The sequence below is a fragment of the Manis javanica genome, chromosome 11, assembly GCF_040802235.1.
Source record: "Manis javanica isolate MJ-LG chromosome 11, MJ_LKY, whole genome shotgun sequence".
Taxonomy (NCBI): domain Eukaryota; kingdom Metazoa; phylum Chordata; class Mammalia; order Pholidota; family Manidae; genus Manis; species Manis javanica.
In genome coordinates, this window is record NC_133166.1 from 73313759 (window position 1) to 73544111 (window position 230353).

General features: G+C 40.9%; 2 protein-coding genes and 2 long non-coding RNA genes across 9 annotated transcripts; 2 read left to right on the forward strand and 2 right to left on the reverse strand.

The window, feature by feature from the left end:
* Positions 1 to 43068: 43068 nt before the first annotated feature.
* DEGS1 (delta 4-desaturase, sphingolipid 1) lies at positions 43069 to 50774 on the reverse strand. Of its 2 annotated transcripts, XM_037022701.2 has the most exons (4): positions 50468 to 50774; positions 49626 to 49712; positions 45561 to 46303; positions 43069 to 43558 (listed from the first exon to the last, which is right to left on the reverse strand). In XM_037022701.2, exons 3-4 carry the CDS (start codon positions 46275 to 46277, stop codon positions 43412 to 43414), a joined length of 864 nt encoding a protein of 287 aa, XP_036878596.1. In that variant the 5' UTR covers positions 46278 to 46303; positions 49626 to 49712; positions 50468 to 50774; the 3' UTR covers positions 43069 to 43411. The 2 variants fall into 2 exon arrangements, with proteins under 2 accessions (XP_036878596.1, XP_036878595.1); XM_037022700.2 differs by lacking the exon at positions 49626 to 49712.
* LOC118973226 (uncharacterized) lies at positions 50770 to 57433 on the forward strand. The gene is made up of 2 exons (XR_005062459.2): positions 50770 to 52543; positions 54107 to 57433. It is a non-coding gene; the product is annotated as an uncharacterized lncRNA (long non-coding RNA).
* A 25607-nt stretch (positions 57434 to 83040) lies between these two features.
* FBXO28 (F-box protein 28) lies at positions 83041 to 111583 on the reverse strand. Of its 2 annotated transcripts, XM_037022716.2 has the most exons (5): positions 111272 to 111555; positions 100685 to 100794; positions 98043 to 98181; positions 89468 to 89663; positions 83041 to 87589 (listed from the first exon to the last, which is right to left on the reverse strand). In XM_037022716.2, the coding sequence occupies exons 1-5, from the start codon at positions 111542 to 111544 to the stop codon at positions 87195 to 87197; spliced, it is 1113 nt and encodes a 370-aa protein (XP_036878611.2). In that variant the 5' UTR covers positions 111545 to 111555; the 3' UTR covers positions 83041 to 87194. The 2 variants fall into 2 exon arrangements, with proteins under 2 accessions (XP_036878611.2, XP_073072779.1); XM_073216678.1 differs by lacking the exons at positions 83041 to 87589; positions 89468 to 89663 and adding an exon at positions 92440 to 93814 and having other exon boundaries at positions 111272 to 111583.
* An 82-nt stretch (positions 111584 to 111665) lies between these two features.
* LOC140844444 (uncharacterized) lies at positions 111666 to 228097 on the forward strand. 4 transcript variants are annotated; one of them, XR_012122755.1, is made up of 4 exons: positions 111666 to 111803; positions 113517 to 113622; positions 171676 to 173395; positions 227609 to 228097. It is a non-coding gene; the product is annotated as an uncharacterized lncRNA (long non-coding RNA). The 4 variants fall into 4 exon arrangements; XR_012122753.1 differs by lacking the exon at positions 227609 to 228097 and adding an exon at positions 116053 to 116119 and having other exon boundaries at positions 171676 to 174176; XR_012122752.1 differs by lacking the exon at positions 227609 to 228097 and having other exon boundaries at positions 171676 to 174173.
* Positions 228098 to 230353: the final 2256 nt, after the last annotated feature.

The following is a 230353-nucleotide window of genomic DNA, read 5'->3' on the forward strand; positions in this document are numbered from 1 at the left end:
CCCTCCTGCATTTGCGTTTCCCAACAATTAGATGCAGGTCATATGCCTCTGGTGGAAAAACCATGAAGTGATGCCTTATCCTTTGTTGCATCCTGTCGGGTGGCATGCGAGTTTGATGTGCCCCGTTACTGACAATCACTTGATGAAGGTGGTTCTGCCAAGCTCCTTGTGCTGTACAGTTACTCTTTTCCTTTGTAATTTGTATGTAAGCTGTGGCCGGTACTGGTGACTGTTAGCTATGCCCTTCCCCATCAGGCCCAGGTATTGATAATTTTTTGGTGTGTGTGACCTTACTATCACTATGGGATTTTCTGATTGTCCCAGATTTAGCCTGTTTGGGCCTCCCCCATGCTGGCCTCATGTACCTTTGACAAGTTCCCAACTGACACTTTCTGAAGGATATCATTTGTGTCATGTTTAATCTTGGTCCTCACTTTTGCCTCTACTCGTACTATAGTCTGAGGCTGTTTAGATGGGTTTGGTTGCCTACATTTTTTTCCTCCTAAAATTTCTCCACCTTACTGTACAAAAATATCTATGCTGTTGGGAACAAGACAAGGATGCCCACTCTCCACACTTTTATTCAACATAGTACTGGAGTTCCTAGCCATGGCAATCAGACAACACAAAGAAATAAAAGGCACCCAGATTGGTAAAGAGGAATTTAAAACTCTCACTGTTTGCAGACGACATGATATTGTACATAGAAAACCCTAAAGAATCCACTCCAAGGGCATTACGATTAGCATGTATAGCGCATGGGGAGCACGGGGAGGGCTGTGCAACACAGAGAAGACAAGTAGTGATTTCACAGCATCTTACTACGCTGGTGGACAGTGACTGTGAAGGGGTATGTGGGGGGGACTTGGTGAAGGGAGGAACCTAGTAAACATAATGTTCTTTCTGTAATTGTAGATTAATGATACCAAAAAAAAAAAAAAAGGATCCACTCTAAAACTGCTAGATCTAATATCTGAATTCAGCAAAGTTGCAGGATACAAAATTAATACACAGAAATCTCTGTTGCATTCCTATACACTAATGATGAACTAGCAGAAAGAGAAATCAGGAAAACAATTCCATTCACAATTTCATCAAAAAGAATAAATTACCTAGAAATAAACCTAACAAAGGAAGTGAAAAACCTATACCCTGAAAAGTACAGGACACTCATGAGAGAAATTAAAGAAGATACGAATAAATGGAAATAGATGCTATGCTCATGGATAGGAAGAATTAATATTGTTAAAATGGCCATCCTGCCTAAAGCAATCTACAGATTCAGTGCAATTCCTATCAAAATACCAACAGCATTCTTCAAGAACTAGAGAAAATTGTTCTAAAATTCATATGAACCCACAAAAGACCCCAAGTAGCCAAAACAATCCTGAGAAGGAAGAATAAAGCTGGAAGGATTTGCTCCCCAACTTCAAGCTCTACTACAAAGCCACAGTAATCAAGACAATTTGGTACTGACACAAGAACAGACCCATAGACCAATGGAATAGGATAGAAAGCCCAGATATAAACCCAAGCATATAGCTCAATTAATATATGATAAAGTAGCCATGGATATACAATGGGGAAATGACAGCCTCTTCAACAACTGATGTTGGCAAAATGGACAACTAAATGCAAGAGAATGAAACTGGATTGCCTATCCCCATACACAAAAGTAAACTTGGGGGCAGAGCCAATATGGCAGCGTGAGTAGTTAGTTCAGTAGAAATCTCCTCCCAAAGACATATGTTTATGAAAATACAATAAATGCAACTATTCCTAAAAGAGACACCAGTGGATACAGTACAACAGCCAGGCTACACCTACATCTGCGAGAACTCAACATCACATGAAGGGGGTAAGATACAAGCCATGGCCCAGCAGGACCCGAACGCCCTCCCACCCCAGAACCCAGTGGGAAGAAAGGAGTCAGAATGGGGAGGGAGTGAAAGCCCAGGACTGCTAAATGAACAGCTCTAGACATCCGCACCCGGAGAGCAGACACAAGGTGCACAGGGTGCTCAATATTAGAGAAATGGAAAACCAAACCTGCGGACAGGGTCCCACTACTGGCGCCCCTGAGACAAAAGAAAAACAAGTCCTTTTTGTAAGTCTTAAAGAGACAGGGACCCCACAGCTGGATGAAGTCATCCCGGCACACTTAGCCAGCAGCTGGGAATCCCAGGGAACTTTGGGTGCCCTAACCCCCTGGGCAGCAGCGCAGCTCTGAAGCCCCTCACAGCAATAAGCAGCCTGCCAGTCAGTCCCCCAACTGGTGTGGACACCGACACACCGGCCCAGTAGTGGGAGAGCAGCAGCATGCACTGGGGGCGGCAGCGCAAGAGGGGACCGGGAGTGGCCCATGCAAGCCCGTGGCGGTGGCAACCGAGCAGTCCTGGAGAGGCCCGCCCGCACCTGCAGCAGCGCCAGATGGGCCTGAGTGCAGCCCGTGTGCGCCAGTGGCGGTGGCGCCAGAGGGGCCTGGGAGCGGCTTGCGGGAGCTGGCGGCGGCAGCGAAGGAGCAGCCAGAGAGCAGCCGCGCCCCCAGCAGCCATCCGGAATCCCAGCCCGACACACAGCTGCCCGGGCAATACCCAAAGGCTACTGCTGGTACACAGCTGCCCAGCAGGGGCGCCACTTTCGCCAGAGAGTGCACCCAGCATGCCTGCCACTCCCCACAGGGCTCTGCACTGCTCTGATGGACACCCCGCCCACATCAGCTTAAAGGATTAACCCGGTGGCTGCTCTAAGAGTGCTGGTAACTGACACAGGCAGAGGAGAACAGAAAGGCATCCAGCAAGCAGGAAAGGAATTTCGTCTCCCAATTGACATACCCGCTACCTGCCTACAGCCGCTGCTATCACCATGAAAAGGCATCCAGCAAGCAGGAAAGTACTTTCTTCTCCCAGCTGACACACCTGCAACCTGCCTAGAGCCACCGCTATCACCATGAAAAGGCAAAAACCTTTAGTCCAGTCCGAGATAGTTCAGACAACACCTGAGAGAGGATCTGCAGACACAGACATAACCAGTTGCCCTGAAAAAGAATTCAAAATAAAAATCATAAACATGCTGATGGATCTGCAGAGAAATATGCAAGAGCTAAAGGAGCAAGTACAGACGGAGACTACAGAAATAAAACATTCTCTGGAAGGATTTAGAAGCAGAATGGATAAGATGCAAGAGGCCATTGATGGAATAGAAACCAGAGAACAGGAATGCATAGAAGCTGATGCAGAGATAGATAAAAGGATCTTCAGGAATGAAACAACATTAAGAGAACTGTGTGACCATTCCAAAAGGAACAATATTTGCATTATAGGGGTACCAGAAAAAGAAGAGAGACAAAAAGGGATAGAAAGTGTCTTTGAAGAAATAATTGCTGAAAACGTCCACAAACTGGGGGAGGAAATAGTAGCTCACACTATGGAAACACACAGAACTCCCAACAGAAGGGACCCAAAGAGGACAACACCGAGACACATAATAATTAAAAAGGCAAAGATCAAGGACAAGGACAGAGTATTAAATGCAGCCAGAGAGGGAAAAAAAGGTCACCTACAAAGGAAAACCCATCAGGCTATCATCAGACTTCTCAAAAGAAACCTTACAGGCCAGAAGACAATGGCATGATATATTCAATGCAATGAAACAGAAGGGCCTTGAACCAAGGATACTGTATCCAGCACGATTAGCATTTAAATATGAAGGAGGGATTAAACAATTCCCAGACAAGCAAAAGTTGAGGGAATTTGCCTCCCACAAACTACCTCTACAGGGTGTCTTAGAGGGACTTCTCTAGAGGGGAGCACTCCTTAAAAGAGCAGAGAACAAAACACCCAACATATGAAGAATGGAGGAGGCGGAATAAGAAGGGAGATAAATAATCATCAGACTGTGTTTATGAGCTCAATAAGCGAGTTAAGTTAGACAGTAAGATAGTGAAGAAGCTAACCTTGAACCTTTGGTAAATACAAACTTAAAGCCTGCAATGGCAATCAGTACATATCTTTCCATAATCACCCTAAATGTAAATGGGCTGAATGCACCAATCACTAGACAGAGTAATAGAATGTATAAAAAAAGCAAGACTCATCTATATGCTGCTTACAAGAGACTCACCTCAAACCCAAAGACATGCACAGATTAAAAGTCAAGGGATGGAAAAAGATATTTCACGCAAACAACAGGGAGACAAAAGCATGTGTTGCAGTGCTACTATCAGACAAAATAGACTTCAAAACAAAGAAAGTAAGAGATAAAGAAGGACATTACATAATGATAAAGGGCTCAGTCCAACAAGAGGATATAACCATTATAAATATATATGCACCCAACACAGGAGCACCAGCATATGTGAAACAAATACTAACAGAATTAAAGGAGGAAATAGAATGCAATGCATTCATTTTGGGAGACTTCAACACACCCCTCACTCCAAAGGAAAGATCCACCAGGCAGAAAATAAGTAAGGACACAGAGGCACTGAACAACACACTAGAACAAATGGACCTAGTAGACATCTATAGAACTCTACATCCAAAAGCAACAGGATACACATTCTTCTCAAGTGCACATGGAAAATCCTCCAGAATAGACCACATACTAGGCCACAAAAAGAGCCTCAGTAAATTCAAAAAGATTGAAATCCTACCAACCAACTTTTCAGACCACAAAGGTATAAAAGTAGAAATAAATTGTAGAAAGAAAGCAAAAAGGGTTACAAGCACAAGGAGACTGAACAACATTCTCTTAAATAATCAATGGATCAACGACCAAGTTGAAATGGAGATCCAGCAATACATGGAAACAAATGACAACAACAACACAAAGCCCCAACTTCTGAGGGATGCAGCGAAAGCAGTCTTAAGAGGAAAGTATATAGCAATCCAGGCATGTTTACAGAAGGAAGAACATGAATAGTCTAATGTCACAATTATCGAAAATGGAAAAAGAAGAACAAATGAGGCTCAAAGTCAGCAGAAGGAGGGACATAATAAAGATCAGAGAAGAAATAAATAAAATTGAGAAGAATAAAACAATAGAAAAAGCAATGAAACCAAGAGCTGGTTCTTTGAGAAAATAAACAAAATACATAAGCCTCTACTCAGACTTATTAAGAGAAAAAGAGAGTCAACACACATCAACAGAATCAGAAACGAGAAAGGAATCATCACAGTGGACCCCACAGAAATACAAAGAATTATTAGAGAATACTATGAAAACCTATATGCTAAGAAGCTGGAAAACCTAGGAGAAATGGACAACTTCCTAGACAAATACAACCTTCCAAGACTGACCCAGAAAGAAACAGAAAATCTAAACAGACCAATTACGAGCAAAGAAATTGAAATGGTAATCAAAAAACTACCCAAGAACAAAACCCTCGGGCCAGAGGGATTTAACTCAGAATTGTATCAGACATACAGAGAACACATAATACCCATTCTTCTTAAAGTTTTCCAAAAAATAGAAGAGGAGGGAATACTCCCAAACTCATTCTATGAAGCCAACATCACCCTAATACCAAAACCAGGCAAAGACCCCACCAAAAAAAAAAAACTACAGACCAATATCCCTGATGAACATAGATGCAAAATACTCAACAAAATAATAGCAAACCAAATTCAAAAATACATCAAAAGGATCATACACCATGACCAAGTGGGATTCATTCCAGGGATGCAAGGATGATACAACATTTGAAAATCCATCAACATCATCCACCACAAAAACAAAAAGAAAGCCAAAAACCACCTGATCACCTCCATAGATGCCGAAAAGCATTAGACAAAATTCAACATCCACTCATGATAAAAAGTCTCAGCGAAATGGATATAGGGGGCAAGTACCTCAACATAATTAAGGCCATATATGATAAGCCCACAGGCAACATCATATTGAACAGCGAGAAGCTGAAAGCTTTTCCTCTGAGATCGGGAACAAGACAGGGTTGCCCACTCTCCCCACTGTTATTCAACGTGGTACTGGAGGTCCTAGCCACGGCAATTAGACAAAACTAAGAAATACAAGGAATCCAGATTGGTAAAGAAAAAGTTAAACTGTGACTATTTGCAGATGATATGAATACTGTACATAAAAAACCCTAAAGACTACACTCCAAAACTACTAGAACTGATATTGGAATACAGCAAAGTTGCACGATACAAAATTAACACACAGAAATCCATGGCTTTCCTATACACTAACAATGAACCAATAGAAAGAAAAATCAGGAAAACAATTCCATTCACAACTGCATCAAAAAGAATAAAATATCTAGGAATAAACCTAACCAAGGATGTGAAAGACCAATACCCTGAAAACTACAAGACACTCTTAAGGAAATTAAAGAGGACACTAACAAATGGAAACTCATCCCATGCTCTTTGCTAGGAAGAATTAATATCTTCAAAATGGCCATCCTGCCCAAAGCAGTATACAGATTCGATGCAATCCCTATCAAATTACCAACAGCATTCTACAATGAACTGAAACAAATAGTTCAAAAATTCATATGGAACCACGGAAAACCCCAAATAGCCAAAGCAATCCTGAGACGGAAGAATAACGTAGGGAGGGGGGAATCTCACTCCTGAAGTTCAAGCTCTACTACAAAGCCACAGTAATCGAGATAATTTGGTACTGGTCCAAGAACAGAGCCACAGACCAGTGGAGCAGAATAGACACTCCAGCCATTAACCCAAACATACATGATCAATTAATATACAATGAAGGAGCCATGGACATACAATGGGGAAATGACAGTCTCTTTAACAGATGGTGCTGGCAAAACTGGACAGCTACATGCAAGAGAATGAAACTGGATCACTGTCTAACCCCATCACAAAAGTAAATTTGAAATGGATCAAAGACATGAATGTAAGTCATGAAACCATAAAACTCTTAGAAAAAAACAGGCAAAAATCTCTTAGATGTAAACATGAGTGACTTCTTCATGAACATATCTCCCCAGACAAGGGAAACAAAAGCAAAAATGAACAAGTGGGACTATATCAAGCTGAAAAGCTTCTGTACAGCAAAGGACACCATCAATAGGACAAAAAGGCATCCTACAGTATGGGAGAATATATTCACAAATGACAGATCCGATAAAGGGTTGACATCCAAAATATATAAAGAGCTCACACACCTCAACAAACAAAAAGCAAATAATCCAATTAAAAAATGGGCAGAGTCGCTGAATAGACAGTTCTCTAAAGAGGAAATTCAGATGGCCAATAGACAAATGAAAAGATGCTCCACATCGCTTGTCATCAGAGAAATGCAAATTACAACCACAACGAGATATCACCTCACATCAGTAAGGAACGCCTCCATCCAAAAGACAAACAACAACAAATATTGGCGAGGTTGTGGAGAAAGGGGACCCTCCTACACTGTTGGTGGGAATGTAAATTAGTTCAACCATTGTGGAAAGCAGTATGGAGGTTCCTCAAAATGCTTAAAATAGAAATACCATTTGACCCAGGAATTCCACTTCTAGGAATTTACCCTAAGAATGCAGCAGCCCAGTTTGTAAAAGACAGATGAACCCCTGTGTTTATTGCAGCACTATTTACAATAGCCAAGAAATGGAAGCAACCTAAATGTCCATCAGTAGATGACTGGATAAAGAAGATGTGGTACATATACACAATGGAATATTATTCAGCCATAAGAAGAAAACAAATCCTACCATTGGCAACAACATGGATGGTGCTAGAGGGCATTACGCACAGTGAAATAAGCCAGGCGTAGAAAGGCAAGTACCAGATGATTTCACTCATATGTGGAGTATAAGAACAACGAAAAACTGAAGGAACAAAACAGCAGCAGAATCACAGAACCCAGGCGTGGACTAACAGTTACCAAAGGGAATGGGACTGGGGAGGATGCGTGAAAAGGGAGGGATAAGGGCGGGGAAAAAGAAAGGGGGCATTGCAATTAGCATGTAAAATGTGGGGCAAGGTACGGGGCAGACTGTACAACACAGAGAAGACAAGTAGTGATTTTACAGCATCTTACTACGCTGATGGACAGTGACTGTGAAGGGGTATGTGGGGGGGAGTTGATGAAGGGGGCAGCCTAGTAAACATAATGTTCTTCATGTAATTGTAGATTAGTGATACCAAAATAAAAAAAAGTAAACTCAAAATGGATCAAAGACCTGAATGTAAGTCATGAAAGCATAAAACTCTTAGAAGACAACATAGGCAAAAATCTCCTGAATATAAACATGTACAACGTTTTTTCCTGAACACATCTCCTCAGCCAAGGGAAACAAAAGAAAAAATGAACACATGTGACTACATCAAGCTAAAAAGCTTCTGTATAGCAAAGGACACCATCAGCAGAACAAAAACGCGTCGTACGGTGTGGGACAATATATTTGAAAATGACATACTGACAAGAGATTAACATCCAAAATATATAAAGAACTCACACGCCTCAACACCCAAAGAGCAAATAACCTGATTAAATGGGCGGAGGATATGAACAGACTCTTCTCCAGAGAAGAAATTCAGATGGCCAACAGACACATGAAAAGATGCTCCACATCGCTAATCATCAGGGAAATGCAAATTAAAACCACAATGAGATACCACCTCGCACCAGTTCGGATGGCCAACATAGAAAAGACTTAAGAACAACAAATCCTGGTGAGGATGCGGAGAAAGGGGAATCCTTCTACACTGCTGGTGGGAATGGAAGCTAGTTCAACCATTGTGGAAAACAATATGGAGGTTCCTCAAAAAACTAAAAATATAAGTACCGTCTGGCCCAGGAATTCCACTCCTAGGAATTTACCCTAAGAATGCAAGATCTCAGATTCAAAAAGACATATGCACCCCTATGTTTTTGCAGCACTATTTACAGTAGCCAAGAAATGGAAGCAACCTACAGGTCCATCAGTTGATGAATGGATAAAGAAGGTGTGGTACATATACACAATGGAATATTATTCAGCCATAAGAAGAAAACAAATCCTACCATTGGCAACAACATGGATGAAGCTAGAGGGTATTATGCTCAGTGAAATAAGCCAAGCGGAGAAAGACAAGAACCAAATGATTTCACTCATATGTGGAGTATAAGAACAAAGAAAAAACTGAAGGTACAAAACAGCAGAGACACAGAACCCAGGAATGGACTAACAGTTACCAAAGGGAAAGTGACTGGGATGGATGGGTGGGAAGGGAGAGATTGTGAGGGGTGGAAAGAAAGGGGGCATTACAAATAGTATGTATAATGTGGGGGTGGGCACAGGGGGGCTGTGCAACACAGAGAAGACAAGTAGTGATTCTACAGCATCTTACTACACTGGTGGACAGTGACTGTAATGGGGTTTGTTGGGGGGACTTGGTGATGGTGGGAGTCAAGTAAACATGATGTTCTTCAACAAAAAAAAAAGAAAAGGAAATGCTGCTTGACCACTTAATTGCACCTCTCCATGCCCAGGGCTCCAAACTGAGGTGACAGGCTTCGGCTGTGTAAATGGAGATATTGTAGGGATAGCAGAGCAATAAGGTGTAGGAAACAAAGGTCCCTGGGCACCTGGGGAGCTGTTTCTCACGCCTCAACCTCAGTTGGCCTGGATCTTGCCTAAGCCAGTTATACTTTGTCTCTAAAGCAGCCAAATTAATATGCTAATTAATGCAGTGTCAGTAATAGGTGTGCAGCTAGTCCATGAAGGCGTCAGAGAAATTCTTCAGCTGAGGCCTGGAGGCCCAGAGGGAAATGCAGGGAGGTAGCAAATGACCCCAGTAAAGAGCAGCCTGGAGGTGAGGGGCTTTTGTCTCTGGGAAACCGTGAACAGCTGGCACTTCCACACCCCATTTATTGACAAAAATGGGCAGAGTAGTTCTACAGGAGGAGCTTTCCACAGCTAAACTCATAAGCACCTAATTACCCTACATATTTTAGACCTCCTTCAATCCCTCACAGGTGTCTCACTGTTGAGGTACTCACTACCTGATCTCAGGAAGTGAATAGAGTTGGATACATGTTTTGGATGAATCCCTCACTATTCGAAATTACACTGTCCACATTCCAAAGCCCAGAGACCAAATAGATGTGGGGTAAAATAGTATCCCTTACCATTCAAACACTATCCTTAACTCCATTGCTTTAGATCTCTGGACCTAGTATCAGCATTTGTTTTTTATTTTCCACATAGTTTTACAAAATAAAAATTAAACTACTCAGTTAAATATGTGTGCATCACAGTTGCCTGACTTCCGATTTGGGTCTCCCACTAAGCTTTGTGAGGGCAGGCTCCTGTCTGTCCTGTCTCCTTAGCACCCGGCACAGTGCCTGGCACACAGGAATCACTCAGTAAATGTTAAATGAATTACCTGCTCTTAGACAACAGCACTGAGAAGGTGGACAGTGGGCTGGTGCACAGTCCCTGCATGTGAGAACTTGAAATGTGGATCCTTTGAGTTATAGAAATCTGTCATGTGAGGAAGGATAAAGGGATATGTGAGTGGCCTGTAACCCAGCAGTTCCTCTGCTCATATATGTGACAGAAGTGCATACAGATGTTCACCAAAATAGCAAAATATGTAAAAGACATTACCTGGGAAAAAACAAATACCCATTGGCAACAGACTGGGTAAACTGTCAGGGGTGGGGGAATGGGGACCACTGGAATACTACACAGCAATGACAGACTGCAACTATACGGGCAACTCACGGGCATTGGCTGAAAGAAGCCAGGCCTGAAGTCATCCCGTGTCACTAAATACATAATGTTCAAAAACACAAACCCAGTTGATGCCCGTGGAAGTCAGCACAGTGGTTTCTCTTGGTGGGGTGGTGTCTGGGCCAGCTGAGCCCTCCTGCTTGTGGCAACTGCATGGTGTATTGTCCTTGTGATGATTCGTGGTGTCATATGCTTAGCTCTTGGGTCAGTTGTTTTTTCTTAAAGGTGAAAATTTTTTTCCTATAATTCATGATTCTTAATATTATTTAATTTACAATTAACGGTTGAAAATAAAAAGAAGAGCAGTATCATTTTGAAAATGTGGGTTACATAAGAGTGAAGAACCACATAGAGCTCCATGTGCCTGGGAGAGAAGTTATCCACCCTTTCCTCCCTTCTTCCCCTAAAACACCAGGTACTTCGCTCACACTGCCTTCTCATCTGCAGTGGTGACAAACAAGGCTGACTGGGTCAGCAGAGGCCAAGTTTTGTTGCCATTCCCCACTCCTGGGGAACATGAGCTTCAAAGATAAAGGTTATGTGGACACATACCTTCTGGACTGTTGTCAATGCAATTTGGTTCCACCACCAAGTAAGCCTTGCCCCTGAGAGGAGAAGGTAGAGACTTGGCAGTATGTTCCAGAGAACTCTTGGGTGTGGAGGTAGAGCATCCATGTTCTATATTACAGCCAAGGCCATTCTGTCTTCTGAGACCACAGTAAGTCTCAAGATAAAAGAACTCAGACACCAGTAGAGCTTCCTCTCTCCAAACACCTGCTCTTCCTCCCACAGCCCTCACCACCCAGGCCAGAAACCAGAAAGTCATCTTAAGGTCTTCTTATTGGTATTCCATCTGTTATTTAGAAATGTTTCTGAAATCTGTGCCCTCCATTGTTCTCAAGGCTCTCCTTACCTTTCATAACATTTACTGTGACCTCCTGATTAATCTATTCCAATCTCTTACACACTAAAGCCAAGGTTGCCTGTCCAAAACACTAATCATGGCACCACTCGGCTGAATAGCCTTCAACAGCCTTTCAACAGCTTTTGTAATCTGACCAAAGCCACCTTTGGCACCTGCCCTGCCCCAACCCCTGCCGTGACTTTTGGCCAATCTGGTGCAGCACTGGGTCCCTCAGCCTTCGCTGAGAGTGCTCCCAGGATCCGGAACACCTCCCTGCCACCCGAACATAGGGGGCCCCTTCAGGGCTTGAAACCACTTCTGAGAAGCCTTGCCCAATGCCTGCGTCTGCTTTCTGCTCACACTGTCCTGTGCTGACCTGGACCGTGGCACTTTATTAGACCAGCTCTGTCTACTCTCTAGATTCAGATTCTTATTGGCACACACAGTCTCTTTTCGCCTTTGCATCTGTGGCACTCGACACAGAACAAAGTAACTTTAATTGCACAGCTGAATCACCTTAAGGCATGAAACACAGCTAACATTTGATAAAGACGGGTTGTTTCCACCTGAGGTTTCTATCAAACTGCGACTTCAGGGCTCTGAGGAGGAGCCAGCAAAGCTTTGGAGGTGGGGCCTCTGCTGGTATTTAGTGACTGCTGGTCAAAAGCCCTTTTGAAATCCCCTGAGTATGTTCAAGGCATTCAGAAGAAACTCTGTCTAAGAGCTTGGCCTACAGGAGCACCCTCTAAAACAGAAAGCATTAAAGGGGAGACTATATTTAATACACCAAAATCTTAATTGCCTTCTTTTGCACAGAAAACCTGTTCTCCTTCTCTGGCTGACTGAGTAAGCCTACTAAGTGGACAGTGGGCCTTCTTTTCAGGTTCCAGGAACGTTTGCTGGCTTGAACTTTCTCAAAATTAATTCTACAGAAAGCTAAGAGTTTCACAGTAGCTGAGGATGTAGGAGTGGAGGTGGTAGGTGGGGAGCTTTAGGGCCCCTGCATTGCAGCACATAATAAAATCTGTTTTTGAAATTAAAAAGACTTATCTGAAAAGGGGACCTAAAACAAATTCATTAATTCAACAGATACTTTTTTGAGCATCTGCTTTATGTCTGCTTTTCTAAGTCACCTCCAATATTATTCCCAGCTCACTAAAACTTGGACTTTGAAGTAACAGATTCTTCAACCCTTTATATTGCCAAACTGTAGTCCAGCTTAGACTCAGTTATTTGAAGTGAGATGGTCTGTGCCCACTTTGTGCACCTTGTGTGGCCCAGGTTGGAGCACCTGTGTTACACACACAGACCCCAGGTTTGTTGTTATTTATGGTGGTTTGGCATAAGAAGAGGAAAGTGGACTTGTAACCATTACCTTACTAATTCATCAGAAATGAGACATATAGTACCTTCATTTTATATTTGAGAAAACTGAGGCTTAGAGAGGTAAAGCAACTTGCCCCCAGCTGATGGGTACCATCTGGGAATTCAAACTCAAGGCTGTCTGAATCTTAACACCTTTGTCCATCTCCAACATCCTACTGACTTCTTTGGCAGGAAGTGGACTTCAGTGTCCTGTCTCCTGGGGACCTACTCAACTGTTCTGCCTTCATTAACTAGTGTGACTCGTAGTAATAATAATCTGTTAGACAGTGAAAAACATTTCTTTGAACTCAAGCAATTAGTATCAGAAACCTCTACAGAGTGGCCACCAGTAAACTGTGAAGTTGTGAAAAACATGCTTTTAAATGGCTCAGGGGGTCTTTCTGAGGAGTTAATTGTTGGTCTGGCTCTCTACAAGATGTAACCATGAAGGTAAAAGTGAAGAACACTGAGGATAGATCTGAATGTGTGAAGAAACCAAGTGAAATTGCCATTTTTGTAGGCCAAAAAGATCAAAGATATCAATGTTTTCTGGTTGGTTTAGCCGAGTAGAACAATCCTCCATGAGCCTACCACCCGGCTTCACCAGCAACCACTCATGGTTCCACCTAGCCTCACCCTCCCCACTCACACACCAGGGTATTTGGAAACAACTGTGACATCACATTTAATCCATATGTATTTTAAATGAGTGATTTTTAAATTGAAAGGGTGGAGGCGAAAAAGTAACTATTCTGCTGTCCAGCCTCAGGAGAAGAGCAAATGTTTAACTCCAGGGCTGGTGAGGAATGCTCACGGTTCTCCGTGGACTCTCCCGGGGGCAGTGTGTGCATTGTCATGTTAAGTCCTACTGGATTCTGGAGAACAGTGGGCATAACAGATGGATGACAGGACAGTAAAATGACATTTCACAAGACCGCATCTCAGGGGTCTGAGGCCATCCAGCAGCATGAATATTTGCACTTTACTTTGCAAAATATCCCTAGCAGTCTAGCCATTGCCTTTGCAGAACCTGTGAGTCACATTGCTGCCAAGGACCTTGAGTCATCTATCAATGCTTCTCGACTCTGAACCACACAAGAACACTGAGGCTTTTCAAAAATAAGCAACCTGGTCCTCACAGCAGACCTATTGAATCAGAGTCCCTAGGTGGGACTTGGGACCTGTGGCTCATTAAATCTGCCCAGGTGATTCTGTGTCCCTTGAAGGGAAGAACCCTAAAGCCTTATGCTTGCAGCTTAAAGATGGGCGATCTGCCCAGGAACACACACCAGTGGCATCCTGGGGTGGGGCCCATGCCCCCTGTGCCAGGCCAGCAGGCTTTTACTGAGACCACAAAGGCTCACCCAGGTTTGAAATGCAGGAGAATGACGACCTGGACTCAACTGAGATTGCTTTTGCCTTGGTTTTCCGCCAGCAGCAGATGGGCAGTGGAAGTGGCCCCAGTACCTCTCCTAAGTCTCAGTGACAGCAGAGGGCAGCGTCCAGTCAGCCCCTGGAAGGATTGTTTCCTCTTACACTCTGTGGGTAAAATTATAATATTTCCAGAATATCTTGCCTGGCCTTAGTAAATATGCGTATCAACAGGAGCTCAAGGGTGGAGAGAAATATGGCTTTAGTGCTTTTGCATCATTCCTCAGGGGTGGAGAGAAGTTCATCTCCATATCAATGGGTAATTACCTGGGCAACTGAGGGCTTATCTGTACCTGAGAGGTGAGGGGCGGTTTTGCTTCTGCCTGAGCAGGAGAGAGAGATGGCCATGGACTGTAGTTTGTACGCGATAAACAGATTTTAAACTTTATTTCTCCCTTTAACTGATTTCAGTTTTTAGAGGTATTTTTCCCCAGGATTTCCTCTCCCTGGACTTACACACCCCGAGCTCCTCAGCACCCAGAAGTGAGCTGCACTTCTGTGGAGGGAGCCACTCTGCCAAGCCTTAACATTTCGGGGGCACCAGAGTGGGACATGACCCCTTCTTTGGGCCTGGGCTTTCCATTACCTCTTCCTGTGTGTTTTCCAAGGGACACCAGTGCCACCCTGACTTCTTCAGATTCAGTTCCTAACCCTCCTAGTGAGACAGGGACCGTGGGTGTAGTCAGAGTAGGGTGAGGGCCTTAAGCATAGACAGAGTCACATTAATTCTCTAAAGTAAAATATCAAACTAGGAATATAAGCATTCTTCAGTGAAGATTAGATAAAACTAAAAAGCCAGGAGTAACTTAGCCTGGAATGTTGGAACATCTCCCAGATAAGAAAATACCTTAGCATAGCCCATGACTTGTTTGTGTCAATTAAACGAGGCCATTGTAAAATTTACTTTAGCCTACTAAAAAGCCCAGTTTATCCCTAACTTTACCCAGATGCGCCACTAATCAAATAATATATAACCTGGGCAATTAATAAAATAGGCAGGCCCAGCCACAAACAACATAGTGAAGGGCAGGTAGGATTCCATCTTAAAGATAAGAAGTTAAGAAGTAAGACTCTCAACTTACTATTTAACAAACAGACAATAACAGCTCACCTTGAAAGCAAGACAAGTAGCCTTGATTGATATGCTCCCAAACCAAGAAACTGCTACTCTAAGAATCAAAGCAGTAAATTTATTATGTTAACTCTGCAAAATAGTCTGGAAACCTGATAAGAAACTAAGTGTCTCCTTAAAAATAAACATTTAGACACCATTTGATGGATCAGCATCCCTAGCCCTTTGTCTCTCAACTGCCTATAAATCCCCTAGACAATGCACCACTATGGACTCTCTTGTCCGAGCCAGGAGCTCTGTCCTCTCACTGCAACTCTAAATAAAAGCCTCTCCCTGGCTCTCCTACCATGACTGTTTTCTAAGTTCATTCTTCGACTCCGCATACAAGAACCCTGGCATCACTAGTTCCCTGAGTCTCTGTGCAGCTCAACAGTTTCTATGGAGTCCAGATCAGAACCCCCCCAGTGAGAAGTGGCCTCAGGAGGCCCAGGAACAGTGGCTTGGGCGAGCAGGCTCTGCCTGGGTCTTCAGGCTGCCCTGTCTTTCTCCAACCTTTGCACCCTTTCTCAGGAAACTGTCAGAGGATGTGCTCCACCAGAATGAGGGAGCAAGCCATGGAAGCCATGGAAAGGGAAGACGTGTCCAGGGGTCCTGCACAGGGGAGGGGGAGGGCGTTGGGGAAGGGGGGACAGCTGTGCCCCACATGACAGCAGGGGCTCTGAGGACACACTGAAGGCTGTGGTTACAGAGCCACCACCCCCACCCCTGCAATGCAGTCTTAAACATAAAGACTGTCCAAGGTGGCCTGGCCATCTTCCCGCCTCTACTTACTGGTTCTGTCCGTTTTCTGAAGATGGTCCACCTCACTTTCAGAGCACTGCCAACCCTGATCTCTCTCCTGACATGTCAGCCTCACCCTCAGCAGCCAGAGAGCATCTTTTTTGACCTTGTTTCTCTAGCCTAGTAGCTCATGTTGCCACATGCCAAAGGGGCCCTGCGACCCTAGGGCAGCTGGAGCCCGGCTTCCGCGGGCTGTCTCCAGCGCTGGCAGCAGAGGCAGGGCAGTGAGAGGCAGGGCGTACTGCACAGCTTTTCAATAGTAGGTTGTATGCAGATCCACACACAGGTGAGGTAATTAGAAAGAAATGCAAGGGAGTGGCTAACTCAAAATTGAGGATAATGGTTAGCCGGCAGGATGGGGTGTCAAAGGCTGGTCATCTGCTTTGGAACGTCTGCTTCTTCCTCTCAAAATCATTTTGTTGAGGTCTGCTTGGCACAAAAAAGCTGTACAGCCTTAATGTACACAACTTGATGAGTTTGGAGAAAGCTATCCACCCTTGCAGCCCTTGCCTCTGGTACCCATTGATATGGAGATGAGCTTCTCCACCCCTGAGAAAAGATGTAAATGCACTAAAGCCATACTTCTCTCCACCTCTGAGCACCTGTTTATATGCAGATGTACCAAAGCCAGGTGAGATATTCTGGAAATGTTACAATTTTACCCACACAGCAATCACCACAATCCATGCCATAACCCGTCCGCCTTCCACAGTTGCCTCCTACACTTCTAGGTAATTAATTTTTTATTTGGAATAAGAACACTTGTAAGATCTTCCTCTTAGCAAATGTCAGAGCATGTGACCCAGTATTGCCCACTGTAGGGCTCGGTCTATGCACGGCTTCATGCCCCCATGCAGCTGAGACCTTGTGCCCTTTGACTAAGACCTTCCTTGTTCTGTTTCTGTTATGATTCTTCATAATTATACGTATTCATTGGGTGCTCTTTTCTGTATTGATATATTTCACAATACAAACGTTTTTAAGAAGTTGGGAGTTACTTTTGAGAAAAACAACTTTTGACCGAAATAGTTGGCTGAGGTCGAAGTGATGAGGTTTTAAATTATTGAGGTAATTTTATGTGTATGGGTAAAGCTTCAGCTTAGCAGAAAGCAAAAGATGATCTGTAAGCCTGGGCCTCCTTCCAGGCATGACTTACTGAGTAATGAGATTTCTGCAAGCCAGACATGCATCTTATGGGGAAGTTGGGGTTTCTGGGGCCAGAATCCTCACCGAACTTAAACCACCTGATGATGTATCTGGCCTGTTGCCAGGCTACAACTTCTACACCTTTAGGCAATAAGCTTTTATTGCGCTATATAGACAGCTCGGCCCAGTGCTCTGTGTGGTGGCAGAGATGCTCGTGCTCGACCTACCACCAGGAGACAAATAAGGTAATAAACCCTTTCACCCCAAGAACATTTTGCTGTCATTTTCTTTGGTCACTTTGAATCCATAGAAAACTCGCCTGGGGTTGAAACCCATTGGCAATACAATTGGGGAAAGTCGGCAGAGTTCATTGTTGACCAAGGAAAAAGATAGGCTGCCCCAGTTGGAGGGGTGCTTCAGCTGGCTGCCCCTATGAATGGGGGAGACAGTGGATCATCCCCCAGTGGGTATGTGGTCTGAGGTGGCTTGCCTCCTACAGGGCTGGGCCCCACCCCAGGACTGGAGGCAAGTGGAGGTGACTCCTGAGACTGTAGGAGTGGCCCTTGGTGGAGTAAGCAGATCCTCTGAGAACCAGAGTGCCCGGGAGGCAGTGGGGACTGTGGGTTGGCTGCTTCTCACAGTATTAAGAAGGTCTACAGAGGAGACCCAAGAAATGGCGGCATAAGAACACGAGCTGCAAACCTCTGTGGATTCCCTGAGGAGGGAAATGGCATTGATGCAAGAGAAAGGTGCCATCAGCCCCAGAAATGGAGGAGCTAGAGGACGAAGGGGTGATGCCTGAGGCACTGGCGCCTCCTATATTGAAAGCACGCCCAGTGGTTGCAAAGAAAATAAAGACCCAGCAGCTGAAAGTTTCCCCAAGTAGAGGAGCACACCCTCCCCAGGTCGTGGAGCACTCTATGGTCCGCCCCTATACTCAGGCTGAGCTGGTGGATTTGGGCTCCCAGTTTAGGCAGAAGCCCTCGGAGTCAATATCAGCTTGGCTCCTGCCTGTGTGGGACTTAGGGGTGGATGGACTTGTGCTGTTGGGATCAGAGATGGGAAAGCTGACTTCCCTGACAGTGCAGCCTGCCTTGAGGCAGCAGTTACAAACTGCACATCGGACCCCAGGGAGTCCCTCCCTCCTCGATTGGCTTATGGCTGCACTTTGTGCTGTGTGGTCCAATCCGGGTGATCTGCCATCCTCCTGTTAGATGGCAGACATATGCTGAACTGCAACAGGTGTTATGAGAGCTCGGCATAGGAAATGCCATCCATAATTCCAGAGAATTATGGCCCAGATGAAGAGATTTTCACTACTGGGATGAGAAATATTGTACTTCAAATGCCTCCTACATCCCTCTTTGGGTCTCTAGTGGCCATTCTTTCCCCTCACTTAGGGCAGCCCATAAACAAGGTGACATGTGCAGTAGCAGACTTAGGAGAGGCTGAAGCAATGAGAATCTGGACAGAAATAAGACCTGTTACAAGAATAATTTACAGAGCCCTATGAAGGTTATGAGGACGCAGATATGGGTTGATTTAATATGGGCAGGAGTAGATGGAAGGAAATCAGATGGAAAGTCCAATAGGATCTTACTAGAGCTATGACAACAGCTGAAACCAGGGCAGCAGTTCCAGCCATTTAGACCAAAGAGGCAGAAGTCCGAGACAGAGCCATGAGTCTGGCCTGTGTGTTTCCAAGACTTTCTGCTGGAGAGTGAGCCAACCTCACTTGAACCCACACAGGAAGGTGATTGGGGAACATGATTTGACTGAGGGGAAGGTCAAGGTATCTGCCCTGAGGCACCAGGGGGAGACCAGAGGCCACATGTTGAAATAGCTATCCATTGCTCCCCCGTGAACATACAATGTATCCTGGCTCTGGACAACACTGGGGCTGAATGTTCACTGATTCATGGTAACCCTGAGCAGTTCCCCAGTACCCCCACTATCATAGATGTATACAGGGGGAAGGCTATCAGAGTGAAAAACCCAAATCCCTTTCGGAATAGAGCCTTATACCCTTAAAAGAGTATACTGTGCATGTATCTCCTATCCCTGAGTATATTTGGGGGATTGATATCCTGCAGGGTCTATGGCTGCAGACCACTGCAGGTGAGTTCAGACTGAGAGTATGTGTGGTGAAGGCAGTTCTGAGGGGACATGCTAGGCACCCGCCCATAGCTTTGCGTGTGCCTCGGTGGGTGACTAATACCAAACAATACAAACTGCCTGGAGGGTATAAAGACATTGGAGAAACTCCAGGAGCTGGTAAAGGTGGGTATTATAAATCCCACCCATACTCTTTTCAGTTCCCCAGTGTGTCCAGTAAAAAAGCCAGATGGCTCCTGGCATGTGACTGTGGATTACAGAGAACTGAATAAAGTCATACCCCCTATGCATGCTGCTGTCCCCTCTATTGCAGGCCTGATGGATACCCTCAGCCATGAACTAGGAACATATCATTATGTGGTAGATCTTGCTAATGCCTTCTTTTCCATTGACAATGAGCAGGAAAGTCAGGAACAGTTTGCCTTCACGTGGGAAGGATGCCAATGGACTTTCACCATCCTCTCACAGGGATACCTCCACAGCCCCACCATCTGTCATGGACGTGTAGCCCAGGACTTGGCTACGTAGGAGAAACTGCCAAGAGTGCGGCTGTACCATTATATTGATGGTGTCATGCTCACATCCAATTCGCTTTCAGATCTAGAAGGTGCAGCACCTAGACTGCTGCAACATTTACAGGAGAAAGGATGAGCTGTGAAGAGTACAAAGGTTCAGGGACCTGGTTTGTCTGTCAGATTCTTGGGGGTCGTCTGGTTGGGTAAGACCAAAGTTATACCAGAAGCAGTTATAGATAAAGTCCAGGCCTTTTCTACCCCTACAACTGTAGCATTGCTACAGGAGTTTTGGGGTCTTCTTGGCTACTGGAGCATATTTATCCCACATGTGGCACAAATTCTGAAGCCCTTATACCAGTTGGTACTAGAGGGAGTCAGGTGGGACTGGGATGAGACGTACATCTGCCTTTACTAAAACAAAACAGACAGTCAAGGCCATGCAGGCCTTCAGTGTGACAGACCCATCAAGGCCCTGTGAGCTGGACGTTCATGTCACTGAAGATGGTTATGGCTGGGGTCTCTGGCAGCGGCTTGAATGAATTCACCAACCCATTGGATTCTGGTCACAGCTCTGGGAACGGGCAGAGGTACCATACACTTTAATAGAAAAACAACTGGCTGCCATGTATCATCCTTGCTGGCTATAGAACCCATCACTGGAATGGCCCCGATAAAGGTAATATCCACCTATCCCATTTTGGGGTGGGTACAAGACTGGACCCAAAAGCCAAGGAGTGGTGTGGCACAAACACCCACACTAGCCAAGTGGGGTGCTTGCCTACAGCAGTGTAATGCCCTCTCTCATAGCCCCTTGAGTGAAGAACTCCAACACGTGTTGGGGCCGGTGACATATACTAGTGAAAAGCAGGAAGAACTTGCTTTTGAACCATTCGTAGCAGAGAGTCCCTATTGGGAGGGAAGAGCCCCTATACCTGAAGATGCATGGTACACAGATGGCTCCAGCCATGGGCAGCCCCCAAAATGGAGGGCCATAGCTTTCCATACTAAGACTGAGACAATATGGATGGAAGATGGTGAGGGGAAGAGCAGCTAATGGGCAGAGTTATGGGCTGTGTGGCTTGTGATCAGCCAGGAGCCCTCCCCTATCGTTGTCTTCACTGACAGCTGGGCTGTCTATCGGGCTTGACCCTGTGGCTACCAACCTGGTAGCATGCCAACTGGCTGGTTGGTCACCTACCCCTTTAGGGGCAAGAACTCTGGCAAGACTTATGGGCCTGTGGTCAGACTAAAATAATTACAGTATACCATGTGACAGGTCATTTGCCACTGGCATCCCCAGGAAATGATGAAACAGATAATTAGGCTCAGATTCATTGGTTAGAAGGAAAGCCTGCCACCTCTGATGTAGCCCAATGGCTACATCAGCGTTTGTTGCACGCCGGACAAAAGACAGTGTGGGCTGTAGCCTGTCTGTGGGGCTTGCCTTTGACCTTCGAGGAAGTTAGTAGAGCCTGGCAGGAGTGTGTCGTGTGCTCCAAAAGGGACTTACACCGAGTTCCACAGCAACATGGGAGAATAGCTAAGGGGCCTATACCCTTCATCAGGTAGCAGGTGGACTATATTGGGCCTCTACCTGTGTCAGAAGGATATTGGTATGCGATGCCTTGTGTGGACACAGCTACTGGACTTCTGGTTGCTTTTCCTACCCGTTGTGCAGACCAGCAGATGACCAAAAGAGGCCTGGAGCGTCTCTATGCTGCCTATGGCCCATCAAGGGTAATTGAGAGTGAACAGGGCACCCATTTTACTGGACATACACTGCAAGAATGGGTGCGAAAGCTGGAAATGAAATGGAAGTTTCAAGTGCCATACAATCCTACCATAGCAGGCATGATAGAGAGGCACAATGGCTTGTTAAAATCCGACTAAAGTCAGATACCAGTAGTCTGCAGCGATAATCAGTCTGCTTATGGACCGTGCTATGGCTTTTGAATGAGAGACCCCAAAAGGGAGCCCTGAGCCCTGTAGACATTTTAACACATCTGGCTGCCTCCCCTATACAACTGAAAGGACAAACCAAGGAAGAATCACTGAAGCCGAGGTTCAGCCACCAGAATAACATCTTGCTGCCAGCACCAACTGCACTGAACCCCCGAGACTCCATTGAGTGTACATGGCCTTGGACCTTTAAACACAAAGACCAACCATGGCTGGCTCTCCTGGCACCTTGAGGACAAGGCCTGGAAGCTGGCCTCCTGTGTATTCCTGGAGTAACGGCAGAGTGGTCACCAAAGGTCACAGTAGTATATCCTGAACGGCCAGAAGGTAGGAGCATCTTACTGGGGAGTTTGTTTTATCATTATGGCCAGTGCATGCACCTCCAGTAGCACTATATATAGACCCTTCAGTAACCCCCACAGGGAGAGGAGTAAAAGTATGGTATACTAGACCTGGAAGGAACCCCCTTCCTGCTACAGTCCTATCACAGGACCACTCTCTTGCATGCATCCTACCTGATGTACAAGATTTGCCTATGTTGGTGGCATTAAAACATGTGTCTTAATCACCTCTAAAGTCTTTGTCGATTGGGAACTTCCTCTGGCTTGAGGATCATTATTATTTTTGTTAGTAGGAACCTCCTCTGGCTTGAGGATTATTATAATTTTTGTTACCTGTATCAAAATCTTTCTGTATCTTAATTTTTATTATCTCTAAGTTGTTGTTATCCTCTGTTGCTATTGTGGAATCTGGTTACAGTGCTCCAGCTCTCTCTCACACAGGGACCATTGTGGAAGATTGAAAGTGTGTAGCTTGTAAGGCGAGAATCCTGGAGGGGTGGAGTGTGGGGAAGTTGGGGCTCCTGTGGCCAGGATCCTCACTGAACTTAAATCACCTGATGATGTAACTGGCCTGTTACTAGGCTACCGCTTCCACACCTTTAAGCAATAAGCTATTATTGTGCTATACAGAGAGCTCGGCCCAGTGCTCTGTGTGGAGGCAGAGACGCTAGTGCTTGACCTACTGCCCGGAGAACAAATAAGGTAATAAACCCTTTCACCCCAAAGAACATTTTGCTGTCAATTTCTTTGGTCACATTGAATCCACAGCGAACTTGCCGGGGACTGAAACCCATTGGCAGGACACACCTGCTCCTACCTAGTTCTCAAGATGAAATCTGTGCTGAGTTGTTTCAGGCAAAACAAACAACAAACAAAATGATGCCTTTTGTCTTTACTTTCTACCCCTCCTTGTTTTTTCCCTCGCACTGCTGCCAAGTCCAGTCAGCTGGCTCTTGGTGAGTTGACATGTAAAATTCAAATTTGCTCCAGGGGAACTTAACAGGGTCTTTAGTTTTTTCACCTGCAGAAGAACTGTGGCTTGGGTTTTTAACTCGAGGGGCAGAACTGATCACCCAGGGCAGAGAAGTGGCAGGAGACCTTCCCTCTGCTTTGGGCATAATAAAGCTGAAAAAAGGGAAAGACTCTTGGAATTCCCTTAGGTCTCAAATATTAAAAGACTAAATTTGTTTTCACTTAGACCTGTAACAGGTTCAGAGGGTCGACTCAAATCAAGCCTCGTTCATTTCAGGTGAGTCTAATGATTTTTAATAGCATCAGGGCACAGTATGGACACGGTAATTTGCAGTCGGTATCCTCTTGTAACTTGAGGATAGAAGCTGAAAGGCACTCATGTGAGCTGGAGGAGAGATTTCATTAATTTGTTCAACAGATACTGACTGGCCACCATGGTCCAGGTTCAGAACTAGTGGCTGGCTGTACAGCTCTCAGTAAACCAAAGGCCTTCTCCGACAGGCCTTTCCTTGCTGGGGGACATGGAGAAGGGCAGAGTCAGTAAAGTCAAACCCATATTTTATGTGTACACACATGTACTGCAACCTAACATGGTAACTGCTGAGAGGAGGAAGTTGGACCAGGGCTGGAGAGGACCCAACGTGTGGGTCTTAAAGTCTGCAGGTCAGGAGAGGAAGTGAGAATAGGCCTGGCTGCTTTTGCTGGGGAGCATGCTGGGCATCAGGACAACCTCTGAGCATCCACAGGGTCAGAGTGCAGGGTAACGTGGGCTGCCCTGTCAGAGGAGCACTGGCATTTGCTTCCAGCTCTGCCTCAGTCCCTCAACACCCTGCCAGCTTCTTCATCAGAAGTATATGAAACACATAACCCCTGGTCAGCCTCTAATGGGGGGTTCTTAACCCCCTAATGTTGAATCGTTGGAACAGCCAGGGTGATGGGCCTGTGTTTCTGCAGCTGCCCTCCTCCCTCTAGCGAGGCTGCTCCAGGGCAGGCATCCCCGAGTGGCACCTGTCCCCCTTACTGTGGGCTATGGACCTCAGCCTCTGCCAGGCAGCAGGTCTCACAAATCATCGCCACAAGGATGAGGGACAGTGGCTGTTCGGGAGCCGCCTGCCTGCGCACACCTGGACTCCAGTTCCCCCCAGTTGCCCTGGGGTGGGGCTCACTACTGTCCTGGATTTACAGATGAAAAGACCAACTACTAGGTGGAAGGAACTTGCTGTAGAGGGCAGAACCGCATGCCTGATCCTCTGAAATTCTTTATTTCAGGAAACAAAGCACCAATAAGGAAAGTTTGAAGGGCTAGGGCTACAGTAATGCCCCAAGTGTAGGCACAGGCCACATGAGTGACTCATGAAAGGAGAGAGGGCTTCAGCCCCTCTGAAGTAGAGGCCTGAGTTTGCACCAGAGAGGAAGTGCAAAGAGTCGTCGTGTGGGCCAGCCCAAGCTCCAGGGCCATTTGTGGATAGCAATTTCTTTTCTGTTGCTAAAAGAAATTGTAGAAGTTTACAGAAAGATAGAAAAAAGGTGTACAATCATCCACAATCCCACTTTTCAAAGACCATCACTATCATGTTTTTAAACATTTGCTCCAAGTGTTTCTCTGGCTTAGATGGGCTGGGTGATTTTTGTCCTAGATCACATTTTACCGTTACTTCCCCACAAAGTGAGTCTGCTCCTGTCCTGTCCTTCCCAGTCCCCAACTTTCTCTCCTACAACCCCAGGCTCCTGAGATGAAAGAGCCCATGGAGACCCCCTGCCCAAGGCCCTGGAGTGCCCCCTGTAGGAAACACCAAGGGTCAGAATCACTGGTAGGAGAGGTGAATTCCAAATCAAGCTAGCCCATGCCGATCACGACATCCTGTGAAAGCTTGTCCCTCTCTATGCCTGGCCCAAGACCCAAGGTGAACTCTGCTCACAACATAGCACACTGGGTAACCACGTGGTGGTAAATCATCTTTGCAGCCACTAAAGATCCAGGACTTCCCCTACATGAACTGCTTGATATTTTTTTTTGGTATCATTAATCTACAACTACATGAAGAACATTATGTTTACTAGGCTCCCCCCTTCACCAAGTTCCCCCCACATACCCCTTCACAGTCACTGTCAGTCAGCATAGTAAGATGCTGTAAAACCACTAGTTGTCTTCTCTGTGTTGCACAGCCCTCCCCGTGCCCCCCACGCACTCTACATGCTAATCGTAATGCCCTCTTTCTTTTTCCCCACCCTTTTCCCTCCCTTCCCACCCATCCTCCCCAGTCCCTTTCCCTTTGGTAACTGTTAGTCCATTCCTGGGTTCTGTGATTCTGCTGCTGTTTTGTTCCTTCAGTTTTCCTTTGTTCTTATACTCCACGTATGAGTGAAATCTGCTGGTACTTGTCTTGCTCCACCTGGCTTATTTCACTGAGCATAATACCGTCTAGCTCCGTCCATGTTGTTGTGAATGGTAGGATCTGTTTCTTTTTCTTATGACTGAGTAATATTCCATTGTGTATATGTACCACATCTTCTTTATCTAGTCATCTACTGATGGACATTTAGGTTGCTTCCATATCTTGGCAATTGTAAATAGTGCAGAGATAAACATAGAGGTGCATCTGTCTTTTTCAAACTGGAGTGCTGCATTCTTAGGGTAAATTCCTAGAAGTGGAATTCCCGGTTCAAATGGTATTTCTATTTTGAGCATTCTGGGGAACCGATATACTGCTTTCCACAATGGTTGAACTAATTTACATTCCCACCAGCAGTGTAGGAGGGTTCCCATTTCTCCACAACCTCACCAACAGTTGTTGATGTTTGTCTTTTCGATGATGGCGATCCTTACTGGTGTGAGGTGATATCTCATTGTGGTTTTAATTTGCATTTCTCTGGTGATTAGCCGTGTGGAGCATCTTTTCATGTGCCTGTTTGCCATATGGATTTCTTCTTTAGAGAACTGTCTATTCAGCTCCTCTGCCCATTTTTTAATTGGAGTATTTGCTTTTTGTTTGTTGAGGTGTGTGAGCTCTTTATATATTTTGGATGTCAATCCTTTATCGGATCTGTCATTTATGAATATATTCTCCCATACTGTAGGATACCTTTTTGTTCTATTGATGGTATCATTTACTGTACAGAAGCTTTGTAGCCTGATATAGTTCCAGTTGTTCATTTTTGCCTTTATTTCCCTTGCCCGGGGAGATATGTTTATGAAGAGGTCACTCATGTTTATGTCCATAAGATTTTTGCCTCTGTTTTTTTCAAAGGGTTTTATGGTTTCATGACTTACATTCAGGTCTTTGATGCATTGCGAATTTACTTTTGTGTATGGGGTTAGACAGTGATCCAGTTTCATTCTCTTACATGTAGCTGTCCAGTTTTGCCAACACCATCTGTTGAACACACTGTCATTTCCCCATTGTATGTCCATGGCTCCTTTATCGAATATTAGTTGATCATATATGTTTGGTTTAATGTCTGGAGTCTCTATTCTGTTCCACTGGTCTGTGGCTCTGTTCTTGTGCCAGTACCAAATTGTCTTGATTACTGTGGCTTTGTAGTAGAGCTTGAAGTTGGGGAGCAAGATCCCCCCCCCCCACTTTATTCTTCCTTCTCAGGATTGCTTTGGCTTTTGGGATCTTTGGCGGTTCCATATGAATTTTTGAACTATTTGTTCCAGTTCATTGAAGAATGCTGTTGGTAATTTGATACAGATTGCACTGAATCTGTATATTGCTTTGGGCAGGATGGCCATTTTGACAATATTAATTATTCCTAGTCAGGAGCATGGGATGTGTTTCCATTTGTTAGTGACCTCTTTAATTTCTCTTAAGAGTGTCCTGCAGTTTTCAGGGTATATGTCTTTCACTTCCTTGGTTAGGTTTATCCCTAGGTATTTCATTCTTTTTGATGCTATTGTGAATGGAATTGTTTTCCTGATTTCTCTTTCTATTAGTTCCTTCTTAGTGTATAGGAAAGCTACAGATTTCTGTGTGTTAATTTTGTATCCTGCAACTTTGCTGAATTCCGATATTAGTTCTAGCAGTTTTGCAGTAGAGTCTTTAGGGTTTTTTATGTACTATATCATGTCATCTGCAAATAGTGACGGTTTAACTTCTTTACCAATCTGGATTCCTTGTATTTCCTTGTTTAGTCTAATTGCTGTGGCTGTGACCTCCAGTACTATGTTGAATAACAGTGGGGAGAGTGGGCATCCCTGTCTTGTTCCCGATCACAGAGGAAAAGCTTTCAGCTTCTCGCTGTTCAGTATAATGTTGGCTGTGTGTTTATCAGATATGGCCTTTATTATGTTGAGGTACTTGCCCTCTATGCCCATTTTGTTGATAGTTTTTATCATGAATGGATGTTGAATTTTGTCGAATGCTTTTTCAGCATCTATGGAGATGATCATGTGGTTTTGTCTTTCTTTTCATTGATGTGGTGGATGCTATTGATGGATTTTTTAATGTTGTCCCATCCTTGCATCCCTGGGATGAATCCCACTTGGTTATGGTGTATGATCCTTCTGATGTATTTTTGAATTCTGTTTGCTAATATTTTGTTGAGTATTTTTGCATATATGTTCATCAGGGATATTGGTCTTTATTTTTCTTTTTTGGTGGGGTCTTTGCCTGGTTTTGGTATTAGGGTGATGTTGGCTTCATAGAATGAGTTTGGGAGTATTCCCTCCTCTTCTATTTTTGGGAAAACTTTAAGGAGAATGGGTATTATGTCTTCTCTGTGTGTCTGATAAAATTCCGAGGTAAATCCGTCCGGCCCCGGGGTTTTGTTCTTGGGTAGTTTTTTGATTACTGTTTCAATTTCTTTGCTGGTAATTGGTCTGCTCAGATTTTTTGTTTCTTTCTGGGTCAGTCTTGGAAGTTGTATTTTTCTAGGAAATTGTCCATTTCTCCTAGGTTTTCCAGCTTGTTAGCATATAGGTTCTCATAATATTCTCTAATAATTCTTTGTATTTCTGTGGGTCCGTCGTGATTTTTCCTTTCTCATTTCTGATTATGTTGATGTGTGTTGATTCTCTCTTTCTCTTAATAAGTCTGGCTGAAGGCTTATCTGTTTTGTTTATTCTCTCGAAGAACCAGCTCTTGGTTTCATTGATTTTTTTCTATTGTTTTATTCTTCTCAATTTTATTAATTTCTTCTTTGATCTTTATTATGTCCCTCCTTCTGTTGACCTTTGGCCTCATTTGTTCTTCTTTTTCCAATTTCAATAATTGTGACATCAGACTATTCATTTGGGATTGTTCTTCCTTCTTTAAATATGCCTGGATTGCTATATACTTTCCTCTTAAGACTGCTTTCGCTGCATCCCACAGTAGTTGGGGCTTTGTGTTGTTGTTGTCATTTGTTTCCATATATTGCTGGATCTCCATTTTAATTTGGCCATTGATCCATTGATTATTTAGGAGCATGTTGCTAAGCCTCCATGTTTTTGTGAGCCTTTTTGCTTTCTTTGTACAATTTATTTCTAGTTTTATACCTTTGTGGTCTGAAAAGTTGGTTGGTAGGATGTCAATCTTTTTGAATTTACTGAGGCTCTTTTTATGGCCTAGTATGTGGTCTATTCTGGAGAATGTTCATTGTGCACTTGAGAAGAATGTGTATCCTGTTGCTTTTGGATGTAGAGTTCTATAGATGTCTATTAGGTCCATCTGTTCTAGTGTGTTGTTCAGTGCCTCTGTGTCTGTACTTATTTTCTGTCTGGTGGATCTGTCCTTTGGATTGAGTGGTATGTTACAGTCTCCCAAAATGAATTCATTGGATTCTATTTCCTCCTTTAATTCTGTTAGTATTTGTTTCACATATGTTGGTGCTCCTGTATTGGGTGCATATATGTTTATAATGGTTCTATCCTCTTCTTGGACTGAGCCCTTTTATCATTATGTAATGCCCTTCTTTATCTCTTGTTACTTTCTTTATTTTGAAGTCTATTTTGTCTGATACTAGTATTGCAACACCTGCTTTTTTCTCTCTGTTGTTTGCATGAAATATCTTTTTCCATCCCTTGACTTTTAATCTGTGCATGTCTTTGGGTTTGAGGTGAGTCTCTTGTAAGCAGCATATAGATCGGTATTGCTTTTTTATCGATTCTATTACACTGTGTCTTTTGATTGGTGCATTCAGTCCATTTACATTTAGGGTGATTATTGAAAGATATGTACTTATTGCCATTGCAGGATTTAGATTTGTGGTTACCAAAGGTTCAATGTTAGCTTATTTACTAACTTACTGTCTAACTTAACTCGCTTATTTAGCTATTATAAACACAGTCTGATGATTATTTATCTCCCTTCTTATTCCACCTCCTGCATTCTTCATATGTTGGGTGTTTTGATCTCTGCTCTTTTTAGGAGTGCTCTCCTCTGGAGAAGTCCCTCTAAGACACCCTGTAGAGGTAGTTTGTGGGAGGCAAATTCCCTCAACTTTTGCTTGTCTGGGAATTGTTTAATCCCTCCTTCATATTTAAATGCTAATCGTGCTGGATACATTATCCTTGGTTCAAGGCCCTTCTGTTTCATTGCATTGAATATATCATGCCATTGTCTTCTGGCCTGTAAGGTTTCTTTTGAGAAGTCTGATGATAGCCTGATGGGTTTTCCTTTGTAGGTGACCTTTTTTTTCTCTCTGGCTGCCTTTAATACTCTGTCCTTGTCCTTGATCTCTGCCATTTTAATTATTATGTGTCTTGGTGTTGTCCTCTTTGGGTCCCTTCTGTTGGGCGATCTGTGTGCTTCCGTAGTCTGAACAACAATTTCCTCCCCCAGTTTGGGGAAGTTCTCAGCAATTATTTCTTCAAAGACACTTTCTACCCCTTCTTCTCTCTCTTCTTCTTCTGGTACCCCTATAATGTGGATATTGTTCCTTTTCTATTGGTCACACAGTTCTCTTAATATTGTTTCATTTCTGGAGATCCTTTTATCTCTCTGCATCAGTTTCTATGTGTTCCTGTTCTCTGGTTTCTATTCCATCAATGGCCTCTTGCATCTTATCCATTCTGCTTCTAAATCCTTCCAGAGATTGTTTCATTTCTGTTATCTCCCTCCGGATGTCATCCCTTAGCTCTTGTATATTTCCCTGCAGCTCTGTCAGTATGTTTATGATTTTTATTTTGAATTCCTTTTCAGGGCGACTGGTTAGGTCTGTGTCTTCAGATCCTCTCTCAGGTGTTGTCTGAAGTATCTTGGACTGGACTAAATTTTTTTGCCTTTTCTTGGTCATAGCGGTGGCTGTAGGCAGGTTGTGGGTGTGTCAGCTGGGAGAAGAAAGTCCTTTCCTGCTTGCTGGATGCCTTGCCCAGAATTCTCCACTGCCTGTGTCGGTTACCTGCACTCCTGGAGCAGCCACCGGGTTAGTCCCCTAAGCTGCTGTGGGCGGGGTCTCTGTCAGAGCAGCACGGAGCCGTGCAAGCAGTGGCAGGCACACCAGGTGCACTCCTCTGTGATAGCGGCCCCCCTCCTGGGCAGCTGTGTGTGAGCAGCAGCCTTTGGGTCTGGCCCTGGTGGCTGTGCGTTGGGCTGAGATTCCGTTCGGCTGGTGGATGTGTGCCTGCTCCCTCTGGCTCCACTGCAGCTGTGCACGGGGTTCTCCCATGCTGGCCTCTACCGTGCTCCTCTGGCTTCACTGCCGCCAGTGTGCGCGAGCTGCACCCGGGCTGTTCGTTCACCACCGCTGTGGGCTTGCACAAGCCTCTCCTGTTCCCCCTTGACACCGTTGGTGCATGCAACCTGCTCCTGGTCCCTTCCGGTGCCGCTGCCCCTGGCATGTGCTGCCACTCTCCCGCTACTGGGCCAGTGTGTCGGGGTCTGTGCCACCTGGAGAAACGGCTGGCATGCTGCTTAGTGCCGTGAGGGGCTTCAGAGCTGCTCTGCCTCCCCAGGGTTTAGGGCGACTAAGGTTCCCCGTGATTCCCAGCTTATGGCTAAGTGTGCCGGGATGACTTCGTCCAGCTATGTGGTCCCTGTCTCTGTAAGACTTGCAGAAAAAACTCACTTTTCTCTTATCTCAGGGACGCCGGTTGCGGGGACCTGCCCACAGGTTTTGCTTTTCCGTTTCTCTAATATCCATCATCCCGTGCACCTTGTGTCTGCGGTCCGTTTGTGGATTTCTAGAGCTGGTTGTTTAGCAGTCCTGGGCTTTCACTCACTCCCCATTCTGACTACTTTCTTCCTGCCGGGTTCTGGGGTTGGGGAGCCTTCGGGTCCCTCCTGGTGGTGGCTTGTATCTTACCCCCTTTGTGTGATGTTGAGTTCTCGCAGATGTAGATGTATCCTGGTTGTTGTACTGCATCCACTGATGTCTCTTTAGGAATAGTTGTATTTATTGTATATATGTTTTGGGGAGGAGATTTCCTCTGAACTACTCATGCTACGAATTTCCTGTGATCCTCAAACTGCTTGATATTTGTCTAAGTCCACTTTGGCAGCCTAACAAACCACACAGGCTGGGGGCGTGAACACAGAGACACTGCTGCAGCTCCCAGTCTGGAACCAATGTCAGGGCTGGCAGGGTGGTTTCCATCCTGAGGCAGCTTCTCTTGGCTGCAAGACACCCACCTCGCTATTTGCTCAGCTGACTGCTTTGCATGCATGGAGAGCAGATGCACTGCTCTCTTCCCACTTGGCACAGCCCACATGGTGTGGGCTGCTGTCAGCCTGGCAGGACACCTCCCAAAGGACCTGCCCCCAGCATCATCACTCAGCTCGGGCTCAGCACGTGAACACCGTGGGCACAGCCTTCAGCCCACAGCTCCCCAGGTCTCCCAGTCCCCAGCCACGGTTCTAAGAAGGTGTGGATTCTGGAAGGCCTCTAAAGTGGAGATGCCAGTCAGCTACCCTAGCTAGGTTGGGGTTGCAGCCTCTTGCACTACTCCGTGAATCCAAGAGCTGCTTGGAAGCCGGCCTGAGTGAGGGAGGTACCTGCTGTCACCAAGCCCACATGACAGGCTTGACTGACTGGACTGCATCTGGAGGCAGAAATGCACAGTGGAGAAAATCCATCAGGGAACAGGCAGGGGCAGGTCCCCGTTTTGTGGGGCCTGAGGCTGTCAGGGTACCTTTAGAGAAATGAGCACAGAACCATGGGAACACCTGCCACAGATGCGTGGCCTTTCTGCCAACTCTGGAGGCTAAGGGGTCACATCAGCACAGCAGCGCAGGCTGCCCTGGGACTTGGGCACAGCTGCCTGCGAGGCAGGCCTTCCCAGCTGGGCCTTCTCTGGAACCGCATCTGGACCCCGGACCCAGTACACCCATTTGAGGCTGGAGAAGAGCGCTTCTGCGCGTGTCCTCCACACAGTTCCGCCTCTGCGGGACCCTGCTCGGCCTGTGCCCCAGTGATGCTGAGGTTCTTGTTTGTGGAGTCAAAGAATGAACATAGCATACACCCAAGGTAGGAGAGCCAGGGCAGAGGCTTTTATTTAGAGATAAAGTTAGTGCACATAGCTCCTGGCTCACGTCAGGAGGGGACAAGAGAGCCCAGGGTGGTGCGTTGTCTCTGGGATTTATAGGCAGTTGAGGATTTTGGGGAATTGAGGGCTTAGGGTGTGGACTTGTACCACCTGCCCTGCTCTCAAGGTGGGCTGGGTTGTTGTCTGTTTGCTAGGGCTGTTTACAGTGAAGTCAGGGGTTATGCTGAGATGCCCTTGTGGAACACCCAAGCATTCCAGGCCAAGTTGCTCCTGGCATTTTGACCTTTAACTGATCTCACTGAAGATGTCTATATTCCTAGTCTAGTCATCTTTACCCTAGAGAATTAGTGTGACCTTGCCTTTGCATAGTGCTGAACACAGAGTTGCCACAGGGACTTTACATTGTTACATTGCTTTGACTGTAAATATCTTGCCTTGCTTGTTCCCAGAAGCCCTCACCCTACTCTTTCTAAGCCCATGCTCCCTGTCTCACCAGGGCCCGGACTTTGGCCGTGGGCACTACACAGCCATGTGGCAGGGCAGACCTGGTTCGGGGCATGCTCAGGGGTGTGACAGACCCTGCCCATCCTCTGCCTGCCCCCAGAAGCCTGTAAGTCTCCCAGGAGAGACCATCCCCACAGGGAAGAAGCTGGATGTGCAGCTCGGCTTGCTTGCCCTTAGAGAGCCCTAAACACGTTTGATGGTAAATGCAGATTCAGAAAACTGCCAACACTGCTGAGCTGAGAGCTGCATCCTTGATAGACTCTGCCTGTCAGGGTAGTAGTGGCTACAGTCACCTGTCTTCCTCTCCTGACTTGGTTCCACATCCCCATCTCATGCTTCTGGTGTCGCCTTCCAGACAAGCTGCTTGTACCCCAATTTTTGTCTCGGAGTCAGATTTTGGTGAATTCCCAAAGCAAGCAGCTGGGCAGAAATCTGGCTTCTTCAAAGCAGTGGCTTCTGAAATGGGCACCGCGTGGGGCTGGCCAAGCAGAGCCAGGCTGCGCTCTCAGTACAGCGGCCTCGGGACATAAAGAATCCCTCTGGGTGGCCTGTCAGCAGGGCCAAGTGTCTCTGAGGGTCGTGTTGGCAGAAGCTGGTCACAGAGGGCCTAGAGAGGACTTGTGAACCCATGTGTGTGTGTGTGTGTGTGTGTGTGTGTGTGTGTGTCTGTGTGTACCCCGTGTCTGTGTGAGAGACCATGAGTATGTGGAAACCCATGTGTGTGTGTGAAACCCTGAGTGTGTGTGTGTGTGTGTGTGTGTGTGTGTGAAACTGAGTGTGTGAAACTCGGGTGTAGGTGTATTGAGAAACACTGTGTGTGTGTGTGATATCCCATGTGTGCATGTGCACACACTTGCATGTCTGTGTATGATTCTCTGGGTGTATGGGAAACCCCGTGTGTGTTTGTGTGTGTGTATGTGTGTGTGTGTGTGTGTGTGTGTGTGTGTGTGTCTGTGAACCCCCGTGCATGCACTCCCACGTCCCGCAGCACCCATCTGCTCAGAGCCCTAGAAGCAACAGAAGGTCCACCAGGGGAGAAAGCACCATAGGATGACACCTCTAGACCCTGGACCATGGACGGGACACCTGTGCCAAATCACCTGCAGGAATGTTTTCTGTGTGAGCCACTGTAAGTCCAGGGAGAGGAAATCCCACAGCAAAATACCTCTAAAACCCAAAATCAGTCAAAGAGAGAAATAAAGTTTAAAATCCGTTTATTTCTTACAAACCGCAGTCCAGGGACCTATCTCTTTCCTGCTTCAGCAGCAGCAAAACCAGCCCTCCTCTCTCCTCTTGGGTACAGATAGGCCCTCCATTGATATGGAGAGGAACTTCTCTCCACCCCTGAGGAATGATGCAAATGCAGTAAAGCCATACTTCTTTCCACCTCTGAATGCCTGTTGATATGCAGGTGTACTAAAGCCAGGCGAGATATTCTGGAAATGTTACAATTTTACCCACAGGCCGCCCCTCCAGAAATCTTGCCTTACAATTTACTCGTTTCCCCCTCTTCCAACCAATCTAGTAACATACAATAGCAACAGCAATAAAATCTTGATAATCCTCAAGCCAGAGGATTCAGCCTATGCAGAGTAAGTAAATGTTCTTCACAGCACAGTCTCTCACTAAGCACAAAATATGTTTCTGCACGTGTTTACTCATGCCTACCAATCATGCTGGATTGCTCACAAAACTTTCACCAAACATTAGACAAAGTCAAGCTCTATTTAAACATTATTTTCTTGACAATAGCAACACAATCATGACTCTCAAGCCAGAGGATTCAGCTAGGTTCAAAGTCCCATGCAGGTTAAGTCCAAAGCTCATCCATTCCAGCCATCACGCGGCAGCTGCAGCCAGTGGGCACATCCAGGACACAAAGACCATAGAAGCATATAACCATGATTGTGGGGGTGCCAATTTGCTGTTATTCCAGAAATACACAGGAGGCCAGCTTCCTGGCCTTTTCCCCAAGGTGCCAGAAGAGCCAGCCATCACCGGTATATGTGTTGAAATGTCTAGGTCCACGTCCATTTTATTCCTAATTGCTGCACCCATCCTTGCAACACATGTCCAGTAAGGTTGATGCCTTGATTGCCCTCGATCACTGGTGACGGGCCTTAGGCTACAAAGAGACACTCTAGGCCCCTCTTGGTGGTTTGCTGATCTGCACTACATGCAGGGCACTCCTTATGGTCTTGGCTGACTTCTTCAAAGGTCAATGGCAAGCCCCACTGACAGGCTACAGCCCAAATGTGCCTGTCTTTTGCCCCATATGCAACAAACGTTGATGTAACCATTGAGCCACATCAGAGGCGGGCTTTCCTTCTAGCCAGTCACCTGGGCCAATGAGTCTGCTTAATTATTCCCTGGGGGTGCCAAAGGCAAAGAAATGGTCAGTCCCATGACATATGGTAGGTGTCTGTGCCACAGCACTCCATGGCTTTTGGATCCAGTCTCTCACCCACCCCGCAATGGGATAGGTGGTAATTACCTTGGTCGAGCTGTTCTGGCGATGGGCTCTGTAGCCAGCAAGGTGTGGTACACACCAGCCAGTTGCTTCTCTATCAAGGTGACCCAGACCTCTGCTCCTTTCCATAGTTGTGACCAGGCTCCAGACCGCAGCAGGAGCAGCTGCGGTGGCAGAAGCAGTAGCCTTAGGCTCAGGCCATGGGCTGAGGTTGGCACAGCCAGCCACAGTGGTGGTGCCTCCATGACCACATGAGTGTAGACATACTTCCCTTGGCATGAGCGCCACTTCTCCCCATCATTTCTAGGGTCGGCCCTCTCAAAGGTAGTGCCCATTATGACAGATTTCAAGTACAGAGGAGTCCTACCGGCTACACCAGATGTAAGTCTGAGGAGAGGCAATCCCAGGGCAAAATACCTCTAAAACCAGTATCAGTCAAAGGGAGAAATAAAATTTTAAATCCATTTATTGCTTACAAACTGCAGTCCTGGCCCTTCTCTCTTTCCTGCTCCAGCAGAAGGAAAACTGGCCCTCCCCTCAGCTCTTAGGTACAGATAAGCCCTCCTTGCCCAGGTAATTACCCATCAATATGGAGAGGAACGTCTCTCCACCAAAGGAATGACCGCCTCTGAATGCCTATTGATGTGTAGATGTACTAAAGTCAGGCGAGATGTTCTGGAAATGTTACAGTTTTACCCACAGCCACAAAGCACAGAGTTTGACGACTTTAAAACAAATACTCAAGCCAAATTCATGGAAGTAGAGGGGGGTGCTGAACCTGGAGGGATGGGACCACAGGGCTGGACACCAGTTTTCTAAGAGGCCTGGGAGAGGGTGGAATGACACTGTGAATGTACTTAGTGCCACTGAGCTGTATATATCACATGGCTGGGAAGATCATATGTGCTCGTGTGCATTTTACCACAATTTTTTTAATTCTAGAAAGACCCAGAAAACAAGAACAAAACCCTCTGAGGATAGTTTGGGGAGCAAGCATTAACTGTTGTGGTTTGGGGCAGCTGTGGAATGACATCCTCTTGTTTCCAGCACTGTCTAGAGTGCCCAATGCCAATATTACTGATGTTCCCAGTCACTGCAGAAACCATGTGGCACAGTGCCTTCAAAGCATGGTTTCCACAGGCCATCCCTGCTGTGGGCACATTGGTATACAGGGCCAGAGCTCACAGAAGGGAGCCCAGGCTGTGGTGCACAGGCACCGGCGATCCAGACTTTCCTCCCTATTGCTGCTGGACATGTGTGGGCATGGTCCTAAAATTCCACAGAACCTCAGAGATCCAGCAGGGACCCCTTCCCATGCTCCACTCAAAGGCCAGCGCTCCTTCCTGGGCCCTGGCAGATGGGCTCATTAAATTGCTGCAGGTTGCTCTGTACTCCAGAGGAAGGGCCCATGCTTTGTGACATTCGCAACCTCAGGATGCGCATCTTCCTTTCTTGTTGGCAAACCGGGCCCAGGATTTGCCTGCTTGCCCCAGAGTGGCAATTGAATTTATCTCAACTAGACTTTGCAGAGTCTCTTGCATTGTTTGGAAAATCATAGACTTCTGAGCCAGCCCTTTGGAATGTTTGGCTGAAGATGAGCTTGGGCCCCAGGCCCCCTTTTGACCTCCAAAGCCCTGTGGGCCAGGTTCAATATGGAACAGTTTGAAGCTTACAGGATACCCTTCTACCCTCACTCCTTCTGTGAGAAGTAGAACTGGTACTATCTTCAAGAAACCTGAAGTTAGGCTGAGAAGAAGGCTCTGAAATGCAAGAAAAATGTTGAAAGCAAAGTCCCTTTTTAGAAAGGTAAATGTCCTGGACTTTGAATTTAGACACTTGGCATGAATTGGGAGTGACTTTAGACAAGTTACTTATTTGATATTCGTTTTGTTTCCTTGGCCACAAAATGAGGAAGATGCCAGTGTGAGGAGTGTGGGAGCGTGTTAAGATCCTCCGGACTTATACGTAAACATTGCAGGCTTATATGTGCACGTGATTGTTTAGTACTCAGAAATGCTCTGGCTTCTTATCCAGTTCTGTGAAGCAGGTTATGGTTCTTCCTACATTTTGCTTACATCATTAAGTTACTCAGCAAACTTTGAGAGAGCCAGGGACTCTCCAAACAGCCAGTCCAAAAGGGGTTGGGTCGAGAGCGGTGCTGCTGTTCGCCCTGAGGCACAGCCTGGAGTGTCACAGCCCTCCTTCTCTGGAGTATGGCTGGGTGTGCAGGGGCTGATGCTGGTCACAGACCTCCCTACAACTACTGCCATCTGCTCCAGAGGCCCCGGGATTCCAAACGGGGAGGGACCGCAGCCGTAGTTCTTTGGGGTGAGGACTTGGAGGGAGGTGTGGTGGTGTGGTGCCAAGGGACAATCCGGTTCTGGTTCTGCCGCTGTTGGGAGATCCGGCTGGCCAGCCATAGTGGAGTTACCTAACTTCAATTCTCTACTTCTTCCTCCTTTAAATGAGGATTAGATTGCCTAATTTACATTGTGTGATTTAAAAGGGGATAATGTTGCTACTTTGAAATAGGACAGTTGAAGGGCCCCCACCCGTAAGATGGCAAACCTCCTGCTTCTCTTCCGGGTCTTCGGTTCCCACCGGCGCCACCTGAGGCCCAATCACCTCTTGCCGCACCCCCCAATCCCAGCACCTGGCCAATAGCCACCAGTCCCGTTGAAGTGGCACCACAATGAGCTTATGTCCCTCCCTATATAACCTAGTACTTTTCCCCAATAAAGTGGAACTCTCCAGTGAATTGCTGCTGTGTGTCGCTCCTTCCTTTCAACAGTGATTTTGCTAATACGTGGTCACAGAATGGAGAGGAAGGAATGCACAGACTTTCTGTGGGGCCTGTGTGCAGCAGCCCACCCTCTTGATTTTGTGAGGGAGAGAATTAGGGACTCTAGATCAGTTAACATAAAGTTGACTCAGTCCCCAAAAGACTAAGGAGGTTTTGAAATTTTACCTTCACACCATCCCCTGGCCCAGCCCCGCTGCTAGAAACACAGAGCTTCGGGCCAGCTGTCTTGTGGCAGGTGGGGCCTGGGGTGGAGAACTGTGGGGGCTCTTAAAGGAAGGAAAGAAATTTTCAGGAATTTGTTGATTTTTGTCATTTAGACTTGATTTTTGGTGAATTCTCTTGCTTTTATTTATCTGTCTTTGGGAAGGAACAGGAGATGGAATATTGCCTTTACAAATTGAGAATTGGCAGTGTTTCAACTGCAATCTAATGCTTTATTTCTCACCTCTAAGAGTCCACAAAGCAGCGTTGAGAGGGCTGAGCAACCAGGTTTATTTAGGATGACGTCTCTGAAGAAAAGCACTGCAGTTGGGCATACTTTTCTTGGTTCCCTGTGTGGAAAGGCAGCCACTGGCTGGTCTGGAGACACATAGGTATGGGGAGGCCTGCCCCAAGGTGACCGTTCAGCCAGGTGGGGAGACCAGGTGGGGGTGGCTGCCATTGGCAAGGTGAGCAGCGCCTGGAGGAATGCCTGGATGGAGTGGCCACATGCAGCTTTGAGTGTGGCTGTGTGGGCTGGTGACTTTTTTTTGTCAGCACTGAAGCAGAAACCTCAAAAAATGGACAGGTGACATGAAAGTGTTGTTACTACATATAATGACAGAAAAGAACCCACTTTCTAGCATACTTGAGGCCCAGAGTGGAGGAGAGAGCAGTTCCTGCTATGTGCCTGTGTTGAGATGGGAGATTGCCGTTCTGGGAGGGAAGGGAGTGAGATAACCCCAATGCCGAAAAATCTTAACTGCTAAATGGGGGGAAAATCTGAAGCTTAAGCCACTAATCAGACAAATGACCATCCTTTCCCTTTATGACAGAGGAAGGGTTACTCTGGGTCTTATTCAATCCAAGGGCCAGACCAGCAGCTTTGATAACAACCTTGGATTAACAGATTGCTGACTGCAAGGATTTAGAACCAACGCTGGGGTAATTCCATTTCTCCAGGCCTTTTTTACAAAGCATCCATTCTATGCCTTTTTGGAGGAGTACAAAGTAGGAGTGTGTGCCTGGTAACATGTAATCCACTCTATGAAAAGCACCACTTGTGTTTCTTTGGGTTCTGTCTTTAGAAGAAATTCTAGGTGTGTGCTCTGACCCAAGAAGGGGTCAGCCATACTCTTCCATGCAGCCATGGTGACAGAGATCCCCTAGGACATGGTCCTTGACCCCTTCCTTTTAGCCTTCTGTGCCAATTCACACATGCCTGTGACAGCAAATGCTTCCTGAACAGCAGCCATGCATCCACTTGATGGCATCTGAAAACTTCCCCTCAGTTGGATCCAATTGTTAGCTTTCTGAGTCATCTGCTAATTCAGAATAAGCTCGGCCAGAACAGAGCTGTCCTGTTGCCAATGCTGTCCCCATTCTCCTTTTCCTTCTACTATGTCATTAATTTTACAACCAAAAATTACCTGCAAGACCTGACTTGCATAACCCGTTCCTTTTCCCAGTCAGGACTCTCCCTGGGTTGTGACCACACCCTGTTTACTAATGCCTGACGCAGACATCGCCCACAGCCTTCTGGGGCCACTGCTCCAGAGGGCTGGTTGCCCCTCTCTGGCACTCTGAGCCTTCCCTGCCAGTGCCCCACTCATCCTCACCCAGTTGTGGAATCAAATACACCAAGAGGGTCTCAGGGTTTGAATGCTCTTGGATTCCTGAGGGTAGTTGTTTCAGGGCGTTCCCTGCCCTGAGTCATCAGACCAGCACTGTGCTATTCCTAAGGCTCTGAGCATTTTCCCAACAAGTCAAGAAACAGCACGTTTCCTTGTACAAATGAAGAGCTTCCAGACCAGCTGGGCAAGTGGACTAGCACAAAGAGCACAAGCTTCGGCAGACCACGTTCCTGCCTTGGCTCTGCTGGCGACGGGGCACAGCTTCAAGCTAATCTCTCTGCACCACCTTTCTTCATGGGACAGTGTGGGACTAGTATCTCCCTCACCAGCCAAATGCATAGCGACGATAATCTGCTGGATGGTCTGGCAGATTCTGACACCAGGTCAACCACAGGTGCTCCAGCCACGTGGGGCTCATCTGTGGCACTTCATAACTGAACTGGGTATAGTGCAGCCCTGGAGCATCAGCTCCTAGATGGGGGACCACTCACTGCCTGGGTCAATGACTGGCAAAGAACCTATGAAATGAGTAAGTAAATGCACTTTTGTATGGATTTAACCAGTAATGCTCCAGGTTACAAGTTCAGGTTGGCCCTTTCCACAGTTTCTGCGAACACGCTTGGCCTCCTGAGAAAGCTAGGCATTGGGTGAGGCTTTCGCTCCATCTGGTGGTCCTTGAGCTGCCCCCCTGGCGCTTGCCAGCTCCATGGCTTCTGCCTCTGATTCCACCTGCATCTACTCAGCCCTCATCCTACACAAGGCTGTTGATGAGGTGCGGATCACATAGGGTTAGATCAATGAAGCAAATGTACAGTGACCCTTTCTGACAAGGTCAGCTTGGGAGCTTGGCCTGCAGTGTAGAGGCTGGTGGCCCTGCCCAGCAGGAGGAGGAACCTAGATCTGGTTCCACCATGGCTGCCCCAGTGGAGGAGAAAGTGGAAGCAAAGAAGAATCTCTGAAGAACTGCCATGATGTAGGCTTTGACCATTGTGACTAAACCTCTTTCATAACATATTCACTCTCTAAGATACAAAAACAGAACTTTTAGATTGTTAGAAGTCAAGAAAACCTAAGATCTAGTCAGAACTGCTGGCACGTTCGAAGTGGAATGAGCATGTATTGGTAATGCATGCAAACATGTTTTTCTCTTTCCCGTTCCTGTTCCAGGCTCATTGGACAAGTCATGCAAGGTTCTGGTTCTATAGTTACACAATTTGATCTTCAAGTCTGCAACTCTCTGCCATTTACTTAATCTCTCTAAGCCTCAGTCTTCCTATTTACGAAATTAAGATGTTCATAGTACTATCTACATCACAGAAGTGTTGAGAATTTAAAAAGATAATGCATGTAAAAAACTTGGCACAGGGCTTAATCAACAGTAAGAATTTTCAATAAATGTCCACTGTCAATATACCACCCTTAAGGTGATTCAAATGCTAATTTTGCTGCTTAAGATGAAAAGCTTATAAAGTTCAAGAACTATCTCTGTTTGTCACCCTCCATCTATTAAGTACTTACTTCAAGACAGGGACTGATCCTACCAGGCTTGGGGATAGGAAAATAAAAAAATCTTCCCTGCCCTTTAAGTTACAGCTTCAGCGATAAACAAATCTACAGAACAGTTTGGGGTTGTGAATGAGGTAATCATGGATGCAGTCCCAAATTTGGCACAGGACCTGCTGGGGGTGGTGTGGGGGCTACAGGAGATTGGTTCTACAGGCAAGGGGAGTGGAGGGTCTGAGCAGTCTATTTAATGTCCTGCATCAAATCCATGGGTTATGTTTCAGATCCTTTTTACTGACAAGAGTAGATCTGAATCGTAATGCTGGTTCTATTGTCACCCTAAGCTTTAGAGCTGGAGTTCTTTAAGCAAGAATTCAAAGATACTAGGGATTTTTTAGGCAAGACCAGAAAAGGAAAACAGAGGTCTTTGGGGATGAAATCAGATCTCTGAAGCAGATGGCCAATCTTTTTGAGGATTGTACTCTTCAACTTCACAAGGATGAAAATGCAATAGGTGGTAATTATAAAATGGGAATTTTTTAATAGCTCTTACTAAGGCTACCTGAGGGCTGGTGATATCCATTGTAGACTGTTTGATTTCTTGATATCACATCTTATCTTAAAAATAGTTCAGCACATTATACTAAATTTACCCAAGTGCCACATTTCAAGGCAACTAGGACTGCCAGACTTAACAGCCCATGATGCTGGCTACTTGAGACCAACTATCTACTATCAGGCCACAGCCAGTTTCCACTGCAATGAAAGAACATGAAACTCTTTTATCATGAGCTGCTTCTAATTTGAGTCAGTGCATCTGAAAAAGGAAGTTGAATGTTGAACATGAGTAAATTCATTAAGTACTTTATTTACTAATAAGGCTGTACAGAACTTAGCAGTTCTAACTTAGGCTCCATGTACAATAGTAAAAATGAAAAATAAGTAATTCATCTTGCAGTGAAAGATATACATACATACATACATATATATATTTATGTGTATATATATATATATATATACACATAAATATATATATATTTTGGTGAAGTTTAAAGTCATCCCAGCTTGCAGTGAAAGTTTTTTTTTGTGTGTGTGTATGAAATTTAAATTCAAGTCACCCCAGGACCCTGGTTACCATATTACATAGAGGGTAAAATATAAAAATGTGACAAATACAATGTATTGTGATTAATAGCTCAATTTATTAGCTATTTTAATACAGTAAAACTTTAGAATGAAGATAGCATACTCGAGATAGCTTTTTTAGGATAGGGTTACAGAATGTCAGCATCAGGGAAAACAACCTCAACAATGATACACTGAACAGGTTTCCTGTGAGTAAAGCTGAACTGCAAGCAGCCTGGCTGCTTAAAGCCAGATTAGCTTCTTGATACCAAGGGGATTGTATACTTGGAAAGTATATAGAGTAGCTTCTAAACGTTGCTGGTCTGAGTTTAACAATGCAAAAATTCCTCTTCATCAGCTGTTTTCAAGTTTCAGAGAAGTCCTTTGGTTACAATAACATTTACTCCAGTACCACTGTGCCTTTTTGATGCCTCTTCATTCTTGAATAGGGGCTTATTGTATCATCTGTCACAAAATCATACAGTACTGTTATCCAGGAGGTGTAGTGGGGAAGATTTTCATAGTACTCAGCTGCTATTTTCCTCACCTAGAAGGGAAAAAATACAGTAAGACAAATGTTACCTGAATCTTATTAAAGATGACAGATGGGTGGTTGACACAAACTTGAAGAGAAACCGTGAGAACTTTCTCCCTTCTCCCTCTCAAAAAAATAAATAAATGAAAGCAACAGCTTTTGGAATTCTAAAAATAACAAAAAGCACTTTGCATTTCAATAGTAAGATACACTTGACCTTCTAGAATTACCATTTCCTATCAAGCTCTGAGGAACTAAATATTCTACTTATTTGTAAAAATTTGGCACAAATACACACAATCCAGTCAACTTAGTATTTTTCAAGTACATACTGCACAGCTGGCACTGTAGGATATACGGGTAATACCCAGTCCCTGCCAATAAGGAAGTTGTAAATATTGATCAATTATTGTGACATGCCAGTTAAGACAGAAATTAAGCATATCCAGTGTGCAATTCTGCCATCTCAGATTGAACATGTATTTTAAAAAATGACCACTGCCATTTTTGTGACCAAAAAGCAAAACCAGTTAGTGCTGAGTAATAAGGGTTCTGTGACTTCACTACAAGGTACAAAATCTATCCTAAGAAATCCCAAAGGAAAACAGAGAGGATACTCCAAGATGACGAAAAGAGACCGTAAGAAAAAGAAAAAGAAAAAGAAGAATGTCAGGCTTAATTTATTCCTTCAATCTGGGAAATGTAACTATTTTCTGGCTGTGGAGAAGCAGATTAATGCACAATTCTCAGGGAACAATTAAGGCCAACAAGCTTTTCTAGGGGAGTTCTCAGTCAGTGAGAGAAGCACTCCTCCAGTCTGGAAGTTGCCTTCAGACAGTTACGTGTTGTGAACATTTTATTTTATAAAACGTGAAACCTACAAAAAAGTTTTAAAGAATAGTAAAACCAACACCTTCATGTAGGTCCACCAATTCAAACTGTGAGTCACTTTCCTATATAAATGTCACATACACCACTTTGCTTTCTTTGCTGAACTTTTTGAGAGTAAGTTGCAGGAATTACTGGACAACTTATCCCTACTATTTCACCCCTAAATATTCAAATTCAACATATATCTCCTAAGAATGAGGATGATTTTCCTACAAAAACAAAACATCATCATAACATCCAAGAAATTTAATGTTGGCAAAATATCATCTACTTTATGACCCAGATTTTAAATTTCCCCACTGACCCAATGTCCTTTCTAGATATTTCTTTCTTCAGTTGGGAATCAAATCAATAATCAAATGTTACATTTAGTTGTCATGTTGTATGTGAGGTTTTAAATAGTCAATTATTTTAAAACTGAAGAGGAAATCTATAAAATTGATTGGGTGGGTATGACAGCACAAATATCTGGCTATGATTCCATTACAGCACAGTTTAAAAAAAAAACAAGGAAAGGTAGTAGTACATTTCAGACATGTTGCCATTTTTAGATGTATGGAAACATTTTTTGATTATCAAACTGTAAGGCTCCATTGTGAGGATTCACCAGGATGATAACAGAAGTGAGGAAGGCGGTCCTTTTGGAGAGGATAAAAGGGTGAGGGCCACAGTGTCATCTTTAATTTATTCCAGAAACAATACATGAACAGTCTACTGTGCAGGGAAACGGGTCCCTGCTGGCAGGGAGTTCACAGTACTAGAGATTGACGTGCATTTGTTTTGCAGATCAATCAAGTAGGACACCTGTATTTCACAGGCCTACACGTAAATCCTACCTAAGGCTAAGCAGTTCAGTAGTGATGAAGCTTGTATGAACACATGCTACTTCACATAGGGATTTCGTTTTCTATTTCTGCTTTACAAGTTTACAGAATTTGCAGATCCCTAACACTTCTAAACCCTAAGCATGACCATGAGGCTTAGGGATCCAGGAGGGTCAACTCTAAAATTAGCAGACTAGATGGACAAAATATACTAGACTACTTTCAAATGAGCAAGTCAACACTAATTTTGACCCTATATAACCATCAGAAATTAGAATGTGTATCAATCCTTTACTTACCAGTGGAAGGTTTTTTCCAGGAATGTTGGGGAAGTCATGGTGTTCATTGTGGTAGCCCACGTTGAAGGTAAGTAAATTCAGAGGCCCATAATATGAGTAGGTTTCATGTCCCTTTAAGAACATGTAATGTTCAGCTATAAAATGTCCAGAAATTGGGTGCAAACCTAGACCAAGTAAGGATGCTGACAACATATAGACTAAGGATTTAATTCCCAAAACATAGTAAATGATAATGTCAAAAGTGAACTGGACCACAATATTAATAAATTCCAGAGAAGAAATTGGTTTGGGGTTGATGAACAGAGGTCGCAAAGCATAAAAGAGAGGCTGAAGAATAACCCACATAAACTTTCTAAAAGTGGTACAGAAGAACCAGCCTTCAAAATCAGTGGGAATATCTACATCAATGCCATCACCTCCAAGGTATCGATGATGATCCATGTGATACCTCTTAAAGGAAACTGAATATGGAATGCCAATGGGAAGATTTGCAAATATTCCCAACCAGCGATTCCACATGGTCTTGTAGTTGCCAAAGGCATTATTGTGAGAAATTTCATGAATAGCCAGAGTCATTGAATGGTTAATACAGCTGCCAAAGGCATATGCCCAAAATATGACCCATTTCCAATCCAAGTCCTTTACTAAATACAATGCAACTGCCTGAGTGAGAATCATCATGATCACAATCCATATCAAGTTGGTATCAGGTTTCATCAAGTCTTTTATCTCTGGATACTTTGCTGTAAAGAAAAAACAAAAAAAAATCAGGGAACTGAAAAGAGCACACAACAGTTCTGCAATTATACTTAAATCAACACTGATTAAATTCACATATTAATGTTTTTCCAAATCATTATATGCCCTCTATTAGAGACTCTACTACAGGAAGGCGTATATTCCAATAATAAAGTTACTAAATATCATGTCACTACAAAGTGAGAATTTATGCAGGAAAAATTAGCCTGAAAATCTAGACTCTCCATATTAATAGATAGTTACAAGTGAAGATTTCATTTTACCCAATTTCCTTTTTACCCCTAACAATTTTTTGCAAATTAAAAGTTTTCCAAAATGGCAATCATTGTTTGGTAAGTCTATTCTGCTTGTCTGACAGAACACGTTATATATTTAGATATACTTATATACAACATATAACATACTTATATATACAATATATAAGCAACCTACTTATACACTTATATACAATATATACAACATATCATTTACTTAGATTTCATAATTTCCTTTATAGTAACTAAATTATTTCTAGTTGCCAGTCATAACTTCTACCCAATTCCCTATTTTCTGACATTTAGATAGCTAAAATTTTTGCCAGAGTAGACTTTTTCTAGTCATCTAGGAACTAGGGTAACTTCCAAAGAATGCTACGGATTTACATTCCTCCCTCCCTTCCTTTTTGCAAGTAGACCTGTACAGTGCTAATCTGTGTCAGAGTTTTACTTTATTTGTTGAATCTATATGCAAATAACCAGGAATTATGAAAAAGGCCAATAACAAAATCTCTGCATTTCAGGTAAGTGTCCTTAGGGGCAAACGCACATTCTTCTCCATATCCCACCCCAGATCTCAAACTCTGATATAATTAACATCTGGGTTTCTGTGTTGTCAAGTATGTTTGGTCTAGGATGACACAAGGAAGAAGGACTTTTCTTTTGGGACAGGTCATTTAGAATATTCTTGCAAAGATAAAGAAGGGAAAAGAGCAGCTGTGTTCTCTTCTAAATGTGAAATGAGGAAGTCAATAAAAATGTAAAATGCAAGATAGAAAGTTACATAAGCCCAGTTTTATATACTGGTATACATATGTAATAGTGTATAATGTATAATATGCAATTATGTAATATACATTATACACACACACAAATATAAATACATATATATAAGGATAGCATTAATTCAAGGTAACTCCTTGTTTTTCTTTCCCCTTTGGTCCTTCCACTCCCTAACCTCTAATCTTTGTTGGTAACTAGTTCATTTTATCAAACGTTAATAATTTTGTAGGCAAAAGACCAATAAAATAATCCTACAGGCCTAGAGGTAAATTAGGCTGAAACTTATTTTCCTGGTATAAATGAGAAGTTCAAATAACTCATTCAGTAAAATATGAACATTTTTTGAGCAATTCATCAACAAAACAGTATCAACTGTTTAGTTTGTTAGTGGATAAATGATAATTCTTTTGTATTAAAACATGTTATTTCTGTTTAGACAGCACTCCATCATTTTTACCTTATATAAAACTTGATTAAATTGATACATCTGACAAAGGTAGAAGGCAATGCATTTTGTAGGTATTTTAAAATCATGAAACGTATATGCAGTTCTCCAAGTCAAATCAACCTGCTCCAAGGAATTCTGCACTATATTTTTGCAAAGCGGTAATATATAAAAATCAATACTACGAAGGTGTCAATATAATTAAATGGGGAAAGAAGTCTTTTCAACAGATGTTGCTTGACCTGGTTATCCACGTGCAGGAAAATGAAGTTGGGCCTCTTCGTTTTGCCATACACAAAAATTAACTCTTAAGTGGACCACAGACCTAAACACAGGAAAACTATTAAACTGGTATAAAAAAAAACCAAGCGAATCTTCTTGACCTTCATTGTTTCTTAGATACTGTAACAAAAGCACAAATGACGAAAAAAAAACTGTATTGCATCAAAACTTTTGTGTTGCAAATGATGCCATCAGGAAAGTGAAAAAACCCACAGAATGGGAAGAAACATCTGCAAATCAAGTAGCTCTTAAGTGACTTATGCCTAGAATATATAAAGAATTCTTAAAGCTCCTACAATTAAGAATCCATTTTTAAAAAGCAGATATACAAATGACAGATAAACACATGAAAGATGCTCAACATTACTAGTCATTAGGAAAACGCAAATCGAAACCAAAAGGAGGTACCACTTTACATCCTTTAGAATGGCTATAATAAAAAAGGCAATAAATCTGTGGAGAAATTGGAACCCACACACATCGCTGGTGGCAATGTAAAATGGTGCAGTTGATTTGGAAAGCAGTTTGTCAGGTCCTCAAAATGTTAAACCCAGCAATTCCACTCCTACCGTAGCTACTCAAGAGACACAAAAACATGTAACTTATTTGTTTGTGCATATTCATAGCAGCAGTATTCATATATTCAAAAGGCAAAACAACTCAAAAGCCTTCCAAGTAAGGAATGGATAAATGAAATATGGTGCAACTATACAATGGAATATTTGGCCACGTAAAGGAATGAAGCCCTCATCTCTACTACAACATAGATGAACCTTGAAAACACTATACTAAGTGAAAGCAGTCAGTCACCATGTACAAGATTTCATCTACAAGAAATGACCAGAATAGGCAAAGCCATAGCGACAGAAAGTAGATTAGTGGTTGCCTAGGACTGGGGAGTGCAAAAGAGTCACAGGGACTGCGAGTTAATATAAGGCTTATTTTGGGGGTGACAAAAATGTTCTGAAAATTAGATTGTAGTGATACACAACTCCGAATTCACTAAAAAACACTGATTTGTACACTTTAAACGGGTGGATTTTATAGTCTGTCAATTATATCTTAATAAAGCTGTTAAAAAATACTGTTTCCCTGTGGAAGTGTAGCAGGAAACAGAGCACGTGCTGTGATTTACTATTTGACCCACTAACATCATCCAGTCCCCAGCCTTCATTAGTTTTGAGGAGATGCCCTCTAAATGAACTGTTAAAAGTCTAAATGTAAATTTAACATGTGGATGGTTGTTCAACAACAGACCCATGTTCTGTCATTATCTTCCTCCCCGCAAAACCTGATAAATTTCAGGTATATTTTATCACTTACGTATAATTTGAACAAATCCCTGGGTTCTTATCTTTCCTGAGGTTATTCTGTCTCTACTCCTGAAATGAATGTTGAGCAGGATTTTACAGCTACAGGGAAAATAATTATAATTCCCCTGAAAAATAAATACTCCTTTTACTTTCCAAGTTAAATGGCTCAGTGACAGAAGTTTGTAAAAAAAAAAAAAGGCTCATTATTGAGATAAGCATCAATAAGCACCTTTTTACTTCCTTGATTTTCTGAATATTAAGCAGTTAAGTTCCAGTATTCAGAAGTTGGTTTTTGCAGGGTGGACACCACATTATTCTTATGCGACATGTTGATAAGAGATAGATAAAATAAGTATACATCTTAATTAAAAAGAAGGAAAGCATCCAAGAACCAAAGCTTCTCAAAAGGCAACCCTAAAGGTTCAAGTTCCCAATTTACTAATTCAATTTTTTAAAAGCAACTTTAACAGATCTAGTAATTCCTATTTGTGAAAGCACGAACTTTCTAACTTTAGGCACCCCGACAAAAATCAGGAGCTTGCCTTTTCTTCCCACTGGGCAAATGAATACTGAGAACTAGGGAATTGCTGAGTCTGAGAAAGGGTCCCCCGTCCGGCTACCCGCATTCTTTCCGGCTTTTGGTCACAGCCTCTGCATTGCAGGCCGTCTCGCCAACCAGGACCCCTCCCGCCAGGATCCCCCTCCCGCGGCCTTCCCCTGCCTAGCACCCCGGAGGACCCGCCTGGTTCGGGGGCCGTCTGGGTAGCGCGGGCAGTGCACAGAGCTGCCCAAGGCCGCACGCGTGGCCCCAAGTGGAGACGCTGCCCCGGGGCCGAAGGGGACAGAGCGACGTGCCCTCTTGTTTGCACAGGGATCCCGGCTGCTGGACACAGGCCCCCGCGGCCTGCTTGCACAGGGCCCCCGGCTGCTGGACTCAGGGCCCCGGGCCCACGCGCACAGACCCGGCGACGGTGCGCGCTCGCGGACGCGGAGGGACGAGCCCTTAACGGGCCTCCGGATACGTGGGCCGCAGGGCCGGGAGTGCATAACAGGGCGCGGCCCGGGCCTCACCCAGGATCTTCTGACGCCGCGCGGCGTGCGGCTGGTCGGTGTACACCCACTCGAAGTCTTCCCGCGAAACGCGGCTCCCCATGGTAGCGGTGTCGGCGGCGGCTCCCACCAAGTCCGGCTTTCGCTTCCGGCCCAGCGGCAGCAGCGAATCGAGTCGGCGGTGGCCCACGGGCAGCTGAAGAGACGGAGGCCGGGGCGGAGTCAGCCATAGGCCCCGCCCCAGAACCACGCCCTGTTCCGCCCCTTCCGCCCCCGCCCCTGCCGTTGCTGAAGCTAGCGGCCTCCGGAGGGCAGTCAAGGCTCTGGTGGTCGGGACTGTGTTCGCTATTCGGGGGCGCCGAGTTCCTCCGAGTCCGGCCTCGCGGCCGGTTTTTGGAAACGAGGCGCCCGAAAGGAGACCGCGCCACCGCCGGCCGGCAGCGCCGCTCAGTCGTCCGGGCCGAGCTACGGGCCTCCACCGTGCGGCTGGAGAAGCGGGTCAGTCCGTGGGACGCACACTGGCCGTCTCCTGGAAGTAGTTCGTCAGGCAGGACGCGTCGTGCGGCGTTTGGAACTCACGGAGGCGCCGTGGTGGAGGGTGGAGGGCAAGGGCCCGGCCGGCGACCGCGAGCCCTCAGCGCTTCCGGGGGCGCCCTGATTCACAGCCGGCGCCCACTCACGCGAGGCGGAAGCTCTGGCTGACGCGGCAGGGAAGCTCGTGCGGACGCTGGGGCGGCCCACCGACCGAGCCGAGCGTCAGGCGCGCTGCGAAGCCCGGAGGCGGCGGAGGGCGTCGACGGGCGGTAGTGCGGCAGATGCTGGCGGTGGCCGTGCAGGCGGGGCGCCTTGCTCTGGGGCGCAGTCCTGGCCGCGTGAAGGGGCCGCCGGCCAGCGGAGGCCGCACCTGGGACGCACGCCAGCTAGATGCAGCGAAGCCTGCTGACGTGGAGTTAGCACAAGTGGCTCCATTTGGGGTCTGCTGTCTGTTTTTTTCAACAATACCCCCTTTTGATGAGACTCTCTGCAGAAACAATTTTCTCTGATGAGTGCCGCTCCCAGCTTCCACCCTGCAGTTACAGCCTGTTGCTGGTGCACTGTACCGTGCAGGGTCTGGACGTTTTGGTGACTCCCTGTGGTGTTCGTAGGTCACGACTTCGGGCTCTCCGGTTTTAGCCGTTCATGCTCGGGGCTCTTTTTCCTCTGGTCCAGTCTTTTTCCTCTGGTCCAGTCTTAGGGAGATCATTTGCTTGGGTTAACCACTGCAAACGTGCACTTACAGCTTTTTAGAGAGTACAGAGTGCCAGGGTACCACTGCCGTTATCAGAAGCAGGATAATCCTGCGTGGAGAGCCCCTCGGAGCCTCGTCCGCATATCCAAACCAATCAAAAGTAAGTCAAAGAGATGGCTTGGAGGCACCTTTTAAAAAGCGAGGTGGCTTGCGCAGTAATGTTAGGGAGCTCTGAGTTTCAACTTTCCCATAAATTAATCCAGGCAGGGCGTGTTCCGCGCCGCACAGACACCTGTTCAGCTGAGAGATAATCACGGGCTATCCCATTACCGGGAGCAGCGTTGGCCCTGCAGAGATCTCACGATGGAGGCAGATCTGGGTTAGATAACCATAAGAAAGTGGGGATACAAATGTACTACAATCTGCACCGACATTTGTGTGTGACTGGATAAGTACAGTTACAATTGGAGAAAGGTAAAAACGAGGCGCTGGATGTTCTGTGGTTTCAAGTCAGACTGCGTAGATGACTGGGGGTTGGTGCGCAGTAGGAGAGAAACTAGTCAGAGGCAACTCGGGGTCCCCCAAATCAAGGACAAATAGGCGTTTTAATAACAAATACAGTAGTTTAAAAGGTCACCCCTTTAGCGATGGGTTGGGACGTATGGATGGTGGCATTACCTTTCCAGATAAATGCCAGCACAAAAGAAAGAAGATACGGTTTCTTTGTTAAAGTATGAAACCTTGAGCTGGTGTCTTTGGAAGCAGTCCACATCGAAGTCAGCCACTTCTCATCAGTTTGATTTGAAGGTCTCCAGCGTCTACACAGGAACTGATGTCAGGGGGAGCCTTCCACAGCTTTGGTAAGAAAGGTAAAGAAAAACCTTTGTTTACAGTTTTTTTATTAAGAGCAGACCAATTATCTATGAAAATTGTCCTTTCAGCAGATAAAATAAAATTAAGGTTTAGTTTCACGTAAAGTACACTATTGATCGCAAAGCTTATTTTTAAAACCCCTGTAACAGATATATTCAATCTTACACAGCCTGACCATGCGTGAAATTCCTTTCCCAAGATTCCTCTTCCACAAACCTTCTGTAACTTTCTTTTTAACACTTAGATTAATCTCTTGTTTTTTCTCCTTCCCGTTATGAAATAACCAGCCTCGTTTTAGGGACAAATTAATTATTTTCCCTCAACAAACAGACGTATTGCTGTTCTTTTCACATCCTACTTTCCTTGTGTACAGAGATGTAGCTTTCCTTATTTCCTGTAGCTTTAAGTGCATATTTTAGAATTATTAACCCTTAAAAACCTTAATTTTAGTGAAATTAAGAAGTAAACAGTTGTGTGTAGACTGTCTTTTACACCAGCGTTTTGTGGATTGGTAGGTTTATAAATACATCTCATAAGTTCTAGAAGTATGTACTTGCTTATGGTAAATTTTTCAATGTGGCACAAGGTATGTTTGCTAACAGACCAAAATACCTTTGGTTCCTTTGTGATAAGAATCAAAGAACAGGTAAATCTATGCTTAATAATCAGTGTTTCACTATTTTATCTTATTTGGAAATTATCTAAATATTCAGTGAATTTAACAACTCATCATTTAACTTAGTGTGGGTAAAATTATAATATTTCCAGAATATCTCGCCTGGCTTTAGTACATCTGCATATCAATAGGCATTCAGAGGTTGAAAGAAATATGGCTTTAGTGCATTTGTATCTGTCCTCAGGGGTGGAGAGAAGCTCATCTCCATATCAATGGGTAATTACCTGGGCATCTGAGAGTTTATCTGTACCTGAGAGGTGAGGGGGAGGGCCAGTTTTGCTTCTGCTGGAGCAGGAAAGAGCAGGCCCCAGACTACAGTTTGTAAGCAATAAACAGATTCTAAACTTTATTTCTCCCTGTGACAGATTTCAGGTTTTAGAGGTATTTTGCCCTGGGATTTCCTCTCCCCGGACTTATATTAAGCAAAACTTTAAATTTCAGGTAACTTTCAAAGAGATCTTGGAAACTATTTTTTAGCTAAACAAACCATAAAACATAACTGTTGTTGACAAGTTCACCTAGAAACTTTTATCCCATTTATATCTATTTAATTCACTCGTTCTTAAGAATTGTTTTGACCACCCATGAAAATCCCATGCTATTTTTCTTGCTGACAGATTTAAGAGGTAACATGAACCTCTTTGAACTCTAGTAAACTGTGGTAGAATAAGAGTATTATATTTAATGCTGATAACTCCGAACACATGCCTATTTTATTTAAACCAGCACACTTAGTGAATCTAGATCACATGAATTTGAACCATTTGGGTTAAGTTTTTATTATATTTCTGAGTTTTAGGAATACTTAGTTCACATAAGTGCTTAATTTTCCTTAAACTAATTAAATAGAGCTCTTTTAAAAATTGGTTTACCTTCTGTGCAGCAGTTAACTGAAGAGATGTTACTGCAGACTGACCAAGAGAAGACCCCGTATGCTCCATCCGCATTTCCTGTGGCACTGGGCCTGAGGAAGGACTGAACCAGCAGACCCCAATACAGTGTGGAAGGGGACTGAACCTCCAGCAGTTTCCTGTGCAGAATTTGGGTTGGGTAGAGCCCAGAGCTGTGGGGAACTTACTCACGGTCCTGGTGAGGAAGACAGAGAACTTAAGGGTTTCATGGGTGCCACACCGGTGTTTTCCACTGTCCCCAAAGCCATCAGATGTCTCCTTTGGTCCTGCTGCTAACCAATCTTTTAAAAAAATTCAACTGAGTACATTTAAATATCTAATTGGCTTTATTTAAGCATTCATGAATTGTGCAGCATCCCATCCAGCAAATAGAGAGAAGCCCTGGGGAGATGGACAACATGGAAGACCTTTATAGGTAGAAGAGGGTGGGACAAGGAAGTTTCTAGCAAAGAGTGGATGGTTTCAGGCAAGGTCACCTTCCTTTGGAAGATGGCAGGGTCTATCAGGCAGGTCACCTAACTAGTGCTGACCAGGAAATTCCAGACCAACTGGTTAAGATTCCATTCCTGGAAGAGGTTTAAACTACTGTAAGGAAAGGTGTTAGTTAAGTCTTGGTTTGGTGGTGTGAGCTTATGTAAGTGACTCCATTTTGGTCCTGTTGTCTCCTTTTTAGCAATAACCAGATACAGTGTGCCTCATAATGAAAGAACATACCACACACACACACACAGTCCCTGCACACAGACACACACAAAGAATGAAATCTGATCAAGTGCCTAAGTCCAACTGCTGATGTATATAAACTAGAAAGGGAAGAGAGGCAGTCAACAAGATCAGACAATGGGAAAATCTATAGGACAGTGTACTGGGTTCTTTAATAAATAAAATGCAAGGAAAAAAAGGGGGAAACTATAGGTTAAAAGAGGCTTAAAAAGGGGGGAGAGTGTTTAAAATATGTATCACCCACTTGTAATATATTGACCTTTCTTAGATTCTGATTCAAACTGCAAGTTTTAAAAACTGACATAAGATCATTTAATTTAAATATTGGTTTGATATGTGATAGTATTAAGACACTAGATAATAGTATTATTATATTATGGTTATAATATTTTTAAAAATCCTTATCTTTTAGAGATTCATGCCAGGAAAAAAGTGCTTAATTTTCCTTAAACTAATTAAATCGAGCTCTTTTAAAAATCAGTTTTTTAAAACACTGAAAACAAACCAATAAATTGGCATTTGAAGTTAACCATACAATCTATACTATATCACTACACCCTCCCGCCAAAAAAAGGAAGTTCTTTATGTGTTAATATGAATTTATCTCCAAAATATACTATTAAATGCAAAACACTGGATATTGGGGGTGGGGGTGATATATGTGTAAAATATGTATTAGTATGTGTTTCCTTGGATATTCATAAAATATGTTCAGAAAGACACCCAAGTAATGGTTAAATTGTAGGAGAATCTAGGGGAAAGGGTTGGGAAGAAATGTTTTCATTCAACCCATTTTTACCTTTGAATTAAATAAGAATTTTTACATTCTAAAGAAAAGGAAAAGAATTTGGCTACAGGAGTGTTGTGGGGACTGACACATATCTTAATTACATGTAAGCATGTTTCTTTAGTTTGAAGTTTTCAGAGTTCTTAATGTGTCATCTAACTTTCACATCTTTTCTTTACTCTTGCCAGGTAATCTGTGTTGAGGCAATCATACCAGTTATTCTAGAAAAACACCATCCAGTCTGCTATTAGAAGCTGTGTAAAGCTGTAATGTCCTAATAATAACATTAGGAAATTCTAGGTGAGGTAGTTTTCAGAATATGGCAGTCACTTTGGAAATCAAGGTGTTCTTCCATGTAGATATTTCATTTTCCCATTTGTTTGATTTTGGAATGGGCAATTCATTTTAAAGACTTTTATAAAGTCATAGTTGAGATCTAATTTGATTATATTAGTATTGAAAGGTATTAGCCTGTGGGTAGCTTTGTCAACTTTAATTCATAGAAGAGTAATTACAGAAGACATGCTTTATTCACTTTAAACCAGCTGTAACATGAGAATTTTTGTCATCTATTCCTTCATACCAAATAACAAAGGTAATTCTTTCAGCCAATAGTTAGTCTCCAGTAAACATCTTAGTTATTTTAAAACGTGTTTAATTAGACGTGTAAATCAGCACCTGTGAATGGACAGTTACAACAGGTCACATTTGTCTAGGACTAAAGCTAACTTAGAGTGCCTTGCCTGATCCATCCTCTGCTCTGCTGGCCTCACTTTCTATATCTGGTCCTGCCCAGTTTGGGGGCATGATGTGCTCCTAATTATTGCTGATATCTATAGTCCCACAATGGTCTCCAGTCTTAGTTTACACACTGGAGTTGTTTCCCCTAAGCCCCAGGTTCCTTCTAACCAGCTGCCTCAAGGCTTCTGGATCTCACTCCTTTGGAGAGGTGATTTCTGTCAGCTGATTTCCTCCTCCTACAGGATTCTGTAGCTTGTCCTCAGGCCCATTAGGTTTAGACACTTCCCTTAATAATTGCTAATCTATTGCTTAAGCATCATGCCCACAAGACTTCAGTCTCTGATTGTAGCAACAAAGCTAGACAATTTTGCCTTTCTCCTGCCTGCCTCTCAAGTTACCTGGAATGCAAGATCAGTAGAAAAGCAAATGAAAGGTGGAAACTACATGATCATCTCAAAAGAATTTGAAAAAAGGTTTGAAACAATTCAACATCTATAGACAATATCTATATAGAAAAATGATTAAATTGAGTTATTTGAATAAAATAAGAATTCAGCAAAGTTGCTAGATGGAAAATCAATGTACAAAAGTCTATTAAAATTGAGATATTGACATACAACATTATATTACTTTCAGTTGTACAACATAATGCTTTGATATTTGTATACATTGTGAAATGATCACCATAGTGACTAGTTAACATTCATCATCAAGGTTACAGAATTTTTTCCTTTATGATGAGAACTTTTAAGATTTACTCTATTAGTAACTTTCAGATGTGCAGTATGATATTATTAACAATAGTCATCAGGCTGTACATCACATCCCAGGATTTATTTATTTTATAACCGAAAGTTTGTACCTTTTGACTCCCTTCAAATATTTTGTATTTTAACAACCCGTTAAATAATGAAATCAAAAGGAAAGATAGCACTTACAACAAAAACGTACCTAGAGACAAATCTAACAAAAGATGTAGATTAACCCTTTACTGAAAGACATTGAAGACTTAAATCATGAAATTAGACCATGTTCATAGATTGGAAGACTACCATATACCATAAAGATGTCTGTTCCGCCACTCCTACAATTGATCTACAAATTCAATGCAATTCTAATAAAAATTCAAATGGGCTTCTGGTATATCTTGATAAGCTGATTTTGAATTTTATATGGAAGAATAGCCAAAACAACAATAAAACAAAGAAAGGGGACTTAGTGTGCCAGATATTAAGAATTCTTAGAAAGTTTTAATATATAATTGAAGATAGCATATATTAGTAATATAGATAGCATAGTATTAAGTCAGGGATAAATAATAATGGGACAGAATAGAAATACAAAATCAGCGAAGAAAAGGAAAGATTTTCAAGTGCTGCTAGACAGTTGGTTATGGGAAAACAAAATTGAACCTGTCTCCTACTTTACACTAAAATTAGTTCAAAATATATCATATACATAAGTGTGGAAGATTAAGAAACTTTTGAATGTAGAAAAATATTATTTAGGAAGCTTAATGAAAGGATTTCTTAAGATGTAAAAAGCAGAAACTATCAAGAACATATATTTCAAAAGTCTAACTGAGAACTGTCATCAAAAGATGACAAAGAAAAGTGAAAAGACAAGCCATAAACCGAAAGAATGTATTTCCAACACATATAATTAATAAAGGATTGTATTTAAGATATGTGAAGAACTCTTAAGAAAACAGGAAAGCAGTAGAAAAAAACAATGAATGAAATTTGAATTTAAAAGGGAGCACTAATGGAATATCAGTGTCTAACGTATAAAACACACCATTTCAAGAACTTACAGCAGAGGAAATTTAGTGCAGGGCACTAGTTATATAGGTGGTGGAGGAGTTGAGAGGCAAATGGGACAGTAAGGACAATGTGGGCAGCCACTCCCATTCCTTCAGGTGGTAGGACAGAAGTTGGAGGAAGTATTTGAAGACCCCAGGAGCATTATCAATGAAAGCTGGAACCACAGCAGGAAAGTCTGGCAGGTGCTCAAGCTGGAACCACAGCAGGAAAGCCAAAGGTAGGGAAAGGGGAGAAATCCCTGGCTTCACTCTCCTGCCTTCCAGTGTTCCCCAAGTGTCTCCCATAAGCAAAACGCAGCCAGAATCTGCCTTGCATTGGAGCCTGGGAAACAGCCTGTAGGAATGAGCCCCTCTACAGTGCAGGGCAGGAAACATGAGGAATGGGTCTGACGGCAAACAGGCATGAAATGGCACAAATCAATTTTATAAGTTAGCAAGGGCACACACTTAAAATGCCCAATAGAAGCTCTCACTACCAGCAAAACAACCATAACTGTTGAAATTTTAGTCTGTTTAAACAACTAAAGTCCCTGGAAATCATCCTAAGGGTATACAGAAAATAAAGAAATATTTCTTCCAGAAAATCTACTAAATCTTGGTAAGAACAGCAAGTGTCCATGGCACTTTAACAACGCCTACACCTTTCCCCAGTTTTAGCTCAGCATAATAGATGCTCCCCGCCAGGCAGGTGTGGCCAGTACTATCCCCCAGCTCCCAGTCAGGAAAGTCAGTTTCCATTCACCCACTTGGCCCCTGACTCATAGAGTGGATGTTGTACATTATGCTAAACAGAATACTGGGCCTCCAGTCACCCTCACTCCAACTTGCTTGTATGCTTGGATGGGGGCTTGAATTTAATTGGATCAGACTATGGGGCACTTTGTGCTCCAGGGCATTACCAAAAGTAACAGCAACCAGTCAGCAATGAAGGAATGTAAAGCTGGGTGTAAAGCCAACCGAAGCAGACAATTAGACAAATCAAGGAAAGGCACCATTAAGGAGTGCCCTGAACAAGCCAGTTATCCCAGAGTGGCTGTGCACATGCCCAAGGCTATGCCCCCTGGTGAGCAACATCAAAGACTTTATGCAGGTGGGGGTGGGGGTGGAATTCTCTAAAGTAGTCCAGCCCAGTCACTTAATAAACAGCTACCACAAAAAACCCTGGGGGCAGGTGGGAGGGATGGAGAGGAATCAGTATTGAGAGTTGCTAAAATACACTATCTGAACTATTCATTAAAAAAAAAAAAGACAAAGAAACAGGAAAGGGTGTCCCATGCATGGGGAAAATGCAGGTGACAGAAATAGCCTGTGAGAGGGCCCAGGTGTCAGACTTAACACTTCAGAGCAATCACAATAAATATGTTCAATGAACTAAAGAAAATAGTGTTTAAAGTAAAGGAAGGTATGATGACAATGTCTCATGAAATAGGAAATAAAAATAGAGACAAATTACAAAGAACCAAAGGAAAAATCTGGAGTTGAAAAGTACAATAACTAAAAGGAAAAATTGACTAGAAAGTCTCAACAGCAGATTTCAACTGGCGGAAGAAAAAATTACTGAACTTACAGCTAGCTCAAAAGAGACCATAGAATTCAAAGAACAAATATTTTTTTTAAATGAAGAAAAAGCAACAGATACAGGGAGAATATCATGTGAATATGAAGATGGACATCTCCAAGCCAAGGAGAGAGTTCTGGAACAGCTCCTTACCTCACAACCCTCAAAAGGAATCATCCTTCTGATGCCTTAATTTCAGATTTGCAGCTTCTAGAACTGTGAAACAGCATATTTCTGTTGTTTTAAGCCACCCAGTTGGTGGGTGTGCCCTAGAAATAAATACAAGCACCAATATGTCATCAGCTGCTAATCTTTCCGATGTGAGTCAGAAAAAAAATTTTTTTTGAGAGGGCATCTCATATTTATTGATCAAATGGTTGTTAACAGTTAACAACAATAAAATTCTGTACAGGGGACTCAATGCACAATAATTAATTCACCCCAAGTCTAATTCTCATCAGTCTCGGATCTTCTGAAGCACAACGAACAAGTTCCTACATGGTATACAAATTCTTACATAGTGAATAAGTTCTTACATGGTGAACAGTACAAGGGCAGTCGTCACAGAAACTTTCGGTTTTGATCACGCATTATAAACTATAAACAATCAGGTCAAATATGAATATTCGTTTGATTTTTATACTTGATTTATATGTGGATCCCACATTTCTCCCTTTATTATTATTATTATTATTTTAATAAAATGCTGAAGTGGTAGGTACATGCAATATAAAGGTAGAAAACATAGTTTAGTGCTGTAACAAAGCAAATGTAGATGATCAGGTGTGTGCCTATAAGGTAAGTATTAATCCAAGCTAGACAAGGGCAACAAAACATCCACGGATGCAGAAGATTTCTCTCAAAATGGGGGGTGAGGTTCTAAGTCTCATCTCTGTTGATCCCCAATTTCTCACCTGATGGCCCCCCTGCGACTGTGCCTGTCTTAGGTTGTTCCTTCCTTGAGGAATCTTACCCGTCTCTGGCTAACCAGTCATCTTCCAGGGCCAGACAGGGAAATGTAAAGTTGGTGAGAGAGAAGCAATATTGTTTGAAGAGGTTAGCTTTTTACTTCTTTGCAGATTTATGCCCTGTGGGTTTTATGCCCAGCATTTGTCATGAGGTATCTTTACCACTTGGAGGAATTATGATACTTGGTAAGTTCAATATGAGGCACGAATTCTATTTAAGGGTTGTAATTAGGAAGGAAGAAAAAAAGCTATAGAAGTACCAGATGGAAGAAAACATGGGAAGATTGGTTATTTCTTTGACATATCTTCTTGTAGAGTAACTTAAGCATGTATAGGTTTTAAACTACTAATTAAATTGCACACACACATTAACATAATAGGAATACAGTTACATAACCAAAGCAGACCAGCCATCTCCAGTGAAACCAAGAAAATGATTTAGGCACCCTAAGCATTTGTGAAAACTTATCTATGATATGACGGATATTGTCTAACTGAATTTGAATAGTTTGAGAAAAATCTGACAATTTAAAACAATACATTCCTGGGAACTGTTCACGTCCCATATGTTCTTTTAACAGTAGATAGTCTCTAGTCTCAAGATTTTGGAGCACTGCAACTTGCACTTCTCCTAATTCTTGGTTGAGTTCCAACTAGATCTAGTCAAATTTGTTATTTTACTGTATGCACAGGCCAGCTTAGATAACTCCTTCTTCATTCCAATGGTAATTCCAGGAAATGGTGGGATGAATGCAGCTACAACTGCAACAGTGCCAGGATTTTTGTTGACATTTTTTGGTGATCGTCTTCTGGAATGACTCTTCCACAGTATGTTGATGTTGGAAATTCTTCTTCATATCGTATCTTAGTTGGTTTTCTGGGTAGTGAAATTAGGCTTTGATCCTCTGTATAAACACAAACAGACCCTTTGCCCACACTTTGATATGCCCTTTACCATTGTGAAGAACTTATTAGAGATCACCACACAGGAACTGCTTTTTTTTTTAAAGGATTATTATCAGAAAAATGTACTTCCATAGCTGATCATCTGACACCCTTTAAATGATCAAAATTAAGGATATATAAAGCATGCATTAATTGTTGATTTACAGTTAGTTTTATCCAATCAGGGAGTAATCCCCCTATCTTTTTTTTTTTTTTGCTTTTTTTTGTTATCATTAATCTACAATTACATGAAGAACATTATGGTTACTAGGCTCTCCTCTATACCAGGTTCCCCCTATAAACCCCTTTACAGTCACTGTCCATCAGCATAGCAAAATGCTGTAGAATCACTACTTGTCTTCTCTGTGTTGTAGAGCCCTCCCCTTTCTCCCACCCCCCCCTTTATGCATGCTAATCTTAATAACACCCTTCATCTCCCCCCACCCTTATCCATCCCTACCCACTCATCCTCCCCAGTCCCTTTCCCTTTGGTACCTGTTAGTCCATTCTTGGGTTCTGTGATTCTGCTGCTGTTCTGTTCCTTCAGTTTTTCCTTTGTTCTTATACTCCACAGATGAAGGAAATCATTTGGTATTTCTCTGTCTCCGCTTGGCATATTTCACTGAACATAATACCCTCTAGCTCCATCTATGTCGTTGCAAATGGTAGGATTTGTTTTCTTCTTATGGGCAAATAATATTCCATTGTGTATATGTACCACTTCTTCTTTATCCATTCATCTACTGATGGACACAGGTTGCTTCCATTTCTTGGCTATTGTAAATAGTGCTGTGATAAACATAGGGGTGCATCTGTGTTTTTCAAACTTGAGTACTGCGTTTTTAGGGTAAATTCCTAGAAGTGGAATTCCTGGGTCAAATGGTAAGTTTATTTTGAGCATTTTGATGAACCTCCATACTGCTTTCCACAATGGTTGAACTAACTTACATTCCAGTAGCAGTGTAGGAGGGTTCCCCTTTCTCCACAGCCTCGCCAACATTTGTTGTTGTTTGTCTTTTGGATGGCAGCCATTCTTACTGGTGTGAGGTGATATCTCATTGTAGTTTTAATTTGCATTTCTCTGATAATTAGCGATGTGGAACATCTTTTCATGTGTCTGTTGGCCATCTGTATTTCTTTTTTGGAGAACTGTCTGTTCAGTTCCTCTCCCCATTTTTTAAGTGGATTGTTTGTTTTTTGTTTGTTGAGGTGGGTGAGCTCTTTATATATTTTGGATGTCAAGCCTTTATCGGATCTGTCATTTACAAATATATTCTCCCATACTGTAGGGTTCTTTTTGTTCTATTGATGGTGTCTTTTGCTGTACAGAAGCTTTTCAGCTTAATATACTCCCACTTGTTCATTTTTGCTGTTGTTTTCCTTGCCCAGGGAGATATGTTCAAGAAGAGGTCACTCATGTTAATGTCTAAGAGGTTTTTGCCTGTGTTTTTTTCTAAGAGTTTTATGGTTTCATGACTTACATTCAGATCTTTGATCCATTTTGAATATACTTTTGTGCATGCTGTTAGACAATGGTTCAGTTTCATTCTCCTACATGTAGCTGTCCAGTTTTGCCAGTACCATCTGTTGAAGAGACTGTCATTTCACCATTATATGTCCATGGCTCCTTTATCAAATATTAATTGACCATATATGTTTGGGTTAATGTCTGGAGTCTCTAATCTGTTCCACTGGTCTGTGGCTCTGTTCTTGTGCCAGTACCAAATTGTCTTGATTACTATGGCTTTGTAGTAGAGCTTGAAGTTGGGGAGTGAGCTCCCCCCTACTTTTTCCTTCTTTCTCAGGATTGCTTTGTCTATTCGGGGTCTTTGGTGTTTCCATATGAATTTTTGAATTACTTGTTCCAGTTCATTGAAGAATGTTGCTGGTAATTTGATAGGGATTGCATCAAATCTGTATATTGCTTTGGGCAGAATGGCCATTTTGACGATATTAATTCTTCCTAGCCATGAGCATGGGATGAGTTTCCATTTGTTAGTGTCCCCTTTAATTTTTCTTAATAGTGACTTGTAGTTTTCAGGGTATAGGTCTTTCACTTCTTTGGTTAGGTTTATACCTAGGTATTTTATTCTTTTTGATGCAATTGTGAATGGAATTGTTTTCCCGATTTCTCTTTCTATTGGTTCATTGTTAGTGTATAGGAAAGCTACAGATTTCTGTGTGTTAATTTTGTATCCTGCAACTTTGTTGTATTCTGATATCAGTTCTAGTAGTTTTGGAGTGGAGTCCTTAGTGTTTTTTTATGTACAATATCATGTCATCTGCAGATAGTGACAGTGTAACTTCTTCTTTACCAATCTGGATTCCTTGTATTTCTTTGTTTTGTCTGACTGCCATGGGTAGGACCTCCAGTACTATGTTAAATAACAGTGGGGAGAGTGGGCATCCCTGTCTAGTTCCCAATCTCAGAGGAAAAGCTATCAGCTTCTCACTGTTCAGTATCTTGTTGCTGTGGGTTTATCATATATGGCCTTTATTATGTTCGGTACTTGCCCTATATTCCCATTTTGCTGAGAGTTTTTATAACGAATGGATGTTGAATTTTGTCAAATGCTTTTTCAGCATCTATGGAGATGATCATGTGGTTTTTGTCTTTCTTTTTGTTGATGTGGTGGATGATGTTGATGGATTTTGGAATGTTCTACCATCCTTGCATCCCTGGGATGAATCCCACTTGTTCATGGTGTATGATCCTTTTGATATACTTTTGAATTCGGTTTGCTAATATTTCATTGAGTATTTTTGCATCTACATTCATCAGGGATATTGGTGTGTAATTTTCTTTTTTGGTGGGGTCTTTGCCTGGTTTTGGTATTAGGGTGATATTGGCTTCATAGAATGAGTTTGGAAGTATTCCCTCCTCTTCTATTTTTTGGAAAACTTTAAGGCGAATGGGTATTATGTATTCTCTGTGTGTCTGATAAAATTCTGAGGCAAATCCGTCCGGCCCGGGGGTTTTGATCTTGGGTAGTTTTTTGATTACCGTTTCAATTTCTTTGCTCATAATTGGTTTGTTTAACTTTTGTGTTTCTTCCTTGGTCAGTCTTGGAAGGTTGTATTTTTCTAGGAAGTTGTCCATTTCTTCTAGGTTTTCCAGCTTGTTGGCATATAGGTTTTCATAGTAGTCTTTAGTAATTCTTTGTATTTCTGTGGAGTCTGTCATGATTTTTCTGTTCTCATTTCTGATTCTGTTGATTTGTGTTGATTCTCTTTTTCTCTTAATAAGTTTGGCTAGAGGCTTATCTATTTTGTTTATTTTCTCAAAGAACCAGCTCTTGGTTTCATTGATTTTTGCTATTGTTTTATTCTTCTCAATTTTGTTTATTTCTTCTCTGATCTTTAGTATGTCCCTCCTTCTGCTGACTTTAGGCCTCATTTGTTCTTCTTTTTCCAGTTTTGATAATTGTGATGTTAGACTATTCATTTGGGATTGTTCTTTCTTCTTCAAGTGTGCCTGAATCGCTATATACTTTCCTCTTAAGACTGCTTTTGTGGCATCCCGCAGAAGTTGGGGCTTTGTGTTCTTGTTGTCATTTGTTTCTATATATTCCTTGATCTCTATTTTGATTTGTTCATTAATCCATTGATTATTTAGGACCATGTTGTTAAGCCTCCGTGTGTTTGTGAGACTTTTTGTTTTCTTTGTAGAATTTATTTCTAGTTTTATACCTTTGTGGGATGAAAAATTGGTTGGTAGAATTTCAATATTTTGGAATTTACTGAGGCTCTTTTTGTGGGCTAGTATGTGGTCTATTCTGGAGAATGTTCCATGTGCACTTGAGAAGAATGTATATCCTGTTGCTTTTGGATGTAGAGTTCTATAGATGTCTATTAGTTTCATCTGCTCTACTGTGTTGTTCAGTGCTTCCGTGTCCTTACTTATTTTCTGCCCGGTGGATCTATCCTTTGGGGTGAGTGGTGTGTTGAAGTCTCCTAAAATGAATGTATTGCAGTCTATTTCCCCCTTTATTTCTGTTAGTATTTGTTTCACATATGCTGCTGCTCCTGTGTTGGGTGCATATATATTTAGAGTGGTTATATCCCCTTGTTGGACTGAGCCCTTTATCATTATGGAGTGTCCTTCTTTATCTCTTGTTACTTTCTTTGTTTTGAAGTCTATTTTGTCTGATATTAGTACTGCAACCCCTGCTTTCCTCTCCCTGTTGTTTGCATGAAATATCTTTTTCCATCCCTTGACTTTTAATCTGTGCATGTGTTTGGTTTTGAGGTGAGTCTCTTGTAAGCAGCATATAGATGGGTCTTGCCTTTTTTCCATTCTATTAGTCTGTGTCTTTTGATTGGTGCATTAAGTCCATTTACATTTAGGGTGACTCTTGAGAGATGTGTACTTATTGCCATTGCAGGCTTTAAATTCATGGTTACCAAAGGTTCAAGGTTAGCCTCTTTAGTGTCTTACTGCCTAACTTAGCTCGCTTATTGAGCTGTTAGATACACTGTCTGAAGATTCTTTTCTTCTCTCCCTTCTTATTCCTCCTCCTCCATTCTTCATGTGGTGGGTGTGTTTTGTTCTGTGCTCTTTTTAGGAGTGCTCCCATCTAGAGCAGTCCCTGTAATATGCCCTGTAGAGGTGGTTTGTGGGAAGAAAATTCCCTCAGCTTTTGCTTGTCTGGGAATTGTTTAATCCCACCATCATATTTAAATGAAAGTCATGCTGGATACAGTATCCTTCATTCAAGGCCTTTCTGTTTCATTGCATTAAATATATCATGGCATTCTCTTCTGGCCTGTAGGGTTTCTGTCAAGAGGTCTGATGATAGCCTGATGGTTTTTCCTTTGTAGGTGACCTTTTTCTCTCTACCTGCCTTTAAAACTCTTTCCTTGTCCTTGATCTTTGCCAATTTAATTATTATGTGTCTTGGTGTTGTCCTCCTTGGATCCTTCCTATTGGGTGTTCTGTGTATTTCCGTGGTCAGTTCAATTATTTCCTCCCCCATTTTGGGGAAGTTTTCAGCAATTATTTCTTCAAAGACACTTTCTATCCCTTTTACTCTCTCTTCTTCTTCTGGTACCCCTATAATACGGATATTGTTCCTTTTGGATTGGTCACACAGTTCTCTTAATATTGTTTCATTCCTGGAGATCCTTTTATCTCTCTCTATGTCAGCTTCTATGCGTTCCTGTTCTCTGGTTTCTATTCCTTCAATGTCCTCTTGCATCTTATCCATTCTGCTTATAAATCCTTCCAGAGTGTGTTTCACTTCTGTAATCTCCTTCCTGGCATCTGTGATCTCCCTCTGGACTTCATCCCATTGCTCTTGCATTTTTCTCTCCATTTCCGTCAGCATGTTTATGATTTTTATTTTGAATTCTTTGTCAGGGAGACTGGTTAGGTCTGTCTCCTTCTCTGGTGTTGCCTCTGTGATCTTGGTTTGCCTGTAATTTTGCCTTTTCATGGTGATAGAAATAGTTTGCAGAGCTGGAACGAATGACAGCTGGAACAAATTCCCTTCTTGTTGGTTTGTGGCCTTCCTCTCCCCTCTTCTGGGAGAAGAGCAACCTCTAGTGGCTTGTGCTGGGCAGCTGCGTGCATACAGGGCTTCTGCTTTCTGCCTGGCTGCTATGGAGTTTATCTCCACTGTTGCTATGGGTGTGGCTTGGCTCGGGCTGCTGCTCCAAAGTGGTGAAGCCCTGTTGGATGTGGAGCGCCCGGAGGCTATTTATCTAGGTACGGGGCCTCTGTGTTCCCTGCTGCCCAGGGGGGTTAGAGTGCCCAGAGATCCCCAGATTCCCTACCTGTGGACTAATTGTCCCACCCTGCCCCTTTAAGACTTCCAAAAAGCACTCGCCAAAACAAAACAAAACCAAACAACAAAAAAAAGATTTTTATAAATAATTTTAAAAAAACACAAAAATCTGTTCGCTTTTCTTTGTCCTCTGGCGCCAGCCTCAGGCACCCACTCACCGGTCTTGCTGCCCTGTTTCCTTAGTATTGGTGTCCCTGTCCCTTTAAGTCTTCCAAAAAGCACTCGCCAAAACAAAACAAAACAAAACAACAACAACAGAAAAAAATGGCCACTCGCATTTCTTTCTTCTCCAACGTTAGCCTCAGGCACCCGTTCGCTGGTCTTGCTGGCCTGTTTCCCTAGTATCCAGGACCCCACTCATGCCGTGTGTCTGCGCTCTGGTCCGGAAGGCTGGGGCTGGGTTTTCAGCAGTCCTGGGCTCCCCCTCCTTCCCCGCTACGACTCCTCTCCTCCCTCCAGGAGCTGGGGGAGGGGCACTCGGGTCCCGCAGGAAGGGGGCTTGTATCTTACCCCTTTCACGAGGTGCTGGGTTCTCGCAGGTGTGGATGTGGTCTGGATGTTGTCCTGTGTCCTCTGGTCTCTGTTCCAGGAAGAGTTGTCTTTGTTATATTTTCATAGATATATGTGGTTTTGGGAGGAGATTTCTGCTGCTCTACTTACGCTGCCATCTTGGCTCCACCCTCTCAGAAAAATTTTAACAAAATTCTGATTTGGCAGTAAACAGTAAGCATGATTTTTCAACCAAGAAAAGAATATAACCAATTCAAGTGGGTCTTTGTAGTGATGTCATGCATAAAATGGTGATCTATAATGGGCCCATGCACACTACAGAAGATATGTACAGATTTGTTTGCATTTTCTTTCACCTATGTCACTATTTGGAAAATAGGGATAAAGTGACACTTTTCTGTAGAAGAATATTTTAGAAGAAGCTACTCTTGTGGCAGAATTGCTGAAAGAACAGATTGGTGGGAAAGGCCATCTTGTTCCCTCGTGAAGGTATTGAACAGACACAGACTAAGAACAAAATCAGTGACCTGCAGCATCTGTTCAGAGCAAAAAAAATCAGTGTAGCAGGAGGCAATCTATGAGAAAGGGCTCCAGGCATGACTTTACTCCCACTCTGGTGGGCTATCACTTGCTTCTGCTGAAGGAAACCAGACATCTTTGCTTCCTGATGGTCTGTTATCACAGAAAACTGCATATGCATTTTTAGTGTGTATGGGAAGCAAAGAATGGTGAACATTTGCACTCACTTAAAGAGGTGAAACCAGAGATAAGGAGTTCAAAGGTGTGTAATGTGTAATAGATTTTTGTGAGAACATGTTTAGGTGGCAAGTTTAAAGTTGTAATCCCCAATATAATTGGGTACCAATGTGACTTTTCCTTTTGGAGTTTTATCAGATGCCCAAAAACTATGAACAGGAGGGGCTAGATGCTCCATGTAGGACATGCTCACAGATTATGCACAGATTTTGCTCTTATTAGCTTATCACTCCCCTGAAGTGTCTATGAGAAGTAAAGAGAATGGTCAAGAAAGGTAATAGTATTTTCCTAGAGAGAGTTCAGAATTCTTTCCATCTAGCAAACCTGAAACTCTATACTCATTAAACAATAATTCCTCATCCCTTCTCCCCTGTCCCTGGCAACCATCATTCTACTTCCTGTCTCTATGAGTTTGACTAACTGTCTCTATGAGTTTGACTAATCCAAGTACCTTATGTAAGGAATCACAGTATTTGTCTTTATGTGACAGGCTTATTTCACTTAGCATAATGTCCTCAAGAATATCTGTGTTGTAGCATATGTCAAAATTTCCCTCCTTTTAAAGGCTAAGTAGTATTCTATTGTATGTATAGTCCACATTTTGCTTATGCATTCATCTGTCAGTGGAGACTTGGGTTGCTTCCACATTATAGTGAATAACATTTCTGTATGCATGGGTGTATAAGTATCTCCTCAAAACCCGGCTTTCGAGTATATTATATACCCAAAATTGAGTTTCTGGATCATATGACATTTTCTATTTTTTATTTTTTGAAGACCTGCCATACTGTTTTCCACAGTGGCTATGCCATTTTATATTATTGCCAACAGGGAAGAGTTTTGGTTTCTTCACATCCTTGCCAATACTTGTTAATCTTATTAAAAAAATTTTTTTTGATGTACTAGCCATTGTAATGGGTGTGAGATGGCATTGATTGTAATTTGATTTACATTTCCTTAATGGTTAGGTATGTTAAGTATTTTTATATGTGCTTCTTGGTCATTTATATTTATATATCTTATTTGGAGAAATGTCTGTTCAAGTCCTTATACATCTTTGAATTGGGTTACCTATTTTTAATATTGAGTTTTAGGAGTTCTCTATATGTTCTGGATGTTAATCCCTTATTAGATTTATGATTTACAAATATTTACTCCCATTTTGTAGGTTGCCTTTTAACTCTGTAGATAGTGTCTTTTGATGCACAAAACTTAAATTTTTATGAAGTTCTAACAGTTTTAAGTGGGTGTATCTGTGTGTGTAACCTTTTTGGCTCTCTACAGATAAGATGATATTATCTGTGAACAAAGATAATTTTACTTTTTTCCTTTCCAGTTTGGATGCTTTTTCTTTCTTTTTTCTAGCCTAATTGCTCTGGCTATAACATTCACTACTATAATGAACTGAAGTGAAATCAGGCATCCCTGCTTTTTTCCTGATATTAAAATAAAGAAAAGCTTTCAGTCTTTCACCACTGACTACATTTGCTGTGGTCTTTTCATAAAACATTTTTATTATATTGAGGTAGTTTCCTTTTATTCCTAGTTTGTTGAATTTTTATTTGTATTTATAATGAAAGACTATTGAATTTTGTCAAATGTTATTCTCTCATCAGATGAGATTATTATGTGTTTTTCCCCCTTCATTTTGTTAAATTGGTGTATTGCATATTCATATATTGAGCCATCCTTGCATTGCAGAAATAAATCCCACTAGATCATGGAATATAATCCATTAATATGCTGCTGAATTTGATTTCCTAGCAACCTTTGAGGATTTTTGTGTCAATGTTGATAAGTGAGATTGGTCTGTAGTTTTCTTTTTGTGTCTTTATCTGGCTCTGGCATCAGGATAATGCTGGTCTCATAGAATGAGTTAGGGAGTGTTCCCTCTTCAATTTTTAGGAAGTTTGACAGGTGTTGGTACTCTTTGATAGAATTCATTGATGAGGTCATCACATCTCAGGCCTCTCTTTTTGGGAGATTTTTGGTTTCTGATTTTATCCCCTTACTAGTTAATAGTTGTATTCAGATTTTCTATTTTTCTGTGACTTAGTCTTGGTAGGTTTTCTGCTTATAGGAATTTGTCCATTTTAGTCTAGGTTATCCAATCTGTTGGCATACAGTTACTCATAGTACTCCTATAATCCTTTTTATTTCTGTAGTATTGGTAGTAATGTCCCCACTTTCATTTCTGAGTTGAGTAATTTGTCTCTCTCCTTCTTAGTCCATCTAGCTAAAGGTTTGTCAGTTTTGATCTTTTTTGAAGTACCTGCTTTTAGTTTCATTGATTTTCTGTGTTGTTTTTCTATTCTCTATTTTGTTTTTCTCTTATCTTTATTTCCTTCCTTCTGCAAGATTTGGGTTCTTCTAGTTCCTTAAATTACAAAGTTACATTGTTGACTGAGATCTTCTTTTTTAATGTAGACATTTATAGCTATAAATTTCCCCCTAAGCAATGGTTTCACTCTATATTGTTTCATTTTAAGTATTTTCTGATTTCTCCAAGTATTTTTAATTACTGTTTTCTAATTTATCTTGTGATGTCTTTGATCCATTGGTCCTTTAAGAATGTGTTGTTAAAATTTCTACAATTTTGTTAATTTTCCAGTTTGAGTCATTGATTTCTAACTCCATCCTGTTGTGGTTGGAGAAAATACTTTGTATAATACCTATCTTTTTAAATATATGAAGACTTAATTTATGGTCTAATGTATTTTTCTCTCCTGGAAAATGTCCTGTCTGCTCCTGAGGACACATACTCTGTTATTGGGTAGGGTGTTCTGTATATATCTGTGTGACCTAGTTGGTCTATTATGTTGCTTATCTTCTGTCTGGTTGTTCTATCCATTATTATGAGTGCAGTATTGATGCCTCCAAATGTTATTGGAGAACTATTTCTTCCCTCATTTCTGCCAACTTTTGCTTTATATATTTTGACAGTTTATCAGTAGGTTTGTAAATACTATAATTGTTATATTTCCTTGCTGCATTGAGCCTATTATGTAATGTCCTTTATTTCTTGTAAAATTTTTAAATTTAAACTCTATTTTGTCTGATACTTGTTTAGCTGTCCCTGCTTTCTGTTACTATTTGCTTGGAATTAGAATCTGACCTTTGTTCAATCCAAAGAAAAGAGAAATTGAAGAAAATGAAAGTTGAGAAAATCACAAACTATTTAGTTGACTGCATTTCTGTGAACCGAAAGAACTTACAAATCAGTATTTCCTTTCCAGTCATAATGTACAGTTTGCTCAAACATCTACCACTCAGTTTTCTACTCACAGTTTTATTTTCTACAGTTTTGCTTGGGGTAAACTCACCAAAACCAGAGAAATGAATATCAGCAAGTTGAGACACACTTTTCTGGACAAGATTAGTCTTTAATTATTTCAAGAAATATCAAGGAAGTTCATAAAGGAGATAATTTTCTTCTTTCTATGAAATTATTTTTTATTTTAATTTTAATTTTTTTATTTTGGTATCATTAATCTACAATTACATGAGGAACATTATGTTTACTAGGCTCCCCCCTTCACCAAGTCCCCCCAACAAACCCCATTATAGTCACTGTCCATCAGTGTAGTAAGATGCTGTAGAGTCACTACTTGTCTTCTCTGTGTTGCACATCCCTCCCTGTGCCTCCACCCACATTATACTTGCTAATCATAATGTCCCCTTTCTTTTTCAACCCCCTTTCCCTCCCTTCCCACCCATCTTCCCCAGTCCCTTTCCCTTTCCCTTTGTTAACTGTTAGTCCATTCTTGGACCTGTCATTCTGCTGCTGTTTTGTTCCTTCAGTTTTTTCTTTGTTCTTATACTCCACAGATGAGTGAAATCATTTGGTACTTGTCTTTCTCCACCTGGCTTATTTCACTGAGCATAATACTCTCTAGCTCCATCCATGTTGTTGCAAATGGTAGAATTTGTTTTCTTCTTATGGCTGAATAATATTCCATTGTATATATATACATCTTCTTTATCCATTCATCTACTGATGGACACTTAGGTTGCTTCCATTTCATGGCTATTGTAAATAGCAGTGATAAACATAGGGGTGCATCTGTCTTTTTCAAACTGGAGTACTGCATTCTTAGGGCAAATTCCTAGAAGTGGAATTCCTGGGTCAAATGGTATTTCTATTTTGAGCTTTTTGAGGAACCTCCATATTGCTTTCCACAATGGTTGAACTAATTTACATTCCCACCAGCAGCGTAGGAGGGTTCCTGTTTCTCCACAATCTTGCCAACATTTGTTGTTGTTTGTCTTTTGGATGATGGCAGTCCTTACAGGTGTGAAGTGATATGTCATTGTGGTTTTTATTTGCATTTCTCTGATGACAAGCGATGTGGAGCATCTCTTCAGTGTCTGTTGGTGATCTGAATTTCTTCTTTGGAGAAGTGTCTGTTCAGCTCCTCTGCCCATTTTTAAATAGGATTATTTGATTTTTGTTTGTTGAGGTGCGTGAGCTTTACATATTTTGGATGTCAACCCTTTATCGGATCTGTCATTTATGAATATATTCTCCCATACTGTAGGATACCTTTTTGTTCTATTGATGGTGTCCTTTGCTGTACAGACGCTTTTCAGCTTGATATAGTGCCACCTGTTCATTTTTGCTTTTGTTTCCCTTGCCTGGGGAGATATGTTCATGAAGAAGTCACTCAAGTTTATGTCCAAGAGATTTGTGCCTAGGTTTTTTTCAAAGAGTTTTATGGTTTCATGACTTATATTCAGGTCTTTGATCCATTTCAAATGTATTTTGTGTACAGGGTTAGACAATGATCCAGTTTCATTCTCTTACATGTAGCTGTCCAGTTTTTCCAACACCAGCTGTTGAAGAGGGTGTCATATCCCCATTGTATGTCCATGGCTCCTTTAACATATACTAACTGACCATATATGTTTGGGTTAATGTCTGGAGTCTCTATTCTTTTCCACTGGTCTGTGGCTCTGCTCTTGTGCCAGTACCAAATTGTCTCGATTACTGTGGCTTTGTAGTAGAGCTTGAAGTTGGGGAGCGAGATCCCCCCCACTTTATTCTTCCTTCTCAGGATTACTTTGGGTATTTGGGGTCTTAGGTGGCTCCATATGAATTTTTTTTGGTATCATTAATCTACAATTACATGAAGAGCACTATGTTTACTAGGCTACCCCCTTCACCAAGTCCCCGCCACATACCCGTTCACAGTCACTGTCCATCACCATAGTAAGATGCTGTAAAATCACTACTTGCCTTCTCTGTGTTGCACAGCCCTCCCCGTGCCCCCACACACACTATACATGCTAATCGTAATGCCCCCTTTCTTTTACCCTGCCCTTATCCCTCCCTTCCCACCCATCCTCCCAAGTCCCTTTCCCTTTGGTAACTGTTAGTCCATTCTTGGGTTCTGTGATTCTGCTGCTGTTTTGTTCCTTCAGTTTTCCTTTGTTCTTATACTCCACATATGAGTGAAATCATTTGGTACTTGTCTTTCTCCACCTGGCTTATCTCACTGAACATAATACCCTGTACCTCCATCCATGTTGTTGCAAATGGTAGGACATGTTTTTTTCTTATGTCTGAGTAATATTCCATTGTGTATATGTACTACATCTTCTTTATCCATTCATCTACTGATGGACATTTAGGTTGCTTCCATCTTGGCTATTGTAAATAGTGCAGCAATAAACATAGGGGTGCATCTGTCTTTTTCAAACTGGAGTGCTGCATTCTTACTGTAAATTCCTAGAAGTGGGATTCCTGGGTCAGATGGTATTTCTATTTTGACATTTTGAGGAACCTCCACACTGCTTTCCACAATGGTTGAACTAATTTACATTCCCTCCAGCAGTGTAGGAGGGTTCCCCTTTCTCCACAACCTCACCAACATTTATTGTTGCTTGTGTTTTGGATGATAGCCATCCTTACTGGTATGAGGTGATATTTCATTATGGTTTTTATTTGCATTTCTCTGGTGATTAGCCGTGTGGAGCATCTTTTCATGTGTCTGTTTGCCATCTGAATTTCTTCTTTAGAGAACTGTCTATTCAGCCCCTCTGCCCATTTTATAGTTGGATTATTTGCTTTTTGTTTGTTGAGGTGTGTGAGCTCTTTATATATTTTGGATGTCCACCCTTTATCGGATCTGTCATTTATGAATATATTCTCCCATTCTGTAGGATACCTTATTGTTCTATTGATGGTGTCCTTTGCTATACAGAAGCTTTTCAGCTTGATATAGTGCCACCTGTTCATTTTTGCTTTTGTTTCCCTTGCCCAGGGAGATATGTTTAAGAGGAGGTCACTCATGTTTATGTCTAAGAGATTTTTGCCTATGTTTTTACCTAAGAGTTCTATGGTTTCATGACTTACGTTCAAGTCTTTGACCCATTTTGAATTTACTTTTGTGTATGGGGTTAGACAGTGATCCAGTTTCATTCTCTTACATGTAGCTGTCCAGTTTTGCCAGCACCATCTGTTGAAGAGACTGTCATTTCCCCATTGTATGTCCATGGCTCCTTTATCGAATCTTAATTGACCATATATGTTTGGGTTAATATTTGGAGTCTCTATGCTATTCCATTGGTCTGTGCCTCTGTTCTTGTACCAGTACCAAATTGTCTTGATTAGTGTGGCTTTGTAGTAGAGCTTGAAGTTGGGGAGTGAGATCCCCCCTACTTTATTCTTCTTTCTCAGGATTGCTTTGGCTATTCGGGGTATTTGGTGTTTCCATTTGAATTTTTGAATTATTTGTTCCAGTTCTTTGAAGAATGTTGCTGGTAATTTGATAGGGATTGCATCAAATCTGTATATTGCTTTGGGCAGGATGGCCATTTTGATGATATTAATTCTTCCTAGCCATGAGCATGGGAAGAGTTTCCATTTGTTAAGTTTCCCCTTTAATTTCTCTTAAGAGTGACTTGTGGTTTTCAGAGTATAGGTCATTCACTTCTTTGGTTAGATTTATTCCTATGTATTTTATTCTTTTTGATGCAATTGTGAATGGAATTATTTTCCTGATTTCTCTTTCTATTGGTTCATTTTAGTGTATAGGAAAACTATAGATTTCTGTGTGTTAATTTTGTATCCTGCAACTTTGCTGTATTCCAGTATCAGTTCTAGTAGTTTTTGGGTGGAGTCTTTAGGGTTTTCTATGTACAATATCATGTCATCTGCAAATAGTGACAGTTTAACTTCTTCTTTACCAATCTGGATTCCTTGTATTTCTTTATTTTGTCTAATTGCCGTGGCTAGGACCTCCAGTACTATGTTGAATAACAGTGGGGAGAGTGGGCATCCCTGTCTTGTTCCCAATCTCAGAGGAAAAGCTTTCAGCTTCTCATTGTTCAGTATGATATTGGCTGTGTGTTTGTCATATATGGCCTTTATTATGTTCAGGTACTTGCGCTGTATACCCATTTTGTTGAGTTTTTATCATGAATGGATGTTGAATTTTGTCGAATGCTTTTTCAGCATCTATGGAAATTATCATGTGATTTTTATCCTTTTTGTTGATGTGGTGGATGACGTTGATGGATTTTCGAGTTTTGTACCATCCTTGCATCCCTGGGATGAATCCCACGTGGTCATGGTGTATGATCCTTTTGTTGTATTTTTGTTTTCGGTTTGCTAATATTTTATTGAGTATTTTTGCATCTACATTCATCAGGGATATTGGTCTGTGGTTTTCTTTTTTGGTGGGGTCTTTGCCTGGTTTTGGTATTAGGGTGATATTGGCTTCATAGAATGAGTTTGGGAGTATTCCCTCCTCTTCTATTTTTTGGAAAACTTTAAGAAGAATGGGTATTATGTCTTCTCTGTATGTCTGATACAATTCCTAGGTAAATCCACCTGGCCCTGGGTTTTTGTTCTTGGGTAGTTTTTTGATTACCACTTCAATTTCGTTGCTGGTAATTGGTCTGTTTAGATTCTCTTTTTCTTTCTGGGTCAGTCTTGGAAGGTTGTGTTCTAGTAAGTTGTCCATTTCTCCTAATTTTCCAGCTTGTTAGCATATAGGTTTTCATAGTAGTCTCTAATAATTATTTGTATTTCTGTGGGGTCTGTCGTGATTTTTCCTTTCTCATTTCTGATTATGTTGATGTGTGTTGATTCTCTCTTTCTCTTAATAAGTCTGGCTGAAGGCTTATCTGTTTTGTTTATTCTCTCGAAGAACCAGCTCTTGGTTTCATTGATTTTTTCTATTGTTTTATTCTTCTCAATTTATTAATTTCTTCTTTGATCTTTATTATGTCCCTCCTTCTGCTGACCTTAGGCCTCATTTGTTCTCCTTTTTCCAGTTTCGATAATTGTGTCTTTAGACTATTCATTTGGGATTGTTCTTTCTTCTTTAAATATGCCTGGATTGCTATATACCTTCCTCTTAACACTGCTTTTGCTGCACCCCACAGTAGTTGGGACTTTGTGTTGTTGTTGTCATTTGTTTCCATATATTGCTGGATCTCCATTTTAATTTGGTCATGGATCCATTGATTATTTAGGAGCATGTTGTTAGGCCTCCATGTGTTTGTGAGCCTTTTTGCTTTCTTTGTACAATTCATTTCTAGTTTAAACCTTTGTGGTCTGAAAAGTTAGTTGGTAGGATTTCAATCTTTTGGAATTTACTGAGGCTCTTTTTGTGTCCTAGTATGTGGTCTATTCTGGAGAATGTTCCATGTGCAGTTGAGAAGAATGTGTATGTTGTTGCTTTTGGGTGTAGAGTTCTATAGATGTCTATTAGGTCCATCTGTTCTAGTGTGTTTTTCCGTGCCTTTGTGTCCTTACTTATTTTCTTTCTGGTGGATCTGTACTTTGGAGTGAGTGGTGTGTTGAAGTCTCCCAAAATGAATGCCTTGCATTCTGTTTCCTCCTTTAATTCTTTTAGTATTTGTTTCATGTGTGCTGGTGCTCCTGTATTGGGTGCATATAGATTTATAATGGTTATATCCTCTGGTTGGACTGAGCCCTTTATCATTATGTAATGTTCTTTATCTCTTGTTACTTTCTTTGTTTTGAAGTCTATTTTGTCTGATACTAGTATTGCAATACCTGCCTTTTTCTCCCTGTTGTTTGCATGAAATATCTTTTTCCATCCCTTGACTTTTAATCTGTGCATGTGTTTGTTTTTGAGGTGAGTCTCTTGTAAGCAGCATATAGATGGGTCTTGCTTTTTTATTCATTCTGTTACTCTGTGTCTTTTGATTGGTGCATTCAGTCCATTTACATTTAGGGTGATTATTGAAAGATATGTACTTATTGCCATTGCAGGCTTTAGATTCTTTTTACCTAAGGTTCAAGTTTAGGTTCTTCACTATCTTACTGTCTAACTTAACTTGCTTATTGAGCTATTATAAACACTGTCTGATGATTCTTTATTCTCTCTCTTCTTATTCCTCCTCCTCTAGTCTTTATATGTCAGGTGTTTTGTTCTGTGATCTTTTTAGGAGTGTTCCCATCTAGAGCAGTCCCTCTAAGATACCCTGTAGAGGTGATTTGTGGGAGGCAGTTTCCCTCAACTTTTGCTTGTCTGGGAATTGTTTAATCCCTCCATATTTAAATGATAATCATGCTGGATACAGTATTCTTGATTCCAAGCCCTTCTGTTTCATTGCATTTAATATATCATGCCATTCTCTTCTGGCCTGTAAGGTTTCTTTAGAGAAGTCTGATGATAGCCTGATGGGTTTTCCTTTGTAGGTGACCTTTTTTTTCTCTCTGGCTGCCTTTAATACTCTATCCTTGTCTTTGATCTTTGCCATTTTAATTATTATGTGTCATTCTGTTGCCCTCGTTGAGTCCCTTGTCATGGGAGTTCTGTGTGCTTCTGTAGTCTGAGAGGCCATTTCCTCCCCTAGTTTGGGGAAGTTTTCAGCAATTATTTCTTCAAAGACACTTTGTATCCCTTTTTCTCTCTGTTCTTCTTCTGGTATTCTTTTAATGTGAATATTGTTCTGTTTCGATTGGTCACACAGTTCTCTTAATATTCTTTCATTCCTGGAGATTCTTTCATCTCTCTCTGCTCCACTTCTCTGCATTCCTGTTCTCTGATTTCTAGTCCATTAATGGTCTCTTGCATATCGTCCATTCTGATTTGAATTCCTTCCAGAGATTGTTTTATTTCTGTATTCTTCCTCCTTAGTTCTTGCATATTTCTCTGCAAGTCTGTCAGCATGGTTATGACTTTTGTTTTGAATTCTTTTTCAGGAGGATTGGTTAAATCTATCTCCCCAGATTCCTTCTCATGGGAGGATGTGGAAGATGTCTGGGTTAGTCTGCTCTGGATCAAATTTTTTTGCCTTTTCATGTTGATAGATGTAGTGGTATGCTATTGACTCATCTGTCAGCTGGGAGAGCCAAGACCCTTTCCACTTGCTCCTGGCCTTTCATTACTGGGACAACGGCAACCCCTAGCAGCTTGTGTTGGGCAGTTGCATGTAGACTGGGTCTCTGTTTCTTGCCTGGTGGCTGTGGAGGGAGCTCCCTTGCTGTGGGCGTGGCCAGCTTCAGGCTCCTGCTCTGCTATGGTGGGGCACTGGAGGGGGAATGGACAGGGGGCTGTTTTTCACAGTGAGGGTCTCAGAGCTGCTGCCCAGGGGGTTAGGGTGCCCAGAGTTCCCTGGGATTCCCAGCTGCTGGGCTGTGTCCCAGGATGCTTCCGTCCAGCTGTGAGGCCCCTGTCCTTTAAGACTTTCAAAAAGCATTCACTTTTCTTTGTCCCAGGGGTGCTGGCTGCAGGGACCCGCTCACATGTCTTATTGTCCTGTTTCCCTAGTATTCAGCACCCCATGCACTGTGTGTCTGCGCTCCGGTGCGGATGGCTAGGGCTGGCTATTTAGCAGTACTGGGCTCCCTCTCCCTCCCCGATCTGACTCCTGTCCTCTCGCTGGGAGCTGGGGTGAGGGACACTTGGGTCCCGTCAGGCTGTGGCTTGTATCTTACCCCGTTTGTGAGGCGCTGGGTTCTCGCGGATGTGGATGTAGTCTGGCTTTTGTCCTGTGTCTTCTGGTCTCTCTTTTAGGGATAGTTGTATTTGTTGTATTTTCAAAAATATATGTTTTTGGGAGGTTAGCAGTGTCCTACTCATGCTGCTATCTTGGCTCTGTCCTCAAATATGAATTTTGGAACTATTTGTTCCAGTTCGTTGAAGAATGCTGTCGGTAATTTGATAGGGATTGCATTGAATCTGTAGATTGCTTTGGGTAGGATGCCCATTTTGACAATATTAATTCTTCCTAGCCAAGAACATGGGATGAGTTTCCATTCGTTAGTGTCCTCTTTAATTTCTCTTAAGAGTGTTTTGTAGTTTTCAGGGTATAGGTTTTTCACTTCCTTGGTTAGTTTTATTCCTAGGTATTTTATTCTTTTTGATGCCATTGTGAATGGAATTGTTTTCCTGATTTCTCTTTCTATTAGTTCATTGTTAGTGTATAGGAAAGCCACAGATTTCTGTGTATGAATTTTGTATCCTGCAACTTTGCTGAATTCCGATATTCTAGTAGTTTTGGAGTGGAGTCTTTAGGGTTTTTTATGTACAATATCATGTCATCTGCAAATAGTGACAGTTTAACTTCTTTACTAATCTGGATTCCTTGTATTTCTTTATTTTGTCTAATTGCCATGGCTAGGACCTCCAGTACTATGTTGAATAACAGTGGGGAGTGTGGGCATCCCTGTCATGTTATTGATCTTACTGGAAAATCTTTCAGCTTCTCATTGTTCAGTATAATGTTGGCTGTGGGTTTTTCATATATAGCCTTTATTATGTTGAGGTACTTGTGCTGTATACCCATTTTGTTGAGAGTTTTTATCATGAATTGATGTTAAATTTTGTCGAATGCTTTTTCAGCATCTATGGAAATGATCATGTGATTTTTATCCTTTTTGTTGATGTGGTGGATGATGTTGATGGATTTTTGAAGTTTGTATCATCCTTGCATCTCTGAGATGAATCCCACTTGGTCATGGTGTATGATCCTCTTGATGTATTTTTGAATTCGGTTTGCTAATATTTTGTTGAGTATTTTTGCATCTATGTTCATCAGGGATATTGGTCTGCAATTTTCTTTTTTGCTGGGGTCTTTTCCTGGTTTTGGTATTTGGGTGATGCTGGCTTCATAGAATGAGTTTGGGAGTATTCCTTCCTCTTGTATTTTTTGGAAAACTTTAAGAAGAACGGGTATTATGTTTTCTCTGTACGTCTGATAAAATTCCATGGTAAATCCATCTGGACCGGTGTTTTGCTCTTGGGTAGTTTTTTGATTACCACTTCGATTTCGTAGCTGGTAGTTGGTCTGTTAAATTTTCTGTTTCTTCCTTGGTCAGTCTTGGAAGGTTGTATTTTTCTAGGAAGTTGTCCATTTCTTCTAGGTTTTCAAGCTTGTTAGCATATAGGTTTTCATAGTAATTTTAAAATTTTTATTATGGCATCATTAATATACAGACACATGAGCAACATTGTCATTACTATATTCTCCCCATTATCAAGTCTCCACCACATACCCCATGTCACTGTCCATAAGCATAGTAAGATGCTGTAGAGTCACTACTTGTCTTCTCTGTTATATATACTGCCTTCCCTGTGCGCCGGCTACATTATGTGCTAATCATAATACCCTTTAATCCCCTTATCCCTCCCTTACCCCCAACCCTTCCCAGTCCTTTTCCCTTTGGTAACTATTAGTCCATTCTTGGGTTCTGTGAGTCTGCTGCTATTTTGTTCCTTCAGTTTTTGCTGTTGTTATACTCCACAGATGAGTGAAATCATTTGGTACTTGTCTTCCTCCGCCTGGCTTATTTCACTGAGCATAATGTCCTCCAGCTCCATCCATGTTGTTGCAAATGGTAGGATTTGTTTTCTTCTCATGGCTGAGTAATATTCCATTGTGTATATATACCACCTCTTCTTTATCCATTCATCTACTGATGGACACTTAGGTTGCTTCCATTTCTTGGCTATTGTAAATAGTGCTGCGATAAACATAGGGGTGCATATGTGTTTTTGAATCTGGGATTCTGTATTCTTAGTGTCAATTCCTAGGAGTGGAATTCCTGGGTGAAATGGTATTTCTATTTTGTTTTTTGAGGAACCTCTATTCTGCTTTCCACAATGGTTGAACTAATTTACATTCCCACCAGCAGTGCAGGAGGGTTCCCCTTTCTCCACATCCTCACTGAGCATTTGTTTTTTGAATGTTGGCCATCCTAACTGGTGTGAGGTGGTATCTCATTGTGGTTTTAATTTGCATATCTCTGATTAGCAAGGTGGAGCATCTTTTCATGTGCCTGTTGGCCATTTGAATTTTGACATCATTTTATTTAGAAAGAAAAGCAGTAATATTGGTAAAGATTTCTTGGTTTCCTAACAATGTGAATGCAGCAACTGAGCCACCTGAAGGATATAAAGGTTTACAGCCTGATCTACCTCCTGAAGACAGGCAGAGTAGCAGGTTTTTCTTTTTCTAGGTTTCTGCAATATCTGGATGAGTAGAATGCAGTGACAGTACTGGGATGACTGACAGCACTGCTGTCACCCTCACCCTCCAGCAGTCACCTGTGGTCTTTTCTGAACATCTACGTTTTAGACAAAATGGATGGAGCACTTATATCAAAGTTTGCTCGAGAATTTTGTTCTGAGCAACTCCCTATCATTACATCTTTACCATATTGATTTGTATGATTTTTCATTGAAGTTCTGAATATTTGTTTTAAGAGCTGCAAGTAATTTTGAAGACACCAGTATTGTTCTCTGCCACGAAGACTTGGTGGTCACTACTTTTGTATTGATCAGCAGCATGTATTATAGTGACTATGGACCTATTAGTGGCTTCAGGCCCTATTTATTGCTAGAACCGCCTGTTTAAAAATAAAACTTGGGAAGTGTTTTACCTGTGTGCCTAGGGTTAGCCCATTGCCAAAACCTTTAGGACAATAGTTGCCTCCTACTCAGAGCCTTTTCTTGATTTTAAGTTCTGTTTCTCTAACATGAGTGATTTTGGCATTGGCAGCTTTTAGCAGATGTATGGAATGGTCCTATGTATGCTATGGGATCACAGCTCTCAGATGTCCTAGAAGGTAGGCTAGTGTAGCAGGAGGCACACAAGCACTGCTGGCAGGCTCAGGTGCCACGCAGGTACTTGTATAGCACGAGGTATTGCTTGCTTACCAGGGTCTAACTTCCCTAGAGTAAAACCTGCTTAATGGGGCATCTGTGATGGCTAAAATCACGTGTAAAACAGCAAAGTGCTCCACAAGGTGGCAGCTATGAATGCAGCATGTGTTTGAAGCAGCACTCCAAAATTTTTTGTGCATGAAATACAAAGAAAACAAGTGGCACTGGTAACAATACATTTATTCCCATCCCGTTTTGTGACCAGGAGCTGTTTCCCGCTTTCCAATTATTGAATTAATTATAACAGTTGAAATTCCAGAAGGTAAGCTGGTTTATTGATGCTCATGAGCATAAGTAAACAGACATGGTACCACATAAAGGAGTATAAACACCTCTAAACTTTTGCTATAGCTTGAGTATGGATCAGTATACTTTGGCAGTGGACCTAACAGATTACCAATGTTTCCAAATCTCATGGTTCTCTCTTCAGACCCAGAGAAAAATTTGTATTTAACTTTGGAATTTCAGAATTTGTTAACAGAGATGCTTAGGAAGCTGGAAAAGGCCAACATTACTTAAGCCTATCATGTTTATCACAAGTATAAATATTGCTATTAAAAGTAAAATTATGGCAGGCAGCAGTCAATTGGTTTTCCCTTTTGTAAATTAGTATTTTTTGAAAGTAGATCACCTCAGATGGAAGGTTATAGAAGTTTGTTATTAAGTAGTTTTAATTTATTAACCTTTGTGGACTAAAGAACTTCTGATAGATCCCAAGTTAAAGAATTGGATGGCATATCAAATTGGATTTTATATTAGAAACAGTCATTCAAGAGACTGCCTTATACATTTCCTTTCAGAATGTCTTTTATTCCTGGCTTCAAATCTTATTTACAGCATGTTATTTTTAGAGGGTTTGATAAGTGTTAACAAATGGGTACTCATTCCTAGAGCAGGATATAAGAATGTGCTGATCACCAGGTATGAGATTTTATATTACATTAAATTAAAATTATATGCTATTGGAAACAGACAAGACAGGGAGTTCCTAGATCCTACAAATATTATGGCTAAGGAAATAGAGAACTCAAAAAATGAATCCACCTCTAAGAAACTAATTCAGTATAGCAAAATAGAATTAAGTGCCCTGTCTTAGGAAAAAGTTCATTAATAATAAGGAACAACTGGGACATCATACATTGTTTCTTTGGAGATTAAAGTGCAGGCTATGAAATGGCATATAAAATAGTGCAATCTTAAGGTGCCATTATTTTTATTACACATAGCCTATGTTCATATGTCCATTTTCTCTAAAAAATCCGCTGTAGTGACACCTTTTAGCTTATTTATCTAGGCATTACTTATACTGTTTTACCCACCTTTGGGGCTACATAGAATATTTTAACATTTTAACAAGTAGAATAATACCACATATATCTTGAAACTACTAAATACAGATTAAGGCAAGCCCCTGTAAAGTTCAGTACTCCAAAAAACACATTTCTACAAAAAAAAGTTGTTTCCAAAACCAGTGGCTTTAGACCTGATGGCACCCCAATAGTTTTTAAAACAGTATGATTACTGTAAACACATTTGTGTTCATCCCATTAACTTCAGGCTCTGTACAAGACGAGGTTGGAAAACAACAGGTTCCATAACCTCATGTTCTGAAATAATTCATATTTCAGAGTCTGTGGAAACCAAGCCAGGTCCCTGTGGGAGATAAGCAGAGGGTCCTATTGGCCTGAGGGGTAGGGGGGCAGTCCTTCCCATTTCTTACCTGGCCTTTTCACATTCTATGTTTGTCTGTAGTGTTGTACCAGTGGGAATGGCCCATTACATAGAGGTCTCCTTGAAAAACAGCCAAGGAAGAGGACAAGAATATTTTATGACAGGTTGTTCTAGAACAACAGTATTAACACACAGCATTAAAATCACTGAGTATGTATAATTCAGGGCAGGATGGTTCTCTCAGTTACCTTATTTACAGTTTTCCTCTAGCATATATCAACTGTAGCTGATCAAAATAACTTGTGATTTGTTGAACCTTAAATACCATTATGCTATGCAAAAGCAAGTTTAACAGCTATCAACTGGTCAAGGCAGTATATCCTAACATGTTTTAGCCAGATACTCTAAATGAGATTGAAGACTTAAAAAACACTGAACCATAGAGCTTACTCTCCTCCTGTTACACAACATTCATGCAGTAACAGATACAGTCCCCTACTCTTACAGACAGGAGATGACAGGTGTACTGTAGAAATCTGGATTTTAAAACAAGAAATCTACTTTCTAATAGTATGAATGCTTATTATGACAGCCAAATATATTAACTAATGGGAGACTACAGGTATGTTTAGGGTATCTAGATGCAGTTTAAAAAGAAACCCAGGAAACTTTAAGTAATTAACAACTGCTATCATCTGAGGTTATATATCCCTTTGATACATAAGGATCATACTTTGTAAACCAGGAAAAATGTATTTCTGTTACTGAAAAAAGTCTTCCTATTACCAGGAAAGCAGACTATTGAAGGCCATGAGTATTTCAGTAGGCCTCCTCCAGAATTATGACAACATGGCTAATTCCTATGGTTATAAAAATGAGACCTGCTGAGAAAATGAATTCCAGACGGGGACTTTTATGGATGACCTTGGCTGACAAATGTTTTTGGAAATTGTTTATTTTAAAATTACCTTCCCAACAAACCATGAAACACTTGGATATTATTTTATGGTTTTTTCATTGAAAACATACTACATTGTAAATGGAGTTTCAAAGTTAGACATAGAATTGCTCAAAATCTAAGGACAATATTAAAAATGGGTAAGAAAAAGTTCCATTTGGTGAGGTTAACCTAGAGATGCATAACCATGTCATGTTGAATGGATAAAAAAGGTGGTAACCTTGTGCTTTTAACTAAGGTACTTACCAAAACCTTAGATTTCAAACTGCCACCTGGAAAGGGACAGTTTTCTAATTACACCTAAATTTGAGTAACTATAGCCCAAGGCAACAGTTTAAGAGAATTTAACAAATAATAACTACATAATTTAGTACATTAAAATAAAAGACAGTATCAGTTGAGTGTCTCAAACACATACAATGGGAAAATAACCACTGTGTATAATTTGTTGTTGAAGTGACCACTTAGAAGGTTGAACAGTGCAAGACATGCTTTTCCAGTTACAAGCACAAGAGTGCAAATAAAACTAAAGCTTTTGTTTAAGGTTGCAGGATAAGGAAAGCTTGAAGTTAATATTAAAAAGCTTCCCTCAGGTCACCCCCCCAGAAACACAATGATCACAATGCTTTTTTTGTACAAATTTCTCCAATGAGATTTCTTTCAATGACAAAACTGTGTTGCCACTGGTAATCACATTTGATCAATCAGTGAGCACATGGTACTAAGGAATAGTACTAGTTATCAGAGGTCCAATACTGATTCAAAGAGCCTTGGAATTTGGGGTTCTGACTTAGCCAGTGTACCTGAACCCTACAGAGAACAGATAAATCAACAGGCTTTAATATTCTCTCATTCCTGTGAAACTGGAGGACAAATGGACTAACAAATCCCTTCCACACACCCGAGGCAAGCTGTTGTGGTGAAGATGTTAAGCACTTAAACTAAGACACTGCTCTAAAAGTGGAGAAATACAGAGGTTCAAGGTCAATACCAGTGCAAGAGCCTTTAAGTGACAGACTAGGCAATGCATGCATCTATCCATGCAAATGTAGGACATGGCTCCAGAAGAGAACTGAAAATGTATGTAACAACTGGGTTAAGTCCCTTGCCAGTAGTTTATAAAAATATATAGTCAACACTGTAGAGGCCCTTCTACAGTCAATACTATGAAAGTCTGTTTTAGTTACTATTACTTCAATACCAAAAAGCATTTACTACTCTTCAGACATTCCAGACAAAGGTCACTTATAACAAAAAGCCAACTTTTTTCTTTAAAAAACAAGATACTGTCCATTTAAAAAGTAGGTCTTTTCTTTCAAGTGAACAGGACATTTTCTGTATTAAACTTAACTTCTAGTCTGTCAAGACTGCTTTAATTTCCTTACGTAATGTGCATATATGCAGAAACAAACTTACTTTAAACATTATCTGCACAGAAAAAAAGTTAACTCCTCAAAACATGATAGGACAGGTCTGGTTAGTATAAATCTATTGCAAAGTAAAAGGTCTGTGCATCAGTTCAACCAGGAAAGCAGGGAAAGAATGTCCCAACCATGAGAGTTCAAGTTTAAGTTCTGTTCTGAAAGTCTCGGAGCCTAAGGGACACCAGGTTGCTCACAGTATCCTGATACGTGTAACTGCTGAAGCTACTAAGATGTCTTCCTCTGAAGCTTGAACCACGTTCCAATTTACTTTCTGTCCCGGAGACGTTTAGATTTCCTAAGAGAGTCTATGGCTTCTGCTGCCTTTTTCCGCTTCCGAGGAGACTCTTCATTCTGCCCAGACCCTGAGGAGTTTCCTACTGCACTTTCCATTACTTCTCGTAGTTTGCGTTCCAGCTCTGCCAAGCGTGCATTCTGCTCGCCTATGATCTGGGTCTGCTCTAGCAGTTTCTGGTCCTGGTCTTGAAGCTGCTTCTGCTGTTCTTGCACTTTGGTGCGAAGCTCAGAAATTTCACGCCTGAGAACAGTCACACCAGCACCATTTGTCTTAACCTGCTGCTGGAGTTTGGTAACCTCTTGTCTTGAAGGGTTCTGCTTGGAGAAGAGCTGCATTGTTGTTAGAGCTGCAGAAGGTCCTGGAACTGTGGAAAAATAGTTTAAAATGGTCAGTCACTTAAAATATCCTGCTACCAGTAACAGATCCTTAATTAAACTTACTTTGAAATGGAATATCCTTATGGTATCACTTTTTGTAATTTCTCCTTTGTAATCACTTGGTCTAATGGAGTAATCAGACACCTTGTTTTAACTATAAATGAGTTTTAATTGATTCTTATGTTCATGTGGCAATATGTGGATTGCCAGGAAATGGAGAAGGACATTTAATGGCATAAAATGGGATTAAAATGTTATAAAACACTTTTAGGACCTAGTATGAAAATACATATAGTGAAGTTAGATTATTTTCTATCTTATATAATATAAGCAAACATACACATTCAAGTTCAAGTTAGAAGTACAGTCCTATCACAATCTTAAGTTCTGTCTGTACTTAGTTATATGCAAAGGTTTCAACCTTAGCCAAACAATAGGTTTGCCATTAAAAAGTGGGCCACATCATACATGATGATCTTGAAGAATTCCTGACACAATATAGAAGGCTTTACAACTATTCTGTTTTTAGGAATAACAGAATGAAACATGGGCATAAAAGTCACTATTTTAATAACATTTTTTCACTTTTTTAAAAATTTTGGTATCATTAATCTACAATTACATGAGGAACATTATGTTTACTAGACTCCCCCTTCACCAAGTTTTAATAACCTATTTTTTTAAAAAACATTAAAAAAATTCCTTAAAAAAAAACAACAAACAAAAATTTTAATTGTCCTGAAGGTTTTCTAAAAGGATCAGATGGATCCATTCATTCCTGAACCCATGATGCCAATTTTCTCCTGTACATCTAAAACAACCAGAATATTTTCCTTCACTAATATATTCCTTTGATCTCTGATCTTTATCCAGCTTCTACTAACACATCAAGTCTCAATTCAATCCTTCAGTCTTGTGAAGTCTCAATCATACTAGCCAACAATTTTATCTTCTTAAGATGGTGTCTCTGCTACTGATTTCACATTTAGATGGACACTCTGTTAAAACAGTTCTCTTGCCTACAATAATTTGAGTCTGGATATGTCTTACCTTTTGAAACAGCACATCCTTTAGAGCAGACCCCACTTCTTTACACTTCTTTAGTCCCCACAGGACACAGTGCAGCGTTGTGCACACAAGAGGTACTCAACTAATAACATGTGAAGTAATGTTGAAATGCCATGGGTCTTATCTTTTAATTACAGAGCCACTCAGCTACCCTGCTGAGTGCTCCAGGGAGTTAACTAATTGAATAAAATGTTTTACTGTAAATTTTTTCCTGATTTTTAAAGTATTTGCAAGGGTTGAAGGTATTTTGCATGTTTAGTCTTTCAGTAGGTAAGGACACAAGTCTCCAGGACCCAATATACTTCTGCAAAATAGATATAGAAGTAGTGACAAAATAAGTCTTATGTACCCTGTCTTTTAAGTATCAGCCAGATAACTGGGGGCTGAAATAATTAACTGGGTATTTCTATAAATAGTTTTTTTACTTTATCAAGGATATTTAATTGTTTTATGATAATGGATGTTAACTACTTAGAAATATCAAAAAACATATGCATAGTTTTTCACTAAGCAATTCTAACAAATTTAAGTCAATAGTTGTGGATATGTACAAACATTTAGGTATAAGATTGTTCTTCACAGTGTAAATACTGAAAAACGAGACAGATGTGCTTAACAACAGTGGATCAGTTACAAAACTTAGGGTCTGTAATTCAATCTGTCGTAAAAAGTGATTTCATGTATATATATTTACAAATACAGATAAGGTCAAGATACATGGTCAAGTGGGGGAAAGAAAGTTACAACACTACATATGAATGTTAAGATAAACTGAAAACATTATAAGTAAGAGATACCTGGAGGAGAGCCCATGAGTCTTCCAGATACATCTGATCCTGGTAACTTTCTCTTCAGAACTGGAACAATCTTTTCATCAAAGTACTCCATTGCCATGGAGGAAATATCCCTTAACTCTTGAAGTACTTCATGAGCTCGTTGAGGGGCTCTGGTAGAATTGACATATCTCAACACACGATAAATCTCATCAATTACCTAAAATAATGAGTTCTCATTAGCATTTTTTATTTTATTTTTTTAAAGTAAACAGTTAAGTAGGGAGAGAAGTGACCACTTGTTTTGCAATTCCTGCAAAGACCTACAGGGTGCTTTAAGGTATACACTGGCCCTTAATAATATTACCTTTGTAACACATGGCTTTGGGCTGGTTGTACTTTGTATGTTTCATATTTAAATTCAGTGAACATCCTTTTACACCAGGTACTATGCTGGGAATCAGGATGAATAAAACATAGCTCCTGTCCAGAAGAAAATCAGTATGACTGGGGAGACAGACGTAAATGATGCCAACTGGGATATGCAGATAGCTAAAAAAAGCTGAGGACTACTAAGAAATCAGACCCTAATGAGAGCAGGCAAAGGGAGGAGAATAACCCAAACCCACACTCTCCAGTCCTCCAAGCCCACCTCACTCCAGCCCATTTGTTTCCTGAAGCCCCAGGGACTCAGCCTGATTTCCTTCTTTCTTTTGCACCACATGTTCTGTCTCGTTTTGTTTCTCTGACACTTGCTATGGACTGGAATGAGGACGCCTCACACCCCACTTGCTGTCCTTTTTATTTTAAGGATCAGTGCAAAGGGGAAACACAAGCAGAACATACATGAAGCAGCAGCAAGGTTGACCACCCTGGTTCCTAACTCTCTTGCTGGAATGGCAGCAAACCTTCCTTAGGCATTTCTGCACTTGGCATTAATCCTTGTGAGGTTATTCTTACTAATACTTCTCTTGGCTGCAGCAGAAACCTAAAGCTGATAACCCACATGCCTGGAGACTTCCAGTCTAGAAGACATCTTTTCCAATGGGTCTTTATCTTCACAAGAATCGTGGGTCAATCAACCCTAGACCAGCACATCTCAAACCACCCTGCACCCCTCCTGCTGCACTCATCTAGCCAGTCCCACCTCTAGAACAACCTTATGATTGACCTTCATTTCTCCTTCACTCAGGCTGCTGAGTGCTGCCCCACGCAGTTTGCATGCCAGTCCCAGGACACATGCTCCCCAGCCTCAGTGTAGTGAGACAACCCTTGTAGCCTAGGCCTGTGTGCTTAACAAATAAATGTCAGTGAAGTAACTGTTATGATGTGTCATCCTGAATCCGAGAAGACCTCGCACAAGGACCTGGAAAGATTGAATGGCCCACGCTAAGGTGGTGTATATGTAGGCAGATGTAGTAAGAGGTGAGACATGCTAGCTTGAAAACATGTGTGACATGCAGGGGAACTATCCAGCACACAGCCGGAGACAGACCCTTTAGGGGTTCAGGAGAGAAACTGCAGATGATGGTGGGGCCTCAGTTGCCGACAGCCTAAGAGGGACTGATGTTGCCAAAAGAGAACATTCTGAGTTACGACAGGCAAAGGCAGATTTCTGAGACACTAGTGGTTAAGTGGTACAATTATTTTTCGCATTAACACTAGATTTGGAACCCATTTTAGAATACCATTTTTTCACCCAATAATTTAGTGAACTTTATATTAGGAACTATTACATATATTTAAAAAAAAAGGTATTTCCTCTTGGGCTTACAAATCAATTATCTGAGCATGTCCTAACTTGTATGATAAACATTATTTGAGCATTAATTGAGTTCTACTATGTACATATCACTTTCAAAGAACTGGAGTGAAAACAGTGAACAAGGCTGACAAGATTCTCATTCTCATGAAGCTAAAGTAAACAAATAATAAGGTGGTCAGGCAGGGCCACCTTTATATATTTAGGGGAAGACCAAGTGAGCAAGACCTGGTCATGTGAAGAAGACCTGGGGAGAAAAGTGTGTCAAACAGGATGATAATGGCAATGGCTTCAAGGCCAGCATCAGCTTGGCTTGTTTAAGGAGTTCAAGAGCTGGAAGTATGCAATCCATACCTCTGTCCAAAGAGTACATGTTTATGGAGGCCAGCAGAAGTTCCAAGGTTTGAAAAAATTTGTAATGTTTGTACATAATTAAGAAATGGTTAATAAAATTGAAAATATAAACCAGAGTAGAAATACAGTGCTTTTTAAAAGGTCCTCATGTTGACTGAGACTCTATGTGCAGTACTAGTATGTTAATCGATCTGCAGTAGTTTAGTTCTCATCAAAGTTTTACCCGTTACAAGAAGCACTGTAGCCTCCATGTTATGTTGTCCTCTAAGTTAGTATGCTGCATCTACAGATACAAAGTGACTATCAGCTCTCAACTAATCAAGCCCTCTGGTCCTTTTCTGCCCCAGGGCTTTTGCACAATATGATCTCTTTTCTAGATTGTTCTCCTGGCATATCCCCCTCCTTCTCCAACCCCCAATTCCTCACTCATATGTGAGATCTCACTGACATTTCCCTTTCTCAAGAGTAGTATTTTTCTGAACCCTCTTCCAATTTCAGCCTATTAACATCTTCGTCTAGCCCTTTATTTTCCCTTCAGAACAAACATTACAAGTTGTAGGCACATCTTTCTGCTGTCTGTCTCCCCCAGACTAAGCACAGTGAGAGAAGAGCTCGTATCTAGTTTTCCATCACATCTCTACTGTCCAACAATGTCTGGCACATAGCACATACTCAGTAAGTGTTTGTCAGATGAGTGGTAAGAGATGGTCAGAAATTACACATTGCTTAATATTGACATATCTAAATAAAATTGTTTAGGAGCAACCAACAGGGTTAAATTCAATACAAAAATATGATTTTTAGACGTCAGATTTTGAACATAAAGGTCACTCACAATTTCTATTGAGAGGGATTTAAAAAAATACAAAATTTCTGAAACTGTTTAATATTCATAGCTTTATTAGTCAATCTATTTATATTATGTTACATATACAAATACTGGTAGACAGAAGAATATTCACAGTATGAGCTAGACCAGAAAATACTATTATAATGATTCAGGCATGAAAGACACAGACCCTATCCAGAGCAAGATGACTTAGTGCCAGACCCATAAACAACAAAGCATAGCTCAAACTGGACAAGCAAAGTACTGTGTGCCAAGAAAGAATGTAGAGACAGGATCTGCTTGAGAGAACTGGGTATGCCTGATGAAGGCCTTGGCAATGAGAAACAGGTAGAGTTTCAATGGGTCAGGAAGTTAGAACAGGAGGGTGCACTTAGGCTGATCACTTAAAACTCTGACTAGCTGTTTTTATGCCCTTTAAACAATATACCACATGCCAAATCCTACCTGGGCTTGAGATAATTAAGTTGTGAAAAATATTTTTATTTTTACAAAGGTATGGTACAAATCAAATGTGAACAACCATCACATTTCTAGCACATGCAGTTCACTCTATAGTACTTATGTTCAGATTGGCACAGTTATAAATGCTATACTATGAATATCATGTCTTTGGAGTGTTGTAGGTGAGACAGAATTCCATTTTGTTTAATTTACTGTTTAGCAAATAAAGCTCCTATTAGAATATTGACCCTCATATGTTCTCATTTTGTCTTTTTGTTCTACTTGAGATTTCCTTAACTTCCCTTCTTACCCCTTTTATTTAACTTAAGAAATTCTTCCATATTTAAAAAATTTAAATGCATTAAAATTATTCAGAATATTTCTTTATATGGCATCTTTTCTTATTTCTTAGAATATTAGTTTCTTTTTAAAGTTTTATATCCTTGTATGGTTTTCTGAAAGGTATTTTCCCATGAGTTTTATTCTGTATTTCATATTAGTCTAGTGGTTCTCTATACTCTGCCTGTATTTAAGAATGGAGCATATAAAAAGCTAATCAGAACTCCCTAGTCAGCCAAGATGGGGAAGAGTGGCTGGTTGGGGAAGAGAAAAGATCTAAAAACTCAATATGACAATAGATTTTTTTTCTCATTTGAAAGGTTCATGGCCTTATATATTTACTTCGGGATGAGAATAAGTTTATTCCTTGAAGGAAGAAAGGCACCCAAATAATCTTGATTTTTAAATTGTCTTCACACTGAAATCAATTTTAAAAGAAACAAAAATTCTGGGAACATGAGAAAAACTCAAAGGATAGTCCTTAATGATCTATGCTCTCCAAAAACATAAAGATCAAGAAACACAACAAAGGGAAAGGATGGGGAAAAACCACAGCAAAAGCACAGGGAACCACTCTGCACTGAAGATCAGGGAATCCACGTGTGACCCTGAAATGGATTTTGGACTGTAAAAGAGAACAATTAGGAAGAGTTATTAAGGTAAGTGATAAAATCTGAATATGGCCTAGCAACTAGATAAGTGCATTTTATCAGTGTTAAATTTCCTGATTTTAATATCTGTACTGTAGTTAAGTAAGACACTATCCTTGTTCTTAGGGAATACAATAAAAGGTTTAAGAATAAAGGTCAAAGTATCTCCATCTTACTTTCAAATAGTTGAGGAAATAAAGCAGTATGTAGAGAGAATGAAAACAATGAGACAAAAGATAAGTAATGGCTGGATCTACATAAAAGATATACAGGAGTTCCTTGTACTATTCTTGCAATTTTTGTGTAAATGTAAAATTATATTAAAGTAAATTATAAAAAATTTAAAAATGCACCACCACCAACCAGTGTTCTTTTCCTCCAAACATTAAAAATAGACAGTATGTAGATTTTAAGTTTGTTCAGGGAAACCCAGTTTCATGACCTTGCACGATCATTTACACTGTAAACATTCTGACTTTTGGGGATTGCTAAGTTTCAGTAAGCACAAATGGTTACCAGGGCCACTGGTAATAAGCAGGGGCAGGGCTGCCTGTGGGTCTTGTTATTATGTCTCTTACTATGGATAGCTGGCTTCTGCTCATGTGTGTGCTTCAGTACGTGTGAACTGCTGACACGGACCATGAACTTACTGTAAAATGTCTGAGTGACAGAAGACTTGAGAAATGATTACAGGAGTAAGTCAACAATCTACAATTCTCTTAGATCTGAGAGAAGATAAATGGGAGTATCAATACAGCATGGTCAGGGCCAGCCACCATGGCCTTGGTTGAGCCGTGCCTATTTTCCTAAGTAAGGTTGTAGTGGAACACAAGCATACCCAATGTTACCACATGGTGCCCACAGCTGCTGCTCAGGAGTTGAACAGTTCTGACAGAGAATGTGTGGCCTGAAAAGCTACACCTATTTACTATCTGGCCCTTACAGAAAAGTTTGCTGATCCCTTGCCATAAACAATAGTGGCAAACTCCCAAATAGTCTGAATTCTTTAGATAGATTTTCTTTTAATACCCTTGCTATCAGTATGGTCTCTGTTAAGAGACCCCAATTTTTCCCCTAAAGAGCAGGGAATTTTAATTTTCATTATTCAAGTGTACAGCCTGATGAATTCTGACATGTGTACATACTCATGTAACCATCACCCATCAAGTATCACTCTCATTAATTAATGCCCCCTTCACCTATTTCCCCCATCCCCACCTCCTCCTCTCCTACTGCAACAACCTGAAGAGACCCCATGTTAAGCCCCTCCAGTGAATACACCTAGGTTCTCACTGAGAAGAGCAATAATCTAGTTTGGAGCTGGAGAGGGGGGTTAAATCATTCTAAGTACACACTTACAAATGACTCTTCTATTTCAGCCTCATCAGAGGCTCTTGGAGGTCAACGCCAAAGTTTTCCAGAGGCTCAGCTGTGCAGGCTGGGCTGCCTCGCAGCTTCCCCACTGCCCGTTTAAGATCTAACTTTCTTGGTGCTGCTAAGTCAGTAACTGCCTGCTCACCTACTTTCTAGCTTCCAAAGCTGTGTTGTTGCCATATCCTTCCTGATCTCATTCTCATGTGTCTCTTTTAACTTTTTAAAATTAGCTCATTTATGTATGAAAAGAATTTTGGGAGGAATCAGAGGTAAATATATATTCAATCTATCAAATTTAACCTACTGTTTAATTTGAAGAGTAAATTTGATTGCTCTTTCAGGGAATAATTTTAAAAATAGTTTTTCCCAAATGTTAAAAGATCCAAAATTCTGGTGCATACCAGACAATCTAATTTAAACTAGAATGTTGGTATTACCCACATTCAACTTACGTGTGAAAAATAATTTGTGAAACAGAATGATTATGGTAGGCCTGAATTTTAACAAAATGGATATATTCTATACAAAACCACAAAAGCAAGTTCACTTACAAAGTTCCTGAACTTTTTTCTTTTAAGTATAACCCCGGAGCATGACCTTGGGTAAAACTAGAATACCCTACAACAGAAGCTACACAGCAAAACAAGACTGGAAAGAAAGACTGAAAAATCATTTCATATAACATTCTTACTTAAGCATGTGGAAATTAAATGCCACAGTCTTATGTTCTAAAGAGAATGTAGGAAGTTTAAGGATGAGAAGTACAAAAAAGGGAATAATCATAAAACAACTGAAATACTGTAAACTGTGTTTGGTTAGCAGTTTCATTTCAGTCTTAAGTAGGCTAAAAAGTACCAACTACATAAAGACAAAAAATATTCTGGGTATACACAGTGCTGCTTTAGGCAAAATATAAGCTATAAAGATGGTACTTTAAAGAAAATAATCCATGCTGAATTAAGTGTGATAATAAAAAAAATTACTTGTTTTTTGGGGGTTATTTTTCCATTTAGCTCAGGTTTATAGGAGAAAAAGAACTTAGGGTAAGTTGTTGTGAAGAAATGGGTCCTTTACTAAGGGAAAATGCAAGACAGAAATCAAGCAGACTCGGATGTAGCTGTCATCACCACCTAGGGCCTCTGGGCCTCAGCCTGCCTACTTGAGAACAGCAAGAACACACTTGTTCCAGCTACCTCACATGGCTGTGGGGAAAAGCAAATGAGACAGATCCAAGCGCTCCAAGGATTAGAAAGCATTTCCTAAGCATAAGAGTGCAATGACAAGAAAAAGCAATAGGCAGGTCTCTATCCTACAAGGTAAAGTCAGGTACAAAACTCCTTTTCAACTGCTCTTTTGTTGTGGCCAAGGTGAAGGCTTCAGGTAAGTAGCTATCCAGAGTTAATGCCCACAGGTTCCCACTGTACCTTGCAACACTACTGCCACATTTTGCTGTTTATTTTGGCACTAGAAATTAAAGGAAAAATATCAAGTGGTTTCCAAAAAACAGTAGGACTCAACTGGATCTGACCTCATTTGTTTAGGCAGCGGAGACCGGCATTCCCATCACCTGATTCCCATCATCTGAAACAAAGATTGGCTACTGTTGCAAAGGCCAGATGCTGAGTATCTTAGGCTTTGCAGGTGATATGGACTCTGCTGCAACACTCAACTCGTTAGTAACGACTGATCCACCGAACTGTCTCTGAGGTTAATGAGAACTCTTAAGATGTTTCTCACATATTCATATCTGTAACAATGAGATAGGCAATAAAACTTGTGAGGCCACAGGGGCAACCTATACTAGTTTGATGAACTTGCCAGGAATGCCTAGAGTTAAGGCCTATAAACCAGATATGGATAAATCTGGCCTAAGAATCAGAATCTAAAGTTGCTGACTGGACAGTCATCTTTCCTATTTTATAGTAAGTGTGCTACAAAAGCATGTGTAGCTAACAGGAGGAAAATGATAAATAAGATAAGAAATAAGAATAAATCAATAAAATAAGAAACAGGATTGCCCCCAAAAGACACCATAAAAAACTTAAAAAATGGAGAACGTACAAAATATTGCCAATATTAATTATCTATGGAAATAATAAGACCATTCAAATTTTTGCTAGGTATTAACCATGTTAACGAACTTTTTGCTAGTATCAAATAGTAGCAAAATTACCTTTAAGTCCATCTCCACCTCCCTTTCATATAAAAAGATTTAAGCATATTTCTTTTGAATTCACACTCAATTCAAGAAACAAAAATGCTACTGGATATTAGCATGTTGAATGCTGGGATCTTTGTTAACTTAGTAAACATGCCACAACACACTTATTTCTGTGTGAAATAGCACTGTTAATAGCACTCTGAGTATATTGCTATACAGTAATTATTTCTGGAAGGATGTAACCTGTCTTCAGCAAACAGTTCTTATACAAAACAAGAACCAGCTTGCCCCTTCTACTCCACCTCCCTAAACTGTAACGATCTTGAAGTCAGGGACAATACTGACCTCATTCATTTCTTTTTATCTGGCATCTTAACAAAGAGCGTAAGCCCAAAAATGTGTACTTGAATAGAACTTTTAATAAGCTTCTCTAAAGAATGGTATAACTCCTCCTATGTATATATTTCATAATTGGAATTTTAAAGATCATGTAAATGATACATATTTGTATCAGTTACTGTACAAAGCTAAACAAATCCATTCATTGAATCTCATTCCCAAGAAATAGGAACAATTCTGACATAAAAAAAAATCACCCTAGAATTTTATAATGATTTAAAGTTTACACAGTGCAATCCAGCTGTTCTAGGTAAACAGTTCTGTTGTACCTTTCCTGGGATGAAGCAACAGAGATTGGAATCCACATACTTCATAAAAGTCATGTTTAAAAGTGACAGCCTTGTTTCAACAGCAGCGAGAATGTCTGCATGACGAGCTAATGAATGGTTTCTCCTTTCTGACTCTCTCCTGTAATAAAAAAAAGAAACATTAAAGCAGCACAGTGGACTACATGTTAAGCAATCAAAATGCCTTAATAAACAGTCCAACATGTACATGTTGGTTTAGAAACCTACAATTGGGTCATAATTTAGATGTAACAAAATGAATCACTATGTCCAGAAATCCTTGCCAACAAGGACTAGTACTCAATAAGGTATTTAAAAAGAAAAAAAGTTTTTGTTTTTGTTTTATCAAGCCTAGCAGCTGCCTGAGTCAGATGAATTAGATAAATGAAAGAATTACAGATGGACAGACAAGAGACCACATGCTTTTGCCCATAAAATCAGCTCTTTTTAACTTTTTAAATAGTTTTACTGAGAAATACTTCATACAACAAAGTTCCCTTTCATTTATTTTATGCCAATACCACTTCCTTATTTATGTATCAAGCATCAATTTTTTTAAATTGAGGCACATACAGTAAGATGCACAAATCAGGTGTACAACTCAATGAATACAATTCACTTTTAAAGTATACGATTTAGCGGTTACTGGTACATTTAGAGTTGTGTACTGATCACTACTATCTAATTTCAGAACATTTTCATTACTACAAGAAGAAAGCCCATAACCATTATCAGTTACCTCATTCCCCAGCCCTAACAAACACTAATCTACTTTGCTTCTATGGATTTGCCTAGTCTGCACATTTCGGATAACTGAAATCATGTTATGTGGTTGGCATTTGTCTTTTCACTCACATTGTTCTCAAGCTCATCCATTTGTAGCGCATGTCATTATTTCATTCCTTTTTATGACCGAATAATGTTCTATTATATAGACATCCCACATTTTGATTATCCATTTATCAGCTGATGGACTTCGGGTTGTGCCTCATTTTTTGGCTATTAGAATAATGCTATGAACATTCAAGTACAGATTTTTTTGTGGATAAATTTTCATTTCTCTTAGGTATATACCTAAGTTAAAAATAAACTCTGGTTTTTTTGAGGGTTTTCTAAAGTGGCAGCACTATTTTACAATCTCACCAGTTCCAACTTGTCCACATCCCCTTCCCAACATGTTTTGTCTTTTATTTTAGCATCCTAGTGGGTTTAAAGTGGTATCTCATAGTGTTTTCACTTGCAAGGCCCTGATGACTAATGATGTTGAACATCTTGCATGTATGTGCTTGTTGGCCTTAGTCCATCTCTTTTAAATTGGGTTACTTGTCTTTTTATTGTTGAGTTTTAAGAATTTTTCATACAATCTGGATATAGATGTTGGGCTGCAAATATATTCTTCTGTTGGTTGTCTTTTCACTTTCTTGATGTCCTTTGAGGCACAGAAGTTCTGAATTTTTATGAAGTCCAGTTTGCCTACTTTTTCCTTTTGTTACTTGTGCTTTGATGTCATATGAAAGAAACCAATGGCTAATCCAGGTTCATGAAGGTTAGTACTATGCTTTCCTCTAATGGTTTTATAGTATAACACTGACATTTATACTGAAGTCCACAATCTGAGTCTGTGTGAGCAAGGAGTCCAACTTCATTCTTTTGCATATAGATACCCAGTTGTCCCAGCATCATTTGTTGAACACATTCTTCTTTTCTCATTGAACTGTCTGACATCTTTGTTGAAAATCAACTGACTGCAAGTATAAGGGTTTGTTTCCTGGACTCTCAGTTCTACTCCGCTGATCTATGAGTCTGTCCTTGCACCAGCACACAGGTGATTACTGAAGATCTACAGTAAGAGATGGCATTGGGGAGCAGCAGTCCTCCACCAACTCTGTTGTTCTTTTTCAGATTGTTATTCTCAGTATTCTGTATTTCCACAGGGATTATACAATTGTTCTGTTGCTTAATGCCAAAAAGGGATAGCTAGGACTTTGATAGAGGTTGCCCTGGATGAACAGATCAATTTGGAGAGTACTGCCATTTTAATATGAAGTCTTTCAATCCATGAACATGAAATGTCTTTCCACTTAAGTCTTCTTCAATTTCTTTTAACATTCAAGTTTTCAGTGTACAAGTTTCCCATTTCTTTTGTTCTATTTACTACTAAGTATTTTACTATTTCTGATGCTACTGTAAATAGAATTGTCTGCTTACTTTCATTTTTGGATCATTTATTGCTAGTGTATACAATTATGTAGCTGATATTTGTTTATCAATCTTATATCCTGTATCCCTGCTGAATTTGTTTACTAGTTCTAATAATCAGCAATAGTATTCCTTCCTTATATATGAGAATATGTCATCTATGAAGAGAAAGTTTTTTGCTTCTTCCTTTCCAATCTGGATGTCTTTTATTTTCTTGTCTAACCACTCTGGCTTGAACCTCTAGTAAAATGTTGAAGAGAAATGATCAGAGTGGACAAACCATAGTAAAAATCACTTATTGTGATCTGGGTACCTGGAAACCATTTAACATGTAAACGCCTACTAAGATTAAAAAAAAAAACAAACCCCAAGAAACAACCAAACAAAACTTCCCTTTATAAATTGTCTCTGCTAGCCATATCTACCTTGGGAGTTGTGCTTTAACTTGTTTCTGACATAAATTATGGTATCTCTCCACTTTAAGAAATCCCTGATTCAACATTCTCTGGCAGACCAAATCCATTCTTTTACAAACCTATAGGGAAAGAGGGGAAGAAAGAATTTTAAAATGCACTAATGAAATTAATAGCAGACAACTAACTTAGACTCTTAATTGATAGCTGAAAATTCTCTATATAATATTGTTCCCCAGTTTGCAGTCTGAATCTTTCAATCAGCGTATGTGGGTAAATCCCTCATAATTTGTAATTCCTGAAATATTACACTGAAATTAACACTATGTGTAGGCAAGTAATTTATTCCTTTACTTTGGGTATTTGTTGAATGCTCTGAATGTATTCCCCTATTATGGTCAGAAACTAGTCCTGAAGATTATAAAACAACATGTTCAAAGATTTTTAATGGTTTGAAACAAGGAAAACTCTAGCCAAAAATGTACATTCAAATTCAAGTCCAACCTTTCACAAAGTTTATATGATCTATAACCAAGATGAGAATTCCTATTTATTTCTATTATTGATTTGGATTAATTGTATAGTTACTCTATACTAGAGACTGTCATATTCTTCAAAATATCTTACCATGGTTAGCAGAACCTCAACTACTTAAAATCCTTAAGGAATATATTGTTTTTATATAGTAAAAGCACAGGATCAGAACTCAAAACACCTAAAATTTGAGGCCAACCGTTATGCATCCTTGAGCAACTCAGCTAACCATTTGAAAGCTGAGTTGGCCATCTGTAAAATGCGAATTAATATCTAATTCATAGGGATATCATTAGGATTAAATGAAAAATACATGCAAATCACTTGGTAAACAATCAAGAACTATGTAAAAATTATATTGAATAAATTTTGATTAACTTAGTACTAATTTGAAAACTTTGTTCCATTTATTTACATTTCTGAGATATCCCAGCACCTTTATCTTACTGAAACCTTGCACACAGTATCAGTTTGTTTTTTAATCCCTGAGAATTTTGCAGTGACTCAGAAGTCATCAACCTGAACATTCATTCTCACCGTGTAGGTGTGGATGTTGAAGTACAAGACACTGAGATAAATCTGCATCAAGGACAAGTCAGTCAGGCAGGGGCTCTCAGGCTTCTTTCTAGCTCTCCCAGCACCCAAGCACAGGTACCTGACAAATACTGGTTGAAATGACATGTTGATGAAACTCTTGGTATGTGTGCTTTCTTCTGAGAATACAGGAACAAAAATTCTGGCAACTGGGTTGAAGCTAATGAAGGCTTTAATACTCTAATATTAAACGCTAGATAATTCCTAACTAACAGCATGCCAAATGAAAGGTGGTAAGGAAAATGGTACTTTTTAATTTCAAAGTTAATTAAAACATAATAAAATTTAAATATTGATAACTAAGATGATATTTTAAAATACGGCAGGATCTATTTCCAACTTATCAGGATGTTTGTTTAGTGTCTACTGAAAACATAACAATAATAAAACAAATACATATTAAGATAAATAACTTTTTAAGGAAAAACAACTTTTCTAAAACAAATATTTAGGAAGTTACATTTTTGCAAATCTCTGATGTGTAGCTTAACAAAAGAGAATCCTCGTATCTGCTTCAACGTTCAATCTACTGAGGTATTAACGTAGAGAATTCTAGAAAACACAATACACAACAACACACTTCATTAGCTACCAGTATGATAACATCATCATATGCCAAAGAGCTACTAGAAAGCTCCACTCTGCACTTGTGAAAGAATGAGAGTAAAGAATGTGAATATCACAGTACTATAATTAAAACATTTTAGATCTTAGAGACTCCCTGAAAGGGTCTTGGAAACTGCTCTTGGATCCTTACACCACACTTTGAGAACCAGTGCCCCAATCCTGAGCAGCCACATTGCCACAAACTTTGGTACTGAAATATATGTGAGGAAAAGGTAAAACTTACTGTAGGAAGGAAAAGAGTATGTCTACGTGTGTGATGAGAGGTTAAGAGAGCAAGCTAAATTCCCATGTTTTTCACAATAGGAAGTCAACAGATAATTTCAAATAAAAGAAAAACAGCCCCCAACCTTGAAAATAGTACCTTTGGGGTATAAAAATTGGGGCCTGTAAAAACTATTTTTTGTTGTTAAAATTATTTGATGTGAGGCACCTTCTAACACAATCTTGCAGAAATACACTTGTCTTTGTGGACTTCACATCTTTGATGATTTCTGAGATAAAATAATGGAAATAAATTTTAGCAGCAATAAATTTACAAAGAAAAAATTAAGGTCAATTACTACTGTAAAAACTTCCAAGACACTTATTTAATTATACTAAATTCTGCTGCACTGAATCTAGCTCACTACTAGGATTTAGACAGTTTAAAAAAATCCAAAACTTCAACTAAATATATGAGTGCTGACTAGTGTGAGCATATGAGCACTGACTGAGTGAGGGATACAAATAGCCAGATGAGGCCCACCAGGGACCACATCACGAGATACAAGACTTGAACTAGGCTTTGAAGGAGAGACCAGGACTGCCAAGTTAGAGGTGATGCCTATGCAAAAGCTCCACCTTTGGAACAAGTATGTCATCAGCATGCAGCCCACTTCTGAAGACAGATCAGATGTGTAGGAAAAGCTGAAAGAAATAAGATCTCCCATGTTTTGAGCAGGTAAATAAGACAGTAATGAGATATCACTTGAAAAGACTGCCTTTTTTTTTAAAGATCTAGTATTGGGACAGTTGACTAGTCATTTTTTGTAAGCAACTGTTGTATTAGGACTAAAAATGTGGTTTTAGAAATTTCATATGGAGAAAGGTGAAACTGTGGCTAAACCTCCAAATACAGAAGCATAAGGTAAGAAAACAAAAGGCTTACAAACAGTGCCTCAACTGACATTTACAGTTAAATTCTGGCACAAAGGCCAGAAAGGTCACAAAGACAAATTAGAACCAAAAAAGCCATAATAGAAATATTTTAAGCATTAATCAGTATTGTAGGGAAAGATTTCATGTGGTACTCTTCCTTTCATGGATGTTCAATAAATGTTGACTGAATGAAAGCACAAAGAGAAGATACAACAGATCATGTATCTTTTTATTTAGCCAGAAAGTAGCGATGTGGCCTCTTTCCAATTTTCTCCAAGGTGAGCATTTAATGATAACTGATAACAATATATGCTAACTTGCAATGCAAATATTTCATTTAAAGTGCACCTCTATATTTATAGGTATTTTAATAATTTCCCAAGGCTAAAGTGAAATTTCGTCTCTCTGGTTATTAAACCAAAACAAAAACCCAAAAGCAAAAAAAAAGGGCAACTTACTCAACACAGTAAAATAAAATTCTGGAGTCTAAGATACAAACGTGATGATTATGTCAAAAACTATCAGTACATTTATAGACCAGCAAAAATATACACTATAAAAACAAAAGGGAACTAGTGAAATAAACCAGCTTACAATGAAGACGTGTAACTTGGGCCGCTTACTTGCTGCTGTTCTAGTTTGAGGGAACAGGTAAGGGTTTTTGTTAATTATTTCATGATTTAAAGTGCCATGTTTATCCTTTCATCACTTTCTACTTAAGTAGTCAGTAATAAAAATTTTTCTTCACTGTGTTTGTTTAGAAATTCTTTTCAATTTAGTATGCCCCTTCTTAAGAATTTTAAGACACATATGCCATACATTTTTGGGAAACTCACAATTAAATTCCTATTAAATTTAATCTTTAATATCCAATCTTAGTAGATGCTAAGATGCACATTCTTCATATTTTAACATTTGACATTGGAATGGTCTTATGATATATGGTATCTTACAATTATAATCAGCAGCATTTCTTTCTAGAGATCTCAGAGGCTCTGAAATATAGTATGCTGGAATTCTTTAAGATACTGTAGAGATTTTAAGATGCTATCAATTTAATAAAAGCGCTTCTGGAAAAAAGTACTGCTACAATAATATACATACAAGTTGATTAAATACACTCTGATTTCAACAATGTTAAAATACGAAATTATTCCTATCTTAGAATCAAAGAAATATCGTAATGGAACCAAATTCTTTATGTACCCATTTACTAATTTACAGTTCTCATATGAATCAAGCACATGATGTTTTCTACAAATAATCCAGAAGAAGCAATTATAGAAGATCAGGCTGCTAAATTCAGGCTGTTAAGAACTCTCAAACTGACAGGAACTTTAGGCACCAGAACTGCCCTTTCTTTTTATAGTGAGGAAGTTTAGGCCTTAAGAAATTATGTGATTTGTCCAAGGTCATCAAGCTATTTAGTGACAAAAGTGAAATTAAGTATTCAGGCTTCTAATTAGTATCTTTTAAAATTTAGTGATCTGCAGCAATATAGATTGAAATAATTATCCTAATTATTCTCAACTGATTACAGTCTCAACTTATACTCCACTGCTACAGACATTGTTGGCACGAGTCTAGAAAACAGGACTTCTTGAGGCAATATGGGACTTTAAGGACATTATGGGGGATTTTCATCACACCGCCAAAGTTTATAGACAGAAATGGAGCTAGACCAAGACCTTTCTATATAATTCTTTCAAAGTTCAAAAATGAGAAATGAATCATGAGGAAATGAGACAAAATTGGCCTGCAGAACATGTTACAAGCCATCTGGCCTGAATTCTCCAAAAATTCTACTGCATGAAAGAATTTAAAAAGTGAGGGGAATGTTCAAGATTAGAGACTAATACATTATTAGATTTAAGACTCTAACCCCCCCCCCCCCCCCCCCCCCACAGACACACACATCAAATGCTATAAAGGACACTTTGGGGACAACTGAGAAATAAGAATGTAAACTATCATGTTAAATCCCTTGGAAGTGGTTATACTGTGTTTACATAAGAGAAGTACTTAGGGGCAAATCTCATTATCTTTGCATCTTACTTTCAATTGATTTAGTAAAATAAATGTGTCAGACACACAAACATTTGGAGAGACAATGAGCATACAAGATAAAGAGATAAAGCAAATGGAGAAAATTAATGATGGGTGATAAAATCATTTTAAAAAATGAACAACGAATGATATATGAGCATTTGGTTCTTCTCTTGCCCTATTTGCTGTCTCAGTGAACTCATCTTCTCTCACTTCCAAAAAATATGAATTCAACTTGCCGCCTCTCTTAAGAATACTTCAGTATTTTAGAAAATTCTTTGGGGAGTCCCAAGAGATGTTCACTTGGAAAGAAAATCTCAATCAATTTTAATATTAGCCTGAGCAAGGCAATTAGGAAGAAAGTCTGCTTCTAGATTTTCTATAAGGCATCCTAAAAGTCAAAAGAAAAATTCTGAATATTCTGTGTTTTTGATTATCTCTACCATTATTCTCATTAATAGAGGAACCAAGTGTTGATTACAAATGAAGATTCCTTGATGCAATACTGTAAATAATTATTCTTATTAATTGCACAGCAGCTTCAGATCACTTCATCAATGTTTACTCTCATTAAGAGTACTTTTTAGTCACTCAGCTTCTTAAAATGGTCTGGTAAAATGTAAACTAAAAACTTCTTATTTAAAAATTTCTGATCTCTGTTGCAGGTAAACATTAAGGAAATGCGTTTTCAATACTATTATAATTTATACAGAAAACATTTCACAGTGACATATTTTCTACTGATTATTCACGACAGTTAAGTATTTTAAGAACTATTTCATTTATTCAACCAAACTGAGTACTTACATTTTATCTAGAGCCATCAGGATTCATGATTAAAGGCTATGTGAGGCTTAAATTTAGTGGGAAACAGGCCCTTCCAAAGGTAATTCAGATGTAATATGTAAGCACAGTAATGCTGAAATGGGAACTTAGAAATGCTACTGAATAGAGCTCAGAGAAGAACTGAAGGCTTTACTGAGGTCCTAACACATGAGGTGACTCTTGAAGGCCAGGTATTTTCTAGGAGAGGGAAATGAAAGATAGGCTAAAGGCAGAAGAAAAGCCTGTGTTTGAAGAGGCCTAAGATGTCTGGGAAACTGAACAGCCTGATGCTTGTTTTAATCTATCTTAAGTGCAAGATGCTGATAGTTGGTTGGGAGGAACGGCTAGTCTCAAAAATCATGAAACTGGAATTACAAGCCTACCTCAGAGATTTTGCAGGTTTGGTTCCCAACCACTGCAATAAAGCAAGTATTGCAATAAAGTGAGTCAAGTGAATTTTTTGTTTCTTGGAGCATGTTGAAGTTATGTTTACCCTACTATTCTGTAGTCTATTAAGTGTTCAACAGTATATCTAAAAAAAAGTGCATACCTTAATTTAAAAATACTTTATTGCTATCAAGCTGTACACACTAAGATTTGTGCATTTTATTGTATGTACTTCAATATTAAAAATGAAAAAAACTTTATTGCTAAAACATGTTAACCATCACCTTTCAGCAAGTGGTAACCCCTGATCACAGGTCACCACAACAATATAATAACAATGAAAAAGTTTGAAATAAGTGTGAGAATTGCCAAAATGTGACAGAGAGACATGGAGTGAGCAAAGGCTGTTGGAAAAATGGCATCAGCAGATTTGCAAGATGCAGGGTTGCCACAAACCTTCAACTTGTGAAAAGCGCCCATAATGCAATGAAACAAAGTGTCTTATTAGGCACAGGCCACCCTTTAAGACACACCTTCTCAGCACTGTAAGAATCTGTACTACTTACTCTCCAAGGGGCACAGGCCTAACTGGTCTCTGTGAGGTAATGATGATGGTAAGAGGTGAAATTGCTGGGCTTTTTTAACATGCTTGCTCCCCCCACCAAAAGTTGTCAACCCTGGAGGGTCTCAAAAATAGTTTCTTAAAATTGATTGGTCTGTGAAATAAAAGGTAGAAGGTAGGGGGATTAGGACCACTAGTCTAGGACACATAAAACATCACACATCCAAATTTAATCTCAACCCCTCTGGTTAAGTCACATTTCTCCCAAGTATTTCATTACATTCGATGTCACTTTTTCTGCTATGAATGTTCTTCCACCTTTACTAACCGAATAAAACCATTTATCTTGAGGAAGCCTCTTCTGATTAAATCCTCCTGGTTAACATCAACGCTCCTGAATTTACTATCTCTGCCTTTGTTATCCTGTAGCTCTGTAAGTGTGCTCAAGAAAACTGGGTACATTTGATCTCACTGACCATATTGCAGACAGAGTTACTGATTTAGCCTCTTCACTTTGACAATGGAATCTGTTGGAAAAATCAATGTTCCCCCAAATACTCTTACTTGTACTTAAGTATCTGTTAATAAAATCAATAACCTGATTATGAGATGGTGGGGAAAAAACAAAAATCAGCAGTATAGAGTGTATTTTCTGTAACATAGCAATACAGAAGTGGTTCTCAAAGTGTGGTCTAGGAACTCTTGGAGTCCCCAACATTCTTCTGAGGGTCTGCGAGGCCAAACTATTCTCAGTTAGATGTTATTTGCCATGTAACTCTCTCTTACAACATACAATGGAGTTTTCCAGAGGCAACATGACATGTGATGACATTATTGTTCTGACAGTGTACTATGTACTCTTGTTTTCTGGAATTCTCTAAGCTCTTAAGGTCCTCAATAACTTTTAAGAGTCTAATGATGTTCCTTAGACAAATAACTTGAGAACTACTGGTACAAAGAAATATGAGAAAGCCTGCCTATTAAAAATAATGTTTCTCATTATCCTTCATCTTTCCTACTAACCAACCCTCCCAATAACTGAAATTTTCTAATATAGTTTAAGAAAAGATGTGAAAGGAACTCTGAATGGGTAATAGATTTAACTACAGTACTTCAGAGAAATACTGTGGAATGAAAGCATGTACTTGTGTTTCTTGTTACTGATTGGAACACTTTATTCTAGATAAGCAGGACTTCTGAATTTAACCTTTAGTCAAATTTAGTCCTGAACCACTAATAGGATTACATTACATTTATAGAAGCTCCACTCACATCACACAGGAAAAAAACTGGTAACAATTTTTCAAAAACATTTAAAAAAAACCCGTCTACACTCATTTTTCGGTGAGTGAGAACCTTGTACTCACTCGAGTCAAAGTTACACTTTCAAAGTTAGCTTTCATCTGCTCCCTAACTAGGAGTAGGGCCTTACTTCTTAACCTTTGCCACTTGTTTCAAAAATTCTCATACCTATCAAGGGAACCTAGATGATAGTCTAATGTTGCATCAGCACAAATTTGTCTGACTTACTGGAAAAACAACTCAAAGTACATGTTTTGTCATTTCAAAAGTTGTGTTCAAGCCAAATAATTTAAAATACATTGGGAGTTGTTAAATAGTTAATGAACTATTTCTGAGTTACCAGGATTTCCAACCTCTGGGTGTGTTTCTGGAGCAAAAGTCAATGGCAGAAAAAGTAAAAAGGCAACTTAAGGCATTTGGACAGTCCCTTGGAAGTAACTGGACTAGACAGTCAAATTTCAATTATTCGTGGCAAGAGGAAGCAAATATTATAATCAACTAAATTGCACAAATACTTGAAAAACACCAGCAATTTCGGCTAACAGCAAATCTTTTCAAGAAAATACAGGGTAATAAGTGCATGGGTTGTGTACTTGTCTTCTACTTTAGATGTTAACAAAGGTTATGACTGAGGTCCTAAGAAGGCAAGAAAACTGGGAAGCAAGAAAAAACCAAACACCTGAACGATGCATAAACTAGCTCATCAGCCACTATAGAAACTAATTCTGTCCTTAGTATCATCCTTTCTAAGCATATTCAGCCTTAATTCCATTCAAAAAGATATTTCCAATAAAAGGAACATGTAATTCATAATTTCAGATAGCAGCACACATTCTAAGGTCCCTTCAATTTTTGGCAAACAATTCTTTAGATATAAATGGCCACTTAAATAAAAAACGCATGTAAAGCACCCACCCGCACTTTCTCTAGCCTTCCAATTTCATAAAAAGGTCGTAACTAAATTAATGCTGACATCTAGTGGCAAGAAAGAACGTTTTTCTTCTATGTTAACTGAACAGTACCTTAAGACACCAAATAAATGAACCTAAAGCCAAAGATACTTCCAGATCCTCACAAGAGTATCCATTTAATCTAAAAATTATTCATAACCTTAAAGAAATAAGGAAATAGTTCCCATTTCTAAAGTAGAGAAAAAACCATCTTTGAGATGTAAAACTGGTGGAAGAATCTTTGTGGGGGGCACAGAAGTGTGGTAAGGGATTCCTATGAAAAATCTTTGAAACTACAAATTTGTATCTTTTAAAGGCTAGAATACTGCTTATAAATTAAGAATGCAATGGAATATTAACTTAAAAGAGATGTCATTTAGTCATTTATTAATAAATCGTGGAATGTTTTAACTGTCCCCCCTAAGACAGGCTGGTTTTACCCCATTTAAAAATCTAATTTAAAAAAAAGTAAAACAACAAGTGAATAAAAAAAACTAGTTTTCCTCAACACTTATATAACAGAACTGTAAACACTCCAAGCTTCACAAAGCCATTGTCTGGTTGAAAGGCACAATTCAATCAAATGTTATGCCCAGTTTCCAGACACCACGACTGTATACCATGAATCTTGATGAAACACCATCCTTTATAAAAATCTGAAGGAATATTTAGGATTCTATGTGAAATTCTAGAATGACATGTTTCAGAAAATCGGGGACAATTGTGAAAACACTTTTCAACAACAGAATTTTCCATCCTGCAGACTGACAAGGTTGAACTGCTGTGCTGACTAGGATAAAGGTTGGTCATCAGTTTTAATTAATAAACTTTCTTTAAAAATAAGTATGACTTCCTTAGAAAAATGTCATTATGGTCAATTTTAACTGGAGTAAACCAAAAATAAGGCATACTGATTAAGAAGTTGCCATATACAGCATTCAGATATGTCTTTGTCCTCTTAAAAACAATCCGAAACAGGTTTAGCTGCTACACAGAATCGGTTTGCGACCTCTTCAAAATGTCCACCTCCGTCAATTTCCTTACCACTTAAATTCACTGAGAGGAAGCAAAATATCCGAACTAAGACGTTCAGCCAGCCGTCAGTCAAACCTCTGGAATGAAGTAAAACCCCAATGGCCAATTCATTTTTATAAATCACCGACTGAACTCCTGAGAAAACCAACCGCAGGAGAGAATGCCCGTCAGAGGACAGGCTTCGGCGTGGGGGCCGCGGGGCGGGTCACAGGGGCCTGGGTCCCGATAATCTCCGCCGGGTCGGGGGCACCCGCCGCCCGCTTCTCTGGTCCATCAGGGGATGCTGGGGACAACCCAGGGTCCCGCTGCTTCCTCCGGCGCCCCCGTCCGGCTGGGCCCGCAAGTGGAACACAAAGGCCGGGCGAGCCCCTCTGGGCCGCGCGCAGGCCGGCCGCTGGGGAAGCCCCTCTCCCCCCGCCCGCGGACCCCTCCCGCGGGCCCACCCCCAAAGCAACGGCGAAATCGGGGCCAGCGCCGCCGATGGGCGTCCGGAGACTCGGGGTCGACACGCGCGCCAGCGGCCGCCCTGGGAAAGCGCCCGTCGCCGTCCCTCCCCAGACCTCGGCCAGGCGGACAGCGGCGGGGTCCCGCGGGCCTCACCAGGCGGAGCTGGCTAATTTCGTCGTAGGACATAAAGCTGAGGATATTCTCGATGGCTACGATGGGCAGCGCCACCAGCGTGTTGTTTTGCGGCAGTTGGTCCGGAGCCAGCGCCGGGGCGGGGGGCGCTTGGGAGCCCGGCTGCGGGGCCTGCGGTGGGGGCTGAAGGGGAAGTCTCTGGGTAGAGCCCACTGACGAAGAGGAGCCGCCATCGCTGTGGCCGCCGCCTCCCTCCTCAGCCATATGCCCCGCCGCCGCCACCGCCGCCGCCATCTTGGTGGTTTTATTCCTTCCCTCACTGCAAGGGGAACAGGGCACTTCCGAGGCGTCACTTCCTCCCGCCGGCCGCTGCGGCGGGGCGCCTGGAGGGGCGGGGCCTCGGGGCGCGCGAGGAGTATCCTGTAACCCCGGGCGACTCTCGCAGGCCTTTTCCCTGGGGTCTGGAATGACTCCGGCCGTGTTGCTTCGTGTGGGGCAGTCAGCCTTGCTGGGCAGGCTTCTTTACAGAGCTTTCTGGAAAAGGATGGTACAGGTAATGTTGCCTGATAAGTGCGTAGGGAACGATGTGCGAATATCGTCATTTTTCAAGAATCGTAATAATTGATTTAGGCAAATAGAAGAAGTACTGAGCAAAACTACCATATGCATGCGCCTTGAAAACATTACGTTAAGTGAAAGAAGCCATATATGTAGGACCACGTACTGTATGATTCCATTTGTACCAAATGTATGAAATAGTCAAGTCTGTAGAGTCAGCAAGACTGCTGGTTTCCAGAGGCTGAAGGGAGTGTAGGAAAGGGAAATGACCGCCAAGGGGTGCAGAGTTTCGTTTAGGGCTAGTGAAGATGTTTTGGGATTAGATAATGGTGACAGTTGCACAACATTGTGAGTATACCGAAAACCACTGAATTGCACATCTTAAAATAGTAAATTTTGTAATAGGTGAGTTATCAAAAAAATTGGTTTAGGCAAGAATCATCAATAAGTGCTAAAACTAGAAAGTAAAGAAGTGATAAGGAACATAATATAAGAAAATAGACAGGGACCGTGGGTGTAGTCAGAGTAGGGTGAGGGCCTCCAGAAAAAGACCCCTACCAAAACTCCATATTAAATAATTAAACAAAGACAGAGTCACATTAATTCTGTAAAGTAAAATATCAAACTAGGAATATAAGCATTCTTCAGTGAAGATTAGGTAAAACTAAAAAGCCAGGAATAACCTGGCATGGAATGTTTGAACATTCCCCAGATAAGAAAATACCTCAGCATAGCCCATGTCTTGTTTGTATCAATTAAATGAGGCTATTGTAAAATTTACTTTAGTCTGCCAAGAGGTCCAGTTTATCTTTAACTATACCCAGATGCTGCTTTTCCTCCTCCAGCCCTAATCAAGTCAGTAACTCAGCTCACCTTGAAAGCAAAGCAAGCAGCCTTGACTGATGTGCTCCCAAACCAAGAAACTGCTATTCTGAGAAAGGATCAAAACAGGAAATTTCTTATGTTAACTCCGCAAAATAGTCTGAAAAACTGATAAGAAACTTAGTGTCTCTTTAAAAATAAACACTTTGAGATCATCTGGTGGATCCACCTCCCTAACACTTGGTCTCTCAACTGCCTATAAATACCCTAGACAACGCACCACCATGGACTCTAGTCCCCTCCTTGGCGTAAGCCCGGAGCTGTGTTCTTTCACTTTATCTCTAAATAAAAGCCTGTACCTTGCTCTCCTACCTTGACTGTTAAGCTCATTCTTCGGCTTTATGAACAAGAAACCCAGAATCAAAAGCAATTCATCCTCCATTTGCACCATGGTCCTAATCACATAAGCCGGTTGAGAATTATGCCTGGGTTTACCCCACCTTATCCCTAAATATCCCAACCCTCCCCCAAGGCAAAAGGCCCAGCGGATCTGCCACAATGAAAGGCACAACGCTCTGCACCACACTGCTGCCCTCTCTCTCTTTGTCTCTCTGTCCCCCTGCTCTCACTCTCTCCCTCTCCCTGTCCCCCTCCACCTCCCCTCCCCTCCCCCTCCCTTTCCCCTGCCCCCCTCTCCCTCTTTGTCTCCCTCCCCCCCTCCCTCTGGGGTAGCCACTTTCTCTTTCAGATAATAAAATCTCTTGCATGGGCCTGTGTCTCCTGAGTCATCCTGGGTAAGGTGGGTAAGGAGGGTCACGGTGAGATACCCTTTCATTGGTGCCATGACTCAGATGAGGCTCTCCCATTGACTTTGCTCTTCCTCCAGGAACCTGAGCTGCTCTGGGAACCCTCACTGCCTGATCCTCCTCCACGGGCTCACCATCCATTTCCCTGGTCGCTTGTCTTCTCGCCCGATACCGGCCTTCAATTTGGTAAGTCTCCCCTTCATGGTTGACTTAAATGTCCCTTTGGAACCTGGGAAGTGACTGTTGAGTGCCCGGCACCCCCAAGGGCTCCTCTGGGACAGGGGCACCCCCAACCACAACTTTCACAGTCATAGTTGATCCCCATAGTCGACCCTTCTCTGCCTCCCCATGGTGAGAATCCTCATCCACTGAGGCCCGGTCTCCCTTTATCTACGTATCTACTCTACTAGTAAACTCCTGGTACCAGGTACCGAGCCTCCTTGGTGTTTTTGCTTCGACCCCGCAGTTAGAGGTCGTGACGACCCCCTAACTGTGACCTTCTCAATCGTTCACAGATGCCTCAGCAACTTCTGAACAGTCTCCGTTCCCCCCATGGGATCTGGCCCCTCATTCCCACAAATTCACCGTCAGGGTGCTTACTCAATAATCTAAAGCCCCTCCACCTCACTCCAGACCTCAGACCTGTTCGCTACTGTAATGAGATCTGGCCACAATATCCCTTGGACAATCAGTCTAAATGGCCCCCAAATGGCTCTTAAGATCCTAAAATTCTCTGCGACTTATACAACTTTTGTGAGCACATGGGCAAATGGAAAGAGATCCCATGTATTCAGGCTTTCTCCTACCTCCAAACCAAGCTCTCTCTCTCTCTCTCCCCTGCAATCCTAAACACCTACTACTTGCCTTAAAGTCCACACCCCTAAACTTTTTTCACGTTCCCAAATATCCTCAACTGTCCATAAAACCGCCTAGACAATGCACCACCATGGGCTCTCTTGTGCCCTCCTGGCTCAAGCCAGGAGCTCTGTCTGTCCTCTCACTGTATCATTACATCTCAATCTGTATGTTTGTGTGTCTAAGTGTGTAAAAGAAAAATATTTTTCTACCTCATTAATGCTAATTTAAGAACTGAAATAGACATGTCCTTATGGTTATTAGCTGCCTAAGTTTACCTAAAGTCATTTAAGTTGATATTATCTGTTAAATCTTTCAAAGAGAAATGCTTAAAGTGAAGGGTAGCTTTGTCTAATGAGAGTAAAATATAGTTGTTGGGAATGAATAAACTAAGTGTAGCAAGTAAACATCTTAAAAATAATAGTGTGTTACAGTGTGTATACCTACAAACAGCCTGAGAATCTTTGTGGTAACCTAAAATCTTGAAGTTTTGCAAAGTTTAGACACATGCTGTGCTTAGTAAGATTGTGCTGCAAAGCACACGTTTCCAAAAATTATAAAATGTGTTCATAAATTTGTCAATCTAAAGAATGCTAGTGTAACAGTTTACAATAGCCTACATCTCAGTGTTCCCTGAAAATCACGGTACCTAATAGTTTTAAGTTCTAAATAAAATTACTTAAAGTAATAAGGAAAACATTGCTACATGCTAAAGAATGTGTCTTTTGATAAAAGAAAGTAACTTTGTTCTAAAGTACAGCTGTTTATTTAGAGGGAGAACACCGAATGTAAAAAAGGTTGTAGAAAGTTTGTGAAAGAATTTAATATGGTCATGATGTGTGAAATTAAAGCAAATAAGTCTCAATATCAAGTACACAGCAAAATTAGAATTTTGTTTTCAGTTAAAAAGAAAGTTTTCTTAACTGTTAGTCTGCTCTTAATGTTGAAAGATTGCAAAGGGTTCTCCAATTGTTTTATCAAAGCAGTTTCTCATGTTTAAAGTCTCAGTGAGTTGTCGGAGTATTTAAGAAAATGAGATCTTAATATTAAAAGAACTAAAAGCTAAACTTTCCTAACTGAAAGGAAAGGAGCGACACACAGCAATTCACCGGAGAATTCCGCTTTATTAGGGAAAGGTGCTGGGTTATATAGGAAGGGGCATGGGGTGATTGTGGTGTTACTTCTATGGGGCTGGTGGCTATTGGCTAGGTGCTGGGATTGGGAGGGGGGCGAGAGGTGATTGGGCTTCAGGTGGTGCTGGCGGAACCGAGGACCCCCGAAGAGAAGCCGGAAGTTCGCCATCTTACTGGTGGGGGCCTTCATTCCCCCCTTTCTCCTCTATGGGATTGTGGACGTTGCTTTCTCTCTGACTGCTTCCTGCTGAATGGGGGCAGAGAAGGGAGTGAGGGCTTGAGGATTGGGAGGAAAGGGTTGATAGGACTCCCCACAGTAAGGATGAGTAGATGTGGACTTCTTCAGGTTGGAAATCAATGAAGGTTCCCTGTAACTATAGGTCGAGGACTTGTTGATTCTAATGGTGGTGCCAGGAGGATACGGGTGCCAGAAGCCAGGCATCTGTGGCCATTGTTTCTAGGAACAGTTTCCAGTGGAGAGAGGGGTCCATCTCAGCGTATGGTGAGGAGGTTACGTGAGGGTGAGGGATCTTCGGTGGCCAGAAGCTGATAGTTCCTGAGTAAAAGCTGGTTGAAAGTTTGATTAGAGATTTTTCTGACTTGGGATTTGATGAACTTTATTATACAGGGTAAGAAGAGACAGGCGAGAACGAGAATGGGTTGGAATTGGAAGCAGAGTGGAGACTGGAGGCAAGGTCGGTGAGTTTGGTAATGTCAGTTTCTACAATGCCGGATTCATTGATGTAATAGCAGGTACTCTTCCTGAAGGAAGACGCAGGTGCCACCCTTCTCAGCTGTAAGCAGATCTAAGGCCCACTGGTTTTGAAGGGTGACCTTAGCCAGCGAAGTGACGTGTCTTTGGAGAGAGGCCAGGGAATCGACAGTGGATGTCAGGGCCCCCTCAAGTTTGGCGTTGAGATCTCTAATTGCCCATAGAGAGTGACCCAAGGCTCCTCCTGAAAACCCTGCCCCAATGGCTGAGGTGGTCAAAGAGATAGCGACCATGATGGAAAGGAAAGCAGCCCTTTTTGTGCACAAGGGCAAGGGAGGTTGGAGCTCAAGAAATTATGCCATGCTGTAAAGTGTAAGCTGTGGGATTAGGGTGACGAGAATGCAGGGTATATTGGAGTTGGGAGGCAGTAAAGTGCGCTGGAGGGGGGTGGAGTAGGGCCTACACAGTGGTGGATGGTGAGATTATCTGCGTATTCTGGTTCTCATAGGGGTATGTCTGCCAGGGGGCAGAGGGGTTGTCCTTTTGCATGGAAGGAGTAGTTGGAAATATTAAGGGGCACGGCGGCCAGCAGTGGGCACTGTAGTGATGCGCACAAGAAACAATTGGCAGTGTTAAGGGTGTGGTTGAGAAAGATGATGGTGTCCTGAATGAGCTGTAACGAAGAGTAGGAGAAAGTGGAAGAGGGGCGGGGATAAGAAGATGAAGAGGCGCCGTCAAGAGTTTGGATAATGACTTTTTTGGAATGTCTGATATCTGATGCAACTTGAGAGATCTGGGAATGAGAGGGAACATACTTTTGAGAGATATGAAGGGTACCATGGGGGGTCGAGGACCCCCCCATAGTAAACTGAGGCTGTGACTCTGGCAGCTCATCGAGAGTCCCAGGGATCTGGGATTGATAAGGAGAATGAGCCATTGGGATATTTCATGAAACGGTTGTAGGAGTAATACTGTGGGTACCGGGAGTTACCCATGTAGTGAATGGCACAAGACCAGTAGGGCATCTCCCGTAGGTGTCTGGCCATCGCCTGCAATAGGCTTGTTTTTGGTCACAGAGGAAGCAGAGGTAGGGAGAATAAGGGTAGCTGCTAGTGAACACTTTGGTGGAGGGAGGAAAGTGGAGGTATAAAGGCTCAGAGCAGCTTTTCAGAGGGCAGTCTGATGTGGCAATGAGGGCAGTAACTTTTGTTTGATGTTGTGTGTAAGTTTGTCTGACTTTGAATCGCCATACAAAGGAGGCTGGGGTGGCGGGGAAGACAATAGGAATGAGGGAAAAAAGCGAGAGAGCAGTAAAGGAGGAAAAAGTCATGATTCGGGTATGGATGGCAAAGGGGGTGAATGGGATTTTGGAGGAAAGAGGACAGTAAGGTCAGGAGTCTGGAGGGAGGGAGAGTCTGTAAACTTTTGTAGATTAAGAGATCTTTTAGGTGATGTGGGGACAGAATGGTAAAGGGCGCCCTGAATGTCAGTTTATGAGCTTCTTTCTGCAAGAGCTGTCCAGCAGCTAATGCCCGTAGGCAGGGGGCCCATCCCCAAACTGTGGGGTCTAATTGCTTGGAGAGATAAGCTACTGGGGCAAAGGATGGGCCATAATATTGGCCTAGGATTCCTAGAGCTTGACTGGACTTCTCATGAATGTATAATGAGAAGGGCTTCGACAAATCAGGAAGATGGAGAGCTGGCGCTTCCACAAGGGCTCGACGGAGCTTAATGAAGGAGTGTCGGGGTGAGGAGGATAATGGTTCTTCAGGGGGGCCCTTGCTGAGGTCATATAGGGGTCTTGCCAACAGGGAGAAGTTAGGGATCCACGCTCTAAAATACTCAGCCAGGCTTAGAAAGGAAAGGGTTTCTGTCTTGGTTTTGGGAACGGGCAGGTCAGAGAGGAGCTGTTTTCTGTCTAAGGTAATGGACTTTCTTTGTTGAGATAGAAGGAATCTGAGGTAAGTGACAGGAGGGGAAGAGATTTGAGCTTTGATGGGGGATACTCAGTAACCTCTGGAAGCTAGAAGGTTAAGTAGGGAGGCAGTGTCAAGTTGAGACTGTTCCCACGAGGGACTGCAGAGTAGAAGATCATCTACGTATTGTAATAAGGTGGACTCGGAGTGATCATGATGAAACTGTTTGAGGTCCTGAGCTAGGACTTGTCCTAAAATATGGGGACTATCTCAGAAGCTTTGTGGCAAAACTGTCTAAGTAAGTTGTTCAGAATGTCTCATGCATGGGTCCGTTCAGGTGAAGGTGAAAAAATCTTGGGAGGAGGGGTCCAGAGGGATAGAAAAAAGTGCATCTTTGAGATCTAGGACTGAGAAGTGGGAGGTCGAGGCAGGGATCTGCGATAAAAGGGTGTATGGATTTGGAACTAAGGGATGGATAGGGACAACGGCCATGTTGATGAAGTGAAGGTCTTGGACGAGGTGGAAAGATCCGTTGGTTTTTTTAACAGTTAATATGGGGATATTAAATGGGGAGTGAGTGGGTCTGAGGTAATTTTTGTTTAAGAGATCTTGAATGATGGGTTGGAGGCCTATAAGGGCTGAAGTGGTTAGGGGATATTGGGCCTGACAGATACACTGAGAGGGGTCACGTAATTTGATAGAGGCAGGAGGACATAGGGCCACGGAGGGGCTTGTAATGTCCCAAACTTTGGGATTTACAGGGTGTATGAGGGCAGAACCAGAGCTTCATTGGGTAGAGCGGGTTGTCGGCTATGAGGGCCATCAGAAAGGGAGTACTGGAGGCTGTGGGAGTGGATATAGTTATGGAAATGTGGAGGAAGGAAAGGATGTCCCGTCTTAGTAAAGGGATGGGACACTGGGGCATAACTAGGAAATAGTGGGAGAAAGGTATGGGATTGTCTTGGATTGTGCATAAAAGGGGGGGTTTAATGGGAAAATCGGTTTACTTCCTACCCCAACTAGAGGAGTAATGGCAGGTGTGGTAGGGCCCCGGTATTCTCGCAAGACTGAGAAGGTGGCTCTTGTATCTAGGAAGAAGGAGATGGGGCGACCGTCTACTATTAAAGTAATACTGGGCTCCTGTTTGGTGATGGAAATGGTCGGGCGAGAAGCCCCCGGGCCCCGTCAATCTTCTTCTGTGAGCCCCACTAAGGCGGGCATGGGATGGGGGTTGTTCGTCCAGCCTCCCCTTTGGGTTGCTGGGCAATCAGACCCCCAGTGGCCCTTTTTGTGGCATCTGGGGCATGGGGTGGTAGGAGATCTGGGGGAGGAGCACGCCCTTGACCAATGTAGTTCTTGTCCACACTTGAAACAAGCTCCTGGGGGGCGCTTGTTTGTAGAAGGGCGCCCAGGTTGTGGTTTTATCAGCTGGGCTAACATTTGGAAATTGGCTTGATCAGCCTTTTGTTTATGGCATTCTTTCTCCTCCTCCCGGTTATGGAAGTCTTTAAAGGCCACTGTTAGGATCTCAGTCTGTGGGGTAGCGGGGCCCTGTTCTTTTTTTTGAGTTTAGCGTTAATGTCGGGGTAGCTTTGAGCTAGGAAGTATGTCATAAGGGCATGTCTTCCGTCAGGCGTTTCTGGGTCAAGGCTGGTATATTGTAATAGGGCTTGAGTGAGTCTGTCTAAGCTATGTCCTGGAGGGGGGTGATAATTTTGGGAGTCCCTTGGGATCGAGTCTGAGGGGGACTGAAGGGTTCTGGCTCAGTCTGTGGGGGAGTGACGCGGTCCAGGCGCGCCTAGTTGAGCAGGTCTTGACGTGCAGAAGGGGGGCAAAGAAAATAAAGAAAGATAGAAAGAACTGGAAGGGCTGACGCTCCCACGTGTTGCTAGCCAGCAGCCCAGCTGCTTGCCTCTGCCACTCCAGTTGGGCTTGAACTCATCACTCTGAGGTTAAGAGTCTCATGCTCTACCAACTGAGCTACAGCAGGGCTCCAGTTAGTTGCTTATGGAATGCGTAAACAGAATGTTTTTTGTTCTCCATTCCTGCCACATCGGCAAGTGGAGGAAGGGCATAGCTAGAAGCAGGGATGGTGTTTCTACACATCTTCAAGGTCTCCCTATTTTCAGAGTGAGGAGTCTTGGCACATCTTGGAGGACAAGATATGTTTTTGTGGACAGATAACTTCCAAGGACTGCACCGATTGTTCTCAAGCTTGTGCTTTCCTATGCTGCATTCAGACATAGGGGAAGGTGCTTTCCCATTCTGCCTTCAAACATGTGAGAAGACAAAGGCGTTCCCCAACAGGGGAGAAACAGGTGATGAGGGCTAAGATGGAGGAGGCCCCCGGGACTTAGTTAAAGGGGGGCTGAAAGGCTCAGGCTTAATCCGCGGGGGACAAAGGCGGAGGAGGTGAGATGGGGAGGAGATGGTGGGGGAGGAAGGGAGAAGGACTGTTGTAAGAGAAGAAGGGGAAGGGAGTGAACGGGAGGCTTCTGCGGGGGTGGCAGCTTGCAGGCTAGGAGAACTTGCGGGGGGCGGTGGGAGGAGGAGGCAGAAAGCTTCGATATAGGGAATCTCCTTCCATTTTTTCAGGCCCTGGCAGTACTTAAAGAGATTGCGAGTGATGTTAGGATCAAGAGTTCCCCCTGCAGGCCATTGGTTGTTATTGTCTAGGGGGTATATCGGCCAATCTTGGGAGCAGTATTTATGGAGAAGTTTTGGTTTTATATCAGGTGTCAGGGAGAGGGTAGCCAGATGCTTGAGCAGGCATTCAAGAGGTGAACTTTCAGGGAGGGATGAGGAGGCTCCCATGGCTAAAGGACAGAGAAGGAGACAAACAGGGGAAGACGAATGGAGATCCTCGGACTGGAAGCAGACCGCACAGAGACAAAGGGCGTCCCCGATGATCGTTGGTGGTCTGCGGAAACTCGTATATGACTGTGGGTTGTCACCCAGACTTCTCTAAGAAGGCAGTTTGCTGGAGTCACGAGGTACCTAGTACTAGGAATTTTCTGTGGACAGAACAGATTTCAGCAGACAGAACAGAAGGAGAAGGGGAGGAAAAGGGAGCGTTCTCATCTGCAAAGGAGTCACCTCGTTTATGGCTGTCAGAGGGGGGCCTGAGGGTCCGCCACAGCTGTGAAGGCCTGAGGCACGGATTTATGGCTGTTGGAGGGGGGCCTGAGGGTCCGCTGCAGCCGTGAAGGCCTGAGGCAGGGAGAGTTCCCTCCTCCTCTCTGAGCGTCAGGGCCTTGCCGGACAATCACGGTCAATGGCACTGCGATAGCTTGGGGAAGAGTGGCCCACTCCAGGGAAAAATTACCTAAATGCCAGAGAGCAATGGTGAGTGTGATGAGCCAGCGCCGGAAAAAGAGGACGAGGGCAAGCTGCTGCTGGTGTCGGGGGGAAGACGGGGCCCAGTTGGGGTATCCTGTCTCCCGGGTTTCGGCACCAATGAAAGGAAAGGAGCAACACACAGCAGCAATTCACAGGAGAATTCCGCTTTATTAGGGAAAAGTGCTGGGTTATATAGGAAGGGGCATGGGGTGATTGAGGTGTCACTTCTACGGGGCTGGTGGCTATTGGCTAGGTGCTGGGATTGGGAGGGGGGCAAGAGGTGATTGGGCTTCAGGTGGCGCCGGCGGGAACCGAGGACCCCCCGAAGAGAAGCCGGAAGTTCGCCATCTTACTGGTGGGGGCCCTTCACTAACAACTGTGTAACCTTCTTTATTTGCCTTTGAGATATTTTGTTGTAATTCTGGTTAAATGGATAAGTATTGCTTCATAGCAACCTATAATCCTATTTAAGCAAGTGCCAAAGAAACTTTCTTCTGACAACTACCCAAAATCAAATGCAAAAAGGTGCTTTTACCTCTAGTTAACTCTGATATTTTCAAGAGGGCCCCTGGAACATGTCAGAGGAATTTTTCCTCATTGGAAAAAGTATTTGGCTAATTTGGCTTATTTATCTGATATATAATTACCTGCTTAAATACCTGGAAAGCACTGTCAAAGAGAATAATGCAGAACTTTGTTACTGAATGTTTTGTGTTACAGAAATATCCAAATTTCCTTATGACAACTGTCTTACAGTAAGCTCTCATCAGATCTTTAACCATTGTCATTTGTAAGTCTTTTGTCGTCTATACTCACTGTTTTATTACTCCTAAAGTAGTAAAAAACTAGATTTCAGCAGAACAGGTATTAGTTACATAGGATTAAGTAAACTAATGAAGATGATTTTGTGGCTTTTTGTATCAAATGTTGTTGATAAACTGTTTTAAGCTTTTTCTCTTAAGCTGACAAAGTTTAGTAAATGACTGTCTTTGTAAGCAGAATTGAAACTTTATCTTTCTCTCTACCTGATCCCTCCAGAATTTAAAACCTCTCAGTGACTATTTTTATATTTCATGGCAGTATGTTTATTTGCAAAAGTTCAATAAGAATTTGCTTTCCTAGTAAGAGGAGTAATTAAAAACACTAGTTATATTACCAAGGCTTTTACTGGAACATCATACCTGAGAGACATGTGTGTAAACTCAGATATGAACAGACAGCTTTAAGGAACTAAGGTTGACTTTATGGAGCCAACAAAGCCCCTTGGAAGAACTGGCCTGGTACCTTGCTTACAGGGTCCCCAGCAGCCTTACCAGGTGAGTAAGGAAGGTCACTTCCTGGCAGGTGCGGGAACCTCAGGAATATCTTGGGAACCTCTAGAAGAGAGGAATTCACCCAAATCTACAGCTACTGCAGGCACAACCTGATGGCAAGTCTGGCTTGGCTTTCTGGCCCCAAGAAGCCCTTAAAAGTTCAATCTGAAATTCCTTACAAAAAGTTCCAGCAAAGCACATTTAAAAGATCCCATGTAATCAATTACTTTTCTTGCTGCACTTATGCAAATAATCAAGCTAAATGTTAATTATTTTCTTAATCGCGCTACTTCTAATAAAAATGAGGGTAATTTTAGAGGAAAGTATTGTTTCAATAATGCAGTCTTGTCTATACTAAATCCTAATACTAATCATTGAGATGTAATCTCGATCCAGAATTCTGGTTTCCCCATACCTGGCTATGATTCTCAATTAGACTCTTCATATTTCTTGTTCTCATATTCAGCCATGCATTCTTAATCTCATCAAGTTTGTCCTTCCAGAATGGAAAATCCAACTCCAGATGTTGCTACTTAACCTAATAACACAATTTGTTTTATCTTGCCTAGAAGCCACAAAATTGCAAATAGCAATAGAAATGAAACCCAGAATTGAAACGCCAACCTTCCAAGGCCCTCTCAACTGACCAGTGATGGAGACCTAGCTGCACCCTTTACTGTGCCCCCTCTCAGCATGAAGCAGCGAGAGCAGCCATCGCCCCTTTTCCCTAGCAGCAGCTAGAGTCTCTATCTGTAGAGGGGAGAATGAGACAGAGACCATATGCTTAGACAGGATAAGGTGAGAGCCTCTGGAGAAAGCAAGGCAGGATATTTGCAGTCAGAGCAATGTAACTACATGCTAGGAACCCCCCACCCCCACTAAAACTGTTGAACTTTAAGCTCTAGAATCATTCTTCAGTGAGATCAGTTAATGTTCCCCAGATAAAGAAGAGTAGCACATGTTTTATTATGCTAATCATTTGTAATCCTGTATAAGATTCACTTTAGCATACTAAAAGCCCCAGGCCTATGAGTTATCTTTCCTCCTTCAGATCTGATTAGGTAATTTTGCAAACTGAGCAACTAATTTAGCATGCAGACTCAGATGTAGATGGCATCAAAAGGCAGGATTCTTTAGCAAATAGACAATACCGCAGCCCACCTTGGGAGCTGAGCAGGCAGCCTTTTGATATACTCCCAGACCAAGACACTGGTATTCCAGAGAAAAATCAAGGCAGGAATTTCCTTATGTTAAGTTAATTTTTAATATTCAGAGAACACTTAACAAGTCCTTTCCCAAGGCTTTAGAGATAGTCCCCACCTTTTTGGACAGGCTGTAGCACAAGACCTCAAATCCCTTACTCTCTCGAGCTCCACCCTCCTCCAATATGTAGATGATCTCCCATGCAGTCCCTCCCTACAAACCTCTCAACAGGATACTATTCTCCTTTTAAACTTTCTCTCAGAACACAGCTATCGAGTTTCACCCCCCAAACTTCAGCTGTCTGCTGCTCAAGTCACATACCTGGGAGTTCAGCTCTCCCCGCACTACAAGGCCATTATCATAGACAGGAAAAAACTTCTCCAAACCATGCCCGTTCCAAACAACAAAGACACCATCCCTAATTCCCACACAGTAATCCTTTCCACACCAATTGCAGTTAAAACTCCAGAGTCTTCTCCATTGGATATACAACTCCCACCTTAAGCTGTTTGTCTCACCTTATTCCCCTCCCACCAAATCTCCCACAGGTTCCTACTTCTCCATCCTGATGGGACCTCTTATTCTGCATTTCGTGATGCTCATCTCCACTTCCACTCATCACTGAAGAAGTTTCTGCCAGCATGGACTCCTAAGACCTCCCTTACAATGGCCATGTGTCATGCCTCAGGATTGTTAACTCTGGTCTCAACACTTAATCTCTCACCAGACCTATCTTCTCAACACCATCCCTTCTCTTTCAGACTGCCCAAAAGATTGCACCATCAAGGATTCCCTTTGCCCTACAGGTTGCTTTTCTGCCTACACATGTTGGATTTTCCCAGAGGAGGACGCCGCCCCAAATCACTCACGAAAGGCGTCTCTTGATGCAATAAGCAAGAGGAATTTATTCAGGAACCAGCTAGCAGGGGTCCAAGTTAGCCCGACGCAGTGGGTCTCAACAAGGACCCCGAGCACACAAAGCCAGAAGGTTTTATAGCATTTTCAAAGGGGGCAACGTTTTCCACAATCACAATACAGTGTTTTTTCATAGACACATAAATCTTTGGCTGGGGCCACATCCTGGGGTCTGGTTAGATAAGATTACCTTGGAACGTTTAGGGTGGTTCTAGCAAGATAAGCTTGGTGTGTAGGATTAACTGATTCGAGGTCAGCTAACTAAAGGTCACTATATTTAACACTGGCTGACTAACTTGTTTTTCAAGATTCTAATAATTTTCCTCCTTCTAGGTTAGGGGGTGGTATTTAAGCCTTTAAGATGGCTGTACTTATGCTAACTTTTGATTCTTCAGATCCTACATTTCCCCACTTCTCTTTAGGGACATTCCAATCATGGAATGTTTGTGTCTCCTTGTTGGGTGAGTGAATGATATTGTTGCTTCAACATTAGTACATGAACGGCACTCACTCTTTGTCTAACAAAAGTTATCAGCCGATTTAATATGCAGGGTCCTAAAGTGAGGAGCAACACAAGGATGAGTAAGGGCCCAGCCAGAGTGGATATCAGGGTTGTAAACCACGGGGATCTAGTGAACCAAGATTCAAATAGCCCTTGGCCGGCTTCCCGTTCTTTCTTTCTCTGGTCTAGCCTTTTCCTAAGCTTTGACATTGAATCTCTTACTATTCCGGAATGGTCTGCATAAAAGCAGCATTCTTCTTTTAAAGCTGCACACAGTCCTCCTTCTTTTAGGAACAGCAGATCCAGCCCTCGTCTATTCTGCAAGACTACCTCAGAGAGGGAAGTCAGAGATTCTTCAAGTTTTGTAATGGATTGCTCTATGGTCTTTAAGTCTTCATCAATAGCTGTCCTTAGTCCTTCATAATGTTGGTTCCCTTGGACAATAGCGGCTGCCCCCGTTCCCACTCTGGCTGTGACTCCTATCCCTAACAACACAGCTAAGGTCAGCGAGACCGGCTCTCTTCTATATCTACGCCTAGGTTCAAATTCAGCTACGAATGAGAGATCATCATGATACATCAACCTGGGCACCAGCTGAACTATGATACAGAAATCACGGGAGGAGTTGAAGGCAGAAGTAGAGACACATGGGGTCACTCCAGTGTTACAAGCTTCGGGAGGAGGGATTAAATACCTGTTTTTACCGGGGAAGGCTATGGGTATGGTCTCATTCTTTCTTCTACAGATAGAGACTCTAGCTGCTGCTAGGGAAAAGGGGCGATGACCGCTCTGGCTGCTTCGTGCTGAGAAGGGGGCGCAGTAAAGGGTGCAGCTAGGTCTCCATCACTGGTCAGTTGAGAGGGCCTCAGAAGGCTGGCACTTCTATTCTGGGTTTCATTTCTGTTACTATTTGCAGTTTTGTGGCTTCTAGGCAAGATAAAACAAATTGTGTTATTAGGTTATGTAGCAACATCTGGAGTTGGATTTTTTATTCTGGAAGGAGGCTGCATTATTGAAACAATACTTCTCTCTAAAATCACTCTCATTTTTACTAGAAGTAACTAGGTTAAGAAAATAATTAACAGCTGGCTTGATTATTTGCACAGGTGCAGCAAGAAGAGCAATTGATTACACAGGCTCTTTTAAATATGCTTTGCTGGAACTTTTTGTAAGGAATTTCAGATTGAACTTTTAAAGGCCTCTTGAGGCCAGACAGCCAAGCCAGACTTGCCATCAGTCTTTGCCTGCAGTACCTGTAGATTTGGATGAATTCTTCTCTTCTCGAGGTCTCTGCACCTGCCAGGAAGTGACCTTCTTTACTCACCTGGTAAGGCTGCTGGGAACTCTGTAAGCAAGGTACCAGGCCAGTTCTTCCAAGCAGCTTTGTTGGCTTTATAAAGTCAATCTTAGTTCCTTAAGTTGTTCACATCTGAGTCCATACACATGTCTCTCAGGTATGACATTCCAGTCAAAGCCCTGGTAGTATAACCAGTGTTCTTAAGTAGTCTTCTCACAAGGAAAGCAGATTCTTATTGAACTCGTGCAAATAAACATACTGCCATGGCATACAAAAACAGTCACTGAAAATTTTTAAACTCTGGAGGGATCAAGTAGAGAGAAGGATGTTTCAATTCTGCTCATAAAGATAGTCATTTACTAAACTGTTGTCAGTTTAAGAGAACAAGGTTAAAACACTTTATCAGCAACATTTGAAACAAAAAGACACAAAATCATTTTCTTTAGTTTATGTAAACTTATGTAACTAATACCTGTTCTGCTCAAATCTAGTTCTTTACTAGTTTAGGAATAATAAAACTGACTATAAATGACAAAAGACTTACAAATGACAATGGTTAAAGATCTGATGAGAGCTTACTGTAAGACAGTTGACATAAGGAAATTCTGATATTTCTGTAATACAAAACATTCACTAACAAAATTTAGCATCATTCTCTTTGACAGTGCTTTTCTGGTAAATATATATATCAGATAAACAAGCCAAACCAGTCAAATACTTTCTCCAATGAGAAAAAAATCCTCTGACATGTTCCAGGGGCCCTCTGGAAAATATCAGAGTTAACTAGAGGTAAAAGCACCTTTTTGCATTTAATTTTTTTAGAACTATCATTACACATTTATTGTCTATATACTCAGCACAGTAAACGAGACATCTTAAAAAGGTGGGGCAGCAGGGGAGACTGCTGCTGTCAATTTTTAAAGACAATATACAGAAAGTCAAACTAATTCTAGGTTACTAAGCATTCTTGAGAGGATGGTAGCAGATGGTAGATTCTTCTGCTTTCATCTTCAGGAAGGGAAAAAAGCTATAATAAGAATTCACATTTAGCTGAAAGAACTGTCTAAACTCAAGGCAGAGTATAATATCATCAGGCATACAAAACACCTGTTAGAGATACATACAAAGAATGAATATGGCTATAGTCAAATTCAACTTAAAAGTTTAAGCAGAATCTCAAATTTAAATGTCTCTTTCTTTCACACAGATATTCAGATATGACCAGAAATATGCTTTGAGATGAAAGAGATCAGGCATTTTACTTCTTCATTTAGGGACTGAGAAATGATGACTTTTGGCTTACAATCAATATCTTACAAACAGTGAAAATAATAAGAACATAACTCAGCATAAGTGTCTAAGACCAGATACAAAAAAGCAGAGAAAGTGCTTAAGTCTACAGGTATTCCCTGAAAGCTTCAAGAATGTTTTACTCTTTAATAGTAGATAGAGCTTTTAATAGAATTTGCATAGCAGCTTATAAGATCATTTGCATTAAAAAAATATGGAGTCCTCCATGTTTTTTAAAACATACAAACATATCCACAGCATATAAATTAAACAAGAAGACCTGGTGGTTCTCAAAAAAATCTATTACAACTTTTCTCAAAAGTAGTCACACGTTCGTCCATCTAAACCTTTACAGTGAAACCTGTTTTTCTGGGAGAAACATAATCTTGTCCAGATTCTACAGTTTAATTTTTAAGGATAAATTTTGGTTTGTTAACTAAGTGCATTTTATCAGCTGAAAAAAGCTTTGTTACCATTCTGCTTAGGATAAATTAAGAAAACAAATAATCAGTAACAACTTTAATCATTTGTTGGTTAGAGATTTTTCCACTTATAAAAATATATGGAATAAATAATTCAATTTCTCAGGCCATGCAATCATTTTCAATAACAAAATATTTCAAAGGCAAATAAAGGTTATACAGTTAACAAACTTTAGCTTTTAGTCTTTTTAATATTACGATTTCATTTTTTTTTTAATATTCTGGCAACTCACTGAGACTTTAAGCATGAGAAACTGCTTTGATCTTTCAACATTAAGAGCAGACTAACCGTTAAAGAAAACTGTTTAACTGGAAACGAGATTCTAATTTTGCTGTGCACTCGATACCAAGACTTACTCGCTTCAATTTCACATAGCATGACTATACTAACTCTTCCACAAGCCTTCTACAACTTTCTTTTTACATTCAGTGTTCTCTCTCTTTAAACAAATAGCTGCACTTCAGAACAATCACTCTCTTTTACTTTCAACAAAACGAATTTCCGTTCTTTACACTTTCTCTCATTAAAACATACATCCTCCAGCATAGAGAAATGCCCTCTCCATCAGTTCTAACCAGAACTCAAAACTATTAGAAACTTCAACCTCTAGTGAACACTGAGAAGCAGGACACTGCAAACTGTCAAACCAACATTCCCTAGACTGACAAACTTATGAACACATTCTACAATTTCTGCAACCATGAGCTCCACAGCACAATCTCCCAGCAAACACAGAGCACATCTTCTCAACTTAACAAAACTCTAAGGCTTTAAGTTACTACAAAGATTCTCAGGCTGCAGGTAGGCATACACACTGCAACACACAATTAAAAAGGTGTTCACTTGCCACACTTATCCAGCTCACCTACCTGCAACAACTAAGCTAGCCTACTCACAAGACCCCCACTGAACACTAGACAAAGCCAAGCTTCTAAGCATTCTATTCTTAAAAGATTTAGCAGATAACATGACTCAAATGACTCTAGGTAAACTCAGGCAGCCGACAACTACCAAGACATGCCTGCCTTAGGCAAACTCAAATTAGCATTAATGCTTAACACTTTTTATCAGGTTTTCTGGAAGTTTTAGAATACTCAATTTTCGCAAGCGCTTGTCTTTAAATCAATTTCATTAATACCATCTGGAGGTAGAAAGATATATTCATTTACACACTTAGGGGGTTGTCTGAATCTGTCTCATTGTCAGTATAACAATTATTAGGCACGTAAAAGACACAAAAAACAGAGACACACACAGATTAGACACACAGCGGCCGCTTTTTGTTTTCTTCAGATTTTTGACTAAAAACCGAAAAGAATCAGTGGGTTGATACTCTTGGCGCCCTAAAATCAACCCTATCTCATCAGATTCACCTTGCCGGAAAAACAGGTGAGAGGCCACCAGGCGTCCCTGGCCCTCCAATCTCCCCGAGGCGTCCCCCAGGGTTGCAGCCTGCGGTGCTCCAAGTACGTCTACCAACCGCGGTCTCGACCCCTTTATGGGATCGGGACGACTGCCAGACAGTTGGTACCCCCTTTCAGAATTCCGACTGGTCTCACTGAAAAACAGAAAACAGAACACAGACAAACCAAGGCGCCACTAATCTTACCTCTTCCTCCAAGAGCGACTTCGGGAGTGAAGCGGGGTGAGCGCATGATCCCGGACGAGCCCCCAAATGTTGGATTCTCCCAGAGGAGGACGCCGCCCCAAATCACTCATGGAAGGCGTCTCTTGATGCAATAAGCAAGAGGAATTTATTCAGGAACCAGCTAGCTGGGGTCCAAGTTAGCCCGAAGCAGCGGGTCTCAACAAGGACCCCGAGCACACATAGCCAGAAGGTTTTATAGCATTTTCAAAGGGGGCAACATTTTCCACAATCACAATACAGTGTTTTTTCATAGACACATAAATCTTTGGCTGGGGCCACATCCTGGGGTCTGGTTAGATAAGATTACCTTGGAATGTTTAGGGTGGTTCTAGCAAGATAAGCTTGGTGTGTAGGATTAACTGATTCGAGGTCAGCTAACTAAAGGTCACTACATTTAACACCGGCTGACTAACTTGTTTTTCAAGATTCTAATAATTTTCCTCCTTCTAGGTTAGGGGGTGGTATTTAAGCCTTTAAGATGGCTGTACTTATGCTAACTTTTGATTCTTCAGATCCTACACACATAGGTCCCCATCAATGCTATAATTCAGCCACCCTATGTAAACATAGTAATCAGCCCAAATGCAAAAAATTTATAATCAAATCTTTAACCAGATTCTATTACAGGATTACCAATCCCTCTCCAAAGACAATGATCCTTATTAAACCTGGAACACACCATCACCAGTGCAGACCAAGGACTCATCTGAGGACCACCCCCATCAATACAAAAATGAACTTCATCACCCCTAATCAGCAGGAAGCAGTTACTAAAGACTGACCTTCTCCCCTTCCCAAATTCTCTACCACTTATAAAACAGAAAAGAGGGGAATATGAGAAAATAGTAAGTCATCCTCCATTTGCCCCATGGTCCCAAGCACATAAGCCGGTGAGAATCATGCCTGGGCTTGCCTGGGGCCTGCCTGGGCTTACCCCACCTTATCTCTAAACATCCTGACCCTCCCCCAAGGCAACAGGCCGAGTGGATCTGCCTCAATAAAAGGCACAATGCTCTGCACCATGCTGCTGCTGCTCTCTCTCTCTCTCTCTTTCTATCCCCCTCCCTCTGGGGTAGCCACTCTCTCTTTCAGATAATAAAATCTCTTGCATGGGCCCGTGTCTCCTGAGTTGTCCGGGGTAAGGAGGGTCATGGCAAGATACCCTTTCACTTAATATTTACACAATCTCAACTCCCCACAAATTATATATTAATTTCAATGATAAAAATGAATACAATTGAGAAATTTGGTGGATACCACCATAACCAAATGATCAGAAATAACATTGCAAGTTATGCGAGGAGGGACATGTGTCTCCTGAGGAGATATCCTGAAAAGGGCATGATACAGTTTAGTATTTCTGCAAAAAATCGAAAGCATATGAAGGCTTTTCCTCTGAGATCGGGAACAAGACAAGGATGCCCACTCTCCCCACTGTCATTCAACATAGTACTGGAGGTCCTAGCCACAGAAATTAGACAAAACAAAGAAATACAAGGAATCCAAATTGGTAAAGAAGAAGTTAAACTGTCACTATTTGAAGATGACATGATACTGTACATAGAAAACCCTAAAGAGGAGGCAGAGCAAATATGGCAGCGTGAGTAGAGCAGTGGAAATCTCCCAAAACCACATATGTTTTTGAAAATATAACAAAGGCAACTCTTCCTAAAAGAGAGACCAGAAGACACAGGACAACATCCAGACCACATCCACACCTGCAAGAACCCAGCACCTTGTGAAGGGAGTAAGATACAAGCCATGGCCCGGCGGGACCCCAGCACCACACACCCCAGCTCTGGGCGGGAGGAGAGGAGTCAGAGCGGGGAGGGAGAGGGAGCCCAGGACTGCTAAATAGCCAGCCCTAACCATCTGCACAAGAGCACAGACACAGTGCATGCATGGGGTCCCGGATAATAGGGAAACAGGACAGTAAGACCTGTGAGTGGGTCCCTGCAGCCGGCACCATGTGGACAGAGAAAAGTAAGTGCTTTTCAGAAGTCTTAAAGGGACAGGGACCCCAAAACCAGACGGAAGCATCCTGGGACACTTAGTTCAGAAGCAGGGAATCTGGGGAACTCTGGGCACTCTAACCTACTGGGCAGCAGGGAGCATGGAGGCCCCTCACAGAGATAAATAGCCTCCCAGCCATTCCCCTTCCAACGTGGCTCCATCATATCGGAGCACCAGCCCGAGGCATGCCACGCCCACAGCAACAGTGGAGATAAACTCCATAGTGGCCGGGCAAGAATCAGAAGTTCAGTCTGTGCGCAGCTGCACAGCACAAGCCACTAGAGGTTGCTGGTCTCCCAGGAGAGGAAGGCCACAAACCAACAAGAAGGGAAGTTCTCCCACCCATCACTCATGCCAGCTCTGCAAACTATCTCTATCGACATGATAAGGCAAAATTTCAGGCAGACAAAGATAACAGAGACAACACCTGAGAAGGAGACAGACCTAACCAGTCTTCCTGAAAAAGAATTCAAAATAAAATCATAAACATGCTGAAGGAGATGCAGAGAAATACACAAGAGCTAAGGGATGAAGTCCGGAGGGAGATTACAGACGTCCGGAGGGAGATTACAGACATCTGGAAGGAGACTACAGAAGTGAAACAAATTCTGGAAGGATTTATAAGCAGAAAGGACAAGATGCAAGAGGCCATTGTTGGAATAGAAACCAGAAAACAGGAACGCATAGAAGCTGACACAGAGAGAGATAAAAGGATCTCCAGGAATGAAACAATATTAAGAGAACTAACTGTATGACCAATCCAAAAGGAACAATATCCGTATTATAGGGGTACCAGAAGAAGAAGAGAGAGGAAAAGGGATGGAAAGTATCTTGGAAGAAATAATTGCTGAAAACTTCCCCAAACTAGGGGAGGAAATAATCGAACAGACCACAGAAATACCCAGAACACCCAACAGAAAGGATCCAAGGAGGACAACACCAAGACACATAATAATTAAAATGGCAAAGATCAAGGGCAAAGAACAAGTTTTAAAGGCAGCTAGAGAGAAAAAGGTCACCTATAAAGGAAAACCCATCAGGCTAACATCAGACTTCTTGACAGAAACCCTACAGGCCAGAAGAGAATGGCATGATATATTTAATGCAATGAAACAGAAGGGCCTTGAACCAAGGATACTCTATCCAGCACAATTATCATTTAAATATGAAGGAGGGATTAAAACATTCCCAGACAAGCAAAAGTTGAGGAAATTTGCCTCCCACAAACGACCTCTACACGGTATTTTAGAGGGACTGTTCTAGACGGGAGCACACCTAAGACTAAACAGATGTCACCAGAGAAAATAAAATCACAGCAAAGAAAGCAGACCAACCAAACACTAACTAAAGGCAAAAAATAAAACCAACTACCCACTAAAAGCAGTTAAAGGAAACACAAAAGAGCACCGAATAAAACAACAAATAAAGAATGGAGGAGGAGGAATAAGAAGGGAGAGAAGAAAAGAATCTCCAGACAGTGTATATAACAGCTCAATAAACAAGCTAAGTTAGGCAGTAAGATACTAAAGAAGCTAACCTTGAACCTGTGGTAACCATGAATGTAAAACCTGCAATGGCAATAAGTACATATCTTTCAATAGTCATCCTAAATGTAAATGGACTGAATGCACCAATAAAAAGACACAGAGCAACAGAATGGATAAAAAAGCAAGACCCATCTATATGCTGCTTACAAGAAACTCACCTCAAATCCAAAGACATGCACAGACGAAAAGTCAAGGGATGGAAACACATATTTCAGGCAAACAACAGCGAGAAGAAAGCAGGGGTTGCAGTACTAATATCAGACAAAATTAGACTTCAAAACAAAGAAAGTAACAAGAGATAAAGGACATTACATAATGATAAAGGGATCAGTCCAACAAGAGGATATAACGACTCTAAATATTTATGCATCCAACACAGGAGCACCACCATATGTAAAACAAATACTAACAGAACTAAAGGGGGAAATAGAGTGCAATGCATTCATTTTAGGAGACTTCAACATGCCACTCACCCCAAAGGATAGATCCACTGGGCAGAAAATAAGTAAGGACATGGAGGCACTGAAGAACACACTAGAACAGATGGACCTAATAGATATCTATAGAACTCTACATCCAAAAGCAACAGGATATACATTCTTCTCAACTGCACATGGAACATTCTACAGAATAGACCACATAGTAGTTCACAAAAAGAGCCTCAGTAAAATCCAAAAGATTGAAATTCTACCAACCGACTTTTCAGACCACAAAGGTATGAAACTAGAAATCAATTCTACAAAGGACAAAAAAAGGCTCACAAACACATTGAGGCTTAACAACATGCTCCTAAATAATCAATGGATCAATGAACAAATTAAAATAGAGATCAAGGAATATATGGAAACAAATGACAACAACAACACAAAGCCCCAACTTCTGTGGGACGCAGTGAAAGCAGTCATAAGAGGAATGTATATAGTGATCCAGGCACACTTAAAGAAGGAAGAACAATCCCAAATGAATAGTCTAACATCACAATTATCAAAACTAGAAAAAGAACAAATGACGCCTAAAGTCAGCAGAAGGAGGGACATAATAAATATCAGAGAAGAAATAAACAAAATCGAGAAGAATAAAACATTAAAAAAAAACCAATGAAACCAAGAGCTGGTTCTTTGAGAAAATAAACAAAATAAATAAGCCTCTAGATAAACTTATTAAGAGAAAAAGAGAATCAACAAACATCAACAGAATCAGAAATGAGAATGGAAAAATCACAACAGACTGCACAGAAATACAATTATTAAAGACTACTATGAAAAACAATATGCTAACAAGCTGGAAAACCTAGAAGAAATGGACAACTTTCTAGAAAAATACAACCTTCAAGACTGACCAAGGAAGAAACACAAAAGTTAAACAAACCAATTATGAGCAAAGAAATTGAAAGGGTAATCAAAAAACTACCAAAGAACAAAACCCCCGGGCCGGATGGATTTACCTCAGAATTTTATCAGACACACAGAGAAGACATAATACCCATTCTCCTTAAACTTTTCCAAAAAATAGAAGAGGAGGGAATACTCCCATAACTCATTCTATGAAGCCAGCATCACCCTAATGCCAAAACCAGGCAAAGACCCCACCAAAAAAGAAAATTACAGACCAGTATCCCTGATGAATGTAGATAGAAAAATACTCAATGAAATATTACCAAACCGAATTCAAAAATATATCAAAAGGATCATACACCATGACCAAGTGGGATTCATCCCAGGGATACAAGGATGGTACAACATTCGAAAATCCATCAACATCATCCACCACATCAACCAAAAGAAAGACAAAAACCACATGATCATTTCCATAAATGCTAAAAAAGCATTTGACAAAATTCAACATCCATTCATGATAAAATCTCTCAGCAAAATGGGTATAGAGGGCAAGTACCTCAACATAATAAAGGCCATATATGATAAACCCACAGCCGACATTGTACTGAACAGCAAGAAGCTGAAAGCTTTTCCTCTGAGATCGGGAACAAGACAGGGATGCCCACTCTCCCCACTGTTATTTAACATAGTACCGGAGGTCCTACCCACGGCATTTAGACAAAACAAAAAAATACCAGGAATCCAGATTGGTAAAGAAGTTAAACTCACTATTTTCAGATGGCATGATACTGTACTTAAGAAACCCTAAAGAATCCACTCCAAAACTACTAGAACTGATATCGGAATACAGCAAAGTTGCAGGATAGAAAATTAACACACAAAATCAGTGGCTTTCCTATTCACTAACAATGAACCAATAGAAAGAGAAATCAGGAAAACAACTACATTCACAATTGCATCAAAAAGAATAAAATACCTAGAAATAAAACTAACCAAAGAAGTGAAAGACCTAAACCCTGAAAACTACAAGACACTCTTGAGAGAAATTAAAGGGGACACTGAAAAATGGAAACTCATTCCATTCTCTTAGCTAGGAAGAATTAATATCATCAAAATGGCCATCTGGCCCAAAGCAATATACAGATTTGATGCAATCCCTATCAAATTATCAGCAACATTCTTCAATGAACTGAAACAAATAATTCAAAAATTCATATGGAAACACCAAAGAACCCGAATAGCCAAAGCAATCCTGAAAAAGAAGAATAAAGTAGGGGGGATCTCACTCCCCAACTTCAAGCTCTAGTACAAAGCCATAGTAATCAAGACAGTTTGCTCCTGGCACAAGAACAGAGCCACAGACCAGTGTAACACATTAGAGACTCTAGACTTTAACCCAAACACATATGGTCAATTAATAGTTGATAAAGGAGCCATGGACATATAATGGGGAAATGACAGTCTCTTCAGCAGATGGTGCTGGCAAAACTGGACAGCTACATGTAAGAGAATGAAACTGGACCATTGTCTAACCCCATACACAAAAGTAAATTCAAAATGAATCAAAGACCTGAATGTAAGTCATGAAACCATTAAACTCTTAGAAAAAACCATAGGCAAAAGTCTCTTAGACATAAACATGAGTGACCTCTTCTTGAACATATCTCCCTGGGCAAGGAAAACAAAAGCAAAAATGAACAAGAGGGACTATATGAAGCTGAAAAGCTTCTGTACAGCAAAAGACACCATCAATAGAATATAAAGGTACCCTACAGTATGGGAGAATATATTTTTAAATGACAGATCCAATAAAGGCTTGACATACAAAATATAGAAAGAGCTCATCCACCTCAACAAACAAAAAACAAATAATCCAATTAAAAAATGGGCAGAGGAACTGAACAGACAGTTACAAAAAAGAAATTCAGATGGCCAACAGACACATGAAGAGATGATCCACATTGCTAATTATCAGAGAAATGCAAATTAAAATGACAATGAGATATCACCTCACAGCAGTAAGGATGGCTGTCATCCAAAACGCAAGCAACAACAAATGTTGGCGAGGTTGTGAAGAATGGGGAACCCTCCTACACTGCTGGTGGGAATGTAAATTAGTTCAACCATTGTAGAAAGCAGTGTGGAGGTTCCTCAAAATGTCAAAATAGAAATACCATCTGACCCAGGAATCCCACTTCTAGGAATTTACCCTAAGAATGCAGCACTCCAGTTTGAAAAAGACAGATGCACCCCTATGTTTATCACAGCACTTTTTACAATAGTCAAGAATTGGAAGCGACCTAAGTGTCCATCAGTAGGTGAATAGATAAAGAAGAAGTGGTACATATACACAATGGAATATTATTCATCCATAAGAAGAAAACAAATCCTACCATTTGCAACAACGTGGATGGAGCTAGAGGGTATTATGCTCAGTGAAATATGCCAAGCGGAGAAAGAGAAATACCAAATGATTTCACTCATCTTTGGAGTATAAGAACAAAGGAAAAACTGAAGGAACAAAACAGCAGCAGAATCACAGTACCCAAGAATTGACTAACAGGTACCAAAGGGAAAGGGACTGGGAAGGATGGGTGGGTAGGGAGGGATAAGGGGGCAGGAGAAGAAAGGGGATATTATGGTTAGCATGCACAATATTGGAGTTGGGAGAAATGGGAGGGCCATGCAACACAGAGAAGACAAGTAGTATTTCTACAACATTTTGCTGTGCTGATGGACAGTGATTGTAATGGGGTTTTTGGGGGGGACTTGGTATAGGGGAGAGCCTAGTAAACATAATATTCATCATGTAATTGTAGATTAATGATAAAAAAAAGAGAAAGGAAAGGGGGATTACTCCCTGATGGGATAAAACTGACTGCAAATCAATGATTAATGCATGCTTTACATATCCTTAATTTTGATCTCTTAAGGGGTGTCAGATGATCAGTTATGGAAGTGCATTTTTCTGATAATATTCCTTTCTCTAAAAAAAAGAAATGTAGTTCCTTTGTGGTGATCTCCAATAGGTTCTTCACAATGGTATAAAGGTCATATCAAAATGTGGGCAAAGAGTTTGTTTGTGTTTATACAGAGGATCAAAGCCTAACTTGGCTACCCAGAAAATGAAGTAAGATACGATATGAAGAAGAACTTCCAACATCAACATCCTCTGGAAAAATCATTCCAGAATATGATCATCAAAAAGCTTCAACAAAGATCCTGGCACTGTTGCAGTTGTAGCTGCATTCATCGCACTGATTCCTGGACTTGCCATTGGAATGAAGAAGGAGATATCTAAGCTGGCCTGTGCATACAGTAAAACAACAAATTTGACTGGGTCTTTACTGTCGGAACTCAACCAAGAATTAGGAGAAGTGCAAGTTGCAGTGCTCCAAAATCGTGCGACTATAGACTATCTACTGCTAAAAGAATATATGGGATGTGAACAGTTCCCAGGAATGTGTTGTTTTAATTTGTCTGATTTTTCTCAAAATATTCAAATTCAGTTAGACAATATCCATCATATCATTGATAAGTTTTCACAGATGCCTAGGGTACCTAACTGGTTTTCTTGGTTTAACTGGATATGGCTGGTAATTGTAGGTCTGCTTTTGTTATGTAGCTGTATTCCTATTCTGTTAATGTGTGTACACAATTTAATTAGTAGTTTAAAACCTATACATGCTTATGTTACTATACAAAAAGATATGTCAAAGAAATAATCTTCCCATGTTTTCTTCCGTCTGCTAATTCTATAGCTTTTCTTCTTCCTTCCTAATTACAACCCTTTAGTAGAATTCATGCCTCATATCGAAAATTACTGAGTATCATAATTCCTCCAAGTGGTAAAGATACCTCAAGACATGCTGGGCATAGAAGCCACAGGGCATAAATCTGCAAAGAAGTAAAAAGCTAACTTTTTCAAACAATATGGCCTCTCTCTCACTTACCAACTTTACATTTCACTGTATGGCCCTGGAAGATGACTGGTTAGCCAGAGATGGGTAAGATTCCTCAAGGAAGGAACAACCTAACACAGGCACAGTCACAGGGGGGGCCATCAGGTGAGAAATTGGGGATAAACAGAGGTGAGGCTTAGAACCTCACCCCCCCCCCACTGTTTTGAGAGAAACCTTCTGCATCCGTGGATGTTTTGTTGCCCTTGTCTAGCTTGGATTAATACCTAGTCTATAGGCACAGACCTGATCATCTACATTTGCCCTCTTGCAGCACTAAATTATGTTTTCTACCTTTATCTTGCATCTACCTACCACTTCAGCATTTCGTTAAAAAATAATAATAATAATGATAAGGGAGAAATGTGGTATTCACATATAAATCAAGTATAAAAATCAAACAAATAATCATATCTGACTTGATTGTTTAGAGTTCATGATGCGTGGTCAAAACTGAAAGTTTTTGTGATATGACTGCCCTTGCACTGTTCACCATGTAAGAATTTATACACTATGTAGGAACTTGTTCACCATGTAAGAACTTGTTCATTATGCTGCAGAAAATTGCAGACTGTTGAGAATTAGGCTTGAGGGTGATTAATGATTGTGCATTGAGTCCCCTATACAGAATTTTAGTGTTGTTAACAACCATTTGATCAATAAATATGAGAGACGCTCTCAAAAAAAAAAGTAGTTCTATAAAATTAGACTGGAAAAGTATGAAGGAAACGATTGACATATTTGACTGCATCAAAAATAAAAATTTCTCAAAAGGAAAAAAAAAACCCTAAATACTCCACTCCAAACTAGAACTGATATTGGAATACAGCAAAGTTGCAGGATAGAAAATTAACACACAGAAATCTGTGGCTTTCCTATGCACTAACAATGAACTAATAAAAAGAGAAATCAGGAAAACAATTCAATTCACAATTGCATCAAAAATAATAAAATACTTAGGAATAAACCTTAGCAAGGAAGTGAAAGACCTATACCCTGAAAACTGTAAGACACTCTTAAGAGAAATTAAAGAGGACACTAACAAATGGAAACTCATCCCGTGCTCCTGGCTAGGAAGAATTAATATCTCCAAAATGGCCATCCTGCCCAAAGCAATATACAAAGTTGATGCATTTCCTATCAAATTACCAACAACATTCTTCAATGAACTACAACAAATAGTTCAAAAATTCATATGGAAACACCAAAGTCCCCAAATAGCCAAAGCAATCCTGAGAAGGAAGAATAAAGTGGGGGGAATCTAGCTCCCCAACTTCAAGCACTACTACAAAGCCACAGTAATCAAGACAGTTTGGTACTGGCACAAGAACAGAGCCACAGACCAGTGGAACAGAATAGAGACTCCAGACATTAACCCAAACATATATGGTCAATTAATATATGATAAAGGAGCCATGGGCATACAATGGGGTAATGACAGTCTCTTCAGCAGATTGTGCTGGCAAAAGTGGACAGCTACATGTAAGAGAATGAAACTGGATCACTGTCTAACCCCATGCACAAAAGTAAATTCGAAATGGATCAAAGACCTGAATGTAAGTCATGAAACCATAAAACTCTTAGAAAAAAACATAGGCAAAAATCTCTTGCCTATAAACATGAGCAACTTCTTCATGAACATATCTCCCCAGGCAAGGGAAACAAAAGCAAACATGAACAAGTGGGATTATATCAGGCTGAAAAGCTTCTGTACAGCAAAGGACCATCAATAAAACAAAAAGGTACCCTACAGTGTGGGAGAATATATTCATAAATGACAGATCCGATAAAGGGTTGAACAATCCAATTAAAAAATGGGCAGAGGAGCTGGACAGTTCTCCAAAGAAGAAATTCAGATGGCCAGCAGACACATGAAAAGATGCTCCACATCGCTTGTCATCAGAGAAATGCAAATTAAAACCACAATGAGATATCACCTCACACCAGTAAGGTTCGCCACCATCCAAAAGACAAACAACAACAAATGTTGGCGAGGTTGTGGAGAAAGGGGAACCCTCCTACAGTGCTGGTGGGAATGTAAATTAGTTCAACCGTTGTGGAAAGCCGTATGGAAGTTCCTCAAAATGCTCAAAATAGAAATACCATTTGACCCAGGAATCCCACTTCTAGGAATTTACCCTAAGAATGCAGCATTCCAGTTTGAAAAAGACAGATGCACCTCTATGTTTATCGCTGCACTTATTTACAGTAGCCAAGATATGGAAGCAATCTAAATGTCCATCAGTAGATGAATGGATAAAGAAGATGTGGTACCATGTACACAATAGAATATTACTCAGCCATAAGAAAAAAACAGATCCTACTATTTGCAACAACATGGATGGAGCTAGAGGGTATTATGCGCAGTGAAATAAGCCAGGCAGAGAAAGACAAGTACCAAATGATTTCACTCATATGTGGAGTATAAGAACAAAGAAAAACTGAAGGAACAAAACAGCAGCAGAATCACAGACTCCAAGAATGGACTAATGGTTACCAAAGGGAAAGGGACTGGGCAGGAGGGGTGGGAAGGGAGGGATAAGGGCAGGGAAAAAGAAAGGGGGCCTCACGATTAGCATGTATAAAGTTGGGGGTCATAGGGAGGAATGTGCAACAGAGAGAAGTAGTCTACAGCATCTTACTACGCTGGTGGACAGTGACTGTAATTGGGTTTGTGGGGAGGGACTTGGTGAAGGGGGGAGTCTTGTAACCATAATGTTCTTCATGTAATTATAGATTAATGATAATAAAATGAATTGAAAAAAATGAGAGCATAACTTTTGAGGTAGACAAATCAACAAACTGCTCCATACTCTTTAAGTATACTAATGTTATGAAGGACTAAAGAGTAAAGTTTTGTGCCATATTAAAAGAGACCAAAAAGATAAGACAACTAAAGGTGTGGCTGTCCTGAATTGGGTCCTAGATTAGGAAACATAGCTGTAAAGAACATTGTAGGAATTGGCAAATTTTGAATATGGACTTCAGTATCAGGTAATATTGTAATCGTATGAAATTTCCTGCTTCGGATCATTGTGGTCTTGTAAGTGAATGTCCTTGTTCTTGGGAAATACACATTGAAGTTATTTAGGGATAAAGAGACATGATGTTCAGTTTGTTCTCAAATGTTTCAATAAATAGAGAATGAGATTAATAAAGCAAAGGTGATAAATGTTAACAATTGGTGAATCTGGATAAAGAGTATATGAGCGTCACTTGTACTACCTTGCAATTCACTTCAAAATGAAAAGTTATTACAGGTTGCTTAACATTTCTATATTTTTGTTTGTAATATTCTATGACAAAGATAAAGGTGCATAAATCACTAAATTTTGAAGCTTTCTGTTCTTTGGTTCTGGTTCTTAAAGTTTGAATATGTTCTTTCCTTTGCAGCTTTGGTTTGAAGTCTAATTGTTGCATGGTAGACTGGCAACTGCCAGAAAAGCTAAGAGTAACTAAAGACTATGGGAAGGGGTCATCTAAAGCAAGGAGATTATTACAGGAGGTGGCAGTGGTTTGCTGGTCAGAGTGGGCACCTAGTTCCAATTGAGCATGTAGGCAATTGGTCCTTTACCTATGTTGTTGCAGATTGTAAAATCCTTTGAAGTTGCTTCTTTAGTTCTGTTCCAGGGTTGATTAGCATTTGATAAATGTCTTGTGCCTAAATGTTCTGACATGTTTTTGTATTTGTTAGTTCTATCTCCACTAATAGATTGTAAATTCATTTTTCTACTTAGAGTATTATTGCTGTCTCTTCATAGAATCTATTACAACTTGATCTGGAATGAATTCATTTTCTACATTGTTCTATTAAAGTTAGGTAGGTTGGATTGAAATCAAATTTCTGTAAGTGGAAGCACTCTTTAAATACATTATGGGTACTCTCATTATAAGTGAAACCCATAGAAAATCCTTTAAAAAGTGAATTGCCACTCTCTAACTTAATTTATTCAATAAATCTGCTGATTATATGCAGTTTTGTTTTGCTTGAAACCAGCATGTGAAAAGCCTTCCTACTCTCTTATCTTTCCACATATGGTCAGCTAGTTAACATCTAGGATAGGCTGATCATTGGTCTCAACAACAGAATACAGCTTTGGAAACAATGTAAACCACTTCCTGCCAGTAAACTCATTCAGATTGTCCTGTTTATGTATATTGGATCTGTGCCCTTTTATTTCCTGTATATATTTTTTTTTGAAAAGAGAAAATTTCTAAATAAATGGTTGCTTTGTTTCAGTTGTTGAAATGAATGTTTGGGAGTTGCTTTCTGATCAAAACAAATATTTGTAACTAAAACAAATATTTAAATTTTGGAGGAGTTCTGGGTTCTAAATGTGGTTTTATGACAGCAAATTACAGTATTTACAAGATAGTGTTCTCAAGAACAGGATCTTAAGATCTGTATGTTTCTAAGTTTTTTATTTTTACAAGGGAATAATACTACCTTCTTTCATCTCATGAAGTTAATGTGAGGGTGAGCTGAGACAAGAAATGGGTGGAGTTTTAATTTTTAATTCCTTAGATTAAATATGTTCAAGTTAATTTACTACAGTGCAGACACTGCATGATCCTGGCTCCCCTCATCAGCCTTCCTGGTCGGGGGTGTGGCTGGGGGTGAGGGTTGGGTGGGCTGCAGTGAGGTGTGGCAAGGAGTGATCTAAGTTGTTGGATGGCACCTCCACAGGAGAATAGACTTCATATGTGAAAAAGTGGAAACTAAAACCAGACATTGTTCTTGGTGTTTGTTAGCAGATTTGTAATATATACTGTATAGAAAAAGGGTGAGCTCATGGACTAACTAAAAAGAGGTTCTATGGATTGTAGTTACCTTTTTTTTCCTTTTTGATTGTAGTAAAAACACGTAACACAAAACTTCACCATCATAACCATTTCTAAGCACACAGTTTGGTGGTATTCAGTATATTTACATTGTTGTGCAATCTCCAGAACGCCTTCATCTTCAGCTCTGTCATCACTAAGCAGCAACTCCCATCCCTTTCTGCCCCCCAGCCCCTGGTACCCACCATCTACTTTCTGCTTCTGTGAATTTATCTACTCTAGACATCTCATCTAAATGGAATCACACAGTATTTGTCTTTTTGTGTCTGGCTTCTCTCATTGAGCATAATGTCCTCAGGGTTCATCCATGTGGCTGCATGTGTCAGGACTTCCTTCTTTTTAAAGGCTGTATAATATTCATATATATGTCACCCTCACATGTTATCCATTCATCCTTTGGAATCTTGGGTTACTTCCACCTCTGGGCTACTGTGTGTATAAACATGGCTGCAAATATTTCTTTGAGGTCCTGCTTTCAGTTATTTTGGATATATGCTGGATCACGTGGTAGTTGCACTTAAATTTTTTGAGGAACCTGCATATTGTTTTTCATAGCAGCTACACTATTTTATATTTCCAACAAGAGTGTGTGAGGGCTTCAATTTCTCCACATCCTTACCAACACTTTCCACATGCTCACTGGCCATTGGTATAACATTTCTGGAGAAATGTCTATTCAGGTCCTTTGTTCAGTTTTTAATTGGGTTACTTGGTTGTTGTTGCTGTTGTTGTTAAGTTGTAGGAGTTCTTTATATATTCTGGCTACTAACCCCTTGTCAGATATGTGATTTGCAAATTGTTTCTCCCATTCTGTAGGTTACCTTTTCATTTTGTTGATTGTATCCCTAAATGCACAAAAGTTTTAAAGTTTGATGTAGTCCCACTTACCTATTTTTCTTTTTTGCCTGTGCTCTTGGTGTCATATGCAAGAAATCATTGCCAAATCCAATACTGTGAAGCTTTCCTCCTATTTTTTTTTTCTAGCTAAGTTATAGTTTTAGATCTCATACTTAGGTCTTTGAGTTAACTCCATTTCCAGTTAATTTTTATATATAGTATTAAGGTATGGGTCCATCTTCATTCTTTTGCATGTGAACTTCCAGTTTTTCCAGCAACGTTTGTTAAAGAATCTGTCCTTTCCCCATTGAATGGTCTTGGCACCTTTGTCAAAGGTCATTTGACCATATTTGAGAGGATTTATTTATGGTTCTTTTATTCCATTGGTTTATATGTCTGTTCTTATGCTAATACCATGATGTTTTGAATACTGTAGCTTCGTAATAAAATTTGAAGTCAGGGAGTGTGATACCTCCAACTTCATTCTTCTTAAGTATATTTTTTAAGGCCTATCTTTTGACTAGATTAGAGGTTTCCTATCTTGGTTAATATCTGAAATGCTATCACTAGATTCATTCTCTTAAAGATCTGACTACGTAATGATTGCTCATTAAACTTGCAAGTCAGTGTTTACTAGTTGCTAGATGGATAAGGCGCTGGGAACACGCTAAGGTGAATAATATTCCCAACCTCAAGAGGATGTGAATCTGACTACAGTTTTGTTCACCACATGATCCACTGAAGTGATTCCATTGACCTGGCTAGACTAGTATCTCCTTATTTCCTCACAGGCAACCATCCTAAAGTTGAATATTCAGAAAGGAAAGTGGAATTTCCTGGACTCCTCTTCAGACAGACTGATTTGGCTATCTGTGTTCTCCTGCCATTAGAAAAGTGTGTAAACAAAAATGATGAAAACATGTGGGAGTAGTTAATTTTGACTTGAAGGATCAGGGACACTTCAGCTTGACATGGCATGGGGTACTTGTAGAGGTGTCCTTAATTAAAAAGTGAAGATGGGTGTGAGGGTATTTCAGACAAAAGGAATGGTGAAAGCACATAACATGGACCATGCAAACACCCAGAAGGAAGGGAGTGCATGTGTGCATGGGATTTTGGACCTTAGTTCTGTAGAGTAGTGGTGATTATTTTGTCTCTAATTCTTTTGAAGTCCTCGTGCAGGTTATTGATGTATTGCTTCTGAGCTCTAAATTCACCCTTTTGGCCTGCTGTGTGAAGTCAGTGATGGCCTTTACATATTTTTCCTTTCTAGAGAGACGTTGCCACAGGTTAGGTTTGCTCAGTGGTGTTAGTGTGCTTACTTGGCAGGCTCCTGGTGCGCAGAGGCCTGGCCATCCTGCTGTGAGCTCCTGCAGTGCACTGGAGTCAGCAGCCACCCCACCTCCTCCTCCTCTGGATGCTGTGACCGTCAGTGCCTTTGATGTGACACCTCCCCAGGAAGAGCTTTCCCTGGCATCCTAGACAACAGACTTCTGGTCAGTTCAGAGGGCAGATTTCCAGCAAGTTCTGTCCTCACAGCACCACAGGCACTGCTCTGCCTTCAGAGGACCACACCTGTATCCTCACAAGGCCAGGGTCTCAGGCCAGAGGGCACATCTTCCTTGGAGGCGGTCTCAGCTCAAAGCACGTGGTGTCTCCTTGTATCTGCTGTCCCTATATTCTTCAGAGTTCTCTTTACTGCTTATGAGCCAGTCCCTCACTGATCTACTGCCCTATTTACTGAATCTTGATATGAAACTTACCCTGTTCAAATTACTGTATGGTTTCTCTCTCTTGATGGACCCAGACTGATACAATACTGAAATCCTTTCTTCTAACAAAAATCTTTCAAGAACCCTAATACATAAAACAGATAAAAGCAGATCTTTTCTGGTTAAAATGTAGTGAAAACCCAAGACTTGCCCTATCCATCCTCCTCTTGTTTCCTGAGGGAGCTTCTCAAAAATGTGCCACTCTGTAAACACCTGAAACTACTCCCATGGGCAGATGGCACCCATTCTGAGGTAGAGGAATGAGTTGATCTGCTGTGTTTTGGAAAAGTCAGTCTGGTGATAATGGGAAGACTGGGTGGAGAGGCAGAGAGTTGGTGGGTAGGGACACCAGGCAGGAAGATAATGTAGTAGTTAAGGAAACATAGGGTTTTGAACCTGAATCATAGCAGTGACTTTTAGGATGGAAAAGAAATGCACAGAGTTAAAAGTTGTTAAAGTTGACAGGACCCTCCAGAAAACTCACAGTGCTTACTGGCAGGATATTGGGGATATGGTATTGGGAGAAGTTAAGGGTGACAGTTATACAAACTCAGCAGCAGGATGACTGGATTCACCATTACAGGAGATGAGATTACAAGGACAGGCTCAGGCTGGCAGTGGGGGAGGAGAGAAAGCAAGTTCAGTTTGGGGCATGTTGAGGTTAAGTGCCTGCAAGGCCTCCAGAGAATTACAATAGCAGCTTTGATTATTGAACACTTACTATGTGCCTTTTACTTAAAATACTTAAGTATTTTACTTTAAGCCAGTACTTAAAATGGCTTTCCCAGATGCCCTAATCTTCTATCCTCTGTTTTTAACTGTTTCCAGGATTTTGCTCTAATTGTGTAAAGTAAGATGACAGGTACAGAGCAGCTACCTTGAAAGAACAGTTCATTATTTACAGTTCCTGAGAGGAAGGGGCACGCCTGTCCTGGCCACGTGAAGTCACGTGGGGAAGAATGTTGATCAGTTGTGGAAGTCGGGGGGTGGGGTGGCTGCTGGTAGAAGGGGATGGGTGGGATTGTTTACAGAAGGAGGAGGGAGTGTGCCTGGAGCCTTTATTGTGTTATTTGTGGGGAGAATGAGTGAAGCAGGGGAGGCAGGCTGAACAAGTTTAGGATGGGATAGCTTGAATAATTTCAGTGAGCTCTGGGTCCCAGGGGTGTCTTCAGTTGTCCAGTGCCAGGTGCTGGGGTGATGTAGGGCAGGGGACAGTGTTCTGGACTGCCAGGGGTGGACTAAAGGAGAGGGAGGGACTCTGGGTTCCTTGGTTTGCATGCCAGGGCACATTCAAAGGCAGGTTGTTTGTTCTCCCTAGGGATTTGCTATATTCCTGGGAGGGACAGTCCCTCCCCAGGTCCAAAATGCCCCAAGATACCAAAGCATTTATTTGGTAAAACACAGCAAATAAAAAATATGACCACTGCACCCCCGCTGATGTCCCTTCTGCTCCAAGGGATCTTGTCCTCCACCCTAGCTTAGCCTTCCTCTCAGAGCATGCCCTAGACCTTGTCATCATCAGAATGCAGCTCTTTGTATCTGCCTTGAGCATCCCCATCTCTGACCATCTCTTCCTGTCTTTGAGCTCACTTCTCTGATACCTCCAAGTTAATAATCCTGCAAGCCCCCAGTACCTACCCCACTGATCCCACCGGCTTTTCCACTGCCTCCCATCCTTCCCCATGCATCCCTTCCTGCCCTGCTCTGCTTAGACCCCACTGTTAGTCATTACCAGTACCCCTTGTCCAACTCCTTCACTCTGACTCCTTGCTTTGCCATGCTTCTGGTTAAAATATGGCTTAAAATGTGTTTAAATGTGTTTAGCTCCAACTCTGCGCTTACCCCTGCCTGTGTTTTGGGGCTGAACACAGCTACCAGAGAAACAGTAACCATGTTGACTGCTATGCTGTGAGGCCATGTTCATGGCCGCAGGTGGGCCTTACTGCTCTCTGCAGCTGCTCGTGTTTGCCAACCTCACCTCTACATTTTTCCTGAATGGTTCTTTCATAACTTCTCTTCTCAGATAGTCAGTGCCTGCTGGGTCTCCACCAGTTGTTGACTTGGCCTCTTCCTTCAGTGACAAAAAGGTGCCAGAAGAGTGCTTCCCAAGTCCCAGGCCACATCCACCATGACCCACACCTGCCCCCTGTCCTGGTGCTTCAGGTGGACTTTCCTGGTTCCCAGACATGGCTTACCTTTCTGTGTGCAAACTAGTCCCATGTCCTCTCCTCCTGGAGGAAGATGGAGGCAATTATTCTTTCCCTCCATTAAAATTTCTCTCTTTACCTAATATTTCCCCTCAGCAGACACAGGCACCTTCCGCTTTCCCATCCTAAAGAAACCTCTTGACCCCACAAGCCTGCAGGTATGCCTCTGTCTCTCCCTCCCTCTGGGAAAGCTCCTTAAAGACTCCACTGTGCTTCTGCTCCTGGTATCTCTCATGTTCTCTCTTGATCCCCTCCAGTCAGGCTTTTACCCTCGCCATACCTTCCAAGTTTCTCTTGTTAGAGTCTCCAGGACCTACTCCTGTGCTCATCTCATGTGGCTTGTCAGGAGCATCAGCCAGTAGGCTGCCCTGCTCTCTTCACAACACTTCGTGCACTTTTCTCTCCATCTGTGCTTTGTCCTCCTGATGATCTTCTCTCTTGGGGGTCTCTCTGCATGCTATTGCTCTCTGGTCTTGATGTCAGAGTGCCCTGGGCCGGGTCCCTGGACTTCTCATTATTATCGTATTTATTTATTTATTTATTTATTCATTTATTCATTTATTTATTTATATTAAGGTATTATTGATATATACTCTAATGAAGGTTTCACATGAAAAAAATGTGGTTACTCCATTCACCCATATTATCGAGTCCCCCTCGATACCCTATTGCAGTTACTGTCCATCAGCATAGTAAGATGCCACAGAGTCACTACTTGTCTTCTCTGTGCTACACTGTCTTCTCCGTGACCCCCCCTACACCATGTGTACTAAACATAATACCCCTCAATCCCCTTCTCCCTCCCTCACACACTCCTCCCCTTTGATAACTGCTACTCCTTGGAGTCTGTGAGTCTGCAGCTGTTTTGTTTCATCGTTCCTTCAGTTTTGCTTCATCGTTATACTCCACAAATGGGGAAAAGAGGGAAATCATTTGACACTTGTCTTTCTCCACCTGATTTATTTCACTGAGCATAATACCCTCCAGCTCCATCCACGTTGTTGCAAATGGTAGGAATTGTTTTCTTCTTATGGCTGAATAATATTCCATTGTGTATATGTACCACATCTTCTTTATCCATTAATCTACTGATGGACACTTAGGTTGCTTCTGTATCTTGGCTATTGTAAATAGTGCTGTGATAAACATAGGGGTGCATATGTCTTTTTGAATCTGAGAAATTATATTCTTGGGGTAAATTCCTAGGACTGGAATTCCCAGGTCAAATGGTATTTTTATTTTTAGCTTTTTGAGGAACCTCCATATTGCTTTCCACAATGATTGAACTAGCTTAAATTCCCACTAGCAGTGTAGGAGGGTTCCCCTTTCTCCGCATTCTTGCCAGTATTTGTTGTTCTTAGTCTTTTCGATGCTGGGCATGCTTCCTGGTGTGAGGTGATATCTCATTGTGGTTTTTATTTTTATAGGTGGAGCATCTTTTCATGTGCATATTGGCCATCTGAATTTCTTCTTTGGAGAATTGTCTCTTCAAATCCTCTGCCCGTTTGTTAATCGGGTTATTTGCTTTTTGGGTGTTGAAGCATTTAACTTCTTTATATATTTTGGATGTTAACCCCTTGTTGGAGATGTCATTTACAAATATATTCTCTCATACTGTAGGATCGCTTTTTGTTCTGTTGATGGTGTCCTTTGCTGTTCTGAAGCTTTTTAGTTTGATGTAGTCCCGTGTGTACATTTTTGCTTTTGCTTCCCTTGATCAGGGAGATGCATTCAGGACAAAGTTGCTCATGAGTATATTCAGGAGATTTTTGCCTATGTTATCTTCTAAGAGTTTTATGGTTTCATGATTTACATTCAGGTCTTTGATCCACTTTGAGTTTACTTTTGTGTATGGGGTTAGACAATAATCCAGTTTCATTCTCTTGCATGTAGTTGTCCAGTTTTGCCAACATCAGCTGTTGAAGAGGCTGTCATTTCCCCATTGCATGTCCATGGCTCCTTTATCATATATTAATTGACCATATATGGTTGGGTTTATATCAAGTCTGTCTAGTCTGTTCCATTGATTTATTGTTCTGTTCTTGTGCCAGTACCAAATTGTCTTGTAGTAGAGCTTGAAGTCGGGGAGCATAATTGGCCCAGCTTTATTCTTCCTTCTCAGGATTGCTTTGGCTATTCGGGGTATTTGGTGTTTCCATTTGAATTTTTGAATTATTTGTTCCAGTTCTTTGAAGAATGCTATTGGTATTTTGATAGGAATTGCATTGAATATGTAGATTGTTTTAGGCAGGATGGCCATTTTGACAATATTAATTCTTCCTATCCATGAGATTAGGATGTGTTTCCATTTATAGGTATCTTCTTTAATATCTCTCATGAGTGTCTTGTAGTTTTCAGAGCATAGGTCTTTCACTTCCTTCATTAGATTTATTCCTCAGTATTTTATTCTTTTTGATGCAATTGTGAATGGAATTGTTTTCCTGATATCTCTTTCTGCTTGTTCATTGTTAGTGTATAGGAAAGCAACAGATTTCTGTGTATTAATTTTGTATCCTGCAGCTTTTCTGAATTCAGATATTAGATCTAGTAGTTTTGGTGTGGATTCTTTAGGTTTTTTTTATGTACAATATCATGTCATCTCCAAACAGGGACAGTTTAACTTCATTACCAGTCTGGATTCCTTTTATATATTTGTGTTATCCAATTACTGTGGTGAGGACCTCCAGTACTATGTTGAATAAAACTGGAGAGAGTGGGCGTCCTTGTCATGGTTCCCGATCTTAGAGGAAAGACTTTCAGCTTCTTGCTTTTAAGTATGATGTTTGCTGTGGGTTTGTCATATATGTCCTTTATTATGTGGAGGTAATTGTCCTCTATACCTATTTGGTTGAGAGTTTTACCATGAATGGATGTTGAATTTTGTCCAATGCTTTTTCAGCATCTACGTAGATGATGATGTGGTTTTGTCCTTTTTGTTGATGTGGTGGATGATGTTGATTGATTTTCTAATATTGTACTATTCTTGCATCCCTGGAATAAATCCTACTTGATGATGATGGATGATCCTCTTGATGTATTTTTGAATTTGGTTTGCTATCATTTTGTTGAGTATTTTTGCATCTATGTTCATCAGGGATATTGGTCTTTAATTTTCTTTTTTAGTGGTTCTTTGCCTAGTTTTGGTATTGGAGTGATGCTGGCCTCATAGAATGAGTTTGAAAGTATTCCCTATTCTTCTATGTTTCAGAAAACATTAAGGAGGATGGGTATTAGGTCTTCACTAAATGTTTGATAAAATTCAGCAGTGAAGCCATCTGGTCCAGTACTTTGTGCTTAGGTAGGTTTTTTTTTCTTGGTATCATTAATCTACAATAACTTGAAGAACATTCTGTTTACTAGGCTCCCCCTTCACCAAGTCCCCCCCCTCAAAAACCCTATTACAGTCACTCTCAATCAGCATAGTAAGATGCTGTAGAGTCACTACATGTTTTCCCTGTGCTCATAGCCCTCCCTGTGCCTCCCCCCACATTATACGTGTTAATCATAATGCCCCCTTTCTTCCCCCCACACCTTATGCCTCCCTTCCGACACATCTTCCCAGTACCTTTCCCCTTGGTAACTGTTAGTCCATTCTTGGGTTCTGTGATTCTGCTGCTGTTTTGTTCCTTCAGTTTTTCCTTTGTTCTTATACTCCACATATGAGTGAAATCATTTGGTACTTGTCCTTCTCTGCCTGGCTTATTTCACTGAGCATAATACCCTCTTGCTTCATCCATGTTGTTGCAAATGCTAGGATTTGTTTTCTTCTTATGGCTGAATAATATTCCATTGTGTATATGTACCACATCTTCCTTATCCATTCATCTACTGATGGACACTTAGGTTGCTTCCATTTCTTGGCTATTGTACATAGTGCTGCAATAAACATATGGGTGCATCTGTCTTTTTCAAACTGGGCTGCAGTATTCTTAGGGTAAATTCCTAGGAGTGGAATTCATGGGTCAAATGGTATTTCTATTTTGAGCATTTTGAGGAAACTCCATATTGCTCTCCACAATGGTTGAATTTACATTCCCACCAGCAGTGTAGGAGGGTTCCCCTTTCTCCACAACCTTGCCAATATTTGCTGTTGTTTGTCTTTTGGATGGTGGCAATCCTTACAGGTGTGAGGTGACATCTCATTGCAGTTTTAATTTGCATTTCTCTGATGACAAGCAATGTGGAACATCCCTTCAGTGTCTGTTGGCCATCTGAATTTCTTCTTTGGAGAAGTGTCTGTTCAGCTGCTATGTCCAATTTTTAATTGGATTATTTGCTTTTTGGTTGTTGATGTGCATGAGCTCTTTTTATATTTTGGATGTTAACCCTTTATCAGATCTATCATTTATGAATATATTCTCTCACACTGTAGGATATCTTTATGTACTATTGATGGTGTCCTTTGCTGTACAGGAGCTCTTCAGCTTGATATAGTCCTACTTGTTCATTTTTGCTTTTGTTTCCCTTGCCTGGGGATATATGTTTATGAAGACATCGCTAATGTTTATGTCAAAGAGATTTGGGCCTATTACTCTTTTGAAGAGTTTTATGGTTTCATGACTTACATTCAGGTCTTTGATCCATTTTGAGTTTACTTTTTTTTATTTTGGTATCACTAATCTACAATTACATGAAGAACATTATGTTTACAAAGCTCCCCCCTTCACCAAGTCCCACCCACATACCCCTTCACAGTAACTGTCCATCAGCGTAGGAAGATTCTGTAAACTTACTACTTGACTTCTCTGTGTTGTAGAGCCCACCCTGTACCCCCCCCCCACATTATACATGCTAATTGTAACGCTCCCTTTCTTTTTCCCCTCCCTTATCAGATCCTTCCTGCTCATCCTCCCCAGTCCCTTTCCCTTTGGAAACTGTTAGTCCATTCGTGGTTTCTGTAATTCAGCTGCTGTTTTATTCCTTCAGTTTTTCTTTGTTCTTATACTCCACATATGAGTGAAATCATTTGATACTTGTCTTTATATGCCTCACTTTTTTCACTGAGCACAATACCCTCTAGCTCCGTCCATGTTGTTGCAAATGGAAGGATTTGTTTTCCTCTTATGGCTGAATAATATTCCATTGTGTATATGTACCACATCTTCTTTATCCATTCATCTACTGATGGACATTTAGGTTGCTTCGATTTCTTGGCTATTGTAAATAGTGCTGCTATAAACATCGGGGTACATCTACTTTTTCAAACTGGGCAGCTGCATTCTGAGGGTAAATTCCGAGAAGTGGAATTCCTGGGTCAAATGATATTTCTATTCTACCTTTTTGAGGAACCTTCTGCAATGGTTGAACTAATTTACATTCCCACCAGTGGTGTAGGAGGTCCCCCTTTCTCCACAACCTTGCCAACATTTGTTGTTGTTTGTCTTTTGGATGGTGGTGATCCTTACAGGCGTTAGGTGATATCTCATTGTGGTTTTAATTTGCATTTCTGTGATGACAAGCGATGTGGAGCATCTTTTCATGTGTCTGTTGGCCATCTGAATTTCTTCCTTAGAGAACTGTCTATTCAGCTCCTCTGCCCATTTTTTAATTGGATTTCTTGCTTTTCATTGTTGAGGTGTGTGAGCTCTTTATATATTTTGTATGTCAACTCTTTATCAGATCTGTCATTTATGAATATATTCTCTCATACTATAGAATACCTTTTTGTTCTGTTGATGGTGTCATTTGCTGTACAGAAGCTTTTCAGCTTGATATAGTCCCACCTGTTCATTTTCGCTTTTTTCTCGCTTGCCCGGGGAGATATATTCATGAAGAAGCCACTCATGTTTATGTCCAAGAGATTTTTGCCTATGTTTTTTTCTAGGAGTTTTATGGTTTCATGACTTACATTCAGGTCTTTGATCCATTTCAAATTTAATTTTGTGTATGGGGTTTGACATTGATCCAATTTCATTCTCTTACATGTAACTGTCCACTTTTGCCAGCAACATCTGTTGAGGAGACGGTCATTTCCCCATTATATGTCCATGACTCCTTTATCATATATTAGTTGACCATATATATTTGCGTTAATGTCTGGAGTCTCTATTCTGTTCCACTGGTCTGTAGCTCTGTTCTTGTGCCAGTACCAAACTGTCTTGATTACTGTGGCTTTGTGGTAGAGCTTGAAGTTGGGGAATGAGATTCCCCCCACTTTATTCTTCATTTTCAGGATTGCTTTGGCTATTTGGGGTCTTTGGTGTTTCCATATGAATTTTTGAACTATTTGTTCCAGTTTGTTGAAAAATGCTTTTGGTAATTTGATGGGGATTGCATCAAATCTGTATATTGCTTTGGGCAGAATGGCCATTTTGACGATATTAATTCTTCCTAGCCAGGAGCACGGGATGAGTTTCCATTTGTTAGTGTCCTCTTTAGTATCTCTTAATAGTGTCTTGTAGTTTTCAGGGTATAGATCTTTCACTTCCTTGGTAAGGTTTATTCCTAAGTACTTTATTCTTTTTGATGCAATTGTGAATGTAACTGTGTTCCTGATTTCTTTTTCTATTAGTTCATTGTTAGTGTATAGGAAAGCCACAGACTTCTATGTGTTAATTTTGTATCCTGCTACTTTACTAAATTCCAGTATCAGTTTTAGTAGTTTTGGAGTGGAGTCTTTAGGGGTTTTTTTATGTACAATATCATTTCATCTGCAAATAGTGACTGTTTAACTTCTTCTTTACCAATTTGGACTACTTGTATTTCTTTGTTTTGTCTAATTGCTGTGGCTAGGACCTCCACTACCATGTTGAATAATAGTGGGGAGAGTGGGCATCCCTGTCTTGTTCCCGATCTCAGAGGAAAAGGTTTCAGCCTCTCACTGTTCAGTATGATGTTAGCTGTGGTTTTATCATATATGGCCTTTATCATGTTGAGGTACTTGCCCTCTATACCCATTTTGTTGGGAGTTTTTATCACGAATGTGTGTTGAACTTTGTCAAATGCTTTTTCAGCATCTATGGAGATGATCATGTGGTTTTTGTCTTTCTTTTTGTTGATGTGGTGGATGATGTTGATGAATTTTCGAATGTTGTACCATCCTTGTATCCCTGGGATGAATCCCACTTGGTCATGGTGTATAATCCTTTTGATATACTTTTGAATTGGGTTTGCTAATATTTTATTAAGTATTTTTGCAATCTACATTCATCAGGGATATTGGTCTGTAATTTTCTTTTTTGGTGGGGTTTTTGCCTGGTTTTGGCATTAGGGTGATGTTGGCCTCATAGAATGAGTTTGGGTGTATTCCCTCCTCTTCTATTTTTTGGAAAAGTTTAAGGAGAATGGGTATTATTTCTTCTCTGTGTGTCTGATAAAATTCCGAGGTAAATCCATCCATCCCAGGTGCTTTGTTCTTGGGTAGTTTTTTGATTACCATTTCAATTTCTTTGCTCGTAATTGCTTTGTTTAACTTTTGTGTTTCTTCCTTGGTCAGTCATGGAAGGTTGTATTTTTCTAGGAAGTTGTCCATTTCTTCTAGGTTTTCCAGCATCTTGGCATATAGGTTTTCATGGTAGTCTTTAGTAATTCTTTGTATTTCTGTGGAGTCTGTCCTGATTTTTCCGTTCTCATTTCTGATTCTGTTGATTTGTGGTGAATCACTTTTTCTCTTAATAAGTTTGGCTAGAGGCTTATCTATTTTGTTTATTTTCTCAAAGAACCAGCTCTTGGTTTCACTGATTATTGCTATTGTTTTATTCTTCTCAGTTTTGTTTATTTCTTCTCTGATATTTATTATGTCCCTCCTTCTGCTGACTTTAGGCCTCATTTGTTCTTCTTTTTCCAATTTTGATAATTGTGATTTTAGACTATTCATTTGGCATTGTTCTTCCTTCTTCAAGTGTGCCTGGATCGCTATATACTTTCCTCTTAGGACTGCTTTCACTGCGTCCCACAGAAGTTGGGGCTTTGTGTTGTTGTTGTCATTCGTTTCTATATATTCCTTGATCTCTATTTTAATTTGTTCATTGATCCATTGATTATTTAGGAGCAAGTTGTTAAGCCTCCATGTGTTTGTGAGCCTTTTTGTTTTCTTTGTACTATTTATTTCTACTTTTATACCTTTGTGGTCTGAAAAATTGATTGGTAGAATTTCAATATTTTGGATTTTGCTGAGGCTCTTTTTGTGGGCTAGTATGTGGTCTATTCTGAAGAATGTCCCATGTGCACTTGAGAAGAATGTATATCCTGATGCTTCTGGATGTAGAGTTCTATAGATGTCTATTAGCTCTATCTGCTCTACTGTGTTGTTCAGTGCTTCCGTGTCCTTACTTATTTTCTGCCCGGTGGATTATCCTTTGGGGTGAGTGGTGTGTTGAAGTCTCCTAAAATGAATGCATTGCAGTCTATTTCCCCCTTTACTTCTGTTAGTATTTGTTTCACATATGTTGGTGCTCCTGTGTTGGGTGCATATATATTTAGAATGGTTATATCCTCTTGCTGGACCGAGCCGTTTATCATTATGTAGTGTCCTTCTTTATCTCTTGTTACTTTCTTTGTTTTGAAGTCTATTTTGTCTGATATTAGTACTGCAACCCCTGCTTTCTTCTCGCTCTTGTTTGCCTGAAATATATTTTTCCATCCCTTGACTTTTAGTCTGTACATGTCTTTGGGTTTGAGGTGAGTTTCTTGTAAGCAGCATATAGATGGGTCTTGCTTTTTTATCCATTCTATTACTCTGTGTGTTTTGATTGGTGCGTTAAGTCCATTTACATTTAGGGTGACTATTGAAAGATATCTACTTATTGCCATTGCAAGGCTTTAAATTCATGGTTACCAAAGGTTCAAGGTTAGCCTCTTTAGTATCTTACCGCCTAACTTAGCTCACTTATTGAGCTGTTATATACACTGTCTGGAGATTTTTTTCTTCTCTCCCTTTTTATTCCTCCTCGTCCATTCTTCATGTGGTAGGTGTTTTTTGTTCTGTGCTCTTCCTAGGAGTGCTCCTGTCTAGAGCAGTCCCTGTAGGATGCCCTTAGAGGTGGTTTGTGGGAAGCAAATTCCCTCAGCTTTTGCTTCTCTGGGAATCGTTTAATCCCGTCATCATATTTAAATGATAGTCGTGCTGGATACAGTATCCTTGGTTCAAGTCCCTTCTGTTTCATTGCATTAAGTATATCATGCCATTCTCTTCTGGCCTGTAGGGTTTCTGGTGAGAAGTCTGATGTTAGCCTGATGGGTTTTCCTTTATAGGTGACCTTTTTCTTTCTATCTGACTTTAAAACTCTTTCCTTGTCCTTGATCTTTGCCATATTAATAATTATTTGTCTTGGTGTCATCCTCCTTGTATCCTTTCTGTTGGATGTTTTGTGTATTTCCGTGGTCTGTTCTATTATTTCCTCCCCCAGTTTGGGGAAGTTTTCAGCAATTATTTCTTCCAAGATACTTTCCATTCCTTTTCCTCTCTCTTCTTCTTCTGGTATCCCTATAATACAAATATTGTTCCTTTTGGATTGGTCACACAGTTCTCTTAATATTGTTTCATTCCTGGAGATCCTTTTATCTCTCTCTATGTCAGCTTCTATGTGTTCCTGTTCTCTGGTTTCAGTTCCATCAATGGCCTCTTGCATGTTATCCATTCTACTTATAAATCCTTCCAGAGTTTGTTTCATTTCTGTTATCTCCTTTCTGGCATCTGTGATCTCCCTCCATACTTCATCCCATTTCTCTTGCGTATTTCTCTGCATCTCTGTCAGCATGTTTATGATTTTTATTTTGAATTCTTTGTCAGGGAGACTGGTTAGGTCTGTCTCCTTCTCTGGTGTCTCTGTGATCTTTGTTTGCCTGTAATTTTGTCTTTTCATGGTGATAGGAATAGTTTGCACGCTGGCAGTAGTGACAGCTGGAAGAACTTTCCTTGTTGGTTTGTAGCCTTCCTCTCCTGGGATAATAGCGATCTCTAGTGGCTTGTGCTGGATAGCTGCGTGCAGACAGGGCTTCTGCTTCCTGCCCAGCTGCCATGGAGTTTATCTCTGCTGCTTCGGTGGGCGTGTCCTGGCTCAGGCTGCTGCTCTAAAGTGGTGGAGTTGTGTTGGAGGGGGAGCGGCTGTTAGGCTATTCATCTCCGTATGGGACCTCCGTGCTCCCTGCAGCCCAGGGCATTAGAGTGCCCAGAGATCCCCGGATTCCCTACCTCTGGACTAAGTGTCCCGCCCTGCCCCTTTAAGACTTCCAAAACCATCCGCCAAAACAACACAACGACCACAAAAGAAAGAAAAAATTGCCGCTCGCTTTTCTTTTGTCCTCTGGCGCTGGCCTCCAGTACCCGCTCACCATTCTTGCTGCCCTGATTCCCTAGTATCCAGGGCCCTGCACTTGCACTGGGTAGCTGGGGGGAGGGGTGCTTGAGACCCGCCGTGCCAGGATTTGTATCTTACCCCCTTTGCGAGGTGCTGCATTCTCGCAGGTGTTGGTGTGGTCTGGATGTTGTCCTGTGTCCTCTGGTCTATATTTTAGGAAGAGTTGTCTTTGTTATATTTTCATAGATATATGTGGTTTTTGGAGGAGATTTCTGCTGCTCTACTCACACTGCCATCTTGGCTTCGCCCCCTGTCCTACTTTCTTTACTGTGGTTTTATTACCTCTGGTGACAGCTATTAAACCTTAGGAACACTTCCATCTATAGCAGTCCCTCCAAAATAGACTGTCAAGATGGTTTGTGGGAGGTAAATTCTCTTAGCTTTTATTTATATGGAAATTGTTAAATCCCTCCTTCAAATTTAAATGATAATCATGCCATATAAAGTAATCTTGGTTCCAGGCCCTCTGCTTCATTGCATTAAATACATCATGCCACTCCTGAGTTCTTGGATGTCTTTACATACCTCCATTAGCATGTTGATGATTTTTATTTTGAACTCCCTTTCAGGAAAAGTTGTGAGGTCCATGTCATTTAAATCTTTCTCAGGAGTCGTATTAATAATTTTACTCTGGACCAGGTTCCACTGGCATTTCATATTTGAATATGGATCCTTCTAGTGTCCAGAAGCTCTACTCTAGAGCTGCTGCACCCCTGAAACAATGTTGTGGGTCACAGCAGAGCAGTATTAGGGTCTGGGGAGAGGAAAGAGCTGTTTCCCATTTCCCGGCTGCTGTGCCTGTCTCCACTGCCTGAACCAGTGGGCCAAGCACACTGATATATGCTTTTGTACCAGAACAGCCAGATATGGATCCCTGCTTTTCACAAGCGACCGAAATCACAGTCTCCCCTGGAACTCCACCTGTCCCAGCTTTCCAACCCCATATTCAGAAGAGTATGATGAAAGCACCATGAAATATAGGTTTGTGCTCCCAGCGCAGATCTCTGGAGCTAGTTATTCAGCAGTCCCAAGCCTTCCACTCCCTCCCTGCTCTGTTTCTCTTACTCCTGTTGGTGACCTGGGCTGGGGGAAGGGCTTGGGTCCTGCTAAGCCACATCTCTGTTACATTACCCCATTCAGTGAGGTCTGCTCTTTTCTCCAGGTGTATGCAGCCTGGCACTGTCCTCTTTCCTTTTGCTCTCTCAGGATTAGTTGCACCAACTATATTTTCTAATTGCATCCAGTGTTAGGAGGAAGCCTCTGTCTCTCCTCTCACACTGCCATCTTTTTTACTTAATCTGTTCTTCCTTCTTTATATATGCCTGGATTGCTATATACTTTCCTCTTAAAACTGCTTTTGCTGCGTCCCACAGAAGTTGGGCCTTTGTGTTGTTGTTGTCATTTGTTTCTGTATATTGCCTGATCTCTATTTTAATTTAGTCATTGATTTAGGAGTATATTGTTAAGCCTCCATGTGTTTGTGAGCCTTTTTACTTTCTTTGTACTATGTATTTCTGATTTTATATCTTTGTGGTCTGAGAAATTGGTTGGTAGAATTTCAATTTTTTGAATTTACTGAGGCCCTTCTTGTGGCCTAGTATGTATCTATTCTGGAGAATGCTCCATGTGCACTTGAGAAGAATGTGTATCCTGTTGCTTTTAGATGTAGAGTTCTATAGATGTACATTAAGTCCATCTGTTCTAGTGTGTTGTTCAGTGCCTCTGTGTCCTTACTTATTTTCTGTTCTTTGGATCTGTCCTTTGGAGTGAGTGGTGTCTTGAAGGCTCCTAAAATGAATGCATTGCATTCTATCTCCTCCTTTAATTCTGTTAGTATTTGTTTCACATATGTTGGTGCTCCTGTATTTGGTGCATATATATTTATCATGGTTATATCCTCTTGTTGGACTGAGCCCTTTATCATTATGTAATGTCCTTCTTTATCTCTTGTTACTTTCTTTGTTTTGAAGTATATTTTATCTGATACTAGTACTACAACACCTGCTTTTTTCTCCCTGTTGTTTGCATGCAATATCTTTTTCCATCCCTTGACTTTTAGTCTGTGCATGTCTTTGGGTTTGAGGTGAGTCTCTTATAAGCAGTATATAGATGGGTCTTGCTTTTTTATCCATTCTATTACTCTGTGTCTTTTGATTGGTGCATCCAGTCCATTTACATTTAGGTTGAATTGAAAGATATGTACTTATTGCCATTGCAGGCTTTAGATTCATGATTACCAAAGTTTCAAGGTTAGCTTCTTTACTATCTTGCTGCCTAACTTAACTTGCTTATTGAGCTATTATAAACAGAGTCTGCTGATTCTTTATCTCCCTTCTTATTCCTCTTCATCCATTCTTTATATGTCAGGTGTTTTATTTTGTCCTCTTTTGTGTTTCCTTTGCTTTTGTGGGTAGTTGATTTTATTTTTTGCCTTTAGTATTTGGTTGGTCTGCTCTCTTTGGTGTGATTTTATTTTCTCTGGTGAAATCTATTTAGCTTTAGGAGTGTTTCCATCTAGAGCAGTCCCTCTAGAATACTCTGTAGAGGTGGTTTGTGTTAGGCAAATTCCCTAAACTTTTGCTTGTCTTGGAATTGTTTAATCCCTTCTTCCTATTTAAATGATAATTGTGCTGGATATAGTATCCTTGTTTAATCCTTATGTTTCATTGCATTAAATATATCATGCCATTCTCTTCTGGCCTGTAAGGTTTCTGTTGAGAAGTCTGATGATAACCTGATGGGTTTCCCTTTGTAGGTGACCTTTTTTCTCTCTCTCATTGCCTTTAATACTCTGTCCTTGTCCTTGATCTTTGTTAGTTTAATTATTATATGTCTTGGTGTTGTCCTTCTTGGGTCCCTTCTCTTGTGAGTTCTTGTGGGATTCCATGGTCTGAGCGACTATTTCCTCCCCCAGTTTGGGGAGGTTTTCAGCAATTATTCCTTCAAAGACAGTTTCTATCTCGTTCTCTCTCCCTTCTGTGGGAATTATATGGAATTTATATATAAAGTATGAATATCATATATATAAGCACTTTTGCCTTGATGGTTTGTTTATGGTTCATGATCATAGTCAAGACAGAAACAGTAGCCAAGACAGAAAGAGTTTCTGTGTTCGTTCACTATGAGGATTTGTTCGTTATCCTTCAGAAGGTGAAACTGTTGAGAGTTGGACTTAATTAATGATTGTTCATGGAAACCCCAATATTGTTGTTAACAACCATTTTATCAATAAATATGAGAGATGCCTTCTTGGCACCACTCTTGCGCTGTCATGCCTTGAGTCCCCTGGCTGGTCCTTAATGTCTTTGATGAACAGTTGCGTCTCTTTCCTCATCTGTTGGTCTGAGACAGGGAAGGGACCCGACAAGTGGCACCCTAACGGACCTGAAAGACAGTCAAAACTAAGGGCGGAGAACCTCCGCTCGGTGGCACTTGCAATTCTAAGGTGGGGAAAGCTCCGAAGATCATTGGTCTGGTAAGATTCCTAGGAAATTGTGCATAGGGAACAGGATCAAGACATCAGGGACACTAAAATGGGCCAAACTGAAACTAAAGCAACTAAACTGGACTATTATTTAAAATTACTCTGTGCCCTCCTAAAAACATCAGGAGTGAAAACTTCTAAAAAAGATTTTGCTCAACGCTATAAGTATATTAAAAAATATTGTTATTGGCTACCAGCACAAGGGACACTTAAACAAGCTGATTGGGATAATGTTTTAAGAGATTTTTTAAAAGGCTCACAGGCAGGGAAACGTCATCCCTGTGCGTGTTTGGTCTTTATGTAATTTGATCACTCTCACCTTGTAGCCTTTGCAAACTCCCCCACTGTCTGAAACCAGGTCAGATACACAAGAGGGTGAGAGAGAACTCTTAGATGATGTGGAAAAATCAAGTAGGTGATCTCCATCCCCACAACTACCTAACTCCTCTTCATCCTCCTCTTCCTCTTCTTCAGAGACTGATGATGAGAGTTCTGTTCATTCCTCTCATCGTAAAAAATCCCCAGTCTGTGTTCCTGCAACGTCGGCAGGAATACGTAAAGCCCAGAGGGAAGGAGATATAGGTGCTTATCTGACACCCTTAATAGCACCAGTTAGTTTAACTCCTTTTAGGCCAGGTGAGGATCCTGATTTTCTACAAGGAGGAGTCAAAGCACTTTATACACCTATTCCTTACAAGATATTTAAAGATTTTAAACAGGCTATTTCTTCATATGGTACTAATTCTCCATACGTTGTGGGTCTCTTGAGGGGGTTAGCAGAACAGGAAAGGATGATTCCTCATGATTGGGATTTGTTGGCTCATACTTGTCTGGACTCTTCTGAGTTTTTACAATTTAAAACCTGGTGGTATGAGGAAGCAAAAGTACAAGCTTTGAGAAATCATCATGCCAATCCTCCAATTCTTATAACTGCTGAACAACTAGCAGGACAAGGAGACTGGCTGCAGATAGAGAGACAAGTTAGATATGAAGACGTAGCAGTAACACAAGTACGTTTGTGTTGCTTAAAAGCCTGGGAGAAAATACAAGCAGCTGGAAAGCCTGTCTTGCCATTCAGTAAACTTAAACAAGGGCTTAATGAGTCCTATGTTGACTTTGTTCCAAGACTGCAAGATAATTTGAGAAAAACAGTAGCACATCCAGAGTTGAGAGATATGTTGTTACAGATGCTAGCCTATGATAATGCGAATACAGAGTGTCAGAGAGTTCTTAGACCTTTAAACGCTGCAGGAACTAGGATGGAAGATTATATCAAAGCCTGTGCTGATATAGGTTCTCCTACATATCAAGCTAATTTACTAGCAAGTGCTATGAAAGGAAAGTCAAGGAGAAATGCAGGAAATTTAAAGTGTTTTGGTTGTGGCAGACAAGGGCATATGAAAAAAGACTGCCGATTGCAGAAGAGAACAAAAGAGTCAAATTTTAAAAATAAACTACCATCTGTTTGCCCAAAATGTAAAAAAGAGATACATTGGTCTAATTGTTAGGCTGGAGAAAGGAAAAACAAGGACATGCAAACAGAACAGAGAGATGCCATAGGGAGAGAAAAGACCAGACCCCAAAGTCCGTGCTGTATATGGAAAGGGGACAGCTCTCCCTGAATTCCATCCTGATGTGCCAACTGGGACCCGGATGTCAGCCTCCTTCCTCTTGGAAGGAAAAAAGTTTCTAGTTGTCTATTATGTCACCTTTAGCCAATCATAACTCTCAACATCCCTTAGGATAGCTTGCCCACTCCTCCCACTCCTAATCCCTTATAAGCACCCCACCTCCCTAACTGGGCATGCCTTCTCTGGCCTCCGGCAAGAAGGCCATAGAACCTCACCCGGGGGTATTTAAATAAATTACCTGGCCCTTTTTTGCCTCTCTTTGCCTGCTTATTGCGGCTAGAATTTATCTTACATATGGTGCTGAAACCCGGGAGGAGTGTGAGTGTGGGGCCCCTACCGGCCACCGGCGGCCCTGCCCCCTCCTTCCCCAACCCAGGACATCAGCCTGCTCTCTGCTGCGTAGATTATTTTCCAGTGAGACCCTCAGCTTCTCCCAGTCTGCTTCCCTTCCTAACTCTGTTTCCCCTCGTCTGTCTGAAATCGTAGCTATGTCCAGGTCCGGGCATTCAGCCCATCCATTGCGAGTATCTGGGATACTCGTCCCTAGCCCTGCGGTGGGGGAGACGTCTCTCACCCAGGCTCCCAGGCCGTCTCCCCTGACTTAGTGCACTTGGGAGCTGGGTGCTCCTCTCAGCGGGATATTTTTTGGGAAGTGGTCGCAGATGTGAGGAACCAGCCCATGAAAGCAGAGGCTCAGACCCCGCTGCAGTGTCTCATTTCTAATCTGGCTACTCTGTTTGTCCCAGGAAATCTGCAAATGGAAGTTAGTCTTCCTTTGCTCTGAGGCCAGGCCTCAGTATCCCTTGGACAACCAATCTCACTGGCCCCCTGAGGAAACTTTTGATTTTAGCCTCCTCACCGACTTAATTAATTATTGCCTCTGGAGTGGAAAGTAGAATGAAATTCCACATGTGCAGGCTTTCTGGACTTTGCACTCCCGTCAAAACCTTTATGTTAAGTGTTCTATAACTCAAGTTCTTCTGGTCCGGTCTCCAGTTAAAGATTGTCAGCCTCTTACTCTGCTCAGTCCTTCCTTTTCAGATTCACCAGAAAACCTCAGTCACCTGCCTCCCTCAGCTCGCAATCCCCTCCCCCTCTCTCCACCACCATCTTTAAGTCCTTTGTCTTCACACGTGTCACCTCCATCTTAAAGTCCTGCATTCTCAAACATGCCCTTGTCCTGCTGCTCTCCTCTTCCGGTGGCTGCACCACCCCTCCCCCTCTCCATCCAACTTCACCGCCCTCTTCCCCCACCAGAACACGCCCCTCCCGCCCTCTGGTTCCAAAACCACAGACAAGAAGCTGAGAAGAGAGACGGCAATTAGATTTCAGTGACTCAAGTCTTTGTATCAGTTTGTCTATCTGTGTATATGTTTTTATGAAAAAAGTGTTGCTGACTGTAGTCGTATCACAGTTTGTACGTTTGTGTGTCATAGTGTATAAATGGAAAATATTTTATTTAAAAACAAGTGCTTGTGAAGATTGAGCATTCTAGAACTTCCAGAGAATCTAGTAAAAAATGTTAAGCATGAAAGCTAATTTGAGTTTAGCTGAGGCAGGCATGTCCTTGTTGTTATCAGCTGCCTAAGTTTACCTAAGGTCATTTAGGTCAGTGTTATCTGCTAAATCTTTTAGGAGTAAAATGCTTAAAAGCTTAGCTTTGTCTAACATTCAGTAAAAGTTTTGTAAGTAATCTAGCATAGTTGCTAAAAATAAGTAAACAAGCCTAGCAAGTAAATTTTAATAATAATACTGTATTAATGTAATACTGTATAACAGTATATATATATGCAGTCTGAGAATTTTTGTAGTAACCAAAATTCTTAAAGTTTGCTAAGTTAGACATATTTTGTGCCTAATAAGAAATTGTGCTATAAAGCAACATTACCAAAAATGATAATATACGTTCATAAATGTATCAATCTGAAGAATGCTAGTGTAACAGTTTACAGTAGCCTATTTTTCAGTGTTCACTGAAGGTTAAAGTAATAGTTTTAAGTTCTAATCAAAACTACTTGAAGTAGTAAGGAAAACATTTCTTCATGCTAAAAAATATGTCTTTTGATAAAAGAAAGTTGTAAAAAGTTTGTAGAAGAATTTTATGGTCCTGCTATATAAAATTAAAGCAAATGAGTCTCAGTATCAAGTACACAGCAAAATTAGAATTTTGTTTGCAGTGAAAAAGACAAAGTTTTCTTAACTGTTAGCTCTTAATATTGAAAGACTGCAGAAAGTTCTTCTAATTGTTTTATCAAAGCAGTTTCTTATGCTTAAAGTCTCAGTGAGTTGTCAGTCTTTAAGAAAATATATCTTAGTAAGAAGACTAAAAGCTAAACTTTGATAACAACTGTGTAACCTTTATTTGCCTTTGAAGTACTTTGTTGTCATTCTAGTCAATTTGCTAAGTGTTGCTTCATACCAACCTATAATCCTATTTAAGCAAGTGCCTTAAAACTTTCTTCTCACAACTTCCCAAAATCAAATTCAAAAAAGGTGCTTTTGCCTCTAGTTAACTCTGATATTTTCCAGAGGGTCCCTGGAACATGTCAGAGAAATTTTTTCCTCATTGGAGAAAGTATTTAGCTAATTTGGCTTATTTATCTGATATATAATTACCTGCTTGATTACCTGGAAAGCACTGTCAAAGAGAATAATGCTGAACTTTGTTACTGAATGTTTTGTGTTACAGAAATATCTGAATTTCCTTATGTCAATTGTCTTACAGTAAGCTTTCATCAGATCATTAATCACAGTCATTTGTAAGTCTTTTGCCATTTATACTCACTGTTTTATTACTCTTAAGCTAGTAAAGAACTAGATTTCAGCAGAACAGGTATTGGTTACATAAGATTAAGTAAGCTAAAGAAGATGATTTTGTGGCTTTTTGTTTCAAATGTTGTTGATAAAGTGTTTTAAGCTTTTTCTCTTAAGCTGACAACAGTTTAGTAAATGACTGTCTCTATAAGAAGAATTGAAACTTTATCTTTCTACCTGATTCCTCCAGAATTTAAAATCTCTCAGTGACTATTTTTATGTTTCATGGCAGTATGTTTATTTGCATAAGTTCAATAAGAACCTGCATTCCTTGTAAGAGAACCAATTAAAAACCCTGGTTATACTACCAAGGCTTTGACTGGAACGTCATACCTGAGAGACACGTGTGTAAACTCAGATATGAACAGACAGCTTTAAGGAACTAAGATTGACTTTATGGAGCCAACAAAGCCCCCTTAAAAAAACTGGCCTGGTACCTTGCTTACAGAGTTCCCTGCAGCCTTACCAGGTGAGTAATGAAGGTCACTTCCTGGCAGGTGCAGGAACCTCAAGAAGAGAGGAATTCACCCAAATGAACAGGTACTGCAGGCACAACCTGATGGCAAGTCTGGCTTAGCTTTCTGGCCTCAAGAGGCCCTTAAAAGTCCAATCTGAAATTCCTTACAAAAGGTTCCAGCAAAGCATATTTAAAAGAGCCCATGTAATCAATTGCTCTTCTTGCTGCACTTATGCAAATAATCAAGCCAACTGTTAATTATTTTCTTAATCTAGCTACTTCTAATAAAAATAAGGGTGATATTAGAGAAAAGTATTGTTTCAATAATGCAGTCTCATCTATACTAAATCCTAATACTAGTCATTGAAATGTAAACTCGATCCAGAATTCCAGTCCCTCATAATAGCCTGGCTAATGCCCTTACTGGGCACCTTAATAACAGTTTGTGGTTTACTCTTAGTTGTCCCTTGTGTCCTCAGGTTCCTCCAACAGCGGCTAACCCAGATGACCCGAGTCGCCACCAACCAGATGTTACTTCACCGTTATGCACCTCTTCCCACTGAACCCCCTCTTTCAGCCTAATACCAGCCTCAAACCCCCATGATGCCCCTTGTCAGCTGGAAGTAGCCAGATTGAGTCATCGCCCATTATGACCAAAAGGCTGGAATGTTAGGCTGGAGAAAGGAAAAACAAGGACATGCAAACAGAACAGAGAGATGCCATAGGGGGAGAACAGACCAGAGACCAGAGACCAGACCCCAAAGTCCATGCTGTATATGGAAAGGGAACAGCTCTCCCTGAATTCCATCCTGATGTGCCAACTGGTACCCGGATGTCAGCCTCCTCCCTCTTGGAAGGAAAGAAGTTTCTAGTGGTCTATTATGTCACCTTTAGCCAATCATACCTCTCAACACCCCTCCCACTCCTAATCCCTTATAAGCACCCCACCTCCCTAACTGGGCATGACTTCTCTGGCCTCTGGCAAGAAGGCCATAGAACCTCGGGGGTGGGGGTGGGGGGGGTATTTAAATTTACCTGGCCCTTTGTTGCCTCTCTTTGCCTGCTTATTCAGGCTAGAATTTATCTTACACTAATGAATGTCGTTCAAAATTTGATAAAGGTGGTAATCCTATCAATGAATCTCAGCCTTTAAACGTCAAATCAGGCGAGCCTCTGAGGCCCTAGAAAATAATACAGAGGTATCCTCTCCATGTAAAAGAACATGGTATGATTTACAAGCTGCAACCAAAGGAAGTACTGCTGTAGATCTTGCCTCTTCTCGATCTGTATATTTACACCCATCACAAGAAGTTCAGTTACTTAGTACAGGAATTTTTGGTCCTTTACCAGCCAATTCTGTAGGATTATTTTTAGGCCATAGTAGCTGGACTCTAAAAGGATTAATAGTAAAACCTGGAGTTGTTGATCAAGATTATATGGATGAGATTAAAATAATGGTGTCATCTGATAAGGAATTATGTATACCTCAAGGAGAAAGAATTGCTTAATTACTTTTAGTTCCCTATCTCCCACCTTCAACAACACCTTATGAGAGAGGACAAGGTGGATTTGGAAGTACAGATAAACAAATATGGCTTAATACAAAAATTACATCTGATAGACCTCAACGCAAGATCAGTATTCAAGGCAAGTCTTTTACAGGATTGTTGGATACAGGAGCTGATGTATCTGTAATTGCTCTTAAATATTGGCCAAAAAATTGGCCCAAACAAGAGAAGCATATTCAAGTTTCAGGTATTAGTACAGCTTCTCAAGTATGGCAAAGTTCAGCTACCTTGCTTTGTCTCGGTCCTGAAAAACAATTAGCTTTGTTTAAACCTTTAATTGTTGATGTAGCATGAATCTCTGGGGACGAGATTTAATGCAACAATGGCATACTACACTGTCTTTTAATGAGCCTTCATCAGTTCCATCTTTTTCTTAGGGGTCATTGATAAACGGCTGCCAGCTCCTATGCCATTACAGTGGACTACTGAGACGCCTGTTTGGGTAGATCAATGGCCCCTCAATAAAGAAAAATTGGCAGCCCTACACACATTAGTTCAAGAACAACTTCAGTTAGATAGGTTAGAATTTTCCACCAGCCCATGGAATTCTCCTGTATTTGTTTAAAAAAAGAAATCAGGAAATTGGAGACTTTTACAAGATTTAAGACAAATTAATGCAGTTCTTAAACCTATGGGACCTTTGCAACAAGGCCTCCTTTCTCCAACTATGGTTCCAAAAGACTGAAACATGGCTATAATTGATCTTAAAGATTGTTTTGTTACAATTCCTTTAGCTATAATGGACAGGGAAAAGTTTGCTTTTACTGTCCCTTCTTTAAATTTGCAGGCACCTTCAGAAAGATTCCAATGGAAAGTACTTCCTCAAGGAATGTTAAATAGCACTACAATTTGTCAAAATTATGTGCATAGAGCTCTTCAGCCTATACGTGAAAAATGGCTTTCAGCTTATATCATTCATTATATGGATCATATTCTCATAGCCCTGCCTAAGCATTTATCTCTTACCAATATTCCCAATGAAACTGAAACTGAGTTAAAACAATGGGGATTACAAATAGCGCCAGATAAAATACAAATACAATAACCAATGAATTATTTGGGAAATAAAATTCAAGAAAATTCAATAATTCCTCAGAAAATTCAAATTAGGAGAGATCATCTTAAAACTTTAAATGATTTTCAAAAGCTCTTAGGAGATATTAATTGGATCTGAACATTATTAGGAATTCCTACTTATAAACTACAACATCTTTTTAATATTTTAAAAGGACCCTCAGATCTTAATAGTCCTAGAGACTTAACCTCAAAAGCTGAGGAAGAGCTCAACTGGATAGAACAACACATTCAAAAAGCTCAATTATCAAAAATTGACCTGCACAAACCCTTACTTTTATTAATCTACTTTACTCCTCATTCTCCTACAGGATTGCTCTGTCAATGTGATGGTTGGTTAAAATGGATATTTTTGCAGTATCAAACTAAACCCTCCTGACACCCTTACATTGACAAAGTAGCCTCCATTATCCTTAAAGGACACCAGAGACTAAGACAGATGATTAGTCAAGACCCTCACACTATTATTGTTCCTTTATCTAAACAAAATATTATGCAAGTATTTCAAGAAAATACTCATTGGCAAATTGCACTTTCAGATTATTTAGGAAATATTAACTGTCATTACCCTAAGAATAAGTTATTTTCATTTTTTCAGCGCCATCAATGGATCCTTCCTCAAAAAACTTCTCCTAATCCATTATTAAATACTGTTACCTGTTTTACAGATGGTACAAAATCTTTAAAAGCAGCCTATATAACTTGTTCTGGTTTGTCAAAAACTTTTCAAACATCTTTTACTTCTGCACAACAAAATGAGTTATATGCTATGTTGCAAGCTTTGCAAGATTTTCCAGGTCCTGTCAATATTGTTACTGACTCTGCTTATGCTGCCTTTTCTGTTCCTTTATTAGAAACTGCAACATTGGGCACCGGACAATCTCCTATTAACACTTTATTTTCTCAATTACAGGTGTGTATCCATCAACGTCTACATCCCTTCTTCATTACTCATAGATGATCACATTCTAATTAACCAGGTCCTTTATCATATTATAATGATAAGGTAGACAAGCTTGTTTCTTTAGTTAATTACTCACCAGCTCAACGATATCATGGCCTGACTCATGTTCCTTCTTTCACCTTACAGAAGAATTTTTCCCTTTCTGCATCTGAAGCTCACAATATCTTGAATTCTTGTCCAACCTGTTCTCAAATTAATTCTCCTCATTTGCAAGCAGGAACTGTTCCCAGGGGAACGCGTCCTAATGCCCTGTGGCAAATGGATGTTACTATTGTTCCTGAATTTGGAACTCTTAAACATGTTCATGTTTCCATTGATACTTATTCTTCCGCTTCATGGGCATCAGCTTTACCAGGAGAACGATCTCATCATGTTAGCACTCATCTTTTACAAGCATTTGCAGTACTAGGCATTCCTGCCACCATAAAAACTGACAATGCTCCAGTTTACCTCTCTTCTCCGCTAAAGAAATTTTTTCAGCTGTAAAATATTACTCATAAAACAGGCATTCCTTACAATTCTACAGGTCAAGCTCTAATTGAACATTGACATCTTACTCTTAAACATTATTTGTTGAAACAAAAAGGGGGATTACTCCCGGATATGATAAAATTAACAGCAGATCAATGCTTAATGCATGCTTTACATGTTCTTAATTTTGATCTTTTCAAAGGTGATGGACGATCAGCTATGGAATTACATTTTTCTGATAATATTTATTTTCCTGAAACAACAGCAGTTCCTGTATGGTGGTCTCCAATAGGTTCTTCGCAGTGGTATAAAGGTCCTATCAAAGTGTGGGACAAAGGGTTTGTTTGTGTCATTACAGAGGATCAATGCTTGATTTGGCTACCCAGAAAAAGAATTAAGATACGATATGAAGAAGAACTTCCAATATCAACATCCTCAGAAAGAGCTGCTCCAGAGGATGGCCACCAATAAACTTCATCACTGGAATGAAGCTTCCTGGATAGTGAAGTTTCTACTTCTATTTTTGGTGATAACATTCATGCATACACACACTGCACAAGCTTGCACTATTACAGCTAGTGTGAGCAGTCCTCTATATTTAGGCCGAGGAGTAGTCCTTCAGTGTGTATCTACCTGCTCTACTCCTGTAGGTCCTATAGTATGGAAAAAAGATGGTGAGGAGATATATAGACAAAAGTATGGAGGAAAGCTTGGATGGAATAATGCAACTGAACAGTCTAAAAGAGACAATACTCACTATGACATTTATAAAACAGTTTTGACCAGAAATGATATTGGCAATTATTCTTGTGAGAAATATCAAAAAGGAACTCCTGGTATATTATATAAAAAGTTATGTCTACTTAGACATATCACACTCTCCAGAGAGGGAGTTTTCTTCACCTAATATGTCGCTACAACTTGCAAGTCAAGGACTGAACAAGTCATCTTTTTGTGTAGCAGGAGATTACTCTATTAGTGGATTATTAAAGAAGAATTTGATAGGTATAGGACTCCTTTTTTCTGTTTTCACTAATATTTCAGGAATAAACATTACTCACTCTCCTGAAGTTCTTACTCGTGAAGTTCAATTGAACTTACCTGTCAGTACTACTAGAGTTTCTGAATGTATATGCATTAATTGCACTCATATTCCTTCTTACTGTAATTCTACTATTCATGTTAAATGGCCTTTTGGATATAGACTTCCAAATGGCTAGGTATTTTTATGCAATAACAAAACATATCAAGCCTTTTCTTCACATTATCAAGGTGTTTGTAGAGTAGGACGCATTCTTCCTGCTCTTATAGACCATCCTGGATATACACACAGAGATTTCTCGAGCCCTGTCACCTGATTGTGATGACAACTTGAAGTTGTTAGATCCTGTTGCTGTAGCTGTCGCTGCTGCATTCATCCTACCAGTTCCAGGACTCATCGTAGGAATGCAGAACGAAATATCCAAGATGGCCTGTGCATACAGTAAAACAACAAATCTGACTGCTTCTGTATTATCTGAACTCAACCAAGAACTGGGAGAAGTATGAGTTGCAGTACTTCAAGGCCATGCTACTATAGAGTATCTATTGTTAAAAGAATATATGGGACGTGAATAGTTTCCAGGCATGTTTGTTTTAATCTGACTTTTCTCATACTATTCACAATCAAATAGACAATATTCATCATATTATTGATAAGTTTTCTCAAATGCCTGAATTACCTAAATGGTTTTCTTGGTTTCACTGGATATGGCCAGTAATTGTAGGCCTGTTTCTTTTGTGTATTTGCCTTCCAGTCTTAATAGCCTGGATGCGTCATATAGTCACCAGTTTGTTGAAACTGATGCATGCTTATGCTACTTTCCTAGAAGTGATGTCTAAAAAATGATTGTCCTTTGTTTGCATTGTTACTCATGAAAGTCCGTGCACTAAATCTTTGTATTTTGTGATTTCTATGATTAAGGCTGGACATAAGAGTGAGAGTAAGAAAACAAACATCAGTCTACTCCTAATGCCTCCTTTTTCCGCACGTTCTCTCCCTGTGTGGCCCCAGGAGATGGCTGGTTAGCCAGAGACAGGTAAGATTCCTCATGGGAGGAACAACCTAAGACAGGCACAGTCATAAAGGGTCAACAGCTGAATAGGTGGGGCCAACTGAGGCGAGGCTTAGAACCTAGTCCCCCCATTTATACAAGGCATTCTCTGTTGCTTTTGTCCAGCTAAGTTGATATTTAAAAAATTAAGAACAGATCTTTCGCTTGAGTTACAACAATCATTATCTTGAAGCCTTTTAAAAACAAAAAGGGGGAAATGTGGGAATTATATAGAATTTATATATAAAGTATGAAAATCATATGTATAAGCACTTTTGCCTTGATGGCTTGTTTATGGTTCATGATCGTAGTCAAGACAGAAACAGTAGCCAAGACAGATAGAGTTTCTGTGTTCATTCACCATGAGGATTTGTTCGTTATCCTTCAGAAGGTGAAACTGTTGAGAGTTGGACTTAATTAATGATTGTGCATGGAAACCCCAATATTGTTGTTAACAACCATTTTATCAATAAATATGAGAGATGCCTTCTTGGCACCACTCTTGCACTGTCATGCCCTGAGTCCTCTGGCTGGTCCTTAAGGTCTTTGATGAACAATCGTATCTCTTCCTTCATCTGCGGGTCAGAGACAGGGAAGGGACCCGACACCTTTCCTCTTCTGGTATCCCTATAATGCAGATATTGTTCCATTTGCATTGGTCACACAGTTCTCTTAATATTCTTTCATTCCTGAAAATCTTTTTATGTCTCTCTGCATCAGTTTCTCTGCATTCCTCTTCTCTGATTTCTATTCCATTAACAACCTCTTGCACCTCGCCCATTCTACTTTTAAATCCTTCCAGAGATTGGTTTTTTTCTGCATTCTCCCTCCCAATTTTAGGTTAGCTCTTGTACTTTTCTCTGCAGCTCCATCAGTATGGTTATCACCTTTTTTTTGAATTATTTTTCAGGAAGATTGGTTAAATCTATCTCCCCAGGTTCCCTATCAGGGGATGTCTGGGTTAGTCTGTTCTGTATCAAATTCTTCTGCCTTTTCATGGTGATAGAGGTAGCCATAGGTATTTGGCACGTGTGTCAGCTGGAAGAACAAAGTCCCTTTCTGCTTGCCTGTCACCTTCCCTTCCTTTGAGAATGGTGACCTCCAGCAGCTTGTGCTGTGCACCTGCATGCCGACGGGGCCTCTGTGTCTGGCCTGGGTGGCTGCTAAGGAGGCTGTGAGTGGCTGCTCTGAGTGTGGATGATCTCAGGTGCCGCTTGGATATGGTGGTGCTGTGCCAGAGGGGGGTCTGGCAGGAGGCTGTTTATCACTGTGAGGGGCCTCATGACTCTGCTGCCACCCAGTGGGTTAGGGCACCTGGAGTTCCACAGGATTCACAGCTGCTGGGCTGAGTGTCCTGGGACACTTCCATCCAGCTCTGAGGTTCCTGTCCCTGTAAGACTTTCAAAGAGCACTCACTTTGGAGGTGGAGCCAAGATGGCGGCATGAGTAGAGCAGTGGAAATCTCCTCCCAAAACCACATATATTTTTTAAAATACAACAAATACAACTCTCCCTAAAAGAGAGACCAGACGACACAGGACAGCAGCCAGACTACATCCACACCTGCAACCCACGAAGGGGGTAAGATACAAGCCGTGGCCCGGCGGGACCCGGGTGCCCCTCACCACAGCTCCTGGTGGGAGGAGAGGAGTTGGAGCAGGGAGGGAGAGGAAGTCCAGGACTGCTAATCACCCAGCCCTAGCCATCCGCACCGGAGCACAGACACAGTGCATTCGTGGGGTACTGGAAACTAGGGAAACAGGACAGTAAGACCTGTGAGCGGGTCCCCACAGCCAGCACCCCAGAGACAAAGAAAAGTGAGTACTTTTTGAAAGTCTTAAAGGGACAGACACCCCACAGCTGGATGAAAGCATCCCGGGACATTTATCTCAGCAGCTAGGAATCCCGGGGAACTCTGGGCACCCTATCCCCCTGTGAAGCAGGGTGGCTCGGAAGCCCCTCACGGAGATAAACAGCCTCCCGGCCATTTCCCCTCTGACCCAGCTCCACCATATCAGAGTAGCAGCCCGAGGCAGGCCATGCCCACAGCAACTATGGAGCTAAACTCCATAGCAGCAGGGTAGGAATCAGAAGTCCCATCTGTGTGCAGCTGCCCAGCACAAGCTGCTAGAAGTCGCTGGTCTACCCAGAGAAGAAGGCAACAAACCAACAAAAAGGGACGTTCTCCCAGCCATCACTTGCCCCAGCTAAGCAAACTATCTCTAGTGCCATAAAAAGGCGGAATCTAAGACAGACAAAAATCACAGAGACAACACCTGAGAAGGAGATAGACCTAACCAGTCTTCCTGAAAAAGAATTCAAAATAAAAATCATAAACATGCTGACGGAGATGCAGAGAAATATACAAGAGCTAAGGGATGATGGCCGAAGAGAGACTGCAGAAGTGAAACAACATCTGGAAGCATTTATAAGCAGAATAGATAAGATGCAAGAGGCCACTGATGGAATAGAAACCAGAGAACAGGAACGCATACAAGCTGATGCACAGAGAGATAAAAGGATCTCCAGGAATGAAACAATATTAAGAGAGCTGTGTGCCCAATCCAAAAGGAACAATATCCACATTATAGGGGTACCAGAAGAAGAGAGAGAAAAAGGATAGAAAGTGTCTTTGAAGAAATAATTGCTGAGAACTTCCCCAAACTGTGGGAGTAAATAGTTCCTCAGACTACGGAAGTACACAGAACTCCCAACAGAAAGGACCCAACGAAGAAAACACCAAGACACATAGTAATTAAAATGGCAAAGTTCAAGGACAAGGGCAGAGTATTAAAGGCAGCGAGAGAAAAAAGGTCACCTATAAAGGAAAACCCATCAGGCTATCATCAGACTTCTCAACAGAAAACTTACAGGCCAGAAGAGAATTGCATGATATATTTAATGCAATGAAACAGAAGGGCCTTGAACCAAGAATACTATATCCAGCATGATTATCATTTAAATATGAAGGAGGGACTAAACAATTCCGAGATAAGCAAAAGTTGAGGGAATTTGCATCCCATAGACCACCTCTACAGGGTATTTTAGAGGGACTGCTCTAGATGGGAGCACTCCTAAAAAGAGCACAGAACAAAACACCCAACATATAAAGAATAGAGGAGGAGGAATAAAAAGGGAGAGAAATAGTTACCAGGCTGTGTTTATAATAGCTCAATAAGTGAGTTAAGTTAGACAGTAAGGTAGTAAAAGAGCTAACGTTGAACCTTTGGTAACCACTAATCTAAAGCCTGCAATGGCAATAAGTACATATCTTTAAATAATCACCAGAAATGTAAATGGGCTGAATACACCAATCAAAAGACACAGAGTAATAGAATGGATAAAAAAGCAAGACCCATCTATGTGCTGCTTACAGGAGACTCATCTCAAACCCAAAGACATGCACAGATTATAAGTCAAGGGATGGAAGAAGATATTTCATGCAAACAATAGGGAGAAAAAAGCAGGTGTTGCAATACTAGTATCAGACAAAATAGACTTCAAAACAAAGAAGTAACAAGAGATAAGGAAGGATACTACACAATGATAAAGGGCTCAGCCCAACAAGAGGTTATAACCAGTATAAACATATATGCATGCAATACAGGTGAACCAAAATATGAGAAACAAATACTAACAGAATTAAAGGAGGAGAAAGAATGCAATGTATTCATTTTGGGAGACTTTAACACACCACTCACTCCAAAGGACAGATCCACCAGACAGAAAATAAGAAAGTACGAAGTGGCACTGAACAACACACTAGAACAGATGGACCTAATAGACATCTATAAAACTCTACATTCAAAAGCAACAGGATACACATTATTCTCAAGTGCACATAGAATATTCTCTAGAATAGACCACATACTAGGCCACAAAAAAAGCCTCAGTAAATTCCAAAAGATTGAAATCCTACCAACCAACTTTTCAGACCACAAAGGTATAAAACTAGAAATAAATTGTACAAAGAAAGCAAAAAGGCTCACAAACACATGGAGGCTTAACAACATGCTCCTAAATAATCAGTGGATCAATGACCAAATTAAATGGAGATCCAGCAATATATGGAAACAAATGACAACAACAACACAAAGCCCCAACTTCTGTGGGATGCAGCAAAAGCAGTCTTAAGACAAAAGTATATAGCAATCCTGGCATATATAAAGAAGGAAGAACAATCCCAAATGAATAGTCTAATGTCACAATTATTGAAATTGGAAAAAGAAGAACAAATGTGGCCTAAGGCAGCAGAATGGAGGGACATAATAAAGATCAGAGAAGAAATAAATAAAATTGAGAAGAATAAAACAATAGAAAAAATCAATGAAACCAAGATCTGGTTCTTCATGAAAATAAACAAAGTACATAAACCTCTAGCCAGACTTATTAAGAGAAAAAGAGAGTCAACACACATCAACAGAATCAGAAATGAGAAAGGAAAAATCACGATGGACCTACAGAAATACAAAGGATTATTAGAGAATACTATGAAAACCTCTATGCTAACAAGCTGGAAAACCTAGGAGAAATGGACAATTTCCTAGAAAAATACAACCTTCCAAGACTGACCCAGAAACAGAACAATTACCAGCAATGAAATTGAAATGGTATTCAAAAAACTACCCAAGAACAAAACCCCTGGGCCAGATAGATTTAGTTCGGAATTTTATCAGACATACAGAGAAAACATAATACCTATTCTCCTTAAAGTTTTTCAAAACATAGAAAAGGGGAGAGTACTCCCAAACTCATTCTATGAAGCCAACATCACCCTAATACCAAAACCAGGCAAAGACCCCACCAAAAAAGAAAACTACAGACCAATACCCCTGATGAACGTATGTGCAAAAATACTCAACAAAATATTAGCAAACCAAATTCAAAAATACATCAAAGGGATCATACACCATGAACAAGTGGGACTCATCCCAGGGATGCAAGAATGGTACAACATTCTAAAATCCATCAATATCATCCACCATTTCAACAAAAAGGACAAAAACCACATGACCATGTCCATAGATGCTGAAAAAGCATTCAACAAAATTCAACATCCATTCATGATAAAAACTCTCAGCAAAATAGTTATAGAGGGCAAGTACCTCAACATAATAAAGGCCATATATGATAAACCCACAGCTAATATCATACTGAATAGCGAGAGGCTGAAAGCTTTTCCTCTGAGATCAGGAACAAGACAAGGATGCCCGCTCTTCCCACTGTTATTCAATATAGATCTGGAGGTCCTAGCCATGGCAATCAGACAAAACAAAGAAATACAAGGAATCCAGATTGGCAAGGAAGAAGTTAAACTGTCACTATTTCCAGATGATATGATACTGCACATAAAAAACCCTAAAGACTCCACTCCAAAACTACTAGAACTAATATAATTCAGCCAAATTGCAGGATACAAAATTAACACACAGAAGTGTGTGGCTTCCTATATACCAACAATGAACTAATAGAAAGAGAAATCACGAAAACAGTTCCATTCACAACAGCATCAAAAAAATAAAATACCTAGGAATAAACCTAACCAAGGAAGTGAAAGACCTATACCCTGAAAACTACAAGACACTCTTAAGAGAAATTAAAGAGGACACTAACAAATGGAAACTCATCCCTTATTCCTGGCTAGGAAGAATTAATATTGTCAAAATGGCCATCCTGCCCAAAGCAATGTACAGATTCAATGCAATCCCTATCAAATTACCAACAGCATTCTTCAGTGAACTGGAACAAACAGTTAAAAAATTCATATGGAACCACCAAAGACCCTGAATAGCAAAAGCTATCCTGAGAAGGAAGAATAAAGTCAGGGGGGATCTCGCTCCCCAACTTCAAGCTCTACTATAAGTCCATAGTAATCAAGACAATCTGGTATTGGCACAAGAACAGCGCCACAGACCAGTGGAACAGAATAGAGACTCCAGACATTAACCCAAACATATATGGCCAATTAATATACGATAAAGGAGCCATGGACATACAATGGGGAAATGATAGTCTCTTCAACAGATGGTGCTGGCAAAACTGGACAGCTACATGTAAGAGAATGAAACTGGATCACTGTTTAACCCCATACACAAAAGTAAATTTGAAATGGATCAAAGACATGAATGTAAGCCATGAAACCATAAAACTCTTAGAAAAAAACATAGACAAAAATCTCATGGAAATAAACATGAGTGACTTCTTCATGAACATGTCTCCCTCGGCAAGGGAAACAAAAGAAAAAATGAACAAGTGGGACTATATCAGGCTAAAAAGCTTCTGTACAGCAAAAGACACCATCAATAGAACAAAAAGGTATCCTACAGTATGGGAGAATATATACATAAATGACAGATCTGATCAGGGCTGACATCTAAAATATATAAAGAGTTCACACATCTCAACAAACAAAAAGCAAATAATCCAATTAAAAATGGGCACATTAGCTGAAAAGACAGTTCTCTAAAGAAGAAATTCAGATTGCCAACAGACACATGAAAAGATGCTCCACATCACTTGTCATCAGAGAATTGCAAATTAAAACCACAATGAGATATCACCTCACACCAGTAAGGATCACCATCATCAAAAAGACATACAACAAGAAATGTTGGCGAGGTTGTAGAGAAAGGGGAACCCTCCTACACTGCTGGTGGGAATATAAATTTGTTCAACCATTGTGGAAGGCAGCATGGATGTTCCTTAAAAGCTCAAAATAGAAATACCATTTGTCCCAGGAATTCCACTTCTAGGAATTTACCCTAAGAATGCAGCACTCCAGTTTGAAAAAGATAGATGCACCCCTATGTTTATTGCTGCACTATTTACAATAGCCAAGATATGGAAGTGACCTAAATGTCCGTCAGTAGATGAATGGATAAAGAAGATGTGGTATATATACACAATGGAATATTATTCAGCCATAAGAAAAATACAGATCCTACCATTTGCAATAACATGGATGGAGCTAGAGGGTATTATGGTCAGTGAAATAAGCCAGGCAGAGAAAGACAAGTACCAAATGATTTCACCGATATGTGGAGTATAAGAACAAAGGAAAACTGAAGGAATGAAACAGCAGCAGAATCACAGAACCCAAGAATGGACTAATAGTTACCAAAGGGATAGTGACTGAGGAGGATGGGTGGGAGGGAGGGACAAGGGCAGGGAAAAAGAAAGGGGGCTTTACAATTAGCATGTATAGTGTGTGGGGGGCACAGGGAGGGCTGTACAATACAGAGAAGACAAGTAGTGATTTTACAGCATCTTACTATGCAGATGGACAGTGACTGTGAAGGGATATGTGCGTGGGACTTGGTGAAGGGGGGAGCCTAGTAAACATAATGTTCTTCATGTAATTGTAGATTAATGATACCAAAAAAAAGTTAATGAAATGAATGTCAAAATTTTATCATAAAAGTATTGATAAACAATACTTTAAATGCTATTTCAAGTGGAAATAAACAAAAATAATTTGTACAAAAAAAAATCACTCACTTTTCTTTTGTCCCAGGGATGCTGGCTGTGGGGACCTGCTTGCAGGTTTTACTGTTCTGTTTCCCTAGTATCCATCACACCATGCACTGTGTTTCTGTCCTCCCATTTTGGATGACTATGGCTGGGTATTTAGGAGTCCTGGGTCACACTTACTCCCCGCTCTGACTACTCTCCTCCTACTGAGAAACTGGGGTGGAGGCACACTCAGGTCCCACCGGGCCATGGCTTGTATCTCACCCACTTTATGAGGCACTGGGTACCCTCACGTATAGATGTGGCCTTGCTGTTGTCCTGTATCTTCTGGTCTCTCTTTTAGGAATAGTTGTATTTGTTTTATTTTTTTAAAAATGTATGGGGCAGAGCCAGGATGGCGGCGTGAGTAGAGCAGTGGAAATCTCCTCCCAAAAACACATAGAGCTATGAAAATATAACAAAAAAAATCTTCCTAAAATAGAGACCACAGGACACAGGACAACATCCAGACCACATCCACACCTGCAAGAACCCAGCGCCTTGCGAAGGGGGTAAGATACAAGCCCCGGCCCGGCGGGACCCGAGCGCCCCTCCCCCCGGCTCACGGTGGGTGGAAAGAAACCGGAGCGGTTTTTTTTTGGCAAGTGCTTTTTGGAAGCCTTAAAGGGACGGGCCCCCGTTGCTAGGGAGGCAGGGTGGCGGGACCGGTGAGCAGGTGCCTGGGACCGGCGCCTGAGGACAAAGAATATCCCGCATTTCTCCCTGCGGGACCGGCGGGCGGGTGCCTGAGACTGGCGCCTGAGGACAGAGGAAATCGCGCGTTTTTCCCCCTTTTTTTTTCTCTTTTTTGCGAGTGCTTTTTGGAAGCCTAAAAGGGACAGGGGCCCCGGTGCTAGGGAGGCAGGGCGGCAGGACTGGTGAGCGGGTGCCTGGGACCGGCGCCTGAAGACAAAGAATATCGCACGTTTTTCCCTGTGGACGGGTGCCTGAGACCGGCACCCGAGGACGGAGGAAATCGAGCGTTTTTCCCCTTTTTTTCTCTCTTTTTGGCAAGTGCTTTTTGGAAGCCTTAAAGGGACAGGGACCCCGGTGCTAGGGAGGCAGGGCGGCGGGACTGGTGAGCGGGTGCCTGGGACCAGCGCCTGAGGACAAAGAATATCGAGCATTCCTTCCCTGCGGGACCGGTGGGTGGCTGCTTTTTGGAAGCCTTGAAAGGACAGGGACCCTGGTGCTAGGGAGACAGGGCAGCAGGACCAGTGAGCGGGTGCCTGGGACCGGCACCTGAGGACAAAAAAAAAAAAAAATCGCGTGTTTCTTCCTTTTTTTTTCTTACTGTTCCCTCTCTCATTGTTGCTGTTGTTGTTTTGGTTTGGAGAGTGCTTTTTGGAAGTCTTAAAGGGGCAGGACAGGTCACTTAGACCAGAGGCAGGGAATCTGGGGATCTCTGGGCACTCTAACCCCCTGGGCAGCAGGGAGCACAGAGGCCCCTTACGGAGATAAATAGCCCCCCAGCCGCTCCCCCTCCAACGGGGCTCAACCATTTTGGAGGAACAGCCCCAGTCAGGCCAAGCCCACAGCAACAGCGGAGATAAACCCCAAAGCAACTGGGCAGGAAACAGAAGCCCTGTCTGCGCACAGCTGCCCAGCACAAGCCACTAGAGGTCGCTATTCTCCCAGGAAAAGGCCACAAACCAACAAGAAGGGAAGCTCTTCCAGCGGTCACTTGTACCAGCTCTGCAAACTATCTCTATCACCATGAAAAGGCAAAACTACAGGCAGACAAAGATCACAGAGACAACACCTGAGAGGGAGACAGACCTAACTAGTCCTCCTGAAAAAGAATTCAAAATAAAAATCATGAACATGCTGACAGAGATGCAGAGAAAAATGCAAGAGCAATGGGATGAGATGCAGAGAAAAATGCAAGAGCAGTGGGATGAAGTCAGGAAGGAGATCACAGATGTTAGGAAGGAGATCACAGAAGTGAAACAATCCCTGGAAGGATTTATAAGCAGAATGGATAAGATGCAAGAGGCCATTGAAGGAATAGAAGCCAGAGAACAGGAACATATAGAAGCTGACATAGAGAGAGATAAAAGGATCTCCAGGAATGAAACAACACTAAGAGAAATATGTGACCAATACAAAAGGAATAACATTCGTATTATAGGGATACCAGAAGAAGAAAGAGGAAAAGGCATAGAAAGTCTCCTTGAAGAAATAATTGCTGAAAACTTCCCCAAACTGGGGGAAGAAATAATCGAACAGACCATGGAATTACACAGAACTCCCAACAGAAAGGATCCAAGGAGGACAACACCAAGACACATAGTAATTAAAATGGCAAGGATCAAGGACAAGGAAAGCGTTTAAAAGGCAGCTAGAGAGAAAAAGGTCACCTATAAAGGAAAACCCATCAGGCTAACATTAGACCTCTCAACAGAAACCCTACAGGCCAGAAGAGAATGGCATGATATACTTAATTCAATGAAACAGAAGGGCCTTGAACCAAGGATACTGTATCGAGCACGACTATCATTTAAATATGATGGCGGGATTAAACAATTCCCAGACAAGCAAAAGCTGAGGGAATTTGCTTCCCACAAACCACCTCTACAGGGCATCCTACAGGGACTGCTCTAGATGGGAGCACCCCTAAAAAGAGCACAGAACAAAACACACAACATATGAAGAATGGAGGAGGAGGAATAAGAAGGGAGAGAAGAAAAGAATCTCCAGACAGTGTATATAACAGCTCAATAAGCGAGCTAAGTTAGGCAGTAAGATACTAAAGAAGCTAACCTTGAACCTTTGGTAACCACGAATCTAAATCCTGCAATGGCAATAAGTACCTATCTCTCAATAGTCACCCTAAATGTAAATGGACTTAATGCACCAATCAAAAGACATAAAGTAATAGAATGGATAAAAAAGCAAGACCCATCTATATGCTGCTTACAAGAAACTCACCTTAAACCCAAAGATAAGCATTGACTAAAAGTCAAGGGATGGAAAAACATATTTCAGGCAAACAACAGTGAGAAGAAAGCAGGGATTGCAGTACTAATATCAGACAAAATAGACTTCAAAACAAAGAAAGTAACAAGAGATAAAGAAGGATACTACATAATGAGAAAAGGCTCAGTCCAACAAGAGGATATAACCATTCTAAATATATATGCACCCAATACAGGAGCACCAGCATATGTGAACCAAATACTAACAGAACTAAAGAGGGAAATAGACTGCAATGCATTCATTGTAGGAGACTTCAACACACCACTCACCCCAAAGGATAGATCCACCGGGCAGAAAACAAGTAAAGACACACAGGCACTGAACAACGCACTAGAACAGATGGACCTAACAGACATCTATAGAACTCTACATCCAAAAGAAACAGGATATACATTCTTCTCAAGTGCACATGGAACATTCTCCAGAATAGACCACATACTAGCTCACAAAAAGAGCCTCAGTAAATTCCAAAATATTGAAATTCTACCAACCAATTTTTCAGACCACAAAGGTATGAAAGTAGAAATAAATTCTACAAAGAAAACAAAAAGGCTCACAAACACATGGAGGCTTAACAACATGCTACTAAATAATCAATGGATCAATGAACAAATCAAAATAGAGATCAAGGAATATATAGAAACAAATGACAACAACACCACTAAGCCCCAACTTCTGTGGGATGCAGCGAAAGCAGTCTTAAGAGGAAAGTATATAGCAATCCAGGCACACTTGAAGAAGGAAGAACAATCCCAAATGAATAGTCTAACATCACAATTATTAAAACTTGAAAAAGAAGAACAAATGAGGCCTAAAGTCAGCAGAAGGAGGGACATAATAAAGATCAGAGAAGAAATAAACAAAATTGAGAAGAATAAAACAATAGCAAAAATCAACGAAACCAAGAACTGGTTCTTCGAGAAAATAAACAAAATAGATAAGCCTCTAGCCCAACTTATTAAGAGAAAAAGAGAGTCAACACAAATCAACATAATCAGAGATGAGAATGGAAAAATCACGACAGACTCCACAGAAATACAAAGAATTATTAAAGACTACTATGAAAACCTATATGCCAACAAGCTGGAAAACCTAGAAGAAATGGACAACTTCCTAGAAAAATACAACCTCCCAAGACTGACCAAGGAAGAAACACAAAAGTTAAACAAACCAATTACGAGCAAAGAAATTGAAACAGTAATAAAAAAACTACCCAAGAACAAAACCCCGTGGCCGGACGGATTTACCTCGGAATTTTATCAGACACACAGAGAAGACATAATACCCATTCTCCTTAAAGTGTTCCACAAAATAGAAGAGGAGGGAATACTCCCAAACTCATTCTATGAGGCCAACATCACCCTAATACCAAAACCAGGCAAAGACCCCACCAAAAAAGAAAATTACAGACCAATATCCCTTATGAATGTAGATGCAAAAATACTCAATAAAATATTAGCAAACAGAATTCAACAGTATATCAAAGGGATCATACACCATGACCAAGTGGGGTTCATCCCAGGGATGCAAGGATGGTACAACATTTGAAAATCCATCAACATCATCCACCACATCAACCAAAAGAAAGACAAAAACCACATGATCATCTCCATAGATGCTGAAAAAGCATTTGACAAAATTCAACATCCATTCATGATAAAAACTCTCAGCAAAATGGGAATAGAGGGCAAGTACCTCAACATAATAAAGGCCATATATGATAAACCCACAGCCAGCATTATACTGAACAGCGAGAAGCTGAAAGCATTTCCTCTGAGATCGGGAACCAGACAGGGATGCCCACTCTCCCCACTGTTATTTAACATAGTACTGGAGGTCCTAGCCACGCAATCAGACAAAACAAAGAAATACAAGGAATCCAGATTGGTAAAGAAGAAGAAGTTAAACTGTCACTATTTGCAGATGATATGATAGTGTACATAAAAAACCCTAAGGTCTCCACTCCAAAACTACTAGAACTGATATCGGAATACAGCAAAGTTGCAGAATACAAAATTAACACACAGAAATCTGTAGCTTTCCTATACACTAACAACGAATCAATAGAAAGAGAAATCAGGAAAACAATTCCATTCACCATTGCATCAAAAAGAATAAAATACCTAGGAATAAACCTAACCAAAGAAGTGAAAGACTTATACTCTGAAAACTACAAGTCACTCTTAAGAGAAATTAAAGGGGACACTAATAAATGGAAACTCATCCCATGCTCATGGCTAGGAAGAATTAATATCGTCAAAATGGCCATCCTGCCCAAAGCAATATACAGATTTGATGCAATCCCTCTCTAATTACCAGCAACATTCTTCAATGAATTGGAACAAATAATTCAAAAATTCATATGGAAACACCAAAGAACCCGAATAGCCAAAGCAATCCTGAAAAAGAAGAATAAAGTAGGGGGGATCTCACTCCCCAACTTCAAGCTCTACTACAAAGCCATAGTAATCAAGACAATTTGGTACTGGCACAAGAACAGAGCCACAGACCAGTGGAACAGATTAGAGACCCCAGAAATTAACCCAAACATATATGGTCAATTAATATTTGACAAAGGAGCCATGGACATACAATGGCAAAATGACAGTCTCTTCAACAGATGGTGCTGTCAAAACTGGACAGCTACATGTAGGAGAGTGAAACTGGACCATTGTCTTACCCCATATACAAAGGTAAACTCAAAATGGATCAAAGACCTGAATGTAAGTCATGAAACCATTAAACTCTTGGAAAAAAACATAGGCAAAAACCTGTTAGACATAAACATGAGTGACCTCTTCTTGAACATATCTTCCTGGGCAAGGAAAACAACAGCAAAAATGAGCAAGTGGGACTACATTAAGCTGAAAAGCTTCTGTACAGTGAAAGACACCATCAATAGAACAAAAAGGAACCCTACAGTATGGGAGAATATATTTGAAAATGACAGAACCGGTAAAGGCTTGACGTCCAGAATATATAAAGAGCTCACATGCCTCAACAAACAAAAAGCAAATAACCCAATTAAAAAATGGGCAGAGGAACTGAACAGACAGTTGTCCAAAAAAGAAATACAGATGGCCAAGAGACACATGAAAAGATGCTCCACATCGCTAATTATCAGAGAAATGCAAATTAAAACTACGATGAGGTATCACCTCACACCAGTAAGGATAGCTGCCATCCAAAAGACAAACAGCAACAAATGTTGGCGAGGCTGTGGAGAACGGGGAACCCTCCTACACTGCTGGTGGGAATGTAAATTAGTTCAACCATTGTGGAAAGCAGTATGGAGGTGCATCAAAATGCTCAAAACAGACCTACCATTTGACCCAGGAATTCCACTCCTAGGAGTTTACCCTAAGAACGCAGCAATCAAGTTTGAGAAAGACAGATGCACTCCTATGTTTATCGCAGCACTATTTACAATAGCCAAGAATTGGAAGCAACCTAAATGTCCATTGGTAGATGAATGGATAAAGAAGATGTGGTACATATACAGAATGGAATACTATTCAGCCATAAGAAGTGGAAAAATCCAACCATTTGCAGCAACATGGATGGAGCTGGAGAGTATTATGCTCAGTGAAATAAGCCAAGCGGAGAAAGAGAAATACCAAATGATTTCACTCATCTGAGGAGTATAGGAACAAAGGAAAAACTGAAGGAACAAAACAGCAGTGGAATTACAGAACCCAGAAATGGACTAACAGGTACCAAAGGGAAAGGAACTGGGGAGGATGGGTGGGCAGGGTGGGATAAGGGGGGGGGGGGGAAGAAGAAGGGGGGTATTAAGATTAGCATGCATGGGGGGGAGGGAGAAAGGGGAGGGTGGGCTGCACAACACAGAGAGGACAAGTAGTGACTCTACAACATTTTGCTAAGCTGATGGACAGTAACCGTAATGTGGTTGTTAGGGGGACCTGATATAGGGGAGAGCATAGTAAACTTAGTATTCTTCATGTAAGTGTAGATTAAAAATTTAAAAAAAAAAAGAGGAAGAAAGAAAGAAAAGGGGGATTACTCCTTAACAGGATAAAACTATTGGTAAATCAAAGATCAACGCATGCTTTAAATATCCTTAATGTTGATCACTTAAAGGGTGTCAGATGATCAGCTATGGAGGTACTCTTTTCTGATAATATTCCTTTATCTTAATTAAAAAAAAAAAAAGCAGTTACTGTGTGCTGACCTCCAATGAGTTCTGCACAGTGGTATAGAGGGCATGTCAAAGTGTGGGCAAAGGGTCTGTTTGTTTCTACGCAGAAGATCAAGGCGTAGCTTGGATACCCAGAAAATGAACTAAGATACAATATGAGGAGGAGCTTCCGGCATCAGCACTCTCTGGAGGACTTGTGCCGGGGGATGATCATCAAAAGCCTCCACAGGTATGTGGACGATGCTGCGGTTGTGGCTGCATCCAGCCCACCATCTCCTGGACTTGTCGTAGGAATGAGGAGGGAGATGTCTAGGCTGGCATGTGCATACAGTGAGACAACGAATTTGACCGGATCTGTACTGTTGGAACTCAACCAGGAGTTTGGAGGTGTGCAAGTTGTAGCACTCCAAAATCTCATGACTATAGACTATCTATGGTTAAAAGAACATATGGGATGTGAACAGATCCCAGAAATGGGCTGCTTTAATTTGTCTGATGGTTCAAGTACAGTTGGACAATATCCATCATATCATAGATAAATTTTCACAAATGCCTAGGGTGCCTAAATGGTTTTCTTGGCTTCACTGGAGATGGATGGTAATTATAGATTTGCTTTGTTTATGTCACCGTATTCCTATTATGTTAATATGTGTGTGCAAATTAGTTAGTAGTTTAAAACCTATACATACTTAAGGTACTATACAAGAAGATATGTCAAAGAAATAATCAATCCTCCCATGTTTCCTTCATATGCTACATCTATAGCTTTTCTTCTTCCTTCCTAATTACAACCCTTAAATAGAATTCGTGCCTCATATCGAATTTACCGAGTATCATAATTCCTCCAGGTGGTAAAGATACCTCGAGACAAGTGCTGGGCATAGAAGCCACAGGGCATAAATCTGCAAAGAAGTAAAAAGCTAACCTTTGCAAACAATATGGCTTCTCTCTCACTTACCAACTTTACATTTCCCTGTATGGCCCCGGAAGATGACTGGTTAGCCAGAGACGGGTAAGATTCCTCAAGGGAGGAACAACCTAAGACAGGCACAGTCGCAGGGGGGCCATCAGGTGAGAATTTGGGGATCAACAGAGGTGAGGCTCAGAACCTCACCCCCCCTGCTTTGAGAGAAATCTTCTGCATCCGTGGATGTCTTGCTGCCCTTGTCTAGCCTGGATTAATACTTAGTCCATAGGCACACACCTGATCATCTGATCATCTACATTTGCCCTCTTACAGCACTAAACTATGTTTTCTACCTTTATCTTGCATCTACCTACCACTTCAGCATTTTATTAAAAATAATGATAATAATAATAATAAGGGGAGAAATGTGGGATCAACATATAAATCAAGTACAAAAATCAAACGAATATTCATATTTGACCTGATTGTTTATAGGTCATAATGCATGTTCAAAACAGAAAGTTTCTGTGATGAATGCCCTTGTACTGTTCACCATGTAAGAATTTATTCACTATGTAAGAATTCGTTCACCATGTAAGAACTTGTTCGTTATGCTTCAGAAGATTGGAGACTGACGAGAATTAGGCTTGAGATGGATTAATGATTGTACATTGAGCGTTGACCCCCCTATAGTGAATTTTATTGTTGTTAACAACCATTTGATCAATAAATATGAGAGATGCCCTCTCAAAAAAAAAAAAACATTAATTACTAAACATAGGCTTCCTTTCAGAGGAACTAAAGATACTTGGGTTCATTAGTAAACATGTTTTGTGCCATACTATGAGAAAAAGATGTTTCTAGAAATTATAAAAAGTATTTATAAATTTGCCATGCCACAGAATGCTAATATAAAAGTTAGCTCATAATGGTTTGCTTCTTGATTCTCATCAAAAATTAAGGTTTTTAAGCGTTAAAAGTTCTAATACATGTAATTAAATTAGAAATATTAAGGAAACATCAAATGCAAAGAAGGAGGCAGGGTATATGTTTTTAGTAAAAAAAAAAAAAAAAAGGTATGATGGTATGAGGAATAGAAATGCATTTTTGTTGGTGGAAAAGAGTAATTTTCTCCTAAACAGAGGCTAATTCTTTCAGTAGGTATGAGGAAAAACAGGACAAAATCTGAACATAAGAAATAAAATAAAGCTGTAGAAGGTTTGTGCAAAAGGAATTTTTGGAAAGGAATCAGAATTCGGTTTTCTCTGTTAAAAGTAAAATTTTTCTTCAACTATTGGCCTGCTCTTGATAAGAGGTTATGAAAGGTTTTTCTTTACCTGTCAAAGTTATCTGCCTTAAAAACTAAGATTCTGTTGTCTTATCAAAATAATGATCTCTGTCTTTATCAGGTCTGGTTACTTAAGAAAGCTAAGTCTTCTCTGTTAAAAGAATTAAGTTTTTCAAAAAATAAATAAATAAATAAATAAAAAATAATGATAATAATAGGAGAAATGTGGGATCAACATATAAATCAAGAACAAAATCAAACGAATATTCATATTTGACCTGATTGTTTATAGGTCATAATGCATGATCAAAACCGAAAGTTTCTGTGATAAATGCCCGTGTACTGTTCACCATGTAAGAATTTATTCATTATGTAAGAATTCGTTCACCATGTAAGAACTTGTTCGTTATGCTTCAGAAGATTGGAGACTGATGAGAATTAGGCTTGAGATAGATTAATGATTGTACATTGAGCGTTGACCCCCCTATACTGAATTTTATTGTTGTTAACAACCATTTGATCAATAAATATGAGAGATGCCCTCTCAAAAAAAAAAATGAACAGAAAAAGAAAATGTATGGTTTGGGGAGGAAATTTCCACTGCCGTACTCATGCCGCCATCTTGGCTCCTCCCTCTTTTAGGTAGGTTTTTGATTACCAGTTCATTTTCATTGCTGGTAATTGCTCTGATCATATTTTCTGTTTCTTTCTGGGTCAGCCTTGGAACGATGTATTTTTCTAGAAGTTTGTCCATTTCTTCTAGGTTATCCAGTTCCTTAGCACGCTATTTTTCATTCATATTTTCTAATAATTCCTCATATTTCCATGGTGTCCACAGTGATTTTTCCTTTATCATTTCTTATTCTATTTATGTGTGTAGACTCTCTTTTCTTCTTGATAAGTCTGGCTAGCTTTTCATCTCTTTTGTTTATTTTCTCAAAGAACCAGCTCTTGCTTTCATTGATTCTATTGTTTTATTCATCTCAATTTTATTTATTTCTGCTCTAATCTTTATGTCCCTTCTACTGACTTTGGGCCTCATTTGTTGTTCTTTTTCTAGTTTCATTAATTATATGTTTAGACTGTTCATATGGGATTGTTCTTCATTCCTGAGGTAGGCATTTATTGCAATATACTTTCCTCTCAGCATGGCCTTGGCTGAGTCCCACAGATTTTGCAGTGTTCAATTATTATTGTCATTTTTCTCCATATATTTCTTGATCTCTGTTTTTATTTGGTCATTGATCCATTGATTATTTAGGAGCATGTTGTGAAGCCTTCATGTGTTTGTGGGACTTTTCATTTTCTTTGTGTAATTTATTTCTAGTTTCATACCTTTATGATCTGAGAAGCTCATTGGTACAATTTCAATCCTTTTGAATTTACTGAAGCCCTTTTTGTGGCCTAGCATATGATCTGTTCTTGAAAATGTTAAATATGCACTCTGGAAGAATGTGTTCTGTTGTTTTTGGATGTAGAGTTCTGTACATGTCTGTTAGGTCCATCTGTTCTAATGTGTTGTTCAGTGCCTCTGTCTCCTTACTTATTTTCTGTCTGGTGGATCTGTCCTTTGGAGTTAGTGGAGTGTTGAAGTCTCCTAAAAGAAATGCATGGCATTCTATTTCCCCTTTTAATTCTGTTCGTATTTGCTTCACATATCTAGGTGATCCTGTGTTGGGTGCATAGATATTTATAACAGTTATATCCTCTTCTGGGACTGAACATTTTATCATTATGTGATGTCTTTCTTTGTCTCTTGTTACTTTCTTTGTTTTGAAGTCTATTTTGTCTAATACAAGTACTGCAACTCCTGCTTTTTTCTCTCTATTGCATGAAATATCTTTTTCCATCCCTTCACTTTTAGGCAGTGTATGTCTTTGGGTTTGAAGTGAGTCTCTTGTAGGCAGCATATAGATGGGTCTTGTTTTTTTGTCCATTGTGACTCTATGCCTTTTGATTGGTGCATTTAGACCATCTACATTTAGGGTGATTATTGATAGGTATGTACTTATTGCCATTGCAGGCTTTAGATTCGTGGTTACCAAAGGTTCAAGGTTAACTTCCTTGCTATCTAAGAGTCTAATTTAACTCACTTAGTGTGCTATTACACAATCTAAAGGTTCTTTTATTTTTTTCTCCACCTTTTTTCTTCCTCCTCCATTCTTTATATATTAGGTGTCTTATTCTGTAGTCTTTGTCTATCCCTTGATTGACTTTGGGGGTTGTTGAATAAATTTTGCATTTGCTTAGTAATTAATTGTTCTGCTTTCTTTACTGTGGGTATGTTACCCCTCTTGACAGCTGTTTAGCCTAAGGAACACTTCCTTCTATAGCAGTCCATCCAAAATACACTGTAGAGATGGTTTGTGGGAGGTAAATTCTCTCAGCTTTTGCTTGTATGAAAATTGTTTAGTCCCTTATTCAAATTTAAAAGATGATATTGTTGGATATTCTTGGTTTAAGGCCTTTCTGTTTCATTGCATTAAATATATCATGCCACTCCCTTCTGGCCTGTAAGGTTTCTGCTGAGAAGTCTGATGATAGCCTGATGGGTTTTCCTTTGTATGTGATCTTATTTCTCTCTCTGGCTGCTTTTAATAGTCTGTCTTTGTCCTTGATCTTTGCCATTTTAATTACTATATGTCTTGGTGGTGTTTTCCTTGGGTCATTTTTTTGGGAGATCTGTGCACTTCCATGGCCTGAAAGACTATCTCCTTCCCCAAATTGGGGAAGTTTTCAGCAATTACTTCCTCAAAGACACTTTCTGTCCCTTTTTCTCTCTCTTCTTCTTCTGGTACCCCTATAATATGAATATTGTTCCATTTGGATTGGTCACACTGTTCTCTCAGTATTCTTTCATTCTTAGAGATTCTTTTTTCTCTCTATGCCTCAGCTTCTTTGTATTCCTCTTTCTCATTTCTATTTCATTTATCATCTCCACCATATCTAATCTGATTTTAAAACCCTCCATTGTATTCCTTAATGATTGGATTTCTGACCGGAATTCATTTCTGAGTTCTTGAATATTTTTCTGTACCTTCATGAGCCAGTTTATGAATTTTATTTTGAAATCTCTTTCAGGAAGATTGCTCAGATCAGTTTCATTTGACTCTTTTTCTGGTGTTTGTATGATTTTGGTTTGAACCAGTTTCCTTTGACATTTCATATTTGTATGTGGTACCCTCTCATGCCCAGAAGCTCTACTCTCTGGAGCTGCTCAGCCCCTGGAGCATTTTCAGGGTGTGTAGGGGAATAGCGTTGGTGCCTGGGGGGAAGAAAGAGCTGTTTCCTGCTTCCCAGCTGCTATGCCTATCTCCACTGCCAGAACCAGTGGGATGAACTCGCAGGTGTAAGCCTCTATGCTTTGCTATTGTATTTGCTGTAGGTGGGGCTTACCTCTGGCTGGCCTAATGCCAGGGTAGGGCTGCTGGTTTGTGAACCAGGGGCTGGCTGGCCAGGATGAAGGCTCAGCAGGCTGCATATCATGGTGGTGGGCATTGGAGCTGCATATCCAGCCAGGGGTATGATGTTCCTGAAACTCCTGAAAGTTCCCAACCTGCTTGGCTGAGTGCACCCGCACAATTTTGTCTATCTGTTCTTTCTCCTGAGCAGTAAGCTCTGTGCAATCCTTGCCTCTTTAGCAATGCTCTCACTGTTAGGAAGTCTCTCAGACTGCCCAAATTTCTTCATCCCAGAGCAGCCAAATATGGATCTCTGTTTTCCACAAGTGGCTAGAATCTCAATCTCTCCAGGTATTTCACCTATACTGGCTTTCCAACCCCACTAATCAACAGAGCACCATGCAATGTATGTTTGTGCTCCCAAAGCAGATATCCAGAGCTAGGTGTTCAGCAGTCCCAGGCCTCCACTCCCTCCCCACTCCATTTCTCTTCCTCCCACTTGTCAGGTGTGGTGGGTGAAGGGCTTGGGTCCCACTGCATCACAACTTTGGTACGTTACCCTGTTGTGTGGGGTCTTTTATTTTCTCCAGTTGTATGTAGTCTGGCATGGCCTTCTTTGCTCATGCTCTTTCAGGATTAGTTGTATTAATTATATTTTCATATTATTTGTGGTTTTGGAAGGAGGCCTCTATCTCCCCTCTCATGCCAACATCTTTAATCCTAAGTCTTCTCATTATTATCTTCATCCCTTCTCTAGGTGGTCTCATTAGCACCTTATAAAATCCCTCTTCATCCCAGCACAGGTTTTGCACTGGAGATTCAAGTACCCAACTTCCACTGGAATATCTGCATTAGGATGGCTAGTGGGTGTTTCAAACTCAGTGTCCACAAACTGCCATTGCCCAGCTGGGCTCTGTCAATCCTGCTGTGAACACAGGGCTCCTCACCATATGGCAACTTCGTTCCTGGTCACCACACATTGGGAAGGACTGTATGGACACCACTGCCCCATTGGGAGCATCTTCAAAGCCCTTAGACTTGTCAGACCTGAGCTGGGCCCCTGGGCAGGGTCAGCCCTTGCCCTCTCATCCTGACCCTTGGCTTTGGGTGGAGGGAAATGGGGAACAGGGCACCCTTCCCTCTGATGGCCAGGAACTGTTTTGTGCTCCAACCACCTCTTTCCTCCACTATTAACCTCTCCCTAAACTACCATCTTAGTTACTTTATTGCCACTTAAAAAAAGCCACTCTCTTTCCTCTTCAGATCTCAGAACCATCATCTGCTCTACCCTCTACTTGTGCTCCATTGGCAAACCCAAGTTGCGTCCACCTTTTCTTCTGTTACCAGGTATTACTTGAGAGCATTGCTTCCTCATGAGATGTAGAAGCGGGTTGCAAGGCTTATTAGGACAGTTTACCTATTAAGATAGGAAATAAGAGGGAATGTGGGAAATGAGAAACATACTTATGGAGGGAGGAAGTCAAGTGGTGGCCTGAAAATGCTATTGAGTATTTCAAGGCATGAAGACATTATTCATGGCCCTAACTAGTGGTCACCATCTATGGTGCTGCAGACATTCCAGTAGCAGGGCGGGAGACTGGCATTCAGTGGATCTGGGATGGGTCTGGGTACTTGCTTAGCAAAGCTCTAAGAAATTCTTAGGTCTAGAAGGTTTGGAAGACTCCACCTTCAGGCATATATTGCTGAATAGTGTCCACAGGAGCTGAGGGTATTCATCATTTAACTTTGTATAAAAATTTTCCTATAAAAATATACTAAATCAACACTAAAAAAATTGATAACATGCACTACCTCTGTGTCTGCTATAGTCATACAATAGTTTCACATCTCTGCAAATCCTTACATATCACACTCAAATTTTACATACTTTACACATAAAAATGCAAAAAGTTTTAGTTATTTATTGCTTGCAAAACATATCAGAAACAGTTTTTCCTTGATGTTGTATAAGGTTGGTAATTATATTAAATTCTATAACTTACCTATCCATTTACCAAGTATTGGACATTTTGGTTGTTTCTACTTTTTTGTTTATATGACAGATGATATAATGAACATTTTGTATATATAGCTTTTACCTTAAAATATTTTTCATAGTAGTTTCTCAGATGATATTAGTGAATTAAAGAGTTTGAATAGTTTAAGACCAAACTGACTAATATTGGAATATAAAATATTTCCTCACTGGTAGATATTGGTTAACTAGTTTCATGTTTAAAATGCTTGCAAATGGATAATAATCTCATCCACTTCTTTATATTTATAAACAGCTTTTCCTTTATTTGTATTACACTGTTTAGTGAGAATGCTGTTTATATATGGCAGTCAGGAATAGCCTTTCTGGAGGCCTTGGGCTATCTCAGACAATGTCAATGTCATTGAAGGCAAAGGAACAATCAAATGCCTGGAGGTTCAAGAATATGTGCAAATGGGGGCAGGGTGATCCTGTAGGCCATGTGAGCACACTGGAGTAAATACTAAATAAGGAAGGAAACTACAGCTGACCCTTGAATAACACAGGTTTGAACTGCACAGGTCCACTTACTCATGGATTTTTTTTCAATAAATATATCAGAAAATTGTCAATGTTCAACAGCTGCTTTGCAAGAATTTGAAAAAGCTTTTCCTTTACTCTAGCTGACTTTACTGTAGGAATACATATAATACACATAACATACACAATATCTGTTTAATCAACTGTTTATGTTGTTGGTAAGGCCAGTCAACAGTAGGCTATTAGTAGTTTTGGGGAAGTCAAAAGTTATAAGCAGATTTTTTTACTGTGCATGGAGTTGGTGCCCCTGGCCACCTTATTGTTCAAGGGTCAACTGCTTGGGGAGTTTTGAGCAAAGGAGTCACATGAGCTGATATGTGGATCACGTGGGCTACAGGGAGAATATAAAGGATCTGGGGGATGGAGGCAGGGAGACCAGATTGAGGTTCTTGCATCAGGCAGGAGGTGATAGTATTTTGAGCAGGGTGGAGGAAGGGAAGGCAGTAAAAAGAAATCAGATTTTGGATATCCTTCAAATTAGATGAAAATTTAAAATGTAGATGAAATAAGGAGAATAGTCAAGGATGACTGCAAGATGGGAACAGGTGAAGAATAGAGTAGACATCTCCTAAGATGGAGCAGCCCGAGAGGAACAGGTTTGCAATGAGGAGGCTTCAAGGGTTTAGTTTTGACTATATTAAACTTCCTTTTAAAACCATACAGAAGAATGATCTGCATGCAGCAAAAAGCACACATTTTAATTGTACAGTTTGATGAGTATGCCAACTGTATGTGCTCACGCAGCCACCATCACAATCAAGATGCAGAACCTGCCATCACTCCAAAAGGTCCCCTCGTGCCCTTTCTCAGCCAGCCCCCACACTCCTTGTTCCAGGTAGATCTTGTTGAGCATTACATTAAAAAATTTTTACAATGAAAATATTAATTAATTTTTTCCCAAGGTAAAATAGTATCATAACATTATAATGTGATTTCAGCTTACATAGTTCACTTCTCCAGATTCTGAGAAGTCCCTCTCATGGTAGGATGGAAGGGAAAGGATGGTCCTTACATACCTGTTCTAATAATCACAAGATCAGAGGGCTGACCACTGGCATTGATTTGCTAAAGCTCATCCTTGGAAGAAGCTGCATGACCTTTGCCTCATCCTGCCTCAATTTAAGTGCTTGGTCTTCTATGGACACCAAACATTGAATAGTCTCAGGCCAAAGCAATTACTCATGTCTTTGTTTTGTATCCTTTGGTTTCCTGATTTTATTTTTAATGGTTCTTCCTTTATAAGGTCATTAGGATCCAGGAAATAATAACCATTCAAGTAGATTAGCCAGAGACTTCAAAAAGCCACATGAGGCAGGACGTTCCCCTGCTGGGCTCCAGAGCACAGTGTTGTAGGATTTAGATTTCAAAGCAAAGAAATGACAAGTATCATGTTGCAACTGCAAAAGGAGAATATGTATGTTGGAATCTACTGTGTCCTAATAGAACATTTGAATTTGACTAGTGGGATAGCAGAAGGCAGGCATAGCTCTGTGGAGGGAAGTCAGTTTGTCAAACAAAGCAGTTGATTAATTTGGGGAGCTATGTCCTTGGCCCCCCCACCCCATGACAGTGATCATCTTAGTGATTCTGTCCCTGGTCTTAATTTTCATCCCAAGATTTCACCATGTTTTCAGTAAACTACCAAAGAGCAGGCATCAGAGAGTAGGAGGAATAAAAAATGTTGAGAAATGAAAAAACTTTTTAAAAGAGAGAGGAAGAGTGCTAGGCATTTCACTGCATCCATTTTTCTGTTACCCTAAAATTTGTGCATGTACTGAGCCATCAGGAAGCTGGGGAGCATTGTTTTAGCCCCTTTATATGTTTTGTGGCTGTTGATTACTATATTACACAGTATTTCCTTTGTGAGAGACTACAGGAAAAAATTTTCTCTGGTTTCAACCCAGAGTAGTTGTTTTCTTCCTGTGCCACTAATTGCTTGACTCTTCTGAGAGCTCCGGGCATCATGTAATTGGCCACATGTTTCCCCTTTTTCCTGAAATCTTTGATATTCAGAGTTCAGAATTTGTGGTTCCCATCTCTACCTAGTAACTAAGTCTGTCTAGCTTCCTCCCATGTTTTTCTACCCTTATATTCTCTTCATTCTGATTTCCTAACTTGACTTTTTTCAATTCTATTATAGTGTATTATAGAATTATTGAGGCATTTTATATCCTTTTTGGAAACAGTGGCATACAAATAAATAGTAGTTAAAAACTTGAGGGGAGAAGTCCTTTGACAGTAATGTACCTTGGACAATTACCCCGTAGCTTTGCTGCAAGTCTTTATTGGGGTCAGTGTACCACAGTATGTTAAGGCACAGGTTCTGAAGCCTGGCCACTGGGGGCTCAAATCTTCACTCTGTGACTTGCTTCCTGTTTGGTCTCAAGTCACATAATCTCTCTGCACCAGTAGTTTTCTGCCTAAGCAGATCCACTCATTTTTTTTTTCATTTACTTAGCATTACTTTAGGAAACTTATTTGTTTGATTTAATTTTCTAGGTTCTTTTTATTCAGGACATTGCTATCTTTTAGTCACAATATAGTCAGTATATTAGTTATGTGTATTGCTGTATAACAAATTATCCCAAATTTAGTAAACTAAAACCACACATATTTATTATGTCATTGTTACTGTGAGTCAGGAATCTGGGAAGGGCTGGCTAGGTCCTCTGCTTCAGGACTTCTGACAAGGCTGCAGTACAGGTGTCATCTGGAGGCTCAAGTGGGGAAGGATCAGCTCTGACCTAGCTCACACAGTGGTTGTTGGTGGGATTTAGGTCTGCAGTGGTTGTTGGGCCCAGGTCCTCTTGGTATTTCACTGTTTGCTTCATCAAAGCCAGTAAGAGAGACATTCTACCAGCAACATGAAAAGCATGGTCTGTTGTAAACTAATGTTGCATAGTAAAGAGTTTGTCTGGTCTTTGCTCCAGGTTCCTGGGAGATAACCTTTAAACCCTCAGAATTTCCTAAGTTATAGGAGAGTCTTTGTTATTCCTGGTGGGCCCTTCTACCATGGCTGAGTTTATGCTGATGAGATGGCTCAGGATGGGAATTCAGAAGGACCAATCATATGACTGGAGGGTTGGAACCTCAACCTCTGGGGAGAGAAAGGGTTTGAAGCCTGAGTGGGTCATATCACGTACCTGATGGTTAAGTTAACCATGCATAGGTAATGAGGCTCTGGACATTGAATAAAAATTCTGGACATTGAAGCTCAGGCGAGCTTCCTAGCTGGTGACACATCAGTGTGCCAGGAGGTTGATGTGTCCTGATTCCACAGGGAGAGGACACAGAAAGGCTGCATTTGGGATGCTCCCAGACCTCACCCTATGTGTGCCTTCATATGGCTTGTCCTAACTTGTATCCTTCACAGCAACACAGTAATTTTGAGTATAGGACTTTCGAGTTCTAGGAGTTGTTCCAGTGAATTCTTGAGCCTGAGAGGTATTGAGAATTCCCTGGGTCTATGGCCAATTGTTCAGAAGTGCTAGTGGTTTGGGGACCCTCAAACTTGTGGCCAGCATCTGAAGTGCAGGCAGTCATGTTGGGGACTGTGCCCTTTAATCTATGGATCCCTCCAGGGGGTTGGTGTCAGATTGCATTGTAGCACTGCACCTGGTCACAAGGTGACATCCCATCACCTTTGCTGTGTTCTGTGGGTTAGAGCAAGTCACAGCCCACAGCCCACACTGAGGGGACAGGGCTCACACAAGGGCAGGGACACCAGGGGCAGGAAGTGTGGGAGCCTTGCCAGAAGCTCTCCATCAAGTCAGCACAGCCAGCAGAGTATGAAGACTTGTCTCAGAACATCTGATTGATGAGATGTAGGTGAGACCATAGACTGTGGAATCTTAGAGCTGGAAATGACCTGAGGTTTGTCCAGTCCAGTTCACTAAGCAAAGCTTAGTGAATACAAGTGTCTGGCTTGAGAGCATGTGATGAGCTGGTGTCATGGTCAGGACAAGAACTCAGTGTTGTTTTTCTAATACCATGCTGACTAAATGATTTAATCTAGCCACAAAGCAAATTGGAACTGCTATAGATAAAGAGTTATATTCCTTAAGTAAGCATCCACAAAGCTTTTGGACTCACCTCTCCCTCCTTCCATCTCTCCATCTCCCTCCTTCCATCTCTCCATCTCCCTCTCTCCATCTCTCTTCCTTCCCTTTCCACCCCCTCTCCATCCTTCTCCCTCTCCATCCATTTTGTCACCACATTCAGTGCATCCTCTGTCCCAGTCCAATGTGGCTGCTCAGTCTTTGGGTGGTGCTGTGACTGTCTTGTCCCTGTGGTCCTGTTGGGTCTCAATTATTCTCCTGGATAGGGTGGAGCATGCTCTCCTTGGGAAGCCTTCCTGTCCTTTCCATTTTATCATTTAACAAAAGCCTCGCACTGTGCCAAGCACTTTGTAAACATCAACACATTTAATCCCTCCCATAGACTCAGGAGTTGGGCACTACTGTTCTTGCCAAAGTAAGACCCAGAGACGGAGCATTTAGGAAAGGAAGGAAAAAGTTTACTTGCAAAGAGAGGAGGAGGTCCAACTTCAGAAAGTCTGGCTTCGTGAACACAAACACAGGGACTTAAGGGGTGAAACTGACAGTTACCAAGGTCACCAAGTGTATGTCTGTGTTCATGGGGAACCATGACAGCTTCCCACGTGACGCTCATATTCTCATGGCATTCCTTCAGATCCCATCATAGAGATAATAAGAAATAAATGGTTTTCTTTTTATGGAGTTTATGGGAAACATTCAAGATTTTATTATTTTGGGATCAGAATCAGTCAGGGAGACTGTTCTTTGTTGTTTTTGTTTCAATTTCAGATTCAAAGTGTTTTTTTCCCCCTGGCTATGGACTATAAAGTGACTGATCACATAGCAGACAGGGAAACTTTTTGCTTCTATGTTAACTCCACCCCCACTTTAGCTTCTTCCAGATCAGAAGACTGAAGCAAAAAAAATGGAGGTAAAGCAACCTGCTCCTGGTCCTCGGGCTGGCAAGCACGTGGCCAGGATTTGAATTAGCAGCTGGGCGTGACCACATGGTGTTGCCTCTCCTTCCCCATGCAGAAGGCTCACAACTACTTAGTACCTGTTCCATTCATTTATTGCTTACTGATGCCAGGCTAGTATTATTATTTCACTTGGCATATGTGACTATCTTATTTCCCCACTGACCTGAAGGATCCTAATAGGCAAGGACTTTTTTATGCTGGCATTTGGCATAGATCTATGCATATAGTTTTTGCTCTGTAAATATTCACAGAATGAATACACAGATGACCTTCATTTCCACCTGTACAAGTTGCTGGAGAAATGCATGTTACTCATCAAACCTTATCCACACATGTAGTTGGTGGAAATGCCTATAGCATTATCTCTGAAAAAAAGTGAAAGGTTGAAAATAGAAATTGAAATTTCTGTTACAATCCAGAAATACATTCTGGAGGCCTGGGAATGCCACCACATAAGTTACTTTCACCGTAAGCCTTCTGGAATGTCACTGAAGGCCATAGTTCTCAGCTTGTCCCCACAGCACTGAACAAAGAATATGGCTTTTTCCTCCAAAACTTTTGTTTCCTGTAAAAGAAGCTTAAGACTCCATCAGGATAATGATATCCCTAAGGAATTGAGATGACAAATGTTAGAAACAAGCCTTCAAGTGAAAGAGATTCACAATAATAAAGTTTTGCTAAAAAGCCATCAATATTCATAACAGGCTAGGAAAGTAAAGACCTTTTCATTTCTAGTGAAAAATAATGTGTTCTTAGCATTATCTAGAACTGACTGCTGGTCAGGCATTAATTCTTCTTTTTTTTGGTATCATTAATCTACAATTACATAGGCAACATTATGTTTACTAGACTCCCCAATCATCAAGTCCCCACCATATACCCCATTACAGTCACTCCATCAGTGTAGTAACATGCTGTAGAATCACTACTTGTCTTCTCTGTGTTGTACAGCCCACCCCGTGCCCACCCCTACATTATGTCTGCTAATCATAATGCCCCCTTTTTCCCCCTTATCCCTCCCTTCCCACCCATCCTCCCCAGTCCCTTTCCCTTTGGTAACTGTTAGACCATTCTTGGATTCTGTGAGTCTGCTGCTATTTTGTTCCTTCAGTTTTTTTCTTTGTTCTTACACTCCACAGATGAGTGAAATCATTTGATACTTGTCTTTCTCCACCTGGCTTATTTCACTGAGCATAATACCCTCTAGCTACATCCATATTGTTGCAAACGGTGAGATATTTTTTCTTCTTGTGGCTGAATAATATTCCATTGTATATAAGTACCACATCTTCTTTATCCATTCATCTACTGATGGACACTTAGGTTGCCTCCATTTCTTGGCTATTGTAAAAAGTGCTGCAATAAACATAGGGGTGCATCTGTCTTTTTCAAACTGGGATGCTGCATTCTTAGGGTAAATTCCCAGGAATGGAATTCCTGTGTCAAATGGTATTTCTATTTTTAGTTTCTTGAGGAACCTCCATACTGCTTTCCACAATGGTTGAACTATTTTACATTCCCACCAGCAGTGTAGGAGGGTTCCCCTTTCTCCACATCCTTGCCAACATTTGTTGTTGTTTGTCTTTTGGATGGTGGCCATCCTACCTGGTGTGAGGTGATATCTCATTGTGGTTTTAATTCACATTTCTCTGATCATTAGCAATGTGGAGCATCTTTTCATATGCCTGTTGGCCATCTGAATTTCTTCTTTGGAGAAGTGTCTGTTTAGCTCCTCTGCCCATTTTTTAATTGGATTATTTGCTTTTTGTTTGTTGAGGTGCATGAGCTCTTTACATATTTTGGATGTCAACCCTTTATCGGATCTGTCATTTATGAATATATTCTCCCATACTGTAGGATGCCTTTTTGTTCTTTTGATGATGTCCTTTGCTCTACAGAAGCTTTTCAGCTTGATATAGTCCCACTTGTTCATTTTTGCTTTTGTTTCCCTTGCCTGGGGAGATATGTTCATGAAGAAGTCACTCATGTTTATGTCCAAGAGATTTTGGCCTACGTTTTTTTTCTAAGGGTTTTATGGTTTCATGACTTACATTCAGGTCTTTGATGTATTTCAAATTTACTCTTGTGTATGGGGTTAGACAATGATCCAGTTTCATTCTCTTAATGTAGCTGTCCAGTTTTGCCAACACCAGCATTTGAAGAGGCTGTCATTTCCCCACTGTATATCCATGGCTCCTTTATAGTATATTAATTGACAATATATGTTTGGGTTAATATCGGGACTCTCTCTTCTGTCCCACTGGTCTATGGATCTGTTCTTGTGCCAGTACCAAATTGTCTTGATTACTGTGGCTTTGTAGTAGAGCTTGAAGTTGGGAAGTGCAATTCCTTTTTTTTATTCTTCCTTCTCAGGATTGCTTTGCCTATTCAGGTTCTTTTGTGGTTCCATATGAATTTTAGGACTATTTGTTCCAGTTTGTTGAAGAATGCAGTTGGTATTCTGATAGGCATTGCACTGAATCTGTAGATTGCTTTGGGCAGGATGGCCATTTTGACAATATTAATTCTTCTGAGCCATGGGATGAGCTTCCATTTGTTAGTGTCCTCTTTAATTTATCTTAAGAGTGTCTTACAGTTTTCAGAGTATAGGTCTTTCACTTCCTTGGTTAGGTTTATTCCTAGGTATTTTATTCTTTTTGATGCAATTGTGAATGGAATTGTTTTCCTGATTTCTCTGCTAGTTCATTGTTAGTGTATAGGAAAGCCACAGATTTCCTTGTGTTAATTTTGTATCCTGCAACTTTGCTGAATTCTGATATTAGTTCTAGTAGTTTAGAGTGGAGTCTTTAGGGTTTTTTATGTACAATATCATGTCATCTACAAATAGTGACAGTTTGACTTCTTCTTTACCTATCTGGGTTCCTTGTATTTCTTTGTTTTTTCTATTTGCCATGGCTAGGACATCCAGGACTATGTTGCATAACAGTGGGGAGAGTGTTGGCTGTGGGTTTATCATATATGGCCTTTATTATGTTGAAGTACTTGCCCTGTATATCCATTTTGTTGAGAGTTTTTATTATGAATGGATGTTGAATTTTGTCAAATGCTTTTTCAGCATCTATGGAGATGATCATGTGGTTTTTGTTCTTTTTAATGATGTGGTAGATGATATTGATGGATTTTTGAATGTTGTACCATCCTTGCATCCGTGAAATGAGTCCCACTTGATAATGGTGTATGATCCTCTTGATGTATTTTTTAATTCAGTTTGATAATGTTTTGTTGAGTATTTTTGCATTTATGTTCATCAGGGATATTGGTCTGTAATTTTCTTTTTTTGTGATGTCTTTGCCTAGTTTTGGTTTTAGAGTGATGCTGGCTTCATCAAATGAGTTTGGAAGTATTCCCTCATCTTCTATTTTTTGGAAAACTTTAAGGAGAATGGGTATTATGTCTTCTCTATATCTCTGATAAAATTCAGCAGTGGATCCTTCTGGTTCGGGTGTTTTGTTCTTGTGTAGTTTTTTGATTACTGACTCAATTTCATTGCTGGTAATTGGTCTGTTTAAATTGTCTGTTTCTTCCTTGGTCAGTCTTGGAAGGTTTTTTTTTTCTAGGAAGTTGTTCATTTCTTCTAGGTTTTCCAGCTTGTTACCACATAGATTTTCATAGTATTCTCCAATAATTCTTTGTATTTCTGTGGGGTCCATTGTAATTTTTCCTTTCTCATTTCTGATTCTGTTTACATGTGTAGATTCTCTTTATCTCTTAATAAGTCAGGCTAGGGGTTTAACTATTTTGTTTATTTTCTTAAAGAACCAGCTCTTGGTTTCATTGATTTTTTTCTATTGCTTTATTCTTCTCAATTTTATTTATTTCTTCTGTGATCTTTATTATGTCCCTCTTTCTGCTGACTTTGGACCTCATTTGTTGTTTTTCCAATTTCAATAATTGTGTATTTAGATGTTCATTTGGAATTGTTCTTCCTACTTTAAATAGGCCTGGATTGCTATATACATTCCTCTTAGAACTGCCTTCACTGTGTCCCACAGAACTTGGGGCTTTGTGCTGTTATTATCATTTGTCTCCATATATTACTTGATCTCTGTTTTAAGTTGGTCATTGATCCATTGATTATTTAGGAGTATGTTGCTAAGCCTTCATATGTTTGTGAGCCTTCTTGTTTTCTTTGTGTAATTTATTTCTAGTTTCATACCTGTGTGATCTGAGAAATTGGTTGGTAGAAATACTTTTCTATTCTTTTTTAGAATTTTTATTAAGGTATAATTGATAAACATTCTTAAGAAGGTTTCACATGAGAAAACAATGTGGTTACTACATTTACCATATTATCAAGTCCCCACCCATACCCCAATGCAGTCGCTCTCCATCAGTGCAGCAAGTTGCCAGAGATCCACTATGTCCCTTCTCTGTGGTACACTGTTCTCCCTGTGATCCCCGACATTATGTGTACTAAACATAATACCCCTCATCCCCCTTCTCCCTCCCTCCCCACCCACCCTCCCACACCCCTCCTCTTTGGTAACCATTAGTTCATTCTTGGAGTCTGTGAGTCTGCTGCCATTTTGTTCCTTCAGTTTTGCTTCATTATTATACTCCACAAATGAGGGAAATCATTTGGCATTCATCTTTCTCCACCTTGCTTATTTCACTGAGCATAATGTCCTTGAGCTCCATCCATGTTGTTGCAATTGGTACGATTTGTTTCTTTCTTATGTCTGAATAATATTCCATTGTATATATGTACCACCTCTTCTTTATCCATTCATCTAGAGATGGACACTTAGGTTGCTTCCATTTCTTGGCTATTGTAAAAAGTGCTGCGATAAACATAGGGGTGCATATGTCTTTTTGAATCTGAGAGGTTGTATTCTTTGGGTGAATTCCAAGGAGTGGGATTCCAGGGTCAAATGGTATTTCTATTTTTCATTTTTTGAGGAACCTCCATATTGATTTCCACAATGGTTGAACTAGCTTACATTCCCACCAGCAGTGTAGGAGGGTACCCCTTTCTCTGCATCCTCGCCAGCATTTGTTGTTCTTAGTCTTTTTGATGCTGGACATCCTTACTGGTGTGAGGTGATATCTCATTGTGGTTTTAATTTGCATTTCCCTGATGATTAGTGATGTGGAGCTTGTTCTCATGTGTCTCTTGGCCATCTGAATTTCTTCTTTGGAGAACTGTCTCTTCATATCCTCTGCCCATTTGTTAATTGGATTATTTGCTTTTTGGGTATTGAGGTGTGTAAGTTCTTTATATATTTTGGATGTTAACCCCTTGTCAGATACGATATTTACAAAAATATTCTCCCATACTGATTAACAGTTCAATTTCACTGCTGGAAATTGGTCTGTTCAGATTTTCTGTTCCTTTCTATGTCAGCCTTGGAAGGTTGTATTTTTCTAGAAAGTTGTCCATTTCTTCTAAGTTATCCAGTTTGTTAGCATATAATTTTGATAGTATTCTCTAATAATTCTTTGCATTTCTATAGTCTCTGTTGTGATTTTTTCCTCTCTCATTTCTGATTCTGTTTATGTGTGTAGACTCTCTTTTTTTCTTGATAAGTCTGGCTAGGGGTTTATCTGTTTTGTTTATTTTCTTGAAGAACCAGCTCTTGCTTTCATTAATTCTTTCTGTTGTTTTATTCTACTCAGTTTTATTTATTTCTGCTCTTATCTTTATTATGTACCTCTGTCTACTGACTTTGGGCCTCATTTGTTGTTCTTTTTCTAGGTCCATTAATTGTGAGTTTAGACTGCTTATATAGGATTGTTCTTCTTTCTTGAGGTAGGCCTGTATTGCAATATACTTTCCTCTTAGCACAGCCTTGGCTGTGTCCCACAGGTTTTGCAATGTTGAATTATTGTTGTCATTTGTCTCTATATATTGCTTGATCTCTGTTGTTATTTGGTCATTGATCCATTGGTTATTTAGGAGCTTGTTGTGAAGCCTCCATGTGTTTGTGGGATTTTTCATTTTCTTTACATAATTTGTTTCTAGTTTCATACCTTTGTGGTCTGAGAGAGTGGTTGGTGCAATTTCAATCTTCTTCAATTTAATGAGGCTCTTTTTGTGGCCTAGTATATGATCTATTCTTTAAAATATTCCATGTGATATTGAGAAGAATGGGTATTCTGCTGCTTTTGGGAGTAGAATTCTGTAGATGTCTGTTAGGTCCATCTGTTCTATTGTGTTGTTCAGTGCCTCTGTCTCCTCACTCATCTTCTGACTGGTTTATCTGTCCTTCAGAGTCACTGGAGTGTTGAAGTCTCCTAGAATGAATGTGTTGCATTCTATGTCCCCCTTTAATTCTTTAGTATTTTTTCACATGTGTGGGTGCTCCTATGTTGGGAGCATAGAAATTTATAATGGTTATATCTTCTTGTTGGATTGACCACTTTATCATTATGTAATGTCCTTTTTGTCTCCTGTTACTTTCTGTGTTTTGAAGTCTATTTTTTCTCGTACAAGCACTGCAACTCCTGCTTTTTTCTCCCTGTTAGTTGCATGAAGTATCTTTTTCCATCCCTTGACTTTTAGTCTGTGTATGTATTTGGTTTTAAAGTGAGTCTCTTGTAGGCAGCATATAGATGGGTCTTGTTTTTTTTTTTATCCATTCAGTGACTCTATATTGGTACATTCAGTCCATTTACATTTAGGGTGATTATCGATAGGTATGCACTTATTGACATTGCAGGCTTTAAATGCGTGGTTACCAAATGTTCAAGGTTAACTTCCTTACTATCTAAGAGTCTAACTTACTTAATATGCTGTTACAAACATAAACTAAGGATTATTTTCTTTTACTCCTCCTTTTTCTTCCTCCTCCATTCTTTATATATTAGGTATCATATTCTGTATTCTTTGTCTATCCCTTGATTGACTTTGGAGATAATTAATTTAATTTTGCATTTGCTTAGGAATTAGCTGTTCTACTTTCTTTACTGTGATTTTATTTCCTCTGGTGACAGCTATTAAACCTTAGGAACACTTCCATCTGTAGCAGTCCCTCCAAAGTAGACTGTGGAGATGGTTATTCTCTCAGCTTTTGCATATCTGGAAATTGTTTAATCCCTCCTTCAAATTTAAATGATAATCATGCCAGATAAAGTAATCTTGGTTCCAGGCCCTTCTGCTTCATTGCTTTAAATACATCATGCCACTCCCTTCTGGCCTGTAAGGTTTCTGCTGAGAAGTCTGATGTTAGCCTGATGGGCTTCCTTTGTATGTGATCTAATTTCTCTCTCTGGCTCCTTTTTATAGTCTGTCCTTATCCTTGATCTTTGCCAATTTTATTCCTATATGTCTTGGTGTTGTCTTCCTTGGGTCCCTTGTGTTGGGAGATCTGTGGGTCTCCATGGCCTGAGAGACTGTCTCCTTCCCCAGACTGGGGAATTTTTGAGCAACTACCTCCTCAAAGACACTTTCTATCCCTTTCTCTCTCTCTTCTTCTTCTGGTATCCCTATAATGCAAATATTGTTCCATTTGGATTGGTCACACACTTCTCTCAATATTCTTTCATTCTTAGAGATCCTTTTCTCTCTCTGTATCTCAGCTTCTTTGTATTCCTCTTCTCTAGTTTCTCTTTCATTTATTGTCTCCTCCACTGTATCCAACCTACTTTTAATGCCCTCCATCATGCTCTTCAAAGATTGGATCTCTGACCTGAATTCATTCCTGAGTTCTTGGATGTCTTTCCAAACCTCCATTAGCATGTTGATGATTTTTATTTTGAACTCCCTTTCGGGAAGAGTCACGAGGTCCATATCATTTAAATCTTTCTCGGAAGTTTTATTAATAATTTTACTCTGGACAAGGTTCCTTTGGCGTTTCATGTTTGTATATGGTGCCCTCTAGTGTCCAGAAGCTGTAGTCTCTGGAGCTGCTCAGCCCCTAAAGCAATGTTGGGGGTTGCAGGGGAGCAGTACTGGTGCCTGGGTACTCTGTGTCTTTTCATTGGTGCATTCAGTCCATTTACATTTAGGGTGAGTATTGAAAGATATGTACTTATTGCCATTACAGGCTTTAGACTCATGGTTACCAAAAGTTCAAGGTTAGCTTCTTTATTATCTTACTGCCTAGCTTATCTCACTTATTGAGCTATTATAGACACTGTCTGGTGATTCTTTATTTCTCTGCCTTCTTATTCCTCCTCCTCCATTCTTTATATGTTGGGTGTTTTATTCTGTGCTCTTTTGTGTTTCCTTTAACTGCTTTTGTGGGTAGTTCATTTTATTTTTTGTCTTTAGTTAGTATTGGGTTGGTCTGCTTTCTTTGCTGTGATTTTATTTTCTCTGGTGACATCTGTTTAGCCTTAGGAGAGCTCCCATCTAGAGCAGTCCATCTTAAATACCCTGTAGAGGTGCTTTGTAGGTGGCAAATTCCCTCAACTTTTTCTTGTCTGGGAATTGTTTAATCCCTCCTTCATATTTAAATGATAATCTTTCTGGATACAGTATTCTTGGTTCAAGGCCCTTCTGTTTCATTGCATTGAAGATATCATGCCATTATCCTCTGGCCTGTAAGGTTTCTGTTGAGAAGTCTGATGATAGCCTGATGGGTTTTCCTTTGTAGGTGACCTTTTTTTCTCTCTCTGTCTGCCTTTGAAACTCTGTCCTTGTCCTTGATCATTGCCATTTTAATTATTATGTGTCTTGGTGTTGTTTTCCTTGGGTCCCTTCTGCTGGGAATTCTGTGTACTTCCATGGTCTGAACAATTATTTCATCCCCCAGTTTGGTGAAGTTTTCAGCAATTATTTCTTCAAATACGCTTTCTATCCCTTTTTGTCTCTCTTATTCTTCTGGTATCCCTATAATGCAAATAGTGTTCCATTTGGATTGTTCACACAGTTCTCTTAATATTGATTCATTCCTGGAGATCCTTTTATCTCTCTCTGCATCAGCTTCTATGCATTCCTGTTCTCTGGTTTCTGTTCCATCAATGGCCTCTTTCATCTTATCCATTCTGCTTATAAATTCTTACAGAGATTGTTTCATTTCTGTAATATCCTTCCAGACATCATCCCTTAGCTCTTGCACATTTCTCTGCAGCTCCACCAGCATGGTTATGAACTTATTTTTGAATTCTTCTTCAGGGAGTTTGGTTAAGTCTATCTCCCCAGATTCCTTCTCAGGGGAGGATGTAGTCTGGTCTGTATCAAATTAGTCTGCCTTTTCATGGTGATAGAGGTAGTTGTGGGGAGGTGGCACATGTGTTGGCTGGGAGAAAGTCTCTTCTTTCTAGTTGTGGCCTTCCTCTCCTGTGAGAACAGTGACCCCTAGTGGCTTGTGCTGGGCAGCTGCATGCAGACAGGGTTTCTAATTCTTGCCCAGCTTCTGTGAAAGAAGCTCTGCCCTGCTGCCTCAGGATGCTGCTCCATTATGGCAGAGTGGCGTCGGATGGGAAATGGGTGGGAGGCTGTTTATCTCCATGAGGGTCCTCTGAGCTGCACTGCCACTCAGGGGGTTAGGGCGCCCAGAGTTCCCTGGGATTCCAAGCTGCTGGGCTAAGTGTCCCGGGGCGTTTCCGTCCAGCTGTGGGATCCCTGTCCCTTTAAGTCTTTCAAAAAGCCCCTGCTTTTCTTTGTCCCAGGGGTACTGGCTGTGGGGATCCCCTCGTAGGTTTTACTGTCCCATTTCCCTAGTATCCAGCACCCCACGCACTGTGTGTCTGCACTCCCAGTGTGGATAGCTAGGGCTGGGTATTTAGCAGTCTTGGGCTCCCTCTCCCTCCCTACTCTGTCTCCTCTCTATCCACCAGGAGCTGAGGTGAGGGGCGCTCAGGTCCCGCCAGGTTGCAGTTTGTATCTTACCCCCTTTTTGAGGTACTGGGTTCTCGCAGTTGTAGATGTAGCCTGGCTGTTGTCCTGTATCGTTTGGTTTCTCTTTTAGGGATAGTTGTATTTGTTGAATTTTCAAAAATATATATGGTTTTGGGAGGATATTTCCACTGTTCCAATCACGCCACCATCTTGGTTCTGCCCTCCCAGTTTGCTAATATTTTGTTGAGTACTTTTGCTTCTATGTCCATCAGGGATATTGGTCTGTAATTTTTGTTTTTCATGGTATCTTTGCCTGGTTTTAGTGTAAGAGTGATACTGGCCTCATAGAATGAGTTTGGAAATATTCCCTCTTTTTCTACTCTTTGGAAAACTTTAAGAAGGATGGGTGTTAGGTCATCACTAAATGTTTGATAAAATTAAGCAATGAAACCTTCTGGTCCAGGGGTTTTGTTCTTAGGTAGGTTTTTGATTACCAGTTCATTTTCATTGCTGGTAATTGGTCTGTCAGACTTTCTGTTTCTTTCTGGGTCAGCCTTGGAAGATTGTATTATTCTAGAAAGATGTTCATTTCTTCTAGGTTACCTAGTTTGTTAGCACATAATTTTTCATAGTATTCTTTAATAATTCTTGGTATTTCTGTGGTGTCCACAGTGATTTTTCCTTTCTCATTTCTGATTCTGTTTATGTGTGTAGACTCTCTTTGTTTCTTGATAAGTCTGCTAGGTGTTCATCTATTTTGTTTATTTTCTTGAAGAACCAGCTCCTGCCTTCATCCATTCTTTCTATTGTTTTATTCTTCTTGGGTTTATTTATTTATTTATGCTGTAATCTTTAGTATGTCCCTCCTTTACTGACTTTGAGCCTCCTTTGTTCTTCTTTTTCTAGTTTCTTTGATTGTGAGTTTAGACTGCTTTGTTCTTCTTTCCTGAAGAAGGCCTGTGTTGCAATATACGTTCCTCTCAGCACAACCTTTGCTGCATCCCACAGATTTTGTGGTGTTGAATTACTGTTGTCATTTGTCTCCATATATTGCTTGATCTCTGTTTTTATTTGGTCATTGATCCATTCGTCATTTAGGAGCATGTTGTGAAGCCTCAATGTTTTTGTGGGATTTTTCATTTTATTTGCATGATTTATTTCTAGTTTCATACCTTTGTGGTCTGAGAGAGTGGTTAGTACAATTCCAATCTTTTTGAATTTACAGAGGATCTTTTTGTGGCCTACTATATGATCTATTCTTGAAAATGTTCCATGTGCACTGGAGAAGAATGTGTATTCTGCTGCTTTTGGGTGTAGAGTTTTCTAGATGTGTGTTATGGCCATCTGTTCTAATGTGGTTGTCAGTGTCTCTGTCTCTTTACCTGTTTTCTGTCTGGTTGATCTGTCCTTTGGAATGAGTGGAGCGTTGAAGTCTCCTAGAATGAATGAATTGCATTCTATTTCCCCTTTTAATTCTGTAAGTATTTGTTTCACATATGTAGGTGATCCTGTCTTGGGCACATAGATACTTATAATGGTTATATCTTCTTGTTGGATTGACCCCTTTATCATTATGTAATGTCCTTCTTTGTCTCTTGTTACTTTCTGTGTTTTGAAGTCTATTTTGTCTGATACAAGAACTGCAACTCCTGCTTTTTTATCCCTATTACTTGCATGAAGTATCTTTTTCCATCCCTTCACTTTTAGTCTGTGTATGTCATTGGGTTTGAAGTGAGTCTCTTGCAGGCAGCATATAGATGGGTCTTGTTTTTTATCCATTCAGTGACTCTATGTCTTTTGATGGTGCATTCAGTCCATTTACATTTAGGGTGATTACAGATAGGTATGTACTTATTGCCATTGCAGGCTTTAGATTCATGGTTACCAAACATTCAAGGTTAACTTCCTTACTATCTAAGAGTCTAATTAACTCACTTAATGTGCAATTACAAACACAATCTAAAGGTTCTTTTTTTTCTCCTCTTTTTCTTCCTCCTCCATTCTTTATATATTATGTATCATATTTTGTACTCTTTGTCTACCCCTTGATTGACTTTGGAGATAGTTAATTTTATTTTGCATTTGCTTAGGAATTAGCTGTTCTACTTTCTTTACTGTGGCTTTATTACCTCTGGTGACAGCTATTAAACCTTAGGAACACTTCCATCTATAGCAGTCCCTCCAAAATACACTGTAGAGATGGTTTCTGAGAGGTAAATTCTCAGCTTCTGCTTATCTGGAAATTGTTTAATCCCTCCTTCAAATTTAAATGATAATCATTCCAGATAAAGTAATCTTGGTTTGAGGCCCTTCTGCTTCATTGCATTAAATACATCATCCCACTCCCTTCTGGCCTGTAAGGTTTCTGCTGAGAAATATGATGATAGCCTGATGGACTTTCCTTTGTATGTGATGTTATTTCTCTCTCTGGCTGCTTTTAATAGTCTGTCCTTATCCTTGATCTTTGCATTTTAATTACTATATCTCCTGTTTTGTCTTCCTTTGGCCCCTTAAATGGGGAGATCTGTGCATCTCCATGGCCTGATACTGTATCTCCTTCCCCACATTGGGGAAGTTTCCAGCAATTACCTCCTCAAAGACATTTTCTATCCCTTTTTATCTCTCTTCTTCTGGTATCCCTATTATGTGAGTATTTTTCCATTTGGATTGGTCACACAGTTCTATCAATATTCTTTCATTCTTATGGAACCTTTTTTCTCTCTGTGTCTCAACTTCTTTGTATTCCTTTTCTCTAATTTCTATTTCATTTATCGTCTCTTCCACCATATCTAATCTGCTTTTAATATCCTCCATTGTGATTTTCAATGATTGGATCTCCAGACAGAATTCATTCCTGAGTTCTTGGATGTCTTTCCATACCTCCATGAGCATGTTAATGATTTTTATTTTGAACTCCCTTTCAGGAAGATTCATGAAGATTATGTCATCTTCACAGGAGTTGTATTAAGAATTTTACTTTTGACCAGGTTCCCTAGGGGTTTCATATTTATGGCACCCTCTCGTGTCCAGAAGCTCTACCCTCTGGAGCTTCTCAGCCCCTTAAACAATGTCAGGGGTCACAGGGGAGGGCTATTGGTGCCTGACGGGAGGAAAGAGCTGCTTCCTGCTTCCCAGCTGCTATGCCTGTCTACACTGACTGACCAGTGGGCCAAGCACACAGGTATAAGCCTCTATGCTTTGTGATTGTAGAGGGAAGCTGTAGACAGATCTTCCCTCTGGATGGCCTAACACCAGGGAAAGGTTTCATGGTTTGTGAGGAACGTGGGACTGGCTAGGAGAAAGGTGCAGTAGGCTGCATATCATGCATGGGGTCCTTGGAGCTGTGTAGCCAGCCAGGGAGCTGGAGCACCTGAAGACCATGAAAGCTCCCAACCTGTGGGGTAGAGTGGACCCAGACAATTTTGTCTACCTATCCTTTCTCCTGAGCAGTAAGTTCTGTGCAATCCTTGCCCCTTTAGCAGCCCTCTTGCTAAGGGCTTCCTTGTTAGGAAGTCTCTCAGACCACCTGCCTTTCTTTTGTCCCAGAGCAGCTGGATATGTATCCCTGCTTTCTACAAACAGCTGGAACCTCAGTCTTTCCAGAAATTCTGCCTATCTTAGCATTCCAATCTCCTAATCATGAGAGTACTATGAAAGCTCAAAGAAATGTCAGTTTCTGCTCCCAGAGTAGATCTCCAGAATTAGGTCTTCAGCCGTCCCAGGTCTCCACTCCCTCCCTGCTCTGTTTCTTTTCCTCCCACCAGTGAGCTTGGGTGGGGGAAGTGCTTGGATCATGCCAGGCCACAGCTTTTGTACATTACCCTGTTCCATGAGGTCTGCTCTTTTCTCCAGGTATATGCAGTCTGGTGCAGTTCTCTTTTCTGTTGCATTTCAGGATTACTTGTCTTAATTATATTTTCATGTTATATGTGGTTTTAGAAGGAAGCCTCAGTCTAACCTCTCCCACTGCCATCTTTAATCTCTTCTCAAAACCATATATACTTTTGAAAATACAACAAATACAACTACTCTTAAAAGAGAGACCACAAGATACAGTACAAATACCAGGCTACATCTACATCTGTAAGAACTTAGCATCTGACAAAAAGGGTGAGATACAAAGCTGTGACCCAGTGGGACCCAAGCACTCCCCCCACCCCAGCTCACCAGTGAGAGGATAAGATTCAGAGTGGGAAGGGTGTGGAAGCACAGGACTGCTAAATTACCAGCACTAGTAATCTGCTCCAGGAGCACAGACCCATATTTCATGGGGTACTGGATATTAGAGAAATGGGAAAGCAAAATCCCAGATGTTGAATGTGAGCGGGTCCCCACAGCAGGCTCCCCTGGGGCAAAAGTGGGCACTTTTTAAAAGTCTTAAAGGAACAAGGGCTTAACAGCTGAACAAAATCATACTGGTACACTAAGCCTAACAGCCTGGGAATCCTAAAGAAGTTCAGGTGCCCCAACCCCCTGGGGGGTAACCCAGCCCCAAAGCCCCTCAGGGAGATGAGCAGTCTGCCATTCATTCCCCCTGGCTGGTGCTGCAAGCAAACCAGGTGATCCATCACAGCTGCAGAGCAGCCAGAGAATGGCCCAGCCCACAGCAACCACACAGAGTCTCCTCCCAGCACACAGCTAACCGGGACAGGCAGGGGAAGCTGGAGCAACATCTGGAAGGCATGAAGGGGTGCCGTTTCCATAGGAAAACACATCCAACGTGTCTGCCATCCACTGCAGTGTTCTAGGCTATCCCGAGGGCTGTGCTGCCATGGCAGCTCAGGAGATTATCCCAAAGACTGCTCCCAGGGCGTGGGTAAATGGCACAGGCAGCAAACACTGGAGCAAGGTCTGGAAGGCATGTAGGAGTGCATTTCTCTCAGGAGAACACACTGGGCGCATCTGTGACCCACTGCAGTGTCTTAGGCTATCCAGAGAGCCAACACACCCATGGGAGCTCAGGATATTATCCCAGAGACTGCTCCCTGTGTGTGGGTAACTGACACAGGCAGCAGAGAAGGGAAAGGCAACCAGCAAGCAGGAAGGGAATTTGTTCTCCCAGCTGACACATGTGCCAACTGACTGTGACCACTTCTATCACCATGAAAAGGCAGTAGAATCTGGTCCATCAAAAATCAGAGAGAGGGGCTGGTGAGATAAATATAACCAATCTTCCTGAAAAATAATTCAAAATAAAAGTCATAACCATGCTGATGGTCCTGCAGAGAAATATGCAAGAGTTAAGGGATGAAGTCAGGAGGGAGATTACAGAAATGAAACAATCTCTGGAAGGACTTAAGAGCAGACTGGATGAGGTGTGAGACTGTTAACGCAATAGAAATTAGAAAATAGGAATATAGAGAAGCTAAGGCAGAGAGAGATAAAAATATCTCCAGTAATGAAAGAATATTAAGAGAACCATGTGACCAATTCAAACGGAACAATATTCACATTACAGGGGTACCAGAAGAGGAAGAGAGAGAAAAAGGGATAGAAAGTGTCTCTGAAGAAATAATTGCTGAAAAGGTCCCCAAACTGGGGGAGGAAATAGACTCTCAGACCATGGAAGCCCAAAGATCTCCCAACACAAGGGACTCAAGGAGGAAAGGACAACCCCAAGACATATAATCATTACAATGGCAAATATCAAAGAAAACAAGAGTATTAAAGGTACCCAGAGAGAGAAAAAGATCACCTATGAAGGAAAACACAACAGGCTATCATCAGACTTCTCAACAGAAACCTTACAGGCCAGTAGAGAATGGCATGATAGATTTAATGCAATGAAAGAGAAGGGCCTTGAACCAAGAATACTGTATCCAGCATGACTGTGATTTACATTTGAAGGAGGGATTAAACAATTCCCAGATGAGCAAAAGTTGAGGAAATTTGCCTCCCACAAACCACCTCTACAGAATATTTTAAAGGGACCACTCTAAATGGAAGCATTACTAAGGCTAATTAGATGTCACCAGAGAAAATAAAATCACAGCAAAGAAAGCAGACCAACCAAATACTAACAAAAGGCAAAAAATAAAATCAACTATCCACAAAAGCAGTCAAAGGAAACACAAAACAGTACAGAATAAAACACCTAACATATAAAGAATGGAGGAGGAAGAATAAGAAGGAAGAGAAATAAAGAAATATCAGACTGTGTTTATAACAGCTTAGTAAGAGAGATAAGATAGACGGTTAGATAGTAAAGAAGCTACCCTTAAACCTTTGGTAACCACGAATCAAGAGCCTGCAATGACAATAAGTACATATCTTTTGATAATCACTCTAAATATAAATGGACTGAATGCACCAATCAAAAGACACAGAGTAATAGAATGGATAAAAAAGCAAGACTCATGTATATGCTGCTTACAAGAGACTCACCTCAAACCCAAAGACATACACAGACTAAAAGGGAAGGGATGGGAAAAGATATTTCATGCAAACAATAGGGAGAAAATATCAGGTGTGGCAGTACTTCTATCAGACAAAATAGACTTCAAAACAAAGAAAGTAACAAGAGATAAAGAAGGTCATTACATAATGATAAAGGGGTCAGTCCAACAAGAGGATATAACCATTATAAATATATATGCACCCAACACAGGAGCACTGACATATGTGAAGCAAATACTCACAGAATTAAAGGAGGAAACAGAATGCAATGCATTCATTTTAGGAGACTTCAACACACCACTCACTCCAAAGGACAGATCCACCAGACAGAAAATAAGTAAGGACACAGAGGCACTGAACAACACACTGGAACAGATGGATCTAACAGACATCTACAAAACTCTACACCCAAAGCAGCAGGATTTACATCTTCTCAGGGGCACATGGAACATTTTACAGAATAGACCACATAAGAGGACACAAAAAGAGCCTCAGTAAATTCAAACAGATTGAAATTCTACCAACCAAGAGAATTAAAGATGGCGGCATGAGAGGAGAGCCAGAGCCTTCCTCCTAAAACCGTACACAATTAGAAAATATAGTTGGTGGAACTAGTACTGAGAGAGCAACAGGAAAGAGGACTTCACCAGACAGCACACACCTGAAGAAAACAGCAGATCCCACCGAACAGGGTAACGTACCAGAGCCATGACCCAGAGGACCCAAGCCCTTCCCCAACCCCAGCTCAGCAGTGGGAGGAAGAGAAACGGAACAGGGAGGGAGTGGAAGACCTCTGACTGCTGAACACCAAGCTCCAGAGATCTGCTCTGGGAGCACAAACCTACATTTCATGGTGCTTTCTTTATACTCATGTGATTAGGAGGTTAGAAAGCTAATACAGGCAGAATTCCGGGAGTGAGACTCCAGTCGCTTGTGGAAACCAGGGATCCACCTCCAGCTGTTCTGGGACAAAAGCATATACCTCTGTGCTTGGCCCACTGGTTCAGGCAGTGGAGACAGGCACAGCAGCCAGGAAGTGGGAAACAGCTCTTTCCTCCCCCCAGACAATAATACTGCTCCACTGCAACCCCCAACATTGCTTCAGGGGCTGAGCAGCTCCAGAGACTACAGCTTCTGGACACTAGAGGGTGCCATATACAAACATGAAATGCCCAAGGAACCTGGTCCAGCATAAAATTATTAATACAACTCCCAAGAAAGATTTAAATGACATGCACCTCGTGACTCTTCCCGAAAGGGAGTTCAAAATAAAAATCATCAACATGCTAATGGAGGTATGGAAAAACATCCAAGAACTCAGGACTGAATTCAGGTGGGAGATCCAATTGTTGAAGAGCATAATGGAGGGTACAAAAAGCAGGTTAGATATGGTGGAGGAGATGATAAATGAAGTGGAAACTAGAGAAGAGGAATACAAAGAAGCTGAGGCACAGAGAGAAAAAATGATCTCTAAGAATGAAAGAATATTGAGAGAAGTGTGTGACCAATCCAAATGGAACAATATTTGCATTATAGGGATACCAGAAGAAGAAGAGAGAGAGAAAGGGATAGAAAGTGTCTTTGAGGAGGTAGTTGCTCAAAAATTCCCCAGTCTGGGGAAGGAGACAGTCTCTCAGGCCATGGAGACCCACAGATCTCCCAACACAAGGGACCCAAGGAAGACAACACCAAGACATATAGGAATAAAATTGGCAAAGATCAAGGATAAGGACAGACTATAAAAAGGAGCCAGAGAGAGAAATTAGATCACATACAAAGGAAAGCCCATCAAGTTAACATCAGACTTCTCAGCAGAAACCTTACAGGCCAGAAGGGAGTGGCATGATGTATTTAAAGCAATGAAGCAGAAGGGCCTGGAACCAAGACTACTTTATCTGGCATGATTATCATTTAAATTTGAAGGAGGGATTAAACAATTTCCAGATATGCAAAAGCTGAGAGAATTTACCTCCCACAAACCATCTCCACAGTCTATTTTGGAGGGACTGCTATAGATGGAAGTGTTCCTCAGGTAGAATAGCTGTCACCAGATGTAATAAAAGCACAGTAAAGAAAGTAGAACAGCTAATTCCTAAGCAAATGCAAAATTAAATTAATTATCTCCAAAGTCAATCAAGGGATAGACAAATACAGAATATGATACCTAATATATAAAGAATAGAGGAGGAAGAAAAAGGAGGAGTAAAAGAAAATAATCTTTAGTTTATGTTTGTAACAGCATATTAAGTAAGTTAAGTTAGACTCTTAGATAGTAAGGAAGTTAACCTTGAACGTTTGGTAACCACGCATCTAAAGCCTGCAATGTCAGTAAGTGCATACCTATCGATAATCACCCTAAATGTAAATGGACTGAATGCACCAATCAAAAGACAGAGTCACTGAATGGATAAAAAACAAGACCCATCTATATGCTGCTTACAAGAGACTCACCTTAAACCCAACGACATGCACAGACTTAAAGTCAAGGGACAGAAAAAGATATTTCATGCAAACAATAGGGAAAAAGAAGCAGGTGTTGCAATACTAGTATCAAACAAAATAGACTTCAAAACAAAGAAAGTAACAAGAGATAAAGAAGGACATTACATAATGATAAAGGGCTCAGTCCAACAAGAGGATATAACCATTATAAATATATATGCACACAATACAGGAGCACCAGCATAAGTGAAACAAATACTAACAGAAATAAAGGAGGAAATAGAATGCAATGCATTCATTTTAGGAGACTACAACACACCATCCACTCCAAAGGAAAGATCCACTATACAGTAAATAAGGAAGGACACAGAGGCACTGAACAACACAAAAGAAGAGATGGACCTAATACACATCTATAGAACTCCACACCCAAAAGCAACAGGATACATATTCTTCTCAAGTCCACATGGAACATTCTCGAGAATAGACCACATACTACACCACAAAAAGGGCCTCAGTAAATTCAAAAACCTTGAAATTCTACCAACCAACCTTTCAGATGACATAATGAACTTTTCAGACCATATCATAAAAGCCATATATGATAAACCCACAGCCAACATCATACTGAACAGCAAAAAGCTAAAAGGTTTTCCTCTGAGATAAGGAAAAAACAGGGATGCCCACTCTTCCCACTGTTATTCAACATAGTACTGGAGATCCTATCCATGGCAATTAGACAAAACAAATAAATACAAGGAATCCAAATTGGTAAAGAAGAAGACAGACTGTCACTATTTGCAGATGACATGATATTGTACATAAAAAACCCTAAAGACTCCACTCCAAAACTACTAGAACTGATATCTGCATTCAGCAAAGTTGCAGGATACAAAATTAATACACAGAAATCCATTGCTTTCCTATACACTAACAATGAACTACTAGAAAGAGAAATCAGAAAAACAATTCCATTCACAGTTGCATCAAAAAGAATAAAATACTTAGGAATAAACCTTACCAAGGAAGTATAAGACCTATACCCTGAGAACTATAAGACACTCAAGAGAAATTAAAGAGGACACTAACAAATGGAAACTTATCCCATGCTCTTGGCTAGAAAGAATTAATATCGTCAAAATGGCCATCCTGCCCAAAGCAATATACAGATTTGATGTAATCCCTATCAAATTACCAACAACATTCTTCAATGAACTAGAACAAATAGTTCAAAAATTCATTTGGAAACACCAAGGACCCCGAATAGCCAAAGCAATTCTGAGAGGGAAGAATAAAGTTGGCAGATCTCACTGCCCAACTTCAGGCTCTACTACAAAGCCACAGTAATCAAGACAGTTTGGTACTGGCACAAGAACAGAGTCACAGACCAGTGGAACAGAATAGAGACTCCAGATATTAACCCAAACATTTATGGTCAATTAATATATGATAAAGGAGCCATGGACATAGAATGGGGAAATGATAGTCTCTTCAAAAGATGGTGCTGGCAAAACTGGACAGCTACACATAAGAGAATGAAAGTGAATCACTGTCCAACCCCACACACAAAAGTAAATTCGAAATGGATCAAAGACCTGAATGTAAGTCATGAAACCATAAAACTGTTCGAAAAAAACTTAGGCAAAAATCTCTTGGACATAAACATGAGCAACTTCTTCATGAACATATCTCCCCGGGCAAGGGAAACAAAAGCAAAATTGAACAAGTGTGACTATATCAAGCTGAAAAGCTTCTGTACAGTAAAGGACACCATCAATAGAACAAAAAGGTACCCTAGATAAAGGGTTCACATCCAAAATATATAAAGAGCTCACGCACCTCAACAAACAAAAAGCAAATATATCCAATTAAAAAATGGGCAGAGGAGCTGAACAGACAGTTCTCCAGAGAAGAAATTCAGATGGCTAACAGACACATGAAAAGATGTTCCACATCACTTGTCATCAGAGAAATGCAAATTAAAACCATAATGAGATATCACCTCACACCAGTAAGGATCGCCACCATCCAAAACACAAACAACAACAAATGCTGGAGAGGTTGTGGAGAAAGAGGAACCCTCCTACACTGCTGGTGGCAATGCAAATTAGTTCAACCATTGTGCAAAGCAGTATGGAGGTTCCTCAAAAAGCTCAAAATAGAAATACCATTTGACCCTGGTGTAAGAAAAATTTTAGCTAAAATAAGCAGGCAAAGAGAGGCAACAAAGGGCCAGGTAGTTTATTTGAGTGCAACTCCTGGGTGATGTTCTGCAGTCTGGGTATTACAGGCCAGGGAAGTCACAGCCAGTCAGGGAGGTGGGGGCTTATAAGGGGTTAGGAGGGGGAGGAGTGGGCAAGCCATCCTAGGGGGTGTGGAGAGGTATGATATGCTAAAGGTGACATAATAGACAACTAGAACCTTTTTTTGTTCCAAGAGGGAGGAGGCTGACATACGGGTCTTAGTTGGCACATCAGAAGGATGGAATTCAGGAAGAGCTGTCCTCTTTCCATATAAGGCATGGACCTTGGGGTCTGGTGTGTTCTCCCCCTATGGCATCTCTCTGTTCTGTTTGCATGTCCTTGTTTTTCCTTCCTCCAGCCTAACATTCCAGCCTTTTGGTCATAATGGGCAATGAGTCGATCTGGCTACTTCTGGCTGAAAAGGGGCGTCATGGGGGTTTGAGGCTGGTATTAGGCCAAAGGAGGGGATTCAGTGGGAAGAGATGCATAACAGTGAAGTAACATCTGGTTGGTGGCAACCCGGGTCATCTGGGTTAGCCACTGTTGGAGGAACCTGGGGACACAAGGATCAACTAAGAGTAAACCACAAACTGTTATTAAGTGGTCCAGTACGGGCATTAGTCAGGCCATTATAGGGGACTGGAATTCTGGATCGAGTTTACATCTCAATGACTAGGATTGGGATTTAGTATAGATAAGAGTACATTATTGAAACAATACTTTTCTCTAAAATCACCCTCATTTTTGTTAGAAGTAGCCAGATTAAGAAAATAATTAACAGTTGGCTTGATTATTTGTATAAGTGCAGCAAGAAGAGCAATTGATTACATAGCCTCTTTTAAATATGCTTTGCTGGAACTTTTTATAAGGAATTTCAGATTGGACTTTTAAAGGCTTCTTGAGGCCAGAAAGCCAAGCCAGACTTGCCATCAGGTTGTGCCTGCAGTACCTGTATATTTGGGTGAATTCCTCTCTTCTCTGAAGTTCTCAAGACATTCTTGAGGTTCCTGCATCTGCCAGGCAGTGACCTTCTTTACTCACCTGGTAAGGCTGCTGGGAACTCTATAAGCAAGGTACTTTTAAGGGGCTTTGTTGGCTTTATAAAGTCAATCTTAGTTCTTTAAATCTATCTGTTCATATCTGAGTTTACACACGTGTCTCTTAGGTATGACGTTCCAGTCATAGCCTTGATAATATAACCAGTGTTTTTAATTGGTCCTCTTACAAGGAAAGTATATTCTTATTGATCTTGTGCAAATAAACATACTGCCATGAAATATAAAAATAGTCACTGAGAGTTTTTAAATTCTGGAGGGATGAGGTAGAGAGAAAGATAAAGTTTCAATTCTGCTTATAAAGGCAGTCATTTACTAAACTGTTGTCAGCTTAAGAGAAAAAGCTTAAAACACTTTATCAACAACATTTGAAACAAAAAGTCACAAAATCATCTTCCTTAGTTTCCTTAATCCTATGTAACTAATACCTGTTCTGCTGAAATCTAGTTCTTGACTAGCTTAAGAGTAATAAAACAGTGACTATAAATAATAAAAAACTTACAAATGCCAATGGTTAAAGATCTGATGAGAGCTTACTGTAAGACAGTTGACCTAAGAAAATTCTGATATTTCTGTAACACAAAACATTCAGTAACAAAGTTTAGCATTAATGTTTTTGACAGTGCTATCTAGGTAATTAAGCAGGTAATTATATATCAGATGAATAAGCTAAATTAGCCAAATACTTTCTCCAATGAGAAAAAGTTCCTCTGACATGTTCCAGGGGCCCTCTGGAAAATATCAGTTAACTACAACTAAAAGCACCATTTTGAATTTGATTTTTTTTTTTTTTGGAACTTGCTTAAATAGAATTATAGGGTGCCATGAAGCAATACTTATCCATTTAACCAGAATGACAACAAAATACCTCAAAGGCAAATAAAGAAGGTTACACAGTTGTTAGCAAACTTTAGTTTGAGTCTTTTTAATATTAAGATTTTATTTTCTTAAATACTCTGACAACTCATTTGAACTTTAAGCATGAGAAACTACTTTGATAAAACAATTAGAGAACTTTTTGCAATCTTTCAATATTAGGAGCAGACTAACAGTTAAGTAAACTTTGTCTTTTTAACTGAAAAAAAAAATTCTAATTTTGCTGTGTGCTTGATACCGAGACTCATTTGCTTTAATTTTATATAACATGACCATATTAAATTCTTCCACAAATGGTCTACAACCTTTTTACATTTAGATTTCTCTTTCTAAATAAACAGCTGTACTTTAGAATAAAGTTACTTTCTTTCATCAAAAGACACATTCTTTAGCATGCAGAAATGTTTTCCTTATTACTTTAAGTACTTTTAATTAGAACTTAAAATCATTCAGTACCTTAATTTTTATTGAACACTGAGAAGCAGGCTATTGTAAACTGTTACACTAGCATTCTTTAGATTGACAAATTTATGAACATTTTATAATTTCTGTAACTATGAGCTTTACAGCACAATCTCTCACTAAACATAAAGTATATCTTCTTAGCAAAACTTTAAGGTTTTAGGTTACCACAAAGATTCTCAGGCTTCAGGTAGGTATACACACTGTAACACACAATTAAAAAGGTGTTCACTTGCCACACTTATTTAGTTCACTCATTCGTAACAACTATGCTAGATTATTTACTGGTCCATCTAAATTACTGAATATTAGACAAAGCCAAACCTTTAAGCATTTTATTCTTAAAAGATTTAGCAGATAACATTGACTTAAATGACTTTAGGTAAACGTAGGCAGCTGATAACAACAAGGACATGCCTGCCTCAGCCAAACACAAATTAGTATTAATGCTTAACATTTTTTTTCAGATTTTCTGGAAGTTTTAGAATGCCCAATTTTCACAAGTGCCTGTTTTTAAAACAATTTTTATTAATACTATCCAGATGTAGGAAAATATTTTTCATCTATACACCTAGACTCACAAACATACAAACTGAGACACAATGACTACAGTCAGCAACACTTCTCACACAAAAACATATACACAGATAGACAAACCGATATAAAGACTTGAGTCACTGATATCCAATTGCCTTCCCTCTCTTCAGCTTCCTGACCGTGGCTTCTGGAACCAGAGGGTGGGAGGAGTGTGTTCTGGTGGGGGAAGAGGGCAGTGAAGGTGGAAGGAGAGGGGTTGGGGGTGGTGCAGCCACCAGAAGAGGAGAGCAGGACAATGGCATAGTTGAGAATGTAGGACTTTAAGATGGCGGTGACACGTGTGAAGACAAAGGACTTAAAGGTGGTGGTGGAGAGAGGGGGAGGGGATCGCGAGCTGAGGGAGGCAGGCAACTGAGGTTTTCTGGCGGATCTGAAAAGGAAGAACTGGGCAAAGTAAGAGGCTGAAAATTTTTAACTGGAGATCGGGCCAGGAGAACCTGAGTCATTGAACACTTAACATAAAGGTCTGGGCAGAAGTGCAAAGTCCAAGAAGCCTGCACATATGGGATTTCACTCTACTCTCTGCTCCAGTGGCAATAATTAATCAAGTTGGTGAGGAGGCTAAAATTGAAAGTTCCCTCAGGGGGCCAGTGAGATTGATTATCCAAGGGATACTGAGGCCCGGCCTTAGAGCAAAGAAAGACTAGCTTCTATCTGCGAACTTCCCAGGACAAATATAGAGTAGCCAAATTAGAAATGAGACACCATAACGCAGTCTGAGCCTCTGCTTTTGAGGGCTGATTCCCCATGTCTGTGTCACCCTTCCAACTAATCCCGCTGAGAGAAGTGCCCAGCATCCCAAGTGCACCAAGTCAGGGGAGACGTCCTGAGAGCCTGGGTGAGGGACGTCTCCCCCATCGCAGGGCCAGGGGCGGGCCGGATGCCTGCAGACATCCTGGGGCCTGGGGTAGTGACGTCTCCCATACTGCAGGGCCAGGGGCGGGACAGATGCCCACAGAGGGTGGGCCAAATGCCCAGGGGCTGAATCCCCCACCTGGATGTACATATGATTTCTAAGGGACCAGGTGAAATGGAGGTAGGGAGGGAAACAGACTGGGGGAAACTGAGGGACTCACCAGAAAATAGTCCATGCAGTGGAGAGCAGGCTGAGGTCCTGGGTTGGGGAAGGAGGGGGCGGGGCCACTGGTGGCCAGTCAGGGCCCTGCACTCACTCCTTCCTGGGATTTTGGCAGCAAATGTAAGATAAATTTTAGCTGAAATAAGCAGGCAAAGAGGCAACAAAGGGCCAGGTAGTTTATTTGAGTGCAACTCCTGGGTGATGTTCTGTGGTCTGGGTATTACAGACTGGGGAAGTCACACCCGGTCAGGGAGGTGGGGGTTTATAAGGGGTACGGAGGGGGAGGAGTGGGCAAGCCATCCTAAGGGGCTAAAGGTGACATAATAGACAGCTAGAAACGTTTTTCATTCCAAGAGGGAGGAGGCTGACATTTGGGTCTCAGTTGGCACATCAGAAGGATGGAATTCAGGAAGAGCTGTCGCCTTTCCATATAAGGCATGGAACTTGGGGTCTGGTCTGTTCTCCCCCTATGGCATCTCTCTATTCTGTTTGCATGCCCTTGTTTTTCCTTCCTCCAGCCTAACGCCAGGAATTCCACTTCTAGGAATTTACCCTAAGAATGCAGCACTCCAGTTTGAAAAAGTTAGGTGCACCCCAATGTTTATTGCAGCACTATTTACAATAGCCAAGAAATGGAAGCAACCTAAATGTCCATCAGTAGATGAATGGATGATGAAAGTGTGGTACATATACATAATGGAATATTAGTCAGCCATAAGAAAAAAACAGATCCTACCATTCGAACAAAATGGATGGAGCTAGAGGGTATTATGCTCAGTTAAGTGAGCCAGGTGGAGAAAGACAAGTATCAAATAATTTCACTCATATGTGGAGTATAAGAACAAAGAAAAACTGAAGGAACCAAAAAGTAGCAGAATCATAGAACCCAAGAATGGACTAATGGTTACCAAAGGGAAAGGGACTGGGCAGGACGGGTGGGAAGTGGGGGATAAGGGCAGGGAAAAAGTAAGGGGGCCTTACTTCTAGCATGTATAATGTGGGGGGGGCATAGGGAGTGCTGTGCAACACAGAGAAGACAAGTAGTGAGTCTACAGCATCTTACTATGCTGATGGACAGTGACTGTAATGGGGTTTGTGGAGGGGGGACTTGGTGAAGGGGGGAGTCTAGTAACCATAATGTTCTTCATGTAATTGTAGATTAATGATAATAAAATGAATTTTTTAAAAAAGAAAAAAAGGATACTATAGTTGCTTGCTACCTTAAGTCTTATTTGGAATAAGGCATGTTCTAAACAACAAACAAATTTAAAATACTAACTGTACATGGGCGAATTCTCCAAGTAGTCCACAGGGACACATCACCTTTCTGTCTTGGGTGAGCCAAGAGCAGGTTCTATCAGCCAGTGGAAGTTTGGTTCTGGGCTTAGGCAGCTGTTGAAATTGTTGTGTTTTCCCCTTACTATTGGGTTTTGGCTTACTTTTTCTTTGCTTTTTCTCTTTCTCTTCAGGAACCATTTCATGTTCCCTTCACGTGATCAAGAATTCCCCCAGTATCTTCAGAACTAGGTCGCTCTAGATTGGGTGTTTTGGCTGCCCTTGGTCCCAGCTTGCTGCTTTCTATTCTCAGCTAAGCTTTCTCAGTGGCCACATGATTAGGCTCCAGCTGCCCCACCAAAAATGGCTGATGTGCCAAGAGATGACAGCACAAATGGCATGAGCTGCCCAGAAGTTCAGTGGAGTCTGTTGCCCAGCAGAGTAGTCTCATCATTTTGAAATCCTCCCCAGCACTCATCTCCTCTTCCCCATCTCCAAGGGCCAAATTCTGAAGAAATCTCCTGTGGAGCAGGCAGGCTCCCAACAGGTGGACTTATTGAGGAGGGACTATGTCGTCATCATCATTTCCTGGGAGCCTGCCCATCTTAGAAGCTGAATAAAATAAATGAATGAATGAATGAATAAAAAATATAAATGAATAAATAAAAAATAAAAAAACTGAATGAGTAAAATAGTTAAAAGTGGTATCTGTTGGTCATAATGATAAATCAAATGTTATCATTTAATTCTCCTTTATTATCTATTTCAATCTCCCTCTCCCTTTTCATCTGCCTGTCCTTTCCTTTCCTTTGACCTTGATTAGAAGGATGGAGAGGGTCTGAATTTAAGGGACCCTCATTTGCAGCCCCTCTATAACCCAGAGCAAAGTATTTGTGAAGACAGTAAGAGTATAGGTCTTTAGGGAGGCCCTGTCTGTAGGACAAGGATGTGGTCCCTCTGTACAAACCCCTGATATGACATGGCCATGGTCTTACTGTTTCCTTAGAATTTCTGCAGGAGAGTCCAGCTGCTAGAGAGACTGAGCATTTTCCAGACAAGGACAGGCTAGTTGTTTAGTGGGGCCTAGTTTTGACACCCGCATTTATCTGCACCTCTCACCTCTACAACCTCTGAATTACCAAGTTATGTCTGTGGCTGCTGCTCATTCCTCCAGATGGACTGATTTAGACATAATTCCAGTTTCACCATTAGTAACAGTATCTACTTCCAGGGAAGACAGCTGTGCAGGAGGATTTGCTTAGCAAGGCTGATGGCTTCCTCACTTCCTTTATTCCTTCATGTTTCAAATTAGTTTATATTTTCATTACCATTTTTGTGCACATAGTTTAAATAGGCAAATACTGCTAAAAGGCTGGTTACAAAAATGTTTGCTGTTCCCTGCATCCTATTTCATTCCTGGGGGGGAGGGGGCAACAACTTTCAAACCTTCAAGATGCTGCTTTTGGTATTTATCCTCCTATCTCTGAGTAACATGTTTATACTCCTGGTATATATGGTATTTCTCTTTTAGACATTGTTGACCTCCCACCATGGGAGCTAAAGATTTGATTCTCTCTTGATGCTGCCCCCTCCCAGCCTGGTCAGGGCGATTCCGAGTTTTCATTCCTGTAACTGCAAGAGCTACTCAGACACCAGGTAGCACACTGGTCATTCACCCTTTCTTCCACAACTTTAAATTTTCCTGATGTTAATAACTGTATTTTTTAAATTGCTGTTTTTCCTTGGTTTGCTCTCTGTTACGATCAATCCCCTTCTCTCCACAATTACCCAAATCTTGCCATGCGCACCATCATCCCTACCCTCTTGAGGAATCTCCCCCGAGCCCTTCAGCCTGCTCTGCCTACCACACAGCTGTCTTCCCAGGATCTCTTTTCCATTATTCTGGGCACATCCTTTGCCTTCCTCTTGAGGTAGAACTTTTTTCCCTAAATTTCCTTTCCCTTCATCAACTCCTAGTTTGATGACATACATCCCGTAGCTTCCTGGGAAACTATATAGAAGGGAAATTTTTGAGACTGTTCTGAAAATATCTTAATTTTACCTTTAAACTTAATTAACATATGAGATATAATTTGGGGATGAGCATCATACTCCCTCAGAATTTTAAAAGCAATGCTCCATTTTCTTCTGTATTGCAGAATTCTGATCCCTGATTCTTAACAAATGGCCTCTTTCCTTTTTTTAAAACCTTTGATGACATTTCTTTGTCTCCAGTGTTCTGAAATGTCATGTTCTTATGCTGGGATTGGGAGGGGGGCAAGAGGTGATTGGGCTTCAGGTGGTGCCGGTGGAACCGAGGACCCTGAAGAGAAGCCGGAAGTTCGCCATCTTACTGGTGGCGGCCCTTCATTCCCCACTTTCTCCTCTATGGGATTGTGGACGTTGCTTTCTCTCTGACTGCTTCCTGCTGAATGGGGGCAGAGAAGGGAGTGAGGGCTTGAGGATTGGGAGGAAAGGGTTGATAGGACTCCCCACAGTAAGGATGAGTAGATGTGGACTTCTTCAGGTTGGAAATCAATGAAGGTTCCCTGTAACTATAGGTCGAGGACTTGTTGATTCTAATGGTGGTGCCAGGAGGATACGGGTGCCAGAAGCCAGGCATCTGTGGCCATTGTTTCTAGGAACAGTTTCCAGCGGAGAGAGGGGTCCATCTCAGCGTATGGTGAGGAGGTTACGTGAGGGTGAGGGATCTTCGGTGGCCAGAAGGTGGTAGTTCCTGAGTAAAAGCTGGTTGAAAGTTTGATTAGAGATTTTTCAGACTTGGGATTTGATGAACTTTATTATACAGGGTAAGAAGAGACAGGCGAGAAGAATGATTATTATGGGGCCTGCAATGGGCCAGACCAAGGTAAGGAGGGGGTTTGTTAGTATTGAAGAGAATGGGTTGGAATTGGAAGCAGAGTGGAGACTGGAGGCAA

Excerpts from the sequence above, each read along its gene's own strand:
- FBXO28 (XM_037022716.2), bottom strand. The coding sequence starts at position 111,544 with ATGGCGGCGGCGGTGGCGGCGGCGGGGCATATGGCTGAGGAGGGAGGC. Across the intron at positions 98,182-100,684 it reads GTTAAAGCACAACTCCCAAG|GAGAGAGTCAGAAAGGAGAA; the intron begins GTAGATATGGCT and ends TTTTTATTACAG. Across the intron at positions 89,664-98,042 it reads GTTGCTTCATCCCAGGAAAG|GTAATTGATGAGATTTATCG; the intron begins GTACAACAGAAC and ends TCATTATTTTAG.
- DEGS1 (XM_037022700.2), bottom strand. The coding sequence starts at position 50,549 with ATGGGGAGCCGCGTTTCGCGGGAAGACTTCGAGTGGGTGTACACCGAC. Across the intron at positions 46,304-50,467 it reads GCGGCGTCAGAAGATCCTGG|CAAAGTATCCAGAGATAAAA; the intron begins GTGAGGCCCGGG and ends TTTTCTTTACAG. Across the intron at positions 43,559-45,560 it reads CTGGAAAAAACCTTCCACTG|GTGAGGAAAATAGCAGCTGA; the intron begins GTAAGTAAAGGA and ends TTTCCCTTCTAG.